This window comes from Dendrobates tinctorius, unplaced genomic scaffold, assembly GCF_039654945.1.
Source record: "Dendrobates tinctorius isolate UK_male_01 unplaced genomic scaffold, ASM3965494v1 ptg000083l, whole genome shotgun sequence".
Classification (NCBI taxonomy): domain Eukaryota; kingdom Metazoa; phylum Chordata; class Amphibia; order Anura; family Dendrobatidae; genus Dendrobates; species Dendrobates tinctorius.
Genome location: NW_027361751.1, coordinates 38,166,728 through 38,455,085, shown reverse-complemented (window position 1 = coordinate 38,455,085; position 288,358 = coordinate 38,166,728). Strand labels below are relative to the sequence as shown.

Here is a 288,358-nt window from a genome sequence, read left to right as displayed (position 1 = left end):
CGTTCGAGGCCTTATGTAGCCAGACGATGACGCAGGGTCAGCACCTCCTGCATTCGGTCCTATTTTGCTCTTGCCACTACCATCAGATCCACCACCAACACCATCATTACCAGCTGCCAACCCCCGCCCAATTCCACGGCCTCTTCCACCAGCCTTCCTCATTTTTGGTAGAAATGTAGACAAAATCCAACAAACTATATAGTAATGTAAAACAAGGTACAAGGTGTCTATAGGACAGGGGAGATTTAGAATTTCTGCACACACTTGTGGACAGTGGACACTTTTGGATTGTGTGAGGCCCACTGATATCTGAGCGCTATGTGACAGGCTCGATGGCACAGCTGCCTGTGACCAAAGTGACGAGAGGATAATGGAGATTTTGAATCTCTGCGCACACTTTTGGACACTGGACACTTGTGGATTGTGTGAGGCCCACTGATATCTGAGCGCTATGTGACAGGCTCGATGGCACAGCTGTGACCAAAGTGACGAGAGGATAATGGAGAATTTGAATCTCTGCGCACACTTTTGGACACTGGACACTTGTGGATTGTGTGAGGCCCACTGATATCTGAGCGCTATGTGACAGGCTCGATGGCACAGCTGCCTGTGACAAAAGTGACGAGAGGATAATGGAGATTTTGAATCTCTGCGCACACTTTAGGACACTGGACACTTGTGGATTGTGTGAGGCCCACTGATATCTGAGCGTTATGTGACACGCTCGATGGCACAGCTGCCTGTGACCAAAGTGACGAGAGGATAATGGAGATTTTGAATCTCTGCGCACACTTTTGGACACTGGACACTTGTGGATTGTGTGAGGCCCACTGATATCTGAGCGCTATGTGACACGCTCGATGGCACAGCTGCCTGTGACCAAAGTGACGAGAGGATAATGGAGATTTTGAATCTCTGCGCACACTTTTGGACACTGGACACTTGTGGATTGTGTGAGGCCCACTGATATCTGAGCGCTATGTGACAGGCTCGATGGCACAGCTGTGACCAAAGTGACGAGAGGATAATGGAGATTTTGAATCTCTGCGCACACTTTTGGACACTGGACACTTGTGGATTGTGTGAGGCCCACTGATATCTGAGCGCTATGTGATAGGCTCGATGGCACAGCTGCCTGTGACAAAAGTGACGAGAGGATAATGGAGATTTTGAATCTCTGCGCACACTTTTGGACACTGGACACTTGTGGATTGTGTGAGGCCCACTGATATCTGAGCGCTATGTGACAGGCTCGATGGCACAGCTGTGACCAAAGTGACGAGAGGATAATGGAGATTTTGAATCTCTGCGCACACTTTTGGACACTGGACACTTGTGGATTGTGTGAGGCCCACTGATATCTGAGCGCTATGTGACACGCTCGATGGCACAGCTGCCTGTGACCAAAGTGACGAGAGGATAATGGAGATTTTGAATCTCTGTGCACACTTTTGGACACTGGACACTTGTGGATTGTGTGAGGCCCACTGATATCTGAGCGCTATGTGACAGGCTCGATGGCACAGCTGCCTGTGACCAAAGTGACGAGAGGATAATGGAGATTTTGAATCTCTGCGCACACTTTTGGACACTGGACACTTGTGGATTGTGTGAGGCCCACTGATATCTGAGTGCTATGTGACACGCTCGATGGCACAGCTGCCTGTGACCAAAGTGACGAGAGGATAATGGAGATTTTGAATCTCTGCGCACACTTTTGGACACTGGACACTTGTGGATTGTGTGAGGCCCACTGATATCTGAGCGCTATGTGACACGCTCGATGGCACAGCTGCCTGTGACCAAAGTGACGAGAGGATAAGGGAGATTGGATTGCTTTTAAAAAAGCAGTTTGCGGAGCAGTGGGTAAACAGCAATGCCAGCGTGTCAGGAAGCCTTAAAAGGCAACCCAACAACCAACACCACTGGTACACCACAATATAGCCTCCCCTTGCACTGCACACACAGTGACTTGTGTGTTGTGCAGGCCAAATCGCTAGCAGCAGAAGCAGTTTTTTTGTCTTCTTCCCTGCCTAACGCTCTCCCTACAGAATCAGCAGCAACCTCTCCCTATACTAAGATCGGCAGAAGTAAGATGGCGGTCGGCGTGCACGCCCTTTTATACCCCCTGTGACGCCCACCAAAGCAAGCCAATCACTTGCATGCCCTTCTGAAAGATGGTGGTGACCCGTGCCTAGGTCATCACGTTGCCCACAGTGTCCGTGGATCCTGATTGGCTGAAAAAGAGCGCAAAACAAACTTTTGAAACGCGACTTTGGCGCGTAAGTCGCCGACCTCGTGGCCGACCTCATCCTAGGGTCGGGTTTCGTTTCATGAAACCCGACTTTGCCAAAAGTCGGCGACTTTTGAATTTTTTTGACCCGTTTCGCTCAACTCTATTAATAAATAAAAGATCTATGAAAATGAACAAATGAAAGTCAGACATTGCTCTTCAACCATACTTCCACAGAATAAAAAAAAAATAAAACTCATGAAATAGGCCTGAACAGAAATGATAGCACCCTTAACTTAATATTTTGTTGCACAACCTTTTGAGGCAATCACTGCAATCAAACGATTCCTGTAACTGTCAATTAGACTTCTGCTCTTCTCAACAGGTATTTTGGCCCACTCCTCAAGAGCAAACTGCTCCAGTTGTCCCGTGTTTGAAGGTTGCCTTTTCCATGTTTCAGCTCTTTCCAAAGATGCTCAATAGGATTTGGGTAAGGGCTCATAGAAGGCCACTTCAGAATAGTAGTGTTTTGCTCTTAGCCATTCTTGGGTGTTTTTAGCTGAGTCTTTTGGGTCATTTTGCTGTTGCAAGACCCATGACCTGCAACTGAGACCAAGCTTTCTGACATCGGGCAGCACATTTCTCTCTAAAATCTCTTGATAGTCTGGAGATTTCATTGTACCCTGCACAGATTCTAGACACCCTGTGCCAGATGTATCAAAGCAGCCACAGAACATAACAGAGCCTCCTTCATGTTTCACAGTAAGGGCAGTGTTCTTTTCTTGATATGCATAATTTTTCTGTCTGTGAACACAGAGCTGATGTGTATTGTCAAAAAGTTCCATTTTTTTCTCATCTATCCATAGGACATTCTGCCAAAAGCTTTCTGGCTTGTCAACATGCAGTTTGGCAAATTCCACTTTGACTTTTTTATGATTTTTTTCAATAATGGTGTCCTCCTTGGTCATCTCCCATGAGGTCTGTTCTGTCTTCCTCCACGTATGATGCTGTGTGGATTCCAGCATACGGCTAAACCCTTCATCCACTCCCACTAAAAAGACTGTATGGGTGCTTAAGTCTATGTTTATTGAGATGATGATGTGAACTTAGTACAGTGAGCAACAAGGATGATGATAACGGCGAACACAATGGTGGATGATATCGGATGATATAGTGGATGATAACAGATGAAAACGGAATCCGCTTGATAGAAGCAGTGATTTGTAGAGAGAGCCAAGAACAAGTGTGTGAGTAACTCAGAGATCCGGGGAGAAAATGGCTACAAGTTTCCTAGCCCGGGAAAAATGAAGGGGCGGTTCTCATCAGAACAAGATATTAAAGGGAAAGGTTCCTAAATCCAGGAACAGAAAAAGAGGACAACTAATGACATCTAATGGTCATAGCTAGTACATCACTTATGAAATTACTGCACATAAATGGGCAGAACAAAGTCCACTTTGGCTCGTACAACGACGAATGATGCGATCTGACACTGATGTTCCTTGAGCTTGAATTCACCTTTAATCTGTTTAGAAGTTTTTCTGGTCTCTTTTGTTACCATTTGTATTATCCGTCTCTTTGATTTGTCATCAATTTTCTTCCTGAGGCCACATCCAGGGAGGATGGCTACAGTCCCATGGAGCTTAAATTTCTGAATAATATGTGCAACTGTAATCACAGGAACATCAAGCTGCTTGGAGATGGTCTTATAACTTTTACCTTTAACGTGTTTGTCTATAATTTTCTTTCTAATCTCCTGAGACAACTCTTTCCTTCGCTTCCTCTGGTCCATCTTGAGTGTGATACACACCATGTCACCAAACAGCACAGTGAGTATCTGTAGCCCTCTATACAGGCCCACTCACTGATTCCAAGATTGTAGACACCTGTGATGCTAATTAGTGGACACAACTTGATTTAACATGTCCCTTTTGTTACATTATTTTCAGGGGTGCCATCATTTCTGTCCAGGTCTATTTCTTGAGTTTTATTTTTTTTTTTAAATTCTGTGGAAGCATGGTTGAAAAGCAATGTCTGACTCTCATTTGTTCATTTTCAGAGATTTTTGATTTATTATTACTTTTGTCAGAATCAAGTTCTTTCTGTGACCATTGAGGGTTTTTCTGTCATTAAACGAGGGGTACCAACAATTTTGACCACGTGTGTAGGTACTTGAACCTATGGGGTCTTCAATCTGTGATACCTTTGCAGATCTTTTTCCCTGCACTAGTGGCATTTGTCTTACAAGTGCCCTTTAAAGGGGTTGTCCCATCATATGCCATTGATATCGGAATGATAGGGGTCCTCTGATACTTCGATCAGCTGTTGTCACCTCTGGTGGAAAACACATATTTGGAATTCACCTTGCTGCACTCATCAGGAGAGCTTTAAACTAGAACACTGTGAGAAGGGGGCTAAATGGCCAGGGAAAGCAATAAAGCTAACAAATACTATTGAGAACTCTTCTATTAGAAGTGGAAAGGAAGAACGAAGACAAAAGAATCATAATAAAAATATTGGAGAAAGAGAAAACGACCACAAACTAATATGCTTTTATACAAAAACTCAGAGCATAGGCAACAAACAAGGAGAATTGGAGATACTAACATAGTAAAAGAAATATGTTATTGACTGAAACTTGGTGGAACGATACATGTTAGTTGTAAAGTGCCAGAGCACAACTGGACAGCAGATCTGTTGCGACTACCGCTCTCGGCCACTTTACTTTTGGTGTAGTCTGCAGGATCATTCCATTCATCAAGAAAACTTGACTTATGTGGGGAAGGATCCAGTGAAAGCAAAGATGGCACTGAACACCAATGACAAAATGAGTGGCGTGAAATGACTAGATGTATCCACCCATCGTAGATGTACCCAAGGAGAAACTACGCAAAAGTCCGTCCAGCCCAACGAGAGGCTTGTCCAGAGAAGACTGCCCATGGTGAGCAGTGCCTGCCCCCAATGGGAATGACTAAAGAAAAAGACCATGCCTCTTACAGCAAGCCATTGGCAAATGGGCGGAGACTGACCAAAAATGGGCAGGTTAGCCGGCGGTAGCCCCACCCAGGAAGGGGTAAAACCATGACTTGCTCCAGGATTCAGAAAAGTTGATGTCATTCAAGAGTTGAACTTGTAAGTCACAGGGAAAACAGCAGCGTGAAGTAATGGCGGTGTGGCAACTGACGTTGGCTCAGTGTGACCAACAAAATAAACAAAATAAAGTAGCACTCTGTAGCGCTATAGCATGCAAACATTAAATATATGAAATTTGCCTTGCATTACTGCAATAGAAAGCATTAAAAATTGAAACTACTTAGCACATAAATTGGCCAAATCATGTGTACCCAGCAGACGCGATAAGGCGATTTTCGTTGCTGGGATCTACTCTGTGGTGACTCTTCTCATGGGTTGATAGCCTACATTAATGTGGGAAGGTAGGATCCTGCTTTAACTAAAACCACTAGAGACTGAGGGGGTGGACCCTACCTTCCCATATAAATGTAGGCTATCAGCCCATGAGAGAAGTCCCCACAGGATGTGTCCCAGCTATTTGATCTGACTGAGCACTCCACCCCTCAGCCTCTCGCAAAAAGTAAAAATAAAGTGCTTGCCATATATATGGTACAACTGTAAAGTGGCTGAGATTGGTAGTCGTGATCGATCAGCTGTCCGGTTTCACGTTGGCAATTTACAGACAAGGGGTGTCCCAGTTTCAGTGTGCTGTAGGGTGTGGGGTGCATCACACTCACTTGTAGTCTGCAGGCCTATGCTGCCTCCAGGCTTCCGTCCTCAGGAGCCATTGCACACAAAGCATGGGACACCAAGTTCTTTGTAACAGACTTTTACTAAACAGTCCAAGTTCATCAGGAGAGCACAATTGGGATAGGGCATATCAATTCACACTTCCTTCCTCCTTAAAACAACTCCTCTTCTGTTTTGCCACCCATTCATTCTGGACTACCCCCATGTCCACTGTCTCCATTAGCCTCAGGGATTCTTTGTCCACTTTGACAGTGCACCCAGGACCAGCCACCTACCCCCCAAGTAATTCCATGACCAAGGAACTTTTGATATTGGAAGACCAGGCCTTCTCCTTGGTACCTGACCCGAGCCCTAGGCTCTGGACGCTGCTGGAATGTCCATCAGGAAACTCCATTTGGCCTTACACAGCCTCAAACTTTTGGCCCATGCTGCCCCTAGCAACCCACCGCACGTGAACTTAACCTTCACTAGAAGAGGGTTGGAGAGTGTTTATTTCAATTAAACGGACTTTACTCTGTGTGTGTCTTTTTTAAATTTGACTATGAGGTTAGTAATGGGGTGTCTCTCCGTTACTAATGCCTGGGCTTGATGTCAGCAGACATAAAACAGCTGAAATCAATCCCATTGCTATTACCTCACTTGCCACTGCACCACAGCCTACTAATATCAGCCCGCAGCTGTCTGTTTAGCTTTTGCGGGATAGTAAACATAGGAGGAACCCCACATCATTTATTGGGGGTCCCCCTTTTATAGCCAGTAAAGGCTAAGCAAATAGATGTGAGCTGTTATTAATAAGCTGGGAACTTTTATGGCTATTGACCCCTTCCCAGAAAACTACCACCAGTCCTCAGCTGTCGCTTTGCCTCAGCTGGTTAGGAAAATTAAGGGGGACCCCACTTTTTTTAATTTAATACGCATGACACACAGATGGCCGGTGCTGACAAGTCTTATCAGTGTCGCTTGGACTCGCTGATTGCAGAGAGACCAAGTGACAATTTTGAGAGCTGCATTTAGCACCCATCCCCTGGGAACAGCGCTAACTGTACTGCTTTTTCTCAAGTGCTGGTACGGGTCACACTGATGTGGCACAAGGATACCACACGTATGTTCCACACGGACTTAGATAGCACCGGTACTGTTTTTCTAGTACCGGTAATATCAGGACATGTGAAGGGAGCCTTTGAAGGGAGAGAGGGAAATATTCATTTTTTTTATCTTTAATAAGGACTTATTATAATAATTACCAGATGTACAAAGTATGAGAAATAGGTGGCTGCAGTTGGTGTAGATTTTGGACACTACAAAATTGGTGATTAGTTTCAGAGCTTTATAATATCAGTTCATTTGATTTTTCCGTTACTAGAGGCAGCAGGCTCAGCTTGGATTAGACATTGCAAGTACATCGATGAATTATTAACTCTATACGAGGACAAAGTTAAAGAGCAAAAGCTAATAATACTCCAGTAAACAGACAGGAAAGCCTTAGATAAAGTTTTGATTAATAGTGTGATTTTACCCTGCTAAACTGGACAGAGATAGATAACAGCACTCAATATTTCAATCTTACAGACCTCTTCTCAGGTCCTTTTAATGGTGTCATGGACACAATCCGTGACCGGCGTGTGCAGTGTGCGATCTCAGCATTTTCTGTCACCCCACTGACTACTACCCTGACCCCATTCGACAGATGATAAAGATCCATAACTGATCCCAACTTTGAACTCATCTGGCCATGTGTCCATGTTTACTCTTCAGAATAAAATCACATTTTAGTGCTTTGGATCTGTAGTGCCCCTGAGGGTCCAGTCGCCACAGAGGTACTGCATGTCATCCAGAGATGTGGTATCCCACCCTCAGGTAAGGAGAGAGCACTACCCAGGACTAGTGTTGAGCGACTTTTGGTTTTTTAGGGTCGAGTTTCGTTTCATGAAACCTGACTTTTCCAAAAGTCGGGTCGAGCAAGATCGGCCGACTATAGGGAAAAGTCGGGGTCGTCCCGAAACACGAAACCCAATGTAAGTCAATGAAGAATTAAAGTCGGCAGTGAAAGGAGGACAGGAAGCACACCAACAGTGCCCATTTGCATGCCAAAAGCATAAATTCTTGTTACTGAAGCTTGTCAACCTTAATTAACTTCATAATACTAGTTACGCACTGAAAAATGGGGGTTATTTGGCTACAGTTGTGGGGGGGGGGAGGGCTGGCTCCAGGTTTTCGTGGGCCCAGGGCCAAAGAGCGCCCCTTTAACACATACCACAACTCATGATGCTCTGATACGGCAGAGAAATAGCAGTATAGTACAGTGAAAAATACTTCACTTCTTACATCTCATGACTGATATCCATTTTAAATTCTCCAATACCTCCAAAAGCGGACAGTATATAACTCCATACAGTATTATGGCCAGCGCTTAGTGCGCTATACAGAGTAATGAGGCCCATATATTTCTCCATACGGAATCATTATTCCCATATAATGTTTCAAACCGTATATGATGAGCTCCACATAATGCTACAGTATATGTTGGTCCCAATGGATGAAGCTCCACTGTCTTATGGGCCCAAATAATGCTCCATATATAATGGGCCCTGTAAATGCTGCTCCATTGTCTGATGTCCACCTTTGGAATGCTCCAGTGTATGGTGGGCCCCATATATCATTCACCAGAGTATAGTGCTCCCCAAAAATTGCTGTCCCAACATTGAAAACAATTACATAAGTCTCCTTGCTAGGGAATCCCTGCACTACTCTGAACTCCTTGTCGTCCCCATCTTCCATCTCACTGCACTTGGCTGTTTAGGCCCTCCCACCGGCAGAGACACTTTTGCGTACTATGCGGTGCCCTGTGCCAGTGCCATCGCCCATGAGTATGCCCCCCACCTGCTCAAGGAACCTGCACTTTCATCTGCACCTTCCTCTTTGTCACCGTGTAAGGTGGTATAGTATGCGGGAAGGGGAACCTGAGTTTCCTCTGGGTCAGATTCTGGCTGTGTAGAGTGCGAGGGGAAAGTAGTGGTCTGGGTCAATGTACCAGCAGCATCATCCAGCAGTGGCTGGGCCTCAGTGCACTTGTGACGTCCCCAAGAGTACGGTCGCCACTGTGGCATTGCCTTCCTCCTAGGGAGTGTGTTGTCTAGCTTGGGAGCAATGAAGGATCTCTAGCAGTGAAACCAATACACAACACATTTCCCACTCCAGGCCAGCAGGGAGACCTCTGAACCTGACTGCTGAGGAGCTGCTCTCTGTGGTCGGGAGGAGGTAAGTTAGGGCACTCTGTGCAGGGAAGGGGAAGTGTGTGGACGTGAGAAGGGGAGCTGGAGGATGAGCAGAGTTAAGGCTCACTCCTAGCTGGAGCGCATGGTCCGGATTCCGGTCTCTGAGTTTGTAGGGACACTGACGTTCCTGCAGCAGAAACCGGGGGAAGTAGCAGCTATAAATGCTATGTACCAAACTAAGGCTCGGAGGCCCCAGCATCGACGTGTGAGAGGCAGAAGGAAAAGGCTACAGCTGTCTGCCATACAAGTAAAGTCTGAGGAACATCTGTTAGACAGGAGGCGTTTCAGTGAACCACGGTCCTGTGAGTGCTTCCCCCACAAGCGCTAGAAAGGAGACGTTCAGGAAGGTACATGTTGGCGGAGTGTTGGAAGGGAGCTTTCCATTCTGGTCCCGGAGGTTGGCAGAGGTCCTGACCCGGAGGACACAGCACGGAGGCAGGCATCTGTGTAACCTGCAGACTGTGAGTAAAGCTTTGGAACTGCACGCTCTGGTGTCCTACAGTTATTCCAGCACCGCTACATCTGGGTACCAGCACCTACACCGCCTGTGCCTTTCCCCCATCGCTACATCTACACTTCCCTGGGACTCCAGCTCCACCTGTGGGGAGCTTCACCATCTTTGCTGCACAACACCATCAGTCGCAGAGGATCTGCATGCAGCTTCGGCCTAACATCTATGTTGCCGAACACCACAGGTGGCATCAAACTATCTATATAAACTCTTTACCATTATACCACGCCATTTACATGGGCGCCCAGGGCCACCATCCGGGTCACCGCTGCTGTGACACATCCCACTGACACCGGCCCGGTACCGAGTACCCCACAGCCCTGGGAGGGCGACCCATATGCCGACTGCTGATCGGGCGGCGTTATTCCCACGAACCTCCAAACAGCGTCCCTGAAGGTAAAGTTTTTTGTTTCCGGGAGCAGTATGATTGCAAACCTGAACCTTAAAGGAATGTCCAAAAGGGCACCACCAGGAGTGGAGCCTGTGGCTTAATTGGACTGCACCCGGGAAACCACTACCATACAAGCTACAGAAAAGATGGACAGATTGCAAGCTTTGTCGATTCTGTGTGTGGTGTGGTATGTCCGTTTGTAGTTGTGCTAGCGATTTGTCAGCTTTATTCCGTTAACGACCGAGACTCCGGCATGGCCCCGCGGTACGCGTCAAGCTTACTAGAGGGATACGCGAGGCTATGGCACGTGAGATCGAGCAATAACAGGTCTAGCATTCTAGTACATGTCTGGGGCTGCATGCACGCTACACTGAAAGGACCAGCTTTTGTCGCTTACAGGTGCAGATAACCTGCTGAACTCCGTTAGTGATGGGGATCTGGGATTCAGATTATTCCCCGCGAACGATGATTTCCCAGTAAGTTCAGGTCAACCGCAATTCCGGAGTTAGACCTAACCGTCATTCCTGAAAAAATTACGTGTCCAAACCACAGGTGCTGTAGCTTGCTTAACAGCTCGGCAGCCGTTCTCAGGCCCAGTATGGATTCAACAACATTGTAGAAAGTTGATAAAGGGTACAGTTTCACCGGATAACACGTATATATGTAGCCTAGTTTACACATTAAAAATATATGTCTATAGATCAGGAGGCAGACTCAGATGTTCTCAGGCCCAGTATGGATTTGACGAGATTGTACAAAGTTGAGAAAGGGTACTTTATCACTGGATAGCAGGTATATATAGCATAGTTTAAACATGTAAAATCTCCGTGTTCTCAGTATGGATTACACAGCAATCTAAAAAGTGGAAAAAAGGAAATGCATTTGAGGCATACACAACTATATACTTTTGGTGTTATTTTTAAATCTTCATATATATTTCTGTCTCGGTAATACAGTCCAGCCTCTCCGCAATAGGAAATGAGATGCATACAATTAGTGACATAAAGGCTATTGATTGCAGAAATCTAGGAATTATTATTCACGGGAAAAACTTCCGTCACAATTCTCATAGGCGATGCTGACCCTCAATTAATTTGTGTGTTGAGACAGTGAAAACATTTTTTTGTGGATAAAGTCTTGCTGTATCGCACTTCCGTTGATTCCATCACTGTTACTCATCTCAATCCAATTTTTATCACAGGGAGAGATGTAAACATGGTGCTCACTGGCTATCATGATCTGTCACGTAACTTTGGAGTGCAAAAGACAGAAGCCACAGGCTGTAGGTGATTCTATTTGATTGGCATGAGAGGGCACATTTTGAAATGTGCGCCGGAATGTCACACGTTTGTGAGTAGGAAAACTGTGAAAGCTGATAAACCACCACTGCATGTCATTGTGGGTCGACGTCCATAAGAAATGGAAGCCACTGATCATCTGGAGCTAGAGCCCGGCCAGCAGGACAGGGCATAGCTACATCTTAACCATCATATTTCAGTTCAATCAATTTGTAGTGGCAGTCCCAGTGAAAGATTTGACAGCCCAGACTACACAGCGGAGGAGCAGGGAGAGGTAAACATTGCAAATGCTGGGGCCCTGCCCAAGCAAGGGGGGCACACTCGTGGGCGTCGGTACTGGCACTGGGCCCCTCATAGTACGGCGGTGTGTCTGACGGCGGGTGTGCACCACCACTGTCAGAGACACTTGATTGCACTATGAGGGACCCTATGCCAGTGCCCGCACCCAAGAGTCGGCCTACCCACCTGTCCAGGGCAACGGCACTCGCACAGTTTTGTGCGCTAGGTGGTGACCCCGGCCATGGGGGGGCCGCCCACTTAGGGAGGTTTACAAAGTGGCATATGTAGATGTGGGTCATTCAGCTGCTGCAAAAGGCGAAATAGGTCAAGTTCGCGGAATAGGAGGAGGACCAAAGCAAGCCATTTTTCTGGCAACCTATGTGTCATCAAGGGAAGGTGGGACAAAATCCTTGGAAACCCATGCATGGTTCATTTTAATGAAGGTTAGATCATCCACATTTTGGGTTGACAGACGGGTCCTTTTTTCTGTCAGGATTGATCCACCTGCACTGAAGACTCTTTCCGATAGCACACTTGCAGCTGGGCAAGCGAGCTCCTGTAAGGCATATTGGGCCAATTCAGGCCAGGTGTCCAGTTTAGCGGCCCAATAGTCAAAGGGGAATGACCTGTGCGGGAGAACATCGATATGGGAGGAAAAGTAGTTGTTAACCATAGTTGACAACTGCTGTCTCCTGTCACTTTCCATCGATGCAGTATTACCAGTTGTGTGAGCGGTCCGTGAAAAATCAGTCCACAACATTGTCATGAAACCCCTGTCTCCAACACCACTTCTGCTGTGTGCACCACGAACACCTCTGCCAAGCTGCCCCCGGCCCGTACGGCTCGTGTGAGAACCATCACCGCTGCTGTGTGCTGGGAATGCCTCAACCAACCGGTTAACCAGAGTTGCTTGTTTAGTAGCCAATATTAGGTCAAGGTTCTCCTGTGGCATGATGTTTTGGAATTTGCCTTTATAGCGTGGATCCAGGATGCTGGCCAACCAGTAGTCGTCATCTTTCATCATTTTAGCAATGCGTGGGTCCCTTTTTAGGTTCTGCAAGGCATAATCTGACATGTGGGCCAATGTTCCCGGTGTCAATGATGCACTGCGAGTGCTGGGTGGAGGAGCACTTTCTGGCAAATCCACATCCCTCCAGTCACGCACAAACCCTGTACCAGACCTTGCCACGCCAACATTTTCACTTGCCCCACGAGATGCATCCTCCTCCCCTAAGTAATCATCCCCATCATCCTCCTCCTCCTCCTCTTCTTCCTCCACCTCGTCCAGGAGAGGTCCCTGAGCAGACAATGGCTGAATGTCATCAAGGATTCCCTCCACCTCTTCCTCCTCGTCAACATTGGCGGCAGACGCCTGCTCCTTAAGGTACGTCAAAGTTTGCATGAGCAGACGCATAAGTGGGATGCTCATGCTTAGGATGGCGTCATCTGCGCTTACCAGCCGTGTGCATTCCTCAAAACACTGAAGGACTTTACAGAGGTCTTTCAGCTTCGACCACTGCACACCTGTCAACTCCATGTCTGCTCTCAAAGTGCCTGGCCGTGTATCCTCCCACAAATGCATTATGGCCTGTCTCTGCTCGCACAGCCGCTCAACCATGTGCAGGTTGGAGTTCCACCTTGTTGCAATGTTGATAATGAGGCGGTGGTTGGGAAGGTGGAGCAATCGCTGCAGCTTCTGCATACGAATGGAGTGTACAGGCGACCGGCGGATGTGCGCGCACAGTCTTCGCACCTTCTGGAGCAGGGCTGTTAACTCCAGATAATTATTGAGGAAGCACTGCACCACCAGGTTCAAGGTGTGAGCCAAGCAAGGTATGTGGCTGAGTTTTGAAAGGGCTATGGCTGCCACAAAATTACGGCCGTTATCACTAACTACCTTGCCTGCCTCAAGATGTACACTGCCCAGCCATGACTCAGTTTGTCGGTGAAAGTACTCGGCCAGCACCTCGGCGGTGTGTCTGTCGCATAAAACACATCATCTGCAACACAGCCTGCTGACGCTTTCCACTAGCTGCTCGATAGGGGGACACCTCGTGTGCAACAGTGGCAGCTGCAGATGGAGTGCTCGTACGACTGCGCTCTGTGGACGAACTTTCGCTTCTGGAGGAGGAGGAGGAGGGTCGAACGCCTACAGCCAACTGTTTCCTATACCGTGGGCTAGGCAGCACTGTCCCACCACCGCTGTCCCCTGTGGACCCTGCATCCACCACATTAACCCAGTGCGCAGTGATGGACACGTAACGGCCCTGGCCATGCCGACTGGACCATGCATCATTTGTGAGGTGCACCTTTCCACTCACTGACTGCTTGAGTGCATGGACAATGCGGTCTTTCACATGATGGTGGAGGGCTGGGATGGCTTTGCGAGAGAAGAAGTGGCGACTGGGTAGGTCATAGCGTGGTACTGCATAGGCCATGAGTTCGCGGAAAGCTGCGCTTTCCACCAACCGATAGGGCATCATCTCTAACGAGATTAGTTTGGCAATGTGGGCGTTCAAACCGAGTGTACGCGGATGAGAGACTGAGTACTTTCTTGACCTATTCATAGTGTCTGGGAGGGTGAGCTGGACTTGAGAGCTGCATATGGTGGAAGTAGCGGTGGACAGGGCGGACTGAGAGAGGGTTGATGATGGTGATGGAGTTGGTGTTCTTTCTGATGGCCTAGATTCAGTCTTTCGTTGATATAACAGTGGGATTCCCTGACTGCTGTGGCCTTGCAACGACACCTCAACATTTGCTGCTGTGCTAACCGGTGGGCTTACAGTGGGGGAAACAATGTAGCGTTGCTGACTACCTTCGTTGTTATCAGTTGCACATGTGGTACTTGAGGTTTGGTGTTGTGTCCACGCTTGCAAGTGCATGCTGGTTAAATGTCTAAGCATGCAACTGGTATTCAAATTTTTCAGATTTTTCCCTCGGCTAAAGGTCTTTGCGCACTTCTTACAGATAACCTTGGCCTGATCATGAGGATTTTGTTCAAAAAAGTGCCACACTGCACTCTTCTTACTTTGGCAGACATTTTGCGGCCTAGCACGCTGTGATATTTTGACCGTCTGGACAAGCTGTCCAGCAACTCTTTTGATTTTTGGAACCTGTCTTTGGAGTGCTCCGGGCCTGCCAGATAACAGCTGTTGCGATGTCGATGTCTGCTGTGGATGCTCCTCCTCCTCATCTGAGCTATTGGAAGCAGCACCCTCTTCCCCCAATGGATGCCAATCTGGGTCAACAACTGGGTCATCCATCACCTCCTCTTCTATGTCATGTGCACCTTCCTCAATCTTGGTTGGGGTGAAGGACACAAGGAAAGGTGTGGTTCATGAACATGAGCCTCCAAAGACGACTCTGTGCTTTTATTTTTTACAACTTCAGAAGAGGAGGCGATAGAGCTGGAGGCTGAGTCAGCAATGTAAGACAAGACTTTTTCCTGAAGCTCTGGCTTTAAAAGCGGTTTGCCAACTCCTAGAAAACTAAGCCTTCGAGGCCTTGTGGAGCCAGACGTTGACGCAGGATCAACACCTCCTGCATTCGGTCCTATTTTGCTTTTGCCACTACCATCAGATCCAACACCATCATTACCAGCTGCCAACCCCCACCCAATTCCACGGCCTCTTCCACCAGCCTTCCTCATTTTTGGTAGAAATGTAGACAAAATCCAACAAACTATATAGTAATGTAAAGCAAGGTACAAGGTGTCTATAGGACAGGGGAGATTTTGAATTTCTGCACACACTTGTGGACACTGGACACTTTTGGATTGTGTTAGGCCCACTGAATATCACAGCGCTATGTCACAGGCTCGATGTCGCAGGTGTGAAAAATGTCACTAGAGGATAACGGAGATTTTGAATTTCTGCACACACTTGTGGACACTGGACACTTTTGGATTGTGTGAGGCCCACTGAATATCACAGCGCTATGTCACAGGCTGGATGTCGCAGGTGTGAAAAATGTCACTAGAGGATAATGGAGATTTTGAATTTCTGCACACACTTGTGGACACTGGACACTTTTGGATTGTGTGAGGTCCAGTGAATATCACAGCGCTATGTCACAGGCAGAAATTGGCTAGTGTATGACAAACTACAAGGTGTATATAGAATTGGGCAGAATAGGAATCTCCCTAGAGTGTAGGTCTGTAAGAACGGAACAAGTCCTCGACTTATCTTTACAGAGCGACACACAGATAGCTTCACTGTGGCCGTGATAACAGCCGTTACACGGTACTGAGAGAGGAGCGTGCACGTATACGGCTGTGCGGTGTACGTAAAATTGTCAAGCTCCGTGTTTTTTAAGTATACAGACTGACACACGCTGTCTCTCTATAGTTTTGAATGTGATCAAACAGCAAATATATTTAACTGTTTGAAAACTAGACAAAACTAGAAGGTGCAGGTCTGTAAGAACGGAACATGTCCTCGACTTATCCTTACAGAGTGACACACAGATAGCTTCACTGTGGCTGTGATAACAGCCGTTACACGGTACTGTGTGAGGAGTGTGCACCGTTGTATGGTGTGAAAAAATGCACGCTCAGTACCTCACCGGGACAAAAAAAAAATTGGGATTGCTTTTAAAAAAGCAATTTGCAGAGCAGTGGGTAAACAGCAATGCAGCCATCAGGAAGCCTTAGAAGGCAGCCTAACAACCAACACCGCTGATCCAGCAAAATATAGCCTCCACTTGCACTGCACACACAGTGACTGGTGTGTTGTACAGGCAAAATCGCTAGCAGCAGAAGCAGTTTTTAGTGTCTTCTTCGATGCCTAACGCTCTCCCTACAAAATCATCATCATCAGCAGCTCTCCCTATTCTGAGATCAGCATGAGTAACATGGCGGTCGGCGTGCACGCCCTTTTATACCCCCTGTGACGCCCACCAAAGCAAGCCAATCACTTGCATGCCCTTCTGAAAGATGGTGGTGACCCCTGCCTATGTCATCACGTTGCCCACAGTGTCCGTGGATCCTGATTGGCTGAAAAACAGCGCAAAACAAACTTTTGAAATGCGACTTTGGTGCTTAAGTCGCCGACCTCGTGGCCGACGTCATCCTAGGGTCGGGTTTCGTTTCATAAAACCCGACTTTGCCAAAAGTCGGTGACTTTTGAAATTTTTCGACCCGTTTCGCTCAACTCTACCCAGGACTCTAACACCTGCACCCAACACACACACTATAGCAGCAGGGCACCCTGGATGTACCCTACGGGAGGATGATCTCATGCCTGGCTGGGTAGTAAAGGGTGTTGGGAGGTGGTCGGAGTTGGTAGGTAAAAGAGGAGGAGCTTAAAGAATGAGAGTGAGTGAGCAGTGACAGTTAGTGGGCGGAGTTAATGTTGAGGTAAGAAGATTGTTCTGGAAAGATTCAGTCGGTTAGTCAGAGGGGAGTGAGAGAAGGAGTGAGGGCTGACAGAGTCTGATGAGAGTCTGATGAGAGTTGGTGACGGGACAGCGGAAGAGAAGGACGAGAGTAGGAAGAGCTACAGAGAGAGAGTCATGAGGAAGATCTGAAGGAAGCTCCTAGGAGGACAGAAGGGGTCCTTGGGGCACGGGTAGTGCGGAAGCCATCCGTGGGGCCCGTATCCAGAAGTAGAAAGACCAGGTCACAGTGGGTGAGCCGGCCTGTAAGACTAGTGGAGAATAACCAGGCTCAGCTAGCAAGCTGGAGGCTGAGATAACTGTAAGTGCCTCAGCCGCAGCCACATTCATTCCCTAAAAAGGCAGCCAGATAGGAGCAAGGGGACACCGAGAACGTCGCCTGACAAGGTCCGTGACTGCTGGCTTGGGGACACTTTGTGAAGGCGCAGGGTAGAAGAGGTAAATAACAGTGCAGTGAGATGGCCAGGAAAGGCGAACATCAAAGGGAGTCCTGGAAAGGTGTTTCCCGATTTACCTGGGAGTTTGCTGGACCCCTCAACTGGAGGACATGGCACTAAGCGGGCTTCTGTGCACAAGTGAACCGTGAGTAAAACTGAAACTGCACAACGCTGTGTCCTCTGTGTCATTTTACGTCTCACCTGCCCTGCACCGCACTCACCACAACAGCCACCATCTTTAATTATAACATCCCAACTGCCTTGGGATGAAGCTCGGCCTGTGGAGAGCTATAGCAACTCGGCTGCATTACCATCTGTTCCAGAGGATCTGCCCTGCAGCGCTGGTCACCCCTGACCAGAAACCAAAAGTGGCATCACAACAAACATTCCTTACAAACTACCCCTTCATCATTTTCATCTTTCATCTACCCCATCATCATCATCCTTCATTAATTTTACTGGACGCCCAGGGCCACGAACCGGGTCACAGCTGCCGTGACATCCCCTTTAAGAACCGACCGGCCCGGTACTGAGAAACCTAATGCCCTGTGGGGCACTCCAGATCTCAAACTTAAATTTGGATTATCAGCTCTTCTACTGCGAATCAAAATGAATACGGTAGAGCAGTCCTAGGTTTATATAGATCCTACTAAGTAAAAGCCACCTGTCTGTCAGCTGAAATTGGTGAGTTTCCATCTCTCTGAGTGATGAAATATCTGTAACATATGCCATCACTTTATGCTCGTTACTTACTTACTGCAGTGTATTTGTTCAGTTTGTTTTTACACGCTGAATTCACACCAACTTATATTCCAGTTCATCTCTATCGGTTTTTGTATCTCATTTGGTCTAATGCAGCACATGGTCCATATTATAGTTCACAGGAGGACAAACGGTACATTAAAAAAAATCTAACAGAAAAAGAAACAGCCTTAGGCCCCCTTCAGACATCTGTTTTTTGTGTCAGTATATGGTCCATTTTTAATCCCTTAGTGATGGAGCCAATTTGCAGCTTAATGACTACCCCTAACCCTAATCCCAACCCCAACCATAACCCTAACCACAAACCTAACCCCAACACACTCCTATCCCTAATTCCAACCCTAAACCTAATTCCAACCCTAATTCCAACCGTAACCCTAATTTCAACCTTAACCCTAACCCCTATATTTTCTTTATTTCATTATTTTTCCCTAATTAAGGGGGTGATAAAGGGGGGGGGTTATTTACTTTTTTATTTTGATCACTGTGATAGAGTTTATCAAGCGAGACCTCCAGCAGCCATTTTCCTGAGGCTGTGGGCTTCAGGCAAATGACCGGCAGAGGCCGCACATGCGAAGACTGAGATCCCAATCTGTGCACGCTGTGCCTCCGGCAGCCCACAGTTTCTAGAGAGTCGCCACCTAGAAAGCAATGATGCACTCTGCTCAGATCACCGCCGACACCAGACCTGCAGCAACGCCACACTTTTGCCGCTGCCTCCGAATTCCTGAGGAAGGGACCATCCTCGACGCAATGTACTCTGCCTCACCACTGACACTGGGTCGGCAGCATTGCACTCCTCCCACACAGGGCACACAACATTGCCCCACTTCTGCCACCGCTGGCTTCCTGAGGAAGGGACCATGCCTCCTGTGACCCTGCTCTACTGCCGCCGGCCCCCAGGTAAGATACCTTAAATTTGGACTATAAGACTGAACCCCATTTTTTAAAAATCTTTTTTTTTTCTCCTATTTTTCACCCCTAAATTTGGGGTGCGTATTATGGTCCGGCACTTCATAGAATCTGAAAAATATGGTAAATAGAAAGAAAACAGCATGGGCTCTAATTTCATAACCCAGTAGAGGGAAAGCCCTCATGTTAATAAACTGGGAAAAGGGCAATTTTCCCATAAGGTTCCCAGGCTATTAAAAACAGCTCACAGCTGTTTGCTTAGCATTTCCATGTGAATTTACAGGGACTCCAGAAAAAAAATAATTTAGGGCTTCCCTTTAAATTCAAACCAGCAAATGCTAAAATGACAGCTGTAGGTTGATATTAATAGTATGGGAAGGGGCCAGAGATTCCCCCCCAGGCTACCAACATCAACCTTCAGCCGCCCTAGAAATAGCACATCCATAAGATGCACCAAACTGGCGCTTATTCTCACTCTTCCCACTTGCTATGTTGCGGTGGCAAGTGAGGTAATAGGATTGGGGTTGATGTCACCTTTGTATTGACAGGTGACATCAAACCCAGGTGTTAATAATGGAGAGGCGTCTTTAAGACGCCTCCATTACTAACCCCATCGTAAGTATTGAAATAAACACACAGCAAGAATAAAATCCTTTATTTGAAATAAAACAAAACACCCTGTTTTACTCACTTATTTAAAAATGAAAAACAGTTATAATCACCTTGACACCTAATCCATTGAAGCCCATGTCCTCTGTAAAAAAAACTAAAATAATAACCATATCCCTCACTCGTCCTTATATATAATCCTTATTGTCCCATGCTGTAATCCATCACTCCAACATCTGATTTTCAACATGAATGGTGCATTGATGCTACTGTTTATACTGAAAAGCAGGACACAATGAGCTGCTGTGAGCAGTTTACTGAGAGTAGCCAGATGAACTGCAGTGACCTCAATGAGATCACCACGAGCACCGTGAGTATCATGGTTATTTATTATTTTCTGTCTTTTACTGAGGACAAATGCTTCAATAGAATAAGCGTAAGGTGAGTATAACTTTGGTTTTTATTAGTAAATAAATTTGTAAAACGGTATAGATTTTTATTTTAAATAAAGGATTTTATTCTTGCTGTGTGTTTATTTCCAAACTTAATATGGGGTTAGTAATGGGGGCGTTTAATAGACACCTCTCTAGTGCTGAGCCCTGGGCTTGATGTCAGCTTACAATATAAGGCTGACATCAACCCCATCCCTATTGTTAGGAGTCAGATTTCTGCCCTGGCTATGCAGAGATCTGGACCCTTACATCCTTCAGTCTCCTGCTATCCGTCCACTGCAGGAGAGATTGCAGAAGAGATTGCTTTTCAGCAACTCTCTCTGGAGGCTAAGTCCTTCACTCCATATTCTGAGCATGCTCCTGGGACAACCTCCCATTGGAGCTCAGGAGTCAGGTGCTCAGGTCCTGCTCCTGATTCCATTGGCCCAGCTCAGGGTTATGGAGACTTCCGGAAGGTCCCGTACGCTATAAAAAGTGCGCATGGCTGTTCCGCCAAGCGCTAGTATTTTCATACTGCTGCTGTGTGTATGGTAATTGATGCTTGGACTGGTGGATGACTTATTATGAAACCCCTTCCCTCTGATATTACAATTGTGTGAGTGATTGGGCAGCCGCCAGTAGCAGCTCTAGCGCCAGCGTGCTCCAGCCATACCTTATGCAGCAGCTAAGCGTCCTGCATTGCGCCAGCGTCCTTGCAGCGCCTTGATTGCGGCTTTGTTCACGCCGCGCTTCAGTTGCAGCTTATTTCTGCATCCGCGGTTGCGACGCCAGCACACTTGTTACCACGGTAGGTGTCGGACGTAGTGACGTTTTAACTACTCCGGTTTTTGCCTACAGCATGTGTGCCGCTGAGTCCCTGTGTTACTAGCAGGCTCAGCGTTACTTTTCTATTTTTTCCTATAGCAGCTCTCTGCACTTAACAGAGACTGCTTGATTGCACCTCGGTGATATAGAACCCTGTGCACATTACCGCCACAGTGCATATTGCCATTTGCATATTTGCAAGTTTACTGTGATTGTGTTGTGTATTGTATATGGTGTAACTGTGGTATTGTATGGGGTGTGACTGTAGTATGTTTTATGGATTTTTTTTATTTTTCATTTATTGTGGTATTTAAAATAAAGAGCAGAGTAGCTCCTACTTGTGAAAAAAATTAAAAGAAAAAAAAAATTAATAAAAACTGTGTATAAAAACTGTCCGTAGTATTTTAAAACCAGGTAAAATTAAGAATTGGTATACGTGCAAAAAAGGTAACATTGTGTTGCTCTTTGGTATACAAGTGTGGTTATACTCTCAGTGAGAGATTTTAAGGGAATTACACACATGCAATCACAGTGTGGGTAAACTCTCAGTGAGAGATTGTGAGGGAATTACATACATGCAATGTAAACACTTAAAAGTGTGGGTATACTCTCAGTGAGAGATTGAATTACACACATGCAATCACAGTGTGGTTACACTCAGAGATTTTCAGGGAATTACACACATGCAATCACTTAAAAGTATGGGTATACTCTCAGTGAGAGATTTTCAGGGAATTACACATATTAAATACCAATGAAGATTTTTTTATGTTATTAAAAGTGTATTTATACTTTCAGATCATTTCAGGAATTACCACATACCTTGCATCCTGCATCTTCCCCACCAGGAAGTACGCAGCATACCCACATAGAAAAATATTTGTTTTCCCAGTAAGTATAAATTCCTGAAAGCTTTTGTTATGCTTTGTATAGTAGCTTAACAAGTGTGTTTATACTTGCAGATCAGTTCAGGAAGCACTGCAGACCTGCCAGGCCGCAGCAAAGCCACCAGACCGCAGCAGACCCACATAAAAGTGAAATTTGCTAAGTAAGTATAAAGACCTGAAAGCATTTGTTATCTTTTGTATAGTAGCTTAATAAGTGTCTTTATACTTGAAGGTCAGTTCAGGAAGCACTGCAGACCCTCCAGGCCGCAGCAAACCCACCAGGCCGCAGCAAATCCGCCAACCAGACCGCAGCAAACCCGCAAGCTAGGCCGGAGCAATAATGTCTTCTTCTGGGAGCTCCCCCTCACATCATGAGCGAACTGAGGTTATATAAATAATGGGTTTTTTTCTCTCTTATTTTACACAATTTTTTTTTTTTTTTTAACAATTATTATGTTAGTATTATGTTTTCACAGGAAGCTGAATCTGAGGAGCTTCCAGGAGGAGACATGCAGGGTGGAGAAATGCAAGGAGGGGGCGCGCAGAGTGTAAGTTTAGCAGATACAAATACATACATACATACATACATAATGCTACACCCAACACAAACATTGATCACAGCACATACAATAACTACGCATCCATCCAACCACATAACTTTATTTTTTTTTATATTCTTCACAATCTGGTGCCTGCACTAGAGCGACTCCCAGGACATCCCAGCGTCGTCGAGGTGATGCCTCTAGTGGTCGGCGAACAGTAAGTAACCCTTTATTTGGGTGATTGATTAATGAGCCTCATGTGTTTCAATTTAATATTCCTTTCTTTTTTTCTTCACAGGTTTCACAGCGCGCTCCCCACATACCAGTGGAAGAGGGTCTTATAATAGATGTGAACGCCCTCATAGAGGTTGTACAACCACGGGAGCTGCTGTGGAACATGGCAAACCGCTTCCATGCCGACCAACCAACCACCCGACGGCTATGGGATGAAGTGTGCTTGGAGGTTATAGAGAACTGGGAGGAGCTCGATGCGAGGGCCAGGGATATTGTGCGTAAGTATTCCAATTTTAGTAACTTATATTACAGCATGTGAAGTGTTGAATACTAACCACTGTTTTGTTTTTTTTTTTCCTTCACAGGTGACAGGGTCATAATACGGTGGCAATCGGTCAGGGATCGCTTCAAGAGGGACTTCAACAAGGAGATGCAGGCCCCGAGTGGATCGAGAGGACGCAGGAGCACCCAGTATAAACATTACAGAGCCCTGTCGTTCCTCCGGTCGACGATGGTGAGCAGAAGGTAAATATTCCACACACCATTTCTGTAGTACAAATGTTGACATGTTTAACCTAAAATTTTTTTTCAGCAATACTAAATGAAATATAGATATATTTAATATATTTTTTTTTCTCTTTTCTAGCACAATCTGCAGCACTCGGGAGCCTGCTTCTGAGTTTCCTCCCTTTGGAGGGATCCCTTCGGAGACCGCCACCGGGGACCACATCGAGGTATCCGACCCCTCTGTACCTTCCCTCTTGTCTCGTCCCTCTATCCCCTCCACCAGCACTGGAGCAGCAGGGCAGTCTTCATCACATGAAGCTGCAGGTGACTATTTAGAGTTCCCTTTACCCCATCCCTCTGACACTGCCGCAACATCTCGACCAACCTTTGGTTCTGGACAGCAGCGTCTGAGAGATCAGGAAAGGATGACCTTGTCTGACTGTTTGAATCTGAATTCATCCGTTCAGAATGCATTCTGTATTTTGGGGCAACAGTTAATTTCTGGGTTGAACATGATAAATCAAAGTATCATGGAACTCAGAAGTTACATGGAACGGAGGAATTCAGAGTCAAACCAGCTGCCAAGACATATTTTTTTTCAATCAGTTGTCCGGCAAATGGAAGGTTTAAATCCTCACCTGCAGATGCATGTGATGCAAGCCTGTCACAATGCTCTAGTGACTGCAGTATCCGAATCCTTCCAATCTACCCATGCACCTATTCCATCACCTCATTGCACCGTCCATCCTTCCCTCGTCCATCCTCCTACCACTCCTTCTCCTTTCTCTAGTTCCCCATTCCATTCTTCCCAGTACTTTCCTTCCCCATTGGATTATACCCCAATGCCCTCACCATACCCACCCCCACACACACCTTCAATGTTCCCACAAACATCCTCTGTTCAACTCCCATCCCAACCTCATGTTTTCAACCCCCCTTCCACTTCTGATCCTCACCAACTCCGTTCCCAGTCCTCCACCCCCCCTCAATGTGGTCAACCCTGTTAACCCCTCCGATGATATCTCCACCCAACAATACCGACATCTCTAATTTTCTCAAAAATATTTAAAATACCGGTATCTAATTTTGTAAAAAATTGTTAAAATAAACATGTTTTTGTTTCAAAAGAATTTTATTGTGTGGTTTAATTTTTTTCTTTAGTGTAAACACTACTTGGTAAAGGTTCAAAGAACACCGGTGGTGTACAGGTAAAAATACACAACACTTGGTAAAAGTTCAAAGTACACCGGTGGTGTACAGGTAAAAATACACAACACTTTTATTACCCACAATTGGTGTAAAGGTATCAAAACTATGAAAGAAAAAAGGAAAAATTACAAAAGTTTTTCTTATCCAAAAAAGGAACCTTGGTATAAAAAAAAAAAAAAAAAAAGAAGATATATACCTTGTCATCTTGCCAGTCAAGTCTTCCTTCTGGTGACAGAAAATAATCAGCAAATGTGTCCCTCATTCTTGACACTGACACAGTACTCCGAACACTTGTCTGGTGATAATCCCACAAGGTGGTTTCACAAACATTTTCTTCCATGGAAACAGGTTCCTTTGAAATTACAAAATTGTGCAGGATAACACATGCCTTCACCACCTCATCCACAGTCTCAGTTTTCATTTTAATGGCATTTAACAGCACTCTCCATTTTGCAGTTAAAATCCCAAAAGCGCACTCCACCACTCTTCGCGCTCTTGTCAATCGATAGTTAAACATTTTTTTAGTGTGTGTCAATCCATGACTTCCATATGGTTTGAGAAGATGTTTAGAGAGTTGAAATGCATCGTCTCCAACACATACAAATGGCATTGGTGGACCTGTTGTTCCAGGGAGTGGTCTTGGAGGTGGGAACTCAAAATTGTCTCCATACAAACGACGGCCCGTTGTGGACATCTTGAATACCTGCGAATCATTGGATCGACCATACACACCAATGTCGACCGCAATAAATTTGCATTTTGAGTCTGCAATGGCCATCAATACAATTGAGAAGAATTTCTTGTAGTTGAAAAATTCAGATCCAGATCCAATGGGTTTCACAATCCTTATATGCTTCCCATCAACTGCACCAACACAATTCGGAAACTGGCAGATTTCTTGAAAGTTGTCCGCAATCTCCAGCCACCTTTACTGTGTTGGCTGTGGGATGTATTCCTCCTTTAGACAATCCCACAAAGCCCGGTAGGTCTGTTGGACTATTCCAGAGATTGTCGATATCCCAAGCCGGAACTGGTAATGGAGGGAGGTAAAGGATTCTCCAGTTGCCAGGAATCTGTTAAAAAAAAGGATAAAAAGTAAAATTAATACAAACTACAAACAAGAACATGACAATAAAAGTCTGCAGAATTAGAAAACTTTAAAAAAAAAAAAGATAACTTACCGAAGGGTCACCATCAAACGCTCCGCCGGTGATATAGAAAAGCGCATGTAGGTGTCCCTTCTCTGGATTTGTGGTCCGACATGCTCCACCAAAATCTCAATCAAGTCCTGTCTCATCCGCACATAATTGAAGAACTTGTCTGGGTTATCCCTCAATTCCAGATAAAGTGTTGAAAACACGCCACGGGTAAACCTCTGTGCATTTATAGAATGAATCCACTGCCGTCTCTCCCTTCTCCGACGCAGGATTCGCAGTCTTCTTTTCTCCCTCTGCAGAGCAATAATTGCCAAACGATTGCATTGAAAATCAAATTCCACACAGAGGGTGTTAATATTCGCTATTACTCCTTCCATCCCTGCCACTAGCTCTACAACCTTTCAAAGATATTGTTTTACAACACCATAGATATAGTTTTCCCTAGTTTCCAGGATCCAATCACATTTGGGAGCATTTTCCAAGAGCCAATCATATTTGGGAGCATCCCATTTGGAAGGTGTGGGAAAACGGATCCGTCAGTAAACGGACCCAACAGATAGCAAAAACGGATGCAAGCGGATGGAACGGATCCGGTTTTTGACGGATCCGTACACAAATCCGTATAGCGGATCCGTCAAGAAACAGATCCGTACCATCCGCTTGCATCCGTTTTTACACATTTTTAGCGGATCCGCCATTTTCACTTTTTGGCAGATTTTGACTGATCTGGAAAATCTGATGTGTGAAACAGGCCTTACTTGCCAACGCCACAAGGCAAGTGGGAACAGCAAAGCTAAGAGCCAGATATGGAGCATCTTATGGATGCGCCATTTCTGGAGCGGCTGAGGGCTGATTTTGATAACCTGGTGGGGCAAAATCTCTGATCCCTTCCCAGGTTATTAATAACAACCCACATCTGTCTGTTTAGCCCTTGCTGATTTGAATTTATCCAGCAGTGGGTTTTCCCTCTACTGGTTATGAAAATTGTGCGGGATCCCACGTAGTTTTATTTTTTTAAATTCTTTATTTCACACAGCAGTTACTCAGCTGCTGAATACTACTCCCATCATTGTCTCCTGGTCGCGCTGAAAAGGAGACAGTGATGAGAGTTGCTTTCAGTAGCTGGCGCCTAGGACGAGCACGAACTGTACTGCTTTTCCCAAGCGCTGTACGTGTCAAACAGCCGGCACATGGACAGCAAACGGATTCACGGATGTCACATGTATATAAAGATGGCACACGGACCACGGATCTCACCAGTACTGGTTTTTCCTGTACAGGAATCATCAGGACATGATGAGGCTTGTCCTGATCCCTCTAATCCCCCTACCAGTTCATAGAGGGGATTGCTGCCTACTGCCTAGTATTAAAAATGCATAAAGATGAGGCTTGCATAGGGCACCAATCACGTATACTGCACAGTGTCTGACCTATTGATGACACCCATACTATTAGATCACCCAGGCTGCCCAGCACTTTATAAGTGCATCCAACAAGGCAAACACCCCACCTCACCGAAGCAGCACAAAAGGGTCTTGCCGTAACGTACATAAAAATGGAAAATGTGCGAGTAAAAAAAAAGATGAAAAAAGATATAAAATATGAGGTACTAGTCGATATTTTGGCCAAAATATGCCAGCTCACAATCCACATCAAGGCTCCTCATTGTCTTCCCAAGTTTCTACACTAAAATGAGAAATGGCTCACAGAAGGACAGAAATAAAAAAAAATCTCTCAGAAAAAGAAATAGACTAAGGTCTCTTTCACACATCATTTTTTTTGCCATCAGTCACAATCCGTTGTTTTGTGAAAGAAAACAGATCTAGCAAATGATGCTGGTGGATCTGGTTTTTTCTCATAGACTTATATTAGCGACGGATTGTGACGGATGGCCACACGTTTCATCCGTTGACCGACGGATTCGTCTGAAAATCTTTGCCCGTCAGCCGGAGACAACGGACATAGTAACGTTTTTTGTGTACGTCGAAAAGTCGGACAGTGACGGATCCAGTGCCATCCATCATTGGCTATAATGGAAGCCTATGAGCGCAGGATCCATCGCTGTCCGTCAAAAGACGGAATCCAGCGACGGATTCCGTCTTTTAAAGCTGAGCATGGCTGAAATAATTTTTCATTCTTTATTTTAACCCCTAAGGCCGCGTTTTCCATTCTGGCACAAAACCATTCATTCTCTCTCTCTCTTACCAACACCCGGTTATTTTACCAATGGTCCATATTAACATGTTTTTGTTTTTTACAGTAGATTACCTCTGTAATGGAACATGCCACAAACAAAACCATATATAAAATAAGAGGCATAGGGGGAATGATTTGATAAAATAAATAGGAAACCATGTTGTGCGGCCCTCAGTTTTTCTTGTATTTAGGGTGTGTTCCAGCTTATGCATCTATACTGTATATAAAGACCACTAACTTGGATGTTCGAGGCTTCATTTCTTGCTCATTTTCTCTGGACAGCCTCATCCAGCTGTGAGTGGTGTTGATCGGTGAAAAAGTAAGGTCTGTTTATGGACTTTAAGGGTATTCCTATCTCAGACACTTATAAACATGTCCAAAGAATATACTATAAATGTCTGATCACATTTTTATCTGTAGAAGTGAGAATACTCCGGGATTATTCAACTCCCAATGCTCCCATGGAAGTAAATGCAGAGTGAACTTGCAGTAATTGTTCTAAACTATAGCTGGCACCACCAATGGGGTGTAAATTACCCACCCCAAACTGGAATTGCTTCCATCAGTGGCAGTGTAGTTTATACGTACAACCACAACCAAAACTTGAAGTTACAAAGAAACCCAATCTGAGAAGATCCTGTTCTTGTGTTGCTATCCGGATGTAGGTTTGGAATAATTGACAAACCCTTCTTGGTGTGTAAGGTTATGTTTACATATTACGTTTTTGCTGCAATTTTTATGCAAATTTTAAGCTGTTTTACAGTATCAATAAAGTCTATCAGATTTCAGAAATTTCATGCACACACTGTTCTGTCTCCGACATCGAATTCATAACCTTTGACTGTCTGTTTGAAAATATTTACAATGATTTACTGAGAATAATATAGAATGTTCAGTTTTCCATAGATTCTATTGTTTTCATTGTTTTTGGCTCCCTCTAGTGTCCAGAGTCATAACCGCAGTGTTATTGTGTTATTTTACTTTCACTTTGCTTGTATTTTTCCCTCTGTTGCAGTGCATTCTGGTAAGTTTTGCAGTTGCATCCTGGTAGCCTTTTGCAAAGCATTATGGTTAGTCCAGTCTCCATTTCCCTCCAGTTCTCCATTTTCCTTCAGCCTGTATTCAGGAAGCATCTCATTTCTCTTCTCCCCTTGTGATAGCATAGCTATCTCATATTAGATAGCTGTCTCATATTAGCCTGGTTATTCAGTACTTCCCCTGGTTAGCTATTAGTGCAGATGTTGATTTATAATGCATTATGTATATATGAATTGCTGATGTACCCTGTATTGACTGAGTGTGTATATATATGTTTTGCTTGTAGTTTCACTGCGCACCAATATACCATCACGTTCAATAAAGCACAGATTCAACTACAGTCTCCTTATTGGACCCTGGTATAGCGGTTTAGCTGCCTGTATAGCTACATGAATTCTGTTACATTTAGTGAGGACAGAACACACACATTGGGTTTTATTTTCCTGACTGATTTGTAGAACTGCTGTGTTTTTGAAAACTGCAGCATGTTACTTTTTTCAGTGTTTTTGCAGCTTTTTTTCACCCATAGGAAACAATGGGTAAGTGCAAAAACACAGAAATCAGGTTTTGCTGTGTTTTTGGTGCAAAAACCTTTAGGAAGTTGCATCATGATTTTTTTTTTTTTTTTGGGGGGGGGGGGGGGCACTGAACTTTGTCACCATGTACAAGGGACAACAAAAACACAGCAAAACCTGCTTTTTGCAGCCTCTTTGAGCAGATTTTGCCTGCAGAAAAAAACCCACAACTTGTGAACATAGCCTTGCACGTTCAACACCCTCCTGCTCATGACACTGAATGATCCCACAGCACTCTCCATGATGGTATTACCAGGGTAGCAGCTAAGGGGCCCAATCCTTGTAAAAAGAGCTTCAGAAATAACAGTGAGTAATCGCTGTGGATGAAAACCATATTTGATAGAACCTGTTTGACCTCGGTGGATCAGCACTGGTTGCCCAAACAAAACCTCTAAAGCCACTTGAATGGAAAACATCATTGATGATTGACGTTCTATTGCGAATGAACCTCTCGCCCTAAGAATGGGACGACTTGCTCAGCTGTAGCACAAGTAGATACTAATGCCCTTAGCTTAATTTCCGACACTAATTGAGCTCCAGATTCCAGACAGTCCGGTTTATTACCAAGATTCATTAAATTCAAGCAAACAGAAGTAGAATAATGGGTATGAAGTGTTTCCTGAACCATCCACCACTCATCGTTTCCTAAGTGTTCTCCGACATCAAGGTTCTTGTACTAATTGACCTCAGCTGCTATATTCAGGCTTAAAGAAATTGTCTGTGCAAATTCGATTACACTGAGATTTATATGAGCAACGATAAGTAGAAATTCAAGTCTTTGAAAAATGTAACTCATCCTTATGGGAATTTACACAGTTATTTCTTACAATGAGGAGACCTTTTTACCTGCCTCTGTAAACATCTTCTGAAATGTCAATTTGACCATTTTTCAGTAAATACATGCTAGAAATATTAAGTTTTTAGTTCTGTATTTATAAGGAGGTTGATTGGGATGTCAGGGAATGTACACACTGCATTGGCCAGAGTATTAAGATACAGGACAGAAGCAGAAAATCCTATTGACAATCCAGGAGTAGCCTTTTATTACTGAAAGCAGCTGTAGCTTGACCACTTATGAGGAGGTGGATTGGCACCATTTTGAATTGTTCTAGGTCACTTAGAAGAACAAGCTTGAAGAGCGTGGTTAGGGAGACTGGAAGACTGATGTTGAAGAGAGAGGTCGTCTGCCTGATTCGGCATACACACATCCATGTGAAATGTCCTTGTGCTGCCCGAATAAAAAAAATTTGACAGCACGTGGACACATTGAGTAGAAAGGTTATATTCTCACCTTTGTTACAATCACGGATCTAAGAAAGAGATTTCGTGAGACTCGGAACATGTCCTATTCTGATCCGACTTTGACAATCAGAATAAGACAAGACCAATAAAAAAATCAGGCAACATAAAGACATTTTAAACGGCTTTGTGAATCCAGCCTGAGGATACGTTCCGATGACCATATTAACGGTTCGATTGCGGTCAATGGAAAAAACTGAAAGCAGTTTGATTGACATTATTCAATGGGACAGTGCAGAAGAGCGTTTTTTTTTTACATGAGCTGAATAGACTTAGGGCATGTCCACGTATTTGGACAGAGCGGAAAACCCGCTCCACCCAAGGCCTCACCCCCTTCTGGCCGCGCGGTGATTCCGGATGTGCTCAGTGAACACATCCGGAGTCACCGCAAGGTACTCATAGCATAGGCAGTTTACCTTGCGGAGACAGAGTGTCTCCGCAAGGTAAACTGACATGCTGCGGTCTGGAAAGACGCGCCGCATGTCCGATTACACGGTTCAGTCACCCGTGTAATCAGACGCATAGTGGAGACGGGATTTCATAAAATCCCCTCCACTATGCTGGAACCTCTGGACGCAGCGTTGAATCCGCAGCAATTCCTGAGTGTTTCCTGAACGTGGAAACACTCCCTCGGAGATTTGTTTGAGAACATTAGAATTCATACAGCATCATGAAGACCAAGGAACACACCAGACAGGTCAGGTAAAAAAATTGTGGAGAAGAGTAAAGCTGGGCTGGGTTATAAAAAAAAAATAAGACATGCTCTGAACATCTCACGGAGCACCGTTCAATCCATTATCGAAAATAGAAGGAGTATAGCACAACTGCAAACCTACCAAAACATGACCGTCCACCAAAACTGACATTCCAAGCAAGAAGTGCACTAATTAGAGAAGCCGCTAAAAGGTCCATAGAGGTGCTGCAGAGATCCACAGCTCAGGTGGGAGAATATGTCCACATGACAACTATTAGTTGTACACTCTAAAATTCTGGCATTTATGGAAGAGTTGCAAATAAATCCATTTTTAAAGCAAAGCTATAAGAAGTCCTGTTTGCAGGTTGCAAAAATTAATGCAGTACAAAGTAATTTTATTCATAAAAAACTGTAAGTGACATGATAAAACTACAGTAAAATCACATAGAAACAAACTCTATTCACACTGAATACAGCGTTCCTTGGGCTGGGTCAGTGTATAGAATACAGATCATCAATTGGTATATTGCATAGTACCCAAAAATAAAAAACATATATAGTTCTTGTCCAGTGTCTAATTGTTGATACTTTATGGGGCATCCTTTATTGATATTATGGATGTGCAGTGCATCTAATTCTTCTTCATGTACAAATTGGACATGAGGAGGAAGTCCGGGCTGCCGGTCATCTCTGACTTCCTGTTCATGCTCAATTTATCCGAGGGCGGACACAGGGAATCCAGCGTTGATTCAACTTGATTGGATGCTCAGACTGGCCCACAGGAGAATCCTCTGTTGGGCCCCTGTGCAGCACTGCTAATAAGTAGTGCTATTACACTTGATTCACAATCATTCATTAAACAAGCTATTCAAATGACTATTATATAGAAGCTAACGTAAATTTGTGTACAATGGTCAGGTTATTTATTTTTGCATAGTGAACAGTGGGTCTCAGGAGTCAATGTTACTGGTGGGCCTTTACCAAGCCAGTCCGACGCTTGTCACATGTCACAGCACCCGCACGACAACCCCGGGGAGAGTGAGTGCCGACACTGTGGGAACGGCGCCAGCACAGGAGGTGTGTATAGGCTTTTTTATTTTATTGGAGACAAGTGGTGGGGTACGAGGAGTTGTCCAAGTAGTGTACAACTTCTTTAAGGCAACATGTCTTCTTTAAAAGTAGTTGGCATAGAACAGGTCAAACGACCTAAAAGAGCCGGTGACTGGCATAAAGTTGTGCTTCTGAGGGACAACTGACACCTGGCACTATGTGTCGGGGCGGTCACGGACCGCCCCCAGCACATTAACCCCTGGCACACTGCGATCAAACATGATCGCAGTGTACCGGGGGCACAGTGAAGAATCGCTTCCCTAAGACCCCCGAAGTGACGCGTCGCTCTGAGGGTCTCCTCCCTGATGGCCCCCTGATCCATTATGGCCACGGGGGCCTTCGGGGTCCTGCAAGGAGGCGGCTTCCTCAGTGCCTGCTGAGAGCAGGCACAGAGGGAGCCTGTGCAGCGCCTGTCAGATCGCTGATCTGACAGAGTGCTGTGCAATCTGTCAGATCAGCGATCTGACACTTTACAGTGATGTCATAGTAACATAGTAACACAGTTTTGAAGGCTGAAGGAAGACCTTATGTCCATCTAGTTCAGCCTATTTTTAGTGCAGCTGTTCTGCATTGTTGATCCTGGGGAAGGCAAAAAATCCACAGAGTAGAAGCCAATTTTCTCAATAGGGAAAAAAATTCCTTCCCCTAAGCTGGGTCAACCATCTACCTATAATATTCTGTTATTCGTAACCTTCTATACTGTTACTCACAAGAAAAGCATCCATTCCTTTCTTAAATTCATTCAGTGAGTTGGCCATCACCACTTCCTCAGGAAGAGAATTCCAGAGCCTCACTGCTCTTCCCGTGAAGAACCCTCTTCTATGCTGGTGCAGAAATTGTCTTTCCTCCAAACGAAGAGAATGCCCCCTTGTTCTTGTCACAGTCCTTGATACAAACAGTTCATTGGAGAGATCTCTGTATTGCTCTCTGATATACTTGTACATATATATTAAGTCTCCCCTAAGTCTTCTCTTTTCTAGAGTAAATAGACCAAATTTTGATAACCTTTCTGGGTATTGTAGTGAACCAACTCCATTTATCATTTTAGTAGCCTGCCTTTGAACCCTTTCAAGCTCAGTAATGTCTTTCTTGAGCACCGGTGTCCAAAATTGCCCACAATACTCCAAGTGTGGTCTGACGAGTGATTTGTCCAGAGGGAGAATTATGTTTTCATCTCGTGTCCCCAGACCTCTTCTAATGCATCCCATGACCCTATTTGCTTTGGTGGCAGCTGCCTGACACTGGGAGCTCCAATTTAGCTTCTTATTGACTAAGATAAGTCTTTTTCCATGTCTGATTTCCCCAGCAGTTTCCCATTTAGTAAGTAATTGTAGCATCTGTTTCTCCTTCCCATGTGCATAACCTTACACTTATCTGTGTTAAACCTCATTTGCCATTTTTCAGCCCAATTCTCCAATTTACTCAAATCTGTCTGTAGTTGCAAACTGTCCTCCTTTGTGTTATCTACCTTACATAGTTTTGTATCATCTGCAAATACTGATATTTAAGGCTAAGTGCACACGTACCGGAATTCTCGCGGAAATTACCGCGAGAATTCCGGAATTCCAGTCCACGGGAAAATCGCATTTTAAATTCCAGCGATTTTCCCGTGGAAAAACTAGCATTTTGCAAGCATAATTAGCTTGCAAAATGCTAGCGTTTTCCAAGCAATCTGTAGCATCGCTTGGAGAACTGATTGACAGATTGGTCACACTCGTCAAACATAGTGTTTGACAAGTGTGACCAACTTTTTACTACTGAGGCCGCCTATCCAGCATCAGTAGTAAAATATAGAATGTAAAAAAAAATAAAAAACGGTGTTATTCTCACCCTCCGACGTCCGGCGCATCCGTTCCCAGTAATCCTTTGCGAAAATGCCCGCGATGACGTCAGTTCTCGCGGGATCACGACGTCTCGCGGTAATTCGCGATGACGTCGCGCGAATGACCGCGAGACTTCTCGATCCTGCGAGAACGGACGTCATCGCGAGCATTTTCGCAAAGGACTACTGGGACCGGAGCGTGGAGAGAGGCGGGAAGGCTGCGCGGGACGTCGGAGGGTGAGAATAACAATATTTTTTTATTTTAAATTCTATTTTTTACAGGGATATGGTTCCCAAAGCCCGGAGGACAGTCTCCTCTCCTCCGGACTGTGGGTACCATCCGCAATTGTTCTGCTTACTTTCCGCATGGTGTGCACAGCCACATGCGGGAAATAAGCGGAACAATGCATTCCTATGGGTGCGGGATCACCGCGATTCCGCAAATTAATGAGCATGCTGCGGTTTTTACCGCAAAGCGATTCCGCCGCGGTAAAAACCACAGCATTAGCACAGCATTGCGGAATCCCATAGGAATGCATGGGATGCTTATTTTTCGCGTTTTCGCGGCAAAATCGCGTGGTTAAAACCGCCGCGGAAACGCGAAAAAAATGCAACGTGTGAACTCAGCCTTACTGTGTAAGCCATCCACTAGATCATTAATAAATATATTAAATAGTAGGGGGCCCAATACAGAACCCTGTGGTACCCCCCACTAGTAACCCTAGCCCAATCTGAGTATGCACCATTAATAACCACTCTTTGTTTTCTATCACTAAGCCAGCTACCTAATCATCTACACACATTTTCCCCTAGCCCAAGCTTTCTCATCTTACTTACCAATCTTTTATGTGGGACAGTGTCAAATGCTTTAGAGAAGTCGAGATAAATGACATCCAATGATTCTTCTTGGTCCATTTGAGAGCTTACAAAAAAAGAAAAGAAGCCAGCGCTGCTTAAGGTTAGAACGCATAACATAAAGTGCATATGCACATAATATCTAACTGTATTCAAAATGAGATATTTGGCAAAAAAATTGATCAATTCAATTGAGCCACCCCGCCGCGCCAATGCAATCTCATGTGGGGGGTCCTACTCTACGTTTTTAATAAACACTGTGCCATTATGGCCTCCTAGATACATTAAAAGCAAGACCACTTTAAGTGCAATCCGTACCTGAGCATTTCTGGATCGCTCCCATGAAGCCAGAAAAAGCAAGTGCAGATGAAGGCCAACCAGGTCTGAATGCAGACATATCAGGTTTAGCCTCCACACATTGCCCGACCAGCAAACATAGATGAAGGGCAATGCAGGTTCAGACACAGGTGCACAATTAAATAAAGCTTGGGGCAGGGCGGGGCTGCTGTGTGTATGCACAGCAGCCTAGATCCATCACAGTGAACACAGAAAAAATGGCGAGCCTGACATGTCTACATTCAGACCTGGTTGGCCTTCATCTGCACTTGCCTTATCTGGCATCATGGGAGCGATCTAGATATGCTCAGGTACGGATTGCACTTAATGTGGTCTTGCTTTTAATGTATTTAGGAGGCTGTATGGCACAGTGTTTATTAAAAACGTAGAGTAGGACCCCCCACATGAGATTGCCTTGGTGCGGCGGGGTGGCTCAATTGAATTGATCAATTTTTTTGCCAAATATTTTGAATACAGTCAGATATAATGTGCATATGCACGCTATGCTATGCGTTCTATCCTTAAGCGGTGCTGGCTCCTCTTTCTTTTTTTTTTATTTGAGAGCTTACATCCTCATAGAAGCTGATCAGTTTAGTTTGACAGGAGCGATCCTTCATAAATCCATGTTGTCGTGCGCTGGCCGTGCGCTAGTAGGATTTTGACGTGCGCTGCGCACTTTTGAAGGTGCGCCCGTGTGCACCGAACGCAGCATGTTGCATTTCAGCGCACTCGGCGCACCTTCAAAAGTGCGCAGCGCACGCCAAAATCCAACTAGCGCACGGCCAGTGCACGATCTGCGCACCCTATGCTAAAGATAGGGTGCGCAGATCGCAAGCGTCCATGTGCGATAGTAAGCGGCGATGACCGGATGGGGCGGGCAGGGAGTCGGCAGGGGGCGGGGCTTAGCGGTGCCGTGCGCTGCGTGGAATAAACGCTAGTGTGAAACTAGCCTCAATGGGGAGTTTACATTATCACTCTGCATTTCCCCTGGCAAATCCTTTTCCTGTGTGAACACTGTTGAGAAAAAAGTATTTAAAACATTTGCTTTTCCCACATCGCTCTCTATGATTTCACCCTCATTGTTCTTTAAAGGGCCGACACCATCAATTTTAATCTTTTTACTGTTTATATAATTAAAGAATAGTTTGTTTTACTTTCCTTAGCAATGAGTCTCTCAGTTTCCACTTTTGCTAAATGTATTTGTTTTTTACACATTTTATTTTTTTCTCTATAACTTTTTAATGCTTCTTCATTGCCTTCTTGTTTTAGCTTCTTAAATGCCTTGTTCTTGTTATTTATTGCCCTTTTTACATCCTTATTTAGCCACATTGGTGTTCTCCTGTTCCTAGCCCTTTTATTTCTGTACGGTATGGCTAGCTCGCAGTGGGTGTGTAAAACTGATTTAAATATTTCCCATTTATTTTCTGTGCTCCTATTTTTGAGGACATTGTCCCAGTCAATTCGGCGAAGGCCCTCTCTAAGCTGATCAAACTTTGCTTTCCTGAAATTCAGCGTTTTTGTAACCCCCTTCCAGGGCACCTTACTGAAGGACAAGTGGAATTGTTTTATATTGTGGTCACTGTTCTCTAGGTGCCCATCGACTCGTACTTCTGTTATTCTATCTGGCCTGTTGCTTAAAATTAATTCCAGAAGGGCTGTCCCTCTAGTTGGGCCCTGCACAAGTTGTGACAGATAATTATCCTTGGTCACAGACAGAAATTGGTTTCCTTTCTGAGATACGCAGGTTTCAGTTTCCCAGTCTATGTCGGGGTAGTTGAAGTCCCCCATAATAATCACCTCATTGTGATTTGCTGCTTTGTCTATTTGTTTTAATAATACATTTTCAGTGGTTTCTGTTATATTTGGTGGCTTATAACAAACCCCTATGAGGATTTTATTACTTTTCCCTCCTTGTATCTCCACCCATAGAGACTCCACCTCTTCATTTCCCTCTTGTATATCTTCTCTTAGTGTGGACTTTATATATAGACAGACTCCACCCCCTTTCCTTTTTTTTACGATCCCTCCTAAACAAATCATATCCTTGCAAGTTAGCCGCCCAGTCATAGCTGTCGTCTAACCATGTCTCAGTTATTCCTACTATGTCGTATTTTTCCTCATACATTACCAACTCCAGATCTTTAATCTCATTGGTCAGGCTTCTTGCGTTGGTCAGCATGCAGAAAAGAAGTTTTGCTTCATTTTTCTTAGCTTCCTTCTGAGTACCCTGTCTTGGGTCCTCTTTACCACATCTAGTATCCTTGATTAGTTTGTCCTTCTGCTGCATGTTCTTGTCTGCTGTTTTTCCTCCCATCCCCTCTTCTTCCAGTTTAAAGCCCTCCTGATGAGTGTGGCAAGTCTTCTGGTGAATGTGTGTTTCCCAGGTTTTGTGAGGTGTATCCCATCTATTACGAGAAGTCCATCGTAGAGGTAATTCACGCCATGGTCCAAGAATCCAAATCCTTGCTGCCTGCACCACCGTCGCAGCCAGTTGTTCACCTCTAGTATCCTATTCCATCTTCTGATGCCATGGCCATCGACTGGGAGGATTGATTAGAAAACAATCTGTACGTTCCGTTCCTTTATTTTCTTCCCCAGAATTTCAAAGTCTTCGCAGATAGTTGGTAGGTCATTTCTTGCTGTGTCGTTTGTGCCTACATGTATCAGTAGGAAAGGGTTGTCGTCCTTGGATTTGAGGATAGTTGGTATCCTGTTGGCCTCATCCTTGATTTTTGCTCCTGGGAGGCAGCATACTTCTCGTGCGGTTATGTCCGGCCTGCAGATAGTTGCCTCCGTGCCTCTTAGTAGTGAGTCGCCCTCAACTACCACTCTTCTTTTCTTTCCGGACGCACCGCTTGTTACTCGTGAGTGTTTTTGAGTGTCATTTGTTTCCGCTTTTGTTGACAGAGTAACTTTTGTTGATAGTGTGTCTTCTCTTGTAGTTACGGTATCATCCTGAGCTGTGCCATTTTCGTTCTCCAGCCTGAGGGCTTCATATTGGTTGCTAAGCTGTGTGGGTGGTGATGACCACTTGATCCCTTTGCTTCTTTTCTGTAGTAATTCTTAATTAATGAAGTATTCAAAAATAAAGAACAAAAAGGCAAAATTCATAAACGGAACTAATCTGTATATCATACTTCTGTGGAGTATATATGAGAAAGCGCAAGTTCAATTAAAGAGCATAAGGGCAGAATGACAGTTTAGGCCCATAGCTATAAGTGCATTTAACCCCTTTACCCCCAAGGGTAGTTTGCACGTTAATGACGGGCCAATTTTTACAATTCTGACCACTGTCCCTTTATGAGGTAATAACTCTGAAACGCTTCCATGGATCCTGGTGATTCTGACATTGTTTTCTCGTGACATATTGTACTTCATGTTAGTGGTAAAATTTCATTGATATAACTTGCGTTTATTTGTGAAAAAAATGGAAATTTCAGATATAGTGAGGACATGATGTTAGACACAGTGTTTAGACCAGGGGTGGGGAATCTTTTTTCCTCCAAGGGCCATTTGGATTTTTAGACCATCCTTCGGGGCCGTACAAACTCTGCCCACAATTTACATCCTGACTCTAGCACTGGTGTTAGGATGTAATCTTTCATTGCATGCCCTTCAGTGTTCATTAGTGAACACTGCATGTGTGTGTGCTAACAGAGCAAGAAGAAATTCAGTTTGGCAATCAAAATACAGCTCCCTGCCCAAGAATGCGGTCCCTGAGAATCTGCCCGGGGGCCTGATAAAAGGTCATCGAGGGCCATAAATGGCCCTGGGGCCTGAGGTTCCCCATCCCTGGATTAGACAATCGCCGGTGTTTTCTAGAAAGGCTGGCGTGATGTCAGGAGAAGAAGCGTATAATTGGGTGTCATCAGCATAGAGATGGTACTGGAAACCAAGTCTACTTATTGTAGGGGCAGTGTACAAGGAGAAGAGGAGGGGGCCTAGAACCGATCCTTGAGGAACCCCAACAGTAAAGGGAAGGTGAGAGGAGGAGGAACTGGCAAAAGATACAGTAAAGGAGCGGTCAGAGAGATAGGAGGAGAACCAGGAGAGAACGGTGTCCTTGAGGCCAATGGAACGGAGCATAGTGAGGAGGAGCTGATGATCTACAGTGTCGAATGCTGCAGAGAGATCCAAGAGAATTAGCATGGAGTAATGACCATTTGATTTAGCTGTTAGTAGATCATTAGAGACTTTAGTGAGGGCAGTTTCAGTAGAGTGTAGAGAGCGGAAACCGGATTGGAGAGGGTTGAGAAGAGCGTTATCAGAGAGATAGCGGATAAGACGGGAGTGGACCAGTCGAAGGATGGTTTTTTAAGTAGTGGATGTATGATGGCATGCTTAAATGAGGAGGGAAAGATACCAGAAGAGAGAGAGATGTTAAATATTTTAGTTAGGTGAGGGGTGACAGCAGGGGAAAGGGGCTGGAGTATATGTGACGGAAATGGGTCACTGATGCAAGTGGTTGGGCGAGAAGATGCAAGGAGCCTGCTTACTTCTTCTGTGACTGGTTCAAAATCAGAGAGTGAGCTATATACAGTGGGGGAGGGAGGACAGTGCATGGTATGAGGTGATTGGGAGATAATTTCCTGTCGGATCTGGTCAATTTTTTCTTTGAAGTAATTGGCCAGATCGTCAGCTCGGAGCTCCGTGGTTGGGGCCTGTACTCTTGGGTTGAGTAGAGAATGAAAATTGTCAAAGAGACGTTATTGGACAGTGAGGTGATCAGGGTGTTGAAATAGGTTTGTTTGGAGAGGTGAAGGGCAGTGTTGTATGTTCTAAGCATAAACTTATAATGGATGAAATCTTCGTGTAGATTGGATTTTCTCCACAGACTTTCGGCGCACCTGGAGCACCGCTGCAGGAAGCGTGTTTGCAGGGTGTGCCAGGGTTGTCACCGTCTGTGTTGTGGTGTTCTATTTATAACGGATGCAAATTCATCCAGGGCACTTTGAAGTGTTTCATTGTAATGCTTCAGTGCAGAATCAGGACATGAGAGGGAGGGGATAGGGGCCAATGAAGACTGCAAGTTCTTCATAAGTTTCTGGGTGTTAATGGCCTGTATGTTTCTATAAGTATGGACAGTGGGGGTGACCTGAGCAGCCTGGCAGTTCTTGGTAGAGAATGAAAGAAGATTGTGGTCAGAGAGCGGGAGAAGGGAGTTTGCAAAATCATCCACTGCACAAAGCCAAGAGAAGACCAAGTCGAGGGAGTTTCCGTCTTCATGCGTTGGAGAATTAGTAAGCTGCAAAAGGCCATGTGGATGTGGATAAATGGCAGCAGAAAAAAAATGCAGCATTTACACTACATGTGAACATGGCCTTAGAGTGTTCCTGCAACTGCACAGCAGGGATCCAGAGCTTCACATTCTGCGGTCTCCCATTCTCCACCGACCGCAGAGGAGCTTGCTCAGCAGTTCCATCGTTCCCGACACTCTGCTCAGACCAGCTCTGTAGGTCTGGTTGTTGCTGCCACCTCTAGGCCAGCAATAGCAACACAGGCTGCTCAGCAGCAAGCCACTCCAGAGGCTAAGTCCTTCCGTAGGCTCCAATGAGCATGCTCACGAGACGATCTCCCATTGGAGATCGGAAGTCACATGCACAGGTCCTTCTCCTGATCTGATTGGTCCATCTCAGGGATCTGGAAGCTTCTGGAAGGTCCAGGCTATAAAAGGTTTGCATGGCCGCTCGGCCATACGCTAGTATAGACTCTAGATGCTACCTGTGTGAATGATGACGGATGCATGGACTTGCAAATGACTCATTAAGATTCCCCTCCCTCTGATATTACTTGTGTGGATAGGGAACTAGTGATAGAGTCAGCGCCAGTCAGTGGCAAGCTACAGGCCACAGTGCATATCATCCACGGTACTAGCGTCCGACAGTGTGCCTGCTACCGGGCACTGTCGTCTTGTGGCAGTGTCTGTCGCCACGCTGCAGTCAGCAATGCTTATTGGCATCCGCGGTTGCGACGCCGTACGCACAGTAGGTCTAGAAGGACGCTGACCCTGTGTCTTGGGCCCGAGTCCTGTGACCATATACCGTGTGTGCATTCCGCTGAGACCTGTGAGGTCAAAAGGCTCAGCATTTGTGTTTAACGCCTTGGCGTCTCTGTGAATTATCAGAGTCCGCCCAGCGCACGCCGGGTGACGTTCAACCCACGTGCGCAATACCGCCATATTGTGCGTCTGCCATTACATAGCAGCAGTGTAACACCTCTGCACGGTGGACCCCGGGCGGCGAACGCACTTTCTATTATTTATTATTTAGTGCGTTCCGCCGTCAATAACATAGAGTTTACATAGATAATTATATCACAGCTTGACAGCCACTCAACTAAAACTGATTTCTGTTTAGTTTCTGTTAAAAAAAAAAATCACCGTGAACACACGGTAGCTAGAGTTAAGTGAAACGGGTCGGTCAAATTCAAAAGTCGCCAACTTTCGCTAAAGTCGGGTTTCGCCGAGCGAAACCCGACCATAGCGTGAGGTCGGCCATGCGGTCGCCAACCCGAGCGCCAAAGTTGGATTTCCCAGAATGCTTGCACGTGACTTTTTTCAGCCCCTGAGCAAGGACGTACACTGTGGGCAACGAGATGACATGTGCAGCGACCGGGGAGAGAGAAAGCGAGAGAGAGAGAGATTTTGCGCACTTTAAAAAAGCGGTTCGGCATGTAGGTGTGTTAACTGTCCTCCACTCCCTGCCGACTTTGCTTCCCCATTGACTTGCATTGGGTTTCGTGTTTCAGTCGAGTTTTAGGAGCAGAAGCTCAACCAAATCCTCTTCATAATCTCACATCTCTAAGTTTGGAGGACTTTTAAGCTTTAACATAGCCATGAAGGAAATCATGGAATGACCACAGTCAGCACTTAAGTGTGGCACCAAAACCAACATTAGTACATGAATGCAGTGCCAGAACCATTGTCAACACATGAATGCAGCGCCACAACCATCAGTACATGGATGCAGAACCAGAAATACCATCAGTACATGAATGCAGCACCAGAACCACATTCAGTACAGCCATCAATTGTAATGTCAAGTTAGCCCCATATATAATTGTAGTGCTTGAACCTATAATTCCCAGTATGTCATTAACAATGATAAGAAGACTCTGGGAGTTGTTGTTATCAGTTTGCGGACCATTTTATACTGTATCATTCAAGAAGCATCATTTTCCTCACAAGTTCACTTTAACCATTCCCTATTAATTAATCTCTCTCTTGTAATAAGCTGTACTCCCAGTAGAGTGATTACAATAAAGTCAGCAGTATGAACAGCACTCCAAGTCCTGACTTTTTTCTTTTTGTTTTCACACAGGGTGCAAGCCTTGTAGTGGATTGTCCCAGACAGCCTTGGGGTGGATAGTCCCAGACAGCCTTGGGGTGGATAATCCCAGACAAGCCTTGGGGTGGACAATTTCAGACAAGCCTTGAGGTGGATAATCCTAGACAAGCCTTGGGGTGGATAATCCCAGACAAGCCTTGGGGTGAATAATCCCAGACAAGCCTTGGGGTGAATAATCCCACACAGATCGTTTGGTGTAAAATCCCACCACACAAGAACAAAACTATCATTCTATATTCATGCATCCATGTGAATTGTCAGTGTGTTGTCCATTTTTTTTTCGGCCCGTACACAGATCCATTGAGTATGTCCTATAGTAATCCTCAAAATCAGATCAGGATATGCTCAGAGACTCACAGATCTCATGCTTAGATCCATGATTTTCACAACTGTGTGAATGGATCCATGAAGTCCATGCGCCGTCCGGTAAACTATCGTGCAGCACACTAAGATTGCACATGGATGTGTGAATGTAGCCTTTGAACAAAGAGGCAGCTCTCCAAGCTCGTAGAAAACAAGTGTATTAGTCCAACGTGCGATGGTAAAGGCTGATGTGGCCGATACCTTGTATGCTCGACTAATACATTGCTTGCCACAAGCTTGGACCACCGCCTCCTGCTTATTCTGATAGTTTTAGACTGATACGAGGCTGTGACGCGCCCGAGGGGCTGTGGGATATTCGGTACCGGGCCCGTTAACTTCAATGGCAGATGTCACATCGGCGGTGACCCGGTCCGTGGCCCCAAGCGGTCATGTAAAAGGGGTAGAATTGAATGGGGATAAAGTTTATGTAGTGATTTGTGATGCCAGTTGGAGTGTTCGACTGTAGTATAGCCGGCACTGCAGATGATCCCTGGGGGAGTAGATGGTGATGGCAGTGCAGATGTTAAAACCCTCTCCAACCAGGGCAGGACCCCCAGAGATTGTGATGCAAGTAGAAGGCATGAAGTAATAAGGCAGGAGACAAGGAAAGTCACTTTATCATTTACTGGTTCAGGTGCAGTTCAGAGGAGATATTACAACTCTCACCAGGTGACAGTCTGCTCTGGAGAATGGGAGTTATCTTTCCCTGCTGTAACTCAGTGTAACCTCCTGCTATTCTAATCCCTTCTGGGACCAAGGCTTTCTGGAGTTTAGAACTTCCCAGTATTGCCTCTACTCACTGTGTATTTCAACTTCAGCAACTTGCAGTCTGAATCCTTTGTGACACAGCTCAAGTTCCCACTTGCACTGTCCTTCACTGATTCCAGGTTATTGCAGTATTTCTGAGGGAAAACACTTTTCTGCTGGTTGTGTAATCCCACGCAGTCTCTCAGCTTACCACCAAGCTCTGAAAGCATCTCACTCCTGGATCAGCCACATGTCATCGTGGCGTCCAGGCGTACTTCCTCCTTCTTCACCCTGAGAACTACAAGTCGGCCCCTCCCCCTCCCAGTTAGGGCATGTCTGCAAAGCTCTCAGCTTCAGACAAATGAGGGAATGAGGCAAATTGTGTGTGTGTCTAGCAGAGAAAGCATAACTCCCATTGCTCACAAAACACATACAGAACAGTACATATTTAACCCTTTTGTGGCGATTAAGACGCAGGGCGCCACAGCTGCACCTCATATTCCATAGTCTGTGTTCTAGCTCTTATGACTTGTCTGGATTTGTATAATTTTGTGAGGAATACATGGAAGGGTGAATTGGGGAGATGGTTAGACCTAAACCCAGGACAAGCTTTACTTTGAGCACCATGTAGTGCACCAGAAGCTGTGGTGTTACATTTAGGGTAGAGGTCACTTTGACACTGATGTGACTTTCATACTGTATAAGGCACATATATAAAAGTTGAATGCCACCAGCCTCCTTTATGATTAGGGTTAAAGAGCAGCTGATAGGATTTCTCTATCATGTGAGCAGCACTGGAGTAAAGGTAAGAAATCTGCTTGTTTCCATGTGTCTTTATGTCTCAGCATTTATGAGGACAGGAGCCTGGCCGTGAAGATTGCACGGTGCCCACTCAGCACATTATATTCTGGGATTACAGGTTTGTTTTGGCCATTGCCATTATCGTGTGATCTCAGCTGCTCGTCACTATCATTATGGGATCACGCAGTAATAACCTCGGTTATCGACACCGTTATCATTCTGCAGATACTAGAATCCGTGCACAGCAAAACCAACTATGTAGCTATTATTAACCCTGTAATGCCCACTTCATATACGATATATGTTTATAAAGGGCGGTCCGGGCCCGTGATCTTATATAGAGAAGACCAATTTCCGGTGTCAAAGGATGAAGTGTAAGAAGCACTTACAAAATGGTAATAATTGAGAAATCATTACTATTAAACCTTAAATGATATCCAGTGATATGGACCGGCAGCCTCATGCACACAGCACTATTACAGACCTGTTAGGGGCCACACTGTTGGGGAAAGCCTTACTCTGTATGGGACCCTGTTTGCTCCCCAGACTATGGTGCAATTACATACAGTCCCATAAAAGAAAAAAACAGCGCTACACTATTATTAAAGAATAAGGTAGAGGTTTTTGTGTGTTGCCACAATCTTAGTACTGCACTCAGTTAAAGGGTTATTTCCAATATATGGTAAGTTACCTCCATATACTCTCCCCTATAGTCCAACCTGTAAGTAAGGATCTGTTTACACAGATGTAACAGGAGGAAACTTCTACTGATTGGCGGTCGTATGAATACGCAGACCAAAGTAAATCATACACACTGAGCGATGTATTCTAGGTCTACACTAGTTGGCTCAGTGAGCATAGGCTGACATAGTTCTTGACAGTGCGAGTCCTGTTTATACACACAACCTAGGATGAAAGCAAAATGAGCAAATACCCATGTAGAAAATAAGTTAATAGTAATAGTGCATGTGAATAACATAGGGTTTACACAAGATAGGATATCGCCATGATGCAAAATGCCCTCGGTGTGGGATTGATGAGGCACATGTGATGCATATAATGTGAGAATGTAAACAGATTGGCCTATTTGGAATGAGGTCATCGCCTTGATAGAAAGGGTGTATGGAGGGAAAGTGTTAGCAGATCCCCGTATATGTATATTAGTATTATTTGAAGATGGAGTGGGTCCCGACTTACTCCTATCTATAGGTATCTCTGGTATCTTATTTCAAGCACGTAAACTTCTCGTTAGACACAACCTCCATCTATGGGTGACCTACAATGAAGAATAAATAATAGACTCCTCTTTCCAACCAGATTGTATCATAAGCATAACTCTATTCACAAATTTGAAAAGATATGAGGTCCTTGATTGGATCCTCCAGGGCGCCCACAAATCTAATTAGAGATAGAATATTTACAATGCTATCCCTTAATTGTTACTCCTCTTTTTTTCCTTCTTTCTCCCCCTTGCTACTTATTCTAGAATTATGAAGGAGAGAATGGCTAACTAAATCAATTATTAACCTTACATAAGATTGTAATATATTTGGCGTGGCAAGATGGCGTCTACATCCTGGAAGAATGCCCTGGAGTCCTTGGAATGTGAGGTGGTTGCACTGAAGACCATATATGGAACAGACCTAGCATGAACCTATCACAGACTGACATGATGGCTGCTGAGAAGCTGTGCCACCTTTCCTGCCTGTTGCATGATCTTTTGCTTGCACTAATAAAGTTCAGTTCTGTGCCAGCTTTTGCTGAGAAAGGGGCACACATCTGACATTCAGTCCGATGTATTTCTTCTATGCATGCACTTGGCTCATATTTATCAAGTCAGGGGCAGGCAATCACTAAGATCTCACCTTAAGAGATCACCCCAACAGAACAGCTCTGAAAATGAAAATGATCCTCTCTGGAATATTGGAATTTGGATTTAGGGTGGTTTACGGAATTGAAGTTCAGATACTTTGTCTATGATTTACGCTATGGAATTATGGAATTCATGTTTTTGAAAAATGGAAATTTGGAGTTTTTCAATAAAAATTATTTGATTTAAAAAAAATAACATAGGATACTTAACACTATTTTGATCAAAAAAGCATAAAAATCATCCCACCACGACAAGGTGACTCAATCAGGATGGTCCTGTCTATAGTGTAAAACCTCTCTATGTGCCATCAGGCCTCAATAGTGGGGCAGAGCAGGACCCAGACCCAACTGTTCTGCACCTGCCCATGGAAAGCTATATAGACATAATGCAGTACCTAAAAAAGGGGGACCCACTCCCCGGTATGTACAAAACGCTAAATCAAAGGAAAGAAATGAGCCGGAACATATGTTGGTACAAGCGCAATGTGTAGGTTCACATTCACTCTGTGGCCATTGAACACACAGGACCTAGGATAAAAACAAAATGAGCAAATACCTTGCACTCAGTAAATAAATAGTAATAGTAAATGGAAATAAAACACAGGAGGCTTAGTTTACATTGTTTTTATCAAAAGAAAGTGCAATTTGTCTATATAGCTTTCCATGGTCAGATGTCTGGGTCCTGCTCTGCACACATCTATTTTAACAAATGGTGAGATGAACTACAAGAGTTGGGGTCCATCATGATTGGTTTCACATTGTCGCAGTGGGATGGCTTTTATACTCTTTTGATCAAAATAGTGTTAACTAAGTCCCCTATGTTATTTACATGTTCTATTACTATTTCTTTACTTACTGCAGGGTAATTTCTCACTTTGTTTTTATCCTAGGTTCTCTTTGTTCAATGGCCACAGTGTGAATGTGATCGGCAGCCTGTTAACACTGCAAGATAATCAGGAAATTAGTGTTCTTAACAAAACTTACTGTGCCTTGAAATAGTTTTCATATCACCTTGAACTTTTCCACATTTATTTATGTTACACCTACAAACTTAGAAGTATTTTATTTGGATTTATGTAATATACCAACACTAAGTAGCAAGTGTTTGTGAAGTGTAAAGGAAATGATATGCGGTTTTCTAATTATTTTAAATATATAAATCTGTTCAGCCCCCCTTAGTCAATACTTTGCAAGATCACCTTTCACTGCAATTACTGCTGCATGTCTTCTGGGGTTTGTATCGACCAGCTTTACACATCTAGAGGCTGAAATGTTTGCCCATTCTCCTTTGAAAACTTGCTCTCGCTCAATGAGATCGGATGGCGGTGTTTGTGAACAGGAATTTTCAAGTCTTTTCATAGATTTTCATTGGGATTTAGGTCTGGAGTGTGACTGGGCCATTCAGACACATGAATATGCTTCGATCGAAACCATCCAATGTAGCTCTGGCAGTACTTTTAGAGTCATTGTCCTGTTCAAAGGTGAACATGCACCCCTGTCTAAAGTCTTTCACATCCTCCAACAGGTTTTCCTCCAGGATTGCCCTGTGTTTAACACCATACATCTTCCCATGTACTCTGACCAGCTGCCCTGTCCCTGTCGAAGAAAAGAATCCCCACGGCATGATGCTGCCACCTCCATGTTTGATGGTAGGGATGGTGTTTTCACAGTTATGTGCAGTGTTAGTTTTCCACCACACATAGTGTTTTGCATTTAGCCCAAAAAGTTCTACCTTCGTCTCATCTGACATGAGCACCTTCTTCCACTTGCTACATGGCTTTTTGAAAACTGCAAACGGGGCTTCTTATGGCTTGCTTTCAAAAATTTCTTTCTTCTTGCAACTCTTCCATAAAGGCCACATTTGTGTAGTATACAACTCATAGTTGTTCTGTAGTCAGATTCTCCCACCTGAGCTGTGGATCTCTGAAGTTCCTCTAGATGTAAGTTTAGATAGATAGTAGACAGCCATGTCTTGGTAGGTTTGCAGTTGTGCCATACTCTTATCATTTTTTGATAATGCATTGAACTGTGCACTGTGAGATGTTCAGAACTTGTGCTATTTTTTTAAAACTGAACCCTGCTTTACTCTTCTCCACAACTTTATCCCTGACCTGTCTGGTGTGTTCATTGGTGCTCATGATGCATTTTGATCTTTAATGTTCTCAAACAAACCTCTGAGGCCTTCACAGAACAGCTGTAGTTATACTGAGAAGAAAATATGCATAGTTGGACTCAATTTACTAATTATGTGACTTCTGTAGGCAATTGGTCACTCAGAATTTTAGACAACAGGGGGCTGAATATACATGCACGTCTCAATTTTCAGATTTATATTTTTAAAATAATTAGAAAAGCATTTAACTTTTCCTTTACACTTCATAAATACTTGCTATTTTGTGTTGGTATATCACATAAAATCCCAATAAAATACATTTAAGTTCGTTAGCGTAACATGAAAAAATGTAAAAAAGTCCATGCGTTATGAATGCTTTTTCAATGCACTGTGTTTATAATTATCTTGCAGGACCCCATAACAGTCCTATGGGCCTGGATGCAAAATTTGAACCTGGGCCCCCCAGCATGTTAGTCAGAAGTGTGGGCCACATTATTGTGCTAGATCCTATAAAGACATATATATTTACTTCCCTCCCATTAAAAAAAAAGAATAGAGTCCATTGATTATTATCAAACAGAGTATTAACACTAATTTTACCACCAGACATTATACACATGAGCTCAGTAGATTGTACAAGTGAATATAGTACAGGTAAAACCAGTAACAAATCTAAAGGAAGTAATTAATTTTCATTTTTCTTCTTCATCGGGCGCAGACTGCTTTGACTTCTTCCAGCAAGGTCTTGTCTCTACAGAACACGAGATTAGTGCAGCTTCCACATTTTGAAAGACCCTCAGCATTATGTACAGGTCTTAGAACATTTGCTCTTATCCAAACAAGGTCTATTTTTGAGAAGACCTTGCATATCTTGGTAAGACAATGCTAAACCACCCACTGCATCCATCACACCAGAATGGCTCAGCAGAACAAGTTCAGGAGATCATCACCAGGTCACCTCCAGTCCAGATCTTTCACCAATAGAAAACATTTGGCACGTAATGAAACAAAAAATCCGGCAAAGACCCCGAAACTGTGGAGCAGCGAGAATCCTCAGACTAGAATGGGACAACATCTCTCTCCCAAAAGAACAGCAATTGGTCTCCTCACTTCCCAGATGTCTATAATCTGATGTAAAAAATAAGAGAAGATGCTACACAAGAGCTGGATGGACCAGACACAACGTTCTTGAGATGTGTTGCTGCTCATCTAAATGAGTTAATTTTTCAAATGGAATGGAAACCTGTCTAGTCAACAATCTGTGGTGAATAAATTATGGCTATAAAACATTTCCAGATCATTGCTTTCTTGTTTTCTTTATATTTTGCACAGTGTTCCAATTTTTGGGGAATAGGAGATTAATTATGTTTTTTCTTTTAGATGAAATGTTCTTTGAGGCAGAATCTATTTCAGTGATTTTGAGGTGCACAGTGTTATCATATTTTGCTTAGAGTGAAATCTATAAACACAGGAAGACATAACCCAGAAGGATCTTACAGGCAAAATGCAGACATTTCCTATACAATCTGCATTGGTCCATGTACAAGGTTCATCTAAAGACACGTACAAGGTTCATCTAAAGTGAAACTGCTGGTTATCAGTATGTGGTCTGATGTTCCTGGATAATCACAAGCCCTCAGGTCAGGTCTGTAGAGTGCAATTAGCACAATTACGGAAAATAAGGGTGCATTTATAGTGCCTGATAAAGGGGAGTGAGCGTGACTAGGAACTGATTGGCAGGCCGCCAGTCACCTGATGAACAAAAATCTAAGCTTGGTTAAAATCAGGGTCTCGGCATAATATTAAAGGCATTGTCCAACCCTGGGGTACAAGTCTGCAGTCACTCTGTGGACACGTGACCGCAAGTATGTGATTTACATACTTCCGGCCACATTCTGACTAGATGTGTCCAGTCTCACTTACTACACTTGTATTGAGTGAGGCCATGCAGGTCTAGCTGGCACGTGATTGCATGTATGCAAATCACATACTTGCAGTCACACGCTCACTGCTCTTGTCTCCGGCATCGGAGAATTTGCAGAAATGTACCCTAAGGTCAGACAAACCCTTTAAAATGGAATGTGGTCAGTTTGTCTAAACAGGCCGCTAAACAACCGCCAATCACCTTACATCTACAGTGGCTTGCAAAAGTATTCACCGCCTTGGCATTTTTTGTGTTTTGCTACCTCACAACCTGAAATTTCACTTTTTTTGAGGTTTTGTATCAGTTCAAGTAAACAGCATGCCTACCATTTTCTGTGTAATTGTTTATGAAAAATATCTTGACAGCATGATGCTGCCACCACCATGTTTCACTGTAGGGATGGTGTTCTTGGGGTAATGACCTGTGTTGGTTTGGTGCCGACATAGCATTTAACTTGGTGGCCAAAAAGTTCAATTTTGGTCTCATCTGACCACTGCACCTTCCGCCATACATTTGGGATGTCTCCTACATGTCTTTTGGCAAACTCAAAACGAGCCTTACAATTTTTGTGTGTAAGTAAAGGCTTTTTTATGCCCACTGTTCCATAAAGGCCACCTCTATGGAGTGTAATGCTTATTGTGGTCGTATGGACAGATACCCCAGTCTCTGCTTGGGAATTCTGCAGTTTCTTCAGGGTTACCTTTGGTCTCTGTACTGATTCACTGATTAATGCAAGTGACCCCATTTTGGAAACTAGACCCCCTATGGAACTTATCTAGATGTGTGATCAGCACTTTGAACACCCAAGGGCTTCACAGAAGTTTATAATGCCCGGGCGTGAAAATAAAAAATCATATTTTCTCCACAAACATGATCATTTAGTCCCAAATGTTTTATTTTCCCAAGGGCAACAGGAGAAATAAGGACACCAAAAGTTGTTCTCCAATTTGTCCTGAGTACACTGATACCCCATATGTGGGGGAGAACCACTGTTTGGGCACACAGCAGGGCTCGGAAGGGAAGGAGCACCGTTTGACTTTTTCCAAACTAAAATTGGCTGGAATTGAGATCGGACGCTATGTCGCGTTTGACAAGCCCGTGATCTGCCTAAACATTGGAAACCCCCCACAAGTAACCCCAGTTTGGAAAGTAGACCCCCTACGGGACTTATCCAGATGTGTGGTGAGCACTTTGAACCCCCAAGTGTTTCACTAAAGTTTATAATGCCCGGGCGTGAAAATAAAAAATCCTATTTTTTGCCCACAAAAATGATCTTTTAGTCCCCAATTTTTAATTTTCTCAAGGATAAAAAGGGAAATTGAATCCCAAAAGTTGTTGTTCAATTTGTCCTGAGTATGCTGGTACCCCATATGTGGGAGAAAACTACTGTATGGGCACATGTCGGGGCTCGGAAGGGAAGTAGTAACATTTTGGAATGCAGACTTTGGTGGAATGTTCTGCGGGCGTCATGTTCCGCTTGCAGAGCCCCTAATGTGCCAAAACAGTAGAAACACCCACAAGTGACCCCATTTTCGAAACTATACCCCCTAAGGAACTTATCTAGATGTGTGGTGTGTTGAGCACTTTGAACCCCCAAGTGTTTCACTAAAGTTTATAATGCCCGGGCGTGAAAAAAAAATATTTTTTTTCCACAAAAATGATATTTTAGTCTCCAATTTTTTATTTTACCAAGTGTAACAGGAGAAATTGGACCCCAAATGTTGTTGTCCAATTTGTCCTGAGTACGCTGGTACACCATAGGTGGGGAAAAAACTGTTTTGGGCACAGATCGGAGCTTGAAAGGGAAGTGGTGATGTTTTGGAATGCAGACCTTTATGGAATAGTCTGCAGGCGTCATGTTCCATTTGCAGAGCCCCTGATGTGCCTAAACAGTAAAAAAAAAACCCACAAGTGACATCATTTTGGAAACTAGACCCCCAAGGAACTTATCTAGATGTGCCCCCTTTGGAACTAATCTGTTTCCTGTAAAGTAAATTAGTAGTGCATGGAGGTGTGGTATAATTTGAAGCAATTCATCATACACAGGCCAAGTTTTTCGGGGCAGGTGTTGCATTGATAAATGGTGTCCTTGCGTATTCCCCTTTGTAACACACTCGGCACCATTTTTGCAGCTTACCTTTTCTTCCAGTTGGCGGGATCACCCCAGGAAAATGCTGACCTGGTGCGATTTTTGTGTGTAAGTAAAGGCTTTTTTATGCCCACTCATCCATAAAGGCCACCTCTATGGAGTGTAATGCTTATTGTGGTCATATGGACAGATACTCCAGTCTCTGCTTGGGAATTCTGCAGTTTCTTCAGGGTTACCTTTGGTCTCTGTGCTGATTCACTGATTAATGCTCTTCTTTCCCAGACTGAGAGTTTTGGTGAACAGCCCTCTCGGTACCTCGCGCAGAGAGGGATTTGTAGAGTGGAACGCTGGTATAAAAATTATCAGTGTTGAGGTGATAACCTTTATCCAGCAGTGGGTGCACCAAATCCCACACAATTTTCCCACTCACTCCCAGGACAGGAGGACACTCAGTGGGTTCAATCCTGGTGTCCTTTCCTTCATACACTCTAAACCTGTGGGTGTACGTGTGGCGCCCCCAGGAGTGTGGTCGCCACAGTGGCTTTGTCTTCCTCCAGGGGAGGGTAATGCCAGGCTTGGAGGCAATGATGGGTCTCTCTCGCAGTCAATCCATACATGCAACACAGTTCCACTCCAGGCCAGCAGGGGGAACGCTGAACCAGGATTAAGGGGAGGGGTGCCCTCTGAGGGCCAAGAGGAAGGAGTGGTCAGTTAGTCTGCGGAGGGTGAAGTGTGCAGACGTGTAGGAAGAAGCTGGAGGTTGAGCTAGGAAGAAGAGCTCCCTCAGCTTGAGAGCGCACGAACTGGAGCCTGGTCTCCACGGCTGTACAGATACTAAGGGTCCTACAGCAGATACCAGAGGAGTAGGAGGCTGTAAATGCCCTACTCCCATCTAAGACTTGAGGCACAACAGCAGCTTGGATAGAGAGCCAGGACTCAGAGAGACAGGAGTCCCCGAGAGAGGCTACAGCTGTCTGCCGTGCAAGTACGGTTCTTGGGAACATCTGACAGGAGGAACTTCAGAGTAACTTAGTACTGGAGTGTGTGACGTTTTTGGTAAGAGCTACGTCGGAGAGTGGACCCTCTGGATCGCGGATCCGGAGCCCCAGGGCCGAGCACACCAGGTGAAGAACGACCCCTATACAGGGATCGTTTGGGGCAGGACCACAGGGGACGGAAGCGCAACAGCCGGAACCAAGAGGGACGGCTCCACGGACAAATAAGGACTAGGGAGGAGGTTGGCTTAGATATGGGCCCGGGACTGGTGGACAGAGGAATGTGACACAGGGCAAGGCAGTGAGACAGAGCGTGGACAAGATGAACTACAGCGGCATGTAACACAGGGCACGGCAGGGAGACAGAGCATGGACAGGGGGAACTACAGAGGCATGAAACACAGGGCACGGCAGGGAGACAGCATGGACAAGAGGAACTACAGAGGCATGTAACACAGGGAACGGCAGGGAGACAGAGCATGGACAAGGGGAACTACAGAGGCATGTAACACAGGGCACGGCAGGGAGACAGAGCATGGACAAGGGGAACTACAGAGGCATGAAACACAGGGCACGGCAGGGAGACAGAGCATGGACAAGAGGAACTACAGAGGCATGTAACACAGGGCACGGCAGGGAGACAGAGCATGGACAAGGGGAACTACAGAGGCATGTAACACAGGGCACGGCAGGGAGACAGAGCATGGACAAGGGGAACTACAGAGGACTGTAGCGGCCAGAGGGTGCAGGAAACTACATGATCATCAGGCGTCCTCCTCACAGCGAGGACGTCTGAAGTATCCTAGGACCCGGAAGTGCGTCCCCCTGTCCTGCCCCTCAGCACCGCCCACCGCTGGAGGGAGAGAGCGGGAGGGGGCGCGCGCGTGCGCGCGACAGAGAGCGGGTACCAGGAGCTGCAGTGAGGAGGAATGCAGGACGAGCGCGTGCATGGACGGGGGCGCGTAGGTAAGGAGACGCTGCGGCGTGCGCTGCTGCTGGAGGGGCATCGGCGGGCATAGCCGCCGATGTCACAGTAACCGCCTCCTTACGTCCTCCCCTATTCCCCTACGTCCCCCTGTCCTATTGAAAACCTTTTCAGAATTAGGGGGGCATTGATATTCTCTCGAGGCTCCCAGGACCTTTCCTCGGGGCCAAAACCCCTCCAATCGATACGAAAAAGGGTCTTTCCCTTGACTCTTTTCATAGCCAAGATGTCTTTGACCTCAAAGACGTCGTCCGAGCCAACTGGTGAAGGAGAGGCGATAGAAACTGGTTGGAACCGATTCAGGACTACGGGTTTCAAGAGCGAGACATGGAAGGCGTTGGGAACCCGGAGCGAAGCAGGCAATCTCAGCTTATAAGCCACTTCATTAATGCGTCCGATCACTTCAAACGGCCCAATGTACCGAGGACGCAACTTGTAAGAGGGAACTCTCAGACGGATATGTCTGGTTGAAAGCCAGACTTTGTCACCCGGATGGGTCTTTTGTCCGCATGTTTCTTGATTCGGTTATTGGCACTCTTGAGCGCTTCCCTGGTCTCCCTCCAAATCTGCGAGAATTCCATTGCGAGTGAATCTGCTGTGGGCACTCCCGTAGACGTGGAAAAGGGTAGCGGAATACCTGGATTCTGACCGGTTACCACAAAGAATGGTGACTTGGCGGTAGATTCGCTGGGATGGTTATTGTGCGAGAATTCAGCCCAAGGTAGGAGCGCGACCCAATTGTCCTGATGGGCATTGGAGAAGTGATGTAAGAAGGTAGTTAACACCTGATTAATTCGCTCCACTTGCCCGTTGGTCTGAGGATGGTATGCAGAGGAAAAGTCGAGAGATGTACCCATTAGCCGGCAGAGAGCCCTCCAGAAGCGAGAGGTAAACTGGACCCCCCGATCCGACACAATCCGCTGAGGAAGACCATGCAGCCTGAAGATCTGGTGGATGAAGATCTCGGCCAACCTCGGGGCGGATGGCAGTCCCGGTAAGGGAACAAAATGGGCCATCTTGGAAAAACGATCTGCTACGACTAAGATGGTGGTACATCCAGCTGAGCGGGGTAAATCAGTCACAAAATCCATAGCGATTTGCTGCCAGGGAGCCTCTGGAACTGGTAATGGGTGAAGAAGACCGGAGGGCAAAGCCCTAGCGACCTTGTTCTGGGCACAGGTTGTACACGAGGCTACATAGTCCATCACATCTTGGCGAAGCGTGGGCCACCAGTAATACCGGGAAAGCAGCAAGAGAGTCTTCTTAGTCCCAACGTGCCCAGCAACTTTGGAGGAATGCCCCCAGCGCAACACCTCCGAACGTCTGCCTTGAGGGACGAAAGTTTTACCTGGCGGAGGAGTGGAAAAATTCACAGGAGCCACTGTGATCATCTTAGCAGGCTTGATAATATAGGATGGGTCTTCATCCTTCTCTGGAGACTGTAACGACCTGGAAAGGGCATCGGCCTTGATGTTCCTATTACCAGGTCGAAAGTGAAGTTGAAAGTCAAAGCGGGAGAAATACAGGGCCCACCTGGCTTGCCGGGCATTGAGTCTTTGGGCAGACTGCAGGTAAGCCAGATTCTTGTGGTCCGTAAGGATGGTGAAGGGATGTACAGCCCCCTCGAGTAAATATCGCCATTCAGCCAAGGCCATCTTAATGGCAAGTAATTCCCGGTCTCCAATGGAGTAGTTGCACTCCGCAGGCGAAAAGGTTTTAGAGAAAAAAACCGCAAGGGACCAGACGCCCGGATGAGGCCTGCTGGGACAGGACCGCCCCAGCTCCGATGGAGGAGGCGTCCACCTCTAGGACGAAGGGCCTGCTGGTCACTGGCCGATGCAAGATGGGTGCAGATGCAAAAGAACGTTTCAGAGCCAGGAAGGCGTCTTCAGCTTCGGGGGACCAGCTGTTGGATTTCGTTCACTTACGGGTCAAGGCCGTGATGGGTTTGGTAACAGTAGAAAAATGAGGCACGAATTGACGGTAATAGTTTGCGAACCCAAGGAACCGCTGGATGGCCTTTATCCCCACTGGACGGGGCCACTTGAGTACCACACTGAGTTTTTCGGGATCCATCTTCAGACCGGAATCGGTGACGATATATCCCAAGAAGGGCAACGACGTCTGCTCAAAAAGGCATTTCTCGATCTTGGCGTAGAGTCGATTCTCTCGAAGGTGATGCAAGACCAAGCGTACGCTCTTGCGATGGGAGGACAGATCGGGCGAGAAAACGAGAATGTCGTCTAAATACACCACCGCACAGGAATAGAGCAGATCCCGGAACACCTCGTTAATAAATTCTTGAAATACAGCTGGTGCGTTGCAAAGACCAAATGGCATGACTAAGTATTCATAGTGCCCGTCACGGGTATTGAAGGCCGTTTTCCACTCATCCCCTGCGCGGATCCGGATCAGGTTGTAAGCTCCCCGCAGATCTAACTTCGTGAAGATCCGAGCTCCTATCAGCCGGTCAAAGAGCTCAGGAATCAAAGGAAAGGGATATCGGTTTTTAACGGTGATATTGTTTAGGCCCCGGTAATCTATGCAAGGTCGCAGTGATCCATCCTTCTTCCGGACGAAGAAAAAACCTGCGCCCGCAGGGGAAGAGGACTTCCGGATAAACCCCTTGGTCAGGTTTTCCTGAATGTATTCCGTCATGGCAGAGGTCTCGGCTGGGGAAAGAGGGTACGTTCTTCCTCTGGGAGGGACAGCTCCGGGAATCAGGTCGATAGGGCAGTCATAGGACCAATGTGGTGGCAGGGAATCCGCTTCCTTCTTGCAGAAAACATCAGCGTACACGTGATATGGAACAGGAAGGCCCGGGAGATCGGTTGGCCTGGGCAGAGAATGGGGACGAACAAGGGTCCGCAAACAGCGTGCATGGCAGGCGTGCCCCCAGCGCAAGATCTCCCCGGAGCGCCAGTCGACAACTGGCTTATGCCGCCTGAGCCAGGGTAACCCTAAGAGAATGGCGTGGGATAGTTGAGGCAGGACATAAAAGGCAATCTTCTCGAAGTGAAGTGCACCAATTTGTAGCTCAACTTCGGTGGTAACCGTGGTGAGGAGTCCGGGCAGAGGTTTGCCATCGACGGAGGTGATTGCTCGCGGGTTTCTTAGGACGACCACAGGAATCTGGAGTTTGTCCACCTCTTCCTGGCGGATGAAGTTGCCCGCTGCGCCCGAGTCCACATACGCCTCCACGGAGCCACGCCCCCGACCTGTAATAAGCAGAGCTGAAAGAGTAAGTGGAAGAGAGGAGGTCTGATCACCTAGGAGGCCCTCTCCTACCTGGCCTAGGTGGATGCGTTTCCCGGTCTCTCAGGACAAGTGCGTACGAAGTGGTTGGCCCCTCCGCAATATAAACAGAGTCCATTAGTCATCCTCTCCCTGCGCCGTTGTTCGGACAGCTTGACGCGATCCACCTGCATAGGCTCAGGAGCAGAGTTACTAGAGGGTGCAACAGAGCTCGGAATGGGGGCTTGGTATAACCTAAAGGGCCTTCTCTCCCTGGCTGACTCTCTGGCGTGTTCCTGAAAAAGCAGATCAATACGAGTAGCCAGAGAGATGAGATCTTCCAGAGTGGTTGGAGAGTCACGCCCGGCCAGCTCATCCTTGATTTTACTAGAAAGACCTCTCCAAAAGGCACCTACAAGAGCTTCATTATTCCACCCCAGCTCCGAGGACAGGGTCCGGAAACGGATGGCGTATTGCCCTTGCGAAATGCTTCCAAAAAACTCCGGATACTGGTGACCACCGGGTCATCCCTCTCCCATAAGGGATTCACTCAAGCCAGCGCCTCTCCCTCTAGATGGGACACTATAAAGGCCACCTTAGCGCGGTCCGTGGGATATTGTTGGGGCAGAAGCTCAAAGTGCAGTCTGCACTGGTTTAAAAATCCCCTACACAACTTCGGGGTCCCCACTATACCTGGGCGGCTTTCCAAGGCGGGGAGGAGGAGATGGGACAGCGTCCCGGGGTTGGGTAGAAGCGGCCGCGGAGGACTGGAGAGCAAGCAGTCGATCATCCATGGACGCCATGTACCCCAGAATGTGAGATTGAGCGTCACGCTGCTGCGCGAGCTCCTGCTGGAGACTGGCTAAGAGAGAGGCGTGCCCAGGGTCAGCGGTTTGCAGGGCGGAAAGCCGGGTGTCCATGGATTTAATGAAGGACATAATCCGGGTCTGATTCTCCCTTAAGAACAGAAGTTCCTTTTGAGTGGCAGCCACGGCACCGGCGGGGTCCATGGCCTGATGATACTGTGACGTTTTTGGTAAGAGCTACGTCGGAGAGTGGACCCTCTGGATCGCGGATCCGGAGCCCCTGGGCCGAGCACACCAGGTGAAGACCGACCCCTATACAGGGATCGTTTGGGGCAGGACCACAGGGGACGGAAGCGCGACAGCCGGAACCAAGAGGGACGGCTCCACGGACAAATAAGGACTAGGGAGGAGGTTGGCTTAGATACGGGCCCGGGACTGACGGACAGAGGAATGTGACACAGGGCAAGGCAGTGAGACAGAGCGTGGACAAGAGGAACTACAGCGGCATGTAACACAGGGCACGGCAGGGAGACAGAGCATGGACAGGGGGAACTACAGAGGCATGAAACACAGGGCATGGCAGGGAGACAGAGCATGGACAAGAGGAACTACAGAGGCATGTAACACAGGGCACGGCAGGGAGACAGAGCATGGACAAGAGGAACTACAGAGGCATGTAACACAGGGCACGGCAGGGAGACAGAGCATGGACAAGGGGAACTACAGAGGCATGTAACACAGGGCACGGCAGGGAGACAGAGCATGGACAAGGGGAACTACAGAGGCATGTAACACAGGGCACGGAAGGGAGACAGAGCATGGACAAGGGGAACTACAGAGGACTGTAGCCACCAGAGGGTGCAGGAAACTACACGATCATCAGGCGTCCTCCTCACAGCGAGGGCGCCTGAAGTATCCTAGCATCCGGAAGTGCGTCCCCCTGTCCTGCCCCTCAGCGCCGCCCACCGCTGGAGGGAGAGAGCGGGAGGGGGCGCGCGCGACAGAGAGCGGGTACCAGGAGATGCAGTGAGGAGGAACGCCGGATGAGCGCGCGCCTGGACGGGGGCGCGTAGGTAAGGAAACGCTGCGGCGTGCGCTGCTGCTGGAGGGGCATCGGTGGGCATAGCCGCCGATGTCACGGAGTGCTTCATTCAAACAAGCGTTAGGAAGGAGGAGACTGCACAGCCCGTCTGCTGAGAGAGAATCCCTGAGTTGCTTCCAGGCTAGCCTGCTCCAATACCATCTGTATTCAGGACCCTGGACTGCAGTTATCAAGTAAAGGTACAGAAATTGCACCCCGCTGTGTCTTGTCTGCTTCCTACCTTTCCGGCACTGCTACATCCCCATGCCAACCACATCTACACTGCCCTGGGACTATAGCTTCACCTGTGGGGAGCTACTACATCTTTGCTGCACCATACCATCAGTCCCAGCGGATCTGTCTGCAGCGTCGGCTTAACATCTCCCTTGCCGAACACCACAGGTGGCGTCATTAACTATTCCATTACACCATTACATTTCCCCATTACTTGGGCGCCCAGGGCCACGGACCGGGTCACTGCTGCTGTGACACATCCCACTGACACCGGCCCGGTACCGAGTACCCCACAGCCCTGGGAGGGCGACCCAATTTGGCATCACAAACAGGATTACGAAGCCCGGTACCCCCCGGGTCCTGTGTGCCATAGACTGTGTTTAAAGACTGTGTGTGAAATTGGCGCCAGAAGCCGCCATTGCCACACTGCTTGGTGCGTGCGGGAAGAAAGAGGCGGGCCTTCGTGGGTGGAGCCTGCCGCAGAGCGCGAAGATGTGAAGGGCCGCGTGGGAAGAGAGGACAGCGCGCAAGAGGAGGAGGAGCTGAGGCCTACAGCCCGGAGCGTCGGGCCTGTGAAGCGGCCGCCGGTGAGCTCACGCAACCCCCGGCCCTGGCTAATGTTAACTACGGGGGGAGAAGATGTCCGCGCCAAACGGCGATGCAGCGGTCCCCATAATGCCACTATCCATGCCCTACATCCCGGGAGCGGCCTGGCTACTGCAGTACTCGGGTGAGTCACATACCCTGAGTGAATTTAAAGAGAGACTGTGCAGTTTGTTTAAAGTATATCCTCTGTCTGAAAGCCAGAAAGTGAATATCCTGATTGGACAGCTAACGGGTGCAGCACAGAAAGAGGTGAAAGCCTGGCAGGACACTGATAAAGAGACTGTTGCAAAGATCCTGGCCAAGCTGAGGAGCACCTTTGACACCCGCACTGCAGCTGAAATCAAGATGAGGTTCTTTGGCTGTTAACAGAAGGTGCAGGACAGTATCAGGGATTATGCTCTCAACCTGCAGGAGGTGCTGCGAGCAGTTAAGCAAGTTGATCCTGACAGTGTAAAGGAGGAAGATAAACTGTTAAAGGAGCAGTTCATTGAAGGACTCCTAGCCAGTACCCACAGAGGACAGTTGCATATTACAACCCTGCAAAACCCTGATCTGGACTTTGCTGATTTTAAGGACAGGGTTATTCGGGTACTGCAGTAGTCCACTGACAGCCGTCCAGCTCCCCCTAGGTGCCCAGTGATCACCTACCATCAGGAAGCAACATCTTTCCCTTCCATCCCTGTGGAGGCTGATGCACAGACTCTGGATAAAGATTCAACTGAGGAGCTGCGTCTTCAAGTCCAGGAGCTGACCAAAGGGATGGCTGCACTTACCAAAACTGTGCAGTCCCTGCAAGTGTCCTCCAAAGAAAAGATCCAGCTTGCTTCCAGTCCAGAGGATGTCCCGTGGCTCCGGAGGAGGAGAAGCCCGCCACTTCGAGGAAGGAACAGCGATCGCTATGACCAGGACGGACGTCCCATCTGTCGTCGCTGCTACAAGGCAGGTCATCTTGCCAGGTACTGTCCTTTAAACGAGCAACCCCTTGGGCAAAGGGCCAACCTCCAGGAGTAGGATTCCCAGGCCCAAAGAACTGGAGAGCAAAGTATGTGGGAGGGAGACCAATCCTTCCTGTGGTGATTGACGGCATCCCCATGAACGCTTTGCTGGACACTGGCTCCCAGGTGACCACGATGCCATACATTCTGTACAAGAGATATTGGGCTGACTCAGAGCTTACCCGTGGCCCAACTGATGAACTGACAGTAGTTGCTAGTAATGGTCAGTCTTTACCGCAGATAGGATGTAAAGAAATTACTGTCAAAGTGGGGCGGGTAGAGCTAAAGTCTCAAGGTTTAATAGTTGTTGATATTGACCGACGTGAATGTAATCCCATGATGACTCTTGGTACAAATGTAATTGAAAACTGTCTGTCCGAGGTTATTGTCTTGTTGCAACAGGTGGCTGAGACTGCTGGTTCTGGAGAACAACGAGTCCTGCAGAAGGAGATCCGAGCCCTGATGCAAAGGCAACAGGTAGAACTCTCTGGCGGAGAGATTGGCAGCGTCAGAGTGAGTGATGCTTTTCCCATTGCAATACCCCCCAGATGTGAAATGTTGGCTTGGTGTCGGGCAGCTATAGGTCTTAGAGGGAGAGATTACCAGGCGTTGGTAGAGCCAGTATACTCCGAGAGCAGGCCCACTGTCCTGACAGCCAGAGGGGTGGTTGATGTACGAAAGGGGAGAGTACCTGTACGCCTTTTGAATTGTGTGGAAGAGGAAGCCACAATACCTCGGTACGCCACAGTTGCTAAGCTGCTCACCGTTAATAACAACTCTTTGCAGGCAGCAGAACCCTTGGTCTCATCCAATCAGGTGGAGGACAATGGCTCTGTGAAGCAGCCAGATGAGTGGTGTCAGCAACTGCAGGTGGGAACTGACTCTACACCTTCATACCAGAAAAATGGGGTTTACAGAGTGACACAAGAGTATGAGCGGGTATTCAGCAAACACCCACTAGATTTTGGGCAGGCAAAAGGGGTTCAACATCATATGTGGCGCCCCTGAGGCTCAGTCGCCACAGAGGTACTGCACCTTCTCCTAAGGTGTAGTGCCCCTCCAACTAGGTAAGATGGGAACTCCTTTCCACACTCCAACACCTGCATCCCACACACAGGATAGTTCAGCAGGTCCGCCTAGCAGCTTCAAGCTGGGGGTAGCAGAGTACCCTTCGTGGAACCCTGCTTCGTAACACGAGATGTGCTGGGAGGTGGGTGGAGTTAGTATAAAAGAGGGGGAAAGCTTAGAATTACAGTTCAGTCTGGCAGAGGCCAGTGAGAGGGCAGGCTGATAGGAGGTCAGCCTGAGGGGAGCTCAAGGCAGAGGAAGGCAGTCAGTCAGGCGAGGCCGAGGACTGGTCTTAGTGGAACGAGCTCCCTAGAAGAGAGATAGAAGAGAGAGTGCTGCAGCTGCCTCAGTGATCTGCGCCAGCTGGCACGGGAAAGAGAAGAAAAGGAGAAAGACGTAGACTTGCAACCTAAGCTTCCATAAGAGGGAGTAGGAACAGCGCGGAACGAAGGAGTAGGAGAACAGAGAGGAGTTGTGGGTTGGAAGAGGAACCCTGCCTATAGGTTCTCAGCGCAAGGCCGGGGCCCGGTCCCCATGGTTGTATGGACACTTATGGTTCTGCAGCAGACAACGGTGGAGTAGTTGGCTGTAAATGCACTACTCCCATCCAAGACTTGGGACACAACAGCAACCTATTTGCAAGCCAGGACTCTGAGAGGAGTCCCCGATAGAGGCTACAGCTGTCTGTCATACAAGTAAGGTTCTAGGGACATCTGACAGGAGGCATTCCAGAGAACTATGGTACTGGAGCTCTTCACATTAAAAGGCGCAATAGAGGAGTCGTTCAGGAAAGGCACATGTTGGCGGAGTGTTGGAGAGGAGAACCCTGACTTTCCCGGGATGTTGTTTGAGTCTCTACCCCGGAGGACACGGCACGGAGGCGGGCACCGGTGGGTACCATGAACTGTGAGTAAAGCTTTGAAACTACAAGCCCTGGTGTCCTCCATTCATTCATTGCTAACACCTTCAGCACCGCTACCTCTGGGTACCAGCATCTATACCATTCTGCGCCTCTCCTCATCCATTGCACCTACACTGCCCTGGGAATACAGCTCCACCTGTGGGGAGCTACACCATCTTTGCTGCACCACACCATCAGTCCCAGTGGATCTGCATGCAGCGTTGGCTCAACATCTTACTTGCCAATCACCACGGGTGGCGTCACGAACTATTCAACTAAGCTATAACACTATGGACATCACCGCCATTGATATTGGGCGCCCAGGGCCACGGACCGGGTCACCGCTGCTGTGACACATCCCCCCTGACACCGGCCCGGTACCGAGCACCCCCGCTGCCCTGGGTGTGAGGGGCGACCCAATTTTGGCATCACGAACAGGATGACGAGACCCGATGCCATCGGGTTCTGTGTGCCTGACATTTGTGAGACTTTGTGCTTTTGAAAATGTGGAGAAGACCAAATTTAGTAGACTGTAAAATGGACATTAGAAATGGCCGCTGGCACGGAGAAGAAGGGCGTGAAGAGATGGGAGGTCCTAGGAAAAGACCGCAAAGAGTATTGGGCCTTCCCTGCCTGAATTACTATGTGACAGCGACCTGGCTCACCCCCCAAAGGGGTTCGTATACTGGCTTGGTATGGAGGCGCTGGAAGAAGACGCCGCCCCTGGAAGGAGGGGCAGAAGAAGCCAGTGGCGGGAAAGGGGCCGAGGCAGGAAGAAGAATGCCAGAACGCCATTTTGGAGAGTGAGGGAAGGAGGCCTGTGGAGCGCGGGGAAACGAATCTCCCTGGCACCATGGCTGACGGCTCCAACACGAACTCCGGAATGAACCGCCAGCAGCTGGAGGGCGGAATCGCCCAGCTGATGTGCCGCCTGCAACTGAGGCAGGAGGCCTTACGGAGACTGAGCAGCCCGCATGCCCCGGAGGGGCCTACGACACCGGAACCCCTGAAGGTGGCGCCGCAGCAACAGAGCTGTCAAGCAACCAGCAACAGGATGAGGACATTCCAAGTACCACATCTGGTAGCAGTTCCCATTCAGCAGCTTCCAGAACCCTAGGAGGGGACCAGCATTAAAAATAAGTTGTAACTCTCGTTACCCAGGAGGGTTTGTCTGCACCAGTTGTGCTTTGTTGTTTTTGCTATCATGTTTTGTTTTTCTGGTAGCACTTTTGCTGCCTAGTTTTTGCAGTGGCAGCGTTTTCACAATTTGAACTAGCGATCATGAACTTGGAGTGATCCAAAAACTCTTACTTGTAAATAGTTGCACCTCTTTAGGTGTCCTTTCTTGGTTTTACATTTAGAGACTCTTTGTGAAGATAATGTTTTTGCATGGACACTTTTCGAAGATGATGTCTACCTCAAAGGACACTGCAAGAGATCCCGGCTGGGAGCGGTGTCCAGCACCTTACAAGAATAACTGTTGAATGTTTTACTGTGAAGTATTTGATAATGAGTTTATTGAGTATTAGTAACTGAGAAATGGCTTTTATAGAAGAATTAGGAATGTCTGATATAGAGATGAGTGATATGAATAAAGAATTGAAAGTAGACAGGTGATGTACCAAGTACTTGTGGTCAGCGTCTTGCGTCTAGAAGAGAAAGTGAAAGTAGAAAAATAAATGTGTACTAGAGAGAGAAAAATGAGAGAAAATGTGTTACAGAGAATAGCCCTTTGAATTGAGAATTGCACTTAGAATTAAAGAAAAGTTGTTATGCATTACAAAATTTTTGTATGTTTCTTTGCTGTCTACTTTGTTATCTTGCAGCTCGTGGACATGCTGTGTTTAACGGGGGGTATGTGGCACCCCTGAGGCTCAGTCGCCACAGAGGTACTGCACCTTCTCCTAAGGTGTAGTGCCCCTCCAACTAGGTAAGTTGGGAACTCCTTTCCACACTCCAAAACCTGCATCCCACACACAGAATAGTTCAGCAGGTCCGCCTAGCAGCTTCAGGCTGGGGGTAGCAGAGCACCCTTCGTGGAACCCTGCTTCGTAACACGAGATGTGCTGGGAGGTGGGTGGAGTTAGTATAAAAGAGGGGGAAAGCTTAGAATTACAGTTCAGTCTGGCAGAGGCCTGTGAGAGGGCAGGCTGACAGGAGGTCAGCCTGAGGGGAGCTCAAGGCGGAGGAAGGCAGTCAGTCAGGCGAGGCCGAGGACTGGTCTTAGTGGAACGAGCTTCCTAGAAGAAAGATAGAGGAGAGAGTGCTGCAGCTGCCTCAGTGATCTGAGCCAGCTGGCACGGGAAAGAGAAGAGAAGGAGAAAGACGTAGACTTGCAACCTTAGCTTCCATAAGAGGGAGAAGGAACAGCGCGGAATGAAGGAGTAGGAGAACAGAGAGGAGTTGTGGGTTGGAAGAGGAACCCTGCCTATAGGTTCTCAGCGCAAGGCCGGGGCCCGGTCCCCGAGGTTGTATGGACACTTATGGTTCTGCAGCAGACAGCGGTGGAGTAGTTGGCTGTAAATGCACTACTCCCATCCAAGACTTGGGACACAACAGCGACCGATTTGCGAGCCAGGACTCTGAGAGGAGGCTACAGCTGTCTGTCATACAAGTAAGGTTGTAGGAACATCTGACAGGAGGAATTCCAGAGAACTACGGTACTGGAGCTCTTCACATTAAAGGCGCAATAGAGGAGTCGTTCAGGAAAGACTTGCCTGGGAGGTTGATTGATTCTCTACCCCGGAGGACACAGCACGGAGGCGGGCACCAGTGGGTACCACGAACTGTCAGTAAAGCTTTGAAACTACAAGCCCTGGTGTCCTCCATTCATTCGTCGCTAACACCTTCAGCACCGCTACCTCTGGGTACCAGCATCTATACCATTCTGTGCCTCTCCTCATCCATTGCACCTACACTGCCCTGGGACTACAGTTCCACCTGTGGGGAGCTACACCATCTTTGCTGCACCACACCATCAGTCCCAGTGGATCTGTTGTGAGTTCATTCTCACCAGTTGTGAGTTCCCCTTCTGGACTCTCTCTGGTGGTGACGGGAGGTGGTGCGGCTGGTTTGATCGGTGGAGATCTGCCACCTGAGAATGAGGATGATGATTGGATCTCAGGATTCTCAGATTGGATTTAAGATAGCCGACGCCCTATTCAGTTGCTGGTGATTCCTTCTGGCTTGTCAGCTCTTGGTTTTCAGCTCTGTTCCAGTCATCTAAAGCTAAGTTTTTCTGCTAATTTTCACACTTGATTTTGTTGGTGTATTCAGTTTTTTGTGTGGTCTGCCAGCCCCGGCTGGGGGCTGAGTTGAATTTCCACTCTTATTTATCAGTATTTTGCCAATTGGCTTTTTGTCCCTTACTAGTTTGGTCTCTTTTTGCTCTGTCTCAGAATATTCCAGAGTGCTGATATAGTGGGAGAAGTCTAGTTACTTCAGGGTTAATTTTGCTATCAGAAGTGTTGGACATTATTTTTGTAGGGTTTTTTGCAGGTTGCAGACAGTGACTTGCCTTTCCTTTCCTGTCTAGTTAGTTTGGTCCCCATCATTTGCTCAGCCTATTTTCCTGCCTGTGTTTGTGCCTTCATCTTGTTTCACCGTCAATACATGTGTGGGGGCTATCTATTCCTTTGGGGTCTGCTCTGGGGCAGTTAGTTTTCCCTTTTCTTGCTTTAGGCTTATGTAGTCCTCCGGCCATGACGAGGCATCTAGGAACATCGTAGGCACGCTCCATGGCTACTGCTAGTTGTGTGGTAAGATCAGGGATCTGCAATCTGCATAGTTACCAACCACTCTGGTTTTCTGTGGCTTAGCTTGTTTTCTTTTCTCCTCGGTGACCCATTCATAACAGGATCTGCATGCAGTGTTGGCTCAACATCTCACTTGCCAAACACCACGGGTGGCGTCACAAACTATTCAACTAAGCTATAACACTATGGACATCACCGCCATTGATATTGGGCGCCCAGGGCCACGGACCGGGTCACCGCTGCTATGACACATCCCCCCTGACACCGGCCCGGTACCGAGCACCCCCGCTGCCCTGGGTGTGAGGGGCGACCCACTCCTATGCCAGCAGGAAGCTGCGCCCCACTGAAAGGAACCCTGATAATTACAGCTCTTTCAAGCTGGAGTTCCTTGCCATAGTCTGGGCTGTCACCGAAAGGTTCAAACATTACCTAGCCTCCGCCAAGTTCACTATCTTCACGGACAACAATCCGTTGACGCATTTGGACACTGCAAAACTAGGTGCACTGGAACAGAGATGGATGGCTCGGCTATCGAACTATGAGTTTACCATCAAGTACCGGGCAGGGCACAAGAATGCCAATGCTGATGCGCTGTCCAGAATGCCTAACCTACCAGATGCTGGAGAAGACCCTGAGGCTCTTGAAGAGATAGAGCTACCTCCCTTCCACCGGCCACTTGCGGCCCAGGGTGCTCAAGGAGTGAGAAACAGACGGTCTGGCTTGAAGGAGTTCACCCTGAACCCATTGCCCCATTATGATTGGGTGGAAACGCAAGATAGTGACCCTGCAGTCCGCCTGGTGAAGGAGCTGCTGACACGAGCTGACTCACGTCCAGAGTCGGATGCTCCTGAAGAAACTCAGCAGTTGTGGAAGGAGGGAGGCCGGCATTTATGAAGGGAAGCTGTGTCGGAGGAGTATCAATGCCCGCACGCATGAGCTGGTCTGGCAGGTGATAGTCCCAAAGAGAGAGGCATCAATGGTCCTGGAAGCACACCACAATGGAGCTGGACACTTCGGATGGAAGAAGTTGGAAGTATTGCTCCGAGAGAGGTTCTACTGGGCTGGCATGAGGAAAGCCATTGAGAAGTGGTGCCGGGAGTGTGGACAATGTAACCTGAGCAGAAAGGATCGAGACAGCCAGAGAGCTCCGCTACAGCCAATCATCACCAAACAGCCACTTGAGTTGGTAGCCCTGGACCATGTGAAGCTGGGTTCCAAGCTGGTCAGGCTACATCTATGCACTTACCATTGTGGACCACTACTCAAGATTCCTGGTAGTTGTGCCTGTCAAAGATCAAACTTCCAGGACAGCAGCCAGAGCATTCCAGCTGCACTTCTGTAGACCACATGGGTATCCTGAAAGAGTGCTGACAGATCAAGGTCCAGCTTTCGAGGCAGAAGTGTTCCAAGAATTCTGTAACCTGTATGGTTGTAAGAAGATCCGGACAACGCCGTATGACCCACAGACCAATGGCATGTGCGAGAAGATGAACCAGGTAGTGATTGACCTCTTGAAGACTTTGCCCTGGGAGAAGAGGAATCTGTGGCCGGAGAGTTTGCCCGATCTGGTGGACCTCTACAACCATATCCCAGTGAACTCCACCAACTGTACCCCAGCCTATTTAATGAGAGCCAGACCTGGTAAACTGCCTATTGATTTAGACATGGGAGGCCTGATGCCTGAAGTAGCGTCCCCAGATGCTGATTGGGACATGGAGAGGCAGCAACAGTACCGGAGAGTTCAAGAATGCTTGGAAAGGAGTCTGGCTCAGGCAAGGCAAAAGCAGGAGAAGCTTTACAATCAAAATGCACCTGCCGTTCCTTTGTCGCCGGGGGAGCAAGTCTTGAAAAGGAAGAGAAGATTGCACAAGTTGGATGACCAATGGGAGGCTGAACCTTATACCATTCTGCCCTCGAACTTTGATAATACTAAGGTATGCCTTGTGAGTAAAGATGGAGGAGAGACCTCGGCAGCGGTATCTAGAGATCATTTGAAGTTGTGTCCTGACCAGTTGAAGGAAAGGAAGGAAGAACCAGATAACATCCAGCCCATGGTGGAAGAAGAGAAGGTCAGCATAGTGCTTGGAGAATTCCCTGCGAATTGGACTAAAGTGAACGATGCTATAGTGGTGCCAGTGTGGCAGTTTCCCCAAGTGGTAGCACAGGAAGATGTGACTCAAGAGAATCAGGAAATTTGGGTAGCAGATGCCACACCAGCAGTGGAGCCAGAGAACCCTCGCCCTGCCAGTGGTGAACCTGTTGTGCCCTTGGTGAGTCTAAGAGGTCACAGTCAGTCTAGTATCCCTGTGTTACATAGAACCCCCAGTAGTGTATCCAGTACATTACTCACTACACCAGTCTTGCGCAGGTCTACCCGCACCACACAAGGTATACCACCCCTTAGATATCGTATATAGGTAAATGTAAATGTTGAAATTGTAAATGTAAATATGTAACTGTTTTTCAAGTTTTGTGCCTACAGGTAACCTGTAAGAGTTTCCTTTGGAATGTGTTTTATGGACACTGAACCACAGGACTTGTGTGTGGTCAAAAACTTTCACCATTTGCCCAGGAATGGACCATGGACATTGATGCTTAGACTTGCCATCATAGGACCATTTTTGAAGCACTTGGTTTTTGTACATTTTTCATTTTTAAATCTTGTACAATTGTTATTATCATAACTGTTTATATGCTCATGTTTTTGTTCAGCCCAGCAGTGCTGACTTGCACTAGGGGGGAATGTGGCGCCCCCAGGAGTATGGTCACCACAGTGGCTTTGCCTTCCTCTAGGGGAGGGTAATGCCAGGCTTGGAGGCAATGATGGGTCTCTCTCGCAGTCAATCCATACATGCAACACAGTTCCACTCCAGGCCAGCAGGGGGAACTCTGAACCAGGATTAAGGGGAGGGGTGCCCTCTGAGGGCCAAGAGGAAGGAGTGGTCAGTTAGTCTGCGGAGGGTGAAGTGTGCAGACGTGTAGGAAGAAGCTGGAGGTTGAGCTAGGAAGAAGAGCTCCCTCAGCTTGAGAGCGCATGAACTGGAGCCTGGTCTCCACGGCTTTACAGATACTAAGGGTCCTACAGCAGATACCAGAGGAGTAGGAGGCTGTAAATGCCCTACTCCCATCTAAGACTTGAGGCACAACAGCAGCTTGGATAGAGAGCCAGGACTCAGAGAGACAGGAGTCCCCGAGAGAGGCTACAGCTGTCTGCCGTGCAAGTACGGTTCTTGGGAACATCTGACAGGAGGAACTTCAGAGTAACTTAGTACTGGAGTGCTTCATTCAAACAAGCGTTAGGAAGGAGACTGCACAGCCCGTCTGCTGAGAGAGAATCCCTGAGTTGCTTCCAGGCTAGCCTGCTCCAATACCATCTGTAATCAGGACCCTGGACTGCAGTTATCAAGTAAAGGTACAGAAATTGCACCCCGCTGTGTCTTGTCTGCTTCCTACCTTTCTGGCACTGCTACATCCCCATGCCAACCACATCTACACTGCCCTGGGACTATAGCTTCACCTGTGGGGAGCTACTACAGCTTTGCTGCACCATACCATCAGTCCCAGCGAATCTGTCTGCAGCGTCGGCTTAACATCTCCCTTGCCGAACACCACAGGTGGCGCCACGAACTATTCCATTACACCATTACATTTCCCCATTACTTGGGCGCCCAGGGCCACGGACCGGGTCACTGCTGCTGTGACACATCCCACTGACACCGGCCCGGTACCGAGTACCCCACAGCCCGGGGAGGGCGACCCATACGCTTAGGTACTCTCACACGGTTTGTATAGTTTGATTCCATACCGGGCCCTCTTACTGGGCAGGTTCTGACGGAATCCAAGCCTTCCCTTAAAATTAATTAAGGACTCATCCACGCAGATGTCCCTTTTGGGCACGTACACTTCTGCATACTTTTTGTTGAAGTGTTCGATGACCGTCCGAACTTTGAACAGATAGTCAAAGTTGATGTCATCTCGTGCAGGACGCTGTGCATTATCGGTATAATGCAGGAATTTGTGGATAGCCTCAAAACGCATCCAGGCCATGACCACTCGGAACACTGGAGTGTTATATAAAATATCAACACTCCAATATTGCCGAAGTTCTGTCTTCTTCAGGATCCCCATGTGGAGGACCAGGCCCCAAAACTGCATCATTTCAACTGTGTCTACAGGAGACCAGTTAGAATATGATGAAATGGGGTTTTGCACCAAAAATTGACGAGCGTACAAATTAGTTTGCTCCACCATGAGGTTAATAAAATCTTCAGAGAAAAAGACTTTGAAAAAGTCTATTTCTGTGAGGCTGGTGGTGTCGATTCCTGATTCTGCCCGCAATTTTGGGGGGGCAAGGTCCACACAGGAAAAAAGCGAGCACGAGTGTTGATCGGTGAACTGCGTAACCAATCAACGCTCGATGGCTGCTAAATGTGCGCACGGAGGCGGCGCAAAGGGGGTGGAGGGGGGTAAAAAGAGGGGGTAGGGGGAAGGGGGGTTTGGGAGGATTGGGGTGGATGAAGAGAGATTGGGCAGGGATCAGGGATCAGGTAACACTTACAGTTGTAGTGTCTCTTTTTTCTTTCTTTTTTCTTTCTTCTGTCTTCTTACTTCAGCAGGTAAGGTGGTGTTACAGGCTGCTGTGGCAGTACACTACCCAGCGCAGGAGAAGCTCTGGCTGTGTGACTGCTCTGCAGGAATCCTCAGCTAGAGTGAGGACCCCTGCAGAGCAGTCAGACAGGTCACAGGCAGGTTAGAGACAGGTCACAGAGAGGTCACACTGCTGCTGTGACCTGTCATTGGCGACATCGATGATCACATCGATCCCACCAATCACTGCTGGCCCTGATGACCATGGCAACTGCCTAGGATCACTCCGATCCTAGGCAGGTCACAGCCAGTCCACCAGCAGGGCACAGAGTGGTCACAGCATGACCGCAGCTGTGCCCTGTGATTGGCGAGATCAACAATAACATCGATCGCGCCAATCAGCTCCTGCAGGCCGGTACCGGCAAGGTACAGCGCGGTAATATGGCTGCTGTGGCCTGTGCTTGGCATGATCGATGTGATCGGCGATCGCGCCAATCTGCGGGGTCTTTGCCGGTGCCTGGCGTTGCCAGCCACCGGCCTAGGATCGAGTACACCGGTACTCAATCCTAGCCTGGGACATCATTGTTTCAGATGCTCCTATTGGCTGAAACAGTGAGAAAAGCTGTGATTGGCTGTTCAGAATTGAACAGCCAATCACAGCGATTGGGAGGCCGAGAGGGCGGCGACAGACCCCGGGATGCCAAGGCCATCTTCCCTCAGGTAAGATGGCGTCGGAATTTTAATGCGATCACCGCAACTTAAGTCGCGATGTCACATTAAATGCCATGACTTACTATCCCGTCCATGAGAATTAAGTCCCAGGGCACATGGACGGGATAGTGCGTCATATGGCAGAAAGGGGTTGAACGACTGCCGATTGGTTACATGTAAGGTGATCGGTGGTCATGTAATAGCGTACTTAGGCCTGACGACTACACTTCCATGAGCACAGAATGATTATTCAGATGTTCGTTTTGTGTGCATTGTTCTCGGCAACAAAGGTCATGTTTACATGCGAGAATGTGCTGACGGGAATGATGTGATGCAAATCACTGAGCTCGGCAGCTCATACTATCCACATTGGCAGAGCCACTGAGCTCTGTAATTGGCTGCAGTGCTGATGTGACGTCAACGTTGCAGTCAAAACTCAGAAGTGATTAAGGGAGAGGGCCGGCACTGGATGGCGAGAAGGCGAGTACCTGCCCTATTTCTTATGTTACATATATAAAAGTCTGTGGTATGCAAACCCCTTTAATATTGTAATTATGTTAGGTCTCTTAGGCTCTGTGATACTGGCAGCTGTTATAGTTTTTACATGGAATGCCACTCAAATTCCTCAGGCCGACAATGGCTGTCAAATCTGAACTGTGGAATCAAATTGCTGTTAGTATCTGCTTCACTTTGGAATCTCCCACACAGTGTCACATCGCCGGCAGACACAGGGACTGCTGTTCCTGCCTCGGCCACTGGGAGGCGCCGTACTGCCACGTCGCCATCAGACTATGGGACGGCTGTTCCTGCCTCGGCCACTAGGAGGCGCCGTGGTTTCCCCGTGGGTGGTGGTGACAGAGAAGGGGCTCCTGCGAAGGCATCTGGTGGGCGCAGGCTCCACTCCTCTGTCAGTCATGAAAGGGTTGGTGCATCACCATCTGGCATGGTCCTGGGGGCGGTCCAAATGACATCATCAGACTGTGAACCTGTGAGGGATAGCCTGATCCTTCAAATACTTTGGGGCCTGTCTTGCAGGCCGCCAGATATAGTCTTGGATTCCCCAGTGTGCTAGTTTGCTATTGCTATCTTTGATTCTGACCTTTGCCTGGATTTCTGACTCTGCTCCTGCCTGACGATTTTGTACCTCTGCCGCCCTCCTGGTTTACGACTCTGACCTTGGCCTGGTTTTTGACGCTGCGACTGCCGAACGATTTTGTACCTCTGCCTCCCTCCCGGTTTATGACTCTGACCTTGGCCTGGATTTGACTCTGCTATTGTCTGCCGTTTTTGTACCTCTGCTGCCCGCCTGGTTTAGACTTGGATTCCAGACTACGCATTTGGTCCCGTTTTTTAACCCCTTTCTGGCGACCGTCCTGCTCTGGTCCGCTGCTCTTATTCAGACAGCTACCTCCTGGGCTCTGCTGTAAATCCAGATCCCTGTATAGGGGTAAAGGGTATCGGGGTTGCTCGGGGTGCTGTCTTGCTGCAGCCCAGACTCGCAGACGGATGTCACACACAGTCATTTTAAAGAGTTGACAGGTACGTTTTACTAATAATTAAGCTAATATTTTAGGAAAGAATTCTTATGGAAACAGTTTCCAGTTCAAGGATCTTACAATTAAGAACCTCACGTGACCTGTTCTCTGGATATTGTTTTTCAGATACATAAAGTTCATATTAGCTATAAACAGGAAATCGGCAAAATTCTTCTCACTTCCTCTTCATTGTCTACAGGAACACAGAAGATCAGCATGTCCTGCTATCTAACGTTGTCTTTTAGTGCTAAATAAAGTTCAAAGAGAACAAATTGGAGATAAGTTATTAAAGAAGACTATCACCGGCTCAAAGGTGGTTTGGTTTTGCTCTTATTTTATTCATGCTGCTCCCCTAAATTTTTTCAAAAAATCTGCAATTTGGATAAAGAAATATGTGTCTTTTTTATTTATTGTGCCCAATATACTAATTTTGATGGTCTTTACCAGTTGGGCGGTGCTCGCAGGATCCTCTGGGGTGTGTCTTTAGGCTACTCTGCAGTGTTACCCTTGATGCCACGAGCCCTAGACTGAATACCATAAAAGCTTGTACTACTTAAAAAGGCCCACATCACTGGCTTTGTATGGAGGATTAAAAAATACCTTAAATACTAAGGGGAGCAGTAGAATCAAATTAAAAGCTAAAATTGTTGCCCACTTTTGCGCCTTATTACAAGGGGTGCACTTCTGTATAAATTAGGAGCAACGCTTGTTGTATGTGCTCCAGAAAATCAATTCTGGAATGACAATAAGTGCAATAGGGTCTTATCCAGATTACAAAAGAAAGGGTAAAATGGGATTTGTTCACCTGGGGGCCTGTGAAAGTCACGACCCCTTTGTTAGCTTGTATCCAAAGATGGCTGCTGCAGATCCATCAAACAGAGAGTCAGCAAACTTGGAGATGAAAGTGGATGTAAACCTGCGCTGCCGAGGATCCAATATACAATAGGAGACCAGATGTAGTATGGATGTGGTTTTATTTATTAACACGTTTTGTGGTTTGTCCTGATGAAGGGGTATGATCACCTCGGAATTAATTCTAGCATAGTTTTGCACTATAATTTATGGCACTTTCTGGTGTAAATTCGGGCCAAACCCCCTTCTGCTTAGGCTAGGTTCACATTTGCGTATGGAGGAGCTGCAGACCGCATGCATCTTCACGACCTGTGTACCCAATGTTAAAGATAGGGTACGCAGGCCGCATGCAGAAGCATGCGGATGTAGGCGGAGCTGACCGGAAGAGGTGCGGCCATGGGCGGCGCTTCACAGAGGAAGTCTGCAGATGTCTGCAGCTCCTCCATATGCAAATGTGAAGCCAGCCTTGGTTTCACCCTCTTTTTAAGAAAAGTAAGAGTGAATTACAGAAATAACAAAAGTTGCAAATTATTGCATAGATATGGAGTGCTCCAGAGGTTAGCAAAAGTTACAGGCTATAAATGTAGCATTTTTTAATCTGAGCTAATAAGACAGGATTAATCACAGAACGACAAGTTAAAACCACTCCACTATCCTCTTGCGCTAGTCTCTAAGTCTGAGATTGGTTCTGGAAAATAAAGAAAAATGCAATTAGCTGAGCACTGTTGAGATGTGTTTTTCATGGCAAGATTACTAACTATAGTACGGGTGGATATAGGTGCCCAACAGTGTTGTCCTTGAAAAATTGTGACCTTAGGAGAAATTCAAAGTGGGACCCCTTTAATGAGTATGCATTGTATTTACTTGCATGATTGTAATAGGTAGTGAGGACACCTGAGCTTAGTGCAGCCACAGTACTGTGTCCTGAGAGGCGCTGCTATATGGATGGCAACCCTCACAGCTGCAGTGTACAGTATGTCCTGACTCTGAAAGTCAGTGGTCAGTACAAAATGCAACACTGCCAGTCCTGTGCCCATGTGCCCAGGAGCAGGAGGATTGGCAGAGGTGTGCTCCTAATCTCTGCTTCACCCTGTACTGCACACATTTGAAAGATAGGAAAAACAGACATGCATTGCAGAGCACATAGCACACTTTGACAATTTCTTTTCACACTAACCCTAACTACGTTAGTTGTTTATATTGCCCACAGTGAAATAATGTGCTTAGAAAAACCCATTAATGTTACCAACCAGTATGAAAACATTCATTACCACCACACAGTATGATGCCCCACAGTGTTTCCCCCACACAATATGATGCCCTACAGTGTCTCCCCCACACAATATGATGCCCTACAGTGTCTCCCCCACACAGTATGATGCCCTACAGTTTCTCCCCCACACAGTATGATGCCCTACAATGTCTCCCTCACACAATATGATGCCCTACAGTGTCTCCCCCACACAGTATGATGTCCCACAGTGACTCTACCACACAGTATGATGCCCTACAGTATCTCCCCACACAGTATGGTGCTCCACAGTGTCTCCCCCGCACAGTGTGATACCCTACAGTGTCTCCCCCACTTGCAGTATGATGCCCCAAAGTGTCTCCCCTGCTTACAGTATGATGCATCCCACTTGCCTTTCAAACCACCTCACAAACTCCCCATGTGCTTCAAGTATACTGATATCCATATTTTTCCTTTTCTCTGTGTATTTACCTTAGCAGAAGTGTCCCATCACACTTGAGTCTCTGCTACCTAGTAACATGATTTGAGAATATCATGCGATAAGAAGGTCCTTGAGGGCTCTTAAGCCTCTCCCCAGACTGAATGGTGGAGTAGATTCTTGAGGACACAGATACAGTTGTTGTCTGCAGACCGTCTGAGTCTGTAGACTAAATATAAAGTTTGGTAGACAGCGGCCCTGTAAGGTGGTGAAGAAGAGCCCAAAGGTTACCTTCCCTGCTCCTTACCCGGAACCACTTAGCCAAACAACAGGGTTGCCGGGGGGAAGACTTTCTGCCCTGGACGGACTGGACCATATGACTGCAAGGGGCAGGGAGGAGAAGGAAGGGGCAGTGGACCGGAAGGTGTGCAGGCAGAGGGTGCGAAAGCAGAGCGCGCCAGGAACGGAGCAGAGCGCGCCAGAGACAGGGGACAGCGCACCACAGAGAAAGCAGGCTGCAGCACTGCGCTCCCAGAGAGAGGAGGTTGAGATACGAGCCATAGTGAGAGCCGTTTGTGAGTTCGTGGACTCGGGAGCCTCCATGACCAGAGGAGACCTCCTCCTTGACAGTGCAGAGACAGTGACCCAAGCGCACTGCGCCGGTGACCGCAGTGGCAAGCTGAGACCTCTGAGTGAGGCAAGTAGACTGCCCAGTGTGCGTAGCATCATTACCGCAGAGAGACTGTCAGCTTGAGATACAGAGACTTAAAGCAGGAGAGACTAGATTCAGCAGCATCTTCCTGCTTCCTGCTTCCAGCTGCACTGTAGAAGAGACTGCAGAGATTTAACCCTGGAGTTCCTGGTTTCCATCCAAAAGAAAAAGAGAGACTACAGAGACTGCAAGTGCCGCTGTTGATGGTGCCAACGTGGGATAGTGAGACCCTTCAATCAAGACTTTGCCCGGACTGATAAGTTACCAGAATCCCCGGTTTAACCCTTACAGTCCTGCTTTACTATTTGATTTTTTCCCTATGCTAATTACCGTATTATCATTTTCTCTGTTACTTTTACCCCCACTGCTTCTCCCTGCGTGGAGATATTACCCCTGTAAATAAACCCTTTAATTCTTGGTCTGTCTCTGATCCGTGGTGACATCATCAGCACCTGCACTTTATTACACCTGGCATAGTCGGCAGGATGTCACACAATGGCGCGGAGGGGGCAGACCAAGCAGTTGGGGGAGGCCCCAGGCCTAACATATCCCTGGGAGCCATGTTGGCTAACTTGTCTAAATTCTTTGGGAGCAATGTTATGTTGTGGAGTTGGACGGAGCACATCAGAGGGATGATGCGGATTCATCCCATGACGCCGGGCCTGGAGGCGGAAAAAATGTGATGGCCCTAGAGGGGGACGCACGGGACTTTGTTATGCTCAGACCCCCCCCCCCAGGCGAGAGATACCCTGGACAAAGTATTACGTATACTTGAGGAGACACATGGGGATCCCACTGACGTAGGGGAGCTGCGCATGCAACTTTCGTCGGGTACAAAGAGAGGGGGAGACCATGACGCAGTTTATGAATGCCCTGCAGGAACTCCATACTGCCATCGTATGGAAGGATGGCATAGGTGTAGGGTCAATTGACGTTGTGCTGCGAGACCAACTGGTGACAAGCTTGGGAAATGTGATGATGAAACAGGCCCTGCAAGAGCGCATGCGAGTAAAGCCAGACATGACTTTCTATGAGGTTGGGAGTGAGGTGCTCGAGCAAGAGCAGGGAGTGATAGTGTCGATGGGGAAGGTATGGAGCGGGGAGGTAGCTGTCCCTCAATGGGTGGAAGACTTGAAGAAGGAGATTAAGCGGGTCTGCGAAGAAATGGCTGAATATAGGAGGACCCCTGCTGTAGAGTCCAGCCCATCAGTGCGAGACAGAGAGACCGCCCCCCCCAACGTGAGACTGGTGCTGCTCAGCGAAGAAGACCGCCTACATGCTACAACTGTGGAGTACTCAGCCCGAATGAAGAAGAGACAACATGAACCCAGGATTCACGGCTGAATATAAGAAGAATCTGGGAGAAGATTGAGAGCTTGGGAAAGCCCTTGCTGCTGTCTTGGGGACCAGCCACATACCCTGGAGTAATGTGTGGAAACAGAAGGAGGGAGATAGAGGAGAGGTGTGGAGCATGAAGAAGGCTTCAGTGGCGGCTCCAGAGTGTAACCCCATATCCTGGAGTGAAGAGCAACCGCAGATGGGAGATACTTTCCGCCTAGGTCAACGACTCAGACCAAAGCACCCACCAGACAGATGCAGACATGAGGGCTGGACGTGCAGAAGAGTGGGACACCTATCTAGAAATTGCCCTACCCGAGAAAAGCGGTAGCAAAGATCCGCTCACCCCTCTGAGGGTCCTGCTAATTGGAGGGAACAATGCCCCTGGTGGGATGGTATGGCAGGAGAAGGAGAGTTCCACTCAGAGCAAGACAGTGTCACGGTGTTGGACGCCAAGAAGAGGTAGAGAGGATGTCAACTGTCCACGGCCAAATGTCTGTACAGTCCCGACATGTGGAGGCGGGATTAGTAGAACTCCAGCCTGGATTCAGAGGTCTTGATGGTGAGATTCGATCTGAAGAGGTGATTAGAGTTCCCGAGACGCACGCTCCTATGGTTCTCGTCGATGAGAAGGAAGAGCCGATAGTGTCGTCCCCTCAGGTGTGGGGTGTGCTGGCTGTCAGCTCACAGGATTCTGACCGGACTGAAGAGATGGAACAGTTGTGTGAGACAGAGAGTGTGGCTGAGAAGCCCTGGGAAGTAACGCCCGCAGAGCCTGGCACAGATGATGAAGGTTCCGGCTTGCATGGTCTTAATCCATCCGGTTCTAGTTCTGACGAGTATGCTCCTGTCAAAGAGGGGGGGAGCTATGGAGAAGAGTCATCTGTACTAAGCTCCCAGACCGAGAAGCCCAAGCAAGGAACCCCCAAAGTTGTCGATAACAACAAAGAGAAAGGTGAATCGTCTACTCGAACGTCTGCTAGTGGCAGAGCAAAAAGAAAGAAGAAAAAGAAGAAGACAAAGCCAAATTCATCCGAGGTATTCTCTTCTGCAGCTGAAGAAGATGAGAATGAAGGCTGGAGTCGTTACGACCAGCCTTACTTAAGGGACTTGAAGCCAGAAAGGCGAGAGGAGTTGGAAAGGATGTGGGCAGCTGTCGGTTCACAGGAGTACATAGAGGAGTACGACAAACCCTTGCCCATGGAATGGCGAGCATTAAGAGAAGGGGAATGTAAGGGGTGAAGAAGAGCCCAAAGGAGGTTACCTTCCCTGCTCCTTACCCGGAACCACTTAGCCAGACAGCAGGGTTGTCAGGGGGAAGACTTTCTGCCCTGGACGGACTGGACCATGTGACTGCCAGGGGCAGGGAGGAGAAGGAAGGGGCGGTGGACCGGAAGGTGTGCAGGCAGACGGCATGAAAGCAAAGCGTGCCAGGCACGGAGCAGAGCGCACCAGAGAGAAAGCAGCCTGCAGCACCACGCTCCCAGAGAGAGGAGGCTGAGGTACGAGCCATAGTGAGAGCCATATGTGAGTTCATGGACTCGGGAGCCTCCATGACCAGAGGAGACCTCCTCCTTGACAGTGCAGAGACAGTGACCCAAGATTACAGCCCTGGTGACCACAGTGGCAAGCCAAGACCCCTGAGTTTGGCAAACAGACTGCCCAGTGTGAGTAGCATCATTACTGCAGAGAGACTGTTAGCTTGAGATACAGAGACTTAAAGCAGAAGAGACTAAGCTCAGCAGCATCTTCCTGCTTCCAAATGCACCCGCAGAAGAGACTGCAGAGATTTAACCCCGGAGTTCCTGGTTTCCATCCAAGAGAAAGAGAGAGACTACAGAGACTGCAAGCACCGCTGTTGACGGTGCCAATGTGGGATAGTGAGACCCTTCAATCAAGATATTTCCCGGACTGATAAGTTACCAGAATCCCCGGGTTAACCCTTGCAGTCTTGCTTTACTGTTTAATTGTTTTTTTCCCTATCCTAATTACCATATTATCATTTTCTCTGTTACTTCTACCCCCACTGCTTCTCCCTGTGTGGAGATATTACCTGTCAGAGACACCGCACTGAACTTGCTCACTGAGCCAGTGCGCGTGCCCTGAGTAAAGCGAAAGCGTGCTCAAAGCTACCTGTGGAGCGGGCAGCAACCGAATAGATGCGTACTTCAGAGCGGCAGGACCTGAAGCACGTGACTGCTAGAGGCGTGGCCTAAACTCCACAGAGCTAGGAGCTGCAAGACAATTCCTAGCAGAGTAACTGTGAGACAAAGTTACCAAGGGGCATAGACAGGGAGAATAGTCAGGACGTAGCCAATGAGTCACACACAGAGATAGCTGCAAGGTACCAGAGGGGCGAGCAGAGAGTAGTCAGGTCACAGGCAATGAGTCATACACAGATAGCTGCAAGGTACAAGAGGGGCGAGCAGAGAGTAGTCAGGTCACAGGCAATAAGTCATACACAGATAATAACGCAGTACAAAAACAACAGGCAAACTCACAACGGGAAACAGAGCCGGGTCAGAACCATATAAACAAGCTATAGCAACAAATAGGCACACGGGGGTCAGCACACTAGGCCAAAGGCAAAAGTATAACTGGCAGGGATTGAAGCTACCCAGAGGTTTATGAAGCTCTCCCAGAACCAGAAAGAGGCCACAATCATTAACCCCAAGTGTGCAGGTCAAAACCTGCAGAGAGCTCCAGACATTAACCCCCGGTGTGCAGCTCAAAAACCTGCACTGGGATCATGACAGTACCCCCCTCTCAACGGGGGGCCTCTGGACCCCCAGGCTTCCCCGGGTACTTGGCATGGAACGCCTGAACCAGGGACCCATGAGCGCTCTTCTGGTCCATAACCCTTCCAGTGGACCAGGTACTGCAAAGAGCGGCGCACCCGCCGAGAGTCCACAATATGTCCGACCTCATACTCCAATTGACCCTCCACCAGCACTGGAGGAACAACAGTCTCAAAGTTCTCTTTGACAGATCCTGCTGGCTTCAACAGAGACTTATGGAACACATTAGATATTTTTAAGGAGGCGGGGAGACGCAACCTATATGCCACAGGGTTGACTATCTCCATAATCTCGTACGACCAATGAACTTAGGTCCCAACTTAACTGATGGTACCTTTAAGTTGATGTTACGCGTGGAGAGCCAAACCTTCTCTCCCACCTGAAACATGTCTCCCGAGGCTCTCTTTTTGTCCGCAAAATATTTGAATCTCCCCTGGGCCCGAGAGATATTACGCCAGACTTCAGCCCAGAGGTTTTTTAACCATTGAACGGACCCCTCTGCTCATGGACAACCGGAATCCACCCGAGAAAACTCCCCAAAATGCAGATTAAAGCCATAGTTGATCAGGAATGGGGACATGTTGGTGGACTGACTCACCCAGTTGTTAAAAGCGAATTCAGCCAACGGTAACGCATCACACCAATCCTCCTGTCTGGCGGAGGTCAGACACCTGAGAATTTGTTCCAGGGATTGATTGGTGCGTTCCGTTTGACCATTGCTCTCCGGGTGATATGCTGACGAGAAGGAGAGTGAGATGCCCAATTTCACACAGAACGCCCTCCAAAATTTGGCCACAAACTGCACACCTCTGTCAGACACCACATTCAGGGGTACCCCATGCAATCGGACCGACCACATGCTGCACAAACAACCTTGACAATGTTTCTGCTGAAGGTAATGCTGCCAAGGGAATGAAATGGGCCTGTTTAGAAAACCTGTCCACCACCACCCAGATCACGGTATTGCCCCTGGAAGGTGGAAGGCCGGTAATAAAATCCATGGAAAGATGAGTCCATGGCCTATCAGGAACCAGTAAAGGTATGAGTTCCCCAGCCGGTCGGTTATGCGAGCTTTTGGAACGGGCACACATGCCACAAGCAGAAACAAATTCTTTGACATCGGACCTTAATGAAGGCCACCAAAAACCCCTGGTTACTGCCTCTCTAGTGGCCGTGATACCTGGATGAGCACTCAGCCTAGAATCATGAAACTCCTGCAGAAGTCTAGGCTGCAATGAATCTGGAACAAACAGTTTATCGCTTGGCCTGGTTGCCGGAGCTAGGGCCTGAGCACTTAGGATTTCTTGTTCCAACTCAGTTGAGACCCCCGCCACTACCACCCCTGGGGGAAGAATGGAGGACGGCGGCTCAGGGGGAGACACTGGATCAAAACTTCTGGACAGGGCATCCGCTTTAACATTTTTGAACCCCGGTCGAAAAGTAATTGAGAACTGAAATCGTGAAAAAAAAAGTGACCAACGGGCCTGTCTAGGAGTAAGCCTCTTAGCAGATTCAAGGTATGCCAAATTTTTGTGATCCGTGACAACCGTGATAGGGTGAGCCGCCCCTTCCAAAAAGTGCCTCCATTCCTCAAATGCCAGCTTGACCGCAAGAAGTTCTCTATTGCCTACATCATAGTTTTTCTCAGCTGAAGAGACCTTCTTGGAGAAGAAGGCACAGGGTTTGAGATTGGTAAGGGTGGCCGGACCCTGGGACAGCACAGCCCCCACCCCCACTTCAGAAGCATGCACCTCCACAATGAATGGTTTGGACGGGTCAGGTTGCATTAACACCGGGGCAGACATAAAACATTTCTTAATTGCTGAGAAGGATTCCTTAGCGAGTACAGACCAATTTTTTACATCAGCTCCCTTGTGGGTAAGATCCGTGAGTGGTTTAACCACTTGTGAGAAACCTTTAATGAATCTCCGGTAATAGTTCGCAAATCCTAGGAAGCGCTGGAGCCCCTTGAGATCTCGAGGCTGAACCCAGTCAGTGATCGCCAGCACCTTCTTAGGATCCATACGAAACCCCTCACAGGACACAATCAACCCCCAAAAAGACAGCTCCTGTACAAAAAACGAACATTTTTCCAATTTGGCGAACAATTGGTTCTCCCTGAGTCTCTGGAGAACAGTGTTTAGATGTTGCAAGTGAGATTGACTGTCCGGGGAATACACCAAAATATCATCCAAATAAATAATAACAAAACGGCCTATCAGATCAGAAAACACAACATTGATGAAATTTTGGAAAATAGCGGGTGCATTAGTTAACCCAAATGGCATTACCAGGTTCTCAAAGAGTCCTTCTGATGTGAGGAATGCCGTTTTCCACTCGTCCCCTTCCCGAACCCTTATCAGATTATAGGCCCCCCGCAGATCTAACTTGGAGAACCATTGGGCCCCAGCTAACTGGCTACATAAGTCTGGGATGAGGGGAAGCAGGTAAGAGTTCCTAACCGTTATCTTGTTCAGTTCCCGAAAGTCGAGGCACGGCCGCAAACCACCATCTTTTTTCTTCACAAAGAAGAACCCTGCTGCCACAGGTGACACAGAAGGCCTGATATGCCCTTTGCGGAGACTCTCAGCTATGTACTCCTTCATGGCTTGGCGTTCAGGCCCAGACAAATTGAACAATCAAGCCTTAGGTAACTTGGCTCCGGGTACTAAATCAATGGCACAATCATAGGGTCTATGTGGTGGCAGCGCCTCAGCCTCACTTTCGGAAAAAACGTCTTAGAAATCTTTCAGGTACTCCGGAATACCTTCCAGATCGACAGACGACACAGACACAGATTTAACAGCGTTAACAAGATGTCCCCGGTTACCACATTTACTATTGCATCCCCATTGAGTGATTTCCCCTGTAACCCAATCAATGGTAGGATTATGGCGTTGAAGCCAAGGCATCCCCAGTACCAGTCCAGCAGGCAAGTTATCTACCACCAGACAACTTAGTTTCTCCACATGAGTGGAAACCACTTTTAGAGAAAAAAGTTCAGACCTGCAACAGATACCGTCTTGGGTAAGAGGAGATGAGTCAATTGCCACAAGTTTAACAGGATCGTGAAGCCTGACTGTCCCTATCTTATAAAGAGTCACAACCTTGGTATCAATCAGGTTCACAGCTGAACCGCAGTCAATAAAAGCAGTAGTCTGAACAGGACCATAACCAAGTTCCAGTTCCACCTGCAGCACCATTTTTGCACATGAGGAAAATTGTACCTGAAGGTCTGGGTAGCCTCCTCAATTACTACCCAGACCTAGTCGTTTCCCGCCACCTTGGAGGATGACGGACAGGAGGGGCAGTCCTTCTTCCAATGTCCAGATTTCCCACAATAGAAGCACAACTGCTTTTCCCGGCGGCGTCTTCTTTCCTTTCCCTCACAGGTGACAGCGCTCACCTCCATAGCCATAGGAAGAGTCTGGGTCTCATCTCCACTAAAGAATAAGGGCGTTTCCCGTTGCATAATGCCTCTAGCCCGCAGCCTGCGATCCATGCGAACCGCTTGGACGATGGCATCCTCCAGGGAGTCAGGCGGAGGATGAAGTGCCAAAGCATCCTTCAGACGTTCACACAGGCCTCTGTGGAACAGCCCCGCAGGGCGGCGTCACTCCAGGAAATCTCCGCTGCCCAACGTCTGAATTCAGTACAGAACCATTTGGCCGAGTGCTCCCCCTGACAGACACTCATCACTTTGTCCTCAGCTAACCGCACTCTATCAGGCTCATCATAAATAAGCCCTAAGGCTTCAAAATATGCATCCACAGACATTCTCTCAGGGGCAGAAGAGGAAAGCGAGAATGCCCAGGCTTGTGGGGACCCCCTAAGCAGGGACATCACCACCCCCACCCTCTGTTTCTCATCCCCAGAGCAGCGGGGTCTCAAAGAAAAAAAAAGCTTACAGCCCTCCTTAAATGCCCTGAAATCATCCTTGTTACCAGAAAATATATCTGGCAATTTAATCGGGGATTCAGGTGGGACTAAAATGACATCTCTATTCCCCACCTGCTGGAAGCCAGCGGAAAGTACCCCCTGAACTGAGTCCTCAACCCGCCGTTGGGACTGGGCCAGAGCTTGGTGTTCCAAACTAAGCTTCTGCAGTGACTGAGTCAAGCTTTTCACCTGCTCAGATAAAGCACACATTGGGTCCATGCTGCAGAAGTGAGGAGAGAAAAAAAAATTGTAGGCCAGTTATAATGTCAGAGACATCGCATGAACTTGCTCACTGAGCCAGTGCGCGTGCCCTGAGTAAAGCGAAAGCGTGCTCAAAGATACCTGTGGAGCGGGCAGCAACCGAATAGATGCGTACTTCAGAGCCGCAGGACCTGAAGCACGTGACTGCTAGAAGCGTGGCCTAAACTCCACAGAGCTAGGAGCTGCAAGACAATTCCTAGCAGAGTAACTGTGAGACAAAGTTACCCAGGGGCAAAGACGTAGCCAATGAGTCACACACAGAGATAGCTGCAAGGTACCCAAGGGGGCGAGCAGAGAGTAGTCAGGTCACAGGCAATGAGTCATACACAGATAATAACGCAGTACAAAAACAACAGGCAAACTCACAACGGGAAACAGAGCCGGGTCAGAACCATATAAACAAGCTATAGCAACAAACAGGCACACGGGGGTCAGCACACTAGGCCAAAGGCAAAAGTATAACTGGCAGGGATTGAAGCTACCCAGAGGTTTATGTAGCTCTCCCAGAACCAGAAAGAGGCCACAATCATTAACCCAAAGTGTGCAGGTCAAAACCTGCACAGAGCTCCAGACATTAACCCCCGGTGTGCAGCTCAAAAACCTGCACTGGGATCATGACATTACCCCTGTAAATAAACTCTTTAACTCTTGGTCTGCCTCTGATCCATGGTGACATCATCAGCACCTGCACTTTATTACAGCCCCACCTACTTAGACAGGTGAAACAGTATTACCTACGGCTGCCTTTGTTGAATGGAGACCCTGGGCAAGTGCCTTGTTTGCCCACTGTTTATGCTGGTTCGGCCCATCAGGCAACAAAGATTGGGGCACTAAATATGGACAAAAGACATTGTAACACTAAGCTTGTAATTTGACCCAGCTAGGTGTTTTAGACCCTTTAGCTGAGCAGATCAATGGATGTCTGAGTCCTGAGACCTCTACCGATTACTCAATAGTTTTCTTAGGCCGGGTTCACATTAGCGTATGTGTGCACAGCGTATACCTGCGTACCGATCCGCATGCGTCTTGCATACATATATTTAACATTGTGTACGCAGGGACATGCATTTGCATGCATTCGCATGCGGATGCGTACGCATGCGTTGTTTTGCGGTGTGCTGCGAATGCAACATGTTGCAATTTTTGAGACGTCAATTTAGCGCAGACATACGCATGCGGATGAGTGCGTCAAAACAACACATTACTGTCTATGGGAGCGCATTGGTACGCAAGATTATGCGTACGCATGCATTGGTACGCAAGATTATGCGTACACATGCGTTCGACGCATGCTTTCTTCATACTAATCATGTCCAGGAAATTATTTCACCACCTGCAAAATCCCTGCTGTATAAAAGGGGGTCTGGAGACATTAAGTCCATTACTCTCAAGACTCTGGATGCGAGCACAAGACTCTAAATGTACCGTATTTTTCGGACTATAAGACACACCGGACCATAAGACGCACCCCAATTTTCAGAAGGAAAATAGGGAAAAAAATAATAATGTGTCAAATGGGGGTCCGTCTTACAGTCCGAATTCAGCTTACCTGGGAAGGGATCCGGGACAGGTGGAGGAGTAGTCACAGGGGTCATTCAGTGGTCCAGGCTCGTGCGGTGGCGACTCTGTGCTGGGGCAGGTTGGTTGTGCTGGGGCAGCTGCGCTGGGGCTGGGGCAGGTGGGCTGTGCTGAGGCAGCTGTGCTGGGGCAGCTGTGCTGGGGCAGCTGGGCTGGGGCTGGGGCAGCTGTGCTGGGGCTGAGGCAGCTGTGCTGGGGCAGGGGCAGCTGTGCTGGGGCAGGGGCAGCTGTGCTGTGCTGGGGCAGCTTTGCTGGGGCAGGTGGCCTGTGCTGAGCTGGGGCAGGTGGCCTGTGCTGAGCTGGGGCAGGTGGGCTCTGCGGGGTGAGGGTGGCTGCAGGCTGTGCTCCGGTGCAGGGGCGGCGGCTCCGCCGGCATTTCCTTGCAGCCCGGAGGCCCCCGCGCATCCCTTGCTGGCCGCCGCGATGTTGCGGAGGCCTCCGGGAACATGGACGCCGGAAAGATGGCCGCCGGTCCGGGGACAGCGCATGCGCGGGTTCAGATCTCGTCCCGAGATCTCAGGGGACGAGATTCAAATCTCGGCAACGAGATCTCGTCCCCCGAGATCTCGGGACGAGATCTGAACACGCGCATGCGCCGTCTCCGGACCGGCGGCCATCTTTCCGGCATCCATGTTCCCGGAGGCCACCGCAACATGGCGGTGGCCAGCAAGGGATGTGCGGGGGCCTCGGGGCTGCGAGGAAATGCCGGCGGAGCCGCCGCCCCTGCACCGGAGCACAGCCCGCAGCCACCCCCGCACCGCAGAGCCCCGCCCGCTGCCACCACCGCACCGCAGAGCCCCGCCCGCTGCCACCACCGCACCGCAGGTTAGTATATTGTGACCATAAGATGCACCCCCCACATTCCCCCAAAATTTGGGGGGAAAAAAGTGCGTCTTATGGTCGGAAAAATACGGTAAGTATAGAAGCTTAGAAAATGTCTGTTTGTCACTCACTGCATTCTGTACTCTGTACTTATGTTTTGCTTTCTGTTCCTTCTAAACTGTGCGGTTTTCCTGTCCTGGACTCCTTGCCTGGATTTATCATTCCTGTCCGTGATTACCTGTCGTGGATTGCTCCTGTGGCCCTGTGTGAGTGTGTGTACTTTTGCTATGTTGCTCTGCCCAGTCTCACACTCTCCCCAGTTTAATATAACATAGAAAACCTCGGCACACAAAATTTCAATGATCAAATGTTTATTTATTTATCCACGGTTAATGAAAAGCGGACCAAAAAATTGATACAAGTAATCAGGAATCCACAGATAAAAAAATCAACGTTTCGGCTATTAAGCCTTTATCAAGAATTTATCTGAAATAAACCAAATAATAAAAGATCAAAAAATTAAAGAAAAAATCTTTCATATACAAAGAGACATTAGTTCATAAATTACATCTAGGTCACAGACTAAATGTAATTACAAAAGTAAAACATATATGTTGAAAAAATAATAGCATCAAGATACTACTGGTACGACTCCTGAAATTATCATAGACAATTATCCTCCTAGAGAGAAGACTTCTCTCATTTGCACTGTGTATGACAAACAATGTGTTATTTTCTGAGATACATATAAATCCAATACCTGTATGAATAATGGTCCTAAAACATCAGAGCAGGATTCATCCTATGCTTACAGCGCATCAAAAATGTGGGTTACCTTATAAGGAAAATAAACAAATGCATAATAAAAGGGCCACATCAAAAGGAAAACCAATACTGAAATGCAGTGTCCTCTCCAGAAAAAAAAAATAATAATATGCTCCATTAGAACATACCACTCATGTGAGAATATCAGGATAACGTGCCTGTACTCATCATTTCGTGGTGAGAAGTGCTCTGCAGCCGCCATGTGAGCACACGCGCCCTCTTAGCTCAACCTGACTATAGACTTCCAGGGTAAAGATCCGCGTCCGTGAAAGTAAACTGCGCATGCCCCGGCGGAAACAGCCGAAGTGTGCGCACAGATGAGCGTCATGTGTCGGGAGATCACCGGAAAGTCCCGAGCTCAGTCGGAGTAGTTGCCAGTGTTTTAAAGGAACAAGTGCGCCGTCACCAACATAAATGTGCGGATTAGAAGGAATCATTTCCTGCGGGTGTGAACCTTCCAGTGCGGAAGAGCAGGAGCAGTCAAGTGGAAATGAATCTTCCCAGGGTTGTCAGGTTCAAATTCCTGAGGAGGAAAGATGGGGTGTAAGTATTCTTTTCATTATCAAACATATAATCGTATTTTTTTTTTTTTGGTTTTGTATCTTTAAAACTGTATTAATTTTTTTTTCTTATTTTATTTGATCGATGGGTTCAACAGCGTGAGGAAGGTCAACATGTCATTGACAGTGACCTGCTCATTACACTGGTTCAAGAGCGTGTAGCGTTGTGGGACCCCCGTGATTGTAATCATTCTGACTCAATATTGATTCGAAGACTCTAGGAAGAAGTGGCCGGATCACTGCTGACTGATTGGGACCGTGCAAGGCCACAAGTCAGAAAGGATTTTCGTTAGTATTGCAATGAGGTCTTATGCGTCTGTTTTGCTATAAATGTTGGTGTCTTTTTTTACAATTATTTTTTTTTCTTCCCCCTTCACAGTGAAGAGAGTAAAAGTTTGTTGACGTTCGATAAAGGATCGCTTCAATAAGGATATCAGACAGGAGATTCGGGTTCAAAGTGGTGCTGCTGCAAACTCTCGAAATATAAATACAACCACATGCCTTCTTTTCTGAGGCCTGCACTTGCTCAGCGAACGTGAGTATCTTTTCAGTTGTGTTACTAAAATTTTTTTTATAGTTTATATAGTAATGTTTTTCTTTTATTTTCCACACTTAACCTGGAGCAGCACTATACAACCTGGATCTTCCTCTGTTGGAGCAGCATCTCATCGACCAGCCAACGAACTGTCCCAATCATCCTCCAGCGATGGAGCAACCAGGCAGGCTTCACAGGATGGGGAATAGGCAGCCGGTCCATCAGGTTTTCCCCTCTCCCAGCCCTCTGCCACTACTTTTGTTGGGACTTCTCGTCAGCGGCAGATGGCCTGTGAGAGATCAGTCATGCCCGAGTTTATTAACTTAAGATCGATCTTCCATGATGGGATTAAGGTGATTGGAGATAGACTGGACAGTGGGTTCGCTCAGGTGAACACACTTTTCCAGGATGTCCACAGACGCCTTGACCGCCTGGAAGCCAACCTTAAGAGATCAATGAGACTTAAGGCCCTTTTACATTTAGCGATGCACCAGCGATCCGACCAGCGATACGACCCGGTCAGGATCGCTGGTGCATCGCTAAATGATCGCTAGTGAGCTTTCATACAGAAAGACCTCACAGCGATACAGCAGCGACGCAGCGCACGATACTTACCATTCACACACAGCGATCCTGGCGTCCTCCCGCCCGCCTCCACGCGTCGCTGGACGTCACAGCAGGAAGTCTCAGCAGGAAGCGCCCGACGAGAAATGGAGCCGGACATTCTCGCGCGATCAGCGATGGACAGCGGGGGAGCCGGTCGGAGGTAAGTATCACACATAGCGATATCACTAGCAATATCGCTATAACGTCACAAAACCAGTGACGTTTTAGCGATATTGCTAGCGATATCGCTTAGTGTAAAACCCCCTTTATTTTTCAGCCATAGAGCGGGGTGTGTCGGAAAACTGAACTCCAGCTGAATGTCATGCAGGCCTGCCAGGCTGCTTACAGCCAGGCACTACAGCAGCAGTCCAGAAGCAATCAGCTGCAGGCCGGATTTTACCAGCATCAACAAGCACAGTATCACTGGCCTGTTCCCCAAGGTCACAGCTACACCACGGTCCAGAGAGCAGCAATCCAGCAGCAAGCAGCATCCACCATGCTCCAGAGTGCAGCACCCCAGCAGCAAGCAGCATACACCACGCTTCAGAGTGCAGCAGCAAGCAGCATCCACCACGCTCCAGAGTGCAGCAGCAAGCAGCATCCACCATGCTCCAGAGTACAGCACCCCTGCAGCAAGCAGCATCCACCATGCTCCAGAGTGCAGCACCCCTGCAGCAAGCAGCATCCACCACGCTCCAGAGTGCAGCACCCCTGCAGCAAGCAGCATCCACCATGCTCCAGAGTGCAGCACCCCTGCAGCAAGCAGCATCCACCATGCTCCAGAGTGCAGCACCCCTGCAGCAAGCAGCATCCACCATGCTCCAGAGTGCAGCACCCCAGCAGCAAGCAGCATCCACCATGTTCCAGAGTGCAGCACCCCTGCAGCAAGCAGCATCCACCATGCTCCAGAGTGCAGCACCCCTGCAGCAAGCAGCATCCACCACGCTCCAGAGTGCAGCACCCCTGCAGAAAGCAACATCCACCACGCTCCAGAGTGCAGCACCCCTGCAGAAAGCAACATCCACCACGCTCCAGAGTGCAGCACCAAGCCAGCACACTGATACAGAGGCCAAAACTCCCACTCATCCAACAAAGAAACACAGAAAGACTCCCACTAGTGACTAGGCACCGCACCGAAAAATGAAGACCCCGAGCAAGAAATGTCACCCAAAAATGGTCCTACCACCTCCATCCTCACCTCCCAATGTGCTTATGTTGTCTATTAATATGTCACTACCTTCCCTTGGTCCTGTCCCTTCCAATTTGTCTATCCCTTCCCACAGTTCAACTGCCAATGTGCCGTGTACTCCCAATGTGTCCAGTCCCATCCAGGAGCCAAACCTTCAATTTATTGCCCCTTCCACTGTAATCCCTTCATCATCGAATGTTACCCAATCATAACAGCTCCACACCCCCCAACATCCACAATATTTCACCGTCATACATACCAAAATAATCAGATGGTTATGGTTGTTGTTAAATAAAAACAAATTTTTTTGCACAATCCCTGTGTTTTCTTTGTTTCTTTATATGAAAACATACACATGTGTGTATTGTATTGTAGAGTCAAGTTGTAACGGATGTTTAACTCGAGGTGTTTTATTAGGAGTAAAGTCATCAAACCTATACCATTTACTTAAAGTGTATTAAACCATATTGTCTTGCCATGCAAGACATCCAATATCTGAAACAAAGTAAGCAGCAAACTTATCCCTCATCTGGGAAACTTCCACTGTACTCCTCAGAGGGTGATCACGGTAATCCTACAAAGTGCTAGCAACCGGTGTGTCAAGTTCTAATTGTTTTCGCTCTTTTGCCAGGATGTAATTGTGCATAACAACACACGTTTTGACCACATCATCAATTGTCTCAGTTTGTAGATTGAATGGTGTTCCCAAAATGCACCATTTTGATGCCAGCAAATCAAACGCACACTCCACAGTTCTTCGTACCCTTGTCAGTCGGTAGCTGAAAATCCTTTTGGTGTCATTCAAGTCCCGACTCTAGTACGGTTTTATGAGGTTGGCACACATTTGAAATGCCTCATTCCCAACACAACAAATGGTGTTGGCGGTCCTTCGGGGTTCAGAAGAGGTTGTGGTGGTGGAAAATTAAAATTATTACCATACAAACGTTGGCCCATGTCAGAGTTTTTGAAAGTCTGTGAGTCATTTCCTCATTCAAATGAGCCAACGTCAACGGCGATAAAGCGACACCCAGCATCTGCAATCGCCATGAGAAGAATCGAAAAGTATATTTTGTAATTGAAATACTCAGATCCACTTCCAGCAGGATTCATAATACGAATGTGTTTGCCATCAACAGCCTCCACACAGTTTGGAAAATTACAAATTCCTTTGAATTTTGCAGCATTTTCCAGCCAGAGTTCAGTTGTGGGTTGGGGGAGAACTTCTGTACGCAGAATGTCACATAAAGCACGGCAGATATCTCCAACAATCCCAGAAAGCGTGGACACTCCAATCTGAAATTGAAAATGTAGAGATGATAAGGTCTCTCCGGTAGCCAGGAATCTGCCAAACAGAAAATAGGGAAAAAAAATCAGTACATGGCTTTTATAAACATCATATTAATGACAGGTGTTTCTTTTTCAAAATTATGTACCTCAGGGTCACCAATAGACATTCCTCAGCAGGAATTGCTCGACGTAGCTGTGTGTCCTGCCTGGTGATGGATCGTTGGACACATTGCAGCAAGTTATAGAAGCTCTCTTCCGACATCCTCGTGTAGTAAAAAAACTTCTCCGGGTTTTTACGCAGCTCGGTGTACAACGAGTGGTAGGCTCCATGGCTCTCTTGGACTTCAACGATGGGGTGTTGCCAGTAGCGAAGACAACATTTTCTCCGTCTTGTTCTTCTTCTTTCTTCTTCACAAGACACAGCAAAGGCAAAAGACAATTTCAATTGCAAGTCCAGATTATGATAGAAGCTCTCCATACCAAGATACATCTTGCAGCTGGATGCAGCAGTAAAAGATGAGGATTTCATCTGTGTAGGGTCAATATATACAGATCCCACATGAGACACGCCCATTATGTGTGGCTTGTATCAAGGAAATTCTCCTGGAACAGCATTTGCCGCATACAAAATTCTTTCAAAATTCGAACGCATGAGCTGAAAAAACGCAAACGCATGCAAAAACGAATACAAACACAAGCACAAGCAGCATTTTTCTGGTATCATGTGTAAGCTGATGCTGATAAAAATGCAGCGTAACCATGCGTTTTGGCATGCCGCTGCGCACAGAGATGCTAATGTGAACTTAGCCTTAGAAGTGCACAGTTAAGAAGACAGGAGCACAAGGCTGCTGCCTGAGCGTGCTCATAGAGCGTGCTCATAGAGGAGTACAGATGCAGTAGAAAGCATATGACTTTCTACTGCATCCATACGTTGCTGTGTGCATGCTCAGGCATCAGCCGTGTGCTCCTGTCTTCTGAAGTGTGCACTTCTAAGAAAACTATTGAGCGATCAGTGCAGGTCTCAGAACTTAGTCTTGCAAAAGGGGCACGTCACTCCGAATTTGAGTGAGGGGTGCACAGAAAAAGGGTACCAGTCCCAATACAATCTAAAAATCAAGTCGGCGCTAGCTGGTGTGTATTATTCCATCATGGAGAGGAGCGCTCCTCTCCATGATGGAATAATACACACCAGCTAGCGCCGACTTTTTTTCTTATTGTCTCTTCACAGCTCCACTTGTCTGAAGAAGGTCCATTGTAAGGACCGAAACGTCACATTAAGAGTACATGTCTTATGGAGAAATAAGCTGTGAATAAAATGAATTTTCTTCTTTCTGCATATGGGAGTGCCAGTTTTTTGATTTTTAGGTCTCAGAACTTAGACACCCATTAATCTACTTAAAGTTAAGGGGTCTAAAACTTCTTAAAAAAATCTCCCCAAAAAGCTCTGTTACTCTTTAAACTAATTTTCAGGTTATAAAAATTGATTGTTTGCGAATGGAAAACAATTATGCAGGTTAAAAAATTATCTTTGTCATTTACATCTATTCACAATTCTGATGTATTTCAGCACTTCTCGTCCTCTAGGATGAGGTCCGGAAGCTCGCTACTTTCTTTAATCTTGATGAGGAAGAAACATCCCAGTGAGGCTGACGTTTTGCCTGATTACAGCCTTTTTCTTCTTCAGCTTGTCAATCTTTCATGTTGATGTCCTTATGTCAGGACTCTGTCACTGCAGAGTTTACCGCACTAATCACTGCGCCCCTTAAAATAAAAAAGGTCACATATATGTAAATATACAAGTGCTTCTCACAAAATTAGAATATCATCAAAAAGTTAATTTATTTCAGTTCTTCAAATCAAAAAGTGAAACTCATATTCTATAGAGTCATTACAAACAGAGTAATCTATTTCAAGTGTTTATTTCTGTTAATGTTGATGATTATGACTTACAGCCAATGAAAACCCAAAAGTCATTATCTCAGTAATTTACAATAATTAACAAAAAACACCTGCAAAGGCTTCCTAAGCATTTAAAAAGGCCCCTTAGTCTGTTTCAGGAGGCACCACAATCATGGGGAAGACTTCTGACTTGACAGATGTCCAGAAGGCAGTCATTGACACACTCCACAAGGAGGGTAAGCCACAAAAGGTCATTGCTAAAGAAGCTGGCTGTTGACAGAGTGCTGTATCCAAACATATTAATGGAAAGTTGAGAAGAAGGAAAAAGTGTGATAGAGAAAGGTGCACAAGCAACCAAGATAACCGAAGCCTTGAAAGGATTGTTAAGAAAAGGGCATTCAAAAATTTGGGAGAGATTCACAAGGAGTGTACTTCTGCTGGAGTCATTGCTTCAAGAGCCACCACACACAGACGTATCCAGGACATGGGCTACAAGTGTCGCATTCCTTGTGTCAAGCCATTAATGACCAATAGAAAACGCCAGAAGCATCTTACCTGGGCCAAGGAGAAAAAGAACTTGACTGTTGCTCAGTGGTCCAAGGTGTTGTTTTCAGATGAAAGTAAATTTTGCATTTCATTTGGAAATCAAGGTCCCAGAGTCTGGTGGAAGAGTGGAGAAGCCACAATACAAGCTACTTGAGGTCTAGTGTGAAGTTTCCACTATCAGTGATGGTTTGGGGAGCCATGTCATCTGCCGGTGTAGGTCCACTGTGTTTTATCAAGACCTTATTCTGCGCAAGGCAGCTACCAGGAAATTTTAGAGCACTTCATGTTTCCCTCCGCCGACAAGTTTTTGAAGATGGAAATTTCTTTCTCCAGCAGGACTTGTCCACACTGCCAAAAGTACCAATACCTGGTTTACAAACAACAGTATCACTGTGCTTGATTTTCCAGCAAACTCGCCTGACCTTAACCCCATAGAGAATCTATGGGCTATTGTCAAGAGGAAGATGAGAGACACCAGACCCAACAATGCAGACGAGCTGAAGGCTGCTATCAAAGCATCCTAGGCTTCCATAACACCTCAGCAGTGCCACAGGCTGATCGCCTCCATGCCACATTGATGCAGTAATTGATGCAAAAGGAGCCCCGACCAAGTATTGAGTGCATTTACTGAATATACATTTCAGTAGGCCAACATTTCAGATTTTAAACTCATTGTTCAAGCTGGTGATATAAAGTATTCTAATTTACTGAGATAATGACTTTTGGGTTTTCATTGGCTGTAAGCCATAATAATCAATATTAACAGAAATAAACACGTGAAATAGATCACTCTGTTTGTAATGACTCTATATAATATATGAGTTTCACTTTTTGTATTGAAGAACTGAAATAAATTAACTTTTTGATGATATTCTAATTTTGTGAGATGCACCTGTATGTTTCCTGAATAAGAAATCCCCCATGCACTGTGGCGATGAATATAGACGTGCACCCACCATTATTATATAATTATGTAACCCACCTTGCCAAATATAAATTCATCAATGTGCCCCTTGTTAACGATAATTACCCACTTTTCCACGCACAATAAATATATAAATTAATAAGCCGCTATACTCTTTCCCCCAATTCATTACCAGTCACTCTCCTGCATCAACGCCCCCCACTCCACGATTCATTATAATTACATGCCCCCCCAATTCATTATGTCATGTCCCCTCTCCCATTCCCCACCCTCAATTCATTATAATATAATGTCCTCTCTGCCACCCCCCTTTCATTCACTGCATTTAAAAAAAAAAGAATGAATACTTACGTCTCCATCAGATCTCTTTCGACTCCACTTTATCTTGGGACTGGCGCGTATATGCTGGTGCCATGACTTTGCGCCGGCTGAGTCACAGGGAAGGTGACAGGAGCTCTTCTGTAGCTGGGCTGCCATTCTGTATTGCCGGCACACAAAATATTATAATGAGGGCAATCTGACCACGGGCCCCCTCAGAGCATTGAGCCCCTTGACTGCCTGGTAATGCATTTCAGACTGAGCTGCAAAACCGAGCAACTATATCAGACTCAGTGACTCATGGAGGATTTTCAGGTATAACTATATCGCCCTTCACCTTCTTCAGACTCTTTTATCCCAGGATTATTATTAATAATAATTGTAAAGTGCTGTGGAATATGTTGGTGCTATAGAAATAAAATTAAGTGGGGACAAATACAGACAATAAAGACACCACAGAGTACCATGTAATTCACCAGTTAGACCATGTTCACACCGTCAGTATTCGGTCAGTTTTTTTTATCTCAGTATTTGTAAGCCAAAACCAGGAGTGGGTGATAAATCCAGAAGTGGTGACGTGTTTCTATTATACTTTTCCTCTGATTGATCCTCTCCTGGTTTTGGCTTACAGATACTGATGTGAAATACTGACCAAATACTGATAGTGTGAACATGGCCTTACAGGAAGAATGAGGGTCCTGATCACAAGCTGACGATCTATGAGTAAATGGGGCGGACACCCTAGGTAGAACCTGCTTGTGGTGCGCAGTCCTGCCAGGATTAGGATGTTTGTGTTAGAATCAGTGAGTTAATATTTACCCAGATTTCTGGTCTTTGTGAACTAGAAATGTCGTAGGTTCTTATTTATCCTGTGACTTCTAGTTTTTACTTGTGATCATCAGCAGAAAACATTGTTTTTCCAACTTCTTTCTTTTATTGCTGACTTAGAGGTTTTTTTAAGTCAGATGGTCTGTGACCATTATCACAAGACTTGGTTACTTAAAGGAAGTCTGTGACCCCCAAAACGCTGTGCAATCTACTTATATAGGTATGCAGGAGACTTATCCCCTATAACATCATACCTATAGTTTATAGCTTTTAGAGGTTTATGTTCCATAAAAAAAAACATTATTTTGTATGTAAATTAGGGGGCTTCAATGCCCCCTTAGAGTGGCGAAGAACTCAGTTTACCATTACGTCCCCACGGTGTAGTTTGCAAACTATCAATCTAACTAAAATGCCAGCACATACACACGTGGTCAAAATTGTTGGCACCCCTCGTTTAACCCCTTCCTGACATCCGACGTACTATCCCGTCCACGGTACCCGGGCCCGTATGACCGTGGACGGGATAGTACGTCGGGCAATTTAATGCGATACCGCGACTAAAGTCGCGGTGATCGCATTAAAATTCCGACGCCATCTCACCTTAGAAAAGATGGCGTCGGCATCCCGGGCTGCGATCCCGCCCCCCCGGCATCCAGAGCGCTGTGATTGGCTGTTCAATTCTGAACAGCCAATCGCAGCGTTTCTCATTGTTTCAGCCAATCAGCTTGGCTGAAACAATGATGTCCTAGGCGGGGATCGAGTACCGATGTACTCGATCCTAGAGCCGGTGCCTGGCAACGCCAGGCACCAGCAAAAAGCACCCGGATTGGCGCGATCGCCGATCTGATCGATCGCGCCAATCGCAGTGCACAGCGGCGCTATATCGCCGCTGTGCCCTGCCAGTACCGGCCAGGATCGGTGCTATATTAGCACCGATCGTGCTGGAGCCTGATGCAGGCCCAGCAGGGCCTGCAGGAGTTGGCTGGCACGATCGATTAGATCGGCGATCGCGCCAACCACAGGGCACAGCTGCGGTCACCATGTGACCGCTCTGTGCCCTGCTGGTGACCTGGGCATGACCTGCCTAGTAATCGGAGCTGTGAGCTCCGATTCTAGGCAGTTGCCATGGTCACCAGGCAGATCAGGGATTGGTGGGATCGATGTAATCATTCGATTCCACCAATGACATGTCACAGCAGCGATGAAACCGCTCTGTGACCTGCCCCCTGACCTGCCTCTGACCTGTCTGACCTGTCTGCAGGGGTCCTCACTCTAGCTGAGGATTCCTGCAGAGAGGTCGGACGCAGCAAGAGCTCCTGTGCTGGGTATTGTGGTGCCACAGCTTGTAGCATCACAATCCCTGCAGAAGAAAGAAGAAGAAGAAGAAAGAAAACTACAATTGTAAGTGTTAATTGATCCCTGATCCCCTGCCCAATCTTCACCCCCCCAATCTATCTTCATCCCCCCATCCCCCCTCCACCCCCCCTCTTACCCCCCTTCACCCCCCTTTTACCCCCCTCCACCCCACTTTTGCGCCACCTCCGTGCGCAGCCGGCGAGCGTTGATCGGTGACGCAGTTCACCGATCAACACTCTCGCTCGCTTTTTTTTCCTTAGCCCCCTTTGCGCCACTTCCGTTCACACATTCCGCAGCCGCAAAAGTTGGATAAGTGACACACGTCACTCATCCAAGCTTGTGCCTGCCGTTTTTCATTTTTTTCACCCCCCTTTGTGCCACCTAACTACAACCCTAACTGTTGATCCCTGCCCAATCTATCTTCATCCACCCCAATCCCCCCATCCCCCTTCCCCCTATTTTTACCCCCCTCCACCCCACTTTTGCGCCACCTCCGTGCGCAGCTGCCGAGCGTTGATTGGTGACGCAGTTCACCGATCAACACTTGAGCTCGCTTTTTTTTCCTTAGCCCCCTTTGCGCCACTTCCGTACACACATCCCGCAGCCGCAAAAGTTGGATAAGTGACACACGTCACTTATCCAAGCTTGTGCCTGCCGCTTTTCATTTTTTTCACCCCCCTTTGTGCCACCTAACTACAACCCTAACTGTTGATCCCTGCCCAATCTCTCTTCATCCACCCCTATCCCCCCATCCCCCTTCCCCCTATTTTTACCCCCCTCCACCCCACTTTTGCGCCACCTCCGTGCGCAGCCGCCGAGCGTTGATTGGTGACGCAGTTCACCGATCAACACTTGAGCTCGCTTTTTTTTCCTTAGCCCCTCCGTACACACATCCCGCAGCTGCGAAACTTGGATAAGTAACACAGTTCACTTATCAGAGTTTGCCGTTTTCCTTTTTTTTTTTTTTCCACCCCCCCCTTGCGCCACCCTGTGCGCACATCCAGCAGCCTAGTTTTGATAAGTGACACTTATCAGCTAGGGCCTGCTGTTTTAGACTTTTTTCCACAGCTTTTTCTTTACAGAAAGTTTACACCAATCACTCCCCACCCCCTCACGTACACATACAGTTTTCAATAAAGTGTACCCCCAAGCACCATATTTACACAAATATGTCATCAAATTCATCCCAACAGCGCTATTCAGTGGAGGAGGCATATGCTTTACTTGCCTCCGAAACTGATAGCGATTTGGATGACGATCCGACTTTTCTTTATTTTTCGGATTCTTCATCCTCTTCTTCTTCCTCTTCCCCCTCCTCATCTTCCTCCTCGGGTCCTGCGGAACCGCCACGTAGACGCTCCAGGACAGAAGATGAGGCAGCGCCCACCATGCCCGCAGCTGACCCAGTGCTCCCCGTATGGACCTCGCCCCCCGAAAATTACGAGCCACTGATTCCTGATTTTGTGGCAGAATCAGGAATCAAGTTTGACACCACCGGCCTCACAGAAATTGACTTTTTCAAAGTCTTTTTCTCTGAGGATTTTGTTAACCTCATGGTGGAGCAAACTAATTTGTACGCTCGTCAATTTTTGGAGCAAAACCCACGTTCAACATTTTCAAACTGGTCTCCTGTAGACGCAGTTGAAATGACGCAGTTTTGGGGCCTGGTCCTCCATATGGGGATACTGAAGAAGCCGGAAATTCGGCAATATTGGAGTGTTGATATTTTATACAACACTCCAGTGTTCCGAATGGTCATGGCCCGGACGCGTTTTGAGGCCATCCACAAGTTTCTGCATTATACTGATAATGCAGCGTGTCCCGCACAAGATGACCCCAACTTTGACCGTCTGTTCAAAGTTCGGCCGGTCATCGAACACTTCAACAAAAAGTTTGCTGAAGTGTACGTGCCCCAAAGGGACATCTGCATGGATGAGTCCTTGGTTCACTTCAAGGGAAGGCTGCGATTCCGTCAATACCTGCCCAGTAAGAGGGCCAGGTACGGAATCAAACTCTATAAGTTGTGTGAGAGTACCTCAGGGTACACCCACAAGTTTAGAGTTTACGAAGGGAAGGACACCTGGATTGAACCCCCTGAGTGTCCTCCTTTCCTGGGAGTGAGTGGGAAAATTGTGTGGGATTTGGTGCACCCACTGCTGGATAAAGGTTATCACCTCTACACTGATAACTTTTATACCAGCATCCCACTCTACAAATCCCTCTCTGAGCGACGTACCGCAGCCTGCGGTACTGTCCGCAAAAATCAGAGAGGCCTCCTGAAGACGCTACTTGGGCAGATGCTCCGAAAAGGTGAGAGCAGAGCCCAATGTAGCGACCACCTGCTGGTGGTCAAGTACAAGGACAAGAGAGATGTCCATCTCTTGACCACCATACACGGTGATGGCAGTACCCTCTGCACTGTACGGGGTACCTCTACACAGGTCCTCAAACCGACATGTGTAGTGGGGTACAACAAAAAAATGGGGGGAGTTGATCTCTCCGATCAACTCCTCCAACCGTACAATGCATTGAGGAAGGCCAAGGTGTGGTACAAAAAGCTGGCCGTGCACATCGTCCAAATGGCAATGCTCAACACATTCCTGCTGTCACAATGTGCATGCCCCAGCGATACGGCGTACCTTCATTTCCAGGAGGTAGTGGTTAAGGCCATGATGTTTAGCGCTCAGGAAGGAGCGGGCCCCAGTACTTCAGGAACTGAAGGTGCTCGTATTGTCCCAGGTCAGCATTTTCCGGGGGTGGTCCTGCCAACCCCAAGAAAAGGTAAGCCGCAAAAAAGGTGTCGAGTGTGTTACAAAAAAGGAATACGCAGGGACACCACTTACCAGTGCGACACCTGCCCCGAAAAACCTGGCCTGTGCATGAAGGATTGCTTCAAATTGTACCACACCTCCATGCACTACTAATTTACATTAGATTAGTTGGGGGCACATCTAGATTTGTTCATTGGGGGTCTAGTATCCAAAATGATGTCATATGTGGGTTTTTTTCCTGTTTAGGCACATCAGGGACTCTGCAAATGGAACATGACGCCAGCAGACCATCAAAGTCTGCATTCCAAAACAACACTACTTCCCTTTCGAGCCCCAACGTGTGCCTAAACAGTTTTTTCCCACATGTCAGGTACCAGAGTACCCAGGACAAATTGGACAACGACTTTTGGGGTCCAATTTCTCCTGTTACTCTTGGGAAAATTAAAAATTGGGGACTAAATGATCATTTATGTGGGAACAAAACAGGATTTTATATTTTCACGCCTGGGCATTATAATCTTTAGTGAAACACTTGGGGGTTCAAAGTGCTCACCACACATCTAGATAAGTTCCTTAGGGGGTCTAGTTTCCAAAATGGGGTCACTTATTGGGGGTTTCTACTGTTTAGGAACATCAAGGGCTCTGCAAATGGAACATGACGCCCGCAGACCATTCCATCAAAGTCTGCTTTCCAAAACGTCATTACTTCCCTTTCGAGCCCTGACGTGTGCCCAAACAGTAGTTTTCTCCCACATGTGGGGTATCAGGGTACTCAGGACAAATTGAACAACAACTTTTGGGGTCCAATTTCTCCTGTTACTCTTGGGAAAATTAAAAATTGGGGACTAAATGATCATTTATGTGGGAACAAAACAGGATTTTATATTTTCACGCCTGGGCATTATAATCTTTAGTGAAACACTTGGGGGTTCAAAGTGCTCACCACACATCTAGATAAGTTCCTTAGGGGGTCTAGTTTCCAAAATGGGGTCACTTATTGGGGGTTTCTATTGTTTAGGAACATCAAGGGCTCTGCAAATGGAACATGACGCCCGCAGACCATTCCATCAAAGTCTGCTTTCCAAAACGTCATTACTTCCCTTTCGAGCCCTGACGTGTGCCCAAACAGTAGTTTTCTCCCACATGTGGGGTATCAGGGTACTCAGGACAAATTGAACAACAACTTTTGGGGTCCAATTTCTCCTGTTACTCCTGGGAAAATTAAAAATTGGGGACTAAGTGATCATTTATGTGGGAACAAAACAGGATTTTATATTTTCACGCCCGGGTGTTATAAACTTCTGTGAAGCCCTTGGGGGTTCAAAGTGCTCACCACACATCTAGATAAGTTCCTTAGGGGGTCTAGTTTCCAAAATGGGGTCACTTGTGGGGTTTTCCACTGTTTAGGCACATCAGACGCTCGTCAAACGTGACATGGCGTCCAATCTCAATTCCAGCCAATTTTAGGTTGAAAAAGTCAAACGGGGCTCCTTCCCTTCTGAGCCCTGCCATGTGCCTAAACAGTGGTTCCCCCCCACATATTGGGTATCAGCGTACTCAGGACAAATTTGACAACAACCTTTGGGGTCCAATTTCTCCTGTTACCCTTGGGAAAACAAAATATTGGGGACTAAATGATCATGTTTGTGGAAAAAATATGATTTTTTATTTTCACGCCCGGGTGTTATAAACTTCTGTGAAGCCCTTGGGGGTTCAAAGTGGTCACCACACATCTAGATAAGTTCCTTAGGGGGTCTAGTTTCCAAAATGGGGTCACTTGTGGGGGGTTTCCACTGTTTAGGCACATCAGACGCTCGTCAAACGCGACATGGCGTCCGATCTCAATTCCAGCCAATTTTAGGTTGAAAAAGTCAAACGGGGCTCCTTCCCTTCTGAGCCCTGCCATGTGCCCAAACAGTGGTTCCCCCCCACATATTGGGTATCAGCGTACTCAGGACAAATTTGACAAGAACCTTTGGGGTCCAATTTCTCCTGTTACCCTTGGGAAAACAAAATATTGGGGACTAAATAATCATGTTTGTGGAAAAAATATGATTTTTTATTTTCACGCCCGGGTGTTATAAACTTCTGTGAAGCCCTTGGGGGTTCAATGTGGTCACCACACATCTAGATAAGTTCCTTAGGGGGTCTAGTTTCCAAAATGGGGTCACTTGTGGGGGGTTTCCACTGTTTAGGCACATCAGACGCTCGTCAAACGTGACATGGCGTCCAATCTCAATTCCAGCCAATTTTAGGTTGAAAAAGTCAAACGGGGCTCCTTCCCTTCTGAGACCTGCCATGTGCCTAAACAGTGGTTCCCCCCCACATATTGGGTATCAGCGTTCTCAGGACAAATTTGACGACAACCTTTGGGGTCCAATTTCTCCTGTTACCCTTGGGAAAACAAAATATTGGGGACTAAATGATCATGTTTGTGGAAAAAATATGATTTTTTATTTTCACGCCCGGGTGTTATAAACTTCTGTGAAGCCCTTGGGGGTTCAAAGTGGTCACCACACATCTAGATAAGTTCCTTAGGGGGTCTAGTTTCCAAAATGGGGTCACTTGTGGGGGGTTTCCTTCCCTTCTGAGCCCTGCCTTGTGCCCAAACAGTGGTTCCCCCCCATATATTGGGTATCAGCGTACTCAGGACAAATTTGACAACAACTTTTGCAGTCCAATTTCTCCTGTTACCCTTGGGAAAATAAAAAAATTGTTGCTAAAATATTATTTTTGTGACTAAAAAGTTAAATGTTCATTTTTTCCTTCCACGTTGCTTCTGCTCCTGTGAAGCACCTGAAGGGTTAATAATCTTCTTGAATGTAGTTTTGAGTAGCTTCAGGGGTGCAGTTTTTAGAATGGTGTCACTTTTGGGTATTTTCTGCCATATAGACCCCTCAAAGTGACTTCAAATGTGAGGTGGTCCCTAAAAAAAATGGTTTTGTAAGTTTTGTTGTAAAAATTAGAAATCGCTTGTCAAATTTTAACCCTTATAACTTCCTAACAAAAAAAAATGTTGTTTCCCAAATTGTGCTGATGTAAAGTAGACATGTGGGAAATGTTATTTAGTAACTATTTTGTGTCACATATTTCTCTGTTTTAAGGGCATACAAATTCAAAGTTTGAAAATTGCAAAATTTTCAAAATTTTTGCCATATTTCTGTTTTTTTCATAAATAAACGCAAGTTATAGCGAAAATTTTTTACCACTAAAGTGAAGTACAATATGTCATGAGAAAACATTCTCAGAATCGCCTAGATCCGTTGAAGCGTTCCAGAGTTATAACCTCATAAAGGGACAGTGGTCAGAATTGTAAAAATTGGCCCGGTCATGAACGTGCAAACCACCCTTGGGGGTGAAGGGGTTAATGACAGAAAAACCCACAATGGTGACAGAAATAACTTGAATCTGACAAAAGTAATAATAACTAAAAAATCTATGAAAATGAACAAATGTAAGTCAGACATTGCTTTTCAACCATGCTTCCACAGAATTTTTAAAAAAATAAAACTCATGGCTCCTGTCCAGCACAGTACTGAGAGGTGTGCAGCAAACACGAGCCGGCAACGAGACCCAGCAATAAGGCTTTGCTCACATGCAGTGTTTTTGCTGCGTTTTTTTTCTGCAGCCCAAACCTGCATTCATGGCAGTAAAAATGCTGTGTTCAAAGTGCCATTTTTTGTGTGTCTTTGCAGTGTATTTTGTGGCGTTTGTTGCGTATTTTGCCCCATTTTGGGGTGTGGATTACATGTAGGCTTTGTCTGCAGTACTTGTTTAATAAAGTTCCTTATTAGTAAAGAAATACCATTGCTACATTTTTTTTTGGCTGCATTTTTTTTTGCTTTCTCATTGCTTTCTATGGGTGCAAAAACCCTGAAAGAATTGACGAGCTGCAGATTTCCAAAACGCTGCAGTTGTCAAATTCAATCAGAAAAAAAAACAACAGTGTGCATGAGATTTCCGAAATCTCATTGCTTTTGCCGATACTGTACAAAGCAGCTTTTGATTTGCATAAAAATTGCAACAACAAAAATGCTGCATGTGAACATAGCCTTACACTATGTGAGCACAGATGCAGTGTCAATCAAGATAAGACAATCAGCTGCTCTGCACTGACACCGCGCTCACATAGGGGGATTGCTGGATCTCGTTGCTGGTTGCTGACCGCCACCACTGCCCCGTAGTGTTCTGCAAGACCTGAGCCAGCAATCAGAGCTGGTGATCACACTTCGCAGGGGCTCTTGCATTGTCTACGTGGAGCTGCAAAACCACCGAATGAGTTCGAGCAGTGCTCCCCTGAGATATGACAAAGTGCTGAATGTGCAAACTAAGGCCCCTTTCACACGTCCAGATATTTCCGGTACCGGAAAACGATAACTGGTACCGGAGATATCCGTGTCCGTGTGTGCTACGTGTGGCAACCGTCTGCAACCCATGTGCAGCATCAGTACCACACGGCCAGCCGCCGGGGAACAGCGCTTACAGTAGCGCTTCTTCCCCGGCAGCCGTCCATGTCACACGGAGGACATCAAAGTGTGTTCTCCATGTACACGTGTGTGGGACGCTTGCCATGCATGATGATGGCAAAAAACGGACATGTCAGCGTGTTTTGCCCATGGACACACGATCCGTGGAAACACACTGACATGTGCGCAGACCCATTTACTTGAATGGGTCTACATGTGTAATGTGTCTCCGGTATGTGTGAAAACTGTCACCACACGTACCGGAGACACGGACGTGTGAAAGGAGCCTAAGGGGCAGAAGAGTGCACCGAAGCCCCCTCATTTGCATGCAAAATATTTTTTTTTATGGCAGCTAAAGTGCTAAAAGCTATAGTACAGGTATGATTTTTATAGGGGCTAAGTACCCTACATACCTGTATTAGTGGCTTCGTTTGCATTTTGGGGTCACAGACTCGCTTTAATTTAGAAGATTTCCAAAGCAAACTGGGTCATGCCATGCAGGAACAAGGCACCAGTCACTAGTGAGAGGGACGGGGTCGGCAGCGCTTCTCGTTATGAATACTGTGGGTCCATGGTTTTCTTTGCTATGGCCTGCGCACACGAAAGGATAAATCGGACGAATGCAATCCGATCAAAAATTGGAAAACCCTCGGCCCAGTGATACTCTATGGGGCAGCTCACATCTGCAATTATTTTCTCATGCCATTTTGGCATGAGAAAACAACCACACCATGCCGCTGTTGGCAGCAAGAATCGGATCGCACGCAGCCATACAAGTCTATGGGTGCGTGTGAAACATAGCACTGCACTCAGATCTAACCCGAGTGCAGTGCGATTCCCGTAGATGACGGCAATGGTGGAGATGGAGAAATTAGTCTCTCAGCAAGTTGCTGGAGCCGAGTGTCATTAGCATCTCGCATAGGATGCCAGAGACTAGTGTGACTCCGACCTTAGGGTCTATTAGCCAAATGGTACAGTATTAGTTACTGGTGCTGTCAAACAGATATTATGCCACAATTCAGTCCGCAGGAACAAATACTGTATGGACAAAAGCACCAGCGCACCCCTCATAACTGTTTAATTCAGGGTTTTTATTCAATCCCATTGCCCCATGTATAACATCCAGCCCCTCGCCGCGCCGTCTGCCTTTACTAACATATTGGAGAGAATGGCTCCTTCTAGATACCAGCACGGTGCTGTAATAGGACATCACCACTGTAAGTCAGCTCATGACATTCCTTCCCTCCTAAATATTCCACCATTGACTGATATTAGTGAGAAGTGAAAATGTTTAGGAACCACAACGAATCGGCCACAAAGTAGAGACCATGTAAAGTTACAGGGAACATAAAGCTCTTAGGTCACCAATTCTCTGCTGACTCAGGATCTGCAGAGAGCAAACCTCCTCTCCTCTGTCATCAGCACAAAAACTGTGTCCTGCCGGGAGCTTTACGGCTTGGGTCTCCATGTCTGAGCAGCCACAGGCAAGTTTCACATCACAAGGCACAATGCCTAGCATCGGATGGAGTGGTGTAAAGCCACCGCCACTGGACTCTGGAGCAGTGGAAACTGTGTTCTGTGCAGTGATGGATCACACTTCTCTATCTGGCATCTGATAGATGAGTCCAGGTTTGGCAAATTCCAGAAGAACATTACCTGCCAGACTGCATTGGGCCAGCTGAAAAGTTTGGTGGATCAGAGATAATGTTGGAGCACCCCGTGCCAGGGCTAGTGGGGTACTCAGAACCGGGCCCGTTGGTTTCAATGGGAGATATCACGGTAGCTGTGACCCGGTCCGTGGCCCTGGGCGTCCATTGTAAAAGGGGATTGTTGAGCGTGTGGATGATGATGATTAAAGTTTATTAGTGAATGATTCGTGACGCCACCTGTGGTGTTCGGCAATGTAGATGTTAAGCCGACGCTGCAGACAGATCCTCTGGGACCTGATGGTGTGGTGCAGCAATGATGTTGTGGCCCTCCACAGGTAGGGCTGTAGTCCCAGGGCAGTGTAGATGAAGCGCTAGTGAAGAGAGCGTAATGGTGCAGTGTTAAGCACAGAGATGTAGCAGTGCTGAGTGGGTTGGCGCAGGAATGAGCGGAGGACACCAGAGCATGTAGTTCCAAAGCTTTACTCACAGTCTGTTGAGCATACAGGTTCCCGCCTCGGTGCCGTGTCCTCCGGGTCAGGGGCTCAGCCAACCTCCAGGCAAGATGAAGTACTCAGTTCCAACACTCCGCCAACATATGTGCCTTTTCTGAAAGTCTCCCTTTTGCGCCTATAGTAAAGTACTCACAGTACTGAGTTACACTGGAGTTCCTCCTGTCAGATGTTCCTATGAACTCTACTTGTACGGCAGACAGCTGTAGCCTGCTTCGGGGACTCCTTGCTACGAAGTCCCGGCTCACTCTCGTTGCTGTTGTGCCCCCAAGTCTTGTGTGGGAATAAAGTGGTGACAACTTCTATTCCTCCGGTGTCTGTCGCAGGACCATTAGTATCCATACAACCTCGGGGACCGGACCCCGGCCATGCGCTGTGAACTTGGGAAGGGTTCTGCTCTAACCCTAATCCTTAGTCCTCCTCTCCTTACATTCCGTACTAATCCTTCCTTCTTATAGAGAGAATCAGGCTTTTCATCAATATTCCTTTCCGGTGCCAGCGGACCCAGGTCACTGAGGTCGGCTGCAGCACTTCCTTCATCCATCCCACTCAGGGGATCTTCACTCTTCCTCTGACTCTGTCAGACTGACTAAATCCTAAAATCTTCCCGTTCTTTTGATGCCAACTAAACTCCACAAGCCTCCCAGCACGCTTCGTGTTCTAAGCAGGGAGCCACCAAAGGGTGCTTTGCTACACTACTGTGTTGTGTGGGACGCAGGTGTTGGAGAGTGGTCAGGTGTCTCCACCTTAGCTGGATGGTGGGGTACCACACCTCAGGAGGAGGTGCAGTACCTATGTGGTGAATGAACCCTCAGGGGCGCCACAATGTCATAGGGTTGTGTTTCATGGGTCAAACTAGGCTCCTTAGTTCCAAGCTATTTTGGACAATTGTTTCTTCCAACTTTGTGGGAACAGTTTGGGGAACACCTCTTTTCTGTTCCCCATGACTGTGCACCCAGTGCACAAAGCAAGGTCCATAAAGACATGGTTGTGTGGGTTTGGTGTGAAAGAACATGACTGGTAAAGAGCCCTGACCTCAGCAAATCCAACACCTTTGTGATGAACTAGAATGAAGATTGTGAGCGCTGCCCTCTCATCCAACATCTGACCTCACAAACTTAAAAATCTTGTAGAAGGCCAACACGGAAGAGTAGAAGATGTTATATCTACAAAGTAGGAGACCAAATCCATAGTAATGTCTATGGATTTAGAAATGGGTGTCATAAGTGTCCCTGTAGGTGTAATATGTAGGGGCACAATACTTTTGTCCATTGAGTGTATACTATTCTACTATTCATGAGGTCTATATTCTGTAGACAGATTGGAGGGGGCTGGTTTACACACAGCCCTTCCCTCATCCCACAACCCTAATATGGGAACAGATCCAGAGATCCCTGTCATACAGCAGTGGCCATGGGAGTTTACGTTGCTTGAACCTTGCAGGAGATGAATGGCTGTCCATCTAATAAATGGACAGTTGTGGTCATAGTAGAATGGTTCCAAGCTGCCACCACCCATGACCCTCAAATGGCCAAAAAGGTCTTAAAAGGTTCATCCACAATCAATATTTATGACCTATCTTATGGACACTCCTGGAGAAGTGAGCGGCAGCTACAGAAACAGCTGTTTCCTCAGGCCCTACCTCTTGTGATTGGCGCTTAGTCGCTGTTATTTCAGTCTCAGCAATGATCGGATGTATAATAGAAGCCATTATATTCCATGTGACTCTCACGCGCTGAGCTGCCATCTACTAAGTAATCTCAGATAACTGCAGTCTATCAATTACTCGTTGCAGTAATATATCACTCACTCAGCTGGGCTGTGACTGCAATAATGCAATAAAGAAAAAGTGATCAGCTCACCTATCATCGGGAGCACAGGATCCCACAGTCCAGAGGGAAACAGTCCATGTAGGAAAAGAATGTAAGCAAAAACTTGGCACTCAACTTAGATTAGTAGAAAGAAACGTTTAATGAACAGTCAGTGGTGCATAATTCAGACGTTTTGGTCTTTATACGACCTTCATCAGTGTACCGACTGCAAATGTATGTAGAGTATAATAAGGGGATGTACTTATTTTGTATCCCTTAGGATCTTGGTTTCTTTTATCACCAGAATTAAATCTTAAGGGTTAAATTCCTTCTCAAAGAGAGGAGCACATTAGTGCAAACGTGTGGCTCCTGTGAAACGCGGTCGATTCCGAATATGGTTGGTCTAACGCGGTGTCCAGGTCAGTCAACAGCGGCGGACATCGCTTTAGACCCGGGCAGCAACCATATTGAGAAACGACCGCGATTGTATGTCGGCCCCAGAACAAGATGTTATAATAATAATAATAATAATAATAATAATTAATACATTTTATTTCTATAGCGTCGGCACTTTACATTTCAGAGGGGATTTGAACAGACAATAGACATTACAGCATAACAATAATCACATAGATCATAACAAATACCAAGAGGAATGAGGGCCCTGCTCGCAAGCTTACAGTCTATGAGGAAAGAGGTAGACACGAAAGGTGGGTGGTAACAGTTGCCCTGATTGTATGGACCAGCCATAATGTTAAGTGTGTAACAGTAGAGACACAGAGGGCTAATGGATGCATAAAGCATGTGGGAACATGATGCGGGAAATCTGGTTATGGTGAAACTTTTGGCTGTGCCACACAGGGATAGATTAGGTTAATGTGTTGAGGTGATAGGCCAGTCTGAATAAATGCGTTTTCAGGACACGCTTAAAATTGTGGGGATTGGGGACTAATCATATTGACCTGGGAAGTGCATTCCAAAGAATTGGTGCGGCACATGTAAAGTCTTGGAGACGGGAGTGGGAGGTTCTGACTATTGAGGATGCTAACCTCAGGTCATCAGCAGAACGGAGGGCGCGGGTAGGGTGGTATACTGAAACAAGGGAGGAGATGTAGGGTGGTGCTGAGCCATGGAGAGCCTTGTGGGTGAGGGTAATAAGTTTGTACTGGATTCTGGAGTGGATGGGTAGCCAGTGTAATGACTGGCACAAGGTAGAGGCATCGGTGTAACGATTGGTGAGGAATATGATACTGGCTGCAGCATTCAAGACAGATTGGAGAGGGGAGAGTTTGGTAAGAGGGAGACCGATTAGAAGAGAGTTACAATAGTCGAGACGAGAATGAATAAGAGAAACAGTAAGAGTTTTTGCAGAGTCAAAAGTAAGAAAAGGTCGAATTCTAGCAATGTTTTAGAGGTGCAGATGACAAGAGCGAGCCAGTGATCGAATATGGGGGGCAAAGGAAAGCTTGGAATCAAGTATGACCCCAAGACAGCGGGCCTGTTGCTGGGGAGTAATAGTGGAGCCACACACGGAAATGGCAATGTCGGGTATAGGTACATTAGTAGCGGGAGGAAACACAAGGAGTTCAGTCTTTGACAGGTTCAGTTTCAGATATAGTGAGGACATGATATTAGACACAGCGTTTAGACAATCGCCGGTGTTTTCTAGAAAGGCTGGCGTGATGTCAGGAGAAGAAGCGTATAATTGGGTGTCATCAGCATAGAGATGGTACTGGAAACCAAATCTACTGATTGTTTGACCAATAGGGGCAGTGTACAAGGAGAAGAGGAGGGGGCCTAGAACCAATCCTTGAGGAACCCCAACAGTAAGGGGAAGGTGAGAGGAGGAGGAACCGGCAAAAGATACAGTAAAGGAGCGGTCAGAGAGATAGGAGGAAAACCAGGAGAGAACGGCGTCCTTGAGGCCAATGGAACGGAGCATAGTGAGGAGGAGCTGATGATCCACAGTATTGGCGCATGTTATTGGTGCATGTCAGTTCATGACATTTCATACCTCCTAAATATTCCCCCACTGCGTGATATTATTGAGAAGTGGAAGCAATTCAGTCACGGAGTAGAGACCACGTAAAATTATACATCGGGATCACTGAGGAAGTGCTGGGGAGCTGAAGGCATAGAAGTCACCAACGCTCAGCTGCCTCCATAACTGCAGAGTCCAAACCTCCTCTGTCATCAGCACAAACACTTTGTTCTGCCGGGAGCTTCATGTCATGAACTTCCATTGTCCTGCAGCTGCATGCAGCCTTATATCACCAAGCACAATGTCAAGTGACAGATGAAGTTGTATAAAGCCGCCATCACTGGACTCTGGACCGTTGGAGATGTGTTCTGTGCAGTGTGACGATCAGGTTTCTGTATTCAGCAGTCACATGAACAAGTTTGGGTTTGGCGACTGAAAGGAGAACGTTAGTCGCCTGTCTGCATTGTACCTGCTGTATGGTTTGGTGGAGGAGGGATATCCTGGATGAAAACATCTTCCAGAGTGCTCTGGAGTCTTGACCTCAGACTTGGCAGAAGGTTCACCTTCCAACAAGACAATGACCCTAAGCACACAGCTAAAATAACAAAGGAGTGGCTTCAGAACAACTCTGTGACCATCCTTGACTGGCCCAGCCAGAACCCTGACCTAAACCCAATTGAGCATCTCTGGAGAGACCTGATAATGGCTGTCCACCAACGTTCACCATCCAACCTGATGGAACTGGAGAGGATCTGCAAGGAAGAATGGCAGAGGATTCCCAAATCCAGGTGTGAAAAAACTTGTTGCATCATTCCCAAAAAGACTCATGGCTGTACTAGCTCAAAAGGGTGCTTCTACTCAATACTGAGCAAAGGGTCTGAATACTTATGACCATGTGATATTTCAGGTTTTTTTTTTTAATAAATTTGTAAAAATTTCTACATTTATGTTTTTTTTTTCCATCAAGATGGGGTGCAGAGTGTACATTAATGAGAAAAAAAAATGAACTTTTTTGAATTTACCAAATGGCTGCAATGAAACAAAGAGTGAAAAATTTAAAGGGTCTGAATACTTTCCGTATATATCCTACACAAGGAAATATTAAACCCTCAAAAAAAAAAAAGATCAGGTAATGTGCATGAGCAGTACAGCTGGACATGTAATGCAAATAGTATTGAAAGCACCAGAGCACCTCATTCAAGGCGGTATTTCAGCTGTTTTAGCATATTCCACTTGCACTATTATACATATTTAATTTTTGGCACTTATTTAGTTCCTTATTTAAACATCTTGCACATTAATGGATATTTTTGTGTCATAGCCATTTGTGCTTTTTAATTGATTTTTAACAATGATTGGCTTGTTTGTTAATAAATTATTTGTATATATTTTTCTGGTGATCCTTGTCTTTGCATACTTCCTTTCTCATACATTCTGTGCACTTCTTTGGTATGTGACAGGTAGATCCCGACTGCATTATGGTGGTGCCCTCTTCTTCCTTACTCTACCTATAGAAGAATGGACGTGTGAACAGCGTATATGGCCTATAGCCACCATTGCCAGAGACCAGACCAGAGGGAAGAGTCGCGAGAACAATCCAGACGGAAGATTCAAGTAAAGACACCGGAGATGAGAGACTGGAGTTGGGAGAGCTGAGTCGAGTGAATGGAATCAGGTCCGAGAGACAGGGGACTTGGCCGCAGCAGAGAGACGTTTGTGTGAGCTGTTACTTCCAGCGTAGACGTACAATACAGAGTGGGGAACGGGGCCGTGCTTCGAGGACCACAGACGGCCAGTGTGATGAGTGTACTGTGTACCAAGTAACTCTCCAATCTGGGACTTGTGACCTAGCGGGTAGTATCGTCAATTCCTGTTAGGGGCAATCTGGGACTTACGACCAAGCGGGTAGTATCCTCGACTCATGTTAGGACTTGTGTGACATTTTGAGCTGCCTAAAGAAAGGACGATGGTGACGGTTCCAGTAGCGAAAGTGACGCCTGTACTGAGGGTGTTTTGACTAAGCATTAGTGACAGTCCTTTAACTGTAAATATAGAGGACAGTGTATATATATGACAGTCTAGATATTGTGTTTAGCTGCATTACAATGTCCTGATTGATTGTCCCATAATTTACTGTACTATCATTGTTCATGGTTACCCTTGACCCCGTGCCTACACACACACATATACAGCTCTGGTAAAAATTAAGAGACCACTGCACGGCAAAATTTTCATTTTGTCTGATTTTTCTCTTTATAGTTATATTTTAGAGTAAAATGTAAATAGCTCTTTTATTCTATAAATTACTGACATGTTTCTGAATTTCCAAGCACTAAGTTTTATATTTATTTTCAGAAAATGACAAATGGTCAAAATAACAAAAAAATGCAGTGCTTGCAGACCTCAAATAATGCTAAGAAATCAAGTTGATAATCATTTAGAAACAACAATACTAATGTTTTAACTCAGGAAGAGTTCAGAAATCAACATTTTGTGGAATAACCATGATTGTTAATCACAGCTTTCATGCGTCTTGGCTGCTTTCCACCAGTCTTTCACACTGCTTTTGGGTGACTTTATGCCACTCCTGGTGCAAAAATATAAGCAGTTCTTTGTTTGATGGCTTGTGACTATCCATCATCCTCTTGATTACATTCCAGAGGTTTTCAATGGGGTTCAGGTCTGGAGACTGGGCTGGCCATGACAGGAATTTGATGTGGTGGTCCTTCATCCACACATTGATTGACCTAGCTGTGTGGCATGGCGCATTGTCCTGCTGGAAAAAACAGTCCTTAGAGTTGGGGAACATTGCCGGAGCAGAAGGTGTTGGGCAAAACTGAAAATTAGACTAATCAGAGAAGATTACCATACTCCACTGCTTTATGGTCAAATCCTTATGGTCTTTGGCAAACTTCAGCCTGGCTCTCCTTTGCTTCTCATTGATAAAAGGCTTTTTTCTAGCTTTGCATGACTTGAGCCCTGCCTCTAGGAGCTTTTATTATGAACTGTTCTTGCCATGCACTTCACCCCAGCTGCCATTTGCCATTCCTTTTGTAGGTCACTTGATGTCATTCTGCGGGTGCTGAGTGACATTCGGATAAGATGACGGTCATCCCGGTCAGTGGAGAGTCGCTTGTTGCCCTCTGCCAGTCTGTAGCTTCGTTGTCCCCAATGTCTGCTGCTTGACCTTGTTGTAATGGACTGCTGCTTTAGAAATTTTAAGGATGGAGGCAACATGACGCTCACTGTATCCCTCTGCTAGTAAGCCAGAATTGAGCACTTCTTTTCTTCACTCAAGACTTTTCTTTTCAACTCTTTTGGCATGGTTAAAAGTTATTTTTTCATTCCTATTACTTTTGGGATATTACTAGCACTTATTTTGCCATCCAGCTTGTCCTATTGCAAGAGGATTGTGAACAACACAGCAGGGATTTTTTTATACTTTTCTTCATTAAATAAGATTTGGTTCAGGTGATCACCTAATCAGAAGCACATTAAGTAGAATGAGGTGTACTCTGGTTGGAATTCAACTGACAATGGAATGGAATGGCTGTCAGACATGTAGAGAAGCTGAGTTTTATAAAACTGGGCTGTGGTCTCTTAATTTTTGCCAGAGCTGTATATTATATATATTCATGTTAGCCAAATAAATAGTTGTTCGTTAAGTGCGGTACCACTGTTGCATCGTGTACCTGTTAACAGACGCCCTCTAAGATCTCCCAGAAATCCTTCCCAGAAGACTGGAAGCTTCTGTATCTGTGCAGGGACCAGCGCCATAGTAATGTCTATGGGTTTATCATACAATGAGACGTGATAAAACCTCCTGCAGGTGTAATGTGGACATTTATCATATACTTTTCTCTCTGTAATGTATCTATTATCGATGTCTCTTGAATACATGCCTGCTTTGCCTCTCAGAACTGTAGGAAAGCTGGGTGACAACCACTACGGGAGGCGTCACGGTGGCCATATTGTCAAGTCCTGGTTTAAGAAACAGCAGAAGATAGTTTTCTACAACTTTGCAAAACAAATAGCTAACTGTGCACTTTTCAACCTCTTCTTCCTCAAAATCTTGGACACAAGAGGAATGTGAGGTCAGGACGCTCCCCAACCCAGGATGGAGCAAACCATTCTCTTACAGAGGGGGTGTACTAACACTTATTTTGTTTTTTAGGAGCCGGGAAGTTTTAAGTGGCCTCCTATTATTTGAGGGATTTCTGCCTATGTTATATGTATCCAGATTTTGCATTTCTTTCCTTTCTTTTGTACTTTTGGAGTCATGTCTTTTTCCTGGCGCCTCCCTTTTCCCCTCCTGGACTCTTGGTCCTGTGTGCACTTTGTAAACAAGCTGAGTATATATAGGGCTGGGATTGTGGGGTCCTGCAGAGCGGTGCAGCTGCCTGCGCAGGACCAGGGGCAGAGTAAGCCAGCACATTCCAATAATATTTACTATAATATGTACTTTGGTGTATGTCGTCTGCGCGCTCTGCCGTCAGCTCTGCTACACCGCTTTGCACAGATTTCAAAAGGTTTTGGGGTAAAAATAAAAAAAAAAGAAAAATAGATTTCAAGAATCCAACTCTTTGGGGGGCTGAAATGTTTGTGTGTTGTGATAACTTATGATGTAAGTTGTACCAAATGTCGAATTCTGTTTATTTTCCAATTTGCTCTATTGCAATTTTTCAAAAATTTGCCAACTGACATATGTTGCATATGGCAAAGTCGACACTTTTAAATTAACCTTTGCTACATCAGGCAAGTTCTGCTACAAGTTGTACAGTAGGCAACGTGTTGCTTTCCCCACAGCAGCGATTGCTACTTATTACTGGGAAATATACACTTTGGTCATCAAATGTGATTTTTCAACAGAACAAAGAGGATATATCTGCGGGACTGCGGAAGCTAAAATAAAATGATGTTAAAATGTTTTACTTTGTCCTTTAGCATCAAATCTTTACTGCAAGTCCAGATTCTAGCAAAGGCAAAAGAAGCCTCCCGACCTCTCCATGCATGTCTGCTGGATTCTTCCTCTTGTAACCAGGAGGGTCGGCTGCACATTTAGGTGGGCCCATGAGCGCCCCCTCTTTACTTTCAATTTTTCCTCTTTGCCTTCCAAGATCTGTATTGTTTAATTTTCAATCAATCACATTATCTCATTGTTTGCTTGTTTTTTGCATTTGTTTTTATCATTACCATTTTGGTCCATGATTGTCTGATCTCTTTTCAGTAGGCCTGGCAAACGAAGAAAAAACTCTCCAGTGATTCTGTCACTTCAATGTGTTCAGATATAGGAAATGGAGTGGTGCGCGTCTGGTCGGCAGTAAATATGGGTATCCAGAGGGTCCAGGGTGTTGTAGAATAATTGGGGTTTTATTCTCAACGCATTTCAAAGTGTCTATAACTTCTTCATCAGGTGAAACCACTGGAAATGATTATAGAGACTTTGAAACACGTTGAGATAAAATCACAATTATTCTACAATACTCTGGACTCTCTGAATATCCTTCTTTTTCTTTACCTCTGACCAGCAGCGCAGCACACCCATATTCCCCATATACCCTTCTTTACCACTGATCGGCAGCACAGCACACCCGCATTCTCCATATATCCTTCTTTACCACTGACCAGCAGCGCAGCACACCCACATTCCCTATATACCCTTCTTTACCACTGATCGGCAGCACAGCACACCCGCATTCCCCATATATCCTTCTTTATCACTGACCGGCAGCGCAGCACACCTACATTCCCTATATATGCTTCTTTACTACTGACCGGCAGCACAGCACACCCGCATTCCCCATATACCCTTCTTTACCAATGACCGGCAGCGCAGCACTACCGAATTCCCCATATACCCTTCTTTACCAATGACCGGCAGCGCAGCACTCACGCATTCCCCATATACCCTTCTTTACCACTGATCGGCAGCACAGCACACCCACATTCCCCATATACCCTTCTTTACCATTGACCAGCAGCACAGCACACCCACATTCCCTATATACCCTTCTTTACCACTGACCAGCAGCACAGCACACCCACATTCCCCATATACCCTTCTTTACCACTGACCAGCAGCACAGCACACCCACATTCCCTATATACCCTTCTTTACCACTGACCAGCAGCGCAGCACACCCACATTCCCTATATACCCTTCTTTACCACTGACCAGCAGCACAGCACACCCACATTCCCTATATACCCTTCTTTACCACTGACCAGCAGCGCAGCACACCCACATTCCCTATATAGCCTTCTTTACCACTGACCGGTGGCGCAGAACACCCACATTCCCTATATACTCTTCTTTACCACTGACCGGCAACACAGCACACCCACATTCCCCATATATCCTTCTTTACCACTGACCAGCAGCACAGCACACCCACATTCCCCATATATCCTTCTTTACCACTGACCGGCAGAGCAACACACCCGCATTCCCTATGTATCCTTCTTTACCAGTGACCGGCAGCACAGCACACCTTTTTTCCCCATATTTCCTTCTTCACCACTGACCGGCAGCACAGCACACCCACATTCCCTATATATTTTTAGCTGCCTTCTTATATACAGTTACACTCCTATACAATTCAGATTAGTATGTCTTTCAGGGACTTTGGAAAGCTGGATAACAACCCATAATTGCTAGTTTAGTGGGAGCCATAAGTAGTTATCACTCAGGATTTCTGACTCAGAGAATGCTTCATTTCTACCTAGAAATCTAAGCTTAAAGAGAATCTGTCCTTAGGTTTTTGCTACCCCATCTGAGAGCAGCGTAATGTAGGGGCATAGACCTGATTCCAGTGATGTGTCACTTATTGGGCTGATTGCTGCAGTTTTGATAAAATCATTGTTTTCTCTGCTGCAGATCTAGCGGTTCTCTAAATGCTGAGCTCTGTATAACCCTGCCCACACCACTGATTGTCAGCTTTCTGTGTACATTATGCATAGGAGGAAAGCTGCCAATCAGTGGTGGGGTTGGGGTTATACAGAGCTCATGAATACAGAACACTACATTGCAGCAGGGTTACTAGTCTTCTAGTGATAATCTCCTGCTGATACAACAGTGATTTTCTCAAAGCTACACAGCAAGCAGGCAAGTAAGTGACACATCACTGGAAGGAAAAAGAAGCAGATGTCTCTGATAAGATATATTACAAAGTTTCTTATTTTGATGTGCAGTATTTATTTATGAAAAAAACAGTTAATAAATAAAATAGTTACTAAACAGTTAATAAATAAAATAAGCGGTTACTCTTTAAATATCTAGAAAATGGGGTTGTTGCTGCTCAAATAGGAATGCAGTCTTGGGGGAAAAACCTACGTTTCTAATGTTTGTGGTCAAAACCAGAGCAAGGTTGTATAAATCTGAGAACGCTGGATGGGGTCCTGCATCATGGATCAGGAGGAGGCACAATGGAAGAAGCTGCACCTTATGTTATGTCTCCAACGTGTTCCGGATTACATTTCTGAACGTGTAATTGTGTAAAGAGAGCTCATCCGGAAAGAACAGGACGCTGTTACCTGATGGGCACCTGGAACAGGAGAGCGTGGCAGGAATCCCAGAATTACCTGTGATTACTGACCGCAGACATTATCCTAGACTGTTCCTGCAGGACTGATCCCCTGTATTGTTTTTATGCCTTGTTATGTACAGGACACAGGGCCAGGAGGGGCCTCTCTGTCATAGAGAACCTGTTGCACACCTGACATTCTTGTTATAGTAAATACTTGTATTTCCCCAAAATTCAGAATGCTGAAAGAATGGTGTTATTTTCACAACTGCACTGTGCCTGTTCCTCTGTTATTACTCCTGGAACTATCCCACTGGGTGACACTCAGTCCCTCCTATCAGCAGGGATCATCCATGTGCAGTCTAACATTGTCACAGCTGGTTAAACAGTGTCTGCGTGTTTGTGGAGGCACGCCGATAAATGGTACAACCCAATTGTAAACCTGTTTATACACTTCCAGGAGGAATAACAGAGGGACACAAAATTCAGAATTCCACATAGTTACTTCCGTATAGTTATTCTATAGAGACTTATGTGTATTTACTCTCACAGACCCGTCAGGAGAGCGAGCGTTCTCTATTAACTCGCGGCCTTGCGCTGTACGAGTCACATAGAGATATATTATCCAACAAATCTAATACCCGTTAATATGGCCTTACACAGGACAGATTCGTAGCCACTTCACGCTTTATATACAGCAAATATAACCCTGTTTTGTTTTGCAGGTGAAGCCCAACCATGTGGAAGGGCTTTGCTCTTGCCCTGGCTCTCTGTCTTCTCCCCTGGGGAGGGGCAGAGAGCCAGGGACACCGCACGTTGTGCAAAAAGCCACCGGACTGGAAGATCGGAACCCAGAATCCCATGCAAGATGCAGATGGAACGGTCACGGTTGTAGCAATCCTGTCTGCAAGCTGATACTTGTGCCTCCTGCAGGCTTCCAGGTAAGATCACACTTACCATTTTTTCAAATTGACATGAACCGACATTCTACACACACATCCTTCCAGCTAATAAAACCATTCATCCAGCCCTCCAGCTAATCATCCATACATCCATTCAATCATCCATACATACATCCAATCATCCATACATCCATCCCTCCCTCCATCCATTCAATCATCCATCCATCCATATCCATCCATCCATGCAATCATCCATACATCCATCTAATCATCCAATCATCCATTCAATCATCCATACATCCATCCAATCATCCAAACATCCATCCAATCATCCATTCAATTATCCATACATCCATCCAATCATCCACTCAATTATCCATCCAATCATCCATTCAATCATCCAAACATCCAACCAATCATCCATACATCCATCCAATCATCCATACATCCATCCCTCCATCTAATAAAACTATTCATCTAACAATCCCTCCTTCTAATCAAACTACTCATTCATCCAATCATCCATCTCATGGTTTTTATCATTTCTTTGTGCTAAAGGGAACCAGACAGCTGATTTATTCTGCCTGAACCACTGGCAGCATGAACCAGTCATGTATGTTGTACTCTATAAAACTACAGCAGTCCAGAGAACACAAAGCCGGCTGGGGAGCATGTCAGATGACTAGTCCAAGAGTCAGGTCTTCTGCGGTCTCTCCCCTTGGCTGACGTGTCTCTCCCAATACACACACATAATCGGCCTCTTGGATTATCATTCTAGTCGCACAATCCCTGTCGGATTTAAAAAATGTATGTGCAGAAAGTGACCTGTGTTGCCGATCATAAGTCATACACAGAGTCACTTTGGATTTCACTCTTTCACCAATTGCACAGAAACCTCCCCATGCACCAGGAGTTGACATTGGTGAACTGTGAAATCTGCACCAAATTCACAACGTGGGCTTATCGCATGGTATGCCGCTATTAGCGACACGCCGCAGGCTGGGGGCCCTAGGCAGCTGCCGGCCCTGTATGCCAGCAGATGTCACTACCTGGGCCCACCGGCAAATCTTCCGGATTTCCGGTGGGCCAGTCTGACCCTGATCATTACCCTTATTCGAGCGCACCGCTGTTTACATCTGGCGCACCACATGCCAATCTCAGTAAATTCCCTTCATAGTTTGATAGAAAGTTACATTATATCATACAACATTTTTTATGTGGCCTGAAAATAAACCAGAGCCTTTTAAGCAGGAGAACCTTTAATTTACGTACAACGTAGGCAATAAGCTCCATTTATAGGTCTGAGTCTTATTTATTACTATCTTAGTTTGGATGAACTGCGGGTGAAACTGGAGAATGAAAACTACATGAACGTGTCCTTCATTGTGGTCAATCACCAAGGGGAAGATTCCCGGGCGAAATACAATGAGCTGAAAATCCGGGTTTCCGAGTACATTCCTGTATACCAACAAGAGGAGGGCCAGGTGGACATCTGGAGCCTGCTGAAAGGGAAAAAAAATGATGTTTTCGTTTATGACAGGTTTGTCATCTACTATATAACGTCTCCCCCAGTCCTCCATCTTTGTACAGTTTTTCATTTTAATGTGTATTTTTTTAACCTAAAGGCTCCAGCAGACATCCGTAAAATTGGGTCTTAACACGGATGCCAATGCATGGACAGTCCGCCAGTCTCCCGGCCAGAACTCAATAGCTTCATATATGCCTATGAAACGGTCGTTTTCGGGCCAGGAGACCAGTCCTTGCGTTGCGGTCCATTCTGGGAGCGATTTTCATGGATGTCTGCAGGAATCCTTGCCCGGTTTCACATATCGTGACACATCGTGGTGTTTTTTTGTGCTGTATTCTCATATTTTCATGTTTCCTGGTCTTTTTGTCCTGAAAAGTCTACTTCAGACATTAGAATAATGCCGGGCCAACGTTCTGAGAACCCAGCGCACATTCTTGCAGAGGAGTCAGAGAAGAGTTTATACCATTAAAAGTGATCATACGTGAATGTGAAAAACAGGTTCTTGTGAGATATAACCAAAAAGACAGAAACCCATTTATTCTACTGATCAAAGGCCAAATTAGTCTTATCTGGTGAATAGGGGTCTATGGATCTAATTTATTACTATAATTATGTAACCGGCAGTCTTATAACCGCAAGGACGCCAATAAGATTGGAGCAAGGTAATGTTCAGAGGTCCAACAGGCTTCATATAAATACAGCTAATGTACAAATGTACCCCAACAATGATCTTCAGAGCAGAATCCCCCCTCACACTTCCAGCATCAGTAGATCTCATCCAATGATGTTGCTATCAAGTTCTGCTGAGACTTGTAGTTCCACAAGTGATCAACACCAACAATACAGTCACAAACCGGCCCAAGAATATGATCCATCAATGCTCGGAAGTGTAAAGTGGAGCCACATGACACTATCTTAAAGTCTGTGACATTGACAATGAAAGCTGAAGGCAGAGTAGCACTCCATCTTTGGGTATCAGTGCTAGAGGCATAAATAGCACGGTAAGGGAATATGTAGGCTTCCACACAATTCTTCTCGCCTTGCCTGCACTTTGGTGGCCCGAGAAGACCAGGAGACAAAAAAACCCCTTCTGCTACCGATCACTTATTCAGTGGTTAGGTGATCACTTGTTTAGGCTGGAAACACCTTCTAGGGATTATCCTAATCTGAGAGATTTATTACATATATGCAGGATGAGCCATAGTTATCCGCAAGGGAGGGGTCTTAAGGTTGGACTCCCAGATATTGAATAACTGACCCCATATTAGGGGCTCACAGAAAAGCTCTAGCCCAACAATGCTGCTGAAAATGGTACCAGTCACGCCTTCCCCTTCATCTTAGGGCCAACCACACATTGTCCTCCGAGGATAGCATGTGTGGGAGCCGAACAGAGTAGTATGGCGGGCCTCACGTTGCGCACCCCCGCTTCATGCCTCTAATTTCTCTTTCAGGTGTGGACGATTGGTGAAACATTTGACTCTTCCTTTTTCGTTCCTGCAATTCAATTATGTAGAAGATGCAATAAAGCAGGTGTATTGTGGCACGACTTGTGGGGAGTGCAGACATGAGGTAATTTCCTTTATTATACGGAAATTTGGGGGAAAGCCTCTTCTAAAGTTTACTATTTTCGCTGGCGGCACAAAGGGGAGAAAGGAAGTTGTGTAGATGAGCGAGCACTTACGTTGTATGCTTAGATGCTGCTATCCGTACTTGGTGGCGTGTGGATCGGCGGGTAAAGATTGAGTCATAAGACCCATGTGACAATGCAGTGTAAGCCCTGTCATGGGGTAAGCAAGCGCACGAGCAAGTTGTTAAAGGGCACTTGTCATGTTCTATATGAGGCTGAGCTGAGAGCATCGCATTGTAGAGCAGGAAAAGCTGATGGCCGATTGATAAATAGTTTTGTGTGGAAAGATTCAGTATAACAAGACAACTTTAATGAATATCATAGCTTAGGAGTCCAGTGGGCGGTTCTAATTAGCGATTGACGGCTCTACAGGAAAGACTTTCATTTAGTGAGCTGTCTTTTGAAGTGGTGTTCTAATTCCAGAATAAGCAGGGAATTCAATCAATATGTTGCTAGTTATACAAATTATATAAAACCTATGAGCAAATATCCTGCAGGAAGTAAGTAAATAGTAAGAGTGCATGTAAGTAACATGGGGTATGTGGTTGGCACTATTTTGAGAAAAAAAAAGCATAAAGGCCATCCCACCATGACAATGTGTACGCAATCAGGATGGACCCCAACTCTTGTTGTTCCACTCACCAGGTGTTAGGATGGTCCTATATCTAGTATTTCACCACTATGTGCCAGAAGGCCTCAATAGACGGAGCAGAGCAGGATCTAGGCCCGACTGTTTTGCACCTACTCACGGAAAGCTACATTGACAAGATGCGCAGCCCAAAAAGTGGGGGCCACGCCACTGTATGTACAGAGCACTCCTCAGTGTTCCTCCTCCCTGCTGCTGTTAATATCTAACACTGCTCAGTACCAGCTACTGCTGTCAGTCAGATTGGGTGGTGAGAGACTGAATACACTTAGACACATGAGGGCTCTCACTATTTAGCTCATTTTACTGCCATGAATTATACAGCCATTCTAACATGGCTGAAATTAGGTTTATGGCGTCCATTTAATAATGTATACATTATGGGTTATAAAATCTGGTGACAGATCCGCTATAATAGCTGCATTTCTTTGCATCTTGTGTTACTTGTAGTATTCATGATATCCATTATTCTAGACCCCCAACGATGTGTGCAAGAAAGAAGAGGAGACACCAACCCAGGCGAAGACCGATGAAGAGCCACGCAAACACTCCGGCAGCCATCAGGGGAAGGAGATTGCAGTGGAAGATTCTATCAGGCCAAATGTCCATGGTCACAAAAAGCATCATCATCACCACCATCACCACCACCATAGGGCAGAGGGTTGTCAGACTCCCCTTGATAGGGCAGCAGAACGAAGATCAGAGGGTCAACCCGAGAGGGCAGTTGTCCCAAACAGGGAAACAGAGAGTCCAGCTCTAGAAAATAAGCTCTGAAAAAAGGTCAAGAGCTGACAAAAGCAATACCTCTGAGATTGGGAAGAGGAGTCAGGAAAGGTCTCAAACAGCTGTTGATGACACTGCAGACATCTGTCCCTTCAGTCAGCACATAATGGAGTCACTTGACAGTGTAAGGAGGTTCTTCCAGCTTCCTGCAGGTGACAGGAGCTGCAGACAGAAGACCAGTCAGAATCCTGACAGTGACGTCTGCCTCCAGCTGCATGACAGAAAGCAAGTGCAGGCCAGCCTGACGACAAGCCCCCGTCAGCAACAGAGCACCGTGTTGCCTGAGAATGATCCAAGGAACCAGGGAACTGACAGTGACAGGAGCAGTGCAGGGTTCACTTGTAAGCTGCCAAAGTAGACTATGTCCCTGCTGGTATCCCCCAACCATAAGAGCAAACCTAATGTGCTAACACCGTAATGTGACCTCAAAACCAACAGAAATGGAGGATCCTAGAAGAGTGGTGGGCCACCAGCAGATCTCCAGATCTTAAGTAATTTAAGATGTTGCTAGATCTCAGAGTTCCTCCATCACTGGTAATCTCTAGCTTGCCCAAGCCTGATTTGGTGGGGATGCATGTAATATGTCAAGGTTTCTGTTTCCTAAGATCTCAATGGTTGGCCTGTGGCTCCAGAGTTGGACAATGGCCTGCACGGCAGTTTGTTGCCCGCCTCTGGAGTATCTACAAGGTTAACCTTGAAGACGTACCATCTACCATCCTAGAACTTTCGAATGCAGCTCAAGTATTTAGCCTCTCTTGTTCGCGTCCTTAAATTATGATTGCACCCATGAAGGCTGAAGCATAAACTACAAAATAGGGGCTTCAGTGTGATGCCCGCAACCATGATGGGATGTAGAGCTAGGGAAGAAAGAAAACTTATTGAGTCCTAATATTATTTTCTGTATTGTAAACATTGAACATAGTTTGTAGATCCATCTTTCTAACTGACCAAACGTTAGCCATTAGACCACATTTCTACATTTCCTACGCTCATTCTGTAAAATTGCTAATGCTATTTGCGATAGGTTGATGCTGTATCGTAGACTAAGGCTTCTTTTTTGAGATATGAGAAATATTTGTTGAGTAATTGGCTTTGATAGCAGATGTTGTAAATTAATGATGGTTAATGGGAAAATGTACCTCCTAGTGAACCTGACCAACCCTTTATAGCAATACTACCAAGCAGGAATGTTGTATGTTTCGAGAAGATGTCTGATGTCTCAAAACAAGCGTAATAAAAGATTAAATGCACTTTGGCGTCCTTGTTCTGGGTTTATATGGAGAATTTTGAACAGATTAAGCGCAACCTGACTGCATGATCCAGATTATTGCATCCATATATATTAGGGACTGTGAAACTTTTTTTGCCAACAGATTTTTGGTGGATCCGTTCTCCCAGATTATTACTGGACATGTAAATATAGCCTTACACTTCTATACACAGCTGATAACCTGGGATCCACCAATCACAATAGGTGATACCACAGTTCCCCCCCGATTCCCCTCTCTTCACAATGACCTATGCACACGCTCATTAGATGCTTCAATACAATAGCTAGAACCAGTCTGTTTCTTGTGGCTTCTGCGCATATGGTTTGCTGAGACAACAGAAAGTTAATCTAAACAAGCCAAAGTGGCCAATGTAAAAATCACAAGAGTTCTATTTTTTTTATCTGTAAAATAAATTGTGATAAGGATACATTGTAAAAAAGAAAAAATAGTTAACGCAGAAAATGATTTAAAATTAGGTCATTTACTGCTGTTAGATTCCCTTGAAAGGTACAGTGTTGTACTAATACATCCATCTTTTTAGGTTTTTAGTTTCATTATTTTTTTCTGCTTTTAATTTCACAATTTTTTTTATTGCATTTTAGCCTGTGAATTAGACAGGTCATAAAAGGATGATGTCACGTCACAGCTGTCGGGTGACCTGAGACCAGGCGCTCCTTCCTTGTCCCTAACACTAGCTCGCCCTACTCCCCGGGATACTTCTGAAGATGAAGAAGCCTGGGCCTCCACCCTTACCTTATCTCCTGAGTTAGGCTCCGGTCTGTTCTCTTCCCTACGCAGGGAAGAGGGGTGCTACTGTGCACCATAGTACACCGACCCGACAAACAAGGCTATACAAATGAGGGTAAACTGAAAACTCCAAGCATACAATATTCACTCACATATAACAGAGGAATGCACCGGGGCGTGGAGGTAGGGGAATAAACCAAAATAGAGAAGGATAAGGAATTACCACACATACAAACCAAGCAACAGTCACTGATAACTCCTCCAACTCTCCTCATATGTACTGCTCTCCCACTGTTAGCCATGCAGTAAATGTTCTGCCAGAAGGAATAAACACATTTAAAATGAAGGAGAAGTGCTTCTTCTCAGCGCCGGAGTAGGAGCAATCAGACGCTGCTGTCTTCTGGCTCGACACTGTAGCAGTAAACCCCGTGACAGATGAAAGTATTATAGTTGGAGGCCTGAACCCTGAGATATCCCACCGTAACTGAGAAAAAGAGGTCCCCAAATGTGTTTCCGTCCACTTGTTTCTTTCCACTGAGTGTAAGCAATCTCCAAAGAGAATTACTGTACAGTCTCCATGCACATGGCTCTACCATGTCCATAATCCCTAAAATTAAGCTCTACTTTGATACCATTTATCAGAATATATTAGGGAATGGCTACAATATTCTAGTGATTTGGATACTATTTCTAAACGACTTCAGAGCTATTGAGGACTTTCACATTCTGCGTGGCTTTATTGCTGCAGTCTGGAGATTTTTGGTAGCAATGGCGTCAATGGCGCTGGCGCACATTTATATTTACACAGTATGAGAACCTTCCTTCACAATGATGTCTCTTTTCAGTCTGTCCAAAGATCCCTTGATTGCTCTGGGGAATAGGAATTGCCAGTCCTGGGAATTAAGTCATGGATTAAAGGGACATTACGACTATTGTGCCAGTTTTACCGGTGTAAAAAAGTCTCAAATTTTGCTGCACAGCACTTTTACTTCAAAAATAAGTGATTTTTTTTTTAAATGTTGTGCCTCTCATTACTTTTAAAAAGCAAGGCTTTAGCCAGATTTAAGTCTTCAGACAAGTACTGCACATCCGCCTCCTTTTGATTTGAATATGAGGCGGATATGTAATACCCTGCGGAGGCCACTATGAGGAGACAGCTCTGCAAGTGAGTATTTCCGGCCACCACCGATAACAGCTGATTGGGGGGGGATGTGCTGGGTGTCATACCGCGGCTGATCAGACAATGATGACCTATCTGAAGGATGAATCATCAATGAAAAAGTAGTGTACAACCTCTTTAAGGACAAATAGAAAATCCTGCAATGTTTGTCTACAAGGTATAACATCCATTTACTTGTTGTTTTTCAGAAACGTTTCCTCTTTAGCCGGGAGTCTGATCCAGCGCTCAGCCTTCTTTCTAAATCTTTAATTGTGTTTCTGAGACTTTCAATTTCCTTGTTCTTTTCTTCTTGCAAATGCTGTAATTTCTGTAAGAAGAGAAGCAGATCTAGGATTCTGATTAGAATAATTGACTAATGCGTCACAAACATGTCAAACCTAATAGACTTTAGGTTAATGCAGGTTTTGCTTCTACCAAATAAAGACAAAACATAGTGGGTCCCTTCTCACCTAGCGCCCTCTGCAGTCTTCAGCTTGTCAAACCCTGGGTCTGCTATCATTATTTTAATGAACATCCAACTTGCATATGAATATTGCTTTTGGGTATTCACTGGTAATTCTCATCGTCACTCATCATCCTTAAGGCCCTGTACACACTAGAAAAAGTCACCCAAACCCTTCGATTTTGGCAACATCGGCTGACCATATAATGTGTATAGGGCCCCTCCACTGTTCCCCAACAGATGGTGTCAGTACAGAGAATGATCCAGCCTGTTGAATTACAAATACCGATCCTTTTGCTTAGCAGAGGGATAAGTCAGTATGGTATTGGCTCTCTCGTAGAGAACTCAGGTACACCCAGCTGAGTGTAAGGAACAGTTGGGAGAGATCCCCAAATGAGACTAATGAGAAAATTAAATTTTTGGTACTCACCGTAAAATCTGTTTCTCGTAGTCTTCATTGTTGGACACATAAACCATGAGAAAGTCTGCTGCCACCTGGAGGCTGACACTATTAGTACATTTGATTGAAACTTGGCTCCTTCCCTGCAGATTATATTTTGTCTGCAAACATCAGGCTCTTCATTTTAGTGAGAAAGCAGTATGAGAAGCCACCGTAAAAATCACAACATAAGTAAAATAATCAAATTACATTTTGAGAGAAAAACCAAGTAAATTCACGCCAATCGGGCAACCAAGGGTAGGTGCTGTGTCCCTCAATGAAGACTACAAGAAATAGATTTTATAGTGAGTACCAGAAATGTACTTTTCTCGTTCATCTCTTTGGGGGACACAGTAACCAATGGATGTCCCAAAGCTGTCACTGGGGTGGGAATAAAAAAAAACAAATATTACAATGTCACCACAGACATTTTGCACTTCTGCTCAAGCAACTGCTTATTCCAGTATCTTCCTGCCAAGATTTGTCTCTGCAAAAGCAAATGTGTGGACTCTGTAAGGCCTTATTTACACTTCCGTTTTTTATGTCTATGCAGTCGGTTTTTTAAGGACTGCAAATCTGGAAACACACACACCCATTGTATTCAGTGGTGGTGCGCACATGTCAGGTTTTACACACGGACCAGGTGTCAGTGTGAAAAATCCACAATGTCCTTTTTTCACGCACCACGGACGAAATGCGTGCTGCACACGTGACACTTACCAGAATGAAAAGCTACGGCGGCATGCTTGGGGGTCTGGATAAAGTAGTACAGTTATCGCTGTTCTCAGACGCTGAGTGATGAATTAAATTCATCATTGTCGTCTGATGTCCATGCGATCAGCAAGATCAGGCGATACTGATGAGACTTGTACTAAGCACCTGCAGTGTAGTGCGTATTAAATAAATACATTAAAAAACAGCATGGTGTCCCCCTTCATTTGCTTAGCCTTTACTGGTTATTATAGTGGGGCCTACTCTATATTTACTAACTAGCAAAGCTTAAACAGACAGCCTTGTCACTAATGTGACCACTCACCAAACCATCCGGATTTTCGTGGAACATGGGCCGTAATAGATTATCGGTGGAAAGATGAGTGTAACTCAATAGGCACCCAACGCAACTAAAAAAGTACAGCCCTACTCAGGAAGCATCAATCCTGGTGCATCTGATCAACGGTCTCTATCACTGAAGATTCCTAAATGAGAGTAAGCCACCTGCATTCCTCAATGCCTAGCAAAAAAGATCTACTGTGTAAGTCAGTAACCCTTGTCTCTAGAAATAGAGGAAATGTGCCTACAAAAGGCTGGAATCAAGAGGGAGCCCTTGTTCTTCATTGGAAAAGCCCTGAGCAGGGTACCGGAATTGCTTAAGGGATGCACCAAGCTGAGAGGTCTCTTCCTGAAACAAAAACACTGTCTGGAAATTGAAGAAGTGCACAGAAGTACTGCAACTTTGCCAAACCGAAAGGTCTTCATCAATAGGTCAGACCCACCTAGGATAAGATCAGAAACCTTTTGTTCACTAGAAATACCAAGGGGTCTGAATTAGCTGGACTGACTCGCCTAGGACGAGGCCAAGGTACCTACTGATCCATGTGTGCAAGCTGACCTACAAAGCTGTATCTGCTGGACGGTGACTAGCCATGGGTAGTGGTCCTGGTCCCAACCAGATTGCCTTCTGATAAGCCATACAAAAAAGGTCCTGCTTGTGGTGCTGGCCTGCAGAGAATATAAAAAAGGTCAGAACAATGCTCATGTAATTTGCAAACCTGATATCTCCGCCTGATTGACTCATCTCTGAAGAGGCATCTGTCTTGGGAAGTTGTCAGGGTCCCTTAGGGCTGGTTATATTGTACCCTGAACTAATGAGTCTGAGTTTGATGGCCTAACTCATCAAGGAAAGAGATCAGTGTACTGACTGGTCTGCTATTGTGATCCACACTGGAAGCGATCTCGCTTGGTTGAACCATCTAAGTTAAGTGGAAAGAGCCTCGCCTTGTCTGCTTCCATGTCGTGTGGCTAGCTTGTGTGATATGACCTAAAAATGAGAAGACACTGGTTAAGAGGTCAGACTCACTCTGAGAACAGTCAGGTAAAAAAAAAACATCACTGAGAGAGAAAAAAAAACATCCTTGCAATACTATGCTCAGACACAAATCCACAAACAGGATTCAGCAGGTCCCCCATCATAAAGGCTGGGGCAGCACAGTTGCGAAATATTGAACCTGAACCTCTTACTAACCCACCAATCATCTATGGGGGGCTGCCTAGTATTCTAATTGCACACAGGTCTGCATAGGGTGCCATTCACACCATTATGTGAGATGTACCTGTATCCTACTACTGATGCCCCTCGTATTACATCAGGCGGGCTGCCAATACCATATGTGCACCCACAGGCTAGACACCCCACATTACCCGGCCACCACTGGAAAGACCCTGCCTGCTCCCTGCATAAAAAACAATCAGGTACACTTGCGCGGTCACGTCCCACTGAAGGGCTCTGACAGATAATTAAACCCAACGGGAGAGACCAGATATGAGCAATCTGAGAGGCATAATCTAGGACTACCCAAAATCTACCCCTAAGGGAGAGCATATCATTGCTGCCCTCAGCATACATGCCGCTGAGAAGACTCAGTTAGCTGTTGGCAAATGGTAGCATTGTCAGGATACTGTCTGACTCACCTGAACAATACATCCCTCTGAGTGCAATCTGGCCAACTCTGGAAAGTAGCTAGGGCACTGTAAGATTCCACCCGCGCTGTCTGGATTGCTCCCCCAACCTCCTCCACAGAAGTCCTTGCTGTGGGGTTCAGAGCCACTGATGAAGGTGGTTGGAGCTCCTGTAGATTGCTAAACATTCTGTGCGCTCTATAAAGAATACCCCCAATGGGCCTGGCTCACCCAGGAAGTAGGTAGAGTGCTAATGATCACACCTTCAATGCGCCACCTTACCTGCTGTGGGAGGCGGTACACCTAGCGTCCAGGTTACAGGATCAGTTGTGGAAACAGCGCAGCTGTGAGGTCTCATCTGGAAGGTTTGACTTACTCTAGACTCCCCCAGCAACAAACAGCCTACCAGGTCCGAGGGTCGCTACAGTCAGAGATTGCGGTGATATCCAATAGGATCATGACTTGGGGCGTCTAGGCCGACTGGTGGGTTGAGTTGTGCTGGAGCAAGTCGAGGAGCGATAGTAGACCCATCCTGGTTGAATATCTAAGGAAAATGGAGTCCAAACCACAGGAAAAGAAAGGGGCATTGGCTCATGGCATAGAATCATAGAATCATAAGTTGGAAGGGACCTACTGGGCCATCTGGTCCAACCCCCTGCTCAAAGCAGGATTCGCTAAATCATCCCAGACAGATGTCTGTCCAGCCTCTGTTTGAAGACTTCTATTGAGGGAGAACTCACCACCTCTCGTGGCAGCCTATTCCACTCATTGATCACTCTAACTGTCAAAAAGTTTTTTCTAATATCAAATCTGTGTCTCCTCCCATTCAGTTTCATCCCATTGCGCCTAGTTTTTCCTTGTGCAAATGAGAATAAAGATGATCCTTCTACAATTTGACAGCCCTTGAGATATTTGTAGACAGCTATTAAGTCTCGTCTCAGTCTTCTCTTCTCAAAGCTAAACATTTCCAAATCCTGCAACCTTTCCTCATAAGACAGGGTTTGCAGACCGGTCACCATTCTGATCGCTCTTTTCTGAACTTGCTCCAGTTTGTTGATGTCTTTTTTAAAATGTGGCGCCCAAAAATGGACACAGTATTCCAGATGAGGTCTGACCAAAGAGGAGTAGAGGGCATTAATGACTTCACATGATCTAGACTGTATGCTTCTGTTAATACATCCTAGAATTGCATTTGCCTTTTTTGCTGCTGCATCACACTGTTGACTCATATTCAGTCTGTGATCTATTAGTATACCAAAGTCTTTTTCACATATGCTGTTGCTTAGCCCTATTCCTCCCATTCTGTATATGCTTTTTTCATTTTTATTGCCCAGATGTAGTACTTTGCATTTTTCCCTGTTAAAAACCATTCTGTTAGTTGCTGCCCATTGCTCCAGTTTATTTATATCTTTTTGAATCCTCTCTCTCTCTTCTCTAGTATTAGCTATCCTGCCAAGCTTTGTGTCATCAGCAAATTTAATCAGTTTACCCTCAATTCCTTAATCTAAATCGTTGATAAAGATGTTAAACACTACAAGGCCCAGGACAGAGCCCTGTGGTACCCCACTTGAGACATTCATCCAACTGTATGTGCAGCCATTTACGACCACTCTTTGGGTCTGATCACTAAGCCAGTTATGAATCCACCTAACAGTTGCCTTGTCCATTCCATACGTAGCCATTTTTTTTAATAAGGATTGTGTGCGATACTTTGTCAAATGCTTTGCTGTAGTCAATATATACTATATCTACAGCATTTCCCTGATCCACCAAATCAGTGATTCTGTCATAGAAGGAAATTAAGTTAGTCTGACATGACTTATTAGTTACAAACCCATGCTGACTCTGTTTAATCACTTCATTCTTATCCAGGTACTTGCATACATGTTGTTTAATAATTTGATCAAAGATCTTTCCTGGTATAGAAGTCAGACTCACCGGCCTATAGTTGCCTGGGTCCACCTTCTTCCCTTTTTGAAGATAGGAACAACATTTTCTCTTCTCCAGTCTTCTGGGACTTCTCCTGTTCGCCAAGAATTTTCAAATATTATGGAGAGTGGTTCAAAAATTTCTTCTGCTATCTCCTTCAGTACTCTGGGGTGTAATTCATCTGGACCTGAAGACTTGAATTCATTTAGGTTAGCTAAGTGTTTCCTCACTATCTTTCTGTTTATAGATATCCTGGATTCTTCTATTCCCTTAATAGGACAGTGAAGAACAGTTGATGTTACATGTCCTTTCTGAGAGAAAACAGATGCAAAATAGGAATTTAAAAGTTCGGCCTTCTCAACATCCTGTCTTACCATTTCATCATTTTCATCCTGTAAAAATCCTATCGCATCTTTGACTTTTCTTTTACTTTTGACATATCCCCAAAATCCTCTATTATTGCTTTTGACATCTCTTGCAAGCCTCAATTCATTGTCAGCTTTAGTAATCTGATTTGTGCCCTGCAAGTTCTGCAGACAGCATTATATTCTTCTTTAGATATGCCTCCCTCTTTCCATTTTATAAACATTTCTTTCTTCCTTTTTAGCATGTGCTTAAGTTCTGTGTTCATCCATCCTGGTTTCCTTAAATGCTTCCTATTCTTCCCTCTTTTCGGAATTGTTAACAATTGTGCTTTGAGAATTTCATTTTTCAAGATTTCCCATCCATCCTGGACATTTTTGTCCTTAAGGCTATCCAGCCATTGGATCCCTCCAATTCTCTTTCTCAATCCCTCAAAATCTGCCTTTCTGAAATCTAACCTTGACTTCTGAGTCTTCACAGGTCTTCCTCTTCTAGTTATCCAAAATTCTAAAATAGCATGGTTGCTACCTCCTAGGGTCCCAGCCACTTTTACCTCCTCAACCATTTCCTCCCTGTTTATAAGGATTAGATCCAAGGTAGCAGTTCCCCTTGTTTTCTACCCTACCTTTTGGAAGATAAAGTTGTCAGCAAGAGAGGATAAGAATTTCCTTGACCTGTTAGTTTTGCCTGAGAGAGATTCCCAACAAATGTCTGGATAGTTGAAATCTCCCATGACAACTATATCATATTTTTTGGAGAACTTGGCCATTTGATGGATAAAGAGTTCATCCATATCTTCAGCTTGCACAGGCAGCCTGTAGTAAATGCCTACAATGGTGTCCTTTCCATTGTTCTGTCCTTGTATTCTTACCCAAACAGTTTCCACAGAACTCCCAGTCTCTGAAGCTTCAATCTCTGTGCAGACATACGCGTTTCTAACATACAATGCGACACCTCTTCCTCGTTTATCAAGTCTGTTTCTAGCAAAAAAGTTGCATCCTTCTAGTCTTGTATTCCAATCATGTGTATTGTCCCACCAAGTTTCAGCGATTCCAATGACATCATATTTCTTTTCCTGCGTTAGTTGTTCCAATTCTCCTTGTTTGTTGCCCATGCTTTGTGCATTCGTATAGAAACATTTTAGTTTGTGATTGGTTTCTCTTTCTCCAATATTTTTATTATTTAGATTTTTTTGTCTTTGTTCTTCCTTTCCATTTCTAATAGCAGAGATCTCAATAGCATTTGTCAGGTGTATGGCTTTTTCTGGCCTTTTGCTTCCCTTCCCACATTGTTCTAGTTTAAAGCTCTCCTGATGAGTATAGCAAGGCGACTTCCAAATACATGTTTTCCAGTCTTCGTAAGGTTCACCCAATCTCTAGCAAGTAGTCCATCGTAAAGGTAATTCACTCCGTGATCCAGAAATCCAAATCCTTGCTGACGGCACCATCGACGTAGCCAGTCGTTCACCTGCAGAATCTTGTTCCACCTCCTTGTTCCATGGCCATCCACTGGGAGGATGGAAGAGATGGCCACCTGAGCTCCCTGTTCTTTCACTTTCTTACCTAAGTTTTCAAAGTCACTGCAGATGGTTTCCAGGTCGTTTCTTGCTGTGTCATTTGTCCCCACATGTAGTAGCAGGAATGGGTAGTCATCTGTAGGTCTGAATAGTCCTGATATCCTGTCAGACATCTTTAATTTTTGCACCTGGAAGATAGCACATTTCTCTTGAGGTTATATCCGGTCTGCAGATAGCGGCCTCTGTTCCTCTCAACAGGGAATCCCCCATGACCACCACTCTCCGCTTATTCTTCACAACATTTTTCTTTCTCCATCCAAGAGGATTCTGAAGGCGTACAAGGTTGGTGTTTGTGGGTAAAGTCTTATCCTGATGTATTTCCTCATCGTTCTTCTGCGTAAAAGCCTGGTACTGGCTCCTGAGCAATATGGGTGCTGACTGCCTCCCGATCCTCCTGCTTCTCTGGGTCACATGTTTCCATTCCTCTGTTTCTTTAGGAGCACTTCGAATTTCTTCTCTTTCTGTAACAAGAGATAGTTATGCTGTGTCTAAGAACTCTGTCTAAGGGCCCACTCTAATTGGTCAGAGTATGGGGCTCACAAGCCATGCTGACTGGTAGGGTTGTGAGCACAATGAACCTGCTACTTGGCTGTCAGACTGACGACCACTGGACCCGCTGATTGACCGGCAGGTAAGGCCTGCAGGTGACCCTGTTTGGCCTGGGTGTGAGAGCAGTGAACAATCTGATCATAAAAAGTGATCTAGTGTGTGAATAGTGAAAGGTTACACCCAAGTGTGATATACAGGATGTATACGTGCAACTGCACCAAGCGTGAGACAAACATACATCACCACCATACAGGACCTCTCCCAAAAAAAAACGCACGCACCCTGGATGGCAAGGAAAGGTGCCCCTACAACTAGCTTTTTTTCTCCGGAGCCCTTCAGTCTCTGGAATTTACCACCCCGAGAAGGAATAGAGGGAGGAGGGGGAGAAAAGGACTCATGACAGGGTTATAGTTACCTGGGGGGGGAGACAATTTTTAATTAGATGTATTAATAGTGTCAGCCTCCAGGTGGCAGTAGACTATTGCATGGTTTCTGTGACCCCAATAAGATTAATGAGAAAGTGTAACTGCTAGAGTTGAGCGAAACGGGTCGAAAAATTTCAAAAGTCACCGACTTTTGGCAAAGTCGGGTTTCATGAAACGAAACCCGACCCTAGGATGAGGTCGGCCAAGAGGTCGGCGACTTACGCGCCAAAGTCGCGTTTCAAAAGTTTGTTTTGCGCTCTTTTTCAGCCAATCAGGATCCACGGACACTGTGGGCAACGTGATGACATAGGCAGGGGTCACCACCATCTTTCAGAAGGGCATGCAAGTGATTGGCTTGCTTTGGTGGGCGTCACAGGGGTTATAAAAGGGCGTGCACGCCGACCGCCATCTTACTTCTGCCGATCTTAGCATAGGGAGAGGTTGCTGATTCTGTAGGGAGAGCATTAGGCAGGGAAGAAGAAAAAAAAACTGCTTCTGCTGCTAGCGATTTTGCCTGTGCAACACACCAGTCACTGTGTGTGCAGTGCAAGGGGAGGCTATATTGTGGTGGATCAGCGGTGTTGGGTGTTAGGCTGCCTTCTAAGGCTTCCTGACAGCTGCATTGCTGTTTCCCCACTGCTCTGCAAACTGCTTTTTTAAAAGCAATCCCAATTTTTTTTTTTGTCCTGCTGAGGTACTGAGCGTGCATTTATTCACACCATACAGCGGTGTACGCTCTTCACACAGTACCGTGTAACGGCTGTTATCACAGCCACAGTGAAGCTATCTGTGTGTCACTGTGGAATGATAAGTGGAGAACTTGTTCCGTTCTTACAGACCTACACTCTAGGGAGATTCCTATTCTGCCCAATTCTACAATTCACTTTTTTCACAACTGTGCCATCGAGCCTGTGACATAGCGCTCTGATATTCAGTGGGCCTCACACAATCCAAAAGTGTCCAGTGTCCACAAGTGTCTGCAGAAATTCAAAATCTCCCTTATCCTGTAGTCACTTTTTTCACACCTGTGCCATCGAGCCTGTGACATAGCGCTCTGATATTCAGTGGGCCTCACACAATCCAAAAGTGTCCAGTGTCCACAAGTGTCTGCAGAAATTCAAAATCTCCCTTATCCTGTAGTCACTTTTTTCACACCTGTGCCATCGAGCCTGTGACATAGCGCTCTGATATTCAGTGGGCCTCACACAATCCAAAAGTGTCCAGTGTCCACAAGTGTCTGCAGAAATTCAAAATCTCCCTTATCCTGTAGTCACTTTTTTCACACCTGCTGCATCGAGCCTGTGACATAGCGCTCTGATATTCAGTGGGCCTCACACAATCCAAGTGTCCAGTGTCCACAAGTGTCTGCAGAAATTCAAAATCTTCCTTATCCTGTAGTCACTTTTTTCACACCTGCTGCATCGAGCCTGTGACATAGCGCTCTGATATTCAGTGGGCCTCACACAATCCAAAAGTGTCCAGTGTCCACAAGTGTCTGCAGAAATTCAAAATCTCCCTTATCCTGTAGTCACTTTTTTCACACCTGTGCCATCGAGCCTGTGACATAGCGCTCTGATATTCAGTGGGCCTCACACAATCCAAGTGTCCAGTGTCCACAAGTGTCTGCAGAAATTCAAAATCTCCCTTATCCTGTAGTCACTTTTTTCACACCTGTGCCATCGAGCCTGTGACATAGCGCTCTGATATTCAGTGGGCCTCACACAATCCAAGTGTCCAGTGTCCACAAGTGTCTGCAGAAATTCAAAATCTCCCTTATCCTGTAGTCACTTTTTTCACACCTGTTGCATCGAGCCTCTGACATAGCGCTCTGATATTCAGTGGGCCTCACACAATCCAAGTGTCCAGTGTCCACAAGTGTCTCCAGAAATTCAAAATCTCCCTTATCCTGTAGTCAATTTTTCACACCTGTTGCATCGAGCCTGTGATATAGCGCTCTGATATTCAGTGGGCCTCACACAATCCAAGTGTCCAGTGTCCACAAGTGTCTGTAGAAATTCAAAATCTCCTTTATCCTGTAGTCACTTTTTTCACACCTGTTGCATCGAGCCTGTGACATAGCGCTCTGATATTCAGTGGGCCTCACACAATCCAAGTGTCCAGTGTCCACAAGTGTCTGCAGAAATTCAAAATCTCCCTTATCCTGTAGTCACTTTTTTCACACCTGTGCCATCGAGCCTGTGACATAGCGCTCTGATATTCAGTGGGCCTCACACAATCCAAGTGTCCAGTGTCCACAAGTGTCTGCAGAAATTCAAAATCTCCCTTATCCTGTAGTCACTTTTTTCACACCTGTTGCATCGAGCCTCTGACATAGCGCTCTGATATTCAGTGGGCCTCACACAATCCAAGTGTCCAGTGTCCACAAGTGTCTCCAGAAATTCAAAATCTCCCTTATTCTGTAGTCAATTTTTCACACCTGTTACATCGAGCCTGTGATATAGCGCTCTGATATTCAGTGGGCCTCACACAATCCAAGTGTCCAGTGTCCACAAGTGTCTGTAGAAATTCAAAATCTCCTTTATCCTGTAGTCACTTTTTTCACACCTGTTGCATCGAGCCTGTGACATAGCGCTCTGATATTCAGTGGGCCTCACACAATCCAAGTGTCCAGTGTCCACAAGTGTCTGCAGAAATTCAAAATCTCCCTTATCCTGTAGTCACTTTTTTCACACCTGTTGCATCGAGCCTGTGACATAGCGCTCTGATATTCAGTGGGCCTCACACAATCCAAGTGTCCAGTGTCCACAAGTGTCTGCAGAAAATCTAAATCTCCCTTATCCTGTAGTCACTTTTTTCACAGCTGTTGCATCGAGCCTCTGACATAGCGCTCTGATATTCAGTGGGCCTCACACAATCCAAGTGTCCAGTGTCCACAAGTGTCTCCAGAAATTCAAAATCTCCCTTATCCTGTAGTCAATTTTTCACACCTGTTGCATCGAGCCTGTGATATAGCGCTCTGATATTCAGTGGGCCTCACACAATCCAAGTGTCCAGTGTCCACAAGTGTCTGTAGAAATTCAAAATCTCCTTTATCCTGTAGTCACTTTTTTCACACCTGTTGCATCGAGCCTGTGACATAGCGCTCTGATATTCAGTGGGCCTCACACAATCCAAGTGTCCAGTGTCCACAAGTGTCTGCAGAAATTCAAAATCTCCCTTATCCTGTAGTCACTTTTTTCACACCTGTGCCATCGAGCCTGTGACATAGCGCTCTGATATTCAGTGGGCCTCACACAATCCAAGTGTCCAGTGTCCACAAGTGTCTGCAGAAATTCAAAATCTCCCTTATCCTGTAGTCACTTTTTTCACACCTGTTGCATCGAGCCTCTGACATAGCGCTCTGATATTCAGTGGGCCTCACACAATCCAAGTGTCCAGTGTCCACAAGTGTCTCCAGAAATTCAAAATCTCCCTTATCCTGTAGTCAATTTTTCACACCTGTTACATCGAGCCTGTGATATAGCGCTCTGATATTCAGTGGGCCTCACACAATCCAAGTGTCCAGTGTCCACAAGTGTCTGTAGAAATTCAAAATCTCCTTTATCCTGTAGTCACTTTTTTCACACCTGTTGCATCGAGCCTGTGACATAGCGCTCTGATATTCAGTGGGCCTCACACAATCCAAGTGTCCAGTGTCCACAAGTGTCTGCAGAAATTCAAAATCTCCCTTATCCTGTAGTCACTTTTTTCACACCTGTTGCATCGAGCCTGTGACATAGCGCTCTGATATTCAGTGGGCCTCACACAATCCAAGTGTCCAGTGTCCACAAGTGTCTGCAGAAAATCTAAATCTCCCCTGTCCTATAGACACCTTGTACTTTGTTTTACATTACTATATAGTTTGTTGGATTTTGTCTACATTTCTACCAAAAATGAGGAAGGCTGGTGGAAGAGGCCGTGGAATTGGGCGGGGGTTGGCAGCTGGTAATGATGGTGTTGGTGGTGGATCTGATGGTAGTGGCAAAAGCAAAATAGGACCGAATGCAGGAGGTGTTGAGCCTGCGTCATCGTCTGGCTCCATAAGGCTTCGAAGGCTTAGTTTTCTTGGAGTTGGCAAACCGCTTTTAACGCCAGAGCATCAGGAAAAAGTTTTGTCTTACATTGCTGACTCAGCCTCCAGCTCTATCGCCTCCTCTTCTGAAGTTGTAAAAAGTAAAAGCACTGAGTCGTCATTGGAGGCTCATGTTCATGAACCACACCTTTCCTTGTGTCCTTCACCCCAACCAAGATTGAAGGATGATGCAGGCCATACTACTGATTACTCCATGGAGCTGTTTTCACATACCATGCCTGGATTATCAAGTGAAATGGTGAATTACCCAGGCCAAGATGAATCTGACATGGAGTGCACTGATGCACAGCCGCTGATGGATGATTCTGCTGGTACATTCACTCAGAGCACTACATTGTCCTCGCAGTGTACAGAGCCAGATTCTGACCCTGATGAGACTCAGGTGCCCCTTCCTGCACACTATACCACCATACACGGTAACACAGAGGAAGGTGCACATGACATTGAAGAGGAGGTGATGGATGACCCAGTTGTTGACCCAGATTGGCATCCATTGGGGGAAGAGGGTGCTGCTTCCAATAGCTCAGATGAGGAGCATCCACAGCAGACATCGACATCGCAACAGCTGTTATCTGGCAGGCCCGGAGCACTCCAAAGACAGGTTCCAAAAATCAAAAGAGTTGCTGGACAGCTTGTCCAGAGGGTCAAAAGATCACAGCGTGCTAGGCCACAAAATGTCTGCCAAAGTAGGAAGAGTGCAGTGTGGCACTTTTTGAACAAAATCCTCATGATCAGGCCAAGGTTATCTGTAAGAAGTGCGCAAAGACCTTTAGCCGAGGGAAAAATCTGAAAAATTTGAATACCAGTTGCATGCTTAGACATTTAACCAGCATGCACTTGCAAGCGTGGACACAACACCAAACCTCAAGTGCCACATGTGCAACTGATCACAAAGAAGGTAGTCAGCAACGCTACATTGTTTCCCCCACTGTAAGCCCACCGGTTAGCACAGCAGCAAATGTTGAGGTGTCGTTGCAAGGCCACAGCAGTCAGGGAATCCCACTGTTATATCAACGAAAGACTGATTCTAGGCCATCAGAAAGAACACCAACTCCATCACCATCATCAACCCTCTCTCAGTCCGCCCTGTCCACCGCTACTTCCACCATATGCAGCTCTCAAGTTCGGCTCACCCTCCCAGACACTATGAGTAGGTCAAGAAAGTACTCAGTCTCTCATCCGCGTACACTGGGTTTGAATGCCCACATTGCCAAACTAATCTCGTTTGAGATGATGCCCTATCGGTTGGTGGAAAGCGCAGCTTTCCGCGAACTCATGGCCTATGCAGTACCACGCTATGACCTACCCAGTCGCCACTTCTTCTCTCGCAAAGCCATCCCAGCCCTCCACCATCATGTGAAAGACCGCATTGTCCATGCACTCAAGCTGTCAGTGAGTGGAAAGGTGCACCTCACAACTGATGCATGGTCCAGTCGGCATGGCCAGGGCCGTTACGTGTCCATCACTGCGCACTGGGTTAATGTGGTGGATGCAGGGTCCACAGGGGACAGCGGTGGTGGGACAGTGCTGCCTAGCCCACGGTATAGGAAACAGTTGGCTGTAGGCGTTCCACCCTCCTCCTCCTCCTCCAGAAGCGAAAGCTCGTCCACAGAGCGCAGTCGTACGAGCACTCCATCTGCAGCTGCCACTGTTGCACACGAGGTGTCCCCCTATCGAGCAGCTAGTGGAAAGCGTCAGCAGGCTGTGTTGCAGATGATGTGTTTGGGCGACAGACACACCGCCGAGGTGCTTGCCGAGTACTTGAAGCGACAAACTGAGTCATGGCTGGGCAGTGTACATCTTGAGGCAGGCAAGGTAGTTAGTGATAACGGCCGTAATTTTGTGGCAGCCATAGCCCTTTCAAAACTCAGCCACATACCTTGCTTGGCTCACACCTTGAACCTGGTGGTGCAGTGCTTCCTCAAAAATTATCCGGAGTTAACAGCCCTGCTCCATAAGGTGCGAAGACTGTGCGCGCACATCCGCCAGTCGCCTGTACACTCCGTTCGTATGCAGAAGCTGCAGCGATTGCTCCACTTTCCCAACCACCGCCTCATTATCGACATTGCAACAAGGTGGAACTCCACCCTGCACATGGTAGAGCGGCTGTGCGAGCAGAGGCAGGCCATAATGCATTTGTGGGAGGATACACGGCCAGGCACTTTGAGAGCAGACATGGAGTTGACAGGTGTGCAGTGGTCGAAGCTGAAAGACCTCTGTAAAGTCCTTCAGTGTTTTGAGGAATGCACACGGCTGGTAAGCGCAGACGACGCCATCCTAAGCATGAGCATCCCACTTATGCGTCTGCTCATGCAAACTTTGACGCACCTTAAGGAGCAGGCGTCTGCAGCCAATGTTGACGAGGAGGAAGAGGTGGAGGGAATCCTTGATGACATTCAGCCATTGTCTGCTCAGGGACCTCTCCTGGACGAGGTGGAGGAAGAAGAGGAGGAGGAGGATGATGATGGGGATTATTACTTAGGGGAGGAGGATGCATCTCGTGGGGCAAGTGAAAATGTTGGCGTGGCAAGGTCTGGTACAGGGTTTGTGCGTGACTGGAGGGATGTGGATTTGCCAGAAAGTGCTCCTCCAACCAGCACTCGCAGTGCATCATTGACACCGGGAACATTGGCCCACATGTCAGATTATGCCTTGCGGATCCTAAAAAGGGACCCCCGCATTGCCAAAATGATGAACGATGACGACTACTGGTTGGCCAGCATCCTGGATCCACGCTATAAAGGCAAATTACAAAACATCATGCCACAGGAGAACCTTGACCTAATATTGGCTAATAAACAAGCAACTATGGTAAATCGGTTGCTTGAGGCATTCCCAGCACACAGCAGCGGTGATGGTTCTCACACGAGCCGTACGGGCCGGGGGCAGCTTGGCAGAGGTGTTCATGGTGCACACAGCATAAGTGGCGTTGGAGACAGGGGTTTCATGACAATGTTGTGGACTGATTTTTCAAGTACCGCTCACACAACTGGTAATACAGCATCGATGGAAAGTGACAGGAGACAGCAGTTGTCAACTATGGTTACAAACTACTTTTCCTCCCATATCGATGTTCTCCCACACAGGTCATTCCCCTTTGACTATTGGGCCGCTAAACTGGACACCTGGCCTGAATTGGCACAATATGCCTTACAGGAGCTCGATTGCCAAGCTGCAAGTGTGCTATCGGAAAGAGTCTTCAGTGCAGCTGGATCAATCCTGACAGAAAAAAGGACCCGTCTGTCAACCCAAAATGTGGATGATCTAACCTTCATTAAAATGAACCATGCATGGGTTTACAAGGATTTTGTCCCACCTTCCCCTGATGACACATAGGGTGACAGAAAAATAGCTTGCTTTGGTCCACCTCTTCCTGGGACTTGACCTATTTCGCCTTTTGCATCAGCTGAATGTCCAACATCAACATATGCCACTTTCTAAAACTCCCTAACTGTGCTGCCCCCCCCCATGGCCGGGGTCACCACCTAGCGCACGACACCGTGCGAGTGCCGTTGCCCTGGACAGGTGGGTAGGCCGACTCTTGGGCGCGGGCACTGGCACAGGGTCCCTCATAGTGCAATCAAGTGTCTCTGACGGTGGTGGTGCACACCCGCCATCAGACACACCGCCGTACTATGAGGTGCCCAGTGCCAGTACCGACGCCCAAGAGTGGGTCCCCCTTGCTTGGGCAGGGCCCCAGCATTTGCAATCTTTACCTCTCCCTGCTCCTCCGCTGTGTAGTCTGGGCCGTCAAATCCATACCGTGCCTGACACCGTCTGAGCCTGCCTCCTGATGTATAGACATATTTTGAATGTGTACGCTATCCATACATGTTATCCGGGGATACGGTACCCTTTCTCACCTTTGTGCAATCACGTGCAAGCCATACTGGGCCTGACACCGTCTGAGCCTGCCTCCTGATGTATAGACATATATTTTGAATGTGTACGCTATCCATACATGTTATCCTGGGATACGGTACCCTTTCTCACCTTTGTGCAATCACGTGCAAGCCATACTGGGCCTAACACCGTCTGAGCCTGCCTCCTGATGTATAGACATATCTTTTGAATGTGTACGCTATCCATACATGTTATCCGGGGATACGGTACCCTTTCTCACCTTTGTGCAATCACGTGCAAGCCATACTGGGCCTAACACCGTCTGAGCCTGCCTCCTGATGTATAGACATATATTTTGAATATGTACGCTATCCATACATGTTATCCGGGGATACGGTACCCTTTCTCACCTTTGTGCAATCACGTGCAAGCCATACTGGGCCTAACACCGTCTGAGCCTGCCTCCTGATGTATAGACATATCTTTTGAATGTGTACGCTATCCATACATGTTATCCGGGGATACGGTACCCTTTCTCACCTTTGTGCAATCACGTGCAAGCCATACTGGGCCTAACACCGTCTGAGCCTGCCTCCTGATGTATAGACATATCTTTTGAATGTGTACGCTATCCATACATGTTATCCGGGGATACGGTACCCTTTCTCACCTTTGTGCAATCACGTGTAATCCATACTGGGCGTGAGAACGACTGGCGAGCTGTTAAGCAAGCTACAGCACCTGTGGTTTGCACACGTAAGTTTTTCATTTTTTTCAGGAATGACGGTTAGGCCTAATTCCGGAACTGCGGTTGACCTGCACTTACTGGGAAATCATCGTTCGCGGGTAATAATTGTAATCAGTGATCCCCATCACTAACGTTGTTCAGCGGGTTATCTGCACCTGTAAGCGACAAACGCTGGCCTTTTCAGTGTAGCGCACATGCAGCCACGGACATGTAAGGGCATGACACACCAGTTATTGGCCAATCTCATGTGCCAGAGCCTCACGTGTCCCTCTAGTAAGCCGGACTCGGACCGCTGGGCATGACGGAGTCTCGTTCGTTAACGGAATTAAGCTTGCAATGTGTGCATCTTTTCTGTAGCTGGCATGGTTGAGGTTTCCCAGGTGGAGTCGAATTTAACCGTAGGCTCCACTCCTGGTGGTGCCCTTCTGGACATTCCTTTAAGGTTCAGCTTTGCAACCATACTGCCCACGTAAAACAAACACTTTGCCTTCATGAACGCTGTTTGGAGGGTCATGACTCGTGGGAATAACGCCGCCCAATCAGTTAACCTGCTAGAGAGATCCTTCGTTACTCCCAAGCATGACATCACACTCCCTAGGAGGAAGGTAATGCCACTGTGGCGACCGTACTCCTGGGGGCGACACAAGTGCACTGATGCCCAGCCACTGCTTGATGAATCTGCTGGTACATTGACCCAGACCACTACATTCCCCTCGCACGCTACACGGCCTGAATCTGACCCTGATGAAACTCAGGTTACCCTTCCCATATACAGTTCCATCTTACACGGTGACAAAGAGGAAGCTGCAGATGAAAGTGCAGGTTCGGCCCACCCGCCATCAGACACACCACCGTACTATCAGGGGCCCTGTGCCAGTGCCGTCGCCAACGAGTGGGCCCCCCCCTGCTTGCTCAGGATCACAGCACTTGCAAGGTTGAAATACTGTGCAGTGAGATGGAAGATGGGGATGACGAGGAGTCCAGACTAGTACAGGGATTCCCTAGCGAGGAGACTTATTTGATTGTTTTCAATGTTGGGACAGCAATTTTTGGGGAGCACTATACTCTGTAGAATGATAGATGGGGCCCACCATACACAGGAACATTCCAAAGGTGGACATCAGACACTGGAGCAGCATTTACAGGGCCCATTATACACTAGAGCATTAGAAATGGGGCCCATTATGTTTGGAGCATTATTTGGGCCCATAAGACAGTGGAGCTTCATCCATGGGGACCAACATATACTGTAGCATTATGTGGAGCTCATCATATACTGTTTCAAACATTATATGGGACCAATGATTCTGTATGGAGAAATAGATGGGCCTCGTCATGAGATGTAAAAAGTGAAGTATTTTTCATTGTACTATACTGCTATTTCTCTGCCGTATCGGAGCATGATGAGTTGTGGTATGTGTTAAAGGGGCGCTCTTTCGCCCAGGGCACATGAAAACCTGGAGCCAGCCCTACCCCCCCACAACTTTAGCCAAATAACCCCCATTTTTCAGTGCGTAACTTGTATTATGAAGTTAATTAAGGTTGACCAGCTTAAGTAAGAAGAATTGATGCTTTTGGCATTCAAATGAGCACTGTAGATGTGTTTCCTGTCCTCCTCTCACTGCCGACTTTTATTCCCCATTGACTTACATTGGGTTTCGTGTTTCGGGACGACCCCGACTTTTCCCTATAATCGGACGATCTTGCTCGACCCGACTTTTGGAAAAGTCGGGTTTCACGAAACGAAACTCGACCCTAAAAAACCAAAAGTCGCTCAACTCTAGTAACTGCACTTACAGGTGGCTTTTCAGAATCAGCTGAATAATGTGTAAATGAGGAACCAGAGATCATGCAAACCTCTTAAATATGCAAATATTCTCTTCAAATAGGAACAGAATGGAAACTCCAGTGCCATCTATTATGGTAGCAATATTAAAAAGTCAATATTGACCCTTTACAAAGCCACATAGGTTAAAAACACAAACCTTACACTCCATTTGCAGACACAAATTTAGGGTATTTACCCCTCAGTGTGCAAAGAAGGAGATCTGACTTGACTAAGTAACATTTCTCCTTGGAGACAGTGCCAACACTGCCAAGCTGCACGATCTACACGTGTCCACAAAAAGAAACGTTCCTCCTTACACCCCCTGTCGGAGGACTCTCACTAAGCCAAATCAGGCTAAGACTTTGCCCTGATGAGGGGCAAACACTGCAAAACACACATCTGCATATGGAGGGCATGGTTTGCTTCTTTATCTAATGTCAAGTGGCTCGTTAAAGGGTCAATACTGACTTTCAGGATTGCTACCCACAATAGTTGGTGCTAGAATTCTGCTCCACGAGCAACATATATGAGATACTGGCTGTTAGATTTCAGTGTTTGAATGAAAAATGTATTTATTTTACAGGTTGTCATCATGTTGAGTATCCCAAAAAGCACATACGGCACTCATGGGTGTCAATGTATCCCATGGATAGATCATCAGTATGTAAGCCCTAGACTAGCCTTTTAACCTGATGTAGACCATAGCTGTGTCACCACGGACTCCACTCTGCACCAATGCATCAGTTTTGTCAAAAGTCGTAGGCAGTAGTGATGGAAAATAAATAGATCAACTGAAAACACCTATTTGCACCACAGCTAAAGCCGTTCTTTATATCTTAATGGAAAAACTTAAATCATGTGCAAGCAGGGCCAGTGTTAAGGGGATGCAAACTGGGCAATTGCCCAGGACCCCCACACCCTGTGATGGTGCAATATGTGAGCATTTAGGACTCTACTTTAAACTTTTGGCCAGGGCCCCACTTTGTCTAAAACCGGCCCTACGTGAAAGTTTCTCCAGTTTTGAATAGATAGACGCTCAGCAGAGAAGATGAGAAAAGAGAAGGGTGAAAAAAATGCTGCAAGTATTAAAAAGTGAGCAATTATGTCTGAGCAACTTTTTTTCATTGCCAATCTAATCTTCTCTGGTGTATGGAGTACTGACATATGGGTGACACAGTTGTCACTCTAGTAAAGCAGTGCCACCCAGTGGCCATAATATCATGGAAACAAAGCATAATATCAAATTATCAAAAAACTATCTGTAGTAAAGTGAAGCTTTATGATAATAAAATTAATATTTATTTTATTCACTTATATAATGCCATTAATTCCACAGACATTATCATCGTTGTCCCCATTGGGGCTCACTATCTTGATTCCCTATCAGTATGTCTTTGGAGTGTGGGAGGAAACCGGAATGCCTGGAGGAAACCCACGCAAACACGGGGAGAACATTCTAATTCCTTGCAGGTGTTGTCCTTTAGGGATTTGAACCCAGGACCCCAGCGCTGCAAGGCTGCAGTGCTAACCGCTGAGCCTGGGCTGAATTCATTGAAATACTACAGCACAGGTGGGTGTGCTAATGGATGGTAAGTAACGGAATTGTTTTTCAGAGTCGCTGTATCCGGTAAATGGATATGTAATAAATCATACATAATTTTTAATGAGCAAGTACTTGTCATCGCAGTAAAGAGCAGATGGTTGCTGGTACAGGAAATTTTTAATTAGGTTTTATGTCGTAGATATACATAAATCCTGCACAGCTAGAACAAAGTAATAGAAACCAGGCAATGGACTTTTCTATCTTCTCTAAATAAACCCAGATCCAGAGCACTACAGTCACACATAAGGGATAGATTAATCATTAACATCCGAGCAGCATTAATATACAAAATTATTGTGAAAAAGATATAATGATTACCACATGCAACCGATCATCATAATTCATTTACTGTATGTTTATTGCCCCCTTGAAGACAATTATATAAGATTAGCTATGAGAAACAGCTCCGCACTTGTCCACAGGCTGTATTTGGTATTGCAGGTCACTTTATGGATAAAAAGCAGCCACTTTAAAAAGAAGGGTTGAAGGAAAGCGTGATCCAGAAATGGCTTCTTGATAATGAATTTGATGGGTCAGGTTACGGTTCTTTGGGGTCCGTGTATTCAGGCTGCTCGGTATAATTATCCTTTGAGCTACCCCCCTTTGGCAATGACCATAAAAATTAGCATAATGGGCACAATTAATATAAGGGTTCATATATTTGGAACCGTATGGTGGATTTAAAAAAATTAAAAAAACAATAATATTTAGGAGAAAAGCAGGAATAAAATAAGAACAAAAATTGTTTCACGTTGTGATATCTCCTCTTTAATTAAAATTAGATTATTCAATACACCTTTAAGTACACGTACTATGTATGAAAAAAATAGTAATTGAAGTGTCAGCGATCTACAGTAAATTAGCTCTCCAAAATCCAACATTTACCCAATGTCCACTCTTCCACATCTGTCATTCAACAATGGGACGCTCTCCAAGTGCACTGGACAGCTGCGACCTGGCAAATTGCTCTCTAAGACACCGGAACTTTGTCCAAGAGCTCATGGTTTATTACCTACAGCCTGTAAGTGCGAGTCCTTGTGTGTGATCTGTCGGTATGGATGGAGCTGTAATATTTGCCACATTTCCCTGAGGGTATGTGCCCACGATCCGGAGTTGCTGCGGGTTTGAAGCTGTGTATGTCAGGATCCTGACAGCGCCGGCGTGCAGCCTTTGCTGAGCAGGGACTCACCCACCCTGTAGGGAGCCCGGGGCCAGGAACAGCCAGAAAATACAGATGCACAGGACCTGAACGCTGAAGTTTTAGCAAGCAGGCACAGGACCTACGGTCATGTGACTGCAAGGGGGCGGCGCTTAGCGTCCTGCTTTCAGAGATGGTAGGAAACTCAGAGTCGGGCAAAACAGAGGTCATACACAGTACGGGCAACGTAGTACAGAATCGTGAGTCAGAGAATAGTCAGGAGTAGCAGAGGGTCACACACGGGATGGAGGCAGAAGTACCAGAGGAGTGATCACAGCGAGGTCAGGACAAAGCCGGGGGTCATACACGGGACGGGCACACAAGTACAAAATCAGAATCTAAGAGACGTAAACCGAGGCCAAACCAGATCATACACCAAACAATCGTACCAGGACAGGCGAGAGCACAAACGGAGCAGGATCGAGCACACTCAAGCTAGGAGTATAAAAGACAGGGGAGGGTTCTCACCTGAAGCTATAAAAACCCTCCCCAGACCCAGAAGGAGGCTCTACCAATTAACCCCTACACTGCCTGCCCAGCATTCTGAATAAACCATGACAGTGTATTTATGCAGCGTCAACCCACAGCGGCCAGCTCTGATAGCATAGTGCCCGTGGATCACCCGTGGAGACTGACATGTGGCACGTCTTTCCAGATTCCTCTTGAGGAGACGCTACTCCTCGCAATATAAATTAAATAAGTAGAATGTATTGAATGCGGTAAATCCGTACGGTTCAGTGAACACTTGCAGATTCACCTGCGTTCAATAGAAGGCAGCGCTTTGGACAGCGTGAACATGTGCTGCATCCAAAGCGCTGCTAGTTCCATATTGTGGGCACCCGGCCTTAGGTTGTTTAATACTGTGCGTTATAGTGAAATGACTGTAGACTTACCATTCTGTAGATGTTCTGACATAAACTGTTGGTATCTGGGTGCGATTTGGAATTTCTGCTCTGGATTCTCGCTAATTTGGCATTGAACTGGAAAGAAAAAAAAGAACATTATTAAGCTGTTACATTATAGTAAACTGCAAATTATACAGTGAATAGTTATAAACTACAAACGTTAATGCTTTATTGCTATTTCTAAAACTGTGCTTCAGAGAAACGCCTACACTGCAAACAATAAGCAACATGGCTGAACCCTAATCATAGAATCGTAGAGTTGGAAGGGACCTCCTGGACCATCTGGTCCAACCCCCTGCTCAAAGCAGGATTTGCTAAATCATCCCAGTCAGATGTCTGTCCAGCCTCTGTTTCAAGACTTCTATTGAAGGAGAACTCACCACCTCTCGTGGCAGCCTGTTCCACTCATTGATCACTCTAACTGTCAAAAAGTTTTTTCTAATATCTAATCTGTGTCTCCTCTCATTCAGTTTCATCCCATTGCTTCTAGTCTTTCCTTGTGCAAATGAGAATAAAGCTGATCCTTCTACAATGTGACAGCCCTTCAGATATTTGTAAATAAAGTCCGTGGAGCCTCATTTAAGAGTCTCAAACACGGGACTAGCCAGATCTTCCTCCAGGGAAGGACCCAGCCCTGGAGGAAGATCTGGCTAATCCCCTGTTTGAGACTCTTAAATGAGGCTCCACAGACTTTATTTGCATATTCGTATTTCCCAGGGAGCATTGCACCTTGGATTTCACTGATTGAGTGCCTTTGCCGGCTGCCGCACTGTTTTCTTTGACTGGTCTCCCTGAGGTGAGTGATTGATTTATGATGTTGGTCTACTAGGCATTGCTCCCACCTAGCCAGAATCCTACTCACACTGATGAGGGGCAACACCCCGAAACAGCTGTCTGTGGATGGATACCTGGGCTTGGTATTTCCCTTGTTATATCTGTAAACTCGTAAAGAGCTGGATATTGACTTAAAGGGCCACTTAATATGGTGGTAATGGTGGTTTCCAAAAGGAGCCACGCCTTGGCTGGGTCCTTCCCTGGAGGAAGATCTGAGACTCTTAAATGAGGCTTCACGGACTTTATTTGCATATTCATATTTCCCAGGGAGCTATGCACCTAGGATTTCACTGTGATTGAGCGCCTTTGCCGGCTGCCGCAGTGTTTTCTTTGACTGGTCTCCCTGAGATCAGTGATTGTTTTGTGATCTTGAGATATTTGTAGACAGCTATTAAGTCTCCTCTCAGTCTTCTCTTCTGCAAGCTAAACATTCCCAAATCCTGCAACCTTTCCTCATAAGACAGGGTTTGCAAACCGGTCACCATTTTGGTCGCTCTTTTCTGAACTTGCTCCAGTTTGTTGATGTCTTTTTTTAAAATGAGGTGCCCAAAACTGAACACAGTATTCCAGATGAGGTCTGACCAAAGAGGAGTAGAGTAATTTATTTTTGCTTATCTTATTGTCTGGTGCAATCCCAATTAGGATGTGCTCCACTATTGCCAATGCCATCCAGTGCACGTCTTGCCGCATGTATGAAATCCTTGAACAGCCGGTCGAGGGTGCATACTGCTGTGCAAGATGTGAGCACGTTGTGCATTTGGAAGCCCAGATACTGGATCTAAATGTGCAGCTGGCAACACTGAGATCCATTAACAATATGGAAAGGAGTCTTCTGCTCACTGAGCAGACGCTCAATGGGATAGATGAGGGGGGGATGCTAGGTTGGAGCTGCAGGACAATGAAGCAGCTATCTGGGTGACAGTTAGAAGGCGGGGTAGAGGGAAGAGCGCCAGGGAGGCTAGTCCTGATCTGGCACACCCCAATAAGTTTGCTAAGTTGGCAGATGAGGGGAGTGTTAGTGCAGGAGTAGCACTGCTGCAGCAAGGCATGTCCTCTGAAAGCCGGAGGAGTGTCTGCTCCAGTAAGGGGGGAAATAGGAGAGCAGGGCAGGCCAGACAGGTTCTGGTAGTGGGAGACTCAATTATTAGGGGAACAGATAGGGCAATCTGTCACAAAGACAGGGATCGTCAAACGGTGTGCTGCCTACCTGGCGCTCGAGTCCGACACATCGCTGATCGGGTTGACAGATTACTGGGAGGGGCTGGTGAGGATCCAGCGGTCATGGTGCACATTGGCACAAATGACAAAGTTAGAGGTAGGTGGAAGGTCCTTAAAGATGATTTCAGGGAATTAGGCTGTAAGCTTAAAGCAAGGACCTCCAAGGTGGTATTTTCGGAAATACTTCCTGTACCACGTGCCACGCCAGAGAGGCAATGGGAGATTAGGTAGGTTTATAAGTGGCTCAGGAATTGGTGTAGGAAGGAGGGGTTTGGGTTCCTGCAGAACTGGGCCGACTTCTCAGTTGGCTACAGGCTCTACGCTAGGGACGGGCTGCACCTGAATGGGGAGGGTGCAGCTGTGCTGGGGGAGAAAATGGCTAGAAGGTTGGAGGAGTGTTTAAACTAGGGACGGGGGGGAGGGTATTCCTTTTATAGGAGGGGAAGACAGTGCAGCTAGAGACCTGGGCACAAATAATGAAATTGGGGGTGGGGGTGGCATGGGGGGTGGGGTTAGAACAGTTAATAATTTAAGAAAGAATAGCGGTACAGAGAGATACATAAAGTGCATGTATACTAATCCCAGAAGCCTCGCCAACAAAATGGAGGAATTGGAGTTAATGTTGTTGGAACATAATTATGACATGGTGGGGATATCTGAGACATGGCTGGACGAGAGCCACGACTGGGCGGTTAATTTACAGCGCTATAGTCTGTTCAGAAATGACCGAACAAATAAGCGAGGGGGAGGAGTGTGTTTATATGTAAAATCATCCTTAAAACCCATCCTTCGTGATAATATATATGAATCTAATGAAAATGTAGAGTCCCTGTGGGTAGAGATAAGGGGAGGGGGGAAAAACAATAAATTACTGATAGGGGTTTGTTTTAAGTCTCCAAAAATAATGGAAGCAACAGAGAATATCCTCATAAAGCAAATAGATGAAGCTGCGACTCAAGGAGAAGTCATTATTATGGGGGACTTCAACTACCCTGAAATACTTTGGGGAACCGAAACCTGCAGTTCCAGCAAAGGTAATGGGTTTTTGACTACCATGAGAGACAATTACCTTTCACAACTGGTTCAGGACCCAACAAGATGGGGGGCACTGCTAGACCTAATATTAACCAACAGGCCAGACCGAATATCAAATGTAAGGGTTGGGGGTCACTTGAATAACAGTGATCACAAATTAATAAGTTTTCATGTATCCTTTAATAAGATGTGTAGTAGAGGGGTTACAAGGACACTAAACTTCAGGAAAGCAAATTTCCAACGGATGAGAGATGATCTTGGTGCAATTAACTGGGACGATATCCTGAGACATAAAAATACACAAAGAAAATGGGAGACGTTTATTAGCATCCTGAATAGGAGCTGTGCACAATATATACCGTATGGGAATAAACATGCGAGAAATAGGAAGAAACCACCATGGCTAAATAGAGCTGTAAGGGGCGCAATAAGGGACAAAAATAAAGCATTTAGCGAATTAAAGCAAGTAGGTAGTGATGAGGCATTAACTAAATACAGAAGATTAAATAAATTCTGTAAAAAGCAAATCAAGACAGCAAAGATTGAGACAGAGAGACTCATTGCCAGAGAAAGTAAAAATAATCCCAAAATATTCTTTAACTACCTAAATAGTAAGAAACTAAAAAATGATAGTGTTGGCCCCCTTAAAAATAGTCTGGGTGAAATGGTGGATGAGGATGAGGAAAAAGCCAATATGCTAAATGACTTTTTTCAACAGTGTTTACACAAGAAAATCCCATGACGGATAACATGATCAGGGATAAAAATTCTCCATTAAATGTCACCTGCTTAACCCAGCAGGAAGTACGGCGGCATCTAAAAATCAGTAAAATTGACAAATCCCCGGGCCAGGATGGGATACACCCCCGAGTACTGCAGGAATTAAGCACAGTCATAGATAGACCATTATTTTTAATCTTTAAAGATTCCATAAGAACAGGGTCTGTACCACAGGACTGGCGTATAGCAAATGTGGTGCCAATATTCAAAAAGGGGACAAAAACTGAACTTGGAAATTATAGGCCAGTAAGTTTAACCTCAACTGTGGGTAAAATCCTTGAGGGTTTTCTAAGAGATACTATACTGGAGTATCTGGAGAAGAATAACCTCATGACCCAATATCAACATGGGTTTACAAGGGACCGTTCCTGTCAGACTAATCTGATAAGCTTTTATGAAGAGGTAAGTTCCGGACTGGACCAAGGGAATGCAGTGGACGTGGTGTACATGGACTTTTCAAAAGCTTTTGATACGGTGCCACACAAAAGGTTGATACATAAAATGAGAACAATGGGGATAGGGGAAAATATGTGTAGGTGGGTTAAGAGCTGGCTCAGGGATAGGAAACAAAGGGTGGTTATTAATGGAGCACACTCAGACTGGGTCACGGTTAGCAGTGGGGTACCACAGGTGTCAGTTTTGGGCCCGCTTCTTTTTAACATATTTATTAATGACCTTGTAGGGGGCATAGAGAGTAGAATTTCAATATTTGCAGATGACACTAAACTCTGCAGGGTAATCAATACAGAGGAGGACAATTTTATATTACAGGAGGATTTATGTAAACTAGAAGCTTGGGCTGATAAATGGGAAATGAGCTTTAATGGGGATAAATGTAAGGTTATGCACTTGGGTAGAACGAACAAGATGTATAATTATGTGCTTAATTGTAAAACACTGGGCAAAACAGTCACTGAAAAAGACCTGGGTGTATGGGTGGACGACAAACTCACATTTAGTGGCCAGTGTCAGGCAGCTGCTGCAAAGGCAAATAAAATAATGGGATGCATTAAAAGAGGCATAGATGCTCATGAGGAGAACATAATTTTACCTCTATATAAGTCACTAATGCGACCACACTTAGAATACTGTTCTGGTCTCCGGTGTATAAGAAAGACATAGCTGAACTGGAGTGGGTGCAGAGAAGAGCGACCAAGGTTATTAGGGAACTAGGGGGTCTGCAATACCAAGACAGGTTATTACATTTGGGGCTATTTAGTTTGGAGAATCGAAGGCTTAGGGGTGATCTTATTACAATGTATAAATATATGCGGGGACAATACCAAGAGCTTTCTAATGATCTTTTTACTCTTAGACCTGTGATGGGGACAAGGGGGCATCCTCTACGTCTGGAGGAAAGAAGGTTTAAGCATACTCACAGACGCGGATTCTTTACTGTAAGAGCAGTGAGACTATGGAACTCTCTGCCATATGATGTTGTAATGAGTGATTCCCTACTAAAATTTAAGAAGGGACTGGATGCCTTTCTTGAAAAGTATAATATTACAGGGTATATACACTAGTTTCCTTAATATTGCGTTGATCCAGGGAGCTAGTCTGATTGCCGTATGTGGAGTCAGGAAGGAATTTTTTTCTCCAATGTGAAGCTTACTGTTTGCCACATGGGTTTTTTTTGCCTTCCTCTGGATCAACATGTTAGGGCAAGTTAGGATAGGATATGGGTTGAACTAGATGGACTTAAAGTCTCCCTTCAACCTTAATAACTATGTTACTATGTTGGCTGGGTCCTTCCCTGGAGGAAGATCTGGCTAGTCCCGTGTTTGAGACTCTTAAATGAGGCTTCACAGACTTTATTTGCATATTCATATTTCCCAGGGAGCTATGCACCTAGGATTTCACTGTGATTGAGCGCCTTTGCCGGCTGCCGCAGTGTTTTCTTTGACTGGTCTCCCTGAGATCAGTGATTGTTTTGTGATCTTGAGATATTTGTAGACAGCTATTAAGTCTCCTCTCAGTCTTCTCTTCTGCAAGCTAAACATTCCCAAATCCTGCAACCTTTCCTCATAAGACAGGGTTTGCAAACTGGTCACCATTTTGGTCGCTCTTTTCTGAACTTGCTCCAGTTTGTTGATGTCTTTTTTTAAAATGAGGTGCCCAAAACTGAACACAGTATTCCAGATGAGGTCTGACCAAAGAGGAGTAGAGGGCAATAATGATCTAGACTGTATGCTTCTGTTAATACATCCTAGAATTGCATTTGCTTTTTTTGCTGCTGCATCACACTGTTGACTCATATTCAGTCTGTTATCTATTAGTATACCCAAGTCTCTTTCACATGTGCTGTTGCTTAGCCCTATTCCTCTCATTCTGTATATACTTTTTCATTTTTATTGCCTAGATGTAGTACTTTGCATTTTTCCCTGTTAAAAACCATTCTGTTAGTTGCTGCCCACTGCTCCAGTTTATTTATATCTTTTTGAATCCTCTCTCTTCTCTAGTATTAGCCATCCCTCCTAGCTTTGTGTCATCAGCAAATTTAATCAGTTTATCCTCAATTCCTTCATCTAAATCGTTGATAAAGATGTTGAACAATACAGGGCCCAGGACAGAGCCCTGTGGTACCCGACTTGAGACATTCTTCCAACTGGATGTGCAGCCATTTACGACCACTCTTTTGGTACGATCACTAAGCCAGTTATGACTCCACCTAACAGTTGCCTTGTCCATTCCAAACTTAGCCATTTTTTCAATAAGGATTGTGTGAGATACTTTGTCAAATGCTAGGAACAACATTTGCTCGTCTCCTGTTCTCCAAGAATTTTCAAAGATTATGGAGAGTGGTTCAAAAATTTCTTCTGCTATCTCCTTCAGTACTCTGGGGTGTAAATCATCTGGACCTGGAGACTTGAATTCATTTAGGTTAGTTAAGTGTTTCCTCACTATATTTCTGTTTATAGATATCCTGGATTCTTCTATTCCCTTAATAGGACAGTGAAGAACAGTTGATGTTACATTTCCTTTCTGAGAGAAAACAGATGCAAAATAGGAATTTAAAAGTTCGGCCTTCTCAACATCCTGTCTTACCATTTCATCATTTTCATCCTGTAAAAATCCTGTAGCATCTTTGACTTTTCTTTTACTTTTGACATATCCCCAAAATCCTTTATTATTGCTTTTGACGTTTCTTGCAAGCCTCAATTCATTGTCAGCTTTAGATAATATGATTTGTATCCTGCAAGTTCTGCAGACAGCATTATATTCTTCTTTAGATATGCCTCCCTCTTTCCATTTCATAAATATTTCTTTCTTCCTTATTAGCATGTGCTTAATTTCTGTGTTCATCCATCCTGGTTTCCTTACATGCTTCCTATTCTTCCCTCTTTTCAGAATTGTTAACAATTGTGCCTTGAGAATGCCATTTTTCAAGATTTCCCATCCTTTCTGGACATTTTTGTCCTTAAGGATATCCAGCCATTGAAATCTGAAATCTAACCTTGACGTCTGAGTCTTCACAGGTCCTCCTCCTCTAGTTAGCCAAAATTCTAAAAATCCCCACAGTCTAAGTCCAAGGCTGGCCAAATCCAATATGTCTGTTTGTAAAATAGGGATATTTAAGGGGGATATCCAGGACTAGATAATTTTTTTTGTAATCCAGGCCTAAGAACTAACAGGCAGGTAGTTGCTAACTACCTGCCTGTTTTGTTTGGCGCTGATCTTTGCAGGCATAAAGCGTCAGCAATTCAGTGGCTTCTGCTGAAGTCACGTTGACAGATCAGCGACTTCTCTTCCGCTCTTCTTCGTTGATCGGGCTTTACTGCCGACATCATGCTGACTGACAGCCTGGTCCCCGCTGCCTAACTGACTGGAGCCAGCTCTCAATCAGCAAGATGTTGGCAGTCATGCCCGATTGATAAATCAGCCCAGAAGAAGAAGAGCAGCTGAATCAATGACAGGAGCGGTCCGGGACCAGTCTGAGGATTGTGTGATAAGTGAAATAAAACAGTCAGGTAGTTGCCTCTGTTAGCAAGTTAGCATTCAAATTGCATCACTTAATTTTCCTTCTTCCACCATGTGCATCTTTTCATCATCATTATTTTAATTTTTTTTTTTTTTTTTTTTATAAAATATGAGGTTTTAACTCATCCCAGGAGCTGGGACGAGGACTTCAATTTTTCTATTAGCAAGTACCTATTAGTTTTTAGGTCCATAGTAAAAAAAAAAAAAAATAGTCCTGAACAAGTCCTTTTAGGGGTACGGTTAGCTGTCCAAATTCCAACACTTACCGAATGTCCACTCTTCCATATATCTCATCTAAAACGCAGGAAGTTCTCCAAGTGGAAACTTGCCATGGAAGCGCCCAAAATCAGGAATGACTACTTGTGTAAACCTCCCACATTCTCTGTGCCATGACTTGCTGAAATTTGTCAGGATTGTTTCCAAAAGTTTTGTGAAAGTCCCAGCAAATGTAAAAAGTTTCGCAACTATGCTGGGGTACAACATGACAAACAGGAAGGCATCGAAAATGAATAATGAACTGACTAGTATCTATGATCTACAGTTTTTATGCAGACCTACAGTATGTGTCTCCATGGTGAGGGAATGCAAACACGGCCTGTGTAGTTACATAGGTAAGCAAAACATAGGGGACAAATGGAAGGAAGTGTGACTGTGTGGGGAAGGTGACTTGACGGACAGACGTGACTGGCAGTAGGAGGGGACGGTTTGTGCATTAGAGACGGAGATTGACAGGTTAGAGGGGTGACAGCTAGGAAAGGGACATAGGAGAGTGCAGTAATGAGAAATGACCACAAGATGGCAGGGGAGAGTAGCTTTGGACTCAACAACAGCTTATGGCTCTAGAAATGCACAGTCATGGGGGGCGGGGAGATAGGAACCCAGGAGGGGAATTCCCGGTGAGAGAGGGGATAAGTAGGAGTGGTTGGGGTTCCAAAGAGTTCAGTCCCGGGAGGAGCTTAGCAGAGGAAGACAGAAGATGGGGAACAGAGAAAGCTCAACCAGGGGACTAACCAGAGAGGACAGTCAGGGGGGTGGCCCTGACACGAAGTACCGCAGGACAGACGAGGTGACGTACTGCAGGATAAGTGAGGCCCCGGGAGTACCGACTGGACGGCGACCTCGGGCAGGTGAAGCGCTGGCGGTAGATGGGTCTAGGTCAGCCAAAGTGAAAGATCCGCGAGAGATGCCAACACGACTAAGGGAACGGTGAAAAGGTACCCGGGCCTAGAAACAGAGAATTGTGCACGCGGCTGCGGTGCGTGGCAGTGGTCGTCAGGAGGATGACGAATAAAGCTGGAACTGTTACAACTGAGATCTGTCTCCGCCTCATCCATCCATCGCCTGGTGTCCGTGTCATCTGTTCGTGGTAAACAGCGGTCCACCCCCCAACCCCGGCCCCTACCACATTTGCAGGATCAGACTACATGGGGATTACTTGTAGTCTGTTACCGTAGAAACACCAAGCTTTTTAAAGGAGATGTATACAGGGTGGACTTTTATCATGAAGACTTATTTCTAAGTTGCCTAATTGTAAATTTGGATATATTGGGGTAGGTAAAAGAAAGCCAAAGTATAAGATCTATGATGGTACACTTTTGGGTGCGTAGATTTGCTGTTGCTATAAGGAGTGATGCACTTTGGGCAATTCCTTATAAAACGTAAAAAACATTTGCGATCAGAAATTCTGATCTCCCTTTGTTAGCAAGCGAAAACATCTAATAGTATATTTGGAATAAAGAAAAGGGACCGAGGCCAAAGAAATGACTCCACTTTATATATTCAGACTCTTGTGGTTGAGAACACAACAAGGATTATGGGCCGTGATTTTGTGTTGCCTGAAATATTTCTATCTCAATTACAATGGAAAATATACCGAATATATCTTTATAAATGTGACAGATCCTGCTATCATTGATGCTTGTAAATACCTCTATCTGCTGCTTGATCATCTCACTTTGCTTTTCTTTCTCTTGAGTACGTAGCTGTAGCCATAGATCGGATATTTCCTTGTCCTTTGCAGACAGCAGATTATGTTTCTCTTCTTCCTTAATGAATACTGTAAATATAAAAATAATTAGTGTGATAATGGATGTCTGTGTTTTTGGGCTAGAGCTCACTCTTTGCTATAATGCACAACCCAGGTTTAGACAGCAAAAATATTGGAAAAATATGTTTACATATTTACATATTTAAATCTTTCCTTGCGATGTAAAGAAGTGGTGAGGTCAATATTAATGCAGTGGAGTAGAATATGGGGTATTACTAGAGTTGAGCGACTTTTGGTTTTTTAGGGTCGCGTTTCGTTTCGTGAAACCCGACTTTTCCAAAAGTCGGGTCGAGCAAGATCGTCCGATTATAGGGAAAAGTCAGGGTCGTCCCGAAACACGAACCCAATGTAAGTCAATGGGGAATAAAAGTCGGCAGTGAGAGGAGGACAGGAAACACACCTACAGTGCCCATTTGAATGCCAAAAGCATCAATTCTTCTTTCTTAAGCTTGTCAACCTTAATTAACTTCATAATACAAGTTACGCACTGAAAAATGGGGGTTATTTGGCTACAAACTGTGGGGGGGGAGGGCTGGCTCCAGGTTTTCATGTGCCCTGGGCGAAAGAGCGCCCCTTTAACACATACCACAACTCATCATGCTCCGATACGGCAGAGAAATAGCGGTATAGTACAATGAAAAATACCTCACTTTTTACATCAAATGACGAGGCCCATCTATTTCTCCATACAGAATCATTGGTCCCATATAATGTTTGAAACAGTATATGATGAGCTCCACATAATGCTACAGTATATGTTGGTCCCCATGGATGAAGCTCCACTGTCTTATGGGCCCAAATAATGCTCCAAACATAATGGGCCCCATTTCTAATGCTCTAGTGTATAATGGGCCCTGTAAATGCTGCTCCAATGTCTGATGTCCACCTTTGGAATGTTCCAGTGTATGGTGCTCCCCAAAAATTGCTGTCCCAACATTGAAAACAATCAAATAAGTCTCCTCGCTAGGGAATCCCTGTACTTGTCTGGACAGGTGCTGTAGCTTGCTTAACAGCTCGCCAGCCGTTCTCACGCCCAGTATGGATTACACGTGATTGCACAAAGGTGAGAAAGGGTACCGTATCCCCAGATAACATGTATGGATAGCGTACACATTCAAAATATATGTCTCAGGAGGCAGGCTCAGACGGTGTTAGGCCCAGTATGGATTGCACGTGATTGCACAAAGGTTAGAAAGGGTACCGTATCATCGGATAACATATATGGATAGCGTACACATTCAAAATATATGTCTATACAGCATGAGGCAGGCTCAGACGGTGTTAGGCCCAGTATGGATTGCACGTGATTGTACAAAGGTTAGAAAGGGTACCGTATCCCTGGATAACATGTATGGATAGCGTACACATTCAAAATATATGTCTCAGGAGGCAGGCTCAGATGGTGTTAGGCCCAGTATGGATTGCACGTGATTGCACAAAGGTTAGAAAGGGTACCGTATCCCTGGATAACATGTATGGATAGCGTACACATTCAAAATATATGTCTCAGGAGGCAGGCTCAGACGGTGTTAGGCCCAGTATGGATTGCACGTGATTGCACAAAGGTTAGAAAGGGTACCGTATCCCTGGATAACATGTATGGATAGCGTACACATTCAAAATATATGTCTCAGGAGGCAGGCTCAGACGGTGTTAGGCCCAGTATGGATTGCACGTGATTGCACAAAGGTTAGAAAGGGTACCGTATCCCCAGATAACATGTATGGATAGCGTACACATTCAAAATATATGTCTATACAGCATGAGGCAGGCTCAGACGGTGTTAGGCCCAGTATGGATTGCACATGATTGCACAAAGGTTAGAAAGGGTACCGTATCCCCGGATAACATGTATGGATAGCGTACACATTCAAAATATATGTCTATACAGCATGAGGCAGGCTCAGACGGTGTTAGGCCCAGTATGGATTGCACGTGATTGCACAAAGGTTAGAAAGGGTACCGTATCCCTGGATAACATGTATGGATAGCGTACGCATTCAAAATATATGTCTCAGGAGGCAGGCTCAGACGGTGTTAGGCCCAGTATGGATTGCACGTGATTGCACAAAGGTTAGAAAGGGTACCGTATCCCTGGATAACATGTATGGATAGCGTACACATTCAAAATATATGTCTCAGGAGGCAGGCTCAGACGGTGTTAGGCCCAGTATGGATTGCACGTGATTGCACAAAGGTTAGAAAGGGTACCGTATCCCCGGATAACATGTATGGATAGCGTACACATTCAAAATATATGTCTATACAGCATGAGGCAGGCTCAGACGGTGTTAGGCCCAGTATGGATTGCACAAAGGTTAGAAAGGGTACCGTATCCCTGGATAACATGTATGGATAGCGTACACATTCAAAATATATGTCTCAGGAGGCAGGCTCAGACGGTGTTAGGCCCAGTATGGATTGCACGTGATTGCACAAAGGTTAGAAAGGGTACCGTATCCCCGGATAACATGTATGGATAGCGTACACATTCAAAATATATGTCTATACAGCATGAGGCAGGCTCAGACGGTGTTAGGCCCAGTATGGATTGCACGTGATTGCACAAAGGTTAGAAAGGGTACCGTATCCCTGGATAACATGTATGGATAGCGTACACATTCAAAATATATGTCTCAGGAGGCAGGCTCAGACGGTGTTAGGCCCAGTATGGATTGCACGTGATTGCACAAAGGTTAGAAAGGGTACCGTATCCCCGGATAACATGTATGGATAGCGTACACATTCAAAATATATGTCTATACAGCATGAGGCAGGCTCAGATGGTGTTAGGCCCAGTATGGATTGCACGTGATTGCACAAAGGTTAGAAAGGGTACCGTATCCCTGGATAACATGTATGGATAGCGTACACATTCAAAATATATGTCTCAGGAGGCAGGCTCAGACGGTGTTAGGCCCAGTATGGATTGCACGTGATTGCACAAAGGTTAGAAAGGGTACCGTATCCCTGGATAACATGTATGGATAGCGTACACATTCAAAATATATGTCTCAGGAGGCAGGCTCAGACGGTGTTAGGTCCAGTATGGATTGCAAGTGATTGCACAAAGGTTAGAAAGGGTACCGTATCCCTGGATAACATGTATGGATAGCGTACACATTCAAAATATATGTCTCAGGAGGCAGGCTCAGATGGTGTTAGGCCCAGTATGGATTGCACGTGAATGCACAAAGGTTAGAAAGGGTACCGTATCCCCGGATAACATGTATGGATAGCGTACACATTCAAAATATATGTCTATACAGCATGAGGCAGGATCAGACGGTGTTAGGCCCAGTATGGATTGCACGTGATTGCACAAAGGTTAGAAAGGGTACTGTATCCCTGGATAACATGTATGGATAGCGTACACATTCAAAATATATGTCTATACAGCATGAGGCAGGCTCAGACGGTGTTAGGCCCAGTATGGATTGCACGTGATTGCACAAAGGTTAGAAAGGGTACCGTATCCCTGGATAACATGTATGGATAGCGTACACATTCAAAATATATGTCTCAGGAGGCAGGCTCAGACGGTGTCAGGCACAGTATGGATTTGACGGCCCAGATTACACAGCGGAGGAGCAGGGAGAGGTAAAGATTGCAAATGCTGGGGCCCTGCCCAAGCAAGGGGGGCCCACTCGTGGGCGTCGGTACTGGCACTGGGCCCCTCATAGTACAGCGGTGTGTCTGACGGCGGGTGTGCACCACCACCGTCAGAGACACTTGATTGCACTATGAGGGACCCTGTGCCAGTGCCCGCGCCCAAGAGTCGGCCTACCCACCTGTCCAGGGCAACGGCACTCGCACGGTGTCGTGCGGTAGGTGGTGACCCCGGCCATGGGGGGGGAGGCAGCACAGTTAGGGAGTTTTAGAAAGTGGCATATGTTGATGTTGGACATTCAGCTGATGCAAAAGGCGAAATAGGTGAAGTACCAGGAAGAGGTGGACCAAAGCAAGCCATTTTTCTGTCACCCTATGTGTCATCAGGGGAAGGTGGGACAAAATCCTTGGAAACCCATGCGTGGTTCATTTTAATGAAGGTTAGATCATCCACATTTTGGGTTGACAGACGGGTCCTTTTTTCTGTCAGGATTGATCCAGCTGCACTGAAGACTCTTTCCGATAGCACACTTGCAGCTGGGCAAGCGAGCTCCTGTAAGGCATATTGGGCCAATTCAGGCCAGGTGTCCAGTTTAGCGGCCCAATAGTCAAAGGGGAATGACCTGTGTGGGAGAACATCGATATGGGAGGAAAAGTAGTTTGTTACCATAGTTGACAACTGCTGTCTCCTGTCACTTTCCATCGATGCAGTATTACCAGTTGTGTGAGCGGTATTTGAAAAATCAGTCCACAACATTGTCATGAAACCCCTGTCTCCAACGCCACTTCTGCTGTGTGCACCACGAACACCTCTGCCAAGCTGCCCCCGGCCCGTACGGCTCGTGTGAGAACCATCACCGCTGCTGTGTGCTGGGAATGCCTCAAGCAACCGATTTACCAGAGTTGCTTGTTTATTAGCCAATATTAGGTCAAGGTTCTCCTGTGGCATGATGTTTTGTAATTTGCCTTTATAGCGTGGATCCAGGATGCTGGCCAACCAGTAGTCGTCATCGTTCATCATTTTGGCAATGCGGGGGTCCCTTTTTAGGATCTGCAAGGCATAATCTGACATGTGGGCCAATGTTCCCGGTGTCAATGATGCACTGCGAGTGCTGGTTGGAGGAGCACTTTCTGGCAAATCCACATCCCTCCAGTCACGCACAAACCCTGTACCAGACCTTGCCACGCCAACATTTTCACTTGCCCCACGAGATGCATCCTCCTCCCCTAAGTAATCATCCCCATCATCCTCCTCCTCCTCCTCTTCTTCCTCCACCTCGTCCAGGAGAGGTCCCTGAGCAGACAATGGCTGAATGTCATCAAGGATTCCCTCCTCCTCTTCCTCCTCATCAACATTGGCTGCAGACGCCTGCTCCTTAAGGTGCGTCAAAGTTTGCATGAGCAGACGCATAAGTGGGATGCTCATGCTTAGGATGGCGTCGTCTGCGCTTACCAGCCGTGTGCATTCCTCAAAACACTGAAGGACTTTGCAAAGGTCTTTCAGCTTCGACCACTGCACACCTGTCAACTCCATGTCTGCTCTCAAAGTGCCTGGCCGTGTATCCTCCCACAAATGCATTATGGCCTGCCTCTGCTCGCACAGCCGCTCCACCATGTGCAGGGTGGAGTTCCACCTTGTTGCAATGTCGATAATGAGGCGGTGGTTGGGAAGGTGGAGCAATCGCTGCAGCTTCTGCATACGAACGGAGTGTACAGGCGACCGGCGGATGTGCGCGCACAGTCTTCGCACCTTCTGGAGCAGGGCTGTTAACTCCGGATAATTTTTGAGGAAGCACTGCACCACCAGGTTCAAGGTGTGAGCCAAGCAAGGTATGTGGCTGAGTTTTGAAAGGGCTATGGCTGCCACAAAATTACGGCCGTTATCACTAACTACCTTGCCTGCCTCAAGATGTACACTGCCCAGCCATGACTCAGTTTGTCGCTTCAAGTACTCGGCCAGCACCTCGGCGGTGTGTCTGTCGCCCAAACACATCATCTGCAACACAGCCTGCTGACGCTTTCCACTAGCTGCTCGATAGGGGGACACATCGTGTGCAACAGTGGCAGCTGCAAATGGAGTACTCGTACGACTGCGCTCTGTGGACGAGCTTTCGCTTCTGGAGGAGGTGGAGGAGGAGGAGGGTCGAACGCCTACAGCCAATTGTTTCCTATACCGTGGGCTAGGCAGCACTGTCCCACCACCGCTGTCCCCTGTGGACCCTGCATCCACCACATTAACCCAGTGCGCAGTGATGGACACGTAACGGCCCTGGCCATGCCGACTGGACCATGCATCAGTTGTGAGGTGCACCTTTCCGCTCACTGACTGCTTGAGTGCATGGACAATGCGGTGTTTCACATGATGGTGGAGGGCTGGGATGGCTTTGCGAGAGAAGTGGCGGCGACTGGGTAGGTCATAGCGTGGTACTGCATAGGCCATGAGTTCGCGGAAAGCTGTGCTTTCCACCAACCGAAAGGGCATCATCTCAAACGAGATTAGTTTGGCAATGTGGGCGTTCAAACCCAGTGTACGCGGATGAGAGACTGAGTACTTTCTTGACCTACTCATAGTGTCTGGGAGGGTGAGCTGGACTTGAGAGCTGCATATGGTGGAAGTAGCGGTGGACAGGGCAGACTGAGAGAGGGTTGATGATGGTGATGGAGTTGGTGTTCTTTCTGATGGCCTAGAATCAGTCTTTCGTTGATATAACAGTGGGATTCCCTGACTGCTGTGGCCTTGCAACGACACCTCAACATTTGCTGCTGTGCTAACCGGTGGGCTTACAGTGGGGGAAACAATGTAGCGTTGCTGACTACCTTCGTTGTGATCAGTTGCACATGTGGCACTTGAGGTTTGGTGTTGTGTCCACGCTTGCAAGTGATTGCTGGTTAAATGTCTAAGCATGCAACTGGTATTCAAATTTTTCAGATTTTTCCCTCGGCTAAAGGTCTTTGCGCACTTCTTACAGATAACCTTGGCCTGATCATGAGGATTTTGTTCAAAAAAGTGCCACACTGCACTCTTCCTACTTTGGCAGACATTTTGCGGCCTAGCACGCTGTGATCTTTTGACCCTCTGGACAAGCTGTCCAGCAACTCTTTTGATGTTTGGAACCTGTCTTTGGAGTGCTCCGGGCCTGCCAGATAACAGCTGTTGCGATGTCGATGTCTGCTGTGGATGCTCCTCATCTGAGCTATTGGAAGCAGCACCCTCTTCCCCCAATGGATGCCAATCTGGGTCAACAACTGGGTCATCCATCACCTCCTCTTCTATGTCATGTGCACCTTCCTCTGTGTCACCGTGTATGGTGGTATAGTGTGCGGGAAGGGGCACCTGAGTCTCATCAGGGTCAGAATCTGGCTCTGTACACTGCGAGGACAATGTAGTGCTCTGAGTGAATGTACCAGCAGAATCATCCATCAGCGGCTGTGCATCAGTGCACTCCATGTCAGATTCATCTTGGCCTGGGTAATTCACCATTTCACTTGATAATCCAGGCATGGTATGTGAAAACAGCTCCATGGAGTAATCAGTAGTATGGCCTGCGTCATCCTTCAATCTTGGTTGGGGTGAAGGACACAAGGAAAGGTGTGGTTCATGAACATGAGCCTCCAATGACGACTCAGTGCTTTTACTTTTTACAACTGAAGAAGAGGAGGCGATAGAGCTGGAGGCTGAGTCAGCAATGTAAGACAAAACTTTTTCCTGATACTCTGGCTTTAAAAGCGGTTTGCCAACTCCTAGAAAACTAAGCGTTCGAGGCCTTATGTAGCCAGACGATGACGCAGGCTCAACACCTCCTGCATTCGGTCCTATTTTGCTCTTGCCACTACCATCAGATCCACCACCAACACCATCATTACCAGCTGCCAACCCCCGCCCAATTCCACGGCCTCTTCCACCAGCCTTCCTCATTTTTGGTAGAAATGTAGACAAAATCCAACAAACTATATAGTATGAAAAACAAGGTGTCTATAGGACAGGGGAGATTTTGAATTTCTGCACACACTTTTGGACACTGGACACTTTTGGATTGTGTGAGGCCCACTGATATCTGAGCTCTATGTGACAGGCTCGATGGCACAGCTGTGACCTAAGTGACTAGAGAATAAGTGAGATTTTGAATCTCTGCAAACACTTTTGGACACTGGACACTTTTGGATTGTGTGAGGCCCACTGATATCTGAGCGCTATGTGACAGGCTCGATGGCACAGCTGTGACCTAAGTGACTAGAGAATAAGTGAGATTTTGAATCTCTGCACACACTTTTGGACACTGGACACTTTTGGATTGTGTGAGGCCCAATGAATATCTGAGCGCTATGTGACAAGCTCGATGGCACAGCTGTGACCTAAGTGACTAGAGGATAAGTGAGAGTTTGAATCTCTGCACACACTTTTGGACACTGGACACTTTTGGATTGTGTGAGGCCCAATGAATATCTGAGCGCTATGTGACAAGCTCGATGGCACAGCTGTGACCTAAGTGACTAGAGGATAAGTGAGATTTTGAATCTCTGCACACACTTTTGGACACTGGACACTTTTGGATTGTGTGAGGCCCAATGAATATCTGAGCGCTATGTGACAGGCTCGATGGCACAGCTGTGACCTAAGTGACTAGAGAATAAGTGAGATTTTGAATCTCTGCACACACTTTTGGACACTGGACACTTTTGGATTGTGTGAGGCCCAATGAATATCTGAGCGCTATGTGACAAGCTCGATGGCACAGCTATGACCTAAGTGACTAGAGGATAAGTGAGAGTTTGAATCTCTGCACACACTTTTGGACACTGGACACTTTTGGATTGTGTGAGGCCCAATGAATATCTGAGCGCTATGTGACAAGCTCGATGGCACAGCTGTGACCTAAGTGACTAGAGAATAAGTGAGATTTTGAATCTCTGCACACACTTTTGGACACTGGACACTTTTGGATTGTGTGAGGCCCACTGATATCTGAGCGCTATGTGACAGGCTCGATGGCACAGCTGTGACCTAAGTGACTAGAGAATAAGTGAGATTTTGAATCTCTGCACACACTTTTGGACACTGGACACTTTTGGATTGTGTGAGGCCCAATGAATATCTGAGCGCTATGTGACAAGCTCGATGGCACAGCTGTGACCTAAGTGACTAGAGGATAAGTGAGAGTTTGAATCTCTGCACACACTTTTGGACACTGGACACTTTTGGATTGTGTGAGGCCCAATGAATATCTGAGCGCTATGTGACAAGCTCGATGGCACAGCTGTGACCTAAGTGACTAGAGGATAAGTGAGAGTTTGAATCTCTGCACACACTTTTGGACACTGGACACTTTTGGATTGTGTGAGGCCCAATGATATCTGAGCGCTATGTGACAGGCTCGATGGCACAGCTGTGACCTACGTGACTAGAGAATAAGTGAGATTTTGAATCTCTGCACACACTTTTGGACACTGGATACTTTTGGATTGTGTGAGGCCCAATGAATATCTGAGCGCTATGTGACAAGCTCGATGGCACAGCTGTGACCTAAGTGACTAGAGGATAAGTGAGAGTTTGAATCTCTGCACACACTTTTGGACACTGGACACTTTTGGATTGTGTGAGGCCCAATGAATATCTGAGCGCTATGTGACAAGCTCGATGGCACAGCTGTGACCTAAGTGACTAGAGGATAAGTGAGAGTTTGAATCTCTGCACACACTTTTGGACACTGGACACTTTTGGATTGTGTGAGGCCCAATGAATATCTGAGCGCTATGTGACAAGCTCGATGGCACAGCTGTGACCTAAGTGACTAGAGAATAAGTGAGATTTTGAATCTCTGCACACACTTTTGGACACTGGACACTTTTGGATTGTGTGAGGCCCACTGATATCTGAGTGCTATGTGACAGGCTCGATGGCACAGCTGTGACCTAAGTGACTAGAGAATAAGTGAGATTTTGAATCTCTGCAGACACTTTTGGACACTGGACACTTTTGGATTGTGTGAGGCCCAATGAATATCTGAGCGCTATGTGACAAGCTCGATGGCACAGCTGTGACCTAAGTGACTAGAGGATAAGTGAGAGTTTGAATCTCTGCACACACTTTTGGACACTGGACACTTTTGGATTGTGTGAGGCCCAATGAATATCTGAGCGCTATGTGACAAGCTCGATGGCACAGCTGTGACCTAAGTGACTAGAGGATAAGTGAGAGTTTGAATCTCTGCACACACTTTTGGACACTGGACACTTTTGGATTGTGTGAGGCCCAATGAATATCTGAGCGCTATGTGACAAGCTCGATGGCACAGCTGTGACCTAAGTGACTAGAGAATAAGTGAGATTTTGAATCTCTGCACACACTTTTGGACACTGGACACTTTTGGATTGTGTGAGGCCCAATGAATATCTGAGCGCTATGTGACAGGCTCGATGGCACAGCTGTGACCTAAGTGACTAGAGAATAAGTGAGATTTTGAATCTCTGCACACACTTTTGGACACTGGACACTTTTGGATTGTGTGAGGCCCAATGAATATCTGAGCGCTATGTGACAAGCTCGATGGCACAGCTGTGACCTAAGTGACTAGAGGATAAGTGAGAGTTTGAATCTCTGCACACACTTTTGGACACTGGACACTTTTGGATTGTGTGAGGCCCAATGAATATCTGAGCGCTATGTGACAAGCTCGATGGCACAGCTGTGACCTAAGTGACTAGAGGATAAGTGAGATTTTGAATCTCTGCACACACTTTTGGACACTGGACACTTTTGGATTGTGTGAGGCCCAATGAATATCTGAGCGCTATGTGACAGGCTCGATGGCACAGCTGTGACCTACGTGACTAGAGAATAAGTGAGATTTTGAATCTCTGCACACACTTTTGGACACTGGACACTTTTGGATTGTGTGAGGCCCAATGAATATCTGAGCGCTATGTGACAAGCTCGATGGCACAGCTGTGACCTAAGTGACTAGAGGATAAGTGAGAGTTTGAATCTCTGCACACACTTTTGGACACTGGACACTTTTGGATTGTGTGAGGCCCAATGAATATCTGAGCGCTATGTGACAAGCTCGATGGCACAGCTGTGACCTAAGTGACTAGAGGATAAGTGAGAGTTTGAATCTCTGCACACACTTTTGGACACTGGACACTTTTGGATTGTGTGAGGCCCAATGAATATCTGAGCGCTATGTGACAAGCTCGATGGCACAGCTGTGACCTAAGTGACTAGAGGATAAGTGAGAGTTTGAATCTCTGCACACACTTTTGGACACTGGACACTTTTGGATTGTGTGAGGCCCAATGAATATCTGAGCGCTATGTGACAAGCTCGATGGCACAGCTGTGACCTAAGTGACTAGAGGATAAGTGAGAGTTTGAATCTCTGCACACACTTTTGGACACTGGACACTTTTGGATTGTGTGAGGCCCAATGAATATCTGAGCGCTATGTGACAAGCTCGATGGCACAGCTGTGACCTAAGTGACTAGAGGATAAGTGAGAGTTTGAATCTCTGCACACACTTTTGGACACTGGACACTTTTGGATTGTGTGAGGCACAATGAATATCTGAGCGCTATGTGACAAGCTCGATGGCACAGCTGTGACCTAAGTGACTAGAGGATAAGTGAGAGTTTGAATCTCTGCACACACTTTTGGACACTGGACACTTTTGGATTGTGTGAGGCCCAATGAATATCTGAGCGCTATGTGACAAGCTCGATGGCACAGCTGTGACCTAAGTGACTAGAGAATAAGTGAGATTTTGAATCTCTGCACACACTTTTGGACACTGGACACTTTTGGATTGTGTGAGGCCCAATGAATATCTGAGCGCTATGTGACAGGCTCGATGACACAGCTGTGACCTAAGTGACTAGAGAATAAGTGAGATTTTGAATCTCTGCACACACTTTTGGACACTGGACACTTTTGGATCGTGTGAGGCCCAATGAATATCTGAGCGCTATGTGACAAGCTCGATGGCACAGCTGTGACCTAAGTGACTAGAGGATAAGTGAGAGTTTGAATCTCTGCACACACTTTTGGACACTGGACACTTTTGGATTGTGTGAGGCCCAATGAATATCTGAGCGCTATGTGACAAGCTCGATGGCACAGCTGTGACCTAAGTGACTAGAGAATAAGTGAGATTTTGAATCTCTGCACACACTTTTGGACACTGGACACTTTTGGATTGTGTGAGGCCCAATGAATATCTGAGCGCTATGTGACAAGCTCGATGGCACAGCTGTGACCTAAGTGACTAGAGGATAAGTGAGAGTTTGAATCTCTGCACACACTTTTGGACACTGGACACTTTTGGATTGTGTGAGGCCCAATGAATATCTGAGCGCTATGTGACAAGCTCGATGGCACAGCTGTGACCTAAGTGACTAGAGAATAAGTGAGATTTTGAATCTCTGCACACACTTTTGGACACTGGACACTTTTGGATTGTGTGAGGCCCAATGAATATCTGAGCGCTATGTGACAGGCTTGATGGCACAGCTGTGACCTAAGTGACTAGAGAATAAGTGAGATTTTGAATCTCTGCACACACTTTTGGACACTGGACACTTTTGGATTGTGTGAGGCCCAATGAATATCTGAGCGCTATGTGACAAGCTCGATGGCACAGCTGTGACCTAAGTGACTAGAGGATAAGTGAGAGTTTGAATCACTGCACACACTTTTGGACACTGGACACTTTTGGATTGTGTGAGGCCCAATGAATATCTGAGCGCTATGTAACAAGCTCGATGGCACAACAGTGACCTAAGTGACTAGAGGATAAGTGAGAGTTTGAATCTCTGCACACACTTTTGGACACTGGACACTTTTGGATTATGTGAGGCCCAATGAATATCTGAGCGCTATGTGACAAGCTTGATGGCACAGCTGTGACCTAAGTGACTAGAGGATAAGTGAGAGTTTGAATCTCTGCACACTTTTAGACACTGGACACTTTTGGATTGTGTGAGGCCCAATGAATATCTGAGCGCTATGTGACAAGCTCGATGGCACAGCTGTGACCTAAGTGACTAGAGGATAAGTGAGAGTTTGAATCTCTGCACACACTTTTGGACACTGTACACTTTTGGATTGTGTGAGGCCCAATGAATATCTGAGCGCTATGTGACAGGCTCGATGGCACAGCTGTGACCAAAGTGACTAGAGGATAAGGGAGATTGGATTGCTTTTAAAAAAGCAGTTTGCGGAGCAGTGGGTAAACAGCAATGCCAGCCTGTCAGGAAGCCTTAGAAGGCAGCCCAACAACCAACACCACTGATACACCACTATATAGCCTCCCCTTGCACTGCACACACAGTGACTGGTGTGTTGTGCAGGCCAAATCGCTAGCAGCAGAAGCAGTTTTTTGGTCTTCTTCCCTGCCTAACGCTCTCCCTACAGAATCAGCAGCAACCTCTCCCTATACTGAGATCGGCAGAAGTAAGATGGCGGTCGGCGTGCACGCCCTTTTATACCCCCTGTGACGCCCACCAAAGCAAGCCAATCACTTGCATGCCCTTCTGAAAGATGGTGGTGACCCGTGCCTATGTCATCACGTTGCCCACAGTGTCCGTGGATCCTGATTGGCTGAAAAAGAGCGCAAAACAAACTTTTGAAACGCGACTTTGGCGCGTAAGTCGCCGACCTCGTGGCCGACCTCATCCTAGGGTCGGGTTTCGTTTCATGAAACCCGACTTTGCCAAAAGTCGGCGACTTTTGAATTTTTTCGACCCGTTTCGCTCAACTCTAGGTATTACATCTACTGTTAGTGTTTCTCTGCAGCATGTGCATAATACTGTAGACATACAACTTTACAGCGCACACAGTATGTACACTCTCTGAAGCACACGTGTACACACACTGCTGCATGCACAGTACATACACACACAACCAACTCTGCTACACACACCGCACACTACAGGTGCGCACAGCACTTCTACATCGACTCACATTCAGCTGTTACTGTGCATAAAAACACCCATCTGCTAAATGAACGTGCTTCTACACATTGTACATACACCAACTTACGCCCTGGCTCATTTTTTTTTGGTTTTGCAGAAGTTTATTGTTCTTTGTGCCAACAGGGGTGAGGTTCCCCCACGTTTTGAGATAGGCATTTCATCTATATAGCTTCCCATGGGTAGTTTTCTGAACAGTCAGGGCCTCCGTCCTGCTCTGCCCTTATCTACATTGAGGTCAGCTGATACAAAGTGAGGTTTTAATACTAGAAACAGGATAATACCATCCTGATTGAGTCACCTTGTTGCGGTGGGATGGCTTTTAAGCTTTGTTGATCAAAATAGTGTTAACTAAGTTCCCTATGTTATTTACATGTACTATTACTATTTATGTACCGTAGGGTATATGCTCATTTTGGTTTTTTCCTTGGGTTTTGTCTGTGAAATGGCCACAGTGTGATCTGTGAATGGCACACAACTCTGCTACACATACAGCATGCTACAAGCACAGACACACACAGCTCTGCTACAGGTGCACACACCCACAGCTCTACTAAATCGACTCACAGTCAGCTCTGCTACTTTACAGTAAAACACATCTGCTATAAAGCTCTGCTACATCAACACACATTCAGCTCTGCTACTAAACACCAAAACAAATATATCTTCTACAATGACACATACACAGCTCTGCTAAAGCAAAATACAAACCTGAACAAGCCCTTTAATTGTAAAATGGAGCCCTGTAGCATGGCAATCCTAACAGAGGGTAATACACTCGTTGTCAGTGTTTGGCACGCGACTAAGTGTGCAAATCGCATATGTGCTGGGGAGGGGGGGCCTGGATTCTTGCCCCGGGTGCCAGAAAACCTAGATACACCTCTGGTATGTGCGTCACAAATAGGCTATAAGGCAGATGCTACCTGTGTGTCACCAGTGCCCTATTCAAGCCTATTTTGTGTGCACTTTAATACTAAGGCCGGTTTCACACTTGCGTTAAAGGCTGCAGCGTCGGCCTGCGCACGGCCGCCGCTAAGCCCCGCCCCTGCCACGCCTCCGCTGGCCGTGCGCCGAGTGCAACCAAATTGCAACAGGTTGCGTTTGGCGCTCGTCAGCGCACCGTCAAAAGGACGCATGGCGCCGCCAAAACGCATACTGCGCACGGCCTGTGTCCTCAGTGATAAAGATAGGGGACGAATGACACATGCAGCGTCATGCGCCCGGAGGCGGCGCTACCAGCGGAGGCGCGGCAGGGGGTGGGGCTTAGCGGCGGCCGTGCGCAGGCCGACGCTGCGGCCTTTAGCGCAAGTGTGAAACCGGCCTAAGCTATCACCTCCTCCATAATTTGATAGGTTGTGAGCGATTGTCTTCTCAGTATTTTGCACCTGTGTGACCTTTTTAAGAGGTTTACTTCATCCTGATAATTAGAGTTGAGCGACTTTTGGTTTTTTAGGGTCGCGTTTCGTTTCGTGAAACCCGACTTTTCCAAAAGTCGGGTCGAGCAAGATCGTCCGATTATAGGGAAAAGTCGGGGTCGTCCCGAAACACGAAACCCAATGTAAGTCAATGGGGAATAAAAGTCGGCAGTGAGAGGAGGACAGGAAACACACCTACAGTGCCCATTTGAATGCCAAAAGCATCAATTCTTCTTACTTAAGCTTGTCAACCTTAATTAACTTCATAATACAAGTTACGCACTGAAAAATGGGGGTTATTTGGCTAAAGTTGTGGGGGGGGAGGGCTGGCTGCAGGTTTTCATGTGCCCTGGGCTAAAGAGCGCCCCTTTAACACATACCACAACTCATCATGCTCCGATACGGCAGATAAATAGCGGTATAGTACAATGAAAAATACCTCACTTTTTACATCTCATGACGAGGCCCATCTATTTCTCCATACAGAATCATTGGTCCCATATAATGTTTGAAACAGTATATGATGAGCTCCACATAATGCTACAGTATATGTTGGTCCCCATGGATAAAGCTCCACTGTCTTATGGGCCCAAATAATGCTCCAAACATAATGGGCCCCATTTCTATTGCTCTAGTGTATAATGGGCCCTGTAAATGCTGCTCCAGTGTCTGATGTCCACCTTTGGAATGTTCCAGTGTATGGTGGGCCCCATCTATCATTCTCCAGAGTATAGTGCTCCCCAAAAATTGCTGTCCCAACATTGAAAACAATCAAATAAGTCTCCTCGCTAGGGAATCCCTGTACTTGTCTGGACAGGTGCTGTAGCTTGCTTAACAGCTCGCCAGCCGTTCTCACTCCCAGTATGGATTGCACGTGATTGCACAAAGGTTAGAAAGGGTACCGTATCCCTGGATAACATGTATGGATAGCGTACACATTCAAAATATATGTCTCAGGAGGCAGGCTCAGACGGTGTCAGGCCCAGTATGGATTGCACGTGATTGCACAAAGGTTAGAAAGGGTACCGTATCCCTGGATAACATGTATGGATAGCGTACACATTCAAAATATATGTCTCAGGAGGCAGGCTCAGACGGTGTCAGGCACAGTATGGATTGCACGTGATTGCACAAAGGTTAGAAAGGGTACCGTATCCCCGGATAACATGTATGGATAGCGTACACATTCAAAATATATGTCTCAGGAGGCAGGCTCAGACGGTGTTAGGCCCAGTATGGATTGCACGTGATTGCACAAAGGTTAGAAAGGGTACCGTATCCCCGGATAACATGTATGGATAGCGTACACATTCAAAATATATGTCTCAGGAGGCAGGCTCAGACGGTGTTAGGCCCAGTATGGATTGCACGTGATTGCACAAAGGTTAGAAAGGGTACCGTATCCCTGGATAACATGTATGGATAGCGTACACATTCAAAATATATGTCTCAGGAGGCAGGCTCAGACGGTGTCAGGCACAGTATGGATTGCACGTGATTGCACAAAGGTTAGAAAGGGTACCGTATCCCCGGATAACATGTATGGATAGCGTACACATTCAAAATATATGTCTCAGGAGGCAGGCTCAGACGGTGTTAGGCCCAGTATGGATTGCACGTGATTGCACAAAGGTTAGAAAGGGTACCGTATCCCCGGATAACATGTATGGATAGCGTACACATTCAAAATATATGTCTCAGGAGGCAGGCTCAGACGGTGTTAGGCCCAGTATGGATTGCACGTGATTGCACAAAGGTTAGAAAGGGTACCGTATCCCTGGATAACATGTATGGATAGCGTACACATTCAAAATATATGTCTCAGGAGGCAGGCTCAGACGGTGTCAGGCACAGTATGGATTGCACGTGATTGCACAAAGGTTAGAAAGGGTACCGTATCCCCGGATAACATGTATGGATAGCGTACACATTCAAAATATATGTCTCAGGAGGCAGGCTCAGACGGTGTTAGGCCCAGTATGGATTGCACGTGATTGCACAAAGGTTAGAAAGGGTACCGTATCCCCGGATAACATGTATGGATAGCGTACACATTCAAAATATATGTATCAGGAGGCAGGCTCAGACGGTGTTAGGCCCAGTATGGATTGCACGTGATTGCACAAAGGTTAGAAAGGGTACCGTATCCCCGGATAACATGTATGGATAGCGTACACATTCAAAATATATGTCTCAGGAGGCAGGCTCAGACGGTGTTAGGCCCAGTATGGATTGCACGTGATTGCACAAAGGTTAGAAAGGGTACCGTATCCCTGGATAACATGTATGGATAGCGTACACATTCAAAATATATGTCTCAGGAGGCAGGCTCAGACGGTGTCAGGCCCAGTATGGATTGCACGTGATTGCACAAAGGTTAGAAAGGGTACCGTATCCCTGGATAACATGTATGGATAGCGTACACATTCAAAATATATGTCTCAGGAGGCAGGCTCAGACGGTGTCAGGCACAGTATGGATTGCACGTGATTGCACAAAGGTTAGAAAGGGTACCGTATCCCCGGATAACATGTATGGATAGCGTACACATTCAAAATATATGTCTCAGGAGGCAGGCTCAGACGGTGTCAGGCACAGTATGGATTTGACGGCCCAGATTACACAGCGGAGGAGCAGGGAGAGGTAAAGATTGCAAATGCTGGGGCCCTGCCCAAGCAAGGGGGGCCCACTCGTGGGCGTCGGTACTGGCACTGGGACCCTCATAGTACAGCGGTGTGTCTGACGGCGGGTGTGCACCACCACCATCAGAGACACTTGATTGCACTATGAGGGACCCTGTGCCAGTGCCCGCGCCCAAGAGTCGGCCTACCCACCTGTCCAGGGCAACGGCACTCGCACGGTGTCGTGCGGTAGGTGGTGACCCCGGCCATGGGGGGGGAGGCAGCACAGTTAGGGAGTTTTAGAAAGTGGCATATGTTGATGTTGGACATTCAGCTGATGCAAAAGGCGAAATAGGTGAAGTACCAGGAAGAGGTGGACCAAAGCAAGCCATTTTTCTGTCACCCTATGTGTCATCAGGGGAAGGTGGGACAAAATCCTTGGAAACCCATGCGTGGTTCATTTTAATGAAGATTAGATCATCCACATTTTGGGTTGACAGACGGGTCCTTTTTTCTGTCAGGATTGATCCAGCTGCACTGAAGACTCTTTCCGATAGCACACTTGCAGCTGGGCAAGCGAGCTCCTGTAAGGCATATTGGGCCAATTCAGGCCAGGTGTCCAGTTTAGCGGCCCAATAGTCAAAGGGGAATGACCTGTGTGGGAGAACATCGATATGGGAGGAAAAGTAGTTTGTAACCATAGTTGACAACTGCTGTCTCCTGTCACTTTCCATCGATGCAGTATTACCAGTTGTGTGAGCGGTATTTGAAAAATCAGTCCACAACATTGTCATGAAACCCCTGTCTCCAATGCCACTTCTGCTGTGTGCACCACGAACACCTCTGCCAAGCTGCCCCCGGCCCGTACGGCTCGTGTGAGAACCATCACCGCTGCTGTGTGCTGGGAATGCCTCAAGCAACCGATTTACCAGAGTTGCTTGTTTATTAGCCAATATTAGGTCAAGGTTCTCCTGTGGCATGATGTTTTGTAATTTGCCTTTATAGCGTGGATCCAGGATGCTGGCCAACCAGTAGTCATCATCGTTCATCATTTTGGCAATGCGGGGGTCCCTTTTTAGGATCCGCAAGGCATAATCTGACATGTGGGCCAATGTTCCCGGTGTCAATGATGCACTGCGAGTGCTGGGTGGAGGAGCACTTTCTGGCAAATCCACATCCCTCCAGTCACGCACAAACCCTGTACCAGACCTTGCCACGCCAACATTTTCACTTGCCCCACGAGATGCATCCTCCTCCCCTAAGTAATCATCCCCATCATCCTCCTCCTCCTCCTCTTCTTCCTCCACCTCGTCCAGGAGAGGTCCCTGAGCAGACAATGGCTGAATGTCATCAAGGATTCCCTCCTCCTTTTCCTCCTCATCAACATTGGCTGCAGACGCCTGCTCCTTAAGGTGCGTCAAAGTTTGCATGAGCAGACGCATAAGTGGGATGCTCATGCTTAGGATGGCGTCGTCTGCGCTTACCAGCCGTGTGCATTCCTCAAAACACTGAAGGACTTTACAAAGGTCTTTCAGCTTCGACCACTGCACGCCTGTCAACTCCATGTCTGCTCTCAAAGTGCCTGGCCGTGTATCCTCCCACAAATGCATTATGGCCTGCCTCTGCTCGCACAGCCGCTCCACCATGTGCAGGGTGGAGTTCCACCTTGTTGCAATGTCGATAATGAGGCGGTGGTTGGGAAGGTGGAGCAATCGCTGCAGCTTCTGCATACGAACGGAGTGTACAGGCGACCGGCGGATGTGCGCGCACAGTCTTCGCACCTTCTGGAGCAGGGCTGTTAACTCCGGATAATTTTTGAGGAAGCACTGCACCACCAGGTTCAAGGTGTGAGCCAAGCAAGGTATGTGGCTGAGTTTTGAAAGGGCTATGGCTGCCACAAAATTACGGCCGTTATCACTAACTACCTTGCCTGCCTCAAGATGTACACTGCCCAGCCATGACTCAGTTTGTCGCTTCAAGTACTCGGCCAGCACCTCGGCGGTGTGTCTGTCGCCCAAACACATCATCTGCAACACAGCCTGCTGACGCTTTCCACTAGCTGCTCGATAGGGGGACACATCGTGTGCAACAGTGGCAGCTGCAGATGGAGTGCTCGTACGACTGCGCTCTGTGGACGAGCTTTCGCTTCTGGAGGAGGAGGAGGAGGGTCGAACGCCTACAGCCAACTGTTTCCTATACCGTGGGCTAGGCAGCACTGTCCTACCACCGCTGTCCCCTGTGGACCCTGCATCCACCACATTAACCCAGTGCGCAGTGATGGACACGTAACGGCCCTGGCCATGCCGACTGGACCATGCATCAGTTGTGAGGTGCACCTTTCCGCTCACTGACTGCTTGAGTGCATGGACAATGCGGTCTTTCACATGATGGTGGAGGGCTGGGATGGCTTTGCGAGAGAAGAAGTGGCGACTGGGTAGGTCATAGCGTGGTACTGCATAGGCCATGAGTTCGCGGAAAGCTGTGCTTTCCACCAACCGAAAGGGCATCATCTCAAACGAGATTAGTTTGGCAATGTGGGCGTTCAAACCCAGTGTACGCGGATGAGAGACTGAGTACTTTCTTGACCTACTCATAGTGTCTGGGAGGGTGAGCTGGACTTGAGAGCTGCATATGGTGGAAGTAGCGGTGGACAGGGCAGACTGAGAGAGGGTTGATGATGGTGATGGAGTTGGTGTTCTTTCTGATGGCCTAGAATCAGTCTTTCTTTGATATAACAGTGGGATTCCCTGACTGCTGTGGTCTTGCAACGACACCTCAACATTTGCTGCTGTGCTAACCGGTGGGCTTACAGTGGGGGAAACAATGTAGCGTTGCTGACTACCTTCATTGTGATCAGTTGCACATGTGGCACTTGAGGTTTGGTGTTGTGTCCACGCTTGCAAGTGCATGCTGGTTAAATGTCTAAGCATGCAACTGGTATTCAAATTTTTCAGATTTTTCCCTCGGCTAAAGGTCTTTGCGCACTTCTTACAGATAACCTTGGCCTGATCATGAGGATTTTGTTAAAAAAAGTGCCACACTGCACTCTTCCTACTTTGGCAGACATTTTGCGGCCTAGCACGCTGTGATCTTTTGACCCTCTGGACAAGCTGTCCAGCAACTCTTTTGATGTTTGGAACCTGTCTTTGGAGTGCTCCGGGCCTGCCAGATAACAGCTGTTGCGATGTCGATGTCTGCTGTGGATGCTCCTCATCTGAGCTATTGGAAGCAGCACCCTCTTCCCCCAATGGATGCCAATCTGGGTCAACAACTGGGTCATCCATCACCTCCTCTTCTATGTCATGTGCACCTTTCTCTGTGTCACCGTGTATGGTGGTATAGTGTGCGGGAAGGGGCACCTGAGTGTCATCAGGGTCAAAATCTGGCTCTGTACACTGTGAGGACAATGTAGTGCTCTGAGTGAATGTACCAGCAGAATCATCCATCAGCGGCTGTGCATCAGTGCACTCCATGTCAGATTCATCTTGGCCTGGGTAATTCACCATTTCACTTGATAATCCAGGCATGGTATGTGAAAACAGCTCCATGGAGTAATCAGTAGTATGGCCTGCGTCATCCTTCAATCTTGGTTGGGGTGAAGGACACAAGGAAAGGTGTGGTTCATGAACATGAGCCTCCAATGACGACTCAGTGCTTTTACTTTTTACAACTGAAGAAGAGGAGGCGATAGAGCTGGAGGCTGAGTCAGCAATGTAAGACAAAACTTTTTCCTGATGCTCTGGCTTTAAAAGCGGTTTGCCAACTCCTAGAAAACTAAGCGTTCGAGGCCTTATGTAGCCAGACGATGACGCAGGGTCAGCACCTCCTGCATTCGGTCCTATTTTGCTCTTGCCACTACCATCAGATCCACCACCAACACCATCATTACCAGCTGCCAACCCCCGCCCAATTCCACGGCCTCTTCCACCAGCCTTCCTCATTTTTGGTAGAAATGTAGACAAAATCCAACAAACTATATAGTAATGTAAAACAAGGTACAAGGTGTCTATAGGACAGGGGAGATTTAGAATTTCTGCACACACTTGTGGACAGTGGACACTTTTGGATTGTGTGAGGCCCACTGATATCTGAGCGCTATGTGACAGGCTCGATGGCACAGCTGCCTGTGACCAAAGTGACGAGAGGATAATGGAGATTTTGAATCTCTGCGCACACTTTTGGACACTGGACACTTGTGGATTGTGTGAGGCCCACTGATATCTGAGCGCTATGTGACAGGCTCGATGGCACAGCTGCCTGTGACCAAAGTGACGAGAGGATAATGGAGATTTTGAATCTCTGCGCACACTTTTGGACACTGGACACTTGTGGATTGTGTGAGGCCCACTGATATCTGAGCGCTATGTGACACGCTCGATGGCACAGCTGCCTGTGACCAAAGTGACGAGAGGATAATGGAGATTTTGAATCTCTGCACACACTTTTGGACACTGGACACTTGTGGATTGTGTGAGGCCCACTGATATCTGAGCGCTATGTGACACGCTCGATGGCACAGCTGCCTGTGACCAAAGTGACGAGAGGATAATGGAGATTTTGAATCTCTGCGCACACTTTTGGACACTGGACACTTGTGGATTGTGTGAGGCCCACTGATATCTGAGCGCTATGTGACAGGCTCGATGGCACAGCTGTGACCAAAGTGACGAGAGGATAATGGAGATTTTGAATCTCTGCGCACACTTTTGGACACTGGACACTTGTGGATTGTGTGAGGCCCACTGATATCTGAGCGCTATGTGACAGGCTCGATGGCACAGCTGCCTGTGACAAAAGTGACGAGAGGATAATGGAGATTTTGAATCTCTGCGCACACTTTTGGACACTGGACACTTGTGGATTGTGTGAGGCCCACTGATATCTGAGCGCTATGTGACAGGCTCGATGGCACAGCTGTGACCAAAGTGACGACAGGATAATGGAGATTTTGAATCTCTGCGCACACTTTTGGACACTGGACACTTGTGGATTGTGTGAGGCCCACTGATATCTGAGCGTTATGTGACACGCTCGATAGCACAGCTGCCTGTGACCAAAGTGACGAGAGGATAATGGAGATTTTGAATCTCTGCGCACACTTTTGGACACTGGACACTTGTGGATTGTGTGAGGCCCACTGATATCTGAGCGCTATGTGACAGGCTCGATGGCACAGCTGCCTGTGACCAAAGTGACGAGAGGATAATGGAGATTTTGAATCTCTGCGCACACTTTTGGACGCTGGACACTTGTGGATTGTGTGAGGCCCACTGATATCTGAGCGCTATGTGACACGCTCGATGGCACAGCTGCCTGTGACCAAAGTGACGAGAGGATAATGGAGATTTTGAATCTCTGCGCACACTTTTGGACACTGGACACTTGTGGATTGTGTGAGGCCCACTGATATCTGAGCGCTATGTGACAGGCTCGATTGCACAGCTGTGACAAAAGTGACTAGAGGATAAGGGAGATTGGATTGCTTTTAAAAAAGCAGTTTGCGGAGCAGTGGGTAAACAGCAATGCCAGCGTGTCAGGAAGCCTTAAAAGGCAGCCCAACAACCAACACCACTGATACACCACAATATTGCCTCCCCTTGCACTGCACACACAGTGACTTGTGTGTTGTGCAGGCCAAATCGCTAGCAGCAGAAGCAGTTTTTTTGTCTTCTTCCCTGCCTAACGCTCTCCCTACAGAATCAGCAGCAACCTCTCCCTATACGAAGATCGGCAGAAGTAAGATGGCGGTCGGCATGCACGCCCTTTTATACCCCCTGTGACGCCCACCAAAGCAAGCCAATCACTTGCATGCCCTTCTGAAAGATGGTGGTGACCCGTGCCTAGGTCATCACGTTGCCCACAGTGTCCGTGGATCCTGATTGGCTGAAAAAGAGTGCAAAACAAACTTTTGAAACGCGACTTTGGCACGTAAGTCGCCGACCTCGTGGCCGACCTCATCCTAGGGTCGTGTTTCGTTTCATGAAACCCGACTTTGCCAAAAGTCGGCGACTTTTGAATTTTTTCGACCCGTTTCGCTCAACTCTACTGATAATGCATTAGCTCTGTGACCTGGGCAGGAAAATATTGTCGCATTTTTTTTGCTGTGTGAATTCTTGAATTTTGGGGGGAATTTTAATTCCTCTTTCTGACGTATGACTAGAGTGCATTTGTTTCAAAGCTCAAAGAACATACTATATTATTATAACAGGATAAACACGATGTTCTCTCCATTCTGATGCTTGTCATACATTTCATTATAAATAAATAGCAGCTGTAAATATATGCAGCAGAACGGCGCGGCAAACGATGTGAATTATTTATGGGTGTCATCATCAGTTAAGGTTATATAACATGGCATTGAAGTATTCGTCACTTATTTTAATTAACAATTGGGACCACGACCTCAGATCTTGGAGACCATCAGTTTCTAAAAAAACCCAAAACATTATTTAATAATGAACTGTATTGTTAAACCCACATTTCTCCTCCATTTCACACTGGACCTGCTGCAAGTGAATCTTGTAATTTTCCTCTTTTGTTTTCATGTCATCCAGTAGTGAGTCTAATTTTTTCTTATATTCCTGCAAAAAAAGAGCATAAGCCTAAAATTGCTAATTACATACAGTAAAGCATCCTTTGCTTATTATTGAATAAAGCAACTGGTTCAGAAAAGAGTGTAAGAAAAGTGTCGTTTTCTGCTACGTTTTACCAACATAAGATTTACAAAATATAGATTTATCTGAAAAAAAAGAAGAAAAATAGCCCCTTTTGTGATGAAAAAATTATTAATTATGGTAGTAAAATGATAATCAAGAGATCCTTTAATAAAGCATTACTCTAAAACATGATATTTTGATTTGGGCATTGAACCCAAAAACATTCTGGCCATGAAAGAGTTAGGTTTCGCTCTCAGAGTATAAATCGGATGAGTGCAATGCGAGAAAAAAATCGTATTGCACTCTGACTAGTGTTGAGCTTTCCGATACCGCAAGTATCGGGTATCGGCCGATATTAGCTGTATCGGAATTCCGATACTGACTTCCGATACTTTTTTCATATCGGATACCGGAATCGGAAGGTCCCATAATGCTATCAGCCCACTCGCTTTGATTCAGCCAATGGGAATCCTCAGAAGTGTGGGCACATCCTGTTAGGCATGTAGGCATGTTAACTATTGGCATGGCTGTGATTGGCTGCTGAAATGATGTCATGATGCATTATAAACGCCACTGCCGCCGCCATTTCTGGTCACTCTGCTGTGAATTCAGTTAGGGACAGGCTGCTGTTGAAGACTATAAGGGACAGTTAGAAATAGCGATTTGCAAAACAATATTGTGCTTTACCCAGGCTACATAAACCACCACTGTAGATTGCTTTTCCCTAGCAGCAGTGTTCACAGCTGTCTGCAAGGGCTGTGTGAGTGCAGCTCACGCTGTGGAGTGGGTCCTGCAGCCACGTCTGGTTGTAGGCCGCCCAGCATGCCTCACTGCTGCCTCATACATATTTTTCTTTTTGAGCTGCTTATTTTTAAAAAATTCTATCTAGTGTGCTTCCATCCGTATCCATATACGTTGGTTGCAAACACTAGTAGTAGACAGCGGAGCCTTTCTGCAGCCTTTCAGTGCTAGTGCCCACTTAGCTGCACTGTTCACGGCTGTCTGAGAGGTCTCTGACTGTGTGAGTGCAGCTCACGCTGAGTAGTGTGTCCTGCAGCTACGTCTGGTTGTAGGCCGCTCAGCGTGTCACTGCCTCACACATTTTTCTTTTATTGCAGCTCATTTTTTCTCCTATTAGTGTGCATCCATCCGTATCCATATACGGTGGTTGCAAACACTCTAGGAGTACACAGCGGAGCCTTTCTGCAGCCTTTCAGTGCTAGTGCCCACTTAGCTGCACTGTTCACGGCTGTCTGAGAGGTCTCTGACTGTGTGAGTGCAGCTCACGCTGAGTAGTGTGTCCTGCAGCTACGACTGGTTGTAGGCTGCTCAGCGTGCGTCACTGCCTCACACATATTTTTCTTTAATTGCAGCTCATTTTTTCTTCTCCTATTAATGTCTATCCATCCATATCCATCTACATTGGTTGGTTGCAAACACTATATAGGAGTAGATAGAGGAGCCTTTTTTCTAGCTTGTGCCCTTCAGCTGCAGCCAGATTAGTATTACCCAATTTTTTTGGAGCCTCATCTTTCGCATTGTAGGTTACCTGCCTGCATTTTAATAGCTCCATAAAGTTGGTGATACTCTCACTTTCAAATCTTTGGTCACATCATTTAAGTTCCCCCCCCAAAAAAAAAACAACAAAGTTCACCAAACACTACATTTGAAAGTTGTGTAGGCCACATTAGCTCCCATTAAAGTGTAGTCGACACACACACTTCATAAAATTAGTGTTTCTTATACCTGTAACCAGCTGTTCAGGAATAAGCATACTAAGGCCCCCCTCTGTACTTTTCTGCCTATCTTTCTCAGTCTAGCAAGATGAAGAAAGCAGGGAGTAAGGCACGTGGGCGTGGAGTTTCAGCAGGGAGAGGACGTGGGGATTCTGCAGGGATAGGACGTGGGGATTCTGTGCCTGCTGTTGGCACCAGTGAGTCAGCATCACCCAGTTTTAGCAGGCAACATTCCTTTATGCGCAGCTTTGTAGGACCTCACCGTACCCCACTGCTGCGGGAGGAACAAATTGAAGCCGTTGTGGGATGGATGGCAGCTAACGCATCGACTTCAATTACTTCCACATCCTCTCAGGGCCAGAGCACCGAAGAGCAACCATCTGTCTCTTCACCACCTGCCAAAGTGCCCAGGCAGTCAAAGAGCACTGGACAGGAGCCATCACAGTCTCTACTTCTGTTCTCGGAATCTGTTGGTTTGGAAAGAGGGGGCCAGCCAAGCAGCATTCCAGAATGTGAAGAAGAGGGAGTATGCAGTGATGCGCAACTTCTTTGTCCCTCTGAATCTGAAGAGGCGGGTGAGCCAGTGCCTATGGTCAGCACACCTCAGTACGCATCAGATGATGACGAGACACAGTTGCCACTTTCTGTTGCGTATGGTGCTGGCGAGACAACCCAGGAGAAGCAGGTGTTTGAAGAGGGGAGTGTAGATGATGAGGTCCTTGACCCATCATCGCGTGAGGAACAGGAAGGTGGTGGGAGCAGCTCTGAGGAAGAGATTCCCCGAACGGCCAAAACCGGAGGGAGAGGGAGGGGGCAGACTTGGTTGCCTGTAGCCTCCACTTCGGCACCCGTTAGGAGCATTCCACTTTCAAAAGGCAAAATGGACGCTCCCAAGACTTGCAGTGCGTGGTCCTTTTTTGACACAGTTGCAGATGATATTTGCTTTGTCAAATGCAAGCTGTGTCATCAGAGAGTCAAATGAGGGAAAAATGTCAGCAACCTCAATACCACTAATATGTGGAAACATGTGTGGACCAAGCACGAGGTGGAGTTACACAGACACACTGAAGACGTAGGCCAACGTATAGCACCACCTACCACCTCTTCAGCTCGTGTTGGGGCCTCTTCCTCCAGCTCACACACAGCTGGTTCGGCTTCCTCACAGGATCGCCAAGGAAGAACCTCTGGCCCTGTTGTCCGGAGACCCTGTGACATTCCACCCACAGCACCACGTTCCAAGTCATCCTCACACTCCCAGGCCACTCGACAGCCATCGGTAGCACAGGCATGGGAGAAAAGGCGGCCATACTCGGCAAACCATCCCCGAGCACAGGCTCTGAATGCTGGCATTGCCAAACTACTGGCACTTGAAATGCTGTCATTCAGGCTGGTGGAGACTGACACCTTCCGGGACTTCATGGCATTGGCAGTCCCACAATACACCGTGCCCAGCCGCTTTTATTTCTGCAGGCGAGCCTTCCCTGCCCTGCAGAAACATGTGGAGGCAAACATAAAACATGCGCTACTAAACGCCGTCAGAAGCAAGGTCCACCTGACCACGATGCGTGGACCAGTAACCATGGACAGGGACGATACCTTTCCCTCACTGCCCATTGGGTCAATGTTGTGGAGCCGGGTACAGATCTGGAGAGTGGCGCACTACGTGTTCTGCCAACTCCACGGATTGCAGGAATCCAGTCTGTACACATTGACTCCTCCTCAAGTTCCTCTGAAACAGCGCAGCAGGAGCCTGTTACGACCGATATGAGCACAGCCGTGGCCAAACGTCAAGAGGCCGCACTGAAATTAATTTCTTTCGGGAATCGAAGCCACACAGCGCAGGAGCTCTGGAATGCCATCAAGCAGGAGAGCGACGTGTGGTTTCTGCCAGCGAATCTCCAGCCGGGATTGGTAGTGTGTGACAATGGCCGAAATCTGGTGGCAGCTCTTGGCCTTGGCAACCTCACTCACATCCCATGTCTGGCACATGTGCTCATCTTGGTCGTGCAGAGCTTTCTGAGGGACTATCCGGATCTTGATGCACTGCTGCACAAGGTCCGCATAGAGTGCGCTCACTTGCGGCGTTCCAGCACGGCAAGGTCGCGCCTTGCTGCTCTGCAGCGCCGATTACGCCTTCCGGAACATCACATCATATGTGACCTACCCACCAGGTGGAATTCTACATTACATATGTTGGAGCGGTTGTGCGAGCAGCAGGCAGCAGTCATGGAGTACCAGCTGCATCAGGCGCAAACAAGTCGCACTGCGCACCAGTCACACTTCAGCACCACTGAGTGGGCCTCTATGAAGGACATCTGCCTCGTTTTGCGTGCCTTCGATGATTCCACGCGGATGGCGAGTGCAGATGATGCACTAGTCAGCATGACTGTCCCCCTTATCTGCATGCTTCAAAAAACACTGCAAGCACTAAGGGATGAGGTTTTGGAAGAGGTGGAGGATGAGGAGTCCCAAATGCCATCTGCTTCTGGACAGTCTGCGCTACGTACTTCCTCACAAAGGCCTAGGCAGGGGACACTTTATGAGGAGGATGAGGAGGAGTTGATGGAGGAGGAAGACATCTCTCCAGAGGAGGGAGGTACACAAAGCTCTAGTCAGTATGTACAGCGAGGGTGGGGTGATGCAGAGCAGGCAGAGATCACGCCTCAAGCAGGGGACAGCGGTTCTTTGGCAGTTGGGAGTCTGCAGCACATGGTTGACTTCATGCTGCAGTGCCTGAGAAACGACCGCCGCATCGCCCACATTCTCTATATGGCTGATTATTGGGTGTACACCCTCCTAGATCCTCGCTACCGGGACAACTTGCAAACCCTCATACCAACGTTGAACCGGGAGCGTAAACTGCGGGAGTACCAAGACACACTGGTGCAGTCCATCATGTTTTCCATTCCACCGGACAGCAGTGGTGCTAGTGCTTTACAAAGCACCTCTGTGCGTCGAGCCAGTGGAGGAAACTCGGCACAAAGAGGGAGCAGAGGCAGCGCCTCAGCACAAGGCAAGACCAGTATGGCCCAAATGTGGCAAAGTTTTGTGTGTCCGCCACAATTGTCTACACCATCACTGACGGCTCCAGTCAGCAGGAGGCAACGTTTCCGTCAGATGGTGACAGACTACATGTCTTGCCCTGTGACTGTACTCCCAGATGGCTCTTCCCCCTTCAAGTTTTGGGTCTCTAAGCCGGATACATGGCCAGAGCTTAGCCAGTATGCATTGGAGGTGCTGGCTTGCCCTGCTGCCAGTGTATTATCGGAACGCGTCTTTAGTGCCGCAGATGGTGTACTAACAGACTGTCGCACGCGACTTTCTTCAGATAACGTTGACCGGCTTACTTTTCTGAAAATGAACAAGGCCTGGATCTCCCCAGAATTTGCCAGTCCTCTTCCCGAATAAATAACTGGTTGGCAACTGTATCCAGGTCTCCTGTTGTGTTCATGTTTCTACCACCTGAACTATAATCCCTGGGCTTCAACAAAGCCAGTTGTCGCTCAGATGTGTCGTCTGCACAGAGAAAAACACTAGCTCCTGTGTTATTGGGGTTCAGTAATGCCAGCTGCTCCCCTGCTGTGTGGACTGCAAAGTCTCCTGCTCCATCCACATTCAAACTACTACTGATTTTTAACCGTGCTCCACTTAGGCTTCTGGCGCCACTGTCTCTAGTATTTTCCCTGGCCTCCAACCCCGCCAGTTGCTGCTCTGAAGTGGCGTCTGCACAATCCACACTTGTTCCTGAATTACTGGGGCTCAGTCACGTCAGTTGATCCCCTGATGTGTGTCCGGCAAGGTCTCCTGTTCTGTCCACATTCCCATTACTAGTAGTGTGAATGAGTACAGTGCAGGAGACCTTGCCGGACACATATCAGGGGATCAACTGACGGGACTGAGCCCAAGTAACACAGGAACAAGTGTGGATTGTGCTGACGCCACTTCAGAGCTGTCACTGGCGGGGTTGGAGGCCAGGGGAAATACTAGAAACAGTGGAGCCTGAGGCCTAAGTGGAGCACGGTTACAATCAGTAGTAGTCTACAACCTCTATAAAATGTGCTGCAAGTTGGCCTCAGCCTGCTCCATGCTTCATCCTGGGCTCCAACAACGCCAGTTGGTGTTCAGAAGTGCAGTCTTCACAGAGCAAAACACACTAGCTCCTGTGTTAGTGGGGTTCAGTAATGCCAGCTGTTCCCCTGCTGTGTAGACGGCAATGTCTCCTGCTGCCTCCACATGCCAAAACAATCAGGCCTCAGCCTGCTTCATCCTGGGCTCCAACAACGCCAGTTGGTGTTCAGAACTGCCGTCTTCACAGAAACAAATACACACTAGCTCCTGTGTTAGTGGGGTACAGTAATGCCAGCTGTTCCCCTGCTGTGTAGACGGCAAAGTCTCCTGCTCCATCCACATGCCAACAACATCAGACCTCAGCCTGCTCCATGCCTCAACCTGGGCTCCAACAACGCCAGTTGGTGTTCAGAAGTGCCGTCTTCACAGAGCAAAACACACTAGCTCCTGTGTTAGTAGGGTTCAGTAATGCCAGCTTTTCCACCTGCTGTGTAGACGGCAATGTCTCCTGCTGCCTCCACATGCCAAAACAATCAGGCCTCAGCCTGCTCCAAGCTTCATCCTGTGCTCCAACAACGCCAGTTGGTGTTCAGAAGTGCCGTCTTCACAGAACAAAACACACTAGCTGCTGTGTTAGTGGGGTTCAGTAATGCCAGCTGTTCCCCTGCTGTGTAGACGGCAATGTCTCCTGCTGCCTCCACATGCCAAAACAATCAGGCCTCAGCCTGCTCCATGCTTCATCCTGGGCTCCAACAACGCCAGTTGGTTTTCAGAAGTGCCGTCTTCGCAGAGACAAACACACACTAGCTCCTGTGTTAGTGGGGTACAGTAATGCCAGCTGTTCCCCTGCTGTGTAGACGGCAAAGTCTCCTGCTCCATCCACATGCCAACAACATCAGACCTCAGCCTGCTCCATGCCTCAACCTGGGCTCCAACAACGCCAGTTGGTGTTCAGAAGTGCCGTCTTCACAGAGCAAAACACACTAGCTCCTGTGTTAGTGGGGTTCAGTAATGCCAGCTGTTCTCCTGCTGTGTAGACGGCAATGTCTCCTGCTCCATCCACATGCCAACAACATCAGACCTCAGCCTGCGCCATGCCTCAACCTGGGCTCCAACAACGCTAGTTGGTGTTCAGAAGTGCCGTCTTCACAGAGCAAAACACACTAGCTCCTGTGTTAATGGGGTTCAGTAATGCAAGCTGTTCCCCTGCTGTGTAGACGGCAAAGTCTAGTACTGCCTCCACATGCCAACAACCTCAGGCCTGAGCCTGCTCCATGCCTCATCCTGGGCTCCAACAACGCCAGTTGGTGTTCAGAAGTGCCGTCTTCACAGAGAAAAACACACTAGCTCCTGTGTTAGTGGGGTTCAGTAATGCCAGCTGTTCCCCTGCTGTGTAGATGCCAATGTCTCCTGCTGCCTCCACATGCAAACTACTACTGATTTTTAACCATGCTCCACTTAGGCCTCCGGCTCCACTGTCTCTAGTTTTTCCCCTGGCCTCCAACCCCGCCAGTTGCTGCTCTGTAGTGGCGTCTACACAATCCACACTTGTTCCTGAGTTACTGGGGCTCAGTCACGTCAGTTGATCCCCTGATGTGTGTCCGGCAAGGTCTCTTGCTCTGTCCACATTCCCATTACTAGTAGTGTGAATGAGGACAGAGCAGGAGACCTTGCCAGACACACATCAGGGGATCATAGAATCATAGAATCATAGAATCGTAGAGTTGGAAGGGACCTCCTGGGCCATCTGGTCCAACCCCCTGCTCAAAGCAGGATTCGCTAAATCATCCCAGTTAGATGTCTGTCCAGCCTCTGTTTGAAGACTTCCATTGAAGGAGAACTCACCACTTCTCGTGGCAGCCTGTTCCACTCATTGATCACTCTAACTGTCAAAAAGTTTTTTCTAATATCTAATCTGTGTCTCCTCCCATTCAGCTTCATCCCATTGCTTCTAGTCTTTCCTTGTGCAAATGAGAATAAAGTTGATCCTTCTACAATGTGACAGCCCTTTAGATATTTGTAGACAGCTATTAAGTCTCCTCTCAGTCTTCTCTTTTGCAAACTAAACATTCCCAAATCCTGCAACCTTTCCTCATAAGACAGGGTTTGCAGACCGGTCACCATTCTGGTCGCTCTTTTCTGAACTTGCTCCAGTTTGTTGATGTCTTTTTTAAAATGTGGTGCCCAAAATTGGACACAATATTCCAGATGAGGTCTGACCAAAGAGGAGTAGAGGGAAATAATTACTTCACGTGATCTAGACTGTATGCTTCTGTTAATACATCCTAGAATTGCATTTGCCTTTTTTGCTGCTGCATCACACTGTTGACTCATATTCAGTCTGTGATCTATTAGTATACCCAAGTCTTTTTCACATGTGCTGTCAACTGACGTGACTGAGCCACAGTTACACAGGAACAAGTGTGGATTGTGCAGACGCCACTTCAGAGCAGCAACTGGCGGGGTTGTAGGCCAGGGGAAATACTAGAGACAGTGGAGCTGGAGGCCATAGTGGAGCACGGTTACAATCAGTAGTAGTCTACAACCTCTATAAAACCAGCTGCAAGTTGGCCTCCACCTGCTGCATGCTTCATCCTGGGCTACAACACAGCCAGTTGTAGCCTGGAAGTGCCGTCCGCACAGATTGAAACACTCGCTCCGGTGTCTGTGGGGTTCAGTAACGCCAGCTGTTCCCCTGCTGTGTGGATGGCAAAGTCTCCTGCTGCCTCCAAACTCACACTACATCGTATTTTCTCCTCGCTCCAAGTAGGCCTCAGCCTGCTCGGAGCATTGATCCTGGGCTACAACACAGCCAGTTGGAGCCTGGAAGTGCCGTCCACACAGATTGAAACACTCGCTCCGGTGTCTGTGGGGTTCAGTAACGCCAGCTGTTCCCCTGCTGTGTGGATGGCAAAGTCTCCTGCTGCCTCCAAACTCACACTACATCGTATTTTCTCCTCGCTCCAAGTAGGCCTCAACCTGCTCAGAGCATTGATCCTGGGCTACAACACAGCCAGTTGTAGCCTGGAAGTGCCGTCCGCACAGATTGAAACACTCGCTCCGGTGTCTGTGGGGTTCAGTAACGCCAGCTGTTCCCCTGCTGTGTGGATGGCAAAGTCTCCTGCTGCCTCCAAACTCACACTACATCGTATTTTCTCCTCGCTCCAAGTAGGCCTCAGCCTGCTCGGAGCATTGATCCTGGGCTACAACACAGCCAGTTGTAGCCTGGAAGTGCCGTCAGCACAGATTGAAACACTCGCTCCGATGTCTGTGGGGTTAAGTAACACCAGCAGTTCCCCTGCTGTGTGATGGCAGTCTCCTGCTGCCTCCAAACTCACACTACTACTGATTTTTAACCATGCTCCACTTAGGCCTCTGGCTCCACTGTCTCTAGTTTTTCCCCTGGCCTCCAACCCCGCCAGTCGCTGCTCTGAAGTGGCGTCTGCACAATCCACACTTGTTCCTGAGTTACTGGGGCTCAGTCACGTCAGTTGATCCCCTGATGTGTGTCCGGCAAGGTCTCCCGCTCTGTCCCCATTCCGATTACTAGTAGTGGGAATGTGGACAGAGCAGGAGACCTTGCCAGACACACATCAGTGGATCAACTGACGTAAATGAGCCCCAGTCACACAGGAACAAGTGTGGATTGTGCACACGCCACTTCAGAGCAGCGACTGGCGGGGTTGGAGGCCAGGGGAAATACTAGAGACAGTAGAGCCAGAGGCCTAAGTGGAGCCCGGTTAAAATCAGTAGTTGTGTACAACCAATATAAAACTCGCTCCAAGTAGGCCTCAGCCTTCTGCATGATTGACCCCTGGGCTAAAACATCGCCAGTTGCAGCTCAGAAGTGTCTTTGGCACGGGCACTCCCTCCTGCCCAGCCTGGTTCCAGCACGCCTGCTGTTTCCGGGTAGTGTCAACGTCACTTTGCCACCGATACGTTGTCCTGTCGTGTTGCGGTCGGGTTAGCCGAGTCTATGGTGCCTGCAGTTTTGGTGCTTCCTATGTGGGCTGCGGGTTCTGGTAATAAAGGCTGGTTCCGTAGTACCAATAGGACAAGCACCCCCTGTAGGACTGTGGGTTTCGGTAACTGCGGCCGGCTCACGGCCTTGCAACTTTGTTTTTTCCTGGGTACCTTGTGCTACCCATCCAGGTTCCAGCACCGTCAGCTGGCTCTCGGCAGAGCCTTTGGCCTAGGTGCCTCCTTCTCGGTATCCGAGTTCCAGCAACGTCTGCTGGTCCTTGGTAGAGCTTTTTAGCACAGGTACCTCCTGCTTAGTAACCGTGTTCCAGCACCGTCAGCTGGTCCACGGTTGTGCCATTGGCTGTTGTTCCTTCTGCTGCCACTCTGGGTTCCAGCACCGTCAGCTGGTTCTCGGTAGTTCCATTGACTCTTGTAGCTAATGCTACCCATCCGGGTTCCAGCACCGTCAGCTGGTTCTCGGAAGTATCTTTGGCACGGGCACTCCCTCCTGCCCAGCCTGTTTCAAGCACGCCTGCTGTTTCCGGGTAGTGTCAACGTCACTTTGCCACCAATACGTTGTCCTGTCGTGTTGCGGTCGGGTTAGCCGAGTCTATGGTGCCTGCAGTTTTGGTGCTTCCTATGTGGGCTGCGGGTTCTGGTAATAAAGGCTGGTTCCATAGTGCCAATAGGACAAGCACCCCCTGTAGGACTGTGGGTTTCGGTAACTGCGGCCGGCTCACGGCCTTGCAACTTTGTTTTTTTCCTGGGTACCTTATGCTACCCATCCGGGTTCCAGCACCGTCAGCTGGCTCTCGGCAGTGCCTTTGGCCTAGGTGCCTCCTTCTCGGTATCCGAGTTCCAGCAACGTCTGCTGGTCCTTGGTAGTGCTTTTTAGCACAGGTACCTCCTGCTTAGAAACCGTGTAACAGCACCATCAGCTGGTCCACGGTTCTCCCATTGGCTCTTGTTCCTTCTGCTGCCCCACTGGGTTCCAACACCATCAGCTGGTCCTCGCTAGTGTCATTTGCTCTTGCAGCTTCTGCTACCCATCCGGGTTCCAGCACCGTCAGCTGGTTCTCGGCAGTGCCTTTGGCCTAGGTGCCTCCTTCTTGGTATCTGAGTTTCAGCAACGTCAGCTGGTCCACGGTTGTGCCATTGGCTCTTGTTCATTCTGCTGCCCCTCTGGGTTCCAGTACCGTCAGCTGGTTCTCGGCAGTTCCTCAGCCTTCTTGTACCTTCTGCTACTTTTCCAAGTTCAAGCTTTTGGAAATGGTTTTTGATTCTCACTCTGGATCTCCCTGACAATGACCCTGAAGACGACGACCCTGAAGACCACACAGAAGAATACCTAAAACATGACCCTGAAGAAGATGACCAAGAGGACGAAGAACAGGAAGACAACCACAAGAACAACAAGAGACAGAAGACCAAGAAGCATAAAAACCAAAAGCAGAAGAACATTAAGCATAAGACTAAAAATCAGAGCAAATGATATTATCTAATTTATAAGCAGAAGAAGACTAAGCAGTGTATGGGGGTGAGTCTGTTCCTCCTCGTGGTGCCCCTGGAAAAGGCCTGCTGCTGCAGGCCAAACTGAACGCGGACAAATCCTGTTGTAAATCTGTTGTGACAGGCTGAACGGAAGGTGTAATCTTCAAACTTTTAAAGATTACAACTACAGGAATGCCTGACACAAATAAGAATATGATGAAGAAGAAGAATAGGAAGAAGATGAAGAAGATGAAGATGAAGAAGAAGATGAAGATGAAGATGATGTGGGAGAAGTAAAAAAGAAGGTGAAGAGCATGGAAGTAGTGAAACATACATATCTGACAAAATATAAAAGAGGTTAACTTAGTAAATATCTTTGTAACTCCAAACGTCTTTAAAAAAAAAAAGAAAATTTAATTCCTGCTATTCCATTTGATTGGGCTAAACCTCTATGACTTTAATGTGTCCTACACCTCCCACAGTACATTCTACATTATTATTAGTTGTGTTTCTTCATGTATAATTAACCTACAGGAAAAGAAAGGGGTTTTTTTAATTCCGATATTTCAGTTCCATTGACTTGAATGGGACTTCCGGGATCGGAATCGGCGATACCCGATACTTTTTTTAGATAGGCCGATTCATTCCGATACGATATTTTTCAGTATCGGGTGGTATCGCTCAACACTAACTCTGACCAATGTTGTTCAATGAGTCCGTGATCTGTGAGTTTTTCCTCAGCTGTAACCTAATAAATAAATAAATGAAAAAAAATGACGTGGGGTCCTCCAATTTTCAGTAACCAGCACAGGTAAGGTAGACAGCTAAGAGCTGATATAATTAGGCTGGAAAGATCCATGGATATTATGAGTGGCCTGCGCAGCCTCCCAGCCTCTCTCGCGGTGAACTCTGCAGTGTGGGAAAGTGACAGTTCATTTTCCCCTCACTGCTGAGTTCATAGCAGGTCAGGCTGGGAGGCTGCGCAGCATCAGTGACATCAGCGCAGCCTCCCTGTCTGATCTGTGATAAACTCAGCACCGTGGGAAAATGAACTGTCTCTTTCCTACGCTCAAGAGTTCACCTCGTGTCAGACTGGGAGGCTGCACTGACGTCACTGATGCTGTAGCCGGCAGCTTCTCATTCATTCCTCCGTGGTTTACAGCCGGGACGGTCGCATTAGCACCGCTCCCAGTTGTAAACTATTTAACCCCCAGACATGGATTTACGCCATGGGGCTGTATATTGTTTGTTTTTGTTTTTCTTACAGGAGATCGAGGGCTTTGTTTGGATTTAGCCAAAGAATAAATATGGAAAAACTGTGTGTTCTTTTATTTCATTAAAATACTTTATTCTTCCTGTGTGTGTGTTTATTTAATCCTTTACAAACTTCAGGATTAGTAGCAGATAGGTGTCTTATTGACACCTCTCCATTATTAAGCCAGGCTTAATGTCACCTTACAATACAAAGGTGACATTAACCCCTTATTACCCCATATGACACCGCTACAGGGCAATTGGAAGAGAGAGACTAAGTGCCGGAATTGGCACATCTTACAGGTGTGCCTTTTCTGGGGTGGCTGAGGGCAGATGTTTTTAGCCAGGGGGGGGCAATAACCATGGTCCCTCTCTAGGCTATTAATATCTGCCCTCAGTCACTAGCTTTCCCTCTCTGGCACAGAAAATTGCACGGGAGCCCATGCCAGTTTTTCCCGTGAATACATTTTTTTATTAAATACCTACAGGTCCCAAATTTTACACACACATACTACAAGCACTATTAGTCACTGACATATATAAATCTAACTGTTCTGCAATGGCTTACTCTATGTAAACCATGTCACCTATCCTGTCAGGTTCTGCAATGATTTTACAGAAGCCGACAAATGAATTAACGGCTATTCTGCTATCTAGCTCTGCATGAAATATAGAGACTATATATATAAATATATATATATATATATATATATATATATATATATATATATACATACATACAGTTGTGGCCAAAAGTATTTACACCCCTGCAATTCTGTCAGATAATACTCAGTTTCTTCCTGAAAATGATTGCAAACACAAGTTCTTTGGTATTATTATCTTCATTTAATTTGTCTTAAATGAAAAAACACAAAAAGAATTGTCCTAAAGCCAAATTGGATATAATTCCACACCAAACATAAAAAAGAGGGTGGACAAAAGTATTGGCACTGTTCGAAAAATCATGTGATGCTTCTCTAATTTGTGTAATTAACAGCACCTGTAACTTACCTGTGGCACCTAGCAGGTGTTGGCAATAACTAAATCACACTTGCAGCCAGTTGACATGGATTAAAGTTGACTCAACCTCTGTCCTGTGTCCTTGTGTGTACCACATTGAGCATGGAGAAAAGAAATAAGACCAAAGAACTGTCTGAGGACTTGAGAAACCAAATTGTGAGGAAGCATGAGCAATCTCAAGGCTACAAGTCCATCTCCAAAGACCTGAATGTTCCTGTGTCTACCGTGCGCAGTGTCATCAAGAAGTTTAAAGCCCATGGAACTGTGGCTAACCTCCCTAGATGTGGACGGAAAAGAAAAATTGACAAGAGATTTCAATGCAAGATTGTGCGGATGTTGGATAAAGAACCTCGACTAACATCCAAACAAGTTCAAGCTGCCCTGCAGTCCGAGGATACAACAGTGTCATTCCGTACTATCCGTCGGCGTCTGAATGAAAAGGGACTGTATGGTAGGAGACCCAGGAAGACCCCACTTCTTACCCCGAAACATAAAAAAGCCAGGCTAGAGTTTGCCAAAACTTACCTGAAAAAGACTAAAACGTTTTGGAAGAATGTTCTCTGGTCAGATGAGACAAAAGTAGAGCTTTTTGGGCAAACGCATCAACATAGAGTTTACAGGAGAAAAAAAGAGGCATTCAAAGAAAAGAACATGGTCCCTACAGTCAAACATGGCTGAGGTTCCCTGATGTTTTGGGGTTGCTTTGCTGCCTCTGGCACTGGACTGCTTGACCGTGTGCATGGCATTATGAAGTCTGAAGACTACCAACAAATTTTGCAGCATAATGTAGGGCCCAGTGTGAGAAAGCTGGGTCTCCCTCAGAGGTCATGGGTCTTCCAGCAGGACAATGACCCAAAACACACTTCAAAAAGCACTAGAAAATGGTTTGAGAGAAAGCACTGTAGACTTCTAAGGTGGCCAGCAATGAGTCCAGACCTGAATCCCATAGAACACCTGTGGAGAGATCTAAAAATGGCAGTTTGGAGAAGGCAACCTTCTAATATCAGGGACCTGGAGCAGTTTGCCAAAGAAGAATGGTCTAAAATTCCAGCAGAGCATTGTAAGAAACTCATTGATGGTTACCGGAAGTGGTTGGTCGCAGTTATTTTGGCTAAAGGTTGTGCAACCAAGTATTAGGCTGAGGGTGCCCAAACATTTGTCTGGCCCATTTTTGGAGTTTTGTGTGAAATGATCAATGTTTTGCTTTTTGCTTCATTCTCTTTTGTGTTTTTTCATTTAAGATAAATTAAATGAAGATAATAATACCAAAGAATTTGTGTTTGCAATCATTTTCAGGAAGAAACTGAGTATTATCTGACAGAATTGCAGGGGTGTCAATACTTTTGGCCACAACTGTATATGTCTCACTGACATATACTGTATATACCGTATATATGTTTTGACGAATATTTAAGACCATGGATCATTTAAGTGTCCATTTTGCAAGGCTGCGATAAAATCTCGCCACAAGGATGCCATACGGATGTCACACGGATACTTTGATGCAAGGAAATCGCATCCTCGCATTGCACATGGATGACATACGGATCACTGTTCAGGGAACATTTGTGCGAGTCTCGGCCGTCAAAATCGGACTGATTTTTTTATACGTTAAGTGTGACTCCAGCCTAACACTGTGTATTGGAGAGATGGCTAAGACTTAAGAATGTTTTCGGACTGTGCAGAAAGTCCTGCAGATCCTAAAACAGAGGTGGGAAAAATGATCAACTTTATACTTTTTTCATACATTGTTATTTTCTGGGTCAGCCTCCATCAAGTCGGGGCGTAATGGCAACAAACTGTCATGGCAGCATCGCCCTCTGGCAGGTCGTCCTCAGCAGAATAAAAAGGGTAAAGTTGTGGAAGGGATGCAGGATCAGCTTGTCTCAATAAGCAATATCCAGACCTCAGGTGCAGCATGAAGAAAAACTTGCTTTCACTGGAGCAGTTGATAATGATGATTACAGCTCTCCACAGTTATTCAGTACACTGAGCCATGAGCCTACAGCCCCTCATGGTGTGATGACCCCAGCTCTTTTCCACCAATATGTAGCAGATCTCCTCACTCCTGCTGCATTTTTCATGCGTTAAAACTTCTCTCAGCCTGGACCTTGGCCTCCATGGCACCTCAGGCTTACAGGAAAGTACCCCAGCTCTCTTCCCACCTCTGACAACTAAGGATCGTGTCTAGTCATCACTCATCTGATCCCTAACTGATGACATTTGGCAGTAGGGCACTTCTTGTCCCATGCGGCTGCACAGATTTTGCTGTAGTCCCGACAGCGACCAAAGCAAAGGCACTGGCTGGCCTCCTTGATCTCCAGCACCACTCAATCCCAGGAGCCCAGGGTTGCTTCTCGTAGGCTCAGTAGTTCTCCTGCAGGGACTGTTACCCACCATACTTCACAATAGCCCTTACACTTATTACATGTGTGTGTGTAAAAATGGCTGAAGAGCTAGTTTCTCAAACTATTAGATTTCACAGACATTTGTCATGCCTGTGTTTGCATGGTGCCACGCTTTTTTTTAGTGTATAGTGATCCAACCACAGATAATGGTATTTACTGAACATCCCAAAAATTGACTCAGGTGTAAAGTAAAGTTTTCAATTATGGCTGGAGATAACTCATTGCAGTAGTTCCTATACTGCAGTTATCAGGAGTATGCTATACTGTAGTCTCCAGATTGGTGCAAAACACATGTAGTTACTGGAGTTAAGCAAAAAAGGTTTGTGTTGCTCTGGCCCAGAATCCAATCTGTTCTTCCGTTGCAGCCAGGGGAGTATTCATACCTGTGGATGGCATTTTAGGTGCCTTACTAGGCCACGCAACGTAATGACTGGTAAAACCTATTCACTACGTGTATCGCATTGCAGCTTCATTATGTTGTGGGGTGGAAGAAGCGAAAGACATGCCCAGGATGCCGGGTCAAAGATGCCAGATGCAGAAGTGAGGACTTCCCTGGTCCGGATGCCATGGGGGGACTAGATGTAAGGAGGTGGCGGAGACCCTTGTTTGCCTCTCCCTCGCATGGAACGTATGTGCCCCGATTGTGTATGATAACCCCTGTAACACATGTTCTTAAGTGCATTATGCTGTGCTGTGTTTGCCATGTATTATTGTGCATTATGTTAACTGCTTCCTGTATAGAGGTTAGGGACAGCTGATGTTTAAGGTGGTGGGCTGGGTCAGCAGCTGAAAAGGTGGCAGGAAGATGAGCAGGTGTGTAGCAGTAGCAGGGGCATTGCCAGACCCCCAGGAGGGGAGATGATCTGTTTGCCCTCAGATTTCAGGATTAAAGGATTTAAGGACTTCAACACGGGCCCCTGGACTTAGTAAGGGCCCCCGCCGAAGGGACTTGATGCGTCCAAATCCCGGCATATGGATTACTGCTTAATTTCTGCTACATTGGTTGTTGTGGGTACGGCCGTGGAGATTGCTATGTAGAGAGGAAGCCAGTGTTATATCTTTTTCTCATCTCTGTTTTATTAAACTTTGTTCCCTGTTGGACGGCAAGCTGTGCCTGAGGATTGTGTCTGTCTGGTCCATCTCTGTCAAAGGTACCCGGGGTGTCTACTGACTGTGGCTTAGTTGACTTGGCAGGGACAACGACCCCAGGCTACCTTGCTTCATAGACACCAGACAAAGGCAGTAGATCTTTTTGCTCTTCTCTAACGGTATGTCTCCACGTTCCGGATCGGCAGCGCTTTGAACACAGCGGATACCCGCCCCGCCCAAAGCGCTTTTTTGTACGCACGGTGATTCTGCATGTGTTCATTGAACACATGCGGAATAACCGCATCCTATACATAGAACAGTGCTATTTATCTTGCGGAGAAGGAGCGTCTCCGCAAGATAGACATGCTGCAGTCTATAAAGACGCGCCGCATTGTCTGTATACGCAGGTTTGCCACCTGCATCTTTGTATGCATAGTGGAGATGGGATTTCATAAAATCCCATCCACTATACTGCAACATCTGGACGCAGCGGACTGGACGCTGCGGCTGTACACAGCGTTCAATCTGCAGCAAATATGCCATGTGGAAACATACCCTAATAGTTACGAAAATGACCAAAAAATAAAATGGGAAAGGAAATTTCATCTGTTCTGAGTCCACATATGTTTATCCTGTGGTATAGTTTACAATACATCCACTTGACTTGTTTTTGCCATTAATTGCTCTCAGGGGAACAATACAATTTATCCTGTAGCGGCAGTAGATGAAATTAGTCCTTAGTAAGGTTGTTCTGAGGGTTAATGTATTGAGTAATCATCAGGTTAAACCAAATGCTCTCACTGAATGCAGCTCCCTGCATCTAATTGCTTTCAATGCGTGCCAAATATAAATTTCTGCATTATATAGAACAATGCTGTTTAGTCCTGAGGTGCTCATAATCACTGAGCCAGTTGTTTTGCAGCCATTAACATTATAGAAGTGGCATTTCAATTTACTGAGATAAAGACTATACAATAGTCTTTATTACACTCACGGAGCATTTCTCTAAAATCTTGAACTTTTCTTTACAAATATAAGAGCTTACAGGGTTCTTCTTGTCTTCCATCTTCAGGAGTTTGCTGCTCCCCAGCCTCACAATTTCCTTTATGATTGGGGATAGGTGGGGCGGGCAGTCTTCCTTAACTGATTGTTCAGACCTGCAGCATATTTGGCCTAAAAAAATCGTGATCTGACAAGAGAGAGGTGAGCAGCAGTGTATAACTGTCCCTCGGCTACTATACCATTCTGTAAAACTCACGGGGGGGGCTGGTGGCTAGAATTAGGAGAACCCGACTGGTCCCGGTAAGGCTGGGGATACACAGTGACATATTTCGCACAACAACTATTCTCAATTTGCTTGACTTGCCGTCATCTTAGAGTTGTGATTTGGCTGTAAAACATCAAAATCGAAAAGTATTTGCATGCGAGTTGCAGATGAATTCTTTGGCAATTGAGTAGTCTACGACTTGCGACTAGTGAAAGAAAGTCAAACTCATTTTGAAACATTTGCAAGATGAGGTGGGAGATGAGCTTGTTCCACACTTGGCAGGAACGGCTCTGTAATACTAATACAGCCTGCACCATCTGCTAACAGCAGCGACCAGAGCTAGCTTACATGCTGATGTCAATCACTGACAGTGGCAGGTAAGTGGAATGATCTACCTGGCCATCGGACCTCTCATGATACAGTCAAAGGATGCCCATGAGATGCCATGGCAGCCAGTGTCCTGGTAGAGGAGACCATCATTTTCTCTAGGTACTTTAATACCTTAGTGCCCAGTATATAGTACAAGTCAGTCTATGGGAACTAAAGTAGAAAAATAAAAGTTTTGAAAAAATATATATATACAAAAAATACATAAACCCTAGGAAAATTCTAATTACTCACCTTTTCCATGACAAGATAATGAAATAAAAATCTAAACAATCCACATCACAGCATATACAAAAGTTCAAATAGCTGTTTAGCGCTACAGTATCCAATTTTTATCTGAAAAGTCGAATCTATCATATTAAAATATAATTTAACCCATATGGTACACGCTGCTTTGACCTCCAAAAATCGAAACCCGAGAATTGCTGGTATTTGATGAGTGCTCCTTTGACAAAAAATGCAATAATAATCATATGTAACCCAAAATGTTTCCAATAAAAACTACCTGCAAAAAGCAAGACCTAACTTAGTTCCATGGACACAAGACAAAAAGTTACAAATCTCACAAAATTGTGGCATAAACCAAATATTATATACACAGTGGGTACGGAAACTATTCAGACCCCTTTACATTTTTCACTCTTTGTTTCATTGTAGTAAATTCAAAAAAGTTCATTTTTTTTTCATTAATGTACACTCTGCACCCCATCTTGACTGGTAAAAAAAAACCCAGAAATGTAGAAATGTTTGTAAATTTATTAAAAAAAGAAAAACTGAAATATCACATGGTCATAAGTATTCAGACCCTTTGCTCAGACACTCATACAGTATTTAAGTCACATGCTGTCCATTTCCTTGTGATCCTCCTTGAGATGGTTCTACTCCTTCATTGGAGTCCAGTTGTATTTAATTAAACTGAGAGGACTGGATTTGGAAAGGCGCACACCTGTCTATATAAGACCTCACAGCTCACAGTGCATGTCAGACCAAATGAGAATCATGAGGTAAAAGGAACTGGCCAAGGAGCTCAGAGACAGAATTGTGGAAAGGCACACATCTGGCCAAGGTTACAAAAGAATTTTTGCAGTGCTCAAGGTTCCAAAGAACACAGTGGCTTCCATAGTCCTTAAATGGAAGAAGTTTGGGACCACCAGAAGTCTTCCTAGACCTGGCTGTCCAGCCAAAGTGAGCAATCGTGGGAGAAGAGCCTTGGTGAGATAGGTAAAGAAGAACCCCAAGATCACTGTGGCTGAGCTCCACAGATGCAGTAGGGAGATGGGAGAAAGTTCCACAAAGTCAACTATCACTGCAGCCCTCCACCAGTAAGACCTTTATGGCAGAGTGGCCCAACAGAAGCCTCTCCTCAGTGCAAGACATATGAAAGCCCGCATAGAATTTGATAAAAAAAAACACATTAAGGACTCCCAGACTATGAGAAATAAGATGAGACGAAGATAGAACTTTTTGATGATAATTCTAAGCGGTGTATGTGGAGAAAACCAGGCACTGCTCATCACCTGCCCAATACAATCTCAACAGAGAAATATGGTGGTGGCAGCATCATGCTATGGGGGTGTTTTTCAGCTGCAGGGACAGGACAACTGGTTGCAATTGAAGGAAACATGAATGCGGCCAAGTACAGAGATATCCTGGATGAAAACCTCTTCCAGAGTGCTTTGGACCTCAGACTTGGCCTAAGGTCACCTTCCAACAAGACAATGACTCTAAGCACACAGCTAAAATAACAAAGGAGTGGCTTCAGAACAACTCTGTGACCATTCTTGACTGGCCCAGCCAGAGCCCTGACCTAAACCCAATTGAGCATCTCTGGAGAGACCTGATAATGGCTGTCCATCAATGTTCACCATCCAACCTAATTGAACTGGAGAGGATCTGCAAGGAAGAATGGCAGAGGATCCCCAAATCAAGGTGTGAAAAAACTTGTTGCATCATTTCCAAGAAGACTCATGGCTGTACTAGCTCAAAAGGGTGCTTCTACTCATTACTGAGCAAAGGGTCTGAATACTTATGATCATGTGATTTCAGTTTTTCTTTTTTAGTAAATTTGCAAAAATTTCTACATTTCTGTTTTCTTCAGTCAAGATGGAGTGCAGAGTGTACATTAATGAGAAAAAAAATGAACTTTTTTGAATTTACCAAATGGCTGCAATGAAACAAAGAGTGAAAAATTTAAAGGGGTCTGAATACTTTACGTACCCACTGTATATACACACAGTGTATATATATATATATATATATATATTTATTTTTTTTGTTACAGATTTCTGAAATTTTTTTCACCATTTAAGTTAGTAAAATTTTGTATGAGTTTGGGATTTCCATACTCACACTGACCGGGAGAATGCCAAAGTTACTATGTGCTATTGACTTATGGATGAAACTGTTACTGTACTGTCAATGTTTCAAATGCAAACATCTATTATATACCTATAAATAAATCTTTAAATCTTCTGCCTGAGCGAGTGTGAACGAGCTGAGTGTGACCTGAGCGTAAGTCCGAACTGTGGTAAGTGTGTGACTTGAGATTCAGTGACTTTGGATTCAGGGAGTTTCGTTTCCAAGGGAGGAATTACTGAATTGCTGTTACATTTTATTAATACTTTCTATTTATTTTTGCTTATCTTATTGTCTGGTGCAATCCCCATTAGGATGTGCTCCACTATTGCCAATGCCATCCAGTGCACGTCTTGCCGCATGTATGAAATCCTTGAACAACTGGTCGAGGATGCTTACTGCTGTGTGAGATGTGAGCACGTTGTGCATTTGGAAGCCCAGATACTGGATCTAAATGTGCAGCTGGCAACACTGAGATCCATAGACAATATGGAAAGGAGTCTTCTGCTCACTGAGCAGACGCTCAATGGGATAGATGAGGGGGGGATGCTAGGTTGGAGCTGCAGGACAATGAAGCAGCTAGCTGGGTGACAGTTAGAAGGCGAGGTAGAGGGAAGAGCACCAGGGAGGCTAGTCCTGATCTGGCACACCCCAATAAGTTTACTAAGTTGGCAGATGAGGGGAGTGTTAGTGCAGGAGTAGCACTGCTGCAGCAAGGCATGTCCTCTGAAAGCCGGAGGAGTGTCTGCTTCAGTAAGGGGGGAAATAGGAGAGCAGGGCAGGCCAGACAGGTTCTGGTAGTGGGAGACTCAATTATTAGGGGAACAGATAGGGCAATCTGTCACAAAGACAGGGATCGTCGAACGGTGTGCTGCCTACCTGGCGCTCGAGTCCGACACATCGCTGATCGGGTTGACAGATTACTGGGAGGGGCTGGTGAGGATCCAGCGGTCATGGTGCACATTGGCACAAATGACAAAGTTAGAGGTAGGTGGAAGGTCCTTAAAGATGATTTCAGGGAATTAGGCTGTAAGCTTAAAGCAAGGACCTTCAAGGTGGTATTTTCGGAAATACTTCCTGTACCACATGCCACGCCAGAGAGGCAACGGGAGATTAGGGAGGTTAATAAGTGGCTCAGGAGTTGGTGTAGGAAGGAGGGGTTTGGGTTCCTGCAGAACTGGGCCGACTTCTCAGTTGGATACAGGTTCTACTCTAGGGACGGGCTGCACCTCAATGGGGAGGATGCAGCTGTGTTGGGGGAGAAAATGGCTAGAAGTTTGGAGGAGTGTTTAAACTAGGGACGGGGGGAGGGTATTCCTTTTATAGGAGGAGAAGACAGTGCAGATAGAGACCTGGGCACAAATAATGACATTGGGGGTGGCATGGGGGGTGGGGTTAGAACAGTTAATAATTTAAGAAAGAATAGCGGTACAGAGAGATACATAAAGTGCATGTACACTAATGCCAGAAGCCTCGCCAACAAAATGGAGGAATTGGAGTTAATGTTGTTGGAACATAATTATGACATGGTGGGGATATCTGAGACATGGCTGGACGAGAGCCATGACTGGGCGGTTAATTTACAGGGCTATAGTCTGTTCAGAAATGACCGTACAAATAAGCGAGGGGGAGGAGTGTGTTTATATGTAAAATCATCCTTAAAACCCATCCTTCGTGATAATATATATGAATCTAATGAAAATGTAGAGTCCCTGTGGGTAGAGATAAGGGGAGGGGGGAAAAATAATAAATTACTGATAGGGGTTTGTTATAAGTCTCCAAAAATAATGGAAGCAACAGAGAATATCCTCATAAAGCAAATAGATGAAGCTGCGACTCAAGGAGAAGTCATTATTATGGGGGACTTCAACTACCCTGAAATACATTGGGGAACAGAAACCTGCAGTTCCAGCAAAGGCAATAGGTTTTTGACAACTATGAGAGACAATTACCTTTCACAACTGGTTCAGGACCCAACAAGAGGGGGGGCACTGCTAGACCTAATATTAACCAACAGGCCAGACCGCATATCAAATGTAAGGGTTGAGGGTCACTTGGGTAATAGTGATCACAAAATAATAAGTTTTCATGTATCCTTTAATAAGATGTGTAGTAGAGGGGTTACAAGGACACTAAACTTCAGGAAGGCAAATTTCCAACGGATGAGAGATGATCTTGGTGCAATTAACTGGGACGATATCCTGAGACATAAAAATATACAAAGAAAATGGGAGACGTTTATTAGCATCCTGAATAGGACCTGTGCACAATATATACCGTATGGGAATAAACATGCGAGAAATAGGAGGAAACCACTATGGCTAAATAGAGCTATAAGGGGTGCAATAAGAGATAAAAATAAAGCATTTAGAGAACTAAAGCAAGTAGGGTAGTGATGAGGCATTAACTAAATACAGAAGATTAAATAAATTCTGTAAAAAGCAAATCAAAATAGCAAAGATTGAGACAGAGAGACTCATTGCCAGAGAAAGTAAAAATAATCCCAAAATATTCTTTAACTACATAAATAGTAAGAAACTAAAAAATGATAGTGTTGGTCCCCTTAAAAATAGTCTGGGTGAAATGGTGCGTGAGGATGAGGAAAAAGCCAATATGCTAAATGACTTTTTTCAACAGTATTTACACAAGAAAATCCTAATGACGGATGACATGATCAGGGATAAAAATTCTCCATTAAATGTCACCTGCTTAACCCAGCAGGAAGTACGGCGGCGTCTAAAAATCAGTAAAATTGACAAATCCCCGGGCCAGGATGGGATACACCCCCGAGTACTGCAGGAATTAAGCACAGTCATAGATAGACCATTATTTTTAATCTTTAAAGATTCCATAAGAACAGGGTCTGTACCACAGGACTGGCGTATAGCAAATGTGGTGCCAATATTCAAAAAGGGGACAAAAACTGAACTTGGAAATTATAGGCCAGTAAACTTAACCTCTACTGTGGGTAAAATCCTGGAGGGTTTTCTAAGAGATACTATACTGGAGTATCTGGAGAAGAATAACCTCATGACCCAATATCAACATGGGTTTACAAGGGACCGTTCCTGTCAGACTAATCTGATAAGCTTTTATGAAGAGGTAAGTTCCAGACTGGACCAGGGAATGCAGTGGACGTGGTGTACATGGACTTTTCAAAAGCTTTTGATACGGTTCCACACAAAAGGTTGATACATAAAATGAGAACAATGGGGATAGGGGAAAATATGTGTAGGTGGGTTAAGAGCTGGCTCAGGGATAGGAAACCAAGGGTGGTTATTAATGGAGCACACTCGGACTGGGTCACGGTTAGCAGTGGGGTACCACAGGGGTCAGTTTTGGGCCCGCTTCTTTTAAAAATATTTATTAGTGACCTTGTAGGGGGCATAGAGAGTAGAATTTCAATATTTGCAGATGACACAACTCTGCAGGGTAATCAATACAGAGGAGGACAATTTTATATTACAGGAGGATTTATGTAAACTAGAAGCTTGGGCTAATATATAGCAAATGAGCTTTAATGGGGATAAGTGTAAGGTCATGCACTTGGGTAGAACGAACAAGATGTATAATTATGTGCTTAATTGTAAAACACTGGGCAAAACAGTCACTGAAAAAGACCTGGGTGTATGGGTGGACGACAAACTCACATTTAGCGGCCAGTGTCAGGCAGCTGCTGCAAAGGCAAATAAAATAATGGGATGCATTAAAAGAGGCATAGATGCTCATGAGGAGAACATAATTTTACCTCTATATAAGTCACTAGTGCGACCACACTTAGAATACTGTGTACAGTTCTGGTCTCCGGTGAATAAGAAAGACATAGCTGAACTGGAGCAGGTGCAGAGAAGAGCGACCAAGGTTATTAGGGAACCAGGGGGTCTGCAATACCAAGACAGGTTATTACATTTGGGGTTATTTAGTTTGGAGAATCGAAGGCTTAGGGGTGATCTTATTACAATGTATAAATATATGCGGGGACAATACCAAGACCTTTCTAATGATCTTTTTACTCTTAGACCTGTGACGGGGACAAGGGGGCATCCTCTACATCTGGAGGAAAGAAGGTTTAAGCATACTCACAGATGCGGATTCTTTACTGTAAGAGCAGTGAGACTATGGAACTCTCTGCCATATGATGATGTAATGAGTGATTCACTACTAAAATTTAAGAAGGGACTGGATGCCTTTTTTGAAAAGTATAATACAGGGTATATACACTAGTTTCCTTAATATTGCGTTGATCCAGGGAGCTAGTCTGATTGCCGTATGTGGAGTCGGGAAGGAATTTTTTACCCCAATGTGAAGCTGTTTGCCACATGGGGTTTTTTTTGCCTTCCTCTGGATCAACATGTTAGGGCAGGTTAGGATAGGATATGGGTTGAACTAGATAGACTTAAAGTCTCCCTTCAACCTTAATAACTATGTTACTATGTATAAAGTAGCAATCTTTCAACATATCCGCTATTCATCTTAAACCAAGCATTTGGGTGCGTCACACTATTTCTCAATGTGCCAAAAAATTGTTTTGGTGGCACATTGGTGCAGTAGGTGAGCCAGCAGAGGTTGGGGTCAGCATTTTAGGAATCGATTGGTGGAAAACATATTTATATCCACCAAAATTGTTGCCTTGTGAATGTTGTGTGAACTGAAAAGCAAAAGAATAACCTTGTGTAAATGGGAAATGCAGAAAACCGATGTAGGTTTTCAATAAGTAATTCTAGTGTCACCTGTGTAACATCTTGTAGCTTTTCTTCTAGAGTAGTTATCTTCTTCTTATGGTTGTCATTTTCATCTGAATGCAAAAATAAAGATAGAAGTGTGTTACATGAAGCAAACAGAGAAAAGATATCAAGGAACTAAAGTCCCATATACTGTACATATTAGATGCTTCTGCTGATGGTTTAGCCTGCAACCATCATGGCCCGTCTCTCCCGTACACAGAAGTGCTCCTTCGGCCGAGTGCTCCTGTGATTTTGTATGACAGAGCCGCCGACAGACCTTATCCCTCATCTCCAAGAAAATTGGACATTCCTGATAGACATGTTTAACAATCAGTTGACTGGCGCCCCCTATATATGAATGTCGGCCGAACCAGGCAATATCGGCCAACATAAGTCTAATGTGTCTGAGGAGCGTAATGCTGGAATCACCTAGCTTATCGTATGCACCGTGGAAGCTCAGAGGAAGCATAGCCAGTGAGATAGGCTGGGTTACCACAAAGTAATAGTAATGTTGGGATAAGTAAATGCCCCCCATCATAAATACATTACATATGCTAGTATCATAGATAACAAACCCTCACATCTCAGCTTCTTGAACCCTTAAGGGTGTGCCTTGTGGATAGTGGGATATTGGGTTTGCTTGCAAGTTTTATATGGACTGTCTCACAACAACAACTGATCTATCAACAGGATAGGTTTTCAGGTTTCTAATTGTAGGTGGGTGAGCCGACTGGGAGGGTGACCCCTTTCTTCGCCGCGAACAGACTTGAGACAGAGTCCAAGGTGCATCCAACAGGTCCTCTTTCTTGGTTGTACTCTCACGACCCGCAGCACCACACAGCAGCTGCACGACAAACTCCGCAGCACCACACAGCAGCTGCCCAACTCCGCACACAGGCCCGGGTACCTTCAATTGCCTCCTCTCCTCTGACATCCCGCACAGCTCTTTCACTGTGGCTGAACTAGGCCTACCACCACAGCGCTTCGCCTGCCCGAGTCCGTCCGTCTTGTGGTACCCCCAGGCTCTCTCTCTGTCTGCGGCTTCTCCTGTCAGGGTCACCCCCCTGACAGTCTTCCTCAACAGTCCTTCCTGCACCTTCTCCTGTCTCTTCCTTTAGTCTTCTCTTCTGAGCTCCCCTCCCTGTACTGTCCATTCTGGAACTCTCTCTCCCCTCTTATATCCCCTCTCTCACTGGGAATTCCCCTCTAGAGTTCCTGTAGCCCCGCTCCCCATGACTGTGCGTTTTCGTAGCCATAAACTGATGTTAAGCCCTGCTCTCACTGCTCTCTACTCCCATCTTGAGGCCAAATTTTAGTATTACACCCATCTCCACTATCTCCAGCTGTCTCCCCTCTATAAATGCAACAGTCCATCTAAAGCACACTATACCTTTACCTTCCCACTGCAGACAGGTCCGTATGTCAGTCCACTTCCCCTACACCATCACTTGGGGATCCACTTCCAATAACAAGAAAGGGTGTCCTGTGTCTCTCATTTAAATGAAACCGTGGTTACTCATTTATGCTGATTCTCCATTTACTGTACATGGGACTAATGGAGTTAGTCAGGTATTATTTCTGTCATTTCCAAAGACAGTGAATGTGTCATGATCACGTGTGTCAGGACGCAGATGTTTCCGCAAGGCGAACACATGTGACACACGTGACCCTGGATACACCGCCTCCAGTGGGGCGCATTTAAATAATAAAACATGCAGGTGGATACGCCGCCTCCACCTGGCGAATTTGGGTATTACACGTTATACATACAATAATCAAATAATAAAGGGGAAACCTGGGAAACTTTAACAATGGTGGGCCCTGCAATAGGGAAAAGGGAATTGGAGACCTCCTGAGCTCCCCTGAGCCAGTGTCCCTGCACTCCTAACGTTCCCTATGCCGGTTTCGCACCGGGCACCGCACGCGTACCTCAACGCCCTAGCTCGCCCTGATCCTAAACCCTCACTAGGGAATGGGTCGGTGCGGAGACTAATCCCACCACTGCACTAATAACACACATGAGGAAAGAGACAATACAGGGGAAACACCACTTAGCTTTGCTCTGTTGCGTGCGCTCCTAGCAACAGAGCCCTCCACCTGAGTGCATCTTCTCCTCCACCCGGATCCATCACCATAACAGGATCCTTCACCTTAGTGCAACCTTGGAGCAGAGTCCAACACCAGTTGCAGCTGCTTAGAACCAGAGTCCCAAGGATGAGTTCAGCTGCTGACACGAAGTCGAGCATGCTTGAGTCCAGCTCAGCGGCCAAGTCCCACATGGTGAGTGCCACTCTCCATAGTCGCCACTCCACCAGCCCATGCAGACACTTCTCGCTGACACCATCACTGCGACTCCACCACGCCATGCCAGCCCTTCGTCCAGACACCATAGCTGCAACACGTCCCCCCTGGCTAAGCTGCGCAGGACTCCTCACCAGCTCCATCCGTCCTCCAGGCTCTCCCAAAAACAGAGTGAACACACTCTCACAATATCACAAGCAGTGATTGCACCCCCTAGCACACCTTTATAGGGTGTCACACCTGATACATGATTAAGTGCAAAAAACCTAAAGTGCAATATCAAAACCACCACCGGGGACAGTCAAGACACCTTGGAACTTTCCAAAGTAAAAAAAGTTCACCCAGTGATTTAAAACTGTCAGATCACTTCAGATCATGACAGAATGGAGTGGCAGTGCTCCACTCAAACAAGTGACACAGAAACATAAGTAGTGGATCCCCTGAGTCATCACGTACGCTAAACCTATCATGTGGATAGATGAAAAACTCTAATTGTGGGACAACACCACAATTTTTGCATTTCTCCTTACATGTAGCCCATGCTCCCAAATAGCCTTAAACCATAAGTAGCACACATCTAGGATTCCCAGACAGTGAACTTGCGATGATGGACGGAGGGCCCCCCTGATTCATAAGCCCATAGCAGCTGAGTGGCCTGCCGCCATTAACCGCACGCCACTGGTTACCAGGAAATATGTGCACTAGGAATTGGCAAAAAACGAGAATTTATATTAGTCTGATGCTAAAATTTCATGCATTTTCTCACGTGTAGACTAGATTTTCCTGTAATACTCTTACAGGTGCCAATGTTAAGAGTTGTATTGATGTGTATAATAATATATATATATATATATATATATATATAAAATTGAATGTATGTGTGTGTATGTATGTGTATCACCAACCAATCAAGAAGCATCTTTCATTTCACCAGAGCTGTTTGAAAGAAGCTGAGCTGTGATTGGTTGCTATGAGCAACAGTTTTCCTTGCAACCAATCACTAAGCATCTTTCATTTCACCAGAGCTGTTTAAAAGAAGCTGAGCTGTGATTGTTTGCTATGAGCAACAGATTTCCCACTCAACTCCTCAGCAGACACTGACATGGTGGGAGAAATCTAGCATCCCCGGGAACATAAGCTTCCAGCCATTGTCTGCCCCCCAGAAAGGAGCAGAGAGCACATGACAGAAATTAATACCCCCTCCCGTGCCCATATCCCCATCACACATCCTCCATCCCATAGGCACATATTCCCTCAGTGCTTTGTTTTTGATTCCAGGACTCTCTTAAAGAAAGGGATCCCCGGTATGGAATTAGGACCGTTCCACTCAGCGCTGACCCCAGTGTCTCTTAAAGGGATCATTGGTATGCAAGTCAGGACAATTCCATTCAGCACTCTGGTTCTGACCCCAGGGCCCTCTTAGAAGGATCCTCAGTATGGAAGTAAGGGCAAATCCACTCTGCGCTTTGGTACTGACCCCAGGCCTCTCTTAAAGGGATCTCCGTATGGAAGTTAGGGTAAATCCTTCAGCGCTCTGATTCTCACCCCAGGCTTCTATTAAAGGGATCATTGGTATGGAAGTCAGGGCAAATCCACTCAGTGCTCTGGTTCTGATGCCAGGCCTCTCTTAAAAGGATCCCCGGTATGGAAGTTAGGACCGCTCCACTCAGCACTCTGGTTCTGACCCCAGGCTGATGGGATGATGTGGGATATTAGGGGTAGTAGTCTGGTGGCTCTGGCTGATGGAATGATGTGGAATATTAGGGGTAGTAGTCCGGTGGCTGATGGGATGATGTGGGATATTAGGGGTAGTAGTCCGGCGGCTGTGATGAGATGATGTGGAATATTAGGGGTAGTAGTCAGGCGGCTGTGACGAGATGATGTGGAATTTTAGTGGTAGTAGTCCAGTGGTTGTGACGGGATGGTATGGGATATTAGTGGTAGTAGTCCGGTGACTCTGGCTGACTGGATGATGTGGGATATTAGTGGTAGTAGTCCGGTGGCTCTGGCTGATGGGACGATGTGGGATATTAGGGGTAGAAGTCCGGTAGCTCTGGCTGATTGGATGATGTGGGATATTATAGTGAATGTGGCTATGCGGAGTGGGCGGGGCTCTACACTCAACTTTATATATATAGAAATAATCATTATAATTTGTTTTAAGTAACCATAGTTAGCTACTATGCCCGGGCAGCGCTGGGCTCTTCAGCTAGTTAAGAATAAAATAAAAAACAATATCCATCACCTGTCCATAGTTGAAAGAATCCATAGAGTCCCACGCCATAATCCATCTGTGCGACATTTGCTCACCAGCATGAGTGGTTGCTGGAGGCGACCACTCATGCTGAAGAGCAAGGGAGAATGACTGGCTGTAGGGAGAGCAGGCCTCACGGTGAACTGCAATGATCTCAATGAGATCACCGCTAGCACCGTGAGAAAAAAATCTAATGGCGCAGCGCTGAGCTCGAGGTCACCGTAGTTCAGGGGCCCAGCTGGGAGCACAGCCTGAGTAACCAGACGTAATCTCGATGATGTCACCGCTGGTCACTGATGCTACGCTCGCAGTAGCTCATTCCTCAATGGTTCTCAGCCTGGATGGTCACATCTTGGCACTGAAAACTATTTATCGCAGACATGGATTGTGGCGTGGGACAGAACGTTGAACAGGTGAGGGATATGGTTGTTTTTTTTTTTAGTTTTTTTTCTATAACAGACCAGGGCTTCAATGGAATGGGCGTTAGGTGAGTATAACTATTTGTTATTTTTAAATAAAAAAGAAAAACTGTGTGTCTTTTTATTTAACCCCTTAACGACCGCCGATACGCCTTTTAACGGCGGTAATTGAGTGTACTAAAACCACAGCGCCGTTAATTCACGGCGCTGTGGAGAAAGTACATAGCGCCCCCCAGTGTCGGATTTTCTCCGGGGTCTCGGCTGCTAGGGGTAGCCGAGACCCCAGAGAACATGAATCGGTCAGTTTTATCCCTATCCCTATTATCCCTATAACGGCGACCGCAAAAAAACTAAAACCGTGATTATGCATTAAATTTATCTTTCCTCTAATGTGATCGCACATCAGAGGAGAGAGAAATAGGGTCCCTGATCCCCCCCGGTACCTCTCCGTGGTCTTCACTTCCCTCTCGATGGTCCCGTGTCCCGCCGGCGTCCTCCGATGGGCGCTGCCATCATGAAAATGGTGGGTGCATGTGCAGTGCGCCCGCCGGGAATCTGCCTGCTCCGGCTGGCAGATTCCATTCATTATTTTGATCACTATGATAAACAATCATAGTGATCAAAATAAAAAAAATAGTACATAACCCCCCGTTTATCATCCCCTTATATAGGTAAACATAATGAAATAAAGAAAAAATTTTTTTTTTCAGTTTTCCATTAGGGTTAGGGCTAGGGTTAGGGTTGGGCTAGGGCTAGGGTTAGGGTTGGGCTAGGGTTAGGGTTGGGCTAGGGTTAGGGTTAGGGCTAGGGTTAGGGTTGGGCTAGGGTTAGGGCTAGGGTTAGAGCTTGGGTTAGGACTAGGGTTAGAATTAGGGTTAGGGCGAACTAGGATTAGGGTTAGGATTAGGGATTAGGGTTGGGATTAGAGTTAGGGGTGTGTTGAGGTTAGGGTTGGAGCAAGAATTGAGGGGTTTCCACTATTTACCAACTTTGGGGGTCTAAAAATTGGGGTCTAAAAAAATCACTTTTGTGGAAATAAAAAAGACTTTTTATTTTCACGGCTCTGCGTTTATAAACTTCTGTGAAGCGCTTGGGGGTTCAAAGTGCTCACCACACATCTAGATAAGTTCCTTGGGGGTCTAATTTCCAAAATGGGGTCACTTGTGGGGGTTTCCACTGTTTAGGCCCATCAGGGGCTCTGCAAACGCAACATGATGCCCGCAGACCATTCCATCAAAGTCTGCATTCCAAAATGTCACTCCTTCCCTTCCAAGCTCTCCCATGCGCCCAAACAGTGGTTCCCCCCCACATATGGAGTATCGGCGTACTCAGGACAAATCGCACAACAACTGTGGGGGTATGATTTCTCCTGTTACCCTTGTAAAAATAAAAATTTGGGGGCGAAAAGATCATTTTTGTGGAAAAAAATGGATTTTTTATTTTCACGGCTCTACGTTATAAACTTCTGTGAAGCACTTGAAGGTTCAAAGTGCTCACCACATATCTAGATAAGTTCCTTAATGGGTCTAGTTTCCAAAATGGTGTCACTTGTTGGGGGTTTCCACTGTTTAGGCCCATCAGGGGCTCTGCAAACGCAACATGATGCCCGCAAACCATTCCATCAAAGTCTGCATTCCAAAATGGCACGCCTTCCCTTCCAAGCTCTCCCATGCGCCCAAACAGTGGTTCCCCCCCCACATATGGGGTATCAGTGTACTCAAGACAAATCGCACAATAACTGTGGGGGTATGATTTCTCCTGTTACCCTTGTAAAAATAAAAATTTGGGGGCGAAAAGATCATTTTTGTGGAAAAAAAATGGATTTCATATTTTCACGGCTCTACGTTATAAACTTTTGTGAAGCACTTGAAGGTTCAAAGTGCTCACCACACATCTAGATAAGTTCCTTAATGGGTCTAGTTTCCAAAATGGGGTAACTTGCTGGAGTTTTCCACTGTTTAGGCACATTAAGGGCTCTCTAAACGCAACATGGCATCCGATCTCAATTCCAGCCAATTCTGCGTTGAAAAAGTCAAACGGCGCTCCATCCCTTGCGAGCTCTGCCGTGTGCTGAAAAAGTGGTTTACTCCCACATATGGGGTATCGGCGTATTCAGGAGAAATTGTACAACAAATTTTGTGGTTGATTTTCTCTTTTAGCACTTGTGAAAATACAAAAAATTGGTTCTGAAATAAATTTTTTGCAAAAAAAAAAGTTAAATGTTAATTTTTTCCTTCCACATTGCTTTAGTTCCTGTGAAGCACTTAAAGGGTTAATAAACTTCTTGAATGTGGTTTTGAGCACCTTGAGGGGTCTAGTTTTTAGACTGGTGCCACTTTTGGGTATTTTCTGTCATGTAAACCCCTCAAAATGACTTTAAATATGATGTGGTCCCTAAAAAAAATGGTTTTGTAAATTTTGTTGCAAAAATGAGAAATCGCTGGTCAACTTTTAACCCTTATAACTTCCTAACAAAAAAAATTTTTGCTTCCAAAATAGTGCTGATGTAAAGTAGACATGTGGGAAATGTTATTTATTAAGAAATTTGTGTCACACATCTCTCTGATTTAAGGGCATAAAAATGTAAAGTTTTAAAATTGCAAAATTTTCAAAATTTTCGCCATATTTCCATAATCAGCGGGATCCATTAAAGCGTTCCAGAGTTATAACCTCATAAAGGGACAGTGGTCAGAGTTGTAAAAATTGGCCTGGTCATTAAGCTGCAACCTGGCTCTGTCACTAAGGGGTTAAAATAAAAGACTTTATTCTTATAGACACTTCTCCATTACTATATAATATAAAGGAGATATCAACCCCACAAATATGAACCCCACTTGCTCTATGGTGGTGGCAAGTGGGGTTCATATTTGTGGGTTGATATCTCCTTTATATTGTTCGGTGACCTCAAACCCATGGATTAGTAATGGAGAAGCGTCTATAAGACAAGATAAGAAGAGTCGGATAATCGCCCGAATTGGCAAATCTGATACATGCACCTTTTCTGGGGTGGCTGCCAGCTGCTATTTTTTAGGCTGGAGGGGGGCAATATCCATGCCTTTTACTAGCCTGAGAATACCAGCCCCCAGCTGTCTGCTTTAGCTTGGCAGGTTGTCAAAAATGGAAGGGACCCCAAGCTGTTTTTTTTATTGATTATTTAAATAATTTCTAAAAAACAGCTTGAAGACCCCTCTATTCTTGATAATCAGCCTTGCTAAAGCTGACAGCTGAGGTTTTTCAAAATTGATTAACAAGTGTTTCTCACTAAATTAGAATATCATCAAAAATGTAATTTATTTCAATTCTTCAATACAAAAAGTGAAACTCATATATTATACAGAGTCATTACAAACAAAGAGATCTATTTCAAGTGTTTATTTCTGTTAATGTTAATGATTATGGCTTACATCCAATGAAAAACCAAAAGTCATTATCTCAGTAAATTAGAATACTTTATAACACCAGCTTGAAAAATGATTTTAAAATAAATCCAAAATGTTGGCCTATTGAAATGTATATTCAGTAAATGCACTCAATACTTGGTCAGGGCTTCTTTTGCATCAATTACATCAATGCGTCATGGCATGGAGACACTGCTGGGGTGCTATGGAAGCCTAGGTTGCTTTGATAGTAGCCTTCAGCTCATCTGCGAGTTTGCTGGACAATCAAGCACACTGATACTGTTGCTTTGAAACCAGGTATTGGTACTTTTGGCAGTGTGGACAGGTGCCAAGTGTTGCTGGAGAATGAAATTTCCATCTCCAAAAAGCTTGTCAGCAGAGGGCAGCATGAAGTGCTCTAAAATTTCCTGGTAGACGGTTGTGCTGACTTTGATCTTGATAAGACACAGTAGACCTACACCAGCAGATGACATAGCTCCCCAAACCATCACTGATTGTGGAAACTTCACACTAGACCTCAAGCAGCTTGGATGGTGTGTCTTTTCACTCTTCCTCCAGACTTTGGGACCATGATTTCCTAATTAAATGCAAAATTTACTTTCATCTGAAAATAACATCTTGGACCACTGACAACTGTCCAGTTCTTTATCTCCTTGGCCCAGGTAAGACACTACTGGCATTGTTTATTGGTCGTGAGTGGCCTGACACAAGAAATGCGACACTTGTAGCCCATGTCCTGGATACGTCTGTTTGTGGTAGGTCTTGAAGCAATGACTACAGCAGCAGTCCACTCCTTGTGAATCTCCCCCAAATTTTTGAATGGCCTTTTCTTAACAAACCTTTCAAGGCTGCGGTTATCCCGGTTGCTTGTGCACCTTTTTCTACCACACTTTTTCTTTCCTCTCAACCTTCCATTAATATGTTTGGATACAGCCCTCTGTGAACAGCCAGCTTTTTTAGCAATGACTTTTTCTGGCTTACCCCCCTTGTGGAGTGTGTCAATGACTGCCTTCTGGACATCTGTCAAGTCAACAATCTTCCCCATGATTGTGAAGCCTACTGAAACAGACTAAGGAACCTTTTTAAATGCTTTGCAGGTGTCTTTTTGCTATTTTTTCTAATTTACTGATATAATGACTTTTGAGTTTTCATTGGCTGTAAGCCATAACACCACCATAAACAGAAATAAACACTTGAAACACATCACTCTGTTTGTAATCACTCTATATAATACTGTATATGAGTGTCACTTTTTGTATTGAAGAACTGAAATAAATTAACTTTTTGATGATATTCTATATCTATAGTGTCAGCGCCTGCTAATGAATACTCCCATAAGCCACCGCCTGCTCTCACTGTTATAAGCGGCAGCAGACGTAGGCTGATGGGAATAGTAGTCCCATCTGCCGACTCCTGTGACCGGAGGGAAACTAAATTTCAGACAGGTGAGGGATATTGTTGTTTTTGTTTTTGATTGTTTACAGTGGACAAATGTTTCAGGTGATTAGGTGAATATATTGTAATATTTTATTTTGTTTTCAATTTTACATTTGAAGACAACATTCATCATTGTCCCCTACTCGTGCTGATAGCTGGCGGAGTAGGGGACAATGATGTGAGCTGTCTGAGCAGCCGGCGCGGGGGAATAGCGTGTTTTAGTTGTGTTTTGTATAGAAGCACAGTAAAATAACACACTATATATGTAAGCACAATGGTGTTTATTTCCACACTAGCTGAAGAGCCCGGCGCTGCCCGGGCACAGTAACTAACTACGGTTATTTATAACAAATTATAATTAATATATATATATATATATATATATATATATATATATATAAAGCTGAGTGTAGAGCCCCGCTCACTCCGCATAGCCACATTCACTATAATATCCCACATTATCCCGTTAGCCAGAACTACCGGACTACTACCTCTAATATCCCACATCGTCCTGTCAGCCAGAGCCTCCGGACAACTACCACTAATATCCCACATCATCCTGTCACAGCCGCTGTATATGGGCACGGGAGGGGGGATTCATTTCTGTCATGTGCTCCCTGCTCCTTTCAGCGGGACAGACAATGGCTGGGAGCTTATGTTCCCGGGGATGCTAGATTTCTCCCACCATGTCAGTGTCTGCTGAGGTGTTGTCTAGAGGGAAAACTTGCTCATGGCAACCAATCACAGCTCAGCTTCTTTTAACCAGCTATGTTGAAAGGGAGATGCTAAGTGATTGATTGCAAGGAAAACTGTTGCTCATAGAAACCAATCACAGCTCAGCTTCTTTTGAACAGCTCTGGTGAAATGAAAGATGCTTCGTGATTGGTTGGTGATACACACACACACATTCATTTTTATATATAGAGATAACCACAATATTAGTAATTAGATGATAATAGAATATTAAATACAGTTCAGTGTTTTACCTCTCATGTTACATTGTAATTCAATTGTTTCCTGCAGACCTTTGATCACATCTTGTAAAGCAGCGCACTCTGCACATTAATAGAGAAAATTATTACATGAATTTCTTGCACAGTGCTTTGTCACTATTAATTAATTACTCGGTAAACCTAACAAGACTCTAATCCTGAAGTACACAGCGTCTTAGAGCATGTGCACATGGCGTCATTTAGGCTACGTTCCTACGATGAGCTTTTGTTGAGTCTTTATCGTTTCAGATTTTCCGCACATACAAAGTAAAATAGGTTACTTGCACTCTTTCATTGTGTTCCTAAGTGCATTTTTTTTTAAAGCATTTTTATCGCATTTTAATGCTGTGTCTTTGTCTGTTTTTGATACTTCCTGGTATTTGGCTTGGACAAAACTTTATTGAAATAGTTATGTGCGGATTACACGCGTATTATATACATTTCCGCTGTGGATACACACTAATATTGTATGTGTGTTTTTTACCTGTGGATTTTCCGCATCTAATGCAAATCTATGGCCGGGGTCACACTGGCGAGGAATACGGCCGAGTGAGAGGCGCTAAAAGCTCGCATTAGACACGGACCAATGATTCTCTATGGGGTCACTCGCACCAGCCGTATATTTCTCATCCGTATTCTACGGTCCGTGCCAATTGCAGCATGCTGCGATTGTCAGCGTACTACGCCCGTAGTACGCCAATGCAAGTCTATGGGCACGCAAAAAATACGGATTACACACGGAACACACGTGACTTGCGAGAAATACGCACCCGGTGTCTTTTAGAAAAGCCGGCAATTCAGTGCGATATACAGTAAACTCACACTGACAGGTTTAATAAAGAAACAAAAGAATAGATATATACACATAGAATACATATATATACAGTATATACATTCTATGTGTCTATATCTATTCTTTGGTTACTGTTAGAAACCCTGTCATAGGTCTCCATTATATGTCCATTTTGCAAGGTGACGAGAAAATCTCGCCATACGGATTACATACGGATGCAGACATGCGCAAAATACACGACCACACCTTGATTACGGATGACATACGGAGCACTATTTAGAGGCCATTCATCCGTATTACGCATGTAAAATACTGACCGTATTTTGCGTTGGTTAGTGTGACCCCGGCCTCTGAGAAAAATCTGCACATAAAACTCAGTGTACGACAAGAGAAATTGATGTTGTGGATTTGAAACACACACAGCAGGTCAGTTTACACCGAGTAAAAAGATGCACAGCAGGCATCACATTTTTATAAATCCCATCCACTCTGCTGGAACTATAAGATGCTGTTCTTGATGAAGCAAAAATACACAGTGTCAAAAACTTACTAAAAAACTAATCGTGGGCACATAATCAAAGATCTCTTTCACGTGTCCTGATGTTTCCAGTATTGGAAAAAACAGTACCAGAGATATCCGTGTCTGTGTGTTCTTGTGTTTCATATGGGGGGCATACGTGTAGCAGTATCTCACGGCACCTGAGAAAAGCCGCACAGTTTATGCTATTCTCAAGTGTCAGGTGCCTGAAGACAGCTCTAATCATTATCCCCTGCTCTACCTGTTATCAGTGAGAGCAGGGGGCAATGTTTAGAGTTGTATTCGAGTGTAAAATTAAGAATAAAATACACAATCACATTATACTTACATTAACAGCCATGGTCCCCTGCAATAAAATAAAAATAAAAAACAATATCCCTCAACTGTCTGAAGTTGAAAGAATCCAGAGTGTCCCACACCGTAATCCTTCTGTGCTACATTTGCTCATCAGCATGCACCATGTGACTTTTCCTCATTGTCCTAGCAGTGATCTCATTGAGGTCATCGGAGTTCACCGTGGGACACTCTGGATTATTTTAACTTCAGACAGGTGAGGGATATTGTTGTTTTTTATTTTTGTTTTATTATAGGGGACAATGGCTTCTGGAGATTAGGTGTAAAGATGAGTATAATCTGATTTTTTTATTTTATTCACAATTTTACACTTGAATACAACTCAACATTGTCCCTTGCTCGTGCTAATCTTCGACAGAGCAGGGGAAAATGATGTGAGTGGTCTTCAGCACCCGGAGCTAGAGAATAGCGCAAACAGTACTGCTGATTCCCAGGCGCCGGTAGGGGTCATACCGATGACACATGGCTGTCATCTGTGTGTCATCAGTGTGCGGGACATTTGCAGCCCATGCTGCTGCTAAAAAACAGAGATATCAGCATGTTTTGCCAAACAGACACACGCTCCGTGGAAACACACTAACATGCGCAGACACATTTACAGGAATGGCTCTAAGTCTGTAAGTGTCTCTGGTACGTGTGAAAACTGTCACCACATGTATCAGAAACACTGACGTGTGAAAGAACCCTTAGGGTGTGTTTACACCTGAAACATGTGTACAGCTCTGGCAAAAATTAAGATACCAGCACATCAAAACCCTGTCATGGCCAGCCCAATCTCCAGACCTGAACTCCATTGAAAACCTCTGGAATGTAATCAAGAGGAAGATGGATAATCACAAGCCATCAAACAAAGAACTGCTTCAATTTTTGCACCAGGAGCGGCATAAGTTCACCCAAAAGCAGTGTGTAAGAATGGTGGAAAGCATGCCAAAATGCATGAAAGCTGTGATTGAAAGTCATGATTATTCCACAAAATATTGAATTCTGAACTCTTCCTGAGTTAAAACATTAGTATTGTTGTTTCTAAATGGTTATGAACTTGTTTTCTTAGCATTATTTGTGGTCTGCGAGCACTGCATTTTTTTTGTTCTTTTGACTATGTCTCATTTTTTGAAAACAAATACAAAATTTAGTACATGAAAATTCAGAGACATGTTGTTAGAAGTTTATAGAATAAAAGAGTAATTTACATTTTACTCAAAAATATACCTATAAAGTGAAAAATCAGACAAACTGAAAATTTAGCAGTGGTCTCTTAATTTTTGCCAGAGCTGTATGTCTTCACAATGCCAGCTCTTATCTATTTGCCTTCATACTCTCCTATGTCCTCTGTGTGAACTTTAAATAAAGAAGAATCTGCTCACAGAGCTGGATTTCCTCCTTCATTACTCAATTATCCAGGCTGTGGCAGAGTCAGTATCCGAACCCTGAACGGATTGAGTTAATATCAACGGCGAGCTGGAATCCATATAATTTACTTCTTTTAACTACTTCAGGGATGTAGAATTAAGCAGTGTTAGGGCTCGCTCAGACTGGTGTATAATTTCATCGGAAAGCACTTGCTCCAGTCTTGTACTCTGAAGCAGTGGGCTAGCTTTTATTTTCTCATGCCAAGTTGGCATGAGAAAAAAAAAAATCACTGCATGCTGCGATCGGCAGCGTATATTAGACAACATGCACCCATACAAGTCTATGGATGCATGCACTACATCGGACTGAACTCGGATGTCATCCCAGTTCAGTGCGATTCCCGCCGACTCCAGCAATGGAGGAGATGGAGAAATTACTTTCTCCTCCGCACCTGTGCTGCGATTCTTTCATGAGAAGAAGGTTCTAATTGTGTCTGCCTACATGTGAAAGGTGCCCAAGACTAATCAACTGAGAGATACCAGTTTTTACGATGCTACAATATCAATATCTCCATCAAACCTTGCGCAAGGCTTAGTTGTTTTGTCTGACTAATTTTCCACATTCGATTCCATTTCTCCAGCTGGATTTCAAGCAGGTTATTCTTTCCATTAACCTCAGCAAATTTCTGCACAAACACAAAGCATGTTGTTATAGGCGATGGTGTGCACAACGCTATAACCTCGATTCATCATTTGCACTTTTTTGAAGTCATTCTTTCTTTACATGTTGTATTCATTGGCGTTTTTTATGCAAAATTCTTTAAAATGTCTTGAATTGTTCAAAATTTCCAAAATTTCTTCTTTTGTTTTTAACTTTTTTTTTATACCTTTTTAGTGGAAAAAGCTGCACATTTCACAAAATCGCACAACAATTGGACCAAAATATCTAGGGTACATAAAAATCACTCCCAGGTGGGGTTAGGGGAATGGAGTATAAATTTTTTACATGTTGAAAAAAATCACAAATGATGAATCAGGCAAAAATATCAGGAAACCCTAAACTCCACCTTCGATGGTGAACACAAAAAATAGGCAAACAGACATATATAGTAGATTTTAAAAATGTCGTAAATTAAAATAAGAGTAAGATGCAAATAAAAAACAAAAACACCAAAAATTACAAAATATGTGCACATGCAATGATGAATTGGCCCCTATGTTCTAAACCTTATAGTGAATACTGTAAATATAGAAAGGATTCATGGCAGGAACATAGGGATGGCAATAGTAAATCCATGATGGAGGAACGGTTTAGACTTATCACTGCGCCCCCTTGATGCCAATGTGGTGGTCATCATGGAAGCAGTAGGAATGGATCGCTAATCTGAGGAGAGGGGGCAGCGGGAGGCAAAAAGAGGGCACCAAGTACGGTGACTAAACACAAGAAATGTATAGCCACTTTTCAGTCCTAAGGTGGAGAACAGTTTTAAAGAGAACCTTTCACCATATAAAAAATAGTGAAGGGTATAAATGTGCTCTAGAAAAAGCTAAGCATTATCCCTATTCATTTCATAAAATGCTCACATAAAAATAAAACAAAAATAAAGATAATAAATTAAGTGCAGTTATCAAATGTAATAATGCAGCATGTCACTTCTTTCAGCGTTTTTCACCCAATGGGTGGTGCACAGGGCCGGCCATAGGGGCAGGCAGGCCAGGCAGCTGCCTAGGGCCCCCGCCCCCCCAGGGGCCCCCAGCTAGTGGCACATCATGCCACCGCTATGGGGCCCCTGTGAGGCAGGGGGTGCCGCCTGCCCCCAGCGCCAACTCACCCCGCCGCCGCATTGAAGGAGGCAATGATGGAGGAGAAAGCGTCAGCTGGCGCTCCCTCTCCCATCATTCCCCGCTCTGCCTCTGACACAGCGGGTGCACAATGATGTCATCGCTCACTCACTGTGTGCCAGGCAGTGCAGAGGAAACAAGAGCCGGGAGCAGCGCAGGCACGAGGAGAAGGTGAGGAGTGATTTTTTTTTTAATCAGTGTGAGTACTGGACTGTGGGGCCATTCTGGGGGAGCTATATACCATGCTGGGCTATATACCATGTTGGGCTGTATACTATGCTGGGCTGTATACTATGCTGGGCTATATACCATGCTGGGCTATATACCATGCTAGGCTGTATACCAGGCTGGGCTATATGCCATGCTGGGCTGTATACCATTCTAGACTATATACCATGTTGGGCTGTATACTATGCTGGGCTATATACCATGCTGGACTGTATACCATGCTGGGCTATATACCATGCTGGGCTGTATACTATGCTGGGCTGTATACCATGCTGGGCTATATACCATGCTGGGCTGTATACCATGCTTGGGTGTATACTATGCTGGGCTATATACCATGCTGGACTGTATACTATGCTGGGCTATATACCATGCTGGGCTGTATACTATGCTGGGCTATATACTATGCTGGGCTGTATACCATGCAAGGCTATATGCCATGCTGTGCTGTATACTGTGCTATATACCATTCTGGGCTGTATACCATGCTGGGCTGTATGTCATGCTGGGCTATATACCATGTTGGGCTGTATACCATGGTGAGCTGTATACCATGCTGGGCTGTGCTATATACCATGTGGGGCTGGGCTATATACCATGTGAGGCTGGGCTATATACCATGTGAGGCTGGGCTATATACCATGTGAGGCTGGGCTATATACCGTGTGGCTGGGCTATATACCATCGTGGGGCTGGGCTATATACCATGTGGGGCTGGGCTATATACCATGCTGGGCTGTATACCATGCTGGGCTGTATACCATGGTGGGCTGTTTACCATGCTGGGCTGGGCTATATACCATGTGGGGCTAGGCTATATACCATGTGGGGCTGGGCTATATACCATGGTGGGGCTGGGCTATATACCATGTGGTGCTGGGCTAAATACCATGGTGGGGCTGAGCTATAAACCATGTGGGGCGGGGCTATATACCATGTGGGGTTGGGCTATATACCATGTGGGGCTGGGCTATATACCATTTGGGGCTGGGCTATATACCATGGTGGGGCTGGGCTATATACCACGTGGGGCTGGGCTATATACCATGGTGGGGCTGGGCTATATACCACGTGGGGCTGGGCTATATACCATGTGGGGCTGGGCTATATACCATGTGGGGCTGGGCTATATACCATGCTGGGCTGTATACCATGCTGGGCTATATACCATGGTGGGCTGTATACCATGTGGTGCTGTGCTATATACCATGGTATACCATGGGTGTAAACTGTAGATGTGCTGCTGATAACATGATACTGTATGGTGATCTGTTAGTGATCCATTAGTGATTGTTCTGTCCCCATCATTCTTTCTCAGTCGGTGGAAAGAGGCCGGGAAACAAGTGTTGAGCGACTTCAATATTGTTGATCACACTCATTTAGCGGCCTGAACTCAGTGCATGTAAATACAAACAAAATGCTTCTGTGTGATGTGTAATGTGTTAGTATTTGGGGCCGCATTTTAAACTTTGCCTAGGGCCCCACTTTGCCTAAAACCGGCCCTGGTGGTGCAAATAACCCTTCAAAAACGCAGGTGTCAGTTTTTGCTGCATTTTTGATGCCAAAACCTGATGAAGTAGAATCAAATTTTTTTTATGCACTAAACATTATCTGCATGCACAAGAGACAGATGTAACATGACAAAAACGCAGCATAAATAAGCAAAACCTGCTTTTTGGAGGCAAGTTTCTTACTGCCGAGAGAGCAGGTTTTACCAGTAGAAAAAGCCAAAAACGCAACGTGTGAACAGTTAAAGCATCAATCCAGTATTTTTTTTAATTTCATGGTGCTACTAATATAAGGCCCCTGTACCATCTGCCATCTTCTGCTGTTCGCCCGCTCTGGTCGGTCACTTTTCAATGTAAGTCTGAGTGCCTTGCACCGAGAGCTTGTGACCTTTATCTCTGACTTCCGGTCAGTTAGTAATTGCAGTCACAAGATGGCGGCGCGGGACCGGAGGGGTGTCGGCAAGAGATGAAGACGGCAGCTGTTACGTATAATACTAGGTACAAGGATCTGACATTAAAGCATAACTCCAGCCCTCAAATAAATAAGAAATGCTGGAGTGGTATGGGTGACTAACATTGGCTGAATCTGCTGGTGGGATAAGCAAATTGTCTAATTTTTATGGGGACTCCTGACTCTCCACCAACAAATAAAGTTGGGGATGACAAGGATGGGCCCGATTCCTTTTGTACTGAGGCAGACAAGCCAGTGTTTGGAGAGTCCGGCATTGGTTTACTTCACTCTCCTGATAGAGCACATGTCATTCATGTGTATAGGGTAGTTGGGAGAGATAGCGTTCAGTCAAAATAGTTCGGTGATTAAAGGGGATCTGTCCTCAGCTTTTTGCTATGTAATCTGAGTGCAGCATGATATATGGGCTGTTACCCTGATTCTAGTGATGTGTCATTTGTTGGTCTGCATGCTGTCATTTTGATACAATTACTGTTTTCTTTACTACAGATCATATAATCGTAGAAACCCGCCCACGTCACTGATTAGCAGTTTTCTGTATACACTGTGCATAGGCAGAAAGCTGCTAATTAATGATGAGGGTAGGATTACAAACAGCAGTTGATTAGGAGGCATGAGACAGTGCTCTGCCCCTACATCTTGCTGCTCTCAGACTACATGGTAGAAACCTGCTGACAGATTCTCTTTAACAAAGCCCTGCCTGCGTACTTGCCTCGGTGATACCTCTCTCAAGCAGTGGCTCTCAGGATTCAGCAATGTTAAGGGTTCAGTCGCCACAGAGGTACTGCACCTCCTCCTGAGGTGTGGTACCCCACCATCAAGGTAAGGTGGAGACACCTGACCACGCTCCAACACCTGCATCCCACACAACACAGTAGTGTAGCAAAGCACCCTTTGGTGGCTCCCTGCTTGGAACACGAAGCGTGCTGGGAGGCGGATGGAGTTTAGGTTGCATCAAAAGAGCGGGAAGAGTTTAGGATTTAGTCAGTCTGACAGAGTCAGAGGAGGAGTGAAGGTCCCCTGAGTGGGATGGATGAAGGGAGTGCTGCAGCCGACCTCAGTGACCTGGGTCCGCTGGCACAGGAAAGGAACTTTGATAGAAAGCCTGACTCTCCATAAGAAGGAAAGGATTAGTACGGAATGTGAGGAGGAGAAGAAGAGAACTAAGGATTAGGGTTAGAGGAGAACCCTTCCCAAGTTCTAAGCGCAAGGCCTGGGTCCAGTCCCCGAGGTTGTATGGATACTAATGGTCCTGCAGCAGACACCGGAGGAATAGAAGTTATCACCACTTTATTCCCACACCAGACTTGGGGGCACAACAGCAACGATAGTGAGCCTGGACTAGGTAGAAAGGAGTCCCCGAAGCAGGCTACAGCTGTCTGCCGTACAAGTAGAGTTCATAGGAACATCTGACAGGAGGAACTCCAGTGTAACTCAGTACTGTGAGTACTTCACTAAAGGCGCTAAGAGGGAGACGTTCAGAAAAGGCACATTAGTTGGCGGAGTGTTGGAAAGGAATACTTCATCTTGCCTGGAGGTTGGCTGAGCTTCTGACCCGGCACGGATGTGGGCTCTTGTGCCACAACAGACTGTGAGTAAAGCTTTGGAACTACATGCCCTGGTGTCCTCCACTTATTCCAGCATCAACCTGAACGGCACTGCTACATCTCCTGCGCCCGACACTACACCATCTACGTGTCACTTCATCTCACTGCCCTGGGACTACAGCCCTGCCTGTGGAGGGCTATAACATCATTGCTGCACCACACCATCTGTCCCAGAGGATCTTTCTGCAGCGTCGGCTTAACATTTTCATTGCCGAACACCACAGGTGGCGTCACGACTCATTCATTCATAAACTTTAAATCATCTTAAGCACATCGAACATTCCCCTTTGTTACAATGGGCGCCAAGGGCCACGGGCCGGGTCCCAGCTGCCGTGACATCTCCCATTGAAGCTCATCGGGCCCGGTACCGAGTACCCCACAGCCCTGGGAGGGCGACCCAGTTACATAGGTTGAAAAAAGACCTAGGTCCATAAAGTTAAACCCGAAAAAAAATTACTTCTTCCAGACAGGCCTAAAATCGATCACATCCTTCAAAAACTTTAACTTGTACACAGTATTTACCTTTTCTATCTGTGAAAAATCCTCAAGAAGTTTGTCAAGATTAACAGAAGCAGATTTCTTAAATTCTGTGTCTTCAAACATTGTTTTGGGCAGACAAGCCTTTGCCTGTGGGATAATGAATCAAGTAGAAAAACTAGATTAAATTGATAATTATCGCAGTGTATGAACAGTTAGGGGTACTTCACACTAAGCGAGATCGCTAGCGAGATCGCTTATGAGTCACCGATTTTGTGACGTGTCAGCGATCTCACTGTGTGTGACATGAATCAGCGACCAGCCCCCCCGTGTGGCAGCGGGAGACCATCGATCAGCAAGCTCCAAGCGCTGGAAGCAGACGCTGGGAGCTGGTATCCAGAGTAAACAGCGGGTAACTAAGCGACGCACACGCTTAGTTACCCGCGTCCTCGCTGGTCCTGATCTCTGGTGAGTCTGCTTGTTTGACAGCTCACCAACGATCATGTAGCGATACACCAGCGATCCTGACCAGGTTGTATTGTTGTCGGGATCACTGGTGCGTCGCTACATGTAACGGGACCCTTAGATTACCACTTAGGCCTGTTTCATACATCCGTATTTTACCATCAGTCAAAATCCGCCGTTTTGCAAAAAAACGAATCCGCCATTTTGCTTGGCGGATCCTTTTTTTCCCATTGAGTTGCATTACCGGCGGATCTTAACGGATGGCCATCTGTTGGATCCTTTTTTTGCGGATCCGCCAAAATTTTGGCGTCCGCCAACATGCCTGGACGAACAATGCAACGTTTTTTTCAGGCGCCCGGATCCGCACTTTACATTGCGCATGCCTGGAGGATTTGCCTCGGTCGCAAATTTAACCCTAAACCCTGTTCTGGCGGCTAAAAAAAAATTCTCTCTCTCTCTCAGGCAGAGGGTGTACAGACTTGACGTTATTGCGCCCTCTGACCTGAACGTCGCAGTCAGGAGATGTGGAAGATGCCACAGAGGTAGAGCGGGGAGAGTTAAGTATCGCAAGTGCCGGGTCCCTGAGCAAGCAGGGGGCCCTTTTGTGGGCTCCGACAGTGGCACAGGCACCAGGAGCCCATAGCATGCCGGTGTCCCTGACGGCCAGTGGACCCCCCACCTGCTCAGGGCTCTGGCACTTGACCGGGTGCGCAGGGTGCTTATGCCGACCTTGGCTGTTGGGGGCCATTCCCCCCCGGGCTCATTCTACCCCCATCCCCGGCTGATTTGCCCCCCCGGCTCATTCTACTCCTGGCTCATTCTCCCCCCCACCCCCCGGTTCATTCTACCCCCGGCTCATTTACCCCCCCGGCTCATTTGCCCCCAGGGTCATTCTCCCCCCACCCCCGACTCATTTGCCCCACCCCGGTTCATTCTAACCCCCCGGCTCATTCTACTCCCGGCTCACTTGCCTCCCCTGGCACATTTCCCCCCGAGCTCATTCTCACCCCCTCCCCCCGGCTCATTCTAACCCCCCGGCTCATTCTCTCCCCCTGGCTCATTTGCCCCCCCGGCTCATTCTACCCCCGGCTCATTTCCCCCCCGTCTCATTCTACCCCCGGCTCATTTGCCCCCACCCCCGGCTCATTTTACCCCCCGGCTCATTCGCCCCCTGGCTCATTCGCCCCCCCCTACCCCCGACTCGGCATGCCGCTCATCTGAGTCCTGGCGCGGTCCCCGCATGTCCGGTATCTTTTTCCAGTGAGAGCGTGCGGTCACATGGTACCGCTCATTAGGGTCAAGAGGTGTAAACTGTGGTATGATTAATTGAAATGTCTAATTTGGGGTCTAACAAATGTAGGAGGTCTGGTCTATGGCCTGATGAGATTTATGGGTCTAGTAGTCTGTTGTCTGATTAAGGGTCTGGTCTAGTGTCCCGAGGAAGCAGTATCACACTAAACACGAAACTCGTGTTGGAGTCTTTTTTTCACTGGTGACCTCCACCACACTACCATGGGTAAGGGTGCAATATTTATAAACTATATGTAACACTGCACAGACACTTTGTTTTTTGGTTACAAACTTTTGTATAGATCTCTTTATATACCATTGACTGGTGCTGTCGCTAATTCTTATTATACATTTCTATTTCTCCATGGTAGGACATATATTTTAGGTGTGCACTATGGCAGATTACTCATGATGTGTTTAAAGATCTATTCTAGACCATTATCTCAATAAATATTAGTATCAGGATTAGGCCGGAGTCACCCTAGAAATACGGACGAGTGCTATGCGAGAAAAAATCGCATTGCATTCGGACCAATGTTAACCTATGGGGCAGCTCCCATCATCCGTTTATTTTCTCACCCATATTATATACGTGCGGGTGAAATCACAGCATGCTGCGATTTGCACTGTATTATGCCCGAGACTCGCCAATGCATGTCTATGGCTGCGAGAAAAAAACGGATTACTCACGGACCATGTGTGTGACTTGCGAGAAATACGCACCAGTGTCCTTTAGAAAAGTCGTCAATTCAGTGCGCTTCACTGAGGCTGCGCTGACTCCCCGCCTGACCCATGGTGAACTGACAGCATGGGAAAATGTTCAGAAACTTTCCCACGCTAATCAGTTCCTGTCCGGTCAGGCGGGGAGGCTGCGCAGGCAGCTTCTCAGTCATTCTTCTGTGTTTTACAGCTGGGCTGGTTGCATTAGCCCCAGTCCCGATTATAAACTATTTAACCCCTTGAGATGGATTGCGGCATGGGACTTGACTGTATGGCGGATAGGTATGGGATATTGTTGCTTTTTTATTTTGGATTTTTTACAGAACGATGGCTTCGCTTGGATTGGGAGTTAAATAATGATGGAAAAAATGTGTATTTATTTATTTCATTAAGTCTTTTTTCTTAATGTGTGTGTGTTTTTTAACCCCTTTCAGACTAGTGGATTAATAATGGAGAGGTGTCTAATTGACACCTCTCCATTATTAACCAGACTTAATGTCACCTTACAATAGTAAGGTGAAATTAACCCGTTATTTCCCCATATGTCACCCACTACAGGGCAATGGGAAGAGAGCGGGTAAGCGCCTGAATTGGCGCATCTTAGGGTACCGTTACACTTGGCGATGCACCAGCGATCCCGACAACGATATGGATCGCTGGTGCATCGCTAAGTGGTCACTAGTGAGCTGCCACACAGGCAGATCTCACCAGCGACATCGCAGGGGTCGGGGGTTGCTACTTACCTGTCAGACGCGACGATCCTGACGTCCGCGTCCACGCATCGCTCGTCGGCGCCACAGGAAGCCCAGCAGGAAGCGCCCAACGAGAAATGATCCAGGACGTTCTCGCGCGACCAACGATGAGCAGCGGGGGAGCCGGTCGGAGGTCAGTATCAGACATAGCGATATCGCTAGCAATATCGCTGCTACGTCACAAAATCGGTGACGTTACAGCGATATTGCTAGCAATATCGCTATGTGTAACGCGGGCTTTACAGATGCACCTTTTCTGGGGTGGCTGGGGGCAGATTTTTTTTTAGCCGGGGGGCCAAAAGCAATGGTCCCTCTCTAGGCTATTAATTTCTGCCCTCAGTCACTGGCTTGCCCTCTCTGGAGGAGAAAATTGCGTGTGAGCCCACGCCAGTTTTTTCCGTGAATTCATCCGTTAATTTAACACCTACAGCTCCAAAATTTTACACACATACAGTACATTACTAACATTATTAGTGAGGGACATATAAAAATATAACGGTTATGCAATGGTTTACTGTATGTAAACCATGTCTCATATCCTGTCGGGTTCTGTAATGATTTTACAGAAGCTGACAATTGAATTATCGGCTATTCTGCTATCTACCGTTGTATTAAATATATTTATATATATATATGTGTGTGTGTGTCTCACTTGCATATATACAGTATATATATATCTACAGTATATATACAGTACATATATACGTATGCCTATATACTGTATATATGTTTTCATGAATATTTGAAGCTATGGACACATTATATGTCCATTTTGCAAGTCGGCGAGAAAATCTGGCCGTACGGATGCCATACGGATGTCACACGGTTGCTTAGATGAGAGAAAATCGTATCCTCTCATTGCACATTGATGACATACGGATAATTGTTCAGGGAACATTTCTGCAATTCTCGTCCGTGTAAAATGGACCGTATTTTTATACGTTGTATGTGACTCCAGCCTTAGTATGTGAATCATTTAGGGGTTTGCAGTCTGATTAATTTTAGAGTTGAGTCCATATTGTGATATGAATAAACTCAGGCGTCTGGTCAGGGGGTTTAAATTTACTTAGTTGATTTGATCTGGGGGTCTAAATTAATTTAGGGGATCTGTATTTTTAGGGGTCTGATTAAACTACTTTTCAGCATAGGACGTAATAGTGTGGTTGCCATCTTGGTCCTCCTGTGAAGCTCAGGCTGTGACTGGGCTGACTAGGAGAATGTCAATTTCACTGTATTCTGCAATAATGTAGTATTGCACTTTTTAGAACAATTTAATACCCTAAAAAGAAAAAAATGGCAGCACAGTAGCTCAGTGGTTAGCAGCATGGTTGCTTTATCATGCTTGCTTCATGGGTTGAAATCCCAGCAAGGATCTTCAAGGAGTTTGCATGTTCTCCCTGTGTTTGCGTGGGTTTCTTCCTACACTCCAAAGACATACTGATAGGGAGACAGTAATGATAATGTATGTAAAGCGCTACAGAATATGATAGTGCTATATAAGCAAGCGTGATTAATATTAATAATAAAGTAATATAAAAGTTTGGAACTACTTTTGTTAGCTCAAAAATAAATACAACATATACATATTTGCTATTGTCATGTCCATAAAAATCTGATCTATCAAAAAAAATTTTTTTACATCATAGGTTAAAAAGTAATCACATAGGGGTCGGCCTGTAGTGAATAAATTTAGGGTTCTGGCCTGGTGCTTGTATTTAAATTCTAGGGGTGCTTGTAGACGTGAGGGTCCATAAACGCATTCTACGTGTGGCTGCGTCTGATCAGGACTCTATCAAAATTTCTCAAAGCTTTTACACCAGTATTCTGGAGTAAAATGTTTGAAAAAGTCGCATCATTTTGGCCCATTCTCACCCAGGTCTGTCAAAGTGGGTTTTGGTGTGGCGGGACGGGGACATGGTGACTGCCGCTTGTCAAATTCACGATGAGTTGCAGCGTTCACTAAGCCACAAATCTTACAGCAGGGACTTGAGTAGGATTTGTGGTGAGGGACACACAGCGATGTATGCCACGCGTCTGACGCTCCTGATTCATTAAGAGGCATATAACACTTCAAGAATCAGGAACGTCTCCTCATCAAGACCGGCGTGGACAAACACAAATGATGTATCAGGACTTGAATGCTTTTTTCAGTCCTTTTTTTGTCCTGTGATATCCATTGTGCAACAATTTCAGGCACACGTAAAACTGAATAACTTAAAGGGGTTGTCCCATGAACAAAAATCAATTTTAATCAATAGAACTTGGAATAAAAATAAGCTCCACATTTGGATGTGTGAAAAAATGTTCCTGTGCCTGACCGTACAGCTGATTTTTTTTTTCTGTGAGGTAAAACATTTCCCTGCCTGTTTTATGACATGAGCGAGTGTTTCTGCCTTGTCTCCAGCACTCAGCGGCAGCCGGAGCACCTACATAGCTGAACTGATGTACGAAGACACTGGAGACGCGAGCAGGGAAATATTTTACCTCACAGATAGAATCAGATGTGACCCCCTGCTGTCCTGCCTGTATACTCTCTTTTGTGTCTCCCCTGCCCAGGAGATGTGGTGTGATCAGACCATGTTCCTGTACAGTCAGACACCGCCATTACACAGTATACAGCAGGGGCACATTTATAAGATTATCTCAGCACAGGAACATTTTTTTTTTCTAACACATCCAATCTTATTCTAAGATCTAATGATTACAATGTACTGTGTGCAACAGCTAAAAAGATGCAATTGATGAATCAGATGAAAACATCTGAAAGCCCCAAGCCTCGCTCACAATAATGAGCATAAAAAATAACAAATAGGTGAACACATAAAAAAATCGACTTTAAAAAGTCACAAAAGCAGAATTAAGCATAAATAAAAAAAAAAAAAACAGGTGAAAAAAACAAAAAAAATAGACAAAGGCGCAAATGCCATAATGGATCGCGCCCTATATATATGGTAAGGTGGGATTATTGATTAGAATTATGGGTCTGTGTGTATAGTAGGTGCATAACCCTGACTGAAGAGTCAGCATCCATCTGTCCTGCGGTGATTGGGGGTCTGTGTGACCCTCTCTTCTCTTGTGCGTGTTGTTTCCTCAGTAGTATAGTTATCTATAGTATCGGAGACACAGTGATGCTCGGTTACATACAGGATATATGTAGTATATGCTGCACTCACACCTCAGGCTGATAAGTCACACTAGGCCTCGTAGCGTTGCCAATAGCAACCAATTAGGTAACAGCTTTCATTTTCTACTGCAGCTCAGCAGATTCTAGAAGAATCTGATTGGTTGCTATGGGCTACCCAGTAATTATTATACATTACTTTTGTGTGAATTGGTGCCCCCTACGTCACCACATTATGAAAGTGGTTGTGGTTGCGACCAGTCGTTTGCCACAACATGCAAGTCACCAGAAATACATCTTAGGGGTCTCAATCCGACCACATTCACATTATTATTTTGTAATATATTATGTCGATACCATGATCTCGTGCCCCTGTGTCAGAGAGAAAGGGCAGGAAGCAGAGAATGGATTCCTGTAGCTTTGCCGCCATTTTCTCCTGTAGGCAGCGGAGTGGCAGTGATCGTTCCCTGCCCGCCGCACATGAGGGCCAACATTTCGGATTTTAAAAGCTGGTGTTATAAAGTATTCTAATTTACTGAGATAATGACTTTTGGGTTTTCATTGGCTGTAAGCCATAATCATCAACATTAACAGAAAAAAACACGTGAAATAGATCACTCTGTTTGTAATGACTCTATAGAATATGAGTTTCACTTTTTGTATTGAAGAACTGAAATAAATTAACTTTTCGATGATATTCTAATTTAGTGAGAAGCCCTGGTATATAATAAGGTATGCAATATAAATTTGCATTGCAGTAATCGTACTCACATGAAAAATCATGTTTCTAGGTCATTTTTACACATTAAACGCTATAAGAGCAAAACTCAAGAAACCATGGTGGAATTGAGGGGTTTTTTTTCACTATTTAACACCTCTTACAATTTTTTCCATTTTTTTTCACTATATTTTATGGTAAAAATGAATAACTACAACTCATTTAGCAAAGAACAAATCCCTATATTGACACAAAACTAAAAAAAAAAGCACCGTATGTCTATTAGACATGGAGATAAAAAAGAACGCAGAAAAACAAAATGATTCTGGTAGGAAGGGATTAAAGAAAGGCTGCATTGTTCTTTGTGTGGAATGGATAAAAACCCCAAACAGAATTTTAGACGCAAGTGTGAATGTAGCCTAAACTCAGTTGCCGTGGGCCTAATGACCCGAAAAAAGAACACTATAGGCAGTAGCTTAGCTACCAGGGGGGCAGGGGGGGCGGTGGCCCTGGGCCCCACGCTCTGAGGGGGCCCGCCGCAGCTACACTACACTACTATTCTGCGGCAAAGCAGGGAGATTCGATCTCCCTACTCTGTTGCCTGGCCGCTATGGGCCCCCCACCTCTCAGCCAGCAATGTGGTCCTGGGCTATTCTGTGCGCACAGGACCTGTGATGAGGTCACAGGAGGGCCGAGTCAAGGGTCACATGATCAGGGGCTTCAGTGGCTGCAGGACTCTGCTGTGCTGGTTGTCATGGTGCTGGCTGGATGAGGTAAAGTTTCTGTCTGAGGTCAGGAGGGGTTTACAGGATGGATGTAGAAGAGCTGTTTGTGTATAAGGTGTACAGAGCGGAGTCGTGTGTGTAGAAGGTGTACGGAGCAGAGATATGCATGTATGAGGTGTACAGAGGAGCGGAGCCTTGTGTGTGTGGGGTGAGCGGAGCCGTTTGTGTACAAGGTGTACGCAGCGGAGCCGCATGTGTACAAGGTGTATGCAGCGGAGCGCGTGTGTACAAGGTGTATGGGTCGGAGCCGTGTGTGTACAGCGTGTACGAAGCGGAGCCGTGCGAGTACAGCGTGTACGGAGTGGAGCTGCGTGTGTACAAGGTGTACGGAGCAGAGCCGTGTATGTATAGGGGGTGCGGAGCGGAGCCGTGTGTGTATAGGGGGTATCAGGTGCAGTAATAGGGACACATGCGGCAACAGTGGCTCAGCATTGGGGTATCAGGTGCAATAATAAGGACACATGCAACAGCAGTGGCTCAGCATTGGGGTATCAAGTGCAGTAATAAGGACATATACGGCAGCAGCAGCTCAGCATTGGGGTATCAGGTGCAGTAATAGGGACACATACGGCAGCAGCGGCTCAGCATTGAGGTATCAGGTGCAGTAATAGGGACACCTACGGCAGCAGAGGCTCAGCATTGGGGTATCAGGTGTAGTAATAGGGACACATACAGCAGAAGAGGCTCAGCATTGGGGTATCAGGTGCAGTAATAGGGACACATACGGCATCAGCGGCTCAGTATTGGGGTATCAGGTGCAGTAATAGGGACACATATGGCAGCAGCGGCTCAGCATTGAGGTATCAGGTGCAGTAATAGAGATACAGATGGCAGCAGCGGCTCAGTATTGGGGTATCAGGTGCAGTAATAGGGACACATACGGCAGCAGCGGCTCAGTATTGGGGTATCAGGTGTAGTAATAGGGACACATACGGCAGCAGAGGCTCAGTATTGGGGTATCAGGTGCAGTAATAGGGATACATGAGGCAGCAGTGGCTCAGTATTGGGGTATCAAGTGTAGTAATAGGGATACATACGGCAGCAGAGGCTCCGCATTGGGTATCAGGTGCAGTAATAGGGACACATACGGCATCAGCGGCTCAGTATTGGGGTATCAGGTGCAGTAATAGGGACACATACGGCAGCAGAGGCTCAGTATTGGGGTATCAGGTGCAGTAATAGGCTCAGCATTGGGGTATCAGCAGGATGAGGGGTTTGTGCAGGTTGGGAATACATGGTGATGGAGATGGAATATGAGAAGTGAAACATGTCGTTGTTGTATTCTCTGTAGCAGAGTCGTGGCTGGAGGAGCTGTCATGTCGGTCTGGGCCAGATGGAAAAGACGTGAAAAGTGAACGATTCCATCAAAAAGATCATCAGTGGTAAGACACCAACTATAACTGTGTTGTGATCACTTATATGTTTTGTAGGACTGGTATTTACCACTGACCATATGGTGGTAATATCAATATTGGTCTTTACACTGTGTTCCAAATTATTATGCAAAAAATATTTCCTCATATTTTCTCTAAATTACCTATATGAATTATAGCAGTTATTGTTATTTTCCAGTCATCTAATATTCTAGAATAATTGCAATGTTTTTGAACAAACTGCCTATGAAAACAGTATATATTTAAAAATAAGAAATACTCAAAATGCATGTTCCAAATTATTATGCACAGCAGAGTTTTCAACCATTTTATTTTTATTTTGACCAAAAAAATGGTCATTTGTGAAATTATAAGCATTATCAGCTTATTACAAAATGAAATCACAAAAATGGAAAGCGCACATAGGGTGTATTGTCTAGAAGAACCACAATAGCAAGCAAGCCCAATCAGTTAGACTCACCTGCTGAAGTTGTGTGAGTCACAACAAACTGGGAATCACTCATAAAAGTCCAGTCGTCGCTGGTATCCCGCTGGTAGTAAATGAAACAAATCCAAAGTGGAAAAAAGAGCCGGGCTGAATAAACCGCGCTGACCAGAAAAAAACGCACCTTCGGCAGTCCATATAATAAAAAACTTCTTTAATAAGCCTACGCGTTTCGTGGCAAAACCAGCCACTTCATCAGATGCCCTGATGAAGTGGCTGGTTTTGCCACGAAACGCGTAGGCTTATTAAAGAAGTTTTTTATTATATGGACTGCCGAAGGTGCGTTTTTTTCTGGTCAGCGCGGTTTATTCAGCCCGGCTCTTTTTTCCACTTTGGATTTGTTTCAAAATGAAATCAGTTTTCAAGTCAAAACTTTATTCTAGGTGATGTTACATTTGCACATAGGACCCCTTGTTCGAAAGAAGCTTCTGAACTCTCTCGTCCATTGAATTTGTCAGTTTTTGGATGGTTTTTGCTTCAATTGTTTTACATGTGGACAGAATACCCTCCCAGAGCTGTTGCTTAGATGTGAACTGCCTCCCGCCATCATAGACACTCCTTTTGATGATGCTCCAGAGGTTCTCAATGGTGTTGAGGTCAGGGGAAGATGGTGGCCACACCATAAGTTTGTCCTCTTTTATGCCCATAGCAGCCAGAGATGCAGATGTGTTATTTGCAGCATGAGACGGTGCATTATCATGCATGAAAATGATCTTGCTGCGGAAAGCACGGTTCTTCCTCTTGAACCATGGCAGGAAGTGCTGTTTTAGAAACTCCACATAGATTATGGAGTTCATCTTTATCCCTTCAGGGATCCTAAAGGGGCCGACAATCTCTCTCCCCATGATTCCAGCCCAAAACATTACTCCACCTCCTCCTTGTTGGCGCCTTAGCCGTGTTTTCATGGGGTGTCCATCAACCAGCCATCCTCCACACCATCCATCTGGACCATCGAGCGTTGCACGGCACTCATCGGTGAACAAAACAGTTTGGAAGTCAGTCTTCATGTATCGTTTGGCCCACTGGAGCCGTTTCTGCTTGTGTCAGTGGATAGAGGTGGTCGACAGGATGGCTTACGCACAGCTGCAAACCTCTGAAGGACCCTGCATCTTGTTGTTCGGGGGACGTTGGAGGCACCAGCAGCTTCAAAAACTTGTCTGCTGCTATGACAAGGCATTTTTGCAGCTGCTCTTTTAACCCTCCGTCAGGAACAATGGATCTGACAGGCGCAGCTCTTCTACTTTCATTTCTCCCTTCTCACCAGATTTTCAGGAAACCCCCTCCCTCTAGATAGTCTCCTGGCTCTAGCTGCTGTGTGAAACCTGAGACCACAGTTGGCTGCAGAGCTTCAGGAAGGAAGGTATAGCTGTGCTGGCTTCTCAGGCTCATTGGTCCCGAACACATCACACTTTATAAGGATGGTATGTAATGTTTTTAGTCATTACTATTGTTTATTTAGCTTGTTTTATGAATTGATAGAGAAAGGTTTGTGGATATTTCATATAAATTAGGCAGATTTTCTTACAAATGAAAGTGTACTTCTCAGGAGTTTTGAAAATTGTGTATATCAAAGTTATTACTTTTATGTTGAGTAAATGGGTTTGTTTTGCACCTGATAATGTGTAGTCTCTTTTATTACATCCCTATGAAGGTCTCTGATCACTTTTAGATCACTGAAATTGAGAAAATTAGATATTCTAGGCATTTTTCTAGCCTGCGCTTGACAGGCACATTGTTCCATTACGAGTTAGTGCGAATATTGTTCCTGACGGAGGGTTAACCTGATACAATTGCCTGTTGGAAAGAGTCCTCAATTTTTCCTTATCAGCACGCACACGTGTGTGCTGGAAATCAGCTACATACTTCTTGATTGTGCGATGATCACGATGAAGTGTCTTGGCAATGTTGATTGTAGTCATGCCTTGACCTAAATACTCTACAATTTGTTGCTTCTCAGCAGCTGACACATCTTTTTTCTTTCCCATTTTGGCAAAAAATGTAGGCTGCTTAATAATGTGGAACAGCCTTCTTAAGTAGTCTTGCCTTTATTTGGACACACCTGCCAAACTAATTTGCACAGGTATCTGCAATTGCTTTCAGTGATATAAAGAGCCCTGACACACATCACCATCAATGAGTTTAAATGACAAACAAAAAAATTCTAACCTTACCACTCCTAAACTCTTTTTGCATAATAATTTGGAACACAGTTTATATAGGGATTATTTTCAGTAACAGCGCAGTCATCTCCTACATCCACTATTAGGGTGCGTCACCGAGTTGTAATCAAGGTTACCAGGTTGGGGGCCCATTCAGAAGTTTCGCCCCCCTGAACAAAAACCCTAGCTACGCCTCTGACTATGGGGATCTATGATGCTGTCAGTTCTGATCATTAGAAACACAGTTGGATGTGGATCTGGTGCCTATAATATGATTTTCCGAATTATGTGCTTATTATGCTCATATGAAAGTGACTTTTGGTTGAGACTAAAAGTAGTTTTGTGATTAACCCCTTCACCCCCAAGGGTGGTTTGCACGTTCATGACCGGGCCAATTTTTACAATTCTGACCACTGTCCCTTTATGAGGTAATAACTCTGAAACGCTTCCATGGATCCCGGTGATTCTGACATTGTTTTCTCGTGACATATTGTACTTAATGTTAGTGGTAAAATTTCATTCATATAACTTACGTTTATCTGTGAAAAAAACGGAAATTTGGCGAAAATTTTGAAAATTTTGCAATTTTCCAACTTTGAATTTTTATGCCCTTAAATCACAGAGATATGGCACATAAAAAACTTTAAGTAACATTTCCCACATGTTTACTTTACATCACCACAATTTTGGAACCAAAATTTTTTTTTGTTAGGAAGTTATAAAGGTTAAAAGTTGACCAGCAATTTCTCATTTTTACAACATCATTTTATTTTTACAGACCACATCACATTTGAAGCCACTTTGAGGGGTCTATATGATAGAAAATACCCAAAAGTGACACCATTCTAAAAACTGCACCCCTCAAGGTGCTCAAAACCACATTCAAGAAGTTTATTAACCCTTCAGGTGCTTCACTGGAATTTTTTGAATATTTAAAAAAAAAATGAACATTTAACTTTTTTTCACAAAAAAAATAATTCAGGTTCAATTTTTTTATTTTACCAAGGGTAAAAGGAGAAAATGGATGGGAAAAGTTATTGTGCAATTTGTCCTGAGTACGCTGATACCTGATTTGTGGGGGGGAACGACTGTTTCGGCGCATGGCAGAGCTCAGAAGGGAAGGAGCGTCGTTTGACTTTTTCAATGCAAAATTGGCTGGAATTCTGATTGGACGCCATGTCACATTTGGAGAGCCCCTGATGTACCTAAACAGTGGAAACCCCCCACAAGTGACCCCATTTTGGAAACTAGACCCCCCAAGGAACTTATCTAGATATGGGGTGAGAACTTTGAACCCACAAGGGCTTCACAGAAGTTTATACAGTACAGCGGTACAATTAAAAAATCATATTTTTTCCACAAAAATGATCTTTTCACCCCCCAATTTTTATTTTCCCAAGGGTAACAGGACCCTAACAGTTACTGTGCAATTTGTCCTGAGTACGCTGATACCCCAAATGTGGGTGTAAACGACTTTGGGCGCATGGCAGAGCTTGGAAGGGAAGCAGCGCCATTTGACTTTTTTGGCTGGAATTGAGATCGGACACCATGTCGCGTTTGGAAAGCCCCTGATGTACCAAAACAGAGGAAACCCCCCACAAATGACACCATTTTGGAAACTAGACCCGCCAAGGAACTTGTCTAGATGTTTGGTGAGAACTTTGAACCCCCAAGGGCTTCACAGAAGTTTGTAACGTACAGCCGTACAATTATAAAATCGTATTTTTTCCACAAAAATGATCTTTTCACCCTCAATTCTTTCTTTCCCAAGGGTAACAGGACCCTAAAACTTATTGTGCAATTTGTCCTGAGTACACTGATACCCCATATGTGGGTGTAAACGACTATTTGGGTGCATGGCAGAGCTCGGAAGGGAAGCCGCGCCATTTGACTTTTTTGGCTGGAATTGAGATCGGACACCATGTCGCGTTTGGAAAGCCCCTGATGTACCAAAACAGTGGAAACCCCCCACAAATGACACCATTTTGGAAACTAGACCCCCAAGGAACTTATCTAGATGTTTGGTGAGAACTTTGAACCCCCCAAGAGCTTCACAGAAGTTTATAACGTACAGCCGTACAATTATAAAATCATATTTTTTTCCACAAAAATGATCTTTTCACCCTCAATTCTTACTTTCCCAAGGGTAACAGGACCCTAAAAGTTATTGTGCAATTTGTCCTGAGTATGCTGATTCCCCATATGTGGGGGTAAACCACTATTTGGGCGCATGGCAGAGCTTGGAAGGGAAGCAGCGCCATTTGACTTTTTTGTCTGGAATTGAGATCGGACACCATGTCGCATTTGGAAAGCTCCTGATGTACCTAAACAGTGGAATCCCCCCACAAGTGGAAACTAGACCCCCTAAGGAACTTATCTAGATGTGTGGTGAGCACTTTGAACTCCCCCAGTGCTTCACAGAAGTTTATAACGCCCGGACGTGAAAATAAAAAAATCGTATTTTTTCCACAAACATGATCATTTAGTCCCCATTTTTTTATTTTCCCAAGGGTACCAGGAGAAAATGGACCCCAAAAGTTGTTGTCCAATTTGTCCTGAGTACACTGATACCCCATATGTGGGAGAAAACTACTGTATGGGCCCACGTCGTGGCTCGGAAGGGAAGTAGTGACGTTTTGGAATGCAGACTTTGATGGAATGGTCTGCGGGTGTCATGTTGCCTTTGGAGAGCCCCTGATGTACCTAAACAGTGGAAACCCCCCACAAATGCACCATTTGGGAAACTAGACCCCCTAAGGAACTTATCTAGATGTGTGGTGAGCACTTTGAACCCCCAAGGGCTTCACAGAAGTTTATAATGCCCGAGCGTGAAAATAAAATCGTATTTTTTCCACAAACATGATCATTTTGTCCCTAATTTTTTTCATTTTCCCAAAGGTACCAGGAGAAAATGGACCCCAAAAGTTGTTGTCCAATTTGTCCAGAGTACCCTGATACCCCATATGTGGGAGAAAACTACTGTATGGGCCCACGTCGGGGCTCGGAAGGGAAGTAGTGACGTTTTAGAATGCAGACTTTGATGGAATGGTCTGCGGGTGTCATGTTGCCTTTGGAGAGCCCCTGATGTACCTAAACAGTGGAAACCCTCCACAACTGACACCATTTTGGAAACTAGACCCCCTAAGGAACTTATCTAGATGTGTGGTGAGCACTTTGAACCCCCAAGGGCTTCACAGAAGTTTATAACGCCTGGGTGTGAAAATAAAAAAATCATATTTTTTTCCCACAAAAATGATATTTTTGCCCCCAATTTTTTATTTTCCTAAGGGCAACAGGAGAAATATGACCCCAAAAGTTGTTTTGCAATTTGTCCTGAGTGGGTTGATACCCCATATGTGGGGGTAAAACACTATTTGGGCACATGGCAGAGCTTGGAAGGGAAGGAGCACCATTTGACTTTTTCAACGCAGAATTGGCTGGAATTGAGATCAGACGCCATGTTGCGTTTGGAGAGCACCTGATGTGCCCAAACAGTGGAAACCCCCCAATTCTAACTCCAACCCAAACCCCAACACACCCCTAACCCTAATCTGAGCCCTAACCCTAGCCCTAACCCTAATGGGAAAATGGAAATAAATACATTTTTTTAATTTTATTATTTTTCCCTAACTAAGGGGGTGATAACGGGGGGTTTGATTTACTATTTATGGCGGTTTTTATGTTTGGCAGCTGTCACACACTAACAAAGACGCTTTTTATTGTAAAAATAGTTTTTTCATCACCACATATTGAGAGCTATAATTTTTCCGTATTTTGACCCACTGAGTCATGTGAGGTCTTATTTTTTGCGGGACGAGTTGACGCTTTTATTGGTATCATGTTCGGGCATGTGACATCTTTTGATCGCTTTTTATTCTGATTTTTGGGACGCAGAATGAACAAAAACCAGCGTTTCATGAATTTCTTTTGGGGGGTACGTTTACACCGTTCCGCGAGCGGTAAAATTGATAAAGCAGTTTTATTCTTTGGGTCAGTACGATTACAGCGATACCTCATTTATGTCTTTTTTATGTTTTGGCGCTTTTATGCAATGAAAACAATTTTATATAAAAAATAATTATTTTTGCATCGCTTTATTCTGCGAGCTATAACTTTTTTATTTTTTCTCTGATGATGCTGTGTGTGGCTCGTTTTTTGCGGGACAAGATGACGTTTTCAGCGGTACCATGGATATTTATATGCGTCTTTTTGATCGCGCGTTATTGCACTTTTTGTTTGGCGGTATGATAATAAATCATTTTTTGCTTCGTTTTTTATTTTTATTTTTGAAGGGGTTCACTAAAGGGGTTAACTAATGGGATAGTTTTATAGGGCGGGTCGTTACGGACACGGCGATACCAAATATGTGTACTCTTATTGTTTTGTTTTTTTTATTTCCAAAAAATGGATTTATTAGGGAATATTTTTTTTTTTTTTATTTATCTAGCCATTTTTTAAAAATTATTTTTACACTTTTTTTTATTTTTTTTAACTCTATTAGGTTGTCCCAGGTCGGACATCACTGTCCTGTGACAGATCGCTGATCTGTCACATCACAGATGACAGATCAGCAATCTGTCACAGGCATTGAAGAAGACTTCCTCTTGCCTGCGCTTTGCAGGCACTGAGGAAGTCAGCTCCCTACAGGCCCCCGAAGGTCCCCGTCGCCATCTTGGATCCGTTGACCTGTAGGGAAAGAGCCCCCCGCAGCAGCGCTGCACATTGCGCTGCTGTGGGGGGCTCAGGGAAGCACGGAGGGAGCCCCCTCCCTGCCGATGCTTCCCTTTAACCCCTGGTACACCGCGATCATGTTTGATCGCGGTGTGCAAGGGGTTAACGTGTCGGGGGTGGTCCGTGACCGCCCCTGACACACAGTGCCGGGTGTCAGCTGTGATAATCATCTGACACCCGGCCGCGCTCAGCGGCGCTCACCACATGGGCGACGCTGATCGCGCTAGATGTACTATCCCGTCCATGGGCATAGGGGCCCGGGTCCCATGGACGGGATAGTACGTCTGATGTCAGAAAGGGGTTAAAGTGGTTTTCCCAAGAACAAAAGTTCTTTTTAATCAATAGATCTTTGAATAATAATAACTTCCACAATTGGATGTGTTTAAATAAAATGTTCCTGTGCTGAGATAATCTTATACATGTGCCCCTGCTGTGAAACGCGTAGATGCCTGTCTTTATCATAGAAAAATATTCAGGATTGAGAGTCCTCAGTAGTTGATACCTTTTAATGGCTAACTGAAAAGATGGTAACACATTGCAAGCTTTCGAGACTACTCAGGTCTCTTCATCAGGCTAGACTAATACAAAATCTGAAGTCACATATTTATGCACAATACAGCCTAGAAAAATAGGCTTTTAATATAAATATGTGACTTCAGATTTTGTATTAGTCTAGCCTGATGAAGAGACCTGAGTAGTCTCGAAAGCTTGCAATGTATTACCATCTTTTCAGTTAGCCATTAAAAGGTATCAACTACTGAGGACTCTCAATCCTGAATATTTTTCTATCTACTGGCTAACACGGTACAAAGATATACATCTTTCCTGTGTCTTTATCATGGCTTTTTAACCTGTATCCTGCTTTTGGATATTTAATTAAGATTTCTCAATAAAGATTCTATTTTTAAGTAAGAAGATGTGCTGGAATATTTGTATCTTTGCATTTATGTCAGCCTGTGACATTTCCTAGCACCTTCATCGAAGAACTGCCTCCAACGTGACAAGTAAAAAGGTGAGCTGAATATATTCGTTTTTGTGTAATGGCCGTGTCTGACCATGCAGGGAACAGGAAAGGAGGGTACCTGGGACTGAAAGACATTAACCCCTTAAAGCAAGGCACCTCAGTCAGGAGCTCCCAGCTGAGTGTTGGAATGCCCTACGGACTGTACATTTTGGTGTCTTTCCTACCTTGCTGGGTAGGTGGCAGAGTGCAGATGGTTTAGTGTTTGGTGTGTACCGCTCTTGAGACCCCCTGGAGTGTTTAACGAAGGAGGGTCATGGTGGCACAGACCTCAGTTTTATAAGGCTGGGTGATTTGTGTTTTTCATGGTATTTTGCTTGGCAAGTGTTATGGGGTTAAGTTGCATGCTTGCACAGTAACAGGGGCGGCAACCAATGGAGGTGAAGCTTGCTGCCCCAGGATCCAGCTGATTGGAGAGATAAAAAGTGCGGGAAGAATGGGTTACATATAGCTCTGTCAGACAGGTCAGCTGATTGTCTGACAGGGATCAAAGATGAAACGCCCGCCCACCCCGAATTTTATTGCAGGTTGTTTTCATTGTTTTTTCGTGGTGTTTTTGTTAGAGGGAAAATCCCCCAACGTGCTTGGGGGGATTCTGGTTATGGTATACGGTAATCTAAAGTTGATGGAGTGGTGTTTAATTTAAGTATTTATTAAAAGTGTTATTTAAGGTCTTTCATGGTTATTTAAAATATTGGTAACCCTTAATAAAAATGCCACGGCCATTTTATGCCAAAGAGGTGTCAATGTGTGTTTATTTCAGGTTAATTAAAGTTCAGTAGTTCATGTAGGTTTTGTGCTACCATAAGTTCCCCGACACAGAATACTTACACCAAATGGAAAAAAGTATTGGGACACACTACTCAGTCATTGAATTCAGATTTTCATTAAGTCCCTTTGTCATAGACCCTGGCAATGCAGTCTGCCATTTCAAAAGTGTGTAAAAGAATAGGTTGTCTTAAAGATCTCTTTGAATTCAAGCGTGGCACTGTAATAGGATGCCACCATTATTTATTATGCTTTGCTTCTATAGCGCTATCATATTCCACAGCACTTTACACACATTATCATCACTGTTTCCATTGAGGCTCACAATCTAAATTCCCTATCAGTATGTCTTTGGAGTTTGTGAGGAAATCAGAGAACCTGGAGGAAGCCCACGGAAATCATACAAACTCCTCGCAGAGGTTTTCTAGGACCTCAGCGCTGCAAAGCAACAGTGATAACCACTGAGTCACCGTGCTGCCCATCATTGTACAAGCTAGTTCATTAAATAGCTTCCCCCCAAATTATTCAACAATCAACTATGAGTGACATTATTGAAAAGTGGAAGCATTCAGGAACCACAGCAATTTAGCCACAAAGTGGAGACCACGTAGAGTTACAGAGTGGAGTCCGTGAGTGCTGAGGCACTTAGAACATAAGTCACCAAGGCTCTGATGGCTCCATATCTGCAGAGTCCAAACCTCCTCTGGGATTAACAACAGCACAATAACTGTGTATCAGGAGCTTCATGGCATGGGTTTTGATTGCACAGCAATGCAAGACTTACATCACCAATGTTTGAAGTGGTGGGCTTAAGCAGTCAAAGCATTCTGAGCAATGACACCTCTATCTGGTATCAGATGGACACGTCTCGGTTTGTTACATGCCCAGAGGACATTACTTGCCTGAGTGCATTGTGCCATCTGTAAAGTTTGAAAGAGGAGGAATAATGAGATTGTTTTGTTTTCAGCGATTGGCCAAGACCCATTAGCTCCAGTGAAGTGAAATCTTAGTGCTTCAGAAAACCAATATATTTTGGACAGTTGAATGCATCCAACATTGTAGGAACACTTTGGCCCCTTTTCTGTTCCAACATGACTGTGCCCCAGAGCACAAAGCAAGGTCCATAAATCCATGATTGGGTGAGTCTGGTCTGGAGGAACTTGACAGCACAGAGCCCAGACTTTGGCTCCATTCAATACCTTTGGGATGAAGTAGAATGTAAAGTGTAAGTCAAGTTCTCTACAACATCAGTGTCTGGATGCTTTTCTGGATAAAAGGGCAAAAATTCCCATAGACGCCCTCCAAACTCTTATAGGAAGCAGTCCCAGAAACATGGAAGCTGTTATAGCTGCAAAGTGTTGGACAAACTCTCTCATACTACCTATTGGATGTCATAAAAACTCCTGTTTTTGTAATGTGTAGATGTCCCAAGACTTTTGTCCATACAGTGTAGTTGATAGGTATTTTGGCATCTCTGTTAAATATTTGAGTACCCATGGTCTAATCTGCTATGTGTACCGTGCCCTTAGGCCGCCACCATCTCCATACATGTCTGGCCTATACGCTTCCGACTATGTGATATACATGCTTTCTAATAAATATTATATTTTATCTGCTTTTATTGTTGTGAAATCCATTTATCATTGATTAAAACAAAACATCTACGAGATGTTTGTAATCTTAATTATTTTGTGCCACAGAATATTTGACCTGATGCCGAGAGGACATGCTGACCCCAAACAGGTAACACCCTAGAGGACCCAATGTTCCCATTAAGAGACTAAAACAACAAAGCCCTCCACTCATCATTAGATCGGTAATGCAAGTCATTATGTGTGTGTGATGTTTGTAACCTTATTACCATCTTGTATGATTGCATTACCATTCGAACCGGAGAGCGATATTTGTGATAATGTCAGAGGCATCGGCTCAGGCACATTTTCCTCACATCACAGCCAGGCCTATGAGGTAAACATCCAGATGAGTTGCTCTCGGGCATGCTTTATGCTTTCTAAATCTTATAAACAGCACCCAGCATCGGGAAAATTAGATTGAAGGCCTCATGCGTGTGTTATCCTGGTAATTTACTTCTACTGAGGCAAGGCAGAGAGCCTGTGCAATAGGCAATAACTATGATGTGTTTTATTGAGCAGCAGAAAATGATTAGTTTCAGCAATGCTGCCAAATGCCACAATCTGTGTTTTCCGAGCAAGATACTGCTCTCTTCTTCTCATCTGTTAATTAGAAAAGAAGAAAATGAAATACTGTGGAAGGTATACACCACACAATGGTAAAACAATGCTAGGAATCTAATATAACACACTAGACGCGGTATGATTGTCTAAGACTACATTTATTAGAGGGGGAAAATACATAGTCCCATCTGATCCACCCAAAAACAGCATGTTTGGATCTGAAGAGTGTTTTCTTTTTAATTCTATAGAGGGACAAGAAGAAACTTCAATATATGAATCTCAAATTTGAATTTCCTCTTTCATTGCAGATTATGGTAGACACTATTAGAGTACGTGTACGTGCACACGGCATCTATTTCAGGCAGATTTCACTGGGAATGTGTCTGAACAAGAGTCGCAAAAGGAACCCATAAAGTGAACAGGGTGCACAGCAGTGTTAAAACAAACCGATTCGGAAACCCTGGAACTTCAGAAACCCCTTTAAGCAACACTGTCACGTTGGCACTAATATACTGATTAAAATGATACCTGGGTTGATGAAATAGGTCTTATGGTTGTGCACGACCATGAAAATTTCATTAGCTGAAAATTGCAAATGAAGATTAAACAACCATAAAACGGATTTCATCATCCCAGGTATCATTTTAATCATTATTACTGCACCAACCTGACACTGTCTGTAGTTTACTGAGCATAATCCTGCTGACAGGTCCTCTTTAAGTATTTAAAAGAAGTGACATGCTCATTCTTTGGACGGCTCTTACTATAATTAACAGTATAGAGTGAAAGCCGCCACAAGACAGCGGTAGTTTTTCTGAAGCGGCTTCGCCTGAGAAAACTCGGTGACTTCGTCGGCATCAAAGTAATACCATGCGCACATACACTAACTTTTCTGTCCAGGTGAGTCTATACATGGACTATGAGTAAGTTTGCATTGGGCAGACCCATAGGTCATCATGACAAATTTGAGAGCGCCCTCCCTCCCCCAAAGCTGCTTTATCAATTTTAGCACATGATGAATGGCCTAAAACACCCCCAAAAATATAATTCTTGAAATGAATTCTTTCTACCTCCCAAAAAAACAGACTAGAAAGCAATCAAAAAATGTTGTGCCCAAAAGTAGCTCCAATAAAATCATAAACTTGTCCCACAAAAAGCAAGCTCTCATATGACTCTGTTGGCAGAAATATAGAAAAGTTATAGCTCTCAAAATATGGCGATGTAAAAACTTGTTTTTGCAAAAAAAAAAAAAAAACGCGTCTTTTAGTGTGTGATAGCAGCCAAACATAAAATAAAATATAAATCAGGTAGCGCTGTAATCGCACGGACCCAAAGAATAAAGTCGTCTTTTCACTTAGACCACACGAAAAGCAACGTGTAATATAAATATAACCAATTCTTCACATGGTGTTGATTTGTTCCTTCTGCCTCCCGAAGATCGTAGTAAGGATAGGCGCATATTTATTCTGCGCTCTGTGCTTAACGCATACACGGGTTTCCGTGTAAATCTCTGAAATACGTGATTCAGACTGAACCCATGGCAGGAGATTTTCTATAATGAGGCAGATGGAGGAACTGTGGATGCCATGTGACTGCCTATGATGCCGTGGTGTCTGTCTTTTAAGCTTGCAGAAAAGCATGGCCCGCCGTAGTTTTGTGCACTTCTGAAAAGAGGAACTGAACAGAGGCCAGACTGAGGTCAGAGTAACTCTGCTGCCTCATTATAGTGAATGGATCACTTGGGAGTTTCATCTGCATCACGTCACTTGGAGATTTAGATGGAATCTCCGATGTAAGTGCTCAGTGTAGAGTGCCAAATAAATGTGATTCAAAATCTTATGTTAAATGTTCTAAAAAAAAAAAAAGCTTCAAATAAATCCACAAAAATACATTCCTATTCATGTCCATCATCTGTTAATAGAAATAAAGGGAGCTTTCACATTACTGATGGCAAAGAGACCCTTAAAAGCGAACTGGCACCTAGCCCCCCAAAAGAAATCCAGTGAATTTTTGCACTCCCAAATCCAAATGCCTCCCTCCCTCCCTTCTGAGCCACAGTGTGCTTAAACCACATTTAGCGTCCACTTGTTTGGCATTTCTATAGCGATAAGAGCCCACTTAATTTATGGGGTACATGTCACCAAAAGCAAGAGCTGGGCATCATGAATGAGCACTACAATGTACTGGGCACTACAACGTACAGGCACTACAATGGAAGATTTGCAATTTTCTCCCAGCAACATCAACTACTGCTTGTTTCTGGAAAACACCCATGGGGTCAAATCGTCACTACACCTGTAGATAAATTTCCAGGGAGGTGTAATTTCCAAAATGGGGTCAGTTGAGGGTGGATTCTGATTTTCTGACACTTAGGGGCTCTGTATATGGAGTCCACAAACTATTGTAGGAAAATATGTGCTCCAAGAGGCAAATAGTGCTCCATTCCTCCCGAGTCTTTTCATGTGGCTGAGCAGTACTGTACAGGCACACATGGCGTATTGCCACGTTCAGCAGAAATTGTGTGACAAATTTTGGTACCATTTTTTCCCATTTTTCTGTGTGGAAATATAAAATCTGGGGCTAAAACTATTTTTGTGTGGTAAAAATGTAATTATTATTTATTTACTGCCCAATGTTATTAAGTTCTGTGACACACCTGTGGTGGCAATATGATCATTGCACCCCTAAATGAATTAATTGAGGGGTAGTTTGTAAAATGGGGTCACTTATAGGGTGTTCTGCTGTTCTGGTACCTCAGGGGCTCTGCCAATGTGACATGGCACCCTCAAACCATTCCAGCAAAATCTGAACTCCAATATGGCACTTCCTTTCTGAGCTTTGCACTGTGCCTCAAAAGTAGTTTTTGAACATATATGGGGTATTATCGTACTCAGTATAAATTGAGTAACATTTTACTGTTTATTTTTTCCTATTATCTCTTCTGAAAATTAAAAACATTTTTGTGGAAACATTGGTAATTTTCCATTTACTCAGGCCCAATGTTCTACAATTCTGTGAATCTTCTGAAGGTTAAAAATGCTCACTATACTCCTACATGAATTCCTCAAGCGATGTAGTTTCCAAAATGGGGTCACTTGTGGGGATTTCTGCTGTTTTCCCAAGTCAAGGGCTCTTCAAATTTGACATGGCATCGACAATCTATTACTGCCATATTGCGCTTCAGAATTCAGTTGGCGCTCATTCCCTTCCAAGCCCTGCTGTGTACCCAGGCAGTAGTTTTCCACCACATACCGTATCCATTTTTCTCCTCTTACATTTGTTAAAAAGAAAAATGTACTACTAAAGCAACATTTTTGAGGCAAACGTATATTTTTTTTCATTTTCACAGCTCACAAAAATCTGTGAAGCCCCTGTGGGTTCAAGGTGCTCACCACCAGTTTTTTGAGAGGTGTAGTTGTGAAAATGGGGTCTCTTGTGGGGGTATCCACTGTTTAGGCACTGCAGTGGCTCTGCAAATGTGACATGGCGTCAGCTAGCTACTCTAGCCAATATTGTGTTCCAAAAGTCAAGTGGTGCTCCTTCTATTCTGAGCCTTGCCATGCGCCCAAACAGTAGTTTTCCACCACTCATAGTGTCACCTTGCTTTTGGTGGGATGGCTTTCATGCTTTTTTTTCATCAAAAACAGTGTTTACTAAGAACCCTGTGTTATTTAAATGCATGTTTGCTTTTTTTACTTATTTAGTTACAGCATGGTCTATGATCATTTTGTTGCTTGTAGATCTTGTCAGTTTCATGGCCATGGTGAACATGGGTTTGTGTTGCATGTATACCAATTTAAGCTCCAGCTCAATTTTAGTTTTTTTTCTCTGCCATATGATGTTCTAATGGTTGATTCACTTAAAAAGTACAAGGAGGTCTGGATGCCTTTCTTGATAAATATAATATTACATGTTATGGACACTAGATTCTGTGATGGGAAGTTGATCCAGGCAACTTGTCTGATTGCCATATGTGGAGTTGAGAGGGAATATTTCCTCTAATATGGGGCAATTATCACCTACCTTGTGGGGTGTTTAATTTTCCTCTAAATTAAAATGTTAGAATAAGTTGAACATAATCACCCAATGGTTATTTTCAACCTTAACAGCTATGAAACATATTAATGGATTACTAAAAAAAAATTTGTGTCCAGTCTCCAAGAAGAAGATTCTTTTGCCATATACTAGATGCAATAGGTCCCACGGATGTTTTGCATATATGCAATAAGCTTTCCTGATGCATATTCTCCATAATGTGTGAACAAAGACATACAAGTGATATACGTGCAGTCTGTAGACAGAGCTCTGTCCATGGTTTTCCTTAGGTCTGACAATGCACTGCTTTTGTAAGGTGCCAGAGGGCGGTAGTCATGGATGAGCTGATGCTCCATGTCCTCCTGACACTTTACAGAAAAATCTTGACCCAGTTCAAATTTGCCATCACTTGTAAGGTGCATTACACTCACTAGTAGACCACAGTCCTCAGCAGTCTCCAGGTCTTCAACTTCAGAAGCCACCGCACTAGGGGACACAGTTCGTTTCAACATGCACTTGAACTGTTGAGTAAAATGCTGCATCAGATTGTAACACACAGTATTGGGCACAACACTCTCCATTTCTTGTTTCTAAAGTACAGTACATTTCCAGCATTTCTTTCCTTAATAACTGGACTATCCCTATATTCACTGATGATGTTAGCCCCAAGGATTCCCAGTCCAGTTCAGCAGTGCACACGAGATCCCTTACCTTTCCCACACGAGGATCTTTGTCCATCTTCCTCTGTACAGAAAAGGTTGAGGTACTTGCCATAACACCTGAATCAAGCCTTGAGCCCGGACATTGCAGGAATATCCGCAGAGAACTTTTTAAGGCCTCGTATTGCCAAAAAAACATGTACTACTTCTTGCAATCAGCTCTAACTTCCCATGAACTTGATCTTATCTCACTCACAAACTAACTCCCTTCAAACAGGAAGCAGTCTCCTTTTACAGGTAATTGCCTTTCCCACTATGGGCTAGTCCCAAACATTAACACTTTCTTACCCTATTGTAATCAGTAACTAGTCAACTACCTTATCCTGCCTATGCTACATTCTAAGTCCTAAAGTATGTCTCATCTTCTGCTATCCTATACAGTACACTACCAATATTAGGCATTACTCATACACTATACTTTACCATATCACACTATATAGCAATTCACATTATGTCACGTAACTACGCAATATATAGAAAGAGACACATAACAGCATTCACATTACAATACAATGCTATTAGTGTGTTCAGGGATAGTACAGTCCACACTCCCTTGCACTTTTAAGTAATGGGAGTCATGCAGGGTTTTTTTTCCAAGAAATTGCTAGAAATAAAATCACACCATGCAGTGCATTTTTTTTTCCACAATGGTCCATTCCTGTGGGCCACGTGCACAGTGGGTTTTCTGTTGTAGATAAGACTTTCCATGTGTTGTGGAGAAAACTCTCAGCATGATGCGACCAGCACTGCGGATCTGAAATGCAATTCAGAGTGTAAAATGGGAGGAACTGCTGCTACACTGCCACAGTGAAAAACTCAGCAGGTTTTTTTCTACTGCAGATTTCCATAGAATTTTCCTCTGCAGTAGGTCTGCCATGGAAAGGTCCAGTGGGAACAAAGTGAAGGAAAATTAACTAGAAAATTGGAAATGTATACAGAAGTGTGAACCTAGCCTTTGATATCTGAGGGATTGCTCAGCTGTTTAACAAGAACTCATGTATTGTTTGTTTTCTTTTGTTTCATTTATTTTGTAAAATAAGATCATAGACTATTGTAATGTAATATTCAAGATTGGAATTTTCTTTTAACCCTGCTGTTCTGTCAAAAATGACCGTTTTTGAACTTTGATATTTTTTAAAAAATTCATTATGTGGTTCTGAAACTTTTGGTTACTTCCAATTATGCTAATTTCAGCCATTTTTTGAGTAAAACAAATGAGTTATAATTTCTTTTGAGACTACTTATTGCATCCACTATTGTTTATGAAGTAAACAGTTGCTTTAGGTGCAGATTTACACATGCTTTCAGCACAAACCATACGCATTGGCTTTCAGTACAGTTCTGTGCAATTTTTTTCTCTGTATGTTATTTATTTACCCTGCTTTTCCTCTAAAAATAAATAAATTCAGTTGTCAGTTTTTTTTTTTAATTTTTTTTAATTATTTTTACTATATTTTTCAAAAAGTTTGCACGCATTTTATACTATAGTTAATTTTAGTTATAGTTGTTATAGTAGTAGTAGCAGTTGTTTTAGTTAGTTAAGCTCAAATTTGTAATTTCTGTGCAGAATTCAATAAGCCCTTGTAACCTTTATAAACACAAAATAAATAAAGAGTTTTTTACGTATTTTTTTTTTTATAATGACCAACCATGTTCACATACAGTATAATAATGCAACAGGTATTCAAAAAAATTTTTTTAAGTAGCTAAAACAGCATTTTAATAGGTCCGGTCAAAAATGACCGGAGCAGTACAAGTGCATAGTGGAAACGAACAGAACAGCAGGGTTAAAGAAAAATTTGTTACTGTTGATTCTATACTGTTTGTCCCTAACTAAATTTTGTATTCAATTCAATTTTTTTCTAACATAAATTGGTAAAATTAAGTGTTGTTTTTATTACAAAATCTATCTTTATAATGGTTGAAAGCTTAAAGCTTTGTTTCCTTCCAAAGTGAGCACAATGATGACATCCTCACTGAAACCTGGAGGCTTAATGAAGATTGATTTTTACAAATCCTCTTAAACTCCATAATAAAAAAAAAGCTGTGTTTATCAAAGTGAATCTGTCAGTAAAATCAGCTTCCCCCCAAAACCACCCATATGGACATGGAAGTCTTTTGAAATGTAAATCCATTGATATATTTTTATATTTTCTAGCTGTTGCTACATTTCCCTGTACTTAACGTTAGCAGTATGGTGGCTCAGTGGTTAGCACGCTTGCTTTGCCGTGCTGGGGTCCTGGGTTCAAATACTAAGAAGAATAACAAGGAGTTTGCATGTTCTCCTTGAGTTTGTGTAGTGTTCCTCCAAACACTCAGTATGATAGGGAATATAGATTGTAAATACTGATGATGATGTCTGTAAAGTGACGGTAAAATAAATAAAAATTCATATGCAAGTGAGTCATTAAGAGCTTAGGGTGTGATACAACATTAATGAGCCTCTGCCTCCAGAGGTTGTTTCCTTGCTCAACTCCAGCCTTTTTAGCTTGATCCACTGTCTATGTGACATCAGGCGCCAGGCAAGGAAATCAGTGAGCTGTCTATTTGGGATGAGCTGACCCCTGGATGGTCAGGTTAGGTCAAACTTTAAAAAAAAGTTTGTTTCGGGTATCATAACAGTACTCGAACGTGATCCTGAACTCCGTTCAAGTCAATGAAGATGGAGAAAAAGTAGATGGACGTGAATTATTTTTTGGGATCATTTTATTAATAAATATGAGGGAGTATTTAATCAAAAAAAGTTGTTTTTTCTGTGTGTTTATTTTTACTACTGGGTTAGTAATTGGGATGTCTGACTGACACCTCTCTATTACTTACCTCAAAAACAATTACCCCGATTGCCACCGCATCAGGGCAATCAGGAAAAGCTGAGGGTAAGTGTCAGAATATGATGTGCCACTTCTGAGGCGGCTGCAGGCCGATATTTTCAGGTTAAGAATAGCCCAATAACCATGGGCATTTCCAGCCTATATCAGTCTGCAGCTGTCTGCATTTCCTTAGCTGGTTATTAAATATAGGGGGACTCCACTCCATTTTATTCATTTACATAAATAATAAATCACTGAAAAAATGATGTGTGGTCCTCTCTATTTTTAATACTCAGCCAAGGGAAAGCAGACAGCTGTGAGCTGGTCTTATTATTCTGGGAAGGGACAAATATCCATGGACCTTCCTAACCTATTAATATCATCGACCAGCTGTCTGCTTTGCCTTTGCTGGTTATTAAAAATAGGGGGACCCTAAAAAAAGATGTGGGGTCTCCCCTATTTTCAATAACCAGCTATTGGCCCCTTCCCAGCCTAATAAGACCAGCCCTCAGCTGCCCTAGAAATGGTGCACCCATTAGATGCACCAATTCTGACGTTTCGCCTCGGCTCTTCCCGATTACTCCTGGTGCAGTGGCAATCAGGGTGATTGGATTGTGGGGTTGATGTCAGCTGTGTAATGTCCACTAACATCCAGCCTACGGGTTAGTAATGGAGAGGTGTCTAACAGATAATAAAAAGCAAAAATTGTCCGATCACCTTTCAGGATGTGGAACATGGAGTTCCTCACGCAAAGTAAGCCAGAGCATATGCAGCATGAGCATCAAACATTAGGAGAAATTCAGCGAAGATGCTTGTGAATAATTGTTAAAACGTAGCTTTTAACTTAGCCATATAAAAATGCTCCATAACGAACTTGATGTCAATGTAACGGTGCAATAAGGAGGTCGTATACCTAGGTGTTTCGACAAAGAGTCTTAATTATGGTCTACTTGCTGTCTGAACAATCTGGCATTCAAATAGCTGAAGGTCAGATGATGGGTGTTGCCATACTATGATGCAATATCCAATGAAGGAACATCAAATGCCACACAAATAAAATATAAAAACAAGTGTGTATGCAGAGCAGAAATACAAAACAAATATTAAAATCAGTTATCAACTATAACAAATAATAACAAACTCATTTACATGTAAAAATATCATTAATATTGGAAAATGAGGTCCTGTCTTAAATTCAACCCACCGGGAGATCTGATTTCTAACATAAATATCCAAAAGGATTCTCTATTAAGCAGTTTCCGTTTATGATCTCCCCCCGTAAGGGTTTATATATTTTTTCTATTCCTGAAAATCTTAAACTGGAGACATCTCCACCATAGATACAAGAGAAATGTTTTGAAACCACAGAGCAATTAACGGCTTGGGGATTGACGGCATCAAACAAATGTCTTGATGTCCTGCTGAATCATAGACAAGACGGCGTCCACAGTGCCTCCATCTGCCTCATTGTAGGGAATCTTCTGTCGGGTGCTCTGTCTGAATCCCATATTTTAGAAATTTACGGGAAGATAAATAGAAATAGACACCGGTGTAAGTGCTCAGCGCAGAGCGCAGGATAAATGTGAGCTGAGTCTTACTGTGCTCTTTGGGAGGCAGAATGAACAAATCAACAGCAGCTCAATAAATTAATTTTTTATGCTATTGTGCAGTGTAAGTGATAAGATGACTTTATTCTTCGGGTCGTTGCGATTACAGCGATACCAGATTTATATGTTTGGCTGCTGTCACACACTAAAAGATGCTTTATTTTGCAAAAGCTAATTTTTGCATCACCACATTTTGAGAGCTATAATTTTTCCATATTTCTGCCGACAGTCATGTGATGTTTTTATTGGTAACATTTTCATAGACATCACATTTTTGGATCTCTTTCCATGTGTCATGAAATTGATAAGCTTAAAGATTAATCTATAGTAATCGATTGTAATGGATTTTTGGCTGCAAATTGATATGTAAAGGCTGGTTAACAATATATTCATGTATAATGTATTCATACTAGCTATGCTTTTCCTACAGTCCAGCTGCTGATTGACCGCGTTTTTCCAATTCAAAGTAATAACAAGAAAACTCAGGACTGTAGGGTGACAGGAACATGTACACTATGATGAATACATGAGGCCTTTCTGAAATCACGGGCCACACTCTGCAGATTATAATGTAAGTTCTCGAAAAGTGCGTAAATCTTTGTACAAACTTACTTTTTCATTGTTCATTTAGCAAATTTCTCCTTTCATTAAAAATTTCCTGCTGATGTTTCCTATTTCTAGCTAAGTGACCTGCAAAAATGCTACAAATCCGTCATATAACAGACTCAGTTTGGACAGATCTTTTTCTCTCTGTTAGGCTGGGATCACACTTGTGAGAAACTCGGACAAGTCTCGCATCTTAATACCCGGCACTGCCGCCGGCACTCGGGAGCGGAGCGTGCAGCTGCATAGAAATACATGCTCCCGAGTGCTGGCGGCAGTACTGAGTATTAAGATGCGAGACTCGTCCGAGTTTCTCGCAAGTAGGATCCCGGCCTTAGAGATAGCCACTTAAGATAGTGGGAGTGGTTATTGGCTGATCTCCATTGTGGACAGGGGAGATCAGAATAGGAGGTAAGCATCTGAAGTGGAAATAGGTGCAGGATAGAAGCTGTGCTGACATATGAGCAAATGAAGACAGCAGCACCCTGGATAAACACACAGACCTCACATCCAGCTTATAAAACTGGGAAAGACACTCAAACAAGAAAAAAATCTGAATTTTGAATCAGGTTACTACCTGCATATCATGGGGTCTGAAAATGAATGAAGACTGCAGACTTAAACGTTAAAAACTCCTTTATTAACTATAGATGACCACATAAATATAAAAAGTCAGTCCCTTTATAAAGTGTCCTAAGCTGTTAAAGGTTTATTCTCATTCTTGGAGGTTATCCCCTATCCATGGATTGCTAGGACCCCTGCTGATCCTGAGAACTGGGGCTTTGTAGAGCCCTATGTGAATGGAGCAGTGGTTGATCATACGCACTGCCTCTCCATTCATTTTCATGAGAGTGTCGAAGACCAGCTGAGAACAGCGCGTGGTGATCTCTGGCGGTCCCATTCAGGATGAATGCACATATCAAGACTAGGGGTGAGAATGGGGTGTGATGATACTGATGTATTCAGCAAAACGCTTCTGGGCCCAATGATTAGCTGCAGTAGTTACGGGTGCTGCAACAGCTTTGCAAAAAGGACTGACAGCTGTGGTGGAAAGGCATTGAGGGGGCAGCAAACGTTGGACAGGGCTGATTTAATTATTTTTACCAAGTGCAAGAAGTTAGGAAAAAAAATCATTAATTAAAAATTCTTTTAATCTCTATATTTTCTTTAAGGAACCAAAGATGTTGTAAGGCTTGGAAAGAATGGTCTAATGTGGAGATGACCAATAACATTTTAGGAAACTTGTTTTTAAATCCTGTGTTTGGCCCTTTTATTATTATTATTATTATTATACAATTAATCTTGGGAAATTGTCCAACTAATAGGAGACACTATTTGCGATACTTGGCCGTGACATTTTTGTTTTGTCTTTTATTTAGGATTGCCTCAGTAATGTGCAAAATGGAAGGTCCAGTCTTGGACCACAGTGCACAAACTGACATGGCACTCCAGACCTACAGGTCACAGCCTCATAGACGATGTGTTGGGAGACCCACTCCGTGCATTGTGGTCCATGATCCAACCGATTTGCATGGCTGTCTGCTAGGGAAGCTGGTGGTGGGACAGAGGAAGCCCTCAGAAGAACCACTTACTGCACCACATAAGTGGTTTGACAGAGGGCTCTCTCTGTTATTCCACTGCCGTCCCACTGAGCAGTAAATAAATTACCAGCATCAGAATTATGTCCCCCATACACATTAGACGAATGTTGGCCACACTCGATAATATCGACGGGTTCGGCCGAAACTCTAAAGTGTATGGGGGAGCTGGCCAACTGATTGTCAGGAAAGATGTCCATCAGGCATGTCTGATTTCGCACTGCAGATCACTTTTTTCTCTCGGAGATGAGCAAGTGGCAGAGATGTCTGTCGGCAGCTTTCTTATAGAGATCACAGGAGCGCTTGGTTGAACGAGCGCTCCTGTGTATGTGAGAAAGGGCCGAGATAGCTGTCGACTGAACAATCGGCTGAAACATCCTTCGGCCAACAGCCATCGAAGTGTATGAGGGACTTTACTTCCATTCCAGTTCTATGACAATTGTTGCAAGAGAAGGGCAATGTGTCAGAGTCGTGCTCCTGCTGTGATTTTGTGGGTACACAAGGCAGTACTCAAAAGATCACAGTGACAGGTATTGTACATCAGTAGATGTGGGGGGGTCATGTACCTATCCATTGTTGGTCATTATTTGGAAACTCTGGGCAAATTTTTATAAGTAGTAAAACCGATAAATTGAATGCAAATTCCTATGGACTTTTTGTACTGTATAGGTCCTAAATAAAACTGTAAGGTTATAAGTTAGACGGCTTCACATATCCAACATTCATGATCCAAGAGCGGATTGGCCTTGGGTTTCTTGACCCTAACTCTACAGCTTCAATGAGACTTTTGAATTCTAGTTAAGAGACCTGCTGTGATCAATCAGTACTTAAACTGTGACAGTCTGATGTGTGAAGTTGGCCTTAGAAAGTGTCCCCTAAAATGTGGCCTTGGGTCTTGTAGTACCATACTCTGGATGAATAGATTGAAATAATTATATATAACAAACATCTAGGTGAAATCGAAAATCCGCATGTAACATTACATAAGGAAATAGGAAATTCATTACTTAAGACCAGAGTCTTTAAGATCCATTATTTTATTAGAAACAACACTTGAGATAATAAACCTCCAAGAAAATAAATTTAAGTCCAAAGGAAAAAAAAAAGAAAACACAGAAATAGTAATGAGAAACATCAAATATAAATTGAAATACACATTGTAATGGCTTGTGTAACCAGAGAAGTACCAAACTGACATTCGGAAATTGATTGAGGTATTTAACTAGTTTTTGGCTAAAAAACCTTACATAGCATTATAGACTTTGTCATAATAAAAATATATACTTTCTATCAGGATCTGTTCAATGGAAATATTACGGGGGTTGATTTTTGCTCTTTAATTTACTAATGTTGACAACTTTCGTAGGAAATTTCCTGTGACGATCTGATATGTGTTTTTAATGGCTAAGCTGGGGAGAATTATGAATGTTCTAGCCTGCAATTATATTTTATAAAAAATGTGCGGGGTTCTACACTAATGATGGCCTCCCCTTAAGTATACCCTCCAGGACCACTAAATGAAGGGCCATTTATACGGGCCTAAACAATGGGGGAGTCAACAATCAAGAAGAAATAATGTGATGAACATAAAAAGTGATGTCAGGATCAATCCAGTTTTCAATTGCTTAAAGTACAAGTGCACCAATAGAAAACTTTGGATACAACACAAAGACATATCAGAAATTTTGATAAGGTGCTAAGATCCTGCTGATTTATAAAATGAAGGAACAGAAGAGCTCATCTGCTTTTTGCTCTACTCCAAGACTGAAAATGAGCGTAATAGAAAGTGTATGAGCCCATCTTCATTATCTTCGAAAAGAAGCTAATAGCCGTTCTGAGCGAGGACCATGCTTCCTCTGAGGCTGAGAGGAAGCGTGATTCTTGAGCGAAACGACTGTTTCTGGAACTGCAATAAAGTGATATCATAACGCAAAGCGGTGAGTGCCCCATTCTTCTTGCATCATTATTACCATTGAACTCTTTAATGGCGAGAACCACAGAGGCTTTTTTTAGGCTGCTAATTCTTAATACCGTAAATCACTACCGCTGGAGTGCGCAGGATGTGAATGGGAGCCAGATCCCAGTTTTACTGTACGTAGAGAAGCGCTTGATTGTACACGTCTCCCCTTCTTTTTTAGCAAGGTATTAGCACCTGGAAGTTCACTAACCAAAATGTCTGACATGTAGTTATGGCATGTAAAATGTTTTATCCTCATGAACGAGTGTTTCATGGAACAATAATCGTGGTGTAAATAAATGATCATCGTCCTAGACAGCACATCATCTACCGGTAAAAAAGTGCTTCCAAGGACGATGATCTTTTATTTACAGGGCTGCCAAGAACAATGACAGCCTATGTGAAATGAATGATCTACTACTGATTGTTTAGTGTGCATGAGAATCGGAGTCCACTTGCGCAAACAGACTAATAAAATGACCGCCATCTGGCAAACATGTGCAAATCAGTGATCGTTTAACGCTGTGCACTGCCCAGTGTAAATGGACCTTAAAAATACAGTTACACTTTAAGCAGTCCTTTACTGCTCTCAGGACTGATTCGGCACATTATCAGCTTTTATGTTTTATCACACCACATATTCATTATTATCTTTGCTGTTTAATTAAAAATTTTAATGATAATTTATAAAAGAAAAGTTGCAAATTAGCAAAGGCAAAGAGACTGCCACCCACACATTTCTATTAAACAGGTCCATTAAAGTCCAGCATGAATAGTATTCACCATTAACACTAAATAGAATTTTAAGACGAATTTAGCAGCAAGTTAGTAGCTATTTACCATTACTACCTTTAAAGACAAAAAAAAAAAATTATCATACATAGGGTTTTTTTTTTTTTAAAGAATTAATTTGTATTGCTGGCTGAATTATCAGTCCTCCTGAATTACAGATATAGGTTACGATAATAACGCTAGTCTATCCGGTACGATTGAATCATCAGTCTCATGATCTGAATTTTTTTTTTTCTATCTGACATTCTTTATGAAATACAATTCCCATCTTGTTCCAGTGTCAGAGCATCTGCTGACATTTTATGGGGTATCTCTCATTAGGTTCTGGATACACCTAATTTGCATGATGTCCCATGTAAAAAGAACATTGAGGCCCCATGTACCCCAATTACCTTGTGAAGAGAAGTTTCTCTTGAGTATATTGCTCACTCTTATAAAGGCAAGGCGTGAGTGCCCAGCCATGGTCCAAGACTGGAGGCCTGACCCTGTCTGAAGAAAGGCAAGGAGTGAGTGCCCAGCCATGGTCCAAGACTGAAAGCCTGACCCTGTCAGAAGAAAGGCAAGGCGTGAGTGCCCAGCCATGGTCCAACACTGAAGGCCTGACCCTGTCTGAAGAAAGGCAAGGCGTGAGTGCCCAGCCATGGTCCAAGACTGAAGGCCTGACCCTGTCTGAAGAGAGGCAAGGAGTGCCCAGCAATGGTCCAAGATGAAGGCCTGACCGTGTCTGAAGACTATATACTTGATCCTGGCTCTAGGGGACATGGGATAAGTCCCTCAAAGTTCTTTTGACACTGGCTCTTAGTGAGAGTCTCAAGTGAGGGGACTCTATGGCATAAAATGGTTAATGGAAAGGAGTTGTGTTTCTCAGACAACCCATGTAATGAGGATCTGTCACCAGGTAAAAAGTGGACAGTTTTTCATCTGCTCTCCTAAGAACTCCATTTATTTTCCATATCTACCATACGGTTGGAGGGATGTGGGCTTTTTTATTTAGCTTGTGCGAATCGCTCATTTTTATTATCTTTACTATTGCTCACAGAGTGATTATGCAGAATAGTCTAACTGCATGACAACAGATAATATGTAAGCCACACCCTCTCGGTAAAGACAAAACCAGCAGGAACAGAACAAGATAAAAAATTAGCCAGTTCTGATCTAGTGACAGGTTCTCTTTAAAGGGTTAATCAATCAATGGATCCCATCATATCGCAAAGGTCCTTCATAGTGAAGACCTTAGGATGTCTAATTTTTCTGAAGCACTAGCAAATTCATATATGGTTTCCAGTGTACAAAACAGCCGAAACGAAAGGTGCACTTAAAATCATGGCAGACTTTAAAAAAGCCCTCCCATTAACCTTTGTTTCCCCTAAATCTGTGTATGTATATGTATTTTAGTTTGTGTGTAATATACTCACCTACTGCTCTGGGATCCAGCAACGTTCTGCTCCTCTTCTGTGTGATGTCACCACTCTTCAGACTCTCCGGGTCAAACTGCGCTCTGTGTGACCCCGAAGAGGCTTTTACAATGAAGTCTAAGGAGCTTCAGAACGAGGCCCCATAGGCTTACATTGTAAAAGAGACTTCCAGCTAATGCATAGTGTGATTCGGAGAGACGTCACTGAGAAGAGGAGCAGATGGCAGTAGGTCAGTTTATCAAGACCCTGATACTACATACACATATACTCAGATTTAGTTAAAAAAAGTTCATGGGAGCACGTCCTTAAAGAAGCACTCACATCAACATTTTTATCCTCGTAGTATAATGTAATCATCAGTTTATACAGCACTGTGTACTTACAATTGCTCATTTTACCTTTCTACTCAGTAAATTCTTCTCTTTTTTATGCTTTATGTAGAAACAGTATGTTTCTTGTTGCAGCATTTATCATTCCCCTCTTCAATTCCTGACCCAGTTTCTCCCTCCTCCTCCTGCCAGGGACTTTTGCAGTGACTAACGAGTCATACAGGGAAAATCGACCTCCTTTTTCTAGATAGAGCTTACTGAAATTAAGGAAAGAGAGCGCACATAGGGCTATAGAAGTGATTTTTTTGGGTGACAATACACGGTTAGTGCACTCACCTTTGCAGGTTGTGAACAGTCACAACCCCTTGCAGAATGTGAAAGGAACCAGTGGTCGCTGCAGACTCCCGTAGATACCAATGTCACAAAGGAGGAAGAAAAAGACCGGGTTTTTCAATGTATCCGCGCTGACCACACAAGGACTTTGGCCCTGAGGAAGTGGCAGATCTGCCACGAAGCGCATCGGCACAATAAAGCTATGAAGAATATTTCTGTCCTTGTGTGGTCAGCGCGGATACATTGAAAAACCCTGTCTTTTTCTTCCTCCTTTATGACATAGATAGAGCTTAGAAACATTAAGCTAGTCAGTTTTTAATCACATAGACCTAATGGAAAGGAGACAAATTTTCTGGGTAGAAAGGTAAAATGAGCAATTGTAAGTGCACAGTGCTATATAATATGGTGATTGCAACATATTAAAATTCTCCCTGTATGAGATGTTTGACACTGTGAAAGGTCCTAGCGGGGGAGAAGGGAGCAGCTGGATCAGGAATGGAGATGAAGAGGTGAATGATAAATGCTGCAACAAGGAACTTCCTGTTTCTACATAGAGCAGAGAAAAGAGAAGAATTATCTGGGTAGAAAGGCAAAATGAGCAATTCTAAGTACACAGTGCTGTATAATATGATAATTGCAGTGCATTAAGAGGATAACAATTTTGATGGGAGAAGGAGGAGTGCTATTTTAATGACACAGCAACTAAAATATTCTATAGATATTTAGCTCCTGGTTGCAGGATTGTCCAATCATCAATATGGAGCTTCAATGCTATGTACCTAGCCCTCCACGTAACCTAATGAATGACTCTAGAGATGAGCAGCTATCTGCCCCCCTATCACAACTCCTCTCCAAAGACAATTGAAAGAAATTAACAAAAATCTAATGTTTCACAATATTTTGCTCCAGGCGATCACTGAGGCAGCCATGCTTCAAATCCGAACAGCTGAATACTGATGGGAATTGTAGAAGAACCATATCATTATATATTACTTATATATTACTTATCCACAACATAATATACGCCGTCTTTTCATTGCATTGCCGTTCACATTAACCACTACAACACACTTTAATTAACACTTGTTTGTGCTGTCTAGTAACCTAAATTAGGATCATACATGTACAAAACCATCCTATTGCTACTCATGTCACATTTTTAAAACCTTTCCCCTATGTGAAAGGAAAAAGTAACACATTCATACATTGTGTTTTCCATGAAATTATATCACTTAACAACATTAAACATGTAACCGAATTCCCTGTGCATCTGTGCCATAAAGTACACACAGCCTGCACATATCCACTGTAGTGTCAGATACTGCAAACATATTTGGCCCAGGAGATAAAAAAAATAACAGAAAAAAAAAAAAGAAATTACAAACCTATTATGTAGTGAAAACGTTCACCCTACTTGTCTTCTTTCCCCTGTTCACTAACTGTCATGGTTTTTTTTTTTAATATTGTATAATATCTATTATGACTAATAGAAACTTACACTTAAATGATCACGGTACTTTCAAATAACTTGATTTGATTGCTAATTTGATGATAACTAGATAATCTGGGAATCACTTTAATAATTATTTAGTCTTACCCGAAATAATCACTCCAAAGTGTGACAACTAGATATCTCCCTTATGGCTAACTTGCTGTCCACTGCCTGTTGTCAAGTGTGATCCATCTATCAGCAGAGACATAAAAAGGGTTATTGGAAATGGGGGTAAATCTTTGTATCACTAAAGGAAGTGAGGGCAGAACTTTGTCTCTCTACAGGAAGTAGAGGCATAACATTTTCTTCAGAAAGTGGAGCAAGGTCTCTATCTCTCTACAGGAAGTGGAACAAGGTCTCTATCTCTCTACAGGAAGTAGAGCAAGGTCTTTATCTCTCTACAGGAAGTGGAGCAAGGTTTTTCTCTCTCTACAGGAAGTAGAGCAAGGTCTCTCTCTACAGGAAGTGGAGCAAGGTCTTTATTTCTCTACAGGTAGTGGAGGCAGGTATTTTAGCTCTCTACAGGAAGTGGAGACAGGACTTTGTCTTTCTACAGGAAGTGGAGGCAGGATTATATCTAGAAAAAGTGGAGCAATGACTTTAACTATGTACAGGAAGTAGAGGCAGGACTTTGCCTCTCTACATTAAGTGGGGTAGGTCTTTGTCTCTCTGCTTCTGATCTCCTGTCTGTCACACTACATACAGGCATAACAGAGAATGGCCTACAGTTCAAAGCAGAGAAGCCATTGGACAATTTCAGGAATAATTAGTACAGGGAAGTGATTAAAAGGAAGCTCCTGCACCTATTGTACTGACAGAATGCTTATAAAGAGGAATTGTTCACTTAAAAAAAAAACACTTTCTGGACATATTAGACTGGTATGTACACTAAAACGGATTTAGCTGGTTGTGAGCCATGCTTTTCTACAAGTTTTCTATTAAAGGACAAGAATATTTTAAGGTTAAAACATACATTATAATCCCATGTAAGTAAGAGTCCTAGGGCCATGTAAAAAAACCTTAAATTTGAGATAAAAAGTGAGAGATCGAAGCCAACGCAGAATTCTGAGGTAAATGTCAGCATTTCAGTTTTTTTTTATCACAGAAGTGTACTTTTTTTAGTTGTGTGTAACCCCGCAACTCATTCTTTTCTGCTTAAAAATCTTACTAGCCATTTTTATCTGCAAGAGAGTCATACACTCATACACTACATTATGAAGAGCTGTAAAAATAAAGGAACTAATTTTTCCAGTTTAATATAGTAAATGGAACCTGTCATGAGAAAAGTACATATTGAAATAAAGCCATGGTGCTAAAGTACTAGTATATACCCTTGTAAACATATGCTGGTGCGAAACGGAAGGTTTAGGAGCAGGGAGAAAATGAAGTCTAATCTCTGCTGTCTGAGGCCATAGCACTGAACAGTCATGGCATTAACTATCCTATATGAAAGATACATATAAAGGTTGGGTCGGGATTTTATAGAGTGGCCACGGCTCAGCTGTTTAATTTTCATGAGGTTCAAGGCTTTGTGCACACAGAATTTATTGGAGCGAACCCTTTCCAAAATTCTCCTCAACATCCGCTTCAAAAAAGCTTGGGGAAAAAAAACTCTTCCTATTCATGTCTGTAGGAAATTCACTTTGCTATTCACATAAAAAGTTTTGTCCTTGAAAAAGTTTTGAAAAACGCCAGGTTGAAAGAGGAAAGTAAATGTCACTTCTTTGTAGTGGAAGCCTCTCCAAACTATGGACTGTCACATCAAAAGACTGCAAACAACATTACAGGAAAAAACTTTCAAAACCCTTTCAGCAAAAGAATGATTCTTGAAAAAACTCCCAAAGAAGAAGTGTCTCTTGAAGCGGTTTCTGAATGAAAACCTTAAAGTATTGGAGAGCCTTAAAAATTTTTGTCTGCGCATAGCCTAAGGGTATGTTTCCACAACATCTTTAAAGGGAATCTGTCACCCCAATTTTCGAGTATCAGCTGCCCGCACCGCCATCAGGGGCTTATCTACAGCATTCTGTAATGCTGTAGATAAGCCCCCGATGTAACCTGGAAGAGAAGAAAAACGAGTTATATTATATTCCCGGCCTACTGCAGTGCGCAGGCGCCGGGAAAGGTCAGAGAGGTCTGGCGCCTGTGCACTGCAGGACTCTGCTCTGCCCTCAACAGGACAGAGCAGTGCGCCTGCGCAGGAGTCGCGACGGGAAGCAAAGAAGAGGACGTCACCGCTAGAAGATGGGAGGCGCTGGACCGCGACACCCATCGGACCAAAACCGGACCCGAACCACCCCTGGGTGAGTATAATATAACTCATTTTTCTTCTCTTTCAGGTTACACCGGGGGCTTATCTACATCATTACAGAATGCTGTAGATAAGCCCCTAATGGTGGTGCCGGCAGCTGATAATCGAAAAAAATAGGTGACAGATTCCCTTTAAGACACCAGCACTCGTTTTCCTGAAGCGTCTTTGAAGGCGTCTTCTCAGATGTTTTCCCAGTGGTAGAGTCTATGGAATCTGTGCTCTACACTTTCGAGAGCTGGCAGCTTCCAAGCTAAACCACCCGAAAAATGAACATGATTTGGCGACGTTATCAATGTTAGCATTCGTATAACTGACGTCTATGTAGTAACTGGAAGGGGATGAAATCAGAACCAAACCCTGTGTGTAGTCTCATCCTGCAGTCATAATCCTGTTTACATTCAGCTAGAAAAAAAAGAGGCAACACGTGGAAGGGAGAATTGTCTGCAGGATCACTCAGCGTAGAGTTTATAATTAGTCTGTAACTCTGCAGACACATAGGTTTGCAGTGGAGCTGTATACCTAAAATGGTAAGAGATTTTTAATCAATGATAATTGAAAATCGGCATCAGTTTTTATTTTGGATGAATCGGAGCGATAATAAAATGGTTGCAGAGGCGGACCTGCCCCTTTTCTTGTATAACAATACATTTCTAGATACATTTTCTGCATGGTTGGCATCATGACAAGAGTTAATCAATATCTGGCAGGTCAAAGAAAGCCGCCCAGAGAGAAATAAAATGGGCCACGAAATTGCTACATGCTAGATTAGAGGCATATCGAGGGTCTGCTTCACATATTAAATCTTTCTATACTGTAGGAAAATATTGTATACAATGAATTTCTATATAATCCTTTGATTCTGTATATATACACCACACAGTGATTTCATGTTTTAGGATCTGGATGTAAAAATATACTCTGTAAAAAAACATTTGGGATTTGCATTCACTGAGTCACATTGTCTAAACAGCAATGCTGGCAGAATGTTAGAATACAGCATGCGTTATATGCGGTAATTCATGCTTACGATTACAATTTATCAACTCAAACATCATTTTCTAACCAGGTCTACCACCATGTAGTTTAATTAATAACCCATTCGCATGCTATGGGATATTTACTTGTCAACAATTAAGGGTTGCTTGTTGGGTCTGTATTGCATAGGGCCGTCAACTGGACTGGCTGCTTAATAAGAGCCAAGTCCAAAAAAGCCCAGGAGCTTGCATTGGCAAACCATCTAAATTACAATATGATAGTGGAGTAGGACCAAAGATGAAGAAATTCTGGCACCCCTTATGCTCTAAAAAACAATTCACTTAGTTATTTTCAACTTCCATAGCATCTACAACCAACATTACAGCTTCACTACTAAGGAAAGTTCCTCAGGGGCGGAACTGAAGAAGCATTGGCTGCCAACAAACCACTTTGCCTTGACCTGGTTAATTAATTACAGGGCTAGGACTAAAGAGCGGGTGAAAGAGAACTTGAATGAGTTTTTAATAAAACTCTCACCTACTTCATACATCTTTGACAAACCCTAAAGGTGATAATTTTTGGCCTTTTTTCATTATTTTCACCTATACTGACAATCTGCATGTCTACATCGGGTCCTAACAGATTACAATCCACCAAAGACCCTTTGAAAAACTAGATCTGATCTCAAGTTTACTCTCTCCTTCAATGTAAAAAGTAACATCCGACATAATGACTCGAACCAGGCGGACCTACACCACTAAATAATGATGGCGCGTAAAGGTTGGATCGATGGATGCAATGTGGATAGTGTCCCAAGGTGACGGTTGAGAAGTAGCTATGAACAAACTACCCTATGCTACAATTCATTACATAAATGAAATAATTTGATAAACATTTTGGCATTTTTTTTTTACACTGAATATATTAGCTTAAGCTTTACAAGATAAACACAATTAAAAAGCTTGTAGGCAATGTTTTTTTTTTACTTTTTGGTTGAACCTTACAAGCCCATGCTCTGCAACTCCAAAATAAAAATGTATTATGGCATCACTTTGTTCACTTGATCTGTGGACATGTAGCCACATGGTTGTAGAAATTCCTTGCCTGGCGGAGCAGTAGTGTTAAGCACAAGGTTTTGCGGTGAGTTTACAATGTGGACAGAGGTATAGTCAGCCACCGGTGTCTCATAACTCTGAGCTTTTTCTATGGCGCGAGAGATCATGGTGGCAGCTGTAAGGCTTTCTGGGCTGAAGTAGCTATCCATGGTTGGACTCGGCTGAACACTTTGTGAGGCCTCTACTGGGAAATTCACAGGACAGAACGCCATCACTGCTGTATCACATACATAAGAATTGTCCACGTTGAGGTTTCTTGGCTGTTGGATGGCTGGTTCACTGCAGTCTTCGTTCTCCATCTTCATTCTCTGCCCTGGTGAAAGGAGAAGTCTTCCAGCTGGTGTAATATCACTTACAAGAGCATAAAAATCCATGCTTGGCTTCAAACTGATGCTGCTTAATTGAGTTGTAGCTGCGGCATTCATCTCGTTAGCAAGTAATGGGCAAATTTTATTTTCTTCTGGTCTTGTGCTCATGTTTCCTGTATTTGGCATTTGGGAACTTGTAGGCACATCTCTTTTATTTGATTTCTCACTAAGGCACAGGAGATCTGCTTGGTTATCTTTTGAATTCTGACACTGTCCAGTATCTGAGGTTTCATCGCTTATATCACTGTTTCCAAAATCTGTTTCAGGAATATCTGGTTCACAACAGCTGGCACGGCCAGAGTCATCATCCTTAGCACCCAGACAACTATGGGCCTTAGGGTATTCTTCTGCTAACAGCCGGTCAGTATCAGTGCCTTCGTTCTTCTCTTCTTGGTCATCAAGGTCAAGCTCAATAAACTCAACCCAAGGATCATCCATGCACAGCTGTTGCTTGTAGCTGTCATGACTGGCAAGTATTGAGCTGACTTCATCCAATTTTCCTTTCTGTTTAAAACGCAGAAACACACTATGAATACTCAAGTGATGAGACAAAAGACGAGTACGACATTTACAATTTCCAACATTACGACTAATACTTTTACTGCTAATGAAACAATACTGGTTCAATTGGTGCCATTTCCAGAAAAAGCACTTTCACAAGTCAAGAAATCCTGATCCTTTGGCTCACAAGTGATCATCTAACAAGGTCATAACAGTGGTATAAGTCATCACTTTCTGATCCCTGGAAATCTAGCTGCCTGGGTCTTCACCAATTTAGAGCTTGGAGGGTCCATAGTGTCGAACTGCAACCTATTCAGTGTCTCGACCCACATCGGTGTTAGCAGTCACGGTACCTGTGCAGAAAACTGCAGCACACCTCAATTCAGACTTCATTCTCAGGATCGGTGACTTCCCGGCAGTCATATATTATCCACTAATCAGAAAAAGATGGAATACCGGTATATCCCAGAAGAAGATTAGGAATCACCTTGGAGTTTGGAGACCCCAGCTTGAGGCTTGACCTCGTTACTAATAATATTACAGTAGAGGGTATTATCCCATATATATTTATGTCTTTTTGACTGTTCTTTGAGTCATCTATAAATAAATTTGCGGTGAATAAACAATGGAGATATGGAGTTCACTGAGCTGCCGAAGATGCCAGTAGATGAGACCAGGAGACCAAGGAAGATGTCCTGATGAAGAAGTTTGTTGACTTTGAAACATGTTGACAATAAACTGTACAGAAATCTCCTTGGTCTCGGGGTTTCATCTAATGGTAGCTTCGGCAGCACAGTGAACCCCATCGCTTCATTGTTTCTTCTCCTCAGATTAACTTGCAGCTCTGCAGCAGCCAGCATTTCCAAGCTGTTTGGCTTGTTGTGTTTTACATGACTCCATCAGGTGAGCAATTCCCAGTCCCCTGATTTCCAGCTTTTCTTCGAATAGATAAATTTGTAGCATACTTCTGTTTACCAATGGTATAGCTAGCCAAAATCAAATAGGAAATATTATTCCGCCATGTTTAATTAAAGACCGAACATAAAGGTACCAATAATTTTTAAAAGATTTTTTGTATTATATGGTCTCCAAAGTGCCGCTGATTGGTGGTGGGAGTGGGGAGGAGGCCGAGTTTTTAGACCTCTATCAATCGCACAAACAATGCTCTGAGATGTGCAGCTCCAGTGGGAGCATTCAGTATATGGACTCAATAGAGGATTTATGGGTCTTTAAACCTCTCTGTGAGAGCGGTGCATGGATGTATAGACTTACTTTAGAGTGCTGTGCAGATGGGGAATAAATCCTCGGACACCCCACCGATCAGTAGCATATTGCAGTTCATATAATAAATAACAAATTTTTTGCAAATAATATTTTTTAAATATAATTCCTTCTCAAATATAGATTCACTAAAAGTTAATTAAAATCAAAACGCTGTCCTTACTTGTAATAGAATAGGATCAATCCCTTTAATCTTTGGAACAGGCACTGGAGGAAGAATCAGCATCTTCAGCCTTCATTGTATAGAAAGAGCCAAAGTTAATATATGCTACTTAATAGATTTTATAAGAAATTATTTCCTATAAATTGTTCCAAAGTCAAATCGACAAAAGAAAGGAGCACAGTGCAAAAATGTTTAACAGGAACCTCATCAACAGTGGGGCACATAAGGTATAATACTAGTGTCTTATGTCACAGAGGGGGGGCTTTGGGACCTCCTCACACATCAAGAACCTCACGCAATGTCACCGCCTATCCCTCTGCCTACCCTCAATATGTCAGTCTGCTGTATGTAATGAACATGGTGCCATTCAGCAAAACAATTTTGCTAGAATTCTGATGTAAACTGCTTGAAAAAGCTGAAAAATCTTGGCGCAGCTCAAAGCTGTGCTAAAATGTTGTGAACTTTTGGCGTTTTCACCAAAATGAGAGGAGTTGGGGTGGGACGGGGCCACAGCGGGGGCATGACACCAAAGCTCCACTAATTCATGATGAACAGCGGCGTTCCTTATGCCAAAAATCTTACTCCAGTCAGTGACTAGAGTAAGATTTCTGGCGAGGCAGACGTAGGTGCTCGTCAGATGCTCCTGATTCATTAAGAGGTGGGCACCTCTTAATGTATTACGGGCATCTGACTCGTACACACTCCGAATTTTCTCGCAGGTCTTGATGAATCGGGGCCTATGTATTGGCCTTTACATTGTGGAAGCTCTTATTAAGTCAGTTAAAAAAACAACAACATAAAATTACCTTTTCTTTTTACAGAACAAAATAAAAGCCAAGACCATCAGGACTGCAAATATTCCAATGATAAGAAAAAGGGGCCATGGAAATTCTGGATCTGTAAGAAAAACACAACATTATAGAAGCTATGATTTGATTTCATTTATGGCATTTCTTTATGTGAACTGTTCCCGAGACTGGAAAGCCCTGCAGATTATGCCAGCACTGTGCAAAGGTTATTATTATTTCCTTTTGACCATGTGGATCGTCCAGTTTTGATGGATGACACATGCTTTTGGCGGATACATACCTATAGATGCTTTAGCAGGAACCAATAACTCATCGCTGAACTCTCCAAAGTTCTCATTCCCTTTTTGTCGGCATCGGACTCTGATCAGATACTCCTTCCCTATTTTCAGGCCATAGACGGGTGAATTTGTGGTTGTCACAACATCATACTGAAACACACAAACCATGGAGTAATCACCAGGCTGCTCTTATTTGCGTTTACTCATATAAGATGTACTGCAACATAAATGTCAGGGGTCCACATGCTGCGGCCTGGGTGCCACGTGATGCCACTTTGTGCGGCCTCCAATGCCATTCCATGCCACCTCCAAAGTCATTCTGTGCCACCCCAATACTAATCTGTGCAGCCCCCAATATCATTTTGTGTGGCCGCAACCATCTTGGACTTCTTGTATTCAGAAACTCTCATAAAATATGGGAAAGCTGCTCTCATTATACGGCCATCTTAATCTCTATTATAATAATAAATTTTATTTTTATAGCGCTGACATATTCCGCAGCACTTTACATTTCAGAGGGGATTTGTACAGACAATAGACATTACAGCATAACAATAATTACATAGATCATAACAGATACCAAGAAGAGTGAGGGCCCTGCTCGCAAGCTTACAGTCTATGAGGAAAGAGGTAGACACGAAAGGTGGGTGGTAACAGTTGCCCTGATTGTATGGACCAGCCATAATGTTAAGTGTGTAACAGTACAGACACAGAGGGCTAATGGATGCATAAAGCATGTGGGAACATGATGCGGGAAATCTGGTTATGGTAAAAACTTAAGCACTTGAGAAAAAAAAGAAGTCAAGATGACAAGAGCAGAAGCCCCTCTTTGTCTACAGTAGTAGAAGTTCTGGAAATCAACCCCCACTTATTAGATTATGACATTTATAGCACTTTAGATATATGTCTCGAATCAGAATACCCATTGAAATCTTATGTGGCCTTAGGGGGAACAATCACAAAATTTGGTAGTCGTACCAAAATTGGTCGGGAAGCTCTGATTTCTATGGACCTGCCCCCCCACACCAATACGAGTACTCATAAAAAAAATGGCTTCCGGTGGAATCACTTACTGTACGTAGGAAGGCACTCCTAAACATCTAATTCTAGAGACGATGGTGATCGTGTCTCAATGACCAGAGTTAGAAAGGACTCAGGGTAAATGAGCATTTCCATCGCGGACACCATATGAGAATACTAGTAGCTGAGAGCACAAAGGAACGTGCACAATTTATGGGAACATATATGAATACTGGATAATCTGTGCAGACCGTCTACAGTATCACAGGAAAGTCCTTATGAAAGCTTCCTCAGCATGCCAGGTTAGCTGGCAGGTCTTCTATAATGGTCACCTCATGAAACAAAAGGGCTACAGAGATAAAGTCCATCTCCATCTGAGGACTCGGTGAAGATGTGGAGTGTTCTACAGGCAAGAAATGGATGTTTGTACAAACAGATCTCTCTCCCTCTTGGTGGGACTGAGTAACCTGGCATTGTGTGCTTACACATTGAAGTCAAGTGGTGCCTGGTCTTATTCCACTTTTCCTGTGGAACTGTCCCGCACTTTTGCCAGCTAATTGCGGCTGATCCATTGGACCTGGTTGGGCACCCCTCTCGATATAATGGTTAGTGTCATCAATTACAGAATGGTGGTCTGAATATTGTGAACCCATGATCTCCAATTCCAGCTAAAGGGGGTGTCCCATAAACAATATGTATCACTTAGCTGCAGAATAGATAATAAACGTATTGGGGCGGAGGGTCTTCATGCTAAATGTATGATCTCTGGTGCCAAGATTTCCCTTGAGAACAAGGGTTTGGGAGCGCTGTCCTCATGATTTTATGAGGCCCCAGTGGACTGACCTGCAGGTGATCATACATTTATCATCTACCCTCCTTGAATGACAGGCTCTGTGTTGGGTGACTTCAGGCAAAGGAGCAGTCAGACAAGCGTGATACATTTATCACCTATCCTGAGAAATATGTACGTGCTGTTGCCCCTCGGAGTGGTTTCCTGAATAGTGACGCTCCTGGACAATCGCTGGTATGACTATTGGTCTTCACCTGTAACTATTTCAGATTTCTTGCATACAAGCACCTATCCTATCACGGCTTAGGCATATAGTTTTCATATGAAGGACTCATTTATACGTAAGCCTTATTGCAGAGATATCCTCCCCCTAGAGGTTTTACATTCTAGATACTATGGCCAATACTTTTTCTCTAAGAAAGTTACGCCCATGAGGGCCATGGATGTGCATGCGAAACACAGAGGAATGGAAAATAACTATAGTGCAGTGAGAATTTTAATAAACTAAAGTTTCCACGTGCCAGAAAGTGTATGGTGGCAAGCAGAAGTCCTGAATCTCTGTACTACGCAGCCACGGGGACTCCATGTGCCTCGGTACAGCTATGTTCATGATGCCCTTTTGAGCCTTTGAACCATTCCATAATACAGACAATTACATGAAACTTTACTTATAGGTATCCTCACCGTAAAATGCACACAGACAAGAGCCAATTCTTACCGACTTCCACTGGGTTTCATTGATCACTTTTAGTTGGATCTCGTATTCCAGTGTTATCCATCCACTTTTGACATCTGCCGACGCTGGAGGGTCCCACCTTAGCTCAATATCCATGCGTAATCGGGTGGCACTGATGTTGAGAAGGGTCCAGTTCAGTGCAATTGGAGGGTCCGGTCTCACTGACAAAACACAATGGAAGTTCGCATAAGTATTCTGCAGAGCATTCCCGACAGATGGCAGCAACTCCTGTCACTTGCATTTATCAAGGCATTTCTGATTGGTGATTTTTGCCAGATATTGCATTAAATTTTACAGTTTCAGTACAAATAAAACAAGAAAAAGTAAAAAAAAAAAAATCACACCACTCCTGTTTTTTTTTTATTGCAGTGATGGGTGGTGCTTCTAATCTAAGCTCCCTGTCCCCGGTCTTATACTCACCAGCCCCCGTCTTCACCTTTTATCACCGCCGCTCCGGTCGGTCTCCAGTGGGTTGTGACCTGATGGATCGCTCCAGCATTTACTGCGCGAGCAGCAGGTCACTTTTCGATGCCAGTCTATGGCTCTCATAGACTTATACTGAGAACTTGTGACCATTACTTTTGATCAGTCACAAGTTACAGTCACAAGATGGCAGGGCGAGACGAGAGCGGCTCTGGGAAGAGCTGAAGACAGCGGATATTAAGTATAATGTCAAGACATTACTAGCACCACTACAGCGCTGCGATAAAAAAAACACTGGAGTGGTGCTTTAAATATAAATAGGCTCAAAATTTATGACACTTTCTTATTTGAAGGGGGGCTATAAGGGAATCTGTCAGTAGGATTTCACCTTTCCCATTTCCTATCTATTTACATGGGCTAGAAGCTAGCAGCCTTAAAAATCTTAATTTGTGGGTTGTTCAGCGAATAGTTTTTATGAAGTGATGTGAGGTCAGTCTTCTAGACAGTTTTTACCCTATACAAATATAGATGAAGTTAGGACCCTTCTAATAAGTCACAGTAACTGCTTTTACAAAAAAAAAAGAAATTAAAGGGAATCTGTGAGCAGGATTTCACCCTCCCACACAGTATCTATAGGTGCATGTAGCTCTTTAACCCCTTCATGACCAGAGGTATTTTCGGTTTTGCCCGTTTCCGTTTTTTTTTTTTGCTCCCCTTCTTCTCAGAGCCATAACTTTTTTATTTTTCCATCAATATGGCCGTATGAGGGCTTTTTTTTTTTTTGCCGGTCGAGTTGTAACTTTTCAATGACACCATTGGTTTTACCATGCTGTGTACTAGAAAATGGGAAAAAAATTCCAAGTACAGTGAAATTGCAAAAGAAAATGCAATCCCACACTTGTTTTTTGTTTGGCTTTTTACTAGGTTCTCGAAATGTTAAAACTGACCTGCCATTATGATTCTCCAGGTCATTACCAGTTCATAGACATCAAACATGTCTAGGTTCTTTTGAGTATAAGTGGTGAAAAAAATTCCAAACTTTGCTAAAAAAAAATATAAAAATTGTGCCATTTTACGAGACTCATAACGTCTCCATTTTTCATTATCTCAGGTTGGGTGAGAGCTTATTTTTTGCGTGCCGAGCTGACATTTTTAATGATACCATTTTGGTGCAGACACGATCTTTTGATCGCCCATTATTGCATTTTAATGCAATGTCTTGGCGACCAAATAAACGTAATTCTGGAGGTTTGACTTTTTTTCTCGCTATGCCGTTTAGCGATCAGGTTAATCCTTTTTTTTATTGATAAATTGGGCGATTCTGAACGCGGCGATACCAAATATGTGTATGTTTGATTTTTTTAATTGTTTTATTTATTTTTTTAAACTTTTGCCATGCTTCAATAGCCTCCATAGGAGACTAGAAGCTGCCACACCCGATCGGCTACATACAGGCGATGATCATATCGCCTCCATGTAGTAGAATTACTCACTTGCTATGAGCGCCGTCCACTGGGTGGCGCTCACAGCAAGCCAACAGTGAAAACCATAGAGATCTCCAGGAGACCTCAGGTTGTCATGCCAACCCACCGGTGACCCATGATCACGAGACGGGGGTCACTGTGTGGGCGGATTTCCAGCCCGATGGCCGGAAGCACGCGTAAAATGCTGCTGTCAGAGTTTGACAGCGGCATTTAACGGGTTAATAGCAACGGGTGGATTACTATTCCAAAACAGCTGACATGTCCCGGGAAAGATGTGGGCTCACCGCCGGAGCCCACATCAAAGGGAGGGTGTCTGACGTGGGCGTACTATTATGCCCAACATCAGAAAGGGGTTAAAAGACAAGTCCAGCAATACCTTTACATGGCCAGTCCGTTCTGTAGAATTTATATTCAAATGAGCTGAAGGACTATGGTAGATCTGAATCCTCTGTCACTCCAGCTCTATTCCCCACTCAGCTCTGCCTTGTCTGGCTTTTCAGACGGCTCCTTTGCCTGAAGTCTCACAGCATAGAGGAAAAATATATATTTGTACCGTGTTAGTCAATAGATAGATAAATATTAAAATTTGAGAGCCCTCAGTGGCTGATACATTTTAATGGCTATGTTACACTCGTGATTGTGGAACCACTGTGCCACGGTCCGGGGAGAGCATGGAGGGGCGTAACTAAGTGACCAACTGTTTCTTCACTAGAGCCCCTGATGGTGTGGTTATACTTGATCCCAGATGGACATCAGGTGCTACTTCAGGACCCAGAGACGCAGCAGCTGACCATGAAAGAAGCAGGGAACTAGGACCGGTCAGGAACTGGTTAACAGGAGGACGTATGGCTGTTTAGACCGAACAGGATCAGGATCAGGACTGTACAGCTGGTGGACCAAACAACTTCTGGATCAGAAACAGACAGGATAGGTTTAGGAACACTGGGTGGACATTGGTAAGGGATCACAGGTGCAGGTTCAGACTGGACAGATGAGGATAGCGGTATAGGTGCGGACAAGGCGGATCAAGCTTAGGACTGAGTAGCGTCTGGATGTACTTAGGAATAGGTTACAACAGGACGCAAAGGATCAAGTTGAGACAGGATGGACAAGGGACATCAAGCTCAGGACTGGGTAGTGGCATGACAAACTCAGAAACAGGTTACAGCAAGACGGAAATGATCAAGTTGAGACAGGACCGACAGGATCAGGTTCAGGGATCATAGGTACAGGGACCTTACAACTAGGTAGCAGGACACACACTGATAACTAAAGTTGCTTAGGAACCTCCCAATAGGGGAGGGTGTCTGAGATATCACGCTTACCCCAGCTATTGGCTGGGGAAGTTTTCAAAAGTCTGTGCAATACAGGCAAGGAGTTCCTGGGAGGAAACAGATGCTGCGGGAGAGCGGACAATTAAGTGAACACGCCAGAGTCTCTGCTGGTAAAAGGAATGTGGGTTCATGCAGGGGCGCCATCTCTGTTCTAACAGGGTAACTGAAAAGATGGTAACAAGTAGCAAGCATTCCAGACTACTGATGAAGAGACCTGAGTAGTCTTGAAAACTTGCTATTTGTTACCATCTTTTCAGTTAGCCATTAACAGGTATCAACCACTGAGGAATCTCAAATTTCAATATTTTACACAGCAGAAATAGTGCTGGAGTGACAGAGGCTTCAGATCTACCATAGTCCTTCAGCATCATTTGCATATCCATTCATACACTGATTTCTCAGTAATGGAAGAACGGACTGACCATGTAAAGGTATCGCTGAACTTGTCTTTGAAAGAGCTGCATGTGCATATAGTTTGGAGTGTGAAATCCTGCAGACAGATTCCCTTTATTTTTTTTAGGTTTCTTGCAATGGAAGTTACTGTGACCTGTTAGAAAGTTCCCATCTTCATCTGTATTTGTACAGTATACAAAGCATCTCTCTAGAAGACTGACCTCCAGTCACTCCATAAACACTTCCCAGTCAACACCCAAGAACTACGAAGCTTAAGGCTACTTGTTTAGTTTAATTTATATAGTAGATGTCTTGGCTGAAGCTTTGGACTGTGTGACACGGACATATTTTGGCTTCTGGATACAAAGAGAAATGTTTGCATTTATTGAGAACAGACAAGAGATGGGGAAAATAAATGAGAAAGGAAACAAAAAGTAAAGAAGAAATAATTGTTTATACATTAATGCTCACCGATATCATCGACAGCGAAGGAATATTCATCGAAGGTGATATCTTCACTGACAAGGCGGACCACGTATCCCACCCATACAGACGTGTGCTCTTTACTGAAGAAGCAGCTATTTTCTCCGGCAGACACGTTGTCAGGACATTCGGTCCAATTTATGCCACTGAACACGAGAAAAAGAAGATACAAGAGTCATAAACTATCATTTTACTAGTGATACCATAAGTGACCTGGGAGCCTGTCAGTTCTCCTCACTTGTCTGTTTTAGTAAATGCCCCATGAAATAAAAAACCTGGAGCTTTTCTTGGAGCGCTAGTTTGTAATTTCTCCTGGAACCGTATGCGTACATTGACAACTGGGCGTTACCAGTTAGGGATGACTCACAAACCTGCCTGAAATGGCCCAATCAGTGTTATCTAGGGCAGGCTGAGTATGGACAGTGGACGCGCCCCTTTAACAAGGAGACTGGAAAAGCCAAATTGGTAAAGGAGGTTTCCACTGCTAACAGATTCCCTTTCACTTCTTACTTCCCAGGTTCTTTTAACCTTTGTATGTTTTTTCTCCTTCTATGTGGATTTAAAGGGAATCTGTCAGCACATCTGAGCGATCAGACCTAATAGGACTGTTTTCAGCAGTCTATAACCTGTATCACCTATTAATATGGGCATACAGGTTATAGACTGCTGAAAATAGTCCGACCTCTGTCTCATGGATGATGCCTTGTTCTGTAAAAATCAGCTTTTATCGCTTACAATTCCTCTTCATTAGCCTATCTTTCTCCTCCCACATCATCACGGTGTCCTTGTGATGTTAGGTGCATGGCCGGAGATCCCGCGCCTGCGCAATCCGACTATGGTCGCTCCTCTGCACTGTTTCTTCTATGGGCATTGGCTTCACTTTTGTTCTGTGCAGGTGCCGGAGATTCACTGTAACGTCCGCACCCGGTGATCTCCGGCGCTCAATGGCATCATCCATGAGGTATACAAGGATAGCTAGTTTCAGCTGTCTATAACCTGTATCCCCATATTAATAAGTCAGATCCCTCAAATGTGGTGACAGATTCCCGGTATAAGAATACTACTAATTTGTAACTATATCAATGGAATGTACCTTTATTTTTCAGAATCATTACAGAAACTTTTTTTTTTTTTTTTTTAAGATAAATTCAGAGCCGCCCTGCAAGCACAATCTGATTTATTTCAATCTGAGCCTTTTATACCACAGTGGATCTCCATAACAGCTTCACTGGTTTCATTGATATAATTACAAAATGAAATTGCTTTATCTTCAAATTTAGTGGTGTAAAGATATGGACATCTTTGAGAGCATTTTTTTTAACCTAATCGCATGCATTTTTTAATTGAAAAAATTTTTTTTTGGCGCTTGTGTTTCATTTAAAATTTTGGGACTGTTTGGCTTCTACAGCCTTTATGTATCACAGTACATAGTAGACTGCAGGATGAGTTAACCTTTAAATCCGTCAACCAATGATGGAGTTTGTATCCCCTATCTCTCTTAGTTGATTTATGGCTAAATAAACGTTTGTAACCAAATATCAGCATAGATGAGTTCAAAAGAAGACAGATAAAACTGCAGTTAAATGAGGTGATTGAAGGATTCTCTCTTAACTCATTTTGCAGTCTGCTAGGTATTGTGATACACAAAGGCTGTAGAAATCAAGCAGCTAACAATTTTGTATGAAAACATGTTGCATAATAATTTTTAGCCAACAACGAATGGATTTAAGAAGCGCTCCTCCTCCCATCAAAATGTTTACCCTCTTAATATATTGCAGTCATATTATACAGCACTGTGTACTTACAATTGCTCATTTTGCCTTTCTACCCAGATAATTCTTCTCTTTTCCATTAGGTCTATGACATCACGTGATTAAAAACTGACTAGCTGAATCCTTCTAAGCTCTATGTAGAAACAGGAGGTCACTTTTAACTAAATGAGTCATCTCTGCAAAAGTTCCTGGCAACGGGGAGGGGGGAGCAGCTGGGTCAGGAGTCGAAGAGGGGAATGATAAATGCAGGGACAAGAGACTTCCTGTTTCTGCATAGAGCAGAGAAAAGAGAAGAATTATCTGGGTACAAATGTTAAATGAGCAATTGTAAGTACACAGTGCTGTATAATATATTGACTGCAATATATTAAAAGGATACAAATTTTGATGGGAGGAGGAGGAGGAGGAGTGCATCTTTAAGTAAAATCACCCCAAACATGTCCTTTGTGTGCTAAATTTTAAATATCTAAAAATGGATAAATATCCTAAAAAAATAGTTAAAATCAGCGTACGATCTCTTGTACTGCAGTCTCAGTGAGCCAGATAAGTTATAGAATTTTCCATAAGTCCAATAGCATGTGAATGTCTCCTGCTGTGGCGAGCGGCACTGCGTGATAGTGGGCCATCCAGAAGGATCTATAAAAAAAAACGGAAAAACAATATAAAAACTAATAAATTAAAATAATGATTTCATTTATTTTCAATATAGTAATGTGGTCTCCTTGTGGAATGCAGCTATTCAACAAACACAATCTCCAGACTAGGATGTTAAACCAAACAATAATGGGGCCCGCTCGCGCTACACCAGTCTTGATATGATAGAGTACAAGGCACTGAATTCATGTGCACGCCCCTCAATGAATTTGGCGCATCCTAATAAATGGTGTGTGCCTCTGTCCCGGAGATGCTACTACAATCACCAAACGTGAAAGTGGCCAATGCCGGGCAATTGTATGCCAGATTAATATGAATCATCTAGCCATCCATGGTCAGACTGTCCCACTATGGTTTCAGAACATTCTCTAGGAAACTCGGGCTTGACACATTGTCCAGCAGAAGACAACTCCATTTGTAACTGACTTTGGAGCAAGCCATATTGGTTGATTTACTAATTATCTATTAGACCGTATTGATCTTATGTCAGTTGGCTGTGCACGGATTGCTTAAAGAGATTTTCCCAAAAAGGCAAGAATAGGGGATATCTTGATCATAGCAGCTTCAAGGGCTAGGACTCCAAGTGATCCTAAAAATGGGGCTGTACCAATCTTAAATGGAGTTTAAGTGTGCATGCTCGACCTTCACTCCATTCATTGTCCATGGGACACCAAGATATAGCCGAGCACTTTACTTGGCTTTATCAGTTCCATAGACAATGAATACAGCAGATGCGCGCATGCTCGACCTCCGCTCCATTCATTGTCCATGAGAATGCCAGATTTAGCCGAGCACTTTACTTGGCTTTCTTTGTCAGTTCCATAGACAATAACTACAGCAGAGACCGCCCATGCACACCTCTTCTCCATTTAATACCGGTCTCTACAGAACCCCATTCTTGTCACTCCAGAAATCAATTCTCAGGATCAGCACGTTATCCCCTATTCTGTATATTTTGGGAATACTCCTCTAAAAAAAAGCAGCCTAAAGTGTAGCTATCAACGGGGACAACCACCATCGATATCTCGTATGTGCTAACATCCAAAATGTTGCCAGGACCATGCAGTGTAACAGACTGCAATAAGGACAAGCTTGGCAAAAATATGCCAAAAAATGGGCATGTGGCCATTCTGGAGGCATTCCTCGGCACTTCTGGATCCAAATGTCCCAATTTTTTTTTGTTACAAACACTGGTATGTGCGGATATAGGTAAACAAAATAAATTAGCAGCAACCAGTATGTACTGTACACATACTTTTATCAAACATCAATGGAACATTTTTTTCATGTAGCTATTACCACACTAGTCCAACAAAACTGCAAGTATTGAGTATTTTTACAGCTATAGAAGAAATATTACATGTTTTTTTCATGTCCTTCTGTACAGGCACTCTGGTGTTGACAGCAGATGAGATTCTGGGGACGGAGGTGGTGTGCACTACAAAAAAAGGAAATCTTCTTGTTAACGCTATAGAGCTTCTTTGATCTAAATATCTTTTCATATTTCAATCCTTATTTCCTCTTTGAAGGTAGCTCACTGCTGTTAAGCCATATTCACAGCGGACAGGTCACTGCCTCCATCAAAATCAACATATTCTTCTACAGTGTCCTGTGCCACTCTGAAATTTTTGTCCCACTGTTTTCCTTTTATGCTAAGGCATATCTAACTTGTCCGCCTCTTATCGCATTATAGCTCTGCCCTTAATTCATATAGCCCTGACCTAATACTCAGGCGGTCACTACCTTCTACAAGATTAGCTGTCTCCTTCTGCTGTGAACTATATCATAATCTGAACTCCGTCAAAAACTTTCCAATCTTGTATACTATTTTTTCAGCAATTTTTCAATTAAAGGGGACCTTTCACCAGTTTGAACATGTTAAACTGGCCACACAACGGAATAGTGGCTGCAGAGCTGAATAAAATGTAGTTTTTATTCTTTCATTTCTCCTGTTTGTTGCGTAGATATTAGCTTGTAAAATGTATCTCATCATTTCTGATAAGTCCAAGGGTGTGTTGCCAGAAATTTGTCTCTGGGGGGGCGGCTTTTTCCCCTGCAAGATGTTAACCAATCATAAACACGAGACATAATGCAGGGGTAAAAAAGAGCAC

General features: G+C 45.2%; 3 protein-coding genes and 1 long non-coding RNA gene across 8 annotated transcripts in view; 2 read left to right on the top strand and 2 right to left on the bottom strand.

Moving 5' to 3' along the window:
- The first annotated feature begins 35,522 nt into the window (after positions 1-35,522).
- On the top strand, positions 35,523-50,111 carry LOC141097245 (uncharacterized). Of its 2 annotated transcripts, none has more exons than XR_012233903.1 (2): positions 35,523-35,891; positions 46,324-46,620. It is a non-coding gene; the product is annotated as an uncharacterized lncRNA (long non-coding RNA). The 2 variants fall into 2 exon arrangements; XR_012233904.1 differs by lacking the exon at positions 46,324-46,620 and adding an exon at positions 49,541-50,111 and having other exon boundaries at positions 35,744-35,891.
- Positions 50,112-116,703: 66,592 nt separating this feature from the next.
- SELENOP (selenoprotein P) lies at positions 116,704-126,618 on the top strand. Its single transcript, XM_073584319.1, has 5 exons — positions 116,704-116,780; positions 120,608-120,823; positions 122,112-122,324; positions 123,764-123,881; positions 125,060-126,618. The coding sequence occupies exons 2-5, from the start codon at positions 120,621-120,623 to the stop codon at positions 125,357-125,359; spliced, it is 834 nt and encodes a 277-aa protein (XP_073440420.1). The 5' UTR covers positions 116,704-116,780; positions 120,608-120,620; the 3' UTR covers positions 125,360-126,618.
- A 2,128-nt stretch (positions 126,619-128,746) lies between these two features.
- On the bottom strand, positions 128,747-231,193 carry CCDC152 (coiled-coil domain containing 152). Its single transcript, XM_073584346.1, has 8 exons — positions 231,113-231,193; positions 225,517-225,622; positions 221,897-221,965; positions 211,108-211,172; positions 185,162-185,264; positions 160,957-161,084; positions 151,172-151,258; positions 128,747-128,873 (listed from the first exon to the last, which is right to left on the bottom strand). Exons 1-8 carry the CDS (start codon positions 231,191-231,193, stop codon positions 128,751-128,753), a joined length of 762 nt encoding a protein of 253 aa, XP_073440447.1. The 3' UTR covers positions 128,747-128,750.
- Positions 231,194-272,217: 41,024 nt separating this feature from the next.
- The window catches only part of GHR (growth hormone receptor), a 489,978-nt gene continuing 473,837 nt past the window's right edge, over positions 272,218-288,358 (bottom strand). For all 4 annotated transcript variants that reach the window (XM_073584315.1, XM_073584318.1, XM_073584314.1 and 1 more), the window contains 8 exons: positions 287,608-287,685; positions 286,106-286,229; positions 283,810-283,967; positions 279,687-279,865; positions 277,161-277,308; positions 276,878-276,968; positions 276,072-276,141; positions 272,218-274,630 (listed from right to left, as the gene is read on the bottom strand). In XM_073584315.1, the coding sequence (XP_073440416.1) occupies positions 273,683-274,630; positions 276,072-276,141; positions 276,878-276,968; positions 277,161-277,308; positions 279,687-279,865; positions 283,810-283,967; positions 286,106-286,229; positions 287,608-287,685 (1,796 nt within the window). In that variant the 3' untranslated portion in view covers positions 272,218-273,682. The remainder of the gene's footprint in view (positions 274,631-276,071; positions 276,142-276,877; positions 276,969-277,160; positions 277,309-279,686; positions 279,866-283,809; positions 283,968-286,105; positions 286,230-287,607; positions 287,686-288,358) is intronic.

Excerpts from the sequence above, each read along its gene's own strand:
- CCDC152 (XM_073584346.1), bottom strand. The coding sequence starts at position 231,193 with ATGTTTGAAGACACAGAATTTAAGAAATCTGCTTCTGTTAATCTTGAC. Across the intron at positions 221,966-225,516 it reads ACAACTAAGCCTTGCGCAAG|AGTGCGCTGCTTTACAAGAT; the intron begins GTTTGATGGAGA and ends ATTAATGTGCAG. Across the intron at positions 161,085-185,161 it reads GTGTGAAATGGAGGAGAAAT|TATTCATTAAGGAAGAAGAG; the intron begins GTGGGTTTAACA and ends TTATATTTACAG.